The sequence below is a fragment of the Excalfactoria chinensis genome, chromosome 7 (genome assembly GCF_039878825.1).
Source record: "Excalfactoria chinensis isolate bCotChi1 chromosome 7, bCotChi1.hap2, whole genome shotgun sequence".
NCBI classification, from domain to species: Eukaryota; Metazoa; Chordata; class Aves; order Galliformes; family Phasianidae; genus Excalfactoria; species Excalfactoria chinensis.
This window is the reverse complement of record NC_092831.1, coordinates 14245179-14533536: the sequence shown is the minus strand read 5'-3', so window position 1 is coordinate 14533536 and position 288358 is coordinate 14245179. Positions and strand designations below refer to the sequence as shown.

Genomic DNA, 288358 nt, shown 5'->3' with positions numbered 1-288358 from the left:
TTGTGTCTATTACCCCATCATTTGGCAAAGTAATATGAGATATTTTAATTTTCCTATTTATTGTGCATGGATTTTCAATCTCCAAATATTTTTTTAAAAATATGCATACAGCACAGAAAAGCTGTGTCTATTGATTTCTGTAGCTCTGCAAACAGTAGAAAAATCTGTTCCATTCTGCTGTCAAATTCCAACCATCTGATTATATTTAAATGAGTTATTTCAACATGTTACTTTTGAATGACCGTTGTGCAAGCCATTCCTAGCTCGTACCGAAGATGGCAGTGGTGCACAACCTAGCTTCTGGTGCTTATCCTTGAAGAATGTTTTCTCGTATTTGTGTTAGAAGTTCCAGGAAAGAGCAAATTAGAGAACGATCCTGCAAGTGGGAATAGCATCCCTTTGTAGCTGTCTTTAACTGTTTTAATTCATATAATTGCAATCAGAATTTGGGCTAAATAAGGTAACTGAAGATTAAAAAGAGTAAAAAAATCTCCTTGGGATTTACACTAAAAGTGAAATGAATCACCTTTGAACTTCAAAAGGATTGCAACTAGTCTGTTTTTGTGTGTGCTTCCTGGTTTCAGTCAAAACCAAAACCCATCCACGTCTTCACATCACATTTTTCATTGTACTGACAAATCTTGGTAATTCCTGAAGCCTCATCTGAAAGGCTGCAAGTTTTAAGTGAGCATATGTCTTTTCTGACCCATAGAAGCTGTGTACTGGCTCTTCTTTTACCTTAAAGCACCTTTTTGAGTTTCATCCTAGCATGAATTTGAAGAGGAATGCTGAGCTGAGCACCAGTGAGAATCTGGCAGGTAGTTAGTAAAACAATTTCTCAATAAAAGCTATGATTGAAGCCACAGCACTAGTGCAAACAAACAAACAAGCAAACAAAAAACAAAAAAGAGAAAAAAGTACTTTGGTATGCCATAAAGAGTAATCTTAAAGGAAGTCTGACTGGATGACTGCCCTTTGCTGGGTATATACTGACTGGAGGGCTGGACCTGGTGAGTGGTGATGAATGGAGTTAAAATCAACTGGCAACCAGTCACAAATGGTGTTCCCCAAAGTCTGGTATTGGGGTCTGTCCAGTTTAATAACTTCATTGATGATCTGGATGAGGGGATTAAGTTCATCCTCAGTAAGTCTGCAGATGAAACCAAGTTGGGAGGTAGTGTCAATCTCCCTGAGAATAGAAAGATCCTACAGAGGGATGTGGACAGGCTGGATCACTGGGCTAAGGCCAATGGGATGAACAAGACCAATTGCTGGGTAGGGGCAATGCTACAGGCTTGGGGCAGGGTGGATGGAAGGCTGTGTAGAGGAAAAGGAGCTGGAGGTGTTAGCTAACACTGCTGGAACATGAGCCAACAGTGTGCTCATGTGGCCAAGAAGACCAATGGCATCCAGCTTGTATCAGAAATAGTGTTGCTAGCAGGAGCAGGGAAGTGGTGAACCCCCTGTACTCAGCTCTGATGAGGCCAGGCTGTTGTATTCAGATCTGGGCCCCTCACTACAAGAAAAATACTGAGAATTTGGTGTGTGTCCAGAGAAAGGCAATGTAGCTGGTGTACAAATTTTATGGGGAGTGGCTGAGACAACTGGGATTATTTATTCTGGAGGAGGCTCAGAGGAGATCTTATTGCCCTCTTCAACTCTCTGAAAGGAGGTTGTGGTGAGGTGGGTAATTGGTCTCTTCTCCTGAGTAACTAGTAATAGGATAAGAGGGAGTGGTCTCAAGGTGTACCAGAGGAGATTCAGGTTAGAATCTGTTTTAGCTTCGGGTTATCCAAAAAAGTAGTCAGGTACTGGGACAGGCTGCTCAGGGAGGTGGTTGAGACACAATTCCTGGAGGTGTTAAAAAACCGTGTAGATGTGGTCATAAGAGACATGGTTTAGTAGACAATATTGGTGGCAGATGGAAAATTGGACTAGATGTTTTTATTGGTCTTTCTAATCTTAATGATTCTACGGTTCTATGATTACGATCATTGATTGTTATAACTGACTGAGCATAGATTTTGATGCCACGGTGGTATCAGAGCTAGTAACAGTTCCTAAAGGCTATATCATATTTGCGAGAGCATTTATGAAACAATAAATGCTTTTCCTCACTACTGTGATATCACTATCGTTTATAAGAGAGGCAACTATGTCCTCAAAGGCAAGTGCCTAATAAATCTTTTTAAGAAAAAAGTCATGAAATAGTGGATCATTCAGATTCTGTTTTTCAACCTGAGTCTTACTGTCTAAATTCATATGTAGGCAGGTTACTTAACCAGTAAACTTTAATTAAATTAATGAATAGTGCTGCTGAGATCTAAATAGAGTCTTTAGCATCCTTGGTTTATTAGGTTTTATTTATTTACTTATTTATTTTTTTAATTTTAAAATAATAATAGCAGAGATAGAAAGTAAAAGAGCACCTGTGTAACTGTGTCTGGAAAAAGGCTTAACATTTTCAGGCTTTAAATTGTAATCAGTGTGGTTTCGTGCCAGTGGAACAATGTTGTCTGGATGGATTGTACATAGAGGAGTCTGTAACATAGGCTTCAAAAAGATGATCACCTTATGAACTAGGTTCATAGCCTTGAACTGACACTGACCTAGAAGCCATGGAAATATACGAAATAATAGACTGTTTTCTCAAGTGTCCTGGTAAGGTAATAAGCTGCTGACTTATTTTACAGAAGGTGGAGATCTTGTATTTCTTCTGTTTTAATTATCAGCTAACGTTAGTCTCCTCGTATTGCACAAATCACTGTGAGTTAATTCCTCTGAGAGAAAGGATTATTTCTTGGCATCCTGAAGACAAAAGAAGACATTCTTTCACACTTCAAACTCCATTTTGAATATAAATATTTAGCATTTAACAAACTTGATCCACTGTGTTGCTGTGAATCACAAGGTTTATTTGACAATGGAGGGGCCCATACCTTCAGCAGAAGGAAAGCACAGTTTCATGATTAATCTCATAGTCTCAGTTAGGTGTTGCTTAAGTTTCAGCCACTATTCACTCCAGTCCTGGTAGTATTAACGTTTGGAATTTATTTCATGTTGCTAATTTCCTCAACTGGAGAGACATCGTTCTCACGTTATTGACGACAAAGATGTTTCATGTCTTCACACCATTCCTAATGGCTTGTTTCTAGATGTAGAGAAAGGCAGGCAGGGAGGGAAGGAGGAAGGAAGAGAAGCAGTGAAAAGTAAAGAAAGGCAGTGATTGGAGTTGTTATAGTGCTATGCAGTTCACTTGTGCTCTCAGGGGTCAACGATAACACACTGAAGCCAGCACAGAAGGCAATATTTGAGACCAAGATTTAGTTTCCAGTTTTACAGCCTTATAGAAGTCCCACTGGGAAGTCCTTCCCTGAGTCCTGATCCATCCTCAGAAATAAATGTAAGCTATGTTAGAGAATTTTAATTTGTCTATGTTAGAGTTTATTTATTTGAATATCAAAACTTTGATTTTTGTTTGTTTTTTAACATTTTCAAAACACAGGTTTTTCTCTATTTAAGGGAGTACAGAAGATGACTTTTGCAGTGTGAGGTAAAATTAGTTATTCAGTTGTCACCTCAGATCACTGAGAAATCCAGGTAGAGCTATGGCATCATGGTGAAACTGCTCATACACTGCTTTATCTGGTTAATTAGAAAGGATTTCTAGGGGGTTTATGTCAACTTGAATAATGAAGTAATGCAAGTGGTTACTCTTGTTGTAAAAGCTCTTTTTGTACTGACCTTTTCTAAAACCTAAACAATTTTACAGTAATGGTGGGTTTTCTTCTCCAAAATTTTAATTTTCTTGGCCATGAAATAATCTAAAATCTTTTATTTTAATCAATTTAAATCCATGATTTCACTGAAAAATAGTCTGTAATAGGTGATAATTTTAATTCATTTTGTAAGTAAACACATTATAGTGAATAATTTGAAGGAAAAAAAGAAAAGAAAAAAGGACTAAACTGAGACCTTTATTATTTAATGATGTTACAAGATTATTTATGTCAAGCTAGTAAGTAAGATGCTTCTGGTTATAACTAGAGAAATATTCCATTTGTATTGAAGAAAACTATCATTGGTCTACAGAGGTAAAAGTTTTCATTAAATTTAGCCTCAGTTTTGTGCTATAACTGACTGGGAAATGACAAAAGAGAAAATACTGACCGAGTGCTCCTAATGAAATGCTTTCAAGCAGAAGAGGCTTCTTCAAATTTTGTGGCTCTACCTGCATTGAAAACTACAATCTATTTATATTACCCTGTGTCCAGCCTGCTAAAATTTGAGTCCAGAAGTCTGTGTAATCTTATCCTATGTCGGTGCAATAGCTTGAGGTGTTAGGAAATAGGTTTGCTCTCATGAGTGCCTATTTTTGGAGCAGGAATAAAATGGAAACAAATTGAAATTGATAATAACTTTCTCCCTGATCTTTTGCTATTTCAAGCTTTAGGAGGTAAAAAGCTGTTAGTTGTTATTACCTCTCTGTTTAGATATGGTTTTAAAAGATGCAGAACATTTTAAAGTTATAAGGTTATTGGCAATCTGCTCTGTATTTTTGGTTAAGGAAAGAACTTGTTGAATCCCCAGACATCAGAAATAAATCTGCAGAAAACACCCTAAATCTCTTTTGGCAAAGAGTTCAAGTGCATAAGTGCAATACCATCAAAAAGAGACTGCACTCTCCTATTAATCAATAGTAGAAAGAGATTATTGTAACTTTTATTATACTATCATCTCCAAAGAGCCATGTGATATCGTATCCTGTTTACCAAACTATGTACTGTAAAGATCTCCCAAATCCAGTGAGCTTTAAGTTCATGGGCTTATGCTGTTTACCAGCATCATGCTGCTAATTCCTTATGTATCTTCTAACTGGTACCTAGATGATAAAGTTCCAGTTATAGCGGATTAGAAGGGAATAAGATGAAAGAAAAGAGAGAAGATGAGCAAGACAGGACGTAAAACTACTTCTTTGATGATCAAAAGTTTTACCGATTAGGTCTGTGTAGTGTCTGATCCCCTGCTATTGTCAGGCCATAAGCACTCTGCTCTTCATTGAATCATGTATTCGTTCACTATGGAACTTTCTTAGGACTTTTGTTCCCTCGGTTCTTTCCTCTGTTGTGGTGGTGGCACTGCTTTAGTGGCCCGACAATTTCACCTTCCAACATTCTCCTGTTCTAAAGTAGTTCTCTAAGTATTGTGGAAGAGAGAAGGTTTAATCAAAAGCAAACGCCAACCAGAAGGTTCATCTCCTACAGACACTGTTAATTCCTGAGGCTTACATTCAAAACGAAAAGAAATACAGTGCAGTAATACCACCTAGAAAGAAAGGCTCACTATTGCTGAGTTGCGTGTTCAGCTTCTTCAGTGAGTTGTTTATTCCTGCATCAGGTTTGCTTATAACATTTTATTTTCCTTCTGCTGCAATACCTTGAAGAATTATATCTTGGACACATTTTTAAACATTGTAAAAACATGCCATTTGCAATTTAAATTGATTACATTTCTAAGCAAAGAAGAAAAGGAAGTAATGATGGGAAGATGTGTTTAAAAAATGCTACAAATGTTTCATGTTTTATTCAAGGCAAACAATTCTTTTACGCAGCATGAGAACTGTTAAATTGCAAAATAGTGTCAATTACTGCAGCGATAATGTTGCAGTTATGTTTGAATCTGACTTCTTTTACCTACCCTTTTTTGTCTTCTTATTAAACTAGAAATGAAGGCTCTATAGACTTAGTATTGAAAAAAGTAAATTACATTCAGGCCACTTGGCAGCAGTTTCTAAGCGCACAGGTGAACCTTCTACAGCAAATGTAACAGTGTACCTGGTGATAGGGCTAATGGTGCTTCTAGGCTGCTTTACTCTAAAGAAGAGTGAAAACAAAAACAACGTTGGAGAAGCAGAGCAAGCAAGGGCATTTGGTAACAGGTGTTGCAGTAAAGAGTTGTTATTTTATAAGCCTGCTAGAAATGCTGTTAGAAGTGCAGGACATGTGCCAGGGGTGTCATTATTTTGACCAGGTTGGCAGCAAACCTGGCTTCAGCAGACTTAGAGACAGTCACATGAGCCAACAGACACCTGCTGCTATTGGTCTTTCTGTTATCAAATGGACTCTTATTGAAAAATTCAATGCTTTGTGTTATTTATTTCAGGCAACAGTTTAGCATTCACTCCTTTCCAGTAAAACTGAGTAACCTGCTTTTATGTAGAAAATTGAGTGAATGGACTTGCACTTTCCCTCATACTGAAAGCTTTTGCTGTGGGCTTATGTGGTCACTAGAAAATGAACACAGAATTCCACTTAGTTATCATTATGCATCATTTGAGCAGTATCCTGTGGGTTTCAATTCAGCCAGGCATTATGATAATCTCTTTCTCAAAGCATAGCATAGAAGTAAGGATGCATCTGCTCATAGAGCATGTGAAAATAAATGAAAGATGGAAAAAAACCTTATTTTCTAGAATAAAAGATGCACATATTAAGTATTTGTTATTTCCATTGTTTTAGTAATAACTATTTCCAATCACTTTACACTTCAGAATATACAATCCATGTGAATTTTTAGAGCATATACTTCTGCTTTTATTTATTTTTTTATTTTTTCTTTTCAAAGCAAAATATTATGGTGAGTCGGTTTTTTATGTATTATTACATCCTCTCGAGAGACTTAAGTAAAAAATGTCTGTGAAACATTACTCTAAATCACCAGTGAATGAGGCCTCTCACAGTACATAAACCTAACTGTGTTCATAAGTCTTCTCTGGGTCAGGGCTGAAGAATGCATTTACTTACCAGCACTGCCTTAAAGACGTCTTAACGGACAAAAGAATCAAGCACAACAAGAAAAGCATCATTCTTGTGCAGACACTTGACATTCCCTGAAGCATTCACACCCTTAAAATCAGTACACACCTGAAAAGCAGATTGAAGTAAAAGCAGCTGAAATATGCTATTGTAGGAGAAGTTCAAATATTTGCAAATATTAAGCAATTGTTCCACACTCCTAATACAACTGGCTGCATTACAGTTGTGTATGCAAAGGTCTCTCAGTATCATGGAGGAAACTGAAATCTTGATAAGGTCTGAAACTTGCTGTGTTCACTGAATATATGTAAATATGCATTCAATTAGTCTGTAGCAATTCTAGAAATGTTGTCTATTCATACTTCAGGATCTCAGGCTTTGTACAATGTGCAGTTAACCTCCAGTTGAGAACAGCCTCTGTTGTTCATTCAAAATGTGAATCCACCAAGTGGATTCTGTACTAAGAGTATTAGCATATTGCTACAAAATGCTTTTGTTTTTGCAGAGCAAACTAATTGAAAAATTGAGAATGAGAGTTCTGCAGCAAAATTGAGAAGTTACATGCTGAAAAATTGTGAGGGTACATGAAAAGCTGATTTATAATGGAGATACTGAGTCTAAAGAAGGTGTCTTAAATGGCTGCTTCCCTCAGTCACTTAAAAAGTAATGTCTATGTCTATAAAAATCCGTCTGTTGTGGAGTGAGATAGATTGCTCCATACAACAAACTTAACCACTGAAACTTTTTGGACTCTAGCCATTCTTATCACTGAACTTAAGCTGTTGTTCTTGCAATGCCCAGACCATATTTTTCTTACCATTAGTATTTGTTGCTGCAATACTGGGAGGTAGATTAAAGAACTGTAAATCAGGATCTCTTGAGTTCTCCTTTCCATTCTTCATCTTAACTGGCTTCTTTCCAAATCTCTAGTTAGCCACCTACATCTTAAGAGATATTTAAGAAACCTGTGCTGTAGAAACCTGAGTGATGACAAAAAAATTTGGAGAAGGACTGTAAATTGCTTTGCAAGCCTTTCATATTAACTCTAGCATTTTAAATGCAAAACACACTAGCATTAGGTTCTGCTGTATATACTGCATGCATTCAAATTGCTGCCCTGCTTCTTTTGCTAGAATGCAATGTAAACATTGGAGCTCTTGGAGTGGGTCCAGAGGAGGGCCACTAAGATGAACAGAGGGCCGGAGCACCTTTCCTATAAGGAAAGGTTGAGGGAACTGAGCTTGTTTAGCTTAGAGAAGGCTCCAGGGAGACCTCATTGCGGTCTTCCAGTACTTGAAGAGAGTGTTTAAACAGGGAGGTTTAGGTTAGAGATTAAGAGAAAGTTTTTCATACAGAGGGTGGTGGCACACTGGAATAGGTTGCCCAGAGAGGTCATGGATGCCCCATCCCTGGAGACTTTCAAGGCTAGACTGGATGTGGCTTTGGGCAGCCTGTGGTGGTTGGCAGCCCTGCATATGGTAGGGTGGATGAAACTAGATGATCATTATGATCCTTTTCAACCCAGTCCATTCTATGATTCTACGATAAACCACTGATATTTTTACATTACACTTGTGTAAGGTGTTGTTCTTTTATGGATTTGTTTTATTCAGGTTATGACTCCATAATATCTGTGATGCAGGAACTGAAGCTTAGAGAAAATGGTGAGGAAGCATTTATCTAGTGAGAGAAGACTGGGTTCTTTAAAATCCTGCTCTCATCTCTACTTATGCCCAGCAGGTGTACCTATAGAGACACCTCTGCCTTGTTAGGGGTACATTGGCAAACATATATGAAGAGAATTGCTTGATTAACTTCTGAAAAATACTCTTGCAACATTTATACGTGCATCACTGCAGAGATGGCAGTGATTCCATGCCTCTTCTTACACATTTTTGTACAATAAGAGGCATTTCTCCATACAGTATTTCAACATTTACAGCATAGGCCAAGACAAAACAAAATTTTATTTTTATTATTGTTATTCTCAGAGGTTAGACTATCATGTAACCTTCATTTAAGTAGAAGAGATCAAGAAAGATATGATCTCAATGTCTATACTCAATAGAAAGGTAAATGAATACTGTTTGAAGTTACATATGAATACAATCACTTACTAGTAATTTTTCTGCTACCTGCTGATGTTATACTAGTTTCTGCTAATGTGGATATGAACAACCAATTTCACTGATGGCAATAATTTAATAAGAATACATAAATCCCTAAATTAATTTTACTGCAGTGTATGTGTGTATAAGCAGTTAATCTGGGCAGTACAAGGGACAACCCTGTGAGTATTCTCTGACATAATATCAGTACTTGCTAATCCCCACTGAATGCCCCAGAAGAGGAAACAGTTAGGTTTGGCTACAATCTTGAATTGTTTAGAGACAGGTAAACTGACCAGTCATCACTCCTGAGAAACACATTAATGGAAACAAGCTCGTATTAGTTGTATCCTGCAAGAGTTGTTCAGTTATTAGTTAAAAAAGCGGGCTATCCACTAGCATACTATTTATCATTGAGCTGTATACTACTGCTTCCAGCCACTTGATGCCTGGGGAGGGAAAATAACTCAGATCATTTCACTTCAAAAGTAGAGGCCATTTACCCACTTGAGCAAGAGGAGGATGTTTATTATTGGGTTTCAGAGAAGATTCAGGGAGAACTGGCCAAGCATTAGAACAGCCGAGAGCTTGACAAATTTTGCTCAAAAATGCTTGCATTTCCATTGCATGAGCTATAATGAGGAACTACTGTGTTCACAATTTTTCATCTAGAAATATTTTGCAGGTGTTTGTTATTGTGAATCACCCTTTCTTAAATTCTCCTGATGAAAGTGAGTATTCTTATTTGTTGTATCAAGTATAGTCAACAATCAGAATGTTTTGAAAGAGTACTATTTAAAAATTTCAACTAATACTTCTAAGCAGTTGGTTTACACTTCTGAGCAATGCACAAGTGCATACTGCATTTTTCTCCTCCTGAGTGGAATAGATAAGTAAGCTCACTTATTTCAATATCTATAATCGACAGAGAGGTGAGTGAGTACTGTTTAAAATGATACATGACTGAATACAGCAAGCTTTCAGTAACTTTTATTCCATGAGCAATGGTTGATGTATCAGCCAATATTTTAATAACTTCCAAAAGAACATAAAAATATGAAAGCCTCCAGCTACTTTTCCACTAACTTTCAGTTGAGTTTTCTTAAGAAGTACAAAACTCATCCAGAGAATCTGTGGAAAAAACCCACAGACTTTCTGTTCTAGCACATCACTAGAGATTTTCACTCAAATATCAAAAAATTGGTGACAGTTATTGATCGAGCTCTGACTTAATTCACATCTTGAAATATGCTTCTGAATATTTTCCAAGATCCTGAAATAATCTTCTAACATGAGGTGCCTTTGGCATTGATAAAGGACGCAGAAAAATAGGCTACTTTTTTTAATTTACAGTTTTGTTTTTTTTTTCGTTTTTTGTTTTTGTGGGTGGTTGGTTTCTTTCCAGAGCTATTCCATAGGCAGAGATAAAAGAGGCCACAAAAAGTGGACACGGATTAGATATCTTAGACCTCTACAGTGATTGCTAGTATCTTTTGTGAAAAGCTATGTAGCTTTGTATTTCTCTTCCTTATACCTTCTGCTTAAAATCATCTTGCAATTTGCTTTAATGAAAATATTTCTGTGTTTCAGGAAGAATAGTGTTGCATCTCTACAGCTCATTAGGAAGTAAAAACCATACGTTCAATATGATGTGCAAGTAAAACTTTCATTTTAAACTGTATTGCTACATAATTATCCTGTTTACAGTCTTTCCTACAGCTTTTCTCACAGAAAAATGTAGATTTGGATTCTAACTGGAATGAGAATGCCAGAAAGCTTTGGCAAGAGGAAAGTTGCTGCATACTTAGGGATATTGCATGGAGAAAGAAATGTGTTTGTAATTAGGGAAACGCAGAGCAGTTCTGATTACATCTGAGAAAAGCCAAGTAGAGCAACTTTCTGAAGGATAGACCATGTAAGCTTAAGTGGATAAAATTTAGCTTACAGTAACGTAGTTAAAGGAAATACACAGATTCTCACAAAGTTGCTTTAACAGACCTGCTCTTTCATAATCTTCTGTAATCCATTTCTTCTATAATTGATTTGTTCCTGGATCAAAACATGGACACTGTCCTGCAAGTTTTTAGGAGTCTGGCCAATTTTCTCTCAAAATCTGTGGGTAATGATCACAAAATTCACCCACATACAAAAAAAATTTAGCTGAGGTTAGTATAATGTATTCATTGAATAAAATGGGTACTAAATAGACATAATTGACTATATTGTGTTATGAAAAGTATTCAAATCCCAAATGATTTTGAGAAATACTGAAAAATGAAGTGCTGCTCCCTCATCTCAACAGAGTTTTTTCACATCTGTTCGACCTTTGGGACCCAGGTACTTCTAAATAGCATGACTTTAAAATTATTTTAAAACACTCAGTTAGACAAGTCAGTGTGAGGCTGTTTAGTCTCATACACTCCTATTTTGACAAGAACCCAGAAAATTATAAAAGTCAAGCTGGTGAACTTGGAGAGCTGAAGCAACTCAAATGTTGAACTAACAATGCCACAGAAAATCTACATAAGGATTATCTCCTCGAAGATTCTGGTTGTACTGTGTTGATTACATTTTTTATCTGACCGGGGTCTAGTCATGTGAAACTTCAGACTGCACAGAAACTGCATTTGTGATGGATTCAGAAAGTTAAAATTTCTGAGTCAGTTCCTTGCAGCATTCTCCTCCTCAACACGTGGGTCAGTAAGAAATTGTTACAAATGCCCACAGCAAAATTCCATGTGCTGCAGGTGCTCATTGTTCTCCCTCAGGCCAAACTGTTCATCCTTTCTGTCAGATCGAATGGAAGTTCCCATTTCTATATTACTCAGAGTATATGAAATATTAATTAGGCACATTTAACTTATTTTCACTGTGAGTACCTGAAACCAGAGGCTAGAAATTCTCAAGTTTTTGGGTACCAACCAAGAAGAACAGACCTGGAACCCCATAGTGATGATTCATATCATAGTACAGTAGACTAATATATTGAGAAAGGATCAGGAAAAAAAGTTACTAAAAAAAATAAGTTAATAGCATTACTAGTGTAGACTGTGAGAGACTGTATTTTCATGGCACACAGCACTAACAGGTGTGGTGCTGCACTTTAATTTAGTGTGAATAGCCAAGTTTCATCAAAGCACTATTATTCTCAGAAAATGCCTGCCTGGAGAGTATTAAGACTTTCGGCTTTGTAAAATTTAATACTCAGGCCTGACTTCTCCCAGTGGCCAACATTTCTGTTGGCTGTCTTACCGTCAATAATTTCAGGTCTCTGTTCATAAGGATGGTGACCAGTGTCCCTAGAGCCCTCTATCCATGACACCTAAGAGTCTCATTTGTTGTCAAATATGCAAATGAACAAAATATTTCTATTTAGAAATAATGAATGATTTTCTAAAGGAAAAGGAAGATATTTCAGTAAAAAGAAATTATCATGGACTCAGAATTCTTTAAAGCTCATGACTAACACCTCTAGAAGGTTAACTCATGTTCATTAGAAAAACAACTCCTGGTATCTTTATATAAATGAGGAAGCAACTTTGAAGAACAAATGGCAACAGAAGTGAGAAGGAGGGAACAAGAAGAATGAAATCCTCATCCAGAGTAGAAGTTTGTTTTGTATACTGAAGTCATAAAGATCTTGAAACATCTTTTCCTACTCCCTTCAGAACCATATTATGTTCAACAGCACACTTAACATCATAATTTTGGTCAGAATTCTTACTATGTGATGCAAAGGACAAGTGGTACAGAGTTGTCCTCCAAAAGTTGTGATTACTTTAGGGGATATAAAGTAAGGCATCTGTCTGGAAGCAATTAAAAACTAATATAAACTCACTGTTTACTTTAATCAATCAATCATCCTCACTTCTTTTTCTTGGTGTTTTTATACTGCTTTAATTTTTTAAATCGTAACTGTCTATAATGGCTTTTGACTTTTCCTTTCTTTTGCTTTCACAGATCGAATCTTTCACAGGTTTTGAGCAATATTCTGACATATATTTAAAATTTCTTTACACTACATTCTTCCTATTTTCTTTTTGTTCACAATCCAAGTATAAACATTGTCAAGTCCACTTAGATATTTACATTATACTTAAAAATATCTTCGTATGAGTGCAGTTAGAATATTTCTTTTGTTTCTTCCCTTTGCCCAGCTTTTCACAAACCAAAAGCAATGCTCACAGTTTTCTGAGAACTGAGATGTCACAGGTCCAGGTTTAAATCTCAAAAGTAAAGGAGAGTATCATTTGAACTGAAACCAATATGCTGTTTTATGATGAGAATTTTCTGATTTCCAAACGCATATTTTGAGAACTGCTGACATGACTAAACTGCATTATCTTTCTCCACAGTGCTTATACTTTTCATCACATGTTGTTTCATTTTGCTTTTCTTCTTTATAATATAATAAATGGATATGTGCATAGAAGCAAATTATCAGCAGTTGAAGCTGCTATCAATATTCAGCTAAAGATAAACTTACCAGTGTCTTTAATAGATGTTTGACAGAATAAAAGATTGAAAAATGAAATTCTTCATTTAGTCACCTTATTACAGATTGTAAAATCTTGGAGTCTAGTTCTTAATCTCTTCTTCACTTGCAAGAATAAGCACTGAGAATTTAAATTGCATCAAACCGAAGGGTGATGCCGAAGTGCGTACTTCCCTATTTCTTTAGTGCACTGAAACAATATAATAGAATCACTGTCTCTAAATATTTGTTTCCAGAAGTCTTCAGGTGCTGATTAAATATTTGTATGATTCAATAGCAGTTCTGTACAAGCTCAGTCTCAGGAATTTGCAAAAGTGCCAGACGGAGTTATATTGTGGTGAACCATCTCTGAGTTCTGTTGATATGTGAAAAGGCATGGAGTAGTGCGTTCTTAAGCACCACCTCTTAAGTACTGACATGATCTATTTTCACTAAGAATCTCTCAACTTGGAAATATTCTGTAAACAAAAAGAGATCTGATGTGTGAGCTTTTCACATTATTTTCTTCCCCCTCTGGATATGGTTATTTGCATTATTTGTATTAACTTCTTTGAAAAGTTCTGTGCTATCTATTTTTGTAATGGGCAGTCTGCTTACCATAAATTACTTATTACTTACAAGATTACAGTATAAAATATAGACCAAGTGAGACAAATACATTCTAACTCAGAAATTTCAAGAAAAGCTACACTGTTTTACAGTTTTATGACATTCATTATGCCCCTAGAATTGAAAAATCTTTCTAAACTCCCAACCATCTGCTCTGAGTAAAGTAAATGTTTGTGCTGCTGCTCTCTGTAATCCCTGTTTCCTTTCTCCCACATCTGCTACTGCCCAGGCCACTTCTTGATTGTTACGGAGTGCTCAGATTGAAAAGATGCAACAACTTCAAAATGCGTCGGTGTCATTCTTACTAAAACCTTTTACTCAGACTCTAAATCAGGGTGCAGGAGCCTTCAGGTTTCCTTAGTGATTTCGGGCAGCTGACGGAATCTCTGCCTCTGCATGCTTTGATCTCCTGTCTACAAAAGTGAATAATATTGTTTAGTTTTAAGAGAATATCACTGTTGTATGTTTTAATTGAAAGCATTTGTTTGTTGTGTAATATGAGGAAATAATATTGTCTACTGAGGCTTCTACACACTGTATATAATGAAAACATTTTAAAATGTGAAAAAACTGTCTCAGGATACTGTCTCAAAATTGCTTAAAATGAAATGATACATGAATTGCCATTTTTTCTTTTGGAGTGTATAGAACCTTCTGTTGCTTGGGTGTCTGTGGACAGTGAAATAGTCGAGTAGCTGAATAAATCTAATAAAGCTTTCCTGCACTTCTGCTGAACACAAGCCTTTTGCCTGCCCTGTATACTATATTTTGTAAGTGCTAAACATAGAAGCTCTTCTTACCATAATGTTCTGTAAGCATTTAAAATGTCAGGAGAGAAAACTTATTAAGGTTTGCCCGTGTATGGAAGCTTCCATCGGTATAATTATATAAATCAGATTTATATGACATCTATAAACACTACACTGTACTATATCTTGGCAGACACATGTTATTTAAATTGATTCCAAGATTTCAGGTTGCTGAGCATTGCATATTGCATGCTCTAAACACACTTTACACAAAAAAGACAAAAACAAAATGCAGACCCCACCTCCAAATAGACTCATTGGTCCTGAGCCTCTGCATGTTTGCCTTCAGCATTTTTCAGATTTTCTTGATGCTTCAGCAAGTGAAACGGCATCAAAATTGATTCAGAGTCTGGCAACATAAACATGTGTGTGCAGATGTTCCTTTTTGAAGCAGGTCTTACACTGCTTCAGTCTAATGAAGGAAAAAGCCACAGACCTTTAAATTAATTGCTCCTGCTTTTGAGGGAGCTGCTTGTACAGCAGAATAGACATTCAGTGCTTTGTTTAAATCTAGTTACAGTACGGTTAAATTACTTGCTGAAGGAGATTGAAGGACACAAAGGTCCCTTGACTTATGGAGGTTTGGCATGTCAGATTGGTAACAAACTTGCTGTTCTAAAATGATGTAGAGACATGATGATCACAACTGCCTGCAGAATTTCTACGTGCAGCTGCGTGCAGAACTGGCTCTGATCTAAAAGTTCAGGGATCACTTCTGAAGGATCTAATACTAGTATGATGGGCATGAGATGACACTCATGTCTCCATTAGTTTCTGATACTGTTGGCATGCTTCAAACAGTTCAGGTTTCATCAAGTCAACGGGCAGAGTATGGCAGTGATAGTAAACATCTTCAAAGTGATTTTGGTGACAGCTGACCAATGCATAACGGCACATATGAAAATGTGGTAGGAATAGGTAATTTCAGGAAACATTTACAAATACAGTGGAGTCATATTTCCTTTCTAGTCCTCAGTGGCCTGTTAGGACACCTGTGGGGGGAGCATTCATCTGGCACAGATCACCAGGGCTGCAGGTGCAGCTTTGAACTGCACCAGGGAGGTGGACAAGCAGCAGGAGGCCAAGAAAATCTTGTGATACAACAAGTTCAAGCAGGGACCTCATTTTCCCAGTAACACAGGATGTAGTTTGTCATGTAGCCTCTGACTGTAAGGATGGCACACATGGAGGAGCATATCTGGAGTTTCCATTCCTGTAAAAAATGTACCATTCCTGAACTGTCTGCAGAATGTGGAGACTAGAAAGTTCTAAGAATCAAATATTTGTATATGCAATAAGCAAGAAAACAAACAAACAAACAGTCTAGCTTTTAAGGTAAATGGAAGTGTTGATCCAGGCAGTGCCTTATTATCACTATGTTGTATTACCACATACTACATACTCTCAAGTTGCAGCTTGTACTGTCTCTTTAAAGAAAACCCACTGCAGTTTATTGTAGCTAACGTAATTTTCATCAGAGTGCATCTGCAGATGTGAAACGTTATGGGTTTTATTTCATGTAGCTTACTTGGGTTCCAAAATACCTCCTGTGCCCTCCAACATTGTTTTAAGACATTCTTGTCCCAGGCACGCTGGAATACAGGAGGCTGAGAAAGGTTTTGTTTCAGTTTTGTTTAGTGGCATGATGCTTCATGATTGCTAGGACTAGACCCTGTTCATTTGAAATTAGACCTCTGTTTCCTGCTTCAATTTAGTATCGTGTGGCAAACTCCAGCTTTCTAAAAACATCCGTGCTTTATGGTCAGGTTTAAGTTTTTTTTCTTTACTTCAGCACCTGCCAAGAGCAGAGGAATTTTCTAAGCTATGATTAAATGTGTTGCTTCTCATTATTATTATCTTTTTGATGACTGTTTGGAAAAAACAGAAATACCAAACACACAGCTTTCCAAAGGAAAATGATGAATACTTAGTTTGCAGGGAAATCCATCTCTTGTGAATGTGTAAATGCAGATCATTCTTCATATTGAAAGCTATCATGCCACTGTGCAAATGCACAGAAATTGATTCTACATCCAAGTTGAGGCACACAGAGGACTGGCTAATTCTGTTCTCAGAAGTCCACAGAATTGTTCTTTGGCACTGTGTACAGAGCACACTTACAAATGAAATCCTTTATCATTGTAGACCTTTCTCTAAATATTTTTAGCTTACGCAATAGCATCTGGTTTAAAACAGGAAACAGACTTATAGCTAAGTGACTTTTGCACATAAATATTTAAGACTATATACTGAAATGTGACACCACAAGTTATCACTTCCTGGTATGCAGCCTCTTATGCTCAGTTTTATTTTAGCAGATATAAAATACCACAAGGACATGATAAATGTAATGTCCTTTTCAGAAATGAATTAAGTTCTAATATCACTTTGGAATGCTCTAGTCATTAAGTGCTATTTCTGTTTTTAATGAATTGCTGTTGTTTTTTCGGGAGTGGGCTTTTTTTTTTTTTTTTTTTTTTTTTTTTTTTTTTTTTTTTCCCCGAATGGTTACATACTGTTTCACTTGCTTTAAGATTTGACCCAGTTTGCTCCCTCATCAGTTAGTGGGAGATTTGCTGCAAAATTCAGCTAATAGTTTGTATTAAAGGAATTTTCAATGCTAAGATCATAAACACTATTTTTTCTTGGAATATCTTAAGCTTTAGAAATACATTTAAGGGAAACATCTTATTATTCTGGAATTTTGAATACAATTTTTTCAGTTTTGGGGAGAAAGATTCATAACATTTAAGTCAGTGATCAAGTTGGTGACTGACAGATGCTTACTGCATGAATGCCTTTGATTTAAGGCCCTTCCTCTATCTTGCAACATTATGCCATGCTTTTATTTGTCTCTTTCTTCAGTGTATGAACTGTACTGCCTGCTGTTCTATATGTTCTCTCTAGGTGGCCCATCTCTGTTAAACAACTTGGTATGTTTTACTTCATTTTCACTGGTCTCAGATGACTTCTGCCAGACATAGGGTTTTGCGCTGGGTAGTAGAAGGACATGGTAGAAGCTCATGTGAAAGCACGAAATTCTTCTGGGTGTCAGAACCTTTAAATTAGTTTCTCCAAATTTAGGCATGTCTTCAGAGATGATCAGGTAATCACTACTGATTAATCTTAATGAAGGCCTTAATAAGCATGAATAATTAAATGGTCAATGAGACCTTCATTTTGCACTTGTTCAGCACAGGAAGGATTATTGGTATTATACCCTGTTAATTAGACAATGTAAGATGTGTAAAGAGATGTAGGTCTGCCACTGAATTATTCCCAAGACATAGATAGGAAAAGGCTAGGGAAAACTGCAGTCTGAACAGGTTGCCTGAAAGGCAAAAAAGACCAAATGAGAGGAGAGGCAGGGGCAGCAAGCAGGTGGCTGTGTGCTGAGTGCCTCTGAGTGTCCAGAGGCGGGCAAAGCTCTGCCATCACAGGGCTCTCAGCTATGAGCTGTTTTACCCAGAGCTGTTGTTCTGCTCCAGCTGACCTTGACAGTGTTCCCACCTGCCTCCCACAGCCCTGAAGAAGTTGGGGAAAAAATACAATTTTCCACATAGCCAGTGGGCTTGATCAGAAAAGAATCAGAGCGAGCACTTGTGTAGTCAGAAGGGTGGTGTGTAAGAATCATTCCCTCCAACTTCTGAAAATTTTATGGACCTGTCCACTCACATTTTTAATGTTAAGTAGCATAAGCTCATTTTAGGCACAAGAAGTATTTGTGGACAGTATTTCCTTTATGCTAATTCTAAAGAATATCACTTATAGTACAGTCTAGGGAATACATTGTCTTACCTTGGTACAACTAAATCCACTGATAACAGCAGTAGAGGTGGGTAGGCAAGTCTACAAAGGAGTGTCTAGGTGCTCTGATAAAATATTCCATTAGATTTATTCAAAACTACATACATAATTTATTGTTCATTTCAATTAAAAATGATAGCCCTGCTTACTCTGGGTGATGCTTTAAGTATTATGAAGAAACCCTAAGATGTTTATAATTTATGTATTTTTGATCATTTGGTTTTCATGTTTTCTTATTAAAAGTGAAAGTTAGTACAGCAGAGTTTTAAACCTGCATTTTGAAAACTAGTAATAATTTTTGTGGAATTAATATTTAGAATATGTTGTCAATTATCTTGCCTTTCCTATTTGGACCAGTCTTGCACTGAAATCAGAAGTGACTGACTGAACTCATCTGTGAAAATACTTTCACTTTCTGGAAAAATAAATCATTCAGTAGAATGTTTTTAAATAATAATTCTTTTTAATCAGAAGGGGAGCACGCATTTCAGGAAACTGAAGAGGAGAAATAAGTCAGTGTGATGAATAACTGTTTTATACCTTTCCACTAAATTTTAGTAGATTGTAGCTTGAACACTGCCCTTGTTTGCTGGACGCTGGTCAGATGATAAGGATTAATTTGCTGTGACCTATTCGTCTTGACCTTACTATGACCTTTAGGCTTTTTTATCCCTTTTCCTGACACTGTCTGTCATCTACCTTGGGCAGCCAAGTATAACTTCAAAGCAGCATTCTGTAGGATACTTAGTTTTATTGCATAGTCATTCATTCCAGCACATAAAAGATCATTTGCCTATAAACCTTGTTGCTGAAAACAGGAGTAAAGTGGATTCATTTTAAGCTTCCCAGGTTATGCCTCTGGGTATATGCTCCAAAAAGGAATAAGAGAGGTGGCATGCACTCTTTCAACTAATTCAGTCCATTATGTAATTTAATTCTCGTAGGAAATTCCAGAGGAGCCTCCATCTATATAATGTAAAAAATACCCATGTTGTTTTTCAGGGGATTGGGCTTCATACATTTTCTATTGTATTTAATGCCATTTTAATACTAAGCTGTCACACTTCTGTTGGAATATTTTAGCCCATTTATGGGGTTAATCCATAAATGTAACCCATTTACAAGTGACCAGAGGTAACAAACTCACAGAGTTCATGTCAGACTTGGGCATGTGTATGTTTTGAGAGACTTTGGTGTCTGAGAAGAAGCTGCACAGCCAAGAAAAAATATTTGGTTAATGGACAAATTTCACTTCTCTATGCCTGTAAATTATAGGAACTTTCCAAACCAGACTCATCTGTTGGACTCTAAGTTTACTATACATGCTTTGTTGTCCAGTCATTTAATGTGAAAAACACTGTCCTAAAATAATTTTTAGACCATTTTCGCTTGGGCTAAATTCGAGAACATAAAAACAGAGAATCAATGAACAGCTTAGTTTGGACGGGATATTAGAGATCATAGAGTTCCAACCCCTCAGCTGTGGGCAATGATGCCGCCCACATTATGTTAGTTACAAATACATCCTTGTTTTCAAGTTAAACTTTTATTTTTTTTCTTTCAGTGAACATAAATCTCAGACCAGCGGGTCTGAAACCACACAACAACATTGGTAACATAATGTCACATCTCCTATAAAGATTTAACTGACATTAATCTTAAGAGATGAGTGTCAGGCTTCCAGAATGAAAGATCTTACCTTGTGTGAGATCATGGCATGACCTCATACAGTAATAGCATAATTTATTATCTTTTCTGTGAGACATTTTTGATAATACTTCAAAGGGATGAAGATAACAACAAATACCATATCACAAGAACCATGTGGATTTATGTTTACATTCATATGGCATCTTCCTTTTGAGATTTTCCAGGAATTTTAGAAAAGTATTTCTGTACAAGTTTGGAGAAGCTTACCATGCAAAGATCAATGTTTTTGACCTACCAGCGATGTCTTGGTAATTTTTTTTATTATTTAGAAAGAAGGATTTAAATGAGAATACGTCTATACCAGATTATTATCCTGCATTTTGCAAGTGAAAATTGTGGTAGGATTACCCTTTAGGAAGATCTGAAGTAAATACTTTGTAAAAGGGCAAAAGAATAAGATATACAATAAGAAACTGCTGAGGGATTTTGCTAAAGTGCATAAAAGGATTACGGTTGGCCAAAAAAAAAAATCCTTCTTTGGAAAATATTCCTTGCATAGACTTGAAGAATAAAAATGTAAGGTTTTTTTATGGTTAGCAGTTAGTGGAATGGCATTTGATGCAATAAAATTACACTGGCTTTTTTCTTTCCTCTTTCCTCCACTCCTCTCTTTTTTCTTTTTTGTTTTTTTCTTTTTCTTGGGACTTCTATAGTTCACATCTTTCCTCAAAAGTGACCTCAAATCTTTTCTCAACCATAGCTATCTCCTATAAGTTCTTGGACTATTTCTACTGGTATCAAACACCCATATGGTGCTGCAAATGAAGGCTGGACAGATTGTTCTTCCTAGAACCTTAGTGGAAGAGAAAATGTGAAAATTTACAGATTCTATTTAGTTTGTGTGTCACTTAAGAGCACAATGTCTTATTTTTATTTATCTATCATATTTGAAGTAAAAAAAAATATTAGAAGAAGTATTTCAAAAATGAAATAGATACTCCATTGCCTCGCATATGAATCTTGCTCAGTGAGGACTAAGAAACCTCCAAGACTAGCCTCTCATTAATACACGAGATGTTCACAGAATGCTTGCCAGACCCAGGAAGTCAAGTTTAGATGGAAACTTGGCAAGAGCTTACTGGCTTGTCCCTTTGAGGGGTGGGAAGGAAAGGAAAAGAAAAAAGAGTGAACCCTGTATGCAAGCTTGCATGCATGTACATACGACTAAGACTTTTAACTTCATTTTCTCATTAAAATAGAGAACAGTGAAACTGTAAAGATTCCATGTGTGTTCCTATAAACTGTGCTTTTCACACATCTTTTGTTAGACACATGGAATGTTAACTGAAAGGGCTTATCTTAAAAATCAGCAGGGTAGCTGGAATGCAATTTTACAAAACCTGGCCATCTTTCAACAAGAGTGGGTGGATTTTCAATGCAGCAAATGTTTGTGTATTAAAAAGTATTTGCCATGGTGACAAAGCTTGGAGAAACATCCCATTAGCCACAGACGGGAAGCCGTTGCAGATTGTTCTGATTATCCATGCCCAAAACTTAGTCTGGCTCTGTTTATACGGCATTTCCCGATTAAAAAAAAATAAAATTCAACATAGCCCTAAAACCTGAGCAAACTGTTTGCACTTACTTACACATGCCTTGTGCTGTATTTTCTGGCTCAGGTTCAAAACATGATTAGATTCTTACTTTCCTGGAACTTAAAACATGTGCTTAAAGCTAAGCATATGCTTAAATGTTCTGCTGCACTGGGACCTAAGAGGATGTCCCTATATACCCAGTACAGCTGGGACTTCTTGTGAAACAAACCAGAATTTTAGAATAAAAAGGCCTGTAATCTACAGCTCAGTAGAGAAATGAGTACAAGTCAAAAAGGGTTTGTGGTGATGGAAGCTCAGAGTACTGTTGGAGGTAGCATAAGAGCACATGGGCATACTTTACATATGCATACAAATACGTTACCTGTTAACGTGTGTGGCAGCTGCATTAATCACAGTCCCAAATCCCTGTTAGTAAGAACTGTTAGATCACACCATCATGATTTTGATATGAAAGCCTAGAGCAAACTAAGCTGTCTAAACGGCAGAACACTACATTGTCTCACTGTTATTGCATAACAGCTCTTATTTTCTTCCAGCTTTTCCACTTTCCCCACTTCTAAGATCAACAGTTTGAGATGTGGTTGTTAAGAATATTGCACCTCACCAGAGAGATAGGAATCTCCCTTTCTAGAAGCAAGAACTAATTTCTGCACCTTTGCATGTCACTTGCGTAGTGAAAGATAAATAAATCACCATGTCAAATAATACTCTCTGGAAAAATGCTCATTTCTATCTGGAATTAATTTGTACAAATGGAATGAGCAGAGCAGCCTGTAAAGTGCATATAGGATCATTGGATACTAGAGGGAAATAATCACAGGGCAGAACCAACTTGGAATAAAGACTTTCCCTCAAACCGTAACTTCTCTACCTTCTCTTTTGGACTTGGAAGCTCACTCATTCTTGGTTTTCATGCTAAGAGTAATGTGCCTTTGTGAAGATACTTCATGTAATTTCAGTGTCTTAATTATTTGCTGTACTGGGGTGGAAAAAGAAATGTGGAGCTACACAAGAGGTAAAAGTAGTGGATATTTTATCATAGAATCCTAGAATCATAGAATCATATATATAGTATCATAGAATGGTCTGGGTTTAAAAGGACCACAATGGTCATCTAGTTTCAACCCCCATTCTACAGGCAGGGTCACCAGCCACCAGACCAGGCTGCCCAGAGCCACATCCAGCCTGGTCTTGAATGCCTCCAAGGATGGGGCACCCACAACCTCCTTGGGCAACCTGTCTCAGTGCGTCACCCCCCTCTGTGCGACAAACTTCCTCCTAATGTCTAACCTAAACCTCCCCTGTCATAGTTTAAAACCATTTCCCCTTTTTTTCTATCAGTATCCACCCATGTAAACAGTCATTCCCTCTCCTGTTTATATGCTCCCTTCAAGTACTGAAGTTTAAATTACTGTCGTTTAAATTAAACATATTTTGGAGCAGAGAAATGTTTGCTGTCCAGACAGGTCAGAACACAAAAACCCCAATTTAAAACCCATATGTGTAGAAGCAAAAATTTTCTAAAACCAGTGGTCATTGAATATAAACCTAAATATACCAGGAAAAGTTTCCTCTGATGTATACACAAATGAACCAGGAACTGAAACAAACCCTTTTGGTTTCAATTTTAACCAAAACATTATTGGCAGAATAGATTTTGAATGAAACACTTTTTCTTTGTGGAAAAAAGTAAGTTAATTTAAAGTATACTGGACTGATGACTTTAGAGGTCATGTATGAATTTACGCATAAATACCATATCTCTTAAGGTAGACAGCAAAGTGCCCTGTCTATCAGATAGACACTGACATGTCAGCTGTTGTGGCTGAATTCTGAACCAAAGCTTGTGGGAAGTTTACTTTCCCAGTTCAGGACAGAGACTTCTTCCAAGAGAAAGAATGTAAAGGTGTAACAGGAAGTGACTGTAAAATTTTGAAGTCTTTTAAATATTTAAATAACATTAGCACTGTGCTGAAATACTCATTTCCTAATTGCGTAGCACACAAAATCTTGGTCTTGCTAAGGCCTCCAATAAATTGAAAGCAGACTAAAACAAGCTTTCATACAAGAAACATCTGGTTATTTAAGTTTCCTTCTTTTAATACTAATTTTAACAACTCCCAAACGTGGATAGAAATACTACCTTATACTTTTGTTTAAAGTTCATTTCCTGTCCCTGGGATATTCACTGACCTTTTAATGCTGGCCATTTTGCTTTCCACTTTCTTATTCCTATTCTCATTGACTTCATTCCATTCTTGACCTCTCTTCCCCTCAAGAAAATTAAATGCAGTCCAAAACATGTTGGACACCAATTAGTTTTACAGCTCGTCTTACCTCCCCTCCTACTGCATTCTTCAGTTCATTGAGTCCCCTCCACTTTTATAATTTCAGCCCTCACAAAATCTATATCCCCACTGCAAAATAAACACTGTTGGCATGAAATTAAAGCCTTTTTCTCTGTTTTTCTCCTGCTACCTCGTATCAACAAAATGTGAACACTAGACACACATGAAAAAATATGAACTAGCTTCTACCTTTGGCTTTTGAATGCAAGCTTTATTTTCTAGTAGTTAGAGTATGACAGAGGTTTATAGCACTTGTTATACAATAAATCTTGACTAAACAAAAGGTGAAATCAATCTTCTTGGATACTGTGATTTACTTCTTTATCTTTTAATTACTGAGGTGCTGGAACAAGAGAGAACATCTTATTTGTTATGATGTCTGTGACATCTCTCTTTAAAGGCATACCATAAAATATAAACATAAAATGTAAACACAGATCATGATTCTACTTATATTTAAAGTTATTATTTAAAAACCAGACATATTTTCTACTGTTGCCTTGGTACGAATCTGCAGTGTCCGCTGTGGTTAACAGTAGGAACTTGCTTAATAAATCTTTTGTTACTGGCCTAACCCCTGGCTCAATGAGACACTTGCTGAGAGCATATACTGCAAAGTTCAGAACATAGCTGGGAAGATGGGAAACACAATCACAGATCCAAACAATCAGAATTTTACCTTGACTTTAGTAGTGGGACTGGACATGATGCATGTGTGTGTGTGAACAATCACCTTTTCATATCTAGGGATACATTTTCAAATGTGTATCATATGTATTTGAATATGCATAAAAATATTTCTTTATTTCTGTTGGAAATGGCGAAGAGGCCTTTTAAAATCTCTTTTCTTATTGGTACTTGAGAAGAATCCTGCTTATACCTAGTCCAAAGCATCTTGCTTTTCAGAAAGGAAAAGCTATAAAACTGCTAATGAATGCTGTTAAAACTCCTTGTTAAACAGAAAAAGTTAATTACATGCATTTTAAAGTTTTTAGTAACTTATTAATGACTATGATATTCAGTTTCTTGGATTGATCTGAAGGCTGGTAGGAAAAATGTGAATCCCCTATCCTCTCTTAAAGAATCATTATTCCTTTGACTGTAAATAAATCTTATCACCATGAGCCAGGGAACACAGCTTTTATTGATTTAGTCTATTTTTTAACCATCTTTTTGTGTCTACACACAAATACCTTAGCCACAGCCTATTCTGAAACCTTCAATATTGTTCACAGTATAAACTATTCTTTGTCCACACTTCCAAGAGCATTTTACAACTCTTCGAAGTAGATCTTGGACCAGTATGTTTCTGTTTCATTTACATTTTATGACATCAAAAAAACCGAACCAAACCAAAACAACAAAAACAAACAATCAAACAAAAACCTTACTAAAGCAGAAATGGTGCCTGTGTAGTAATGTTTCCACTTACAGAGATATTTTATTTTGCTTTCAGCATTAATGCCATCGGTGTCAACCTAAGGATTGGAACCCACACTATTTTGTAAATCTGCCTTTTAACTTTACATACAAAGCATGAATTTCATGGATGAACCCTAGCTATGCTTAAGAAAAAACTTTAAAATATACTACTTCCTTTTATCAGCATTTGTCCTAAGAAAGTGATAAGCTTAAGTACGAGTGGTATGTATTTCTGATAAAGATTACTCTCTTCATTGCTTCTTGTTGTTCAAACCACAGGAGAGAAACTTTTTTTGACTTTATTTCACTTACACTTTCTCCGTATCTTGGTAGATTAAGAAGAAATCTGGTTAAAATTTCCATTAATATTTAGGTATCCGAAAGTCAGAAAATACTTCTTGTAATTGTGTTCTTCAGGCAAAAATAATAACTACTAAGAAAAATCTCACTTGCAGTGTAATAAGGTTTGGTCTTGTGCTTTCTAGGAGAACAGTGGGGGCCCATTTCTGGCTGTGCATTGCTCTGTCACTGTGCTGATCTGTGATACCTATGGTTCTGCTTACATGTTGTGATTGAAACTGGTGTCTTCTAATCAGATGCAAGTTATAAAGAAAACTTGAAGTGGTGAGAATTATGCACAGAGAAGCAAGAACACGCCTAAGGAAAGTGGCAGTGCTCCACATGCAAATGTTATTTACCTTTGGAACATACAGTTATAACCACATTAACACTCCTTGTGATCCTAGCAGCACTTCTGCTAGTTTGAATATAGAATTAATGTGGCATGAATAACTAAAGGATTATATCCAGCTTTGATTGTAAAAGCTGGCAAAGACCTCCTAATGTACATAATGCTTATGATGACTGGTGATTCTCTCTAGGCATACCTTCTTGTCAGGTTGTTACCCATGCTGCTCCAAATTTTGTACTACAGCCACTCAGTTTTTTATTTCCTAGGGCAGTGGAGGATGGAATAACTCAGTAACACAGAAGTGCAGCTATCAGAAGGAAATATCAAAATTCAGTTTGGTTGAGAAACATTCTGTGCTGAATTTCCTACTGGATCAGAACCCATGACAGGGGGCTCCCATGAAGAAGGCTGAGCTCTGTTCTTGGTTTGTGACTGTATCATATAGCAGATTCCCTTTCATGGCGGCAGAGCTAATCTGCAGCCCAGATAATCCCCTGCTGGTAACTGAGAGCTGATTACGTTTGGTGACCTTCTGTACAGGCAGTGCTATTTCCTGCATCCAGAAATTTAACTTTCTCACTCTTCTGAAAACTGGGAGCAGATAATATATCTCCAATCAGTCACATGAATGGTAAAGATAACATCTGCTCAAAATGTGAGTATACTATCCAAAGAGAGCAGACAGAATGAGCAGTTAGGCCCTCTGGATTCCCTGTATTCTCAAGGAAAGAAAGAAAAAATATATTTAAAAAAACTGGGTTTCCCAAAGTGAATGGGTTGTAGCATCAAATTAGGAAGTTTCACAGATGGCATAATCAAGACTATGCCATACATCGTTTTGGATTACATTTGTTAGATTAGTAAATTTCTTACAATATGAATATGAAAAATCTTCAAATGAATAATTAGAGGCTGAATTTTCCCTGTAAATTTCAAAGAATACTTTAGAAAAAGAAAACCCCTCAGAGCAACAGTTCCATTAGAGACAGCTCAATGAAATCACTATAATTCTTCCAATATTTTCCTATTAACTCAGAAAGTGGATAATTAAAAGGGAATGTCCTTTTTGTGGCTGTGTTTTTGAGCAGGTGCAGCAGTTAGACTGAAACTCTCATCATTCAACTTTGAAAAGTTCAGATGCATTCCAAAAACGTAAAATCTAGTCTAAATTTAATAAAACCTAGTCATCATATGGATTGCAGTCCATGATTAGCTGCTTGTTCATATTTATTCCTTAATTTTGCACTAAGTGTCTTCTTCTCATTTGATTCACTCACTTTTGTAACTGCAGCCTCCATACATTTGTTTCCGTACACACATGAGGCAAAATGATGCCATTTAAACTTCCCAAAACTGCCGGTATTGTGGTTGCAGCGTAACAGTATCCCCATATCCCATAAAATCCTTGTTTTATAGGGACTTACCACTTTTTCATGTACAGAAGTCACAGTCCCACATACAATCTTCTCAGCTCACAAAGCCAGGTTCTCACAGAATTACAGAATGTCTTGGGTTGGAAGGGACCTCAAAGATCAAGAAACTCCAGCCCCCTGCCTCCCTCTCTCTGCAGGCCACCCTCTTTCTGATGGAGCCCAGGTTACCTTTTGTTTTATGTTTGTTTTTTTTTTTTTTTTTAAAAAAAAACAAAACCTTTTGTTTTAGGCCAGTACTCTTCTGTCTCATGTTAAGTTTTTCATCCACCAGGACCCTCAGGTCCTTCTCTGCATGGCTACTCTCAAGGATTTCTCCACCCAGTCTGTCTGTATGCAAGCCAGGGATTCCTCCAGCCCAAAAGTAAAACCATAAGTTATAAAGGGAGAAGACAGTAGAAACTAGTCTTTATGTGATAATTCAATTGAAGAACTGAGCCGAACAGAGACAAATTTGGTATATGTTTTCTGAGAACCAGAAGATTCACACAGAGGTATCATCTGTCTCACCTTGCTTTCTCCCCAACTGAGCTAAGAAGATTCTGGCAATATTTTTATTCTTGTATAACAATACAAATCTGTTGAAATCAAACAGTTTAACAGAAATGTTTCATTAAAAAATAATTAACTAAAAAAAATACAAAATACATTTGAAAATTTACTGTGCATGAGATTCTAATGTCAGTCCCAAAATGACAGCATGAAAACAGATGAATGGCCATGCCAGAAACAACAGTTTTCAGAATTAGTTTCAGAACAAGTCTCATTTTCATAGCTAGCAATTAACTTTTATATATGCCTGATTAACTTGGTGAGTAGGGATTTTGCCTAAGAAGCTACAAAAACATATTACCATATTAAGGGTTAGTCAAAGGAATTCTAAACCAACGTTAAACCTGAGCTTAATATATAATACATTCATAAACATTTTAAGAATTTAGGAGCCATATGAAGAAGTATATGGACAATACTTTGGTTTATATACTTTTTTATTTAACTATAGGAACCTCAGCATTGTGGTGTTGGGAACAGGGATTTAGATTCAGGTTTGCTGTTGAGTTATCTGGTAACTATTCAGTCATTTAATCTGAATGACGTTCACTCTTTTATTCCCATAAATTGGGGATAGAATTGGTTAAAGCTTTGCTATTCTGAGATGAATATTGTAGGAATATCAAAAGGCTGGTCCCCTTCCTTACATTCACATGTGAACAACATATTTGATAAACGTCATTTGAAAAATATCATAGGTATTAAATAAGCTAGACTGTGAAGCAGCCTTAGAACTTCAAGTAATCCTTAACTTGCAACAGTCATTGATAGGTAATGAATGAACAATGAGAAAGCATAGATATTTCTCTCTTCTCTATGTGTCCTCCATGACTTTGTTGTTCAATATATACACCTACTATTAAAATTAGGTTACCAGACAAGCCTGGCTACACTACACTTAACCGTATTTACTTTTATCTAATCTAAGTAAAAATCCTAATTAGTGAAATACATGTATTCTTAAGTTGTTCAGAATGTAACATCTATAACATCTATAAACAGTCTTCAAAAGCAGTAATTTCCTCCTTGCCTTATTTTCTTTTTGAGCTGGTGGCACAAACTGGTATGTTTAGCTGTAACTGCATGAATACAATTCCACAGATGTTCGCTGATACGGAGTGTCTCCTGTGGTAAGCATCTGATGTAAAAAAGCATATCTGAAATACTGAAATATTACTCTGAAAGACAGTGGCCTTTATGTCAAGTAAATTTGGAGGTCAGTTTGCAGGCACTTCCAGGCACTGAAATCTTACACATTCTTCCATACCCAACCCTTTTTAGAAGAGGAGGCCTCAAATGTTTTGTCTGAATTCCTTGCTCAATGAACCTACAAGGAAACTTATGGAGCAACAGAATTAAAAGATTAAACCACAAGACACTTGTACAAGTATTTCTTTAAATGACTTATGAAGCATAGAGTTTATATAGTAAGCAGACACAGAGTTTATATAGTAAGCAGACACAATTGCTTTTGGAGGATCCTGAGGACTCAGTTTTTTTCTGCCTGACTTGACTGTTTTGTTGCTGTGCAACTGTTCCCATCTGGACATTACAAAAGAACAAGACAATAGATAAGATTAAAATTAAGAAACTATTTTCTTTTTTCTTTCTTTTTTTTTTTTTTTTTTTTTTTGTCACTTCTTCATTAGAGAGAAAATCCTCTTAATTATTAACTCACAGGATAGAAACTGGAAACAGCAGTAGATCACATGATCACAGTACTCTCACTCATGTAACTACCTGAAGTCTTATTTATTTCAGGGATGCAACACTACACATGACAATCTTAAGAGACACAATGAGTTGATAGATACACGCATTATTTTTTTTTTCCAACAAGGTTTTTTTTAAATGTAGGTGTTAAATATTGAGAACACTGAAATCAGTTTTAACCTGTAACCTCTGTGGCTTTAAATTTCTGTCATATAGGGTAGGAAAAAAAAACAAACATGATGCAAACACTGCAAAAAACAGGGGTTGTACAGTGGATGAGAAGGAATACAAGCTAGAAGGAGGTTAGTAGTTTGGTGCATGTATAAGGACATAGTTGTCATTATCCTGCAGATATGTTTCTATTCATCTTCAGAGCGTAAGGTGCTCCTTTTTAAAATTTTATTATTGTTGTTATTTTATTTCTGAGGCTGTGAGGCACATGCTGTGCCCTGAAGGCTTGGACTCCTGTATCTATTTGGTCAGTATGAAGTGGAAGTGAAGGGCAGCTAATGAGTCCAGCCAGGCCCAGGGGATTCCTCTTTTCTGGTCAGTTGTGTGAACGTGTGTGTTAGAGAGATCAGATTACACGTTTCACCAGTGAAACAAACACAAATGAGAAACAGTGACTAGTGTTAGGATCTTGTATCTCTTCTAGTCAGCTATCAGCAAGGATAGCACCTTTTGGAAGATCTAAAGAAGTGACAAGATGCAGCCTTGTATCTTGCTGCAGGTGTTTCCACAGCTGGTGTTAGCAAACTGCAATGATCAGGTATCACTGTGGATGGCTGGAGTCTGTTACGAGCTTGGTTTTGGAGTTGTAGAATTTGTACCATTTTAGTTTTGGCCTGCTTCCATCAGTGCAACCTCAGAAAACCACCAGATGCCAGAGTGGACACTGTAAATTTTCTATCCATGCTTTTCGTTCTACATTTATACCCAGATGATGATGTGTTTGCACACCTGGTCACCTTACAAAAAAACAAAGCTGGTCAGAGCCCAGCACAAAATGAATACAGGTTGAGAACACATTCAAGAGATGGAATTGGTCCCCAGAGAAAAACTCAATTAAAAAAATGTGGAAGTTAGATTAGTGTACTTTTTTTTTTTTTTTTTTTTTTTTTTTTTTTTTTTTTCCTTCCTTCTTTTTTCCAAACAATCTCATTACAATATATGGTCAATCTCCCCAGTATTTGGCTAACTTCTGTTTCTATAGGCTACAAGTAGGATTGTGTGATTTTTTAACCATATGTAATTACTTCATCTGGATAGGAATTCAGATTGTGCTAAGTGTAGCAAAACGTGTCTGCTATCTGATTGGAGCTTAGTAAAATTTGTGGAGAAATGAAGATTTCGTAAATATCTTATGATATTTCAATGGCAAACTCCTGCAAATTGGCATTAAAATTTGGAGTGAAGATTCACAAACAGAATGGTGCATCCAAGCACTGTGAAGCTTGAGAGACAGAACTTCCCTTTTTCTTCTGTCTACAAAACCTCATTGCTTGCACACAGAAAATTTTCACTTCAGGTACTTCTGACTTGTTTATGAGACATCTAGCTGTATGCAAGCAGGTTACTTGACTAGCAGTGCAGTATAACTGTAGCTTGTTGAATGGCAGTTTGTATTAACACCTGCCCTGAACAGGAAAATAGCCACATTCCACCCAAACACATTCAGCGACAGAAACAGAGACTGCAGTGAACAACACACTCTGTAGAGGACTAAGCAATAAATAGAAACACTTTTTTTTCTTTCCAAAATATGCCAAAAAGTAATTGGAATTTTTACAGGTGTTTAGTATTACAAATCCCTTTCTGAAGCAAAATGTTTAGCATTTTCCATTCCTGCAATATTTTCTGCCCAAATATTTTAGAGTATTAATGAACAGATTTTACAGAGAAAGTACAGTTGTTTTTCGGTAATGATCCTAATTAATTAAGACCAGAACAATTCACTACTGAGAACAGGAGCAGAACTCAAATTCCACTTTAAGACATAAAAGGCATATAAAAACTTGTGCCTTATTCCCTAAATAGGTAGATGCCTGCATACAGCGCTGACAAAATGTTTCTTCTTGTATATTTCATCAACAGAATGTACCTGCAAAACCTGTTAAATCCAAAACTCTTCTTCAGTATTGTCAATAGGGATCTGATGTGAAAAATAGGCCATGTAAAATGTTGTACATTGAAGAAGCTATTAAGTCTGTCTCAAAGGCAAAGTGATCTTCACAAATTTTGAGAGATGTGCTAGAAAAAAAATTTCCTGTGATTCAGTAGGGACAAATGTAAGGTGATGTGAAAGACTATTCAACTGAAAAAAGACAGACTGAGAAAGGGATATTTAGGTAGCAGTTGTTTAGGAAAGGACTGAAGAGTTATTTTGGATCATTATCAAATGCTAATCAACAGTGACGATCTGTTGGGATAAGGACAGGTGCCATGTGGGAATACGGAAACAGAATCCCAGATTTATGGGGCAGCATAAGAGATGCAGGGCTCTGAACTGCAAAACCTTTGTAACACTTGTACTGTATATGCAGTAATTTCTTTACATTACTTTCTTTTGAGAAGCCAGCCTGTTTTCTTTAGTTCTGCAGTGAAATTAGTCTAAATGCAAAATACATCATAATGATATCGTCCTGATTATTAATTTGTATTAATTTTTGCATATAGCTATTTAGAAAAAAACAACAACAACAGCACAAAATCTATCATGAAATGCAGCAGCTGTGCTTTATAGAAAAGTTGATATCCTTCATCAAATAACAATGATGTACTCTTTGTGCTTAGAAAAGCCTTCTGATCTGTTTGCCATTTTCACACACAAAGATTACATCTTTGATTTTGCCAGCATTAGTATTTGGAAGAATAATCAACACAGAATTGCTCAGGTTTGACAAGCGGTGTGAGATTTCTGTAAACAGTTCTCTCAGACAGATATTGGAACCAGATAATATTAAGGGAAATTATACTGCCTGAAACTCTGATCTTCAAAGAGAATATAAGTATGGATTGAAATCAGAATGGACACTTAGGGATATTAAATGCAAGTAATACTTCAACAAAGGCCCAAGGATACAATTAAATTATGGAAATAACGCGCAAGTTCAATAAGTGAAAACATGAAGTACTTTGTGATGGAAGGTTGTATAAACATAAGCTTACTGGTGCTAAATTAATATTTAGTGTTTGCTGGAATATTTTGTTAATGTTTCATAGAAAAATTCTGGTTTGTCTAAAGTAGGACGCTTTGTGAAAAATTTCGAGGATTTTATGTTTCTTAAAGCAGAAAATTACACTACGAATTTCCATGAATTCTATTCTATTTCAAAATTGCATGCTTTGAAAGCATCCTGCATTGATTTGCCTGTGAATACAAACATCAAAATGAGGTGTTTAGATTAATCCAAAGGATTTCTCTGCACTTAAATTTGATGGAACATTTATAATATTTTCAGTTGCTTCTGTTCCACTGTAACACTAGAAGAGATTAGAACTTGTGACATTCTTCCCAAATGGATCCTCTAATAAAAGAAAAATTATATTTAAATACTTATTCTAAAATTAAAAAAAAAAAAGGAATTAACTTGTGAATGATGGAGAAACTAGATATTTTTTCCTTAATTCCTAAAGATACACTGTAAATGGAAAATAAATCAAACATGCATTCACCAAATGTATAAATTATGTAAGTTTACATCTAAAATGTGAAAGTGGTTTTAAATATATACTTCACACATACCTTAGAAAATCATTAGGATTCTGCCAGGTGGCATTTACATGCCTTATTGTAAAATGTATCTGATGACATAGAATTCTCACAGGCAGTGAGAATAAAGAATAAGGGCACTTTTTTTTTCACATTCAGCTCCCACCTACAAACCTTTTCTAAAGATACAAATTAGATCAAGTACATTACCAGCGTTAAGCACATATTTAGAAAATGAGCATTTAGGCTATAGCCCTTATCATGTGATTCCAGAAAGCATGGCTATAAGTTTAGACTGAAGGATAAAAAGGCTGAGGTCCTTTTGCAGAGGTAGGGAAATGCAGAGAGTAGGATAAAGGTGAAAGAAAACCAGAAAAGATACCTTTCAGTTATTCTAAGTATAATGGAATATAAATGTCAGTTCATTAGCCTGGACTTTTCTCTGCTTTTCCCTCCAGTTCAGTGACTCTGCCCCCAAAACACTTCAAAATCCATTTATATTCTGCTTTCCACTACTCCATATGTACAGTTTGAATGAGGAGTACCTACAAAATTTAAAGCTTCCTTCACTGCTTTGCTAAGGGCTATGAGGATAAACTGCATGTATGTATGGCAGCAAAACACAGATGCTGATGCTACCAAGAGCATTTTCCTTTTAATCATCTGAAATTTACCAACAGCTTAACAAGAATTAGGCTTGCCTGGCAGGTTCATGTACCTCTGCAAACTAGAGTTCTGCAAAACACACTTTTTTAACAATGCATTTTGAATATCACCTTTGATTCTTACCTGTGTTCTGATAGCTTGTAAGATCTGTTCTATGTCTTTATTCTTTATTCTTGGAGAAGGATGCCTGAACCATCAGGTTCCATCTACCCTTGTGTGAGGAACCTCATCTAAACATGTAGCTGATTTTCTGGAAAGTACATGCATGCTTCATGTTCAGTGTGCATTCCATGCACAAAACTTTACAATCCTTTGGCCTTCACATATGAGATACCATATGGGTGTTCTTTAACACATAGTAGTTTTTGTAATGTATCAGTGCAGCAGTAAGGAACAGTTTGGTTGTTTTGTTTTGTTTTACCTTAGCCCTCTAACTCCTGACTTTCAGAGCTCTGAGTTTTGCTACGATGTTCCTGAAGGATGATAGTTAGAAATCATGTTATGATAATACAGCATTTCTCAGGATATATATTGGTGTACACCAGAGTAGAAGTGGATGTTAGTCCCACTTTGATAAGCAAGCACTTATGCAAAAGGAAGCCAACTGTAATCCCTGTTTTCAGAGTATTAGCCCTTTTTTATTCTAGCCAAGAAAGAATATTAAATAAAGATAGAAAGATGTTAGCTTTGGTGTCAGATCTGGTTAGTTTAAGGAAATGAACACCAAACAAGCATTTTAGAAGTGAAAACCATTTTAAAATAAAAACAGAAATTTAAGATACTGATCTTGAAACCTCATATCTGTGCATTTATAGACCCAAAGAATTTTCTGATAGTTCTGTTCTTTGGTTATATATCATATTAACAATTTTTTCAACATTATATTTACATGTTTATTATTTTTCCCAGTACAAAGTGTTCTGAATGGCGATTTATTTTTTAAAATCAAATTATTCTTGGCGTTTTTAGGATAATGATATAATAACAATAAATAGAATCTTAGAGAAGTTAATAACAACATTGCTTCAAATCACCTAAAATAATTGATGTTTCTAGGTTCTATGAGATTTCCACTTGTGCTTCATGGTAATAGAAATTTTTACATGCCTGAATGTAAAAATGAATGCTCTTAAACAAAGTGCAGAGTAAGACCATAGATATAGAAGACATCACCCAGATTTATAATGCTGTGTCTTCTGGTCATTTCCCTGTCAATGACATTTGTTTATAATATGCGGAAAATATATAACTAAAAGTTCACTATTGATGTAAATATATAGAAGCAGGGTCATGTTTCTGCTTATAAATCCATTTTTGTACACTAATATGATTCAAGTCATATTTTGTTAAAGTGAATGCGATTTTTGGTGTTTTTGGGTTTGAAAAGCATTAGCTTAATAAAAGAATTTTGTGCTGATAGAATAATATTCTGGATACTGCAGCCAGTTGTATGGAGAGAACCTGGACAATGTAAAGTGAAGATAAATCCACTCTTAAATTCAATTGTTTCAGGATATCATTTCATCCTAAGAAAACATTACTCACTCAGCTGAGACAGTATGTTACCATCAGGTGGGTTTATGAAAGAGTAACTTCCAGATTCAGCGCACATATTATAAATGATGCTCTTGTTGTTTAACCAGCAGAGTTAAAAGTTGAACAGAGAGGACACTGAGCTTTTGACATTAACACTTAAGACTAACACTCACAGCACTTAACATTCCAGTTAAGAGAATGTGTGCAGTGACTCTCTCAGTTGTCCCTACCTACTGTACTTTGGATCACACTGCAGAGCAACTTCAGACTGCTAATAAATTCCTTCTAAAAGAAACAAAACTGGAAGACGCACAGCAGGAACACATCTCCCACATTCCAGCTGCAATTGTAGATCCAGTTAATGTGTCTAAACTACAGCTAGTCCAAAGTAAAAATTAAAAACTGAAACAAAGGAAAATGAGTATGATGTATATATATGTATATATATAATGTATATATGTACATATAATGTATAATATAAGAATCAGTTCTCCACTGCACCAGCTGTTTGACCTCCACTGTCTGACCACAGCACTTGTTCTAAGTCAATTCAGATGGCAATCTACTCCCTATGTGAGTGGTGGTCACCGTAGATGAGGTTTGAGGTAGATTTGGAACTGCAGCCTCTAGGAGGAAATAACCGAACAAAGCAAATGGAAGCTTAAGGGATAGACCTAAAGCTCATTAAAGTCTGAGTGATTCCAAGCAATTTCAGTGGACTTCGCACCAGACCTAGAAGCTTCTGTACCCATCACCTGCTGTTTTCTGATAGCGTTAATAACGTTAGAAAGACAGAATGAAACCGGTAGAGCAAATTCTCAGTATGAATAAAGTCATTTGAATAGAGAATGTTGTCATAACTCTTACTCACACAGACTGTTTCATTTAAAAGGATGTGAGTGAAGACTAATGTATATATACTCATCTGGAAGGAGCACAGATCTCAGAAAAATCTGTAAAATTACTCTAGAGAGTTCCCATAAGACTCATTAGGATATGACTGACATTGATTTCAATGAAGTACTTCTAATATTTTGAATATAAGTAGACTTGATAAACTCAATATTTACTTGGCATTTCTCAGTGATGTAAATTATCAGCTTGTTATAATAACATTATAAGGAAAAGAAAAACAAATGTAAATCTGAATGCCCTTTTGAAAAAGTAAGATATTGGGAATAAATTATTTACAGTTTTCAAGTAACTTTTCTTTATGTATATCCAAAAGTTCAAACTGTGAGACGATTAAAGCAATCAACTGTTTTCTGTTGTATTGTATTTGAAAATGAGTTGGATGCCTTGATGCTTAAGAAGTGTCTTGAGAGCATATTTTCCAGTAGGCTTCTGTTGCCATGTTTTAGGGTAGTTTCTGCAAAGCAGATAGTAAAAAGAGTAAAAATTTTACCAATGACTGCATAACTTGTTTCATCTTATTTATGAAGAGACTAAATAAGATGAAACAAGGCTCTAGATTTTCACCAAGACAAAATAGACATTAAGATAAAATCAGAATTTGCATTTTCATCTCTTGTTTGCATACAACTCTCTATTTTGGTCTCCAAACAATTAAAAAGACAAGTAAGCAGCAGACATAAATAAAGAACTCCACTCCTATTCTACTGCCAGAATCTCAACAGATACTTCTCCTCTACCTTTGGAAAGTGGCACCTTCCAAGCAGATCCTTGAAGAGGTCAAGGTTGGCTCTCCTAAAGTCCAGGATTGCAATCCTACTTATTGCCTTGTTTTTTTCCACACAAGATACTGAATTCTACTATCTTATGGTCACTGCATCCCAGACCACCCCCAGGCCTCACATTCCCAACCAACCCTTCCTTGTTTGTAAGAGCAAGGTTCGACTGCACACCTCTCCTTGTCAAATTACACTAGATACTCTGGAATGCTTAACATTAACTTATTTTTTAAATATTTTTATTAGGAACTTTGGCCACAGAGTTCAAAGTAAACAAACAAACTAATTAGCTGACAAAAATCTTCCTGAATATTGCTAATTTAGCAGCTGTGAGATAAAAATACCTCACGTGCCTCAGTGTAACAACAGTTCCATCTGAGTATTTCTTTCCAGGGACACAACCTGGACTGAAACTTTGTCTCTGTTTTCCCAGAATTCCTATCTATCCAGTCAGGTTCCTAGTCAGTGCTGGAAGCTAGAAGGAATTTCTTTGTAAGCTCCAGCTAGTATCAGAAAATAGGCAAGCCATAAAAGTATAGCAAGTTTCATTGAATACATAATATTTATTTACTGAGGAATTGTTCATTTTATTCAAATTCTTGAAAAGATTCTTCCTGAACTCTCTATTTTACCCTGATTTGATCAAAGTGGAAGTGTTAATCATTTCTATTTGTTTAAATGCTATGAGTGAACAGATAATACATCTGCTTCTTTGGCAACAGTGAGAGTGTGGGAGCAGTGGCTGCTCCTGAAGTTCATATGTGAATGGTCTGTGGACAGGATGAAGTTCAGTGATGATGTCATGTTCAGTTGGTCTTTCAGAATAAGAATAGCTGTTCTGGTCCAGTGCTAAGCCCTGAAGTATCCCTTCATTTCCATAGTGTTTTTTCTATATTTTCAAATTACCCAAGCTTGAAATTTTTAACAGATTTCTTTCTATTTCCAATAACTGGTGACAGCATCATGCAGCAAAGCATTGTTTACAATGCATCTTCTTTTCCTTTTTTCCATGATCTCCTGGATTCCAGAATTCCCAATTCCACCAATTGTACCTCTACTACAATACAAAATTCTGGTAGTAACAAATATCAGGGCTTGAATATTTTGCCCCTTTCCAATGTATTTCATTGTTATTCATATAATCTTGAAGTAGGAAGTAATTCAGTTTAAAATTTATGACAGAAACCTTCTTGCATTTAAAACAGTGGAATTTTAACTGCTTTTAGTAAGATAAGGTTCCAGACTTACATGGGATAAGGGCTTGAAATTGCAATTTCTTCTGAATTTGGTGTTTGTTCTTTCCAGTAGGGCAATATACTGCTCTTTCCTCTGTTGCTGTTGGCACATCTTGGAAGTAAAAAAGTGGGAGCCAATAACTTATTTTCATCCAAATAATCTGTTACATCTCCTTAGCAAGATTTTTTTTCTTATTTCTAAGAAAATATTAACAAAATGCTAAAGAATGCAACAGAATGTGGGGATACAGTGGAAAATATTTTACTTTGGAGGAGTTGTAATATATTCTAAAGTCTCAGTGATTGATACAAGTTAAATTTAAATGGCTATAGCTACAGTTCTTGATCCTCGCATACAAAATTCATAATGAGTTAACTGTTTCTAGAATATTTCCACTGAAAACTTGACCATATGAAAATATTTCAGGTATATGTTAATGATAAGATTTCAGTTGTGTTTGAATGACATAAACATTTAAATCCCTTTCAGAAAATGGGATTAAAGCAGGTAGCAAAGGCTCAAGTACCAACGTCTTGCGAAAAAACATCAGCCACTGCTTTCTAAGGTTCACCAAGTTTTGTTTAGGAAGTAGTGTTACAGTTCTCTGATCACTTAGGCTGAATGAATTTTCCTGTTCCCTGATGAATTGGGTTGTATCTAAATGCCATTTTTGCTGTGATCCTAAATTATTCTTTTCCAGGCAAAAATGTGGTGTTTCTTTTTTTTTTTGTCATACAAATCTGCATTAATAACCTAAAGTTTATCATCCAAAAATGGATTTCATTCAAATGTTCATGAGAAATGAACATAGTGACATGAAGAATCATAGAATCCTAGAATAGATGGCTGGCACAAGCCATAAGGCATTATTCTTGATGCAATTTGTTAAAAAACATTCCCCTCATTTTCCCCCTTATGTAAGAAATAGCAGTTCTTACTGATTTGTCTGTTCATTACACATTCATTTTCCTGCAAACGCATGCTTTGAGTCTGGCAGCACTAGTGAGACAATGCACAGTGAGAGATTTTGCTCATGCAGCTGCCCGAAGCACGTTCTGGTGACTGAGTGCATATTTCTGAGTTCTGATACAGAAGTAGAAATTCTTTGAAGAGACGTAATCATTACGATTTTCACTTCAGCATTGAAGTGATGTACATGGAAGTGATACGGCTGTTACAGCTTCCAAATCAGCATGTTCTTTTGTTTCCTTTAACCCATTTTTACCCAACACATCTAGATTTTGATCTCCTTCAAGTGAACTTACTGGAAAAATCATCTGTCATAACCTACCAGTAAAAAACATCTGCCTAATCTGCTTTCTTCCATGATCTTTAATTAGTATCTTCTCTCAGCTTGAGAATGGGTGCTTTCTAATCAGGACTGCATCTCTTTTAGAGGATTTTGACATCTATTTCAATCTATTTCAGAACTATACTGTTTGTTTAGCAGCAGCCTTTTTTTTTTTTTTTTTTTTTTTTTTTTTTTTTTTTAATTGCATGTTATTGCTGGTGTCGTATGTAAGACAAATCTTGCCATTAGTGGATGGTAGGAATTTTATAAAGGAATTTTTATGGGATGTGTACCCTGCAAATGTCTCCTTCTTACTACTGTCCCCACTGTTGACAAGTGAGGTAGAGTCATTCCGCCTTCTTTTCATATTTTTATAGTTTCTTGCTGTAAAATCCTACTTAGCACTTCTTCACTTTTACAGTGTGACGGTTAGTGTACGGAAGAGTTTGTTTATCTTCTGCAGCTGCGGTTAGAACCCTTCCTTTGAAAATGAGAGAGAAAAGGTATGATACAAAGGGGAGGGAAGAAAATATCAAAATAGAGGATAAAAATTCTCTCCGAATCCCTTTTGGTGTCTCCAGTGGTGCAGGGGTGGCTGTGAAGCAGAACACAGCATGCTGTCACCTCAGATGTCATGCCAGAAATTACATTAAGTTACAACATTGCCAACTGAAAGCACATCTGCTTTGTTTCAAATGTGTACTGTACTTTGCTAAACACTCCATTCTCCTCTCTAGCTCCATCTGATGGAAGCACTTCAGTACAAGAATCCTCAGATGCGGCAGTACTACGATTTACGGTTATCCCTTTTTTATGTTTTCTAAAAATCATAAGCCAGATCACATGTAGTATTCAAAGTATGGGTACATTCATGCGCTAAAGCATAAATAATAGGGAAAAGCTGTAACAGAGTAATTGCCATCATAGGCAAATAACCAGAGCTTGTTTAGTTCTCTTTTTCAAGCAATAATTTAAAATTATAAGTAGTAAATATTGAAACCTGCACTGCAAAAAAACCCACACAGCTATGTCGTGTCAGTGAACTTGTTTCATTCTCATAAAGATGCTGAATACTGTAGCAGAGCATCAGTTACATTACATACATTGTTTTGCCAAATGTTTAGTTTTAGCTTTTAAGAAGAGAAAAGACCCTCTTGAAAGGAGGATAAAATAAAATAAAATAAAATAAAATAAAATAAAATAAAATAAAATAAAATAAAATAAAATAAAATAAAATAAAATAAAATAAAATAAAATAAAATAAAATAAAATAAAATAAAAAGAGAGAACAGTGGACTGGCTACTAAAAGCCAATACCCAAATTTCATGTTGGTTACATCTTATAAATGATTCAAAACCTGCGCAAAGACTGCTCTGTCATTTGTTGCAGAATATCCTGACTCCTCTGACTTGGTGGCCCAAAGCACCACCACCCCACATTTTATGTCCGACAGCAACAAGTGCTAGTTTGGGGATCTGTTAGATTCAGAAGAGGCCAGTGAAATTTCTTGCAATATGTTCTCTTTTCACAGAGCTTGGATCTCTCATATTTAACACGTTTCCTAAATGAATATCAGCAGACATTTAGCTGGTGTTTATGAAAGCAGTGACCAGCTGCTTTATTGTCAGTGGACATACGCAGGTTGTCTATGTAAGTGAAGGCCCAAATGGGCCAGATGTTTTCCATCATTGCACACTCTCAGAGTACTGCTATTATGCCTGAAAGAACCCCACACATCAAGCAGTAATCGTGTCCTGATTTCTGTTCTACTGCACATTGCAGCATGAAATAAGTTGCATTCCATCTTGTTGACATAGCGTGCTTCAGCTGCTGGTGTGGCAAGTTATTTCTTCACTGAAGCTGAACTAAGAAATGTCTGGCTTTCTTAGACAGATTATCCTATTACTGTTTTCTTGCCAGTTCTTCACAATGACACTTGTATGGCACCATGAGAAAGTAAATATCCAGAGCACTGAAAGTACATCAACCAAACAAATCACAAGAATACATACATTTTCAAAACATTATTTGGGACAAAGTTTAGAGGCAATATCACCTGTGAAGTAGCAAACAGAGGGTTAACTTGATTTGATTTCCTTTCACTTCCAAAATATTAGAAGAAATGAACTTCTGTAGGTCAGTAAAATTTCATAGACTGTGCTAAAACAAATGCCTACAGGCATCTCCCTCTGAGATAACTCTTTACTCAAGACCTTACCTATCTATATTTCTCAGCCTAACTTGGGTTAGTTGAACTTGCTTTTGTCTTGCAGAAGCAATCACAACTCTTGGCTAGTTTGGCTTCCTCTCTTTGTCTCCAAAATGCCATGCAATTATTTATATAGACTTTTAGATTCAAAAAGGAGAGGGAGACAGTAATTTGTATCAGCTTTACAAGTGTAGTCTAAGAATCTAAGCACCCTCCTAGAGGACTGAATCTGCTAGACTGAATTTGAGCGTTTTCAGGCTAAAGAAGCACTGAGGTCTCTGCTTTCTGGGCAAATCTCTATCTGCTCTCTATGCTACTATGTAAAAAACCTCTCCTTTCCCCCTCTGCTTTTTGAATAAGTGGGCGGTTTTGCACAAAGTGAAATATATCCTGTGTTTCATGTGTCTGAGATACTGTTAGACTGAGCCATTCAGGAACTTGGATAGACAACTTAGACACAGGCACGCTTTATGAGACTCAGGTAGCTCAGATGAGACAGATATCAAAATAATTGGTTTGGCCAAATTATAGCCAAGAGCTGGTAAGATATAATAGCAGAACTTTTAAAACTGATGGAAAGCACAGTGCTCTATCATATTGTTAAGCCGTATTTTTATTCTTTATGGGCTGGTCACTTATAATTTATTGGAAGGGAGAAGCAGTTGGGGAAACCATTGGCCCATTCTTGGTCTCATTTATTCCTACTGCACTATCTCAGTGCTATTGAACATACTGATATGGTGAAGATAAATAATCTTTACAGTTGTAGGTCACTTGTTGTGTGCAAGTTCATACAGCTGTGTTCTGCAGAGTACATCCAAGCTGAGGGCCAGAATGTTTTAGCCCTGTAAACAACACACACTCCAAGTCACTGCTCCCCAGAGCATGGAAGAGAGCTGGAGAATCACTCAGACACTAAGAGGAAATTTATATGTTTTGAAGTTTCTCCTCTTGATGATGGGTAGAACTGAAATTTTACTGTGGTTATTATAAGAAACTGTGCATAACGATTGTTTTTCATTTTATTTTGACTGTGAGGACTGGATCTTAGGCTCACAGAACTAGAAAATAGCTGATACACTTATTGAGGTAATTATATATGTCCTCTGAGACTGCAAGCTTTACTGGTACCTGGAGAAGTTGTTTCCATTTTCTGTTTGCAGTTACGATCTTCTACTGCTGATGATGAAAAAAAAATTAAAGATTTAAAGGGAGATGGATCTCCCTTCTGCAGTTATTGTTGCCATCCTGGTCAATACAGAGACAGAAAGTCCACCTCTGCACAGATATTTTTGTTTTCAGTAAGGATAGCAATAGGCCCTGGTCTAGTGCAGCCGCTTCCCAGCAGCATGGGATTTTTTCTTCAAAAAGAAGGAAAGCTGAAGTTGTTTAGGTGGTAGAGAATGGGTACTATAGGGCTTAAGGAGGCGGGGATGGGATTTCATATTCCAGAGGAGATGAACTGGGGAAATCAAAGGGGATGCCACTTCAGGATATGGTGGGAAAGTGAAAGAAGCCCTCGCAGGGGCCTTAAGCTTAATTAATGCATTTCAACCCATCTGCTGTGTAGTCTTCTCAAATCTTATTTCTCCCCCATAGTATTTTCCTTCTCTTGTCACACCCCCTTGCCCCCAACACACACACCTCAGATTCCACCACCTGCTTCCGTATCTTCTCTTAAATGATGCAAATGTCTGATGCTATTGAATCCAACTGGTGCAGAAGTCCCAGGCTGAGCAGTCTATACACATGGAATAGATTTCTGGATCAAGGCCGAAAGCTGAAACCATAGCCAAATATTTCCTGCTTTACGTGAGACCCCACAGTGCGTGGCTATGTCCTGGAACAGCACATTAACTTTGCAGTGTTGCAAACTATGTTTCTCTTTAAAAATTACTTTTTTTTTCTTGTGAACTATTGATTGTAAATGGTACTAGCTTTTGAATGATTGTGGTAGAGAAGGGCTGGTGATAATCCTGTTTGATTTTATATTCTTCATGTTACTTTGGGAAAAGTGTAAAAGAAACTGCTCTTTCCATTACTGCTACTTCTCAGCCAATATTTCTGTGTTGATGAACTTGGAATGACCACTGCAATTCAGAAATGGGCCAATCCACTTTACAGCAAATGTACTTTTTGATTCAGACAGTCTTTATAAATTTGTATAAAATAATAACAGCCTTTATATACAAGAAGTTTCAAATTATCTTTAGATCTTCCTCCACGTGTTCTATTTTGTTCTAGAAAATTGTTATATGTCAAAACAATATCTCTTTTCTGCTTGATCTACTGCAACCATTAAACAAATAACTTCGTTTATTAATTTACTTGGGCCATTAGAGCCCAGAATTTCTTTTCCCCAGAATTTCATTTTTCCCTCTGAGGCTGAGGATAGGCCTTCTAGACAGGGGAAGAAAGTTATGGAACAATGTAAAAGAGGCTCAGTCTTTACAGCACTCTTCTCCTTTTAGCATTATGTCTCTTTTGTAATATGTCCCGAGGCAGTCAAGAGTTACAACCATGGAGACAGTGGTCAGTGGAGGCAAGCACTCTGAAGTCTTTCTCGTGCCATATAGCCAAATTCATGCAGTCACTTAGTGAAGTTGTTTAAAATGTCAAAGAAAAGACTGGTTAGAGAAATGAAGAAGATGGAAATAAAAGAGAAGAAAGCTATAGCCATTTGCATTTTTGAAGCCTTTTCACTTAAGCATCCTTATAGGAACACTTTCTTCTAGTTATGGTTGCTTTACAAGATTGCCCTCATAACAGAAATAAATCAGTAGCCAGCTGGCTCATCAAAAAACCTTAGTGATAAAGTTCAAGCTTTTTCCAGATATCCCTAAATGGAGATATATTTGTATTTTCTTTTTCAGCTGTCTGTAATCATCTCACACTTCACAAACAACTGGTGTTTGTTTGTCAGTTACAAAGTATCAACCTTGCTTTCCTTCTGTATTTAAAAATCTGTGCTAATGCTAATGCCGGCCGTGATGGTTCTACTGCTATTTGTTTTGTTACATTATCTGGTGTTTGAACACTACCAGACTAGGCATTTAATCAAACAGCCTGTCTCTGTAATGATCTGAGAACTGATGAAATACTGTCTGAAGACCATGTTACTTCATCACTTGAGAACAGAGTTCAGATTTTATTTTTAAGTGAAGCACTAATATATAATACTAGTATAATATGTAATACTAATCCTAATACTGTAAGTTAGTGTGGTGTCAGTTCTGACACAGTTCTGAAATCAGATTTATTTATAAATTCACTAATTTTTCTGGCTTAAAGTTTTATTACACAAAAATGAAAACAGTCAGAGGAAAAACAAGGTATTTCAGAACACAAAACTGCAGTTAAGTCCTTTTACTTTTAGAAAATATACATGAAGTGCTGTAGGTTTTTTACCCCATTCAAATTGGCATTATGAAACAGGGTTAATAAACAAAGTGAAAACTAACTAATCCAACGCAGACTAGTTTACTGAGGATCAATCAGATGAAGACTCCTTACAATTTTAGTTCTGCAACTTTAATTCTACTAAGGGATTTTGCCTATTTTATCATTCTAATAATTTAACTGAAGGAAAGTTTTAAAAGTCCATTTTCTGTTTTTAAAACGTTCTTTTATATAGTCATGTCATGAAATTTAGCTATCAAGGGAGCTCACAATTCTTTACAACTCTTCTGCTAGAACTAAATCTGAGGGCCTCTTGAGCACTGTAAGGACAAGTTCAGTGTTTTATATTTATCAGCCCAAGCTTATAAGTGCAGTTGTACCACCAATAAAAACGCTAACTTCTGTGACCTTTTCCTACCTCAGAAAAGGTGAAAAGGAAATATTCCAGAGGTTGGAGTAGAAGGCAGTAGCTGTGGGGATTTCTTCTTGAAGTTCCCAGTGTGGCCTCTAAACAAACCTAAAGCCACTCTGGCTCCAGAGTAACAGCAAACAACTGCAAACTGCTTATGAATCCAAACTGCAGGGTTAGTTTGGTTACGCTCTCAAAGAAAGTATTTTATTCAACCTACCATAGCACGTAGTAATCCTTGGTTTGTTTGTGAAGTCTAAAACTCTGTGGGTTTGGACTCTGGTAAAGTCAAACTTAAAAATGTGCTTGAGTTAAGAACAAATCAGGATCGCTATCCTTTCACAAATGTTCATCTTTAAATAGATTCAGATTCCTGTGGCTAGATTCCCCAGACTAAATGAGCTGCCCTTGGCAAAGGACTGCAAAATGGAAGAGGAAGTGAAAGCTTTAAAGTATTTGTGGTTCCCCCCTCTCCCAGCTGGCTGAGAGTCAATTTGATTGCAGCTCGGTGTGCTCAGATGCCCCTGGCCCCTAGGAGCTGATCTGGCAGCCAGCAGCTGGTGCAGGCAAGAAGGCAAGAGCAGATTGCTGCTTAGCATGGGCCTGAGGCAGGAGAGGCAGCCCTAGGCTGAAGTATGAAGTATGAAGGGGACATTAGGAATCTTTTTGTGTGCAGAATGGATTCATACTACTACTAAGAAAACAGTCTTAATGTAAACCGGACACAGTTTTAACGTCACGCTTATGAAGAAATTTGGAGGGACAGAAGGTCAACAGGAGGATTTGGGAAGGAGAGGGTCAGATGTGAGAGACAATGGGAAAGAATGCTGGACACTGATGGAGACTGATGTTATTGGTACAAGAAGGTCATGTAGCTAACCATAACTTACGTTGCCTATAACTTAATGTGCAGGGAGCTACGGCTCATGTTTGACAAATGAGTGCTGACTATAATGTACTTCATTTGGAATGCCTCAGTTCCTAAGAGCATCTAAGAGGACAGATGTTTAAATGTACTGAGTACAATGACTCTGTAAATTAATGAAAGCTTTCATCTTGTGAACTGATAAACAGCAAAGCCTCAGGGCCTGATGTTTGAAATCGAGGAACATCACACCTAAAACTCCCATCCTTGTTGCACATCAGTGTCTCTGCCAAAATAAATCACTAACTGAATAAAAGTAAGTACTGACATGCATGTTGCATATACTTTCAATTGTATTTAACTATACTTCAGATATATTTTGAAATCAACAAAAATATGTAAGTAACACCAGCATGCAGTTGTTTTAACCTCTATCTGCTCTGCTGATGTGAATTTTGGAGTCTGATGTGTATAAACTAGAATTGACATAGTGCCTTGTTTACTGTACAAAACTGGGGGCAGAATATTACAACAAATCCTAAAATCCTTTTGTCTGAAGAGAGTGAAAGGAATTAAACAACACAGCCTAGTGTTTAAACTCACAGGTTTAGGGAAAGTAAAACAAGCCATGCTAATACTCAAGACCCGTCTGGATGCCTACCTGTGTGACCTACCGTAGGGTACATGCTTTAGCAGGGGGGCTGGACTTGATGGTCTCTTGAGGCCCCTTCTGACCCCTGCAGTTCTGTGATTCTGTGAAATGTTTTTCAGATAGAAATTTGTCATTATTTTGGAATATATTTTATCTAAGAATGAAAAACAAACAAACAGATAGAAAGCAATAATAAAGAACTTGTCAAAGCCACAGTCGTTCCTCTACATTTATCAGGCAGAACAGAGACACAGGAAAACAATTCCAAAGCAAATAAAGTGACTTCAGTCAAATTCATAATCTCCCTCTCTTTTTTTTTTTTTTTTTTTTTTTTTTCTCCTTCAAACATGATTTATTCCCGGGCTTAACTTTCCAAGAACTTACAGAAATTTTGGACCATGAATTGAAAACACTGGAGTGTCAATAACTTAGTCTCCTTGTGGCTGATACCAGTTTTCTTGGTTAAGGCCAGAAGTACTGATTTGTAACTCATAAGATAAATTCTTTACTATTTTTACACATTTCTTATTTATTAACTGAATTTTCTTCAACAATAACCAATGGATTTTTTAAATGGAAGCCTGAGTATGTTAAGCTAGAAATGAAATCCAATTTCTCTCAGAAGAAATCTTTCAAAATGCTTTTAGAAATTCATGGCATTAAGTCGTTCCTTTTAGATCTCTAGTGAAGAATGTTAACGAAATGTTACAGGTAGGCTGTAACATGTTTTTCTCCCTCCAGAAGGAGGATTGTTTGCCCCATACAGAACTATGTGCAATGTTCTGTTGGGATACCAAGCATGGATTTCTGTGAATTTGGGTCATTAGTGTGTAGAAGATTAGGAAAATTCTTACTTCCTTTCTTATAATTTTATCAAGCACTGCCTCCTTCTACCAGAAGAGAAACGTCTCCTACTCAGATTCTTACCCACAGATCAAAGAGCATCAGGATTTCTTTTAGATATTTCTGTCGTATGTTATTTTTCCTCTGATTTCTGCCATTTTTCCCCTTTGGTAATTATGTATATCAACTCACATCCTTCTACACTGTGGTCTCAGTTTATTCCAGTTCATCTACTATCAACAAAATGTAAAGCATTTACATGAATCTTCCACCCTGATAGCAGGAATGTGGTCATGGAGAGGAAACTATAGGCTTTGGGCTACTGCCCAACGCACATCACATACTGTAGGTAAAGAGTTCACAGAATGGCTCTAACCTATCATAGTTCTCAGCATCAGCCGATATACCTTAGAAACTGCACACAGTGATGAAATGTCTTTTGAATAACTGCTCAGTTATTTCCCAGACATACATAGCTCCCATTAGCACTCTGTAAACCTATATTTTTAAATCAAATTAAGCTGTTTTTTTTTTTTTGTTGTTTTTTTTTATCAGGAAAAGGAATGTAAAGTCTCTCAAACCACTAATTTTTCCGTTCTCCTTTAATATAAAGTCAACTGTAGCTGTTTTTTCAAATGAAATTTTAAAAATAGACTTGCCAGCTGTTTATGCCAACATTGACTCGAAAATTAATTTTCGTAGTTGAATCACACGTCTCAAAAGAAATTGCAAGTGATGGAAACACTCCTACAAAAACAGTAGAATTTACAAGACTAATTGGACTATGTAGTACAAAATTCATTTTCTCCATGCTCAAAACCTCTCCAGTGGAGCTTAAGTCCTACTAGCATACATCAGCACTGATCCATTGGTTTCTGCAGAGCTACACTGGCTTACTCCCAGTCACCTTCAAATGCTAAAAAGCGTTTAGATATTTTCCAAGTACATTTTGTGTCCTTCAGGAGTTTTGTTGTAAGCAGGTGGACATTTGATTCCTAGTGCTTCCCTCTTTGGTAACTGCTGAAATTTCCAAAAATACCAGTGTGAATGGATATAAAGTTAGAATCCCATCCCTAATTATTACCTACAGAGTCACAGAGTCATGGAATCACAGAATCACAGAATTATATATATGATGTTTTATAGAGGTGCACCATGCCTGGCCTACAGTATTCCCACCTTTATCTAGGTAACAGATTTACGTCTTAGATAATGAAAAATCATTACATTTATTTTATGCTTTACATCTTTAATGCAGAAGCAGGAGTCTCATTAGCAGAAATTAATTCATAAATTGTAGAGAAATTTCTTGTCATTTCAGTCAGATTAGCGAGCAGTCCAACATCAAAGCAGGCCTCTGAATGTGTATTTTTCCCATGGCTCTGTAAATCTTCTGATGGAAGGGAGTCTCCTACACTCTCTAGACTACAATGCACTTTTAGTATAAACTTATACATTTTACATCATTTTTTAAAATCTGGAAGACCATCTTAAATTTTGTGTTTTATATTAAGTAAAATTAGATGTTTATTGTCTTGAATGAATTACTGAGTCCTTTATTTGCTGAATTAAGCATAAGAAACAAAGCATGTGCTTCGTACGTTAGACCTAAATGTCTTGAAAGTACTTAACAGCGTCACCGTCTCTGTAGTTTGCACAATCGTGTGCAATGTATTGAGTATGTGGGATGAAGTAGGTAAAATTATAGTAGAAAGTAGGGAATTTTGTGTCTTGGATGTGTTTATGTAATATATCTTAGACAGTTGTCAGTGGAGGCGTTGCATTGTACTGTAATGTTCCTGCAAACAGCAAGTAAAAACCTGAGATGTTGTGTCATATTTCTCTGTTTTTGTCCTTAAAAAAGGTAGTAGGATCTTTATTTCTCCTCCTTCTTTACTTTAACAATGCAAAGAAGGCATCTATTCCTCTTCATGGCTTTGTGATGAGCTGTCAGAATCACGTATATGAGGTCCTCAGTGAGGCCATGCAAAAGTATACACATGCTTTGAAAACTTGGCCCAAACTATTTTGTTTTTGTATCTTTGCCAAAGAATGCTAAGTATTTTCAAAGGCTATTTACAAGTCAGAGGAAGTTCCCACCAGATTAGAAGAGATTTAGGGAAAGTTAAAACCTGAGCCAAGCTATTCCACAGCATAGAATCTTTTAAATCTGCACATTAAGTTCTTGAATCCATAAAAAGTGTTCTTTTTGATAAGGAAATATATTTGAAATGAATTTATTGAAGCTGCATAATATGATGTTGCTATATCTTTGTCTTAGTCATAGGCTGTTGTTGCAGTCCCTGTGGTTGGTAATCTAAACAAAGTGCTGTAGGTCTGTTTTGATGAAAGGCTGACCAGACAGCCATCCTGCTGCTGGGTAGTGGGAAACGCTCAGGGTAGCTGTGTAAAGATTCTCGTATCATTTTATTGCAACCTGAGACATGAAATGAACTGGCTAAATAAGCTGAGTAAATCTGACCTACCTTCACTCCTAGCCAAAATGTTACATAGTGTAATTTTATTAATCTGGCTGTAATTCTTTTTTCACTGCTATTTCTTCCACTATAGTAAAGAAATAAGGTCTCCATGATGCATAAAACAAATTGTAAAAACAAACTGGAGACATATTTTTGTAACTTACTGAGTGTTTGAAGCTGTAATAATTTAAAGGAAGATACAGAACTTGTCCCTGTAGGACCAGTTGTACTGCAGATGTTGAGCATGTTGTGAATATATGACATATAAGAAAGAAAGAGTAATTCCAAAGATCAATAAAATTTGTTAAATGAATTTTTACTTTAGCCAACAAAAAAGAAATTACCCTTCCTTGTACCTTCCTTACTTTTTAACTTTTAACCATGGTAGGATACACAATAATAATAGATGAAAGTATATTTATATGCACATGTATACTTAGATATATGCACACACAATCACACATACAATTTTGTATATGTATATATATGTGTGTTTATTGGGTAAGTGCAAACCACAGTTTTTGTTTGTGTCAATTACATGAAAAAAAAGATTTCTTGGGAGATCTATGGAGCCTAAGAGCATAGGCTACTCAGATTTTGAAGCTGTGTTCTCAAATATCTTGATACTGTCCCTTCATGATTATTTTCCCCACTCTAGAATATGCAAAAGTCAGCTTAGACTCCAGAACATAGAATCATAGAATCATAGAATCACTCAGGTTGGAAAAGACCTTAAGATCATCAAGTCCAACCGCAGCCTAACCATACTACCCTAACAGCCCACCTCTAAATCATGTCCCTGAGCACCACATCCAAATGGATTTTAAACACATTCAGGGATGGTGACTCAACCACCTCCCTGGGGAACCTATTCCAGTGCTTAACAACCCTTTCTGTAAATAAGCCTTCCCTTGTATCCAACCTAAAATTACCCTGGAGCAACTTGAGGCCATTTCTCCTCATCCTGTCACCAGTGTGAAAAGACCAACCCTCCCCTCACTGCAATCACCTTTCAGGTATTTGAAGAGACCAATAAGGTCTCCTGTCAGCCTCCTCTTCCCCAGACTCAATTGCTCCAGTTCCTTCAGTAGCTCCTCTTAGGGCATATTCTCCAAGCCCTTCACAAGCCTTATTGCCCTTCTTTGGACCTGCTCCTGCACCTCTGTGTCCTTTCTGTACTGAGGTGTCCAAAACTGAACACAGTACTCGAGGTGAGGCCCCACCAGTGCTGAGTACAGGGGCAGGATTACCTCTCTAGTCCTGATCACTGCAGCATTACTAATAACATCCAGGATGCTGTTGGCCACCTGAGCACACAGCTGGCCCGTTGATATTGAATCCGTTTTTACAGATACTTCAATTCTGTGTGTAAACAGAACAGTGACAGATCCTCTTTTTTTTCATTCTTTGTTAAATATTAATGAATCACACAAAATGTTCAAAAGTTATAATAATGATGACAACTGGATATACATGTTAAAATGAGTTATCCATCTCTTTCCTATTTTATCTTCTTGCTTTTATCTAACCATTCAGTTGCCATCATTTGATGTAAATGGTAAAGGGCTTCCCCTGATTTCAAAAGAGTTTTAAATAATATTTTTATTCCATTGGGATTCTGTGATTGAATCATCCTTGATCTTAATGGAGGGAAAAATACTAAAGTCCATACCAATGCAAATTCAATATTCAAATTAATGGTTAAGCTATGGATGTCTACCGATAATATAAAAGAGATCAATAGAGAAAGTTCTCTTTCAGCAGAACATACTTTTCTTAAAAAGTTGATTAACACGGTGTCTATTACATTTACACATCATGTAATTTACATGCATAAATATTTGGGGGGTATCAAAAGGCTATCGAATTTATTAAAATTCAGTGAAGAGAATCGTAACCTAAGATTATTGCTTCTTTAATTTTGTGAGCAGTTGTAAAATGTAAATAGCAGAATATAATCCTTCAAGTCTGACACAGAAAATACTTTACCTTTAAAGCAGGCACATTAATGGAAGTCTCATGGCTCATAGTTTTTATGAGGTTTTAGGCCAAATTAACTCTTCTTGCATTGTTCTCAAAAAAGGGGCCTTTCCAGATTCAAAGATATACATTCTGTATGCTTAATGCCTGTATAACACTGTAAGTAGAAAAAGTTGAGGTATAGGTGTCTTTCATTTAGCCAAAGCTAGTATGTATGCATCACTGCCAGCAGATGAGCAATTGCTAGCGTGGTGTCAATATGTATTTTGAAAGAATTCATTTCTGGATTCTCATACCAGGATTGTAGTTTACCTGTAGTTAATCTTTTTTTTTCTCTGCTCATTAATGAAATGAAAAATATCTTGAGCTGGAATTTTATCTGATTTTTTTTCCCCCTCAAAATAATAAGAACACTACAGAAAATGGTATGTCAGTCTTTCCATTATAAACCAGAGTTGCTCAAGCAAGGGAGGATTTTACTTGTAAAGTTCAATCATATATTTTTATCAAATACAAACGATAATAATGAAATGTTCCTATAAATGTCAGCACTTCATCATTCTTACCCTCAGACCAAAAATCCTTTAAAGAAAAAATAAAATGACGCACACAAAGACAAATGTTGAGCTTAGCCAGATGTGAATTTGCAGTCAATATTTTACAGTCCAAATAACGTTTGTACAGAACAGTAGAAAAAAATAAGTTTTTTTATTTCAACTAAATAAAATATTTATGTAGGAGAATTTTTGTAGGGCACAAAGTGAGCATTCATCAGTGCCTTGCTGCCTGTTTTCCTCAGTTCAGAACTATAGTAAGTAAAACTATGACTCATAGACCAAGAGCTTTATACATATTTAGTTATGTGGGTGCATACTCACACTGATTTTGAATTGTGACAGGCAGCTGTCTGTCTAACCTGTGTAGTAATCACTGATAGACTCTAAACACAATACCTTCACTCCCAGGAAGGACTCATATATCATCTATGACCATACAGGGATCTTCTTTCAAGTACAACAGAAAATTTAACCAAAATATCCTTCTAGTAATGAAGAAGTACAGCTTAAGGCTGAGAAAACTGATCACTAGAACATTTTTCCCACAGGCAAAGTTCATTTATCCAACCTACCTCTTCTCCCCATTCAGACTTTTCATAGATCTAAATGATTTAAAATCTCTTCCATGTTATTTAGCAGGGACATTTCGCACTGGACTTTGGGGTTCCAATGGATTTATGAGAAGACTCTATTGGTCCTTACAGATTGGAAGAGGACTACAAGAGCATAAAATCATAAATAGCAAGCATGAAATTGCTTGTCCATATTCAATGTTTTTAAAAACATGAATTAAAAACAGGTTTGGTATCATCGTGGTGGTCTGAATGCAAACTGAGATATAACTAAGTCAATAATGTTTTCAGATACTGATTACATTGTAGGAGAATATTAATTGCTCTAGCCTGGGTGAATCTTCACTAGCTGAAGAGGCAGTCCATGTAAATTAAGCAGTATCTTTTTCAACTCAGGTCAAACTGGGTCAGGCAACACTCAGTACTGCTTTTATTAAGCTACATGTTTTTTCCTTGCATTATTTACCTAATGTGATATTAAAAATAATCTTCTTAGGTCTTTGTTTTCTTTCAGTTCTTCTTTCTATCCATTACCTTCACCATTTTAAGAAAATATCTGCTACTCATACAAATCTCTTTTCCTCTTCCACACCACATATTTCCTTGCTCACCTTTCCCATGTGTCTATCACTGCTATGAACTGCAACTCAGAAGACATTCAAGGGATACAGGGACTTGTAGAGCCAATGAGCTGCCTTTTCATCCCATCCTACCCCACTTAGCCCTTTATTTAGCATAAGCGGGTGGTACTTATTAAATCACAGGAAAGGAGAAAGTGGGGAATGGCTGTCAGGGCACAGACAGAAAGCTGTTGTCAGTTCTTGGCAGCCTGCTGAATATATACATACATTTAAGAGTAACCCATATGAAGGCACATTTCCAATAAAAGCAACAAAACACAAAACAAACACACACACACACATACACACACACACAAAACCAAACAGACCATCCCAAAATCCCAAGGTAATGAGCAGTGTCCTTGGGCTCCAGTTCTAGGCTGTTGTTCTCTGACATAACTTCACTTTCAGTAGTGAACACCAGGTTTATATCAGCTTAATCTGGCTTGAGGTTTGTTCTACTGAGATTTCACCATCTCCTTTATTCCAAGCACAGAGTGTGGTGTGTATAGCTCTGTTGATAACCCTCAACAGTTGCTCCACAGATGGATTCTGACTGTGTAGGAGGCCCGACCAAAAGATAGTACTTCTCAGAAGGGCAAGTCTGCACAGAACTCTGTGTGTCCCTACTTCCAGTTAGCTAACTAGCTAGCTACCAACAAGCTAGTTTAGAAGCAGCTGAAGTATTTCTGCTTGACATTGTGGAGCTCACCACCAGTGAATAACCAGGTATGCCCTTGTTTCCATCAGGCAGATAAGTAGTCAGAGCAGCCCAAGACTTTACATCCATACATTCTAAGTATAGAGGGACAGATTCTCCAGCATTAACAGTACTAAAGTTAGACCTCTAAGTGAACAGCCTCCTTTTGTTACTCAAACGTTGATTTGCAAAGTGCTTTTCTTGCCTTTAAATGCATGGAGAGCCCTCATCTGTTTTAAAACCTCAAGTAGTTTGATGCTCTTAAATAACTAAAGTTGGGGATTTTCAGTTGTTGTTACTTGTTTTGTTGTTACTTGTTTTAACAGCAAATTCACTCAAAGCTTACAAAGTCCTAGAAGTGACTCCTATGACACTCAAACAAACAAACAAAACAAACAAAACCAACTGCAAGTGTGTATTTCTTCTACTACAAGCATTCAAGGCACTGTTTACTGAAGGGCACAAGTCATGTTAGTTTAATTTCTTTTTGACATCCAATCTTTGCAAGTTATTTAAACCAGGGAAAGAAAAAACGTATTTCCCAATGCCCTTGTTTTTTGTACAGGCAGCAAAAATAATTGTTGAAAGAACCATTTTTCTTTTTGCAGGTGAGAAGTGTTCTTTGAAGTATTTAATGAAAGAAAAAGGAAAAAAAAAAAAAAAAAAAAGAAAGAAAAAACTAAGAGGGAAGGAAAGAAAGTGGTTGGAGGGCCAGCGGGGCCCATGTGTAATGCATTCCTTATCCATACATTTGTGACCTCCAGGGCTGATTATTGCAATTTATTTTACCTAACTATGTTGCCAGGTGCTTGGGGAGAAAAGCCTTCAGCTAGAAAAAATGCAACAGCTTTTTTCCTCTGCAAAACAGATCTGCATGAAGGAGTCCTCTCACTTCTGCCTGTGCAGGCTTCTTGTGCATAAATACCAGTTGTATGTCTCTGCCCTCACACTGAAAGATACATCTGAGAACTCTCCTCTCCAGCCCTAACCACTGATTCTCAGAGCAGCTCTGTTTCTTGTGATAGTTTAATTATAGACCAGTGATGCTGGAAGGTTTGTGGATGTTGAAGACAGCTGAGGTACAACATGGTCTTTCTCATTTTTTAGTATGTTATTCCAAGTCCCTTGAAATGGTTTTGCACAAAATATTATTATTATTATTATTATTTTAACTGCCTTGACAGCATACACTCCAGAAAAAAAGAAATGTAAAAATAAAAGCAGTGATCAAGCTCTAGTTAGTAATACTAACTCATACTACTCTTGCTGTAAGCAAAGATGTCAGTGACAGAGTTTGTTGTTGGTGTCAGTTGCAGCTGACTGCAGTCAAGCGCTGTTTGCTGCCTGTGCATTTCCTTCTCAGGAGAAGAGTGTTCTGGGAACACCACGGTAACAGAGCTGATATTCTGCATGTGGTAATTTAAGATGAAATTTATTCTTGTAATTTCATGAGTTTGTAGCAACTGATATTATGCATCAGGAGCGTGTAATCTAGAGCCAATTTATCGATATTAATATGTTTATATATTACAGGTACAGATTGTCAATTTAGTCTGAGGTGGATTTATTTCATTTCTCATAAGCTTATAACGAGTTCTATATTAGCTGCTGTATTTTATTAGAGAGTGAGACGTGTCTTTTAAGGATCAAGGCCAAAACCACAATTATTATTTCTTCTTATCAACATTCAGCTTTCACATGCAATTACAGCTTATGCATATTTTATAACAAGCATTTGGAGCACATGCTGATTATGTAGTACTTGCTCGATGCATTGTAATATCCAAGAATGCTTATGGCAATACGTGGTGTTGTGAGGTCTTTCAGTGAGAAGGAGCTGTCTTCATTATAATCACTTACATAAACCAACATTTTTTTGCTTGGTGACCTTGATATATCTTGTTTGTTTCAGTTATTAAAGATGAAAAGAGAGGCAAAATATTTCTTGCCTGCATGGCTTATCTGTATGTTGGTGCTGCATCACTATGTGAGAACAGAAATGCTGCAGCAGAGGCACGGCCATGTGGAAAGGGACCTGCAGTTTCTCCAGGGTCTGAACACTTTGCCTGCATCTGTTAATGACTTCTTCCAGATATTTGTGTGAATAGGAAAAAAAAGCATAGAAAGGAAATTTTCATCTTCACCTGCTGTAGTAAGCTGGCAGACAGCTTTTGATACGGAGCATAAATGCCTGTATGTCTTGAAGCAGTGTTGACCTGTCTAATTTATCCAATTTAATCCCCAATTTTTGTCATGCATATAAGCTACATTTCTTTTAGCAGTGCTCAAAATGCCCCCAGTATATATATATTTACATCTTTATCTACAGCGTGAGTCATGTGATACATACCATCAAAGCAAACTGAGATCATTTGGAATCAGCTTCCTTGCCACCTTTCAGTGCTGATCCATCTCTTACAATGAAGAATGAGGGCTGCACGGCATGGAATAATCTTCTCCAGCTTTGCCTCAGTCGGAGTTTTCAGTGTCAGGGAACCTACAGCTGCCCCTTTAAGACTTCCATCCATCTTCTTCATGCTGCCTCAGCAGTGTTCAGCAGAAAGCACTGGAGCCAAGAGCTTGGTTCACAATGTTCAGTCATGCTTTGCATTCTACTACGCTTTTGGCTGTGATAGTAAGTCATGGCTATGGGTTCCACAGCTTGATCCTAAGGCTTCATTGTCAGAGTTATCATGAAGATCAGATGGAATGAGATTCCAGCCAAGCCCAGAAGTGCTTTAAAAGTGTCCATGATTTTTGGAGACTTTTATCTATGAAGAGCAAGTTTTTCAAGAGAAGTCTTTCAGAGCTTTCATTAGTCTTTGTCCAAATTCACTTTAACGTTCTGCTTTTTTCTTATGACACTCCAGCTTAATATTACTGAGGTGTTTTCAAAACAGAAAAACTCTGAACACAAATGAAGATGTTCTTAAAATCATCTGAGCAAAAAATAACATTTTGCCTGGGTTTTTTGTTGTTTGTTTTGGGGCAAGGGCAAAATCCTGTTTGCTTGGAGGATGATGTCAAAGCTTTCAGGGACTTTAATAGAAGCTTGTCAAGATTTATGTGACAGGACTGTACGTGAGTGACAAAAATGTTAGAGACAGGTAAATGAAACCGTTCAGCTGTACACCTATGAAATGCCATGGAATTCAATTTTTTGACATATGGCTTTCAAATTCAGCTATTCTACAGAAGTGTATGGCAATGTATTTCTGCTCGTCATGTGTTCTGTGGGAGTTTTCCTACGCAGTATTTTAGAACTTTTAATGTGCACAGCCTCCTGTGAAAATGCTTCTTTTAAGTCTGAAGTTTACCTCCCTTGCAAGAAAAGCAAGAACTGTACCAGACAAAATCCCATGAATTCTTTTTTAAGCCAGAGAAATCTCGAAGTACATGGGCAGCAGCTTCAAGATGTAACAATAAAATTTGTCTTGTCTCCTTGGTTGCAATTCACCATCTTTTATCTTTTTAGGGCACAGTTTGAGGGCAATCAGTAATAAATTCCAAATCATAGTTTTGGCTTGAAACTAGAAATTTTTACTTCTTTCATGCTGCCAGATTGCTTTATATCTTTACATTTGAGAGAGCTGTGGCATTCGAGAAACTTGGGTTTTGTGGGTTTTCTTGACATTGTTTCTGAAAGGTAGTATTTCTGTGCCCTCAATTTATTGGTGTTCTGAAAAACTATTGATTTCATATTGAGATATTTCCTAAACAATATTTTGGTATATGTGATACAATTTCACCAACTTCCCAGTGAAAACAAGCCCCTGGAATTCTGATGTATTGTTAGCGGGGTTATGTGAATGCAGTCCCAGCAGTTTGATTTTATCATGACAGCACACAGTTCTGGTATGGCACATATTGCCAACCTGCTTCAGAAACAACTTTTCCCATCTGAAATCTTCACTGTGAAAAAGGATGTATGTATGTATTAATTCCTTTTCAAAGGAGCAGACTCAGAATCTATCTAAATTAAAGCATAACTTACGGTCTCTTGTGAATAACTGAATAAGTTGGTTCAATGTTAGGTCACAGTGGAACATAGACTGCAAGGAGGAATACAGAAATGCTCTGAAGGGAGCAAAGAGACTTTATTCTGGAATGGTGAACATCGTTGCCAGAGTAACACAAACCTTGTGTGTTTTCACAAGGAAATGAGTCACTTGTTTCTGTTGGCCAGAACTCTGTTTTCTTTTAATTTCATATTTTAGCTGCCTAATATAGTTTGAAAGAACCCTTGGATTGCAGTCTTTGAGCTAAGAAACCTCGTTAATTAAAGCAAAGCAGAAGGGTAGCATAGTAGTCACACAGAATCAAATAAAATCGACAGTAAATATGACATTATCACATGTTGCGTGAAGGAAAGTATGAAACCTTTGCTGTGCAATTCTGTAAACTATTTATGTAGTTCTGAAAAAGAGATTCATCTTCACAGTTCTCATGTGTATGTCTGTGTGTACACACACAACTGTGGCTTGTGCTCTCTGTGAAACTAATCTGGGGGTTCCCTCCTTGCAAGTGCAATACTCATGGTTAAGGTAAGGACGCACATCCTAGTTGCCATCAGTGAATGGACTATATTAATGCTGAAGATGATGGACCAGATCCATACAAACAGTAAGGCAGTATTTTGCTTCTGTGGGTCAGCATCTCAGAACCACTGAATTTCCTGTCCATCTGCCTGGTGCTTATGCTGCAGCAAGCAATCCTGCAGCATGCCACCCCTCCTTGGCGAGGTGTCCTCACGAGACTTAAGATCAGCACAGCTCATTCCTAAACCACTTTCTATTTTCTCTTCTTACAGCTCCAATCTATGGATGTTGTGCCAAGCAAAATAAGTAACACAGACTGTTTGAGCAATTCTCAACTACAGTAGAGTCTCTGAAGGAACATAGCTGGCTGGTACAACATAGACTACTTTATCCTGTATATAATTTGGGGAGAAACTCCATATATCTCCCTTCACTGCTACAGCCTTAAATGGAAGTAGCAGAGAAAAAGGGCCAAATATATCCAGTTGAAAATTAAAGTACATATTATTATGACCTTTTCTGATGGCATGCATCTATATGCATAAACACTGCACACCTGTGCATAGGTATGTAACAGCTTAGACATCTGAGTAGTTTTTAATTTCATGTTTGTATGTGTATAGGTGTAGGAGATAATCATGCATTTATTGCATCATGAGTACCATCAAATCAAATTTCTTTTCTCATGAGTAAAGATTACTCAAAACCATGCTTTATGCTTAGACAAACATTGGAAAACACTGAAGAAATGCTAATCCATGGAATCATAAACAGCATTTGTACGAGTATTCACACCCACCTGAGGATCTTAAAAACCATGTTTATCAATTAAATATTGAGTAATGCCTTTGACAACCTGACAAAAACACATAGTCAGATATTTTTAAATAATTTCATTGTGGATCAAAATAGAAGTGGAGAAACTGACTACATGTGTAAGGTCATCTACCATAACTAAAAAGGTAAAAAGTCCTAGCCTGAACCAGGTCCTTGCAGGGACAGTTTAGACACTGGTGGGTAGTAAGGACTTTCTGAGCACATTCAACATGTTATAAATCCCCCTAAAAAAGCACAGTGGATGATATTCAGACATGCACAGGTGTAACTGAAGTGAATTGATGACTGCAGCGTTAAGACTTTTGTTTATTTTGAAATGTGTAATAAAGGGTAAATAGGGATTAAAGATGGCTAGAGAGAAAGCATGGAGAAAACCTCTCAAAGCATTTACAATGTAGCAAGCTCATTGTCACCCATGCACAAAAGACTAATTCTTTTTTCCTCTCCAAAAATAGCTTAGCATATAAAAGTAGGTAAAGACATAAACTAAAGGAGTGCTTTGCATACAAGTGCTTGAGATTGGCTTTCTCTAACAAAGAGTTATCATAAAAGAATGTAAAAATTTAAAAGCAACTTTAACATGAAGCCTTTGTTAAACATATAATGATTAAATTAATTTTGTTTTTGCTTCAATAACTCTGCCCTACCTGATCTATGCAGATTATATGCCTGGATGTTTTGACAGCTGTATAGACTGTAGAGGATTTAAATGCCTTGAAGTTAAGATGGCTCTATTATGACTTTTTACTTAGGTTTTTGCTCTTTGCTTTACCCATTCTGTCCAGTTAAAACAGGTGGAGAGGTGATGGAAAGAGCACAGCAAGTGCTGTCCATGTGAGGGTTGTTATTTTATCAATGTTAAATAACCTATATATATTTATATATATTTGTTTTATAGCCACAGAAGTTCCACATTTGTAATGAACTATATATAGTTTCAGAGGAATGCTCTTTGTGTGGAAGTCTACAGGAATATGAAATCCATCCCTAAAAAATTCCTGAATACTTCTTTTGGCCATTTCAAGATAACAGCTCCAATCATCTTTGGAGATAGAGCTCAGAGTCTTGAATTTGGTGTATGGATTCAGTGCATGGGTATTTTGCCAGACGGGTTGTCAGATTTTTGGAACATTTGACAAAAATACGCAGAACAGATACTGTCATTGATGCTTGTGTTTAGGATCAAATACTAACTAAATGTCCCCAAAAAAGAGATCTTACAGACTCACCTTAAAAATGCCCAATGAAAGCTATTTACCTCAGGTCACAGCTGTCCCACCCACGCTATTCAGTGTCACTTACACGATTACATAACAGATGACTCATGAACACTAATAAGCAAGATCTGTAGAACAGTTTTTGCCTGTGTCTGTGCAGGTTTTGTCTTTCAACAGGTACTCATTCTGAGGATGGTGGAGACATAAAGATTCTTTTCAAATATTCCTCTCTGTATAAACTTGTTCTTAGGCGTCCAAATCATATTTCTCTGCGAATGATGTAAAAGTAGGTATATGCAGCTTCCAGAAGGGGACTGCAATGATATCATGTCAAAAAATAATATGAAAACTCACAGATTGCTCCACGTGATTGGTTCCCCATGAAAAAAACAATGTTTCTTGCATATTGACATGTCAGTTTTGCATACACTTAAGTGATTGCTCTAAATCATCAAGCAGGCTAGTATGTGCCTGCAAAACACAATTTTTATGTTAATTCTTCTTTTATGAGAATGAATGATAAGTTGGAAGAAATCAAGGATGTGTTAAATTAACAAGGATCTCTTTCCTGTGCTGAAGCCTTGAGAACTTCTCTCAGTATCTACAACTGAGTGGTGGATATATACAGTACTTCTGTTTGCTGAGAAAATCTGCAATTTGCTGGTTAAATGGCAATGCCTTTGAGCAATCCGCAGGTTCTTTTTTATTTCAGTGAGAATGAAATTTCTGTCCTTATAGTGTGGAATGCAATGTAAGACCACCTATCAGCTGACTCTTGAATATGAAGCTAGTAGAAAGTATGCAGTTTTAATTTCCACTCAGGAAAAGCCATTGGATGAATAGCATCAGCCTGTAAGCCCAGCTTGCATTCAGCCTGTTTGTCTACAGCAGTGTTGAAGGGTTACAGTGAAAATCAGATAAGAATATTTATTTATCCTTTTCGCAGATTTAGCTTGTTCTGCTAAAATCTGGTGTTTTTGAAAAGAAGGAAGTGAAATTAGTGGGATTTTTTTCATTAAAATACAATTTAGAATGTTTTCAGCACATGAAAACAGGAATGGAGTAAACATGGACAACACTGAACAAAGCATGGTATATACTTATGGAACCAAAAACCAGTTTGTTTTCTCTGCTAAACCTTGTTATATTCATATAGCAGCAGGGATTGTCCTATTATTGTATGTACAATGCTTTTCGTGCAATTATCAGTCAGTCTTTCATGCAGCACAAAAGGCAGAAGTGTTGTGAATGAGTTTTCTAAGCTATGAATTCAGATGCTGCACTCAGTGAAGTAACATATTGTTGAAATTTTTTATAAGAATCTCACATTGTCAGCCGAATACAATTTGTCATTTATACGCAGTGAGTTTTGTTTCCAGTAAATTATACAAATAGACATTAAGTAGCTATTACCACACTTAAAGAAAAAAGAAAAATTATCATTCAAAAGTAATAAGCAAATCACATACAGAGGTACAAGTGATGGAGTGTCAGAACTTTGATCAACACAGTTTAAGATATTTTCAGCAGTGAAAGAATTGAGAAAATCTTTGTAAGTAAGTGTCAAGTAGTTTTAACTGCCTTCATCTGTGTGACAGTGCCCTACATGACTCAGTCCCATTGCAAGAAACCTACGATTGTGATTGGGCAGGAAGGAATGGCTTTAAACTAAAAGAAAGGAGATTTAGAATAGATGTTAGGGGGAAATTTTTTACTCGGAGGATGGTGAGGCATGGGTACAGTCTGACCAGAGAAGCTGGGGGTGCCCCATCCCTGAAGGTGCTCAAGGTCTGACTGGATGGGGCCCTGGGCAGCCTGAGCTGGTGAGTGGCAACCAGCCCATAGCAGGGGCTCGAATCAGACTGATCCTTAATGTTCCTTCCAACCCAAGGTATTCTGTGATTATATGATTTTATCCCATTTGGAAATGTCACTTAATGATAATAATACTTCACTTATCACTCCATTTGAGCAAATACATATACATACATATATACATATATGTATATATACATATATACATATGTATATATATATATATATATATTTTAGTCAGCTATGAGGAGCTGTACCATTTGTGTATCTCCAGAAAGTCTTTGCTGTTTTGACGCCATTCATTATGTCAAAAAATTTAAGTGCAGGTCTGAAGTTCCTACTGCTACATGTTCACAGCTCTTCTTTGCCTCTGCTACAGCCCTGTCCTGAATTGATTCCCAGACAGTCTTTGTTAAAAAACAAGGAAGAAATAAAATTTGCTCTGGTACACAGCTAGTTATGAGGATATCAGCCTCAGTTATCTTCTCTTTTTGGGAAAATTTTGTCATGTGTGGTGAAATTTCTAGGAAGAACTCACAGCTCCTGTGCAATCCTCCCTTAAGCTCAAGCATGTCCAGTAAGACTTCACAGTCTCCATATCTGGATTCTCTCGTGATCAATCAGAAGAAGCCACCCCTCTTCTGAGAAATCGCAAGGGGGATAAACTGTGGGTATCTGCATTCACTGACTACCTGGAAATAATCTACATAACATGGTTTGGATTTCTCCTACTTTGTGCCAAAGGCTTAACATGCAGTATACTGGTAGTCACAGAAGTCTTTCCGCTGATGGTTATGTATAGAGACTATACTTAAGTCTTTGACTAAACTCTAGCATGGTAAAAATAAATGTAATTCTTAACAAAGCTGTAAACACTTTTAATGCACAGCAATTTCATACAATAACTTTTATTTTGGTTTGTAAGGGATTCCTTAAATGGCATTACAGCAAAAGGCCAAAGAAAAAAAAAAAGAAAAAAAAAAAAGTGTTTGCACTGGCAATTAGCAGAGGCTGTGTTGTAAGGCTTTAATGTTACTCTATTTTCTACTATTAGTCATTGTAAAGCCAAAACTAGTTCTCCACATTTTCTTACACAACAGTTTCAAGTGCCCTCAGGATTTATGGCTCATTATGGCTTTGAATTTTAATCTTGATATGAAAATTCTATGACTGAGATGAGGTAAACCGAATGTTCTACACCTCTTTCACTGTATACATTTTCCTTGCACAACTGAAAATAGCTGAGCCATCTCAGATGTGGGAAGCAGGATAACACATGGTGCTGTGCCTCACTGGTCAGCTCTCCTTCTTTATAATTGTATCAGTTATGAGTCCCATATCACAGATTTTGTTGTGCCATGCAGATAAACCAGTTTATAATCAGAATGAGAACCAATCTTCTTGTTTGCTACTTTGCCGAGTGGTAGAGATGAATCATAGTTATCTCTCCATGCAGTATAAATATCAGGCACTTTTTTTCCCCTCTTCTTTTTCATCTTCCATGTCTGTACAAATACATGAAATGTTTTAAGCCCTCAGCTTTTAAATTTTCTCCCAGTCCCTTAGACAAAACCATTCTACTGACTAAGAGAGAGGTACTGTGATTTCATTCTCAGGTCAAAATTGCCATTATTCATTTCAGGGGTTCATCATTCCTCAGGATGATGAAGTTCAAACCACTGTCTAAGAAAGGATGGCTGAAACACTGGACCACCAAGCATATATAGTGTGGCAATCTTCATGTTCCACAACTATGTATTTTTAAGTGTAGAAGTTCATTGTTTGGTACTATGTTCCTTCCGTAAAATTATACATATAGTTATTGGATAAAAAGATAATGCCCACTGACTAGTACGTATCACACAAAAGGTGTTTAGACTAGTTAGTTCAGCTAATGAAACTTCTGAATCACATTATGGATATTAGCTCCCACTGTATTGTACTGGCATGCGTGTTTTTAGTTTTATAGAGCAGGACAGAGTTATCACACTACCAAGCAAACTTGGAGATCTTTGTTCTCCTCAGTGACTTAGTTTTGACCTCAGAAGAGAATGAGGACATTAGCTGAAAGAACTCTGAGAAAGGTATAGATTACTGGTCTGGTAAATTTACTCAGGAGGGACCGAGGCCAGAAAGGCTGGTCTTCAATTTGATTGAATATTGATTTGACAGAAGATCTTATAAAGAATAGGTACTGATAGCTCCCATCTCTGCTGAGGCTTTCTGATGCAAATAGTAGCAGATAGACAGCTTCCATAAAGAGGGGAGGTATGATCTTCTCTGACAGCCTGTGACATGTCATCTGGGTTCATATCATTAAAGTTATTTTTTCTATAAGTGTTATTTTTTAGAAATAAGTATGAGACAGTGTCTAGTTAAATATCTCTGAATATACCTCACAGTTGTGTGTTATTTGAATACTTTCATTTTCAAGAAGAAAGTATTAATGAAAATAAGCAGCTATGGTAATACTTCTATACCTTGTAAATTCAAGAAGTCTGAGTGCAAAGCTTCTCTGATTAATACTGGAGTTTGTCATGAACCATGAGCCCTAGGGTGCCTGCAGAGTTTCTACAGGGGCGGATGCTTTGAGTCTTTTCCAGACCCTGGTTTTCTTGTGTCTCTGAAGGAGGAAATGCTGGTCATTGCAACAGTGAGAATAAAATGAAATCCCACTAAGTGTGTTAAACATGTGAGTCTTCTTTGCATTCAGTTTTTTATTTTATTTTAACCCCAAACCAACGACAAACGGTGCTAGAATTTCTGCCTGTGAACCCTGGGAGTGCAGATTCATCCTCTATTTGTTAATGAGATGAGTCTGGATGCTAGCCATGGGCAGAGGAGTAGGGGAGGAATGCTGGCATGCTACAGGGAACACCCCACACTGTTGTCTTCACATCATCCAAGGAACAACAGAGGTCTCAGTAAGGATTCATTCATAGTTCTGATAGCAGCAACACCACCACTTTCAGAAATAAGTTATAGACCAATGGAGCAATTTTTTATCAAGATTTCCATAAGTAACTACTGATTCCTGAGCACCTGATCTGACTCTGCACTGGCTTAATAGAATTCTTTTACCTCAGCTGTAATTCATGGAACACATTTCAAATCTTGTTTATAGAATAGGCTGCCTTTTAATTGTTTGTAGCTGTTAGAATACATTTTGTATTCATATAATGTCCCCTTGCTGGAAAAAGCAAATCAGAAAATCAAAGGAGATGTTTAATACTTTTTTTGGTTCCAGACCTGATGAGAAATGCGACTTGTTTCCCAGATACAGCAAGGTTTCTTTATTGGCCTGTCAGCATTCCAAAAGCTGCATTTATGTGAGAGATGATTATGTCATAAAAAATGCATGCAACGGCTCTGTTCCAGAAATCTGAATACTAAATAGCAAAGTGCAATAGCTGCTGTACCAGAAAGAATTTTCTTATGGAACTGTTCATGTGCGAACCTTTCTCAGCTGCTCAGGAAAGTGGGCACCTACCAGATATTTTTTGTTTTTTCTTTTCAAGTAACCATTTGAGAGTCAGCACAAATGTTAAACATGGCTGGGTTCATGCCCTTAAAGAGCCCCCTAGGGTTGGATTCTAAAGCCCTTTCATGGCCTTTATGCTCATAAATAAGGGATTTGCTGTATTTTAAACCATATCAGATCACAGTGAAAGTTTAAATTAGCATTCACTCCAAGGAGAACACATCCCCCAAACCCTGTTACGTTCACCTCTTTGAGAGCTGCAAGGACTGAAACAAGAGCATTTCCAGACGCTCCTCACATTTCCCTCCTGTTCTCTGTCCTGTTTATTCCTTCAAAAAGTGCAGAGCGGCAAGATGGATGTGGGAGTCTGCAGTATCTCTGAAAAATGAGTTTCATGTTACCACTGCTCTGCCACACGGGTGTATTTTATCAATTTGTCTACTAAATAGATGGCAGCCAATCACAAGGCATTCAGGCGTTCCAAGCCAGATGTCAATTAGCAGCTGTAACAAGAATCCATCTTAGTAGATATCAAAAAATACAGTGAGGGGGTTTGCCTTTACAGTCAGAGAGTGTGGAAAAGCAATGTTTATGTCAGAGTCTTCTGCTTTTGGAAGGCATACTGGGCTGTTCTCATTCCTGCAGTTTTCCATGTGTGTATTTTATTGGTATGCAGATAGAATAAAGTATGCAGGAGGGTGTATTCGATGAGAGCATTTGGGCCTGGAATTTTCAATGTCTGCATTGTGTGGCACACAGTTTAAAGCTTAGGCATATAAATGCTTTCAAGCAAAAACCATTTCCAGACATGGAATTGAACTGATAAATGCAGCTGAGAAGATTTGCCAGCCTAGGCATTTATGAGTATGTATCTTGTGCACATAATTCAGATATTGTTTTGGAAAGATTTACATTAGTGGATAAAATGCAATGAGTAAGTAGATAGAGCAGCCTTTGCAGCATCCTGCTATCTGTGCTGCTCTGGGTAGAAGCCCACCCAGACTGCAGTCTGAGGGAAGCAGGGTGGGCAGTCAAGGAAGGAGTGCACTGCAGAGGCTTCAGGCAGCTGATGCTTTCTCTTCTTTTTGCTGCATTGTTCTGGGGCTTGGTGTCAGGGTGTCTCTGAAAGGGGAGGGGAATTCTCTCATGGTACCTCCACACTGCTTTTCTTGGTTCATGTGCAGAATTTTTGATGGTGGTGGACCTCAGATTCTAAGCTTACTCCCACCTGTAGGCAAGAAATTGAATAAGAGAGGAAACTGTCACAATTCCCTCTTTTGAAATCAGAGGAGGAGCAGGACAAAAAAAGTGGTGTTATCCTACTGCTAAATGCTCGAAGGAGGCTTGCTTATTGTGATAAGGAAACATACAAGAACCTTAAGATACTGAGTCTGCAGATACTCTTTTTCTGTTTTGTCTCATGGCAATCATGTATCACAATATTAGCATAGTCTTATCTGCTTTCATAGCACTTTTACTACGGCTTTATACCTTGAAATCAGCTGCTTGTCAGTGGTGCTGTGTGGGTTGTTTTTTTTGTTTTTGTTTTGTTGTTGTTTTTTTCACCCTATTGATGCCAGCAGCTCTGGGCTTCACACTCCATCTCAGAAAATGAAAACTGATTCTTTTGCCCCAAGATGGTATTCTTAGAAAAAATAGAAAAGGAATTAGAAAATAACTGTTCAAAATGCTGTCACTGACATACTAATCTCTTTCTGCTGCTCTCAGACTTGTTGCCACTTTTCTTTCTTCAGTCATAAGTTTCATATAATCCAACCCAAGAGTTCTCTGCTGCCATGAAGCAAACATTACAAGCACTCCTGATTCATTGCTGTGATAACAGAAAAATCCTATTCCTTCTTAAGCTTCTGCAGTGTGACTCTAACACAGTGACAGAAAGAAATCTCAAAGGCGATTTTTGCCTGGAAAGGAGAGAATTCCTCAGACTTCTGTTTTAAGAAAAAAGTGAAAAAATGCATGCATATGGTATGACCTCCTCTAAGGTGTAACCAAGAGAAATAATCATTATATAGGAAATTGGGTAATTTATGAAACATGTTTGAAAACAGTAATATGAATGAAAGATTGTGTCAAAAGAGATATTGTAAAAGCAATAAATGGTGGATTAAGTGGGAAGTGCTTAAGGGCTGAGAGTTGGAGTCTACTCTTGGAATATTAATTAAAATGATAAAAGTATGTAGCATTCCTATGGAACAGCTAGCTCTATCAGGACAAATGAATTCCCATTATAACTGCTGAAGATGCATGAGTCACAAGGAATAAATTTGGCTTGCTGAGTGAAATGGTGCATCACTGCTCTGGGAGGCAGAACTGTACCTGTTGCACCAGGTGCAATTAAAGAACTCACAAGATGCCTGCTCTTACTATGTTAATTGCTTTTCCTTCAACAGTTAAGACTGATTTAGACAGTAGTTCACACAGGAAAAAAAAGCTCATTTTTATGTTTTTTAATGGAATTGAATTAAGTGACAATTTTATTCTGAGATACGTTTTACAGAATATTGATCCTCTGTGCACACTACTTATCCAGTATGTTGAAGAGAATTTTTAAAAAGTTAATTATTCTCATTTTGATTTTGTTATTATTTTTACCCCCCCCCCAAAAAAAAAGAACTACTGAGTTTGATCAATATTGTGTTGAAACTTACATATCTTCATAATAATCAGACCATTATGATTAATAACCAGTTCTCTTTTTTTCTTCCTAACAAGAAGGACTGAGAAAGAAAAGTGAGGAAAGAAGCACAACCAGAATAATGTATTCATAGAAAATAGCCTCAAGTGAAAATTCACTTGCATTTTCACAAGTACTGAATTATTTGGTCCTGTCAGTGAATGCATAAGAAGAACAGAGTGTATCCTCTGACCAACAGAAAGGCAGGGACTAGATGTTCTTTCTTGGAAAACAGGTCCTAGTATCTTTCATTTCCATTATGGGATATTTGCCACTTCATATGCAAAAGTGCGTATTCAATGGTCCCTCCTCTGGCACACTCCCAAAAACTCTATCCAGAGCCCTATTCATGGTTAGTGTAGTGTAAAATGGGTCAATTTAACAGACTTTAATTGGATCAGTTTTCAAACATGAGTTACAAATATGGGTCTCTTCTTTTTTCACTTAACTCTAATTGCTACTTGCTGTATGCTACATGCCTGCATCAACTTGAATGCAGAAGTACAAAGATGTTGCTGTAAACTGAGCACCTCACTTTGAAAAGGGAGGCCTACACTAGTTTCAATAGAAAGCATAGAAAAGCATTCAACAGTGAGCTGCCTTAGTCCATAGAAAGATTAATTTCTTCTTACTCTGATCCGTATAAAACAGAAGTCTCCTCTATTTCCCAGCTACTTTTTATGGCCTCTTGTTAATTCAAACCTACAAAGTTCTCAGCGGTAGGAAGGGAACATAGCTGGAAGACTGCTGATTATCTGCCTTGGGATGACTCATTCAACATGAGCAATTGTGAATCATGAACAAACTATCTGCAGGCAGAATACATAAGATTTTTAATAACTTCCATGCTACTCGATGCTTCTAATGCTCAGCTTTAGTGTTGCTTTTTTTCTTAAAAGCAGAAAGGCTCACAGTAAGGTGTTCAGCAACTACCTTTCTGAAAGTCATACAAGAAAATTTTTGGCAACTGTTCCCTACCAGTTTCCATTGTATGTGGGTTAACCAGGCTTTTCAGATTCTTACAAATATAGCTTCAAAAGTAGAGGTCAGTCCCTGGGCAGCATACTGTTATTTTTGGGACACATGGGTGATTCTGAAGCCGGACTTTGTGTTACACTGCTCAGGCCCATCAGCCAGAGCAGCCACTAGCAGTTGGAGGCAGCCACAGGACAGCAACAGAATGGGTTGGCCATTCAGGGCCATTTACAGGTGTGGCCGATAATTGAAGAACGGTGAGAGTTCCAGCTTTCATGTTCTTGTGGACTCCAGCATGGAGCATCCACTAACAGGTAACAGGCAGAACAGAATATACACATATTCTTGATTTCTGTCACTGTTTCAGTCTCTCTTTGTCCCACCACAGTGCAGTTTGACTCCCAGGCTCCCACATCATTTTTCATCTTAGCCTAGATTTTTTCATTCATCCGGGCCTATTTCTCCACGCTGGTATTGCTTTCTGGCATTAATGCTATAGATTCCTGCTCCTCCTGATACTACTTGTTTTATCCCAGGCTGTTTTGGAAGGAGCAGGCTCCGTATACTTTTTGAGTGCCATTTCTGTTGCATGGTTGTGGAGCACATTGAGTTGAACCTTGGTGGATGTCCTTGTGAGGCATGTGCATCAATGTACCCTGACTCTACTGCCTGCAGTAAGTGTGTTAAATACACTCCATTGCTGCTATGGGAGTGGCCGAACTGCAGAGCTCCCTGGCACTGAAAGCAGCCTGTAGCAAAAAGGTTGCCATAGTGCTTCTGAAATACTCCATATTGTTTTAGCTGAATGACTTCTTTATCTTAGAAAACCTCCAATTCTGCTAAGAAATAAAAGATGTGGTTTTCTTTTATATACCTGTTTATTTTAGCTAGTGAAATTACCCATTTTTACTGCGTCAACTGTGGTTACATAGTAAACCTTTACAAGCAGACTTTCTACAAGACAAGAGAAACAGGAGCTAATACAGAGAAGACAATTAGGAAAAATAAATTCTTATGACATGCCAGGGAAGGTATGTTCTACTACTGAAAGTTTATTTGTCTTTATAAGTTGGCAAAGGTTCCTGTATTGTCAGTTCTGAGCGCATACTTGCTTTAGCATCTCATGTTGCCGCTGGTCCTTTAGGCAAATATCCCTCAATTATTCCTAAATGCTGCTCATGTGTAGCCAAGCACTCCATGATAACTAAACATTTTGTTTCTGATAGTGCCCTTTTAATGAGTTGCAGGTGCCACAAACTTCATGTTCCCTATAGTGCTTTACTGCTTACTAGATGCAGTAAAACAGTTGGCACACTGTAAATTATCAAGTGATAATTATATTCATGGCCTCAATACATGAAGAAAATCCTCTGTTAACAACATATTTCTTCCAAAATGTGGTAATGAGATGTGTTGCACCTCCTAAGAAGTGCTTGCAGGGTGACTCTCTATTTAGAATACTGCAATCACAGTTCTATTTTCGGCCAGTATCTCTATGGTCAGAATGGAGAGTGACTCTACTCCCAAAAGTGCATTTCTCATTCACTGTACTCTTTAATTTTTACTCATCCACTAAAAATAAGTCATTCTGTGGTTAAAATTGGAATTATGTGATATTTATTTACCAGGAATGTATTGATGTGGATTTTCCTATGATTTGATTTTAGAAGGTTGAGCTGTGAACCACAATAATCTGATGGCTTTGCCAAGCTATTCTAGTATTTTTCCACTGTTCCAAATGTCTCCTATATGTGAACACTCCATAACAGCAACATCTCAAATGGTAATAGTGTCTCTGAATAGCATAGAATGCTTCCTATCTCTAATAAGCTCCTTTAATATACCAGACATATAATGATGCTCATCAGTGCAAATTACCACTGCAAGGTCAATGAATGTTAATATGTTTCCCACAACAGAACTCTGAAGAATAACATAACCCCCTCCTCCTTTCCAACTAAGATCATTCCAGGCTGAGTACTGACCTGCAGCAAAATGAATTAAGGGATACTGGAATGTGTGGTTATGCTGACCGTGTTTTTGTAACAAACCAACATCATCTTAGATTTCTCCTCTAGTGATATAAGAATTACAACTTTTTAATGGTTTGTATTAATCTGTCAAAATTGTGTGCTCACTACATACAAGATTGTTTAGGGACCAATATTCACACAAGATTTAATTTACAACATTTCATTCTCAATATCAGGAATCTTCCTCCAGGCTGCAAAGCTCTATGCAAATAAACAGTCACATGAGGTAGATGTAAAAGTTACTTGCCAGGAGAGTGGCAATAAACTATAGGTTAAACATTGGAAAGTTTGCATGTGTTTTGCTAAATTCTGCTCACAGTTTTGTGAGACAGACATTTCTCCTTCCTTCTTTCCTTCCTTCCTTCCTTCCTTCCTTCCTTCCTTCCTTCCTTCCTTCCTTCCTTCCTTCCTTCCTTCCTTCCTTCCTTCCTTCCTTCCTTCCTTCCTGCCTGCCTGCCTGCCTGCCTGCCTCTCTCCCTCCCTCCCCTTCTTCCCTTCCCTCCCTTTGTTCCCTTTTGCCCTCCTGCTGTGCAGAACTGCTCATCCTGGTGCTGCCTGTGGGGAATCAGCTTTCCTTCCTTTCCTTGTTTTCCTTCCTTTCCTTCCCTCCCTTCCAACAAGCAATCTGATTTCTTCTTATGTCTTAGGCATTTCTATTTTAAAAAATATGGATGTACACTGAAATTGAAAATTGGTCATTGAATATGCAAGTATAAATTCAAAAAATATATAAAGCTGTGTTTTTTGGTGCATCCCTGCTCAGGACAGGGTGTGAAAAACTAAAAACAATTTCTGAACGGGAGCTCTGAACAGATTAATTTTAGTAAATGAAGCTTGAATTTACTATTGTCACCAAAAGTTGTTTAGCAAAAAAAAAAAAAAAAAGGTTTTCTGAAAATTCTGTTCTGATTTCTTTCACAGCTAACATAACATAACCACCTGTCGTATTTGTAGCAGATAATTAATTTTAGAGCATACAATTAGTCTAGCTAAGAATAGCCTTTGCAGCATGCTACCATCTTATTATTTCTTTATCATGCTTCCCAGCCCATTGACTCATTACTTCTCAGTTACTACATTTTCCTTTCATTCTTTGTGTGAATCCACAAAACAATAAAATGATAACAGACTGACACTTCTTGTTATTTATTGTAATAACCATAATAAAAGGGATAATCATATCATGCTTATATTTTATGCATACTTAAATGCACCTTAAACTCTGGCCTGTACTCATTGGAAGTTTGTCTTTTTTCCTGGTGTTTTTTAGAAGTATTGAATGTTAAGACAAAAACATATTACACAGAAACAGAAAAATTATTGGAAAATGTAAGGATAAAGACAGAATGGACGAATGGACGGGTATCTGGAAAACATTTCTAAAAGGAATATATTTAATTAAAAATATTTCATCTTTAAGATCATAGACAAATTAATGATCTGTTTTACTTTATAGCATATATAGCAGTTAAAAAGGCAGTCTCATGGGAACAGAAATGCATAAACCATAGTGTACTGCTTTTGCCCAATACATAATTCATACATGCAAATGTTCTGCAGATATTTCACTATAAATATAATTAATTGCCGCAGATTCACAGATGAGGCTGTGTGACTGTGCATGCACATATTGCCAGACACACTCATTTATGTTGATTTCAGGCTAGAGACTCTTGTGACAAGCATAATAGGTAGAGGGGAAAAATCAGTGTTTAGAGACACATGGAGTCATGCAACATCCATATAGACAATGCCTTACAGAAATGACAACATCCAGAAAGAAATGCAGGGAATTGGTCCGAGGTAAATAAGGAAAGGTCTCTTATGCTAATAAATGCATGTGCCATCTAGTATTGCATGACATTAGCATACTACAATTTAGTTGAATTTATTCCATTGTCACTCAACAATTATCTCTTTATGCCATTGTTTGTTATCGTATTGGGAAAACTGAAAATCTGGGAGAAGAAGGCTTTAGTGACTACTTTCCCAAAGTGGAAGCTCTGGTGCTTTTGTGATTCAAATTATAAAAAGCTGCAGAAAGTTTACAGAAAGTCCCACAAAATGAAGAAATCAGATTGATAAACATAAACTCCAAGAAGGGAATTGCTACTAGGCTTTAGAGAAGGGAAGTAGAAAGAAAGAAAGAAAATAAGGACATTTTGTTACATTTCCTATGGCAATTTCATGTGTAAAATGTATGCTCCGAAATTTCAACAAACTTCTAACATCAATTTGCACATCACGCTTTGCATGAAATATTATTTCTCTTTCTTAGTTTAAAATCAAGCATCTTGATTTTTAAGCTTGATCACCAGAGACTTTCACTGCCTTCCATAGGAAATCAACTAGTTCTTTTTCTATACTAATACTATACTATACTATTAATACTAATACTAATAACTAAATAGACATCATATGTTACCAACTGCTTCTAACAAAACTCTAAATGTATGTTGGTGTCTAAAAACTGATTCCCTAATAAATTCCTGGGATAAAATTCTTGGAATTTTTATGACTGCTCTGCTACTCTTGTCCATCTATGTGACAAAAGGCTTACAAGTATTCTGAGATTTCAGGCTTTGCTGGACTTCTACAGTTTTTGAACAATTTCTTCAGCCTTCCTTTCTAGATCTTATAAAATATATTTGATAGCTACATTTAATTTCTTAGAATTATGTTGTTTGTTACAACGAAAGACTGGCTTGATCAGCACAAACTTCAATTTCTTCTGTTTTGGTATTTTCCAGCAAGTATCTATGTATCTCTATGTGTTGCACTTTACTGTTCACATTTTATATTTGGCATGTCTTTATTTCCATTTTCAAATATTAGAGATGGCCCTCAGCATTCTGAATCTGGGGGTACCCATGCATAAGAAGTCTGGTACTAACAAAAGTCACTTTAACAACAAATGAAGTCAAGAGGGTTCTGGAAGAGGTAAATTTATGATGTTTACTTACTAGGTCTCCAAGCCTAATGTTGCATGCCAAAGAATGCATAAATATTTGTAGATGAATGGGAATTCTGATGTATTAGAAAAGTCAAAAAGCAACCAAAGGAGAGAACAAAGAACAAGTTATTTTAATAAAGTCTTTCTTCAAATGCTTGTGAATAGGAGTCAACAAACTTTTTGTTGTGTAATTTAAAGTCAGAATACATAACCCTTATTCACTTGGGATTTCTTGTTTGAATAAGAAGGGAGAAAGCTTCTTATTTGTTTGTTTGATTTTTATCTTTTATTCCTCCTGGTCTTACTTGGCCATTTGCTAAAATCCCAAGATTTTGATGGGAAAAAAAACACGTGTGAATTAGATAAAGAAGTTCAATATGAATAAGAAAAGGTAACTGACCAAGATAAAAAGTTCAAATTTCAGTACATTCTGTAGGCAGATTATAAGAAGTGGCATGAGTTAGCTAAGGATGGAGAAGGAAAAACAAGAACATCATTAGTCAGTTTTTGTGCTTTTTGTTTTCAGTAAACAATCTATTTTCTCTCTTTCAATTGAGTTTGAATAACCACTATTTTCTCAATAGCTTCTCTGAATACTGAAGTTAATCACAGAAAATACTTTGATTTATACAGAATGTACACTATCATTGCTGTTTTGCTTGACTGTTTCTCTGGTTTATGAAGTTCTGATATGGTATATTTTAGAAGAAAGTCCACATTTTTGTAATTTTCCACCGTTTCCCCATATTCTATACATCATAAAGTGTAAAAAATATGTTCAAAACAAAACTCAACTTTTGCTGGCAAATCAGAGCAAATTTTTGTCAGATTTTCTTTTTTAGCCTGATTCCCTCAAAGAGAGGGGAAGAAATCTTCAAAGATTCAGTGGAATCAAGTCCTACACATTATTCCTCTGTACCTGAAAGCTTATCATAAATAAAGATGCGTGTGAACTCTTTTTGTCCAGCAACATCTCTGTTCTTGCTATAAAAAGTTGCTTACTACCCTATTTTCTTACAGATTGACAGCCTGCAGGCTTTTCTTGTATATCCTCAGAAAAGCTGTAATACTTGCCCTTCTGCCTGTTCTAAGCATGCAGAATGTATAGAGTAGTATCCTACTCATTACCTCAGAAGGTTTCTTAAGAACTGCTTAATTATTCTCATTTTGTCATCAATTCTTTCAGCTTTTTGTCTCAGAAGAACCTACCCTACACGTAATTTAGAATGATCTTTCCCTTTTGAAAATGTTAGTTTTAGAAAACAATCACAAATCCATCTTTTCATGGAGTCTTTGATGGCAGTTCATTCTTTCTTGGTCACTTCAAGTCTCATTAAGATTCTAAAAGGTCACTTGTCCTTAAACTATAATCAACATGCTATAACTAACATTCTTGTCAAAAATTTGAGGACCAAATGAGTTGAAAGACTGATCTACTTCTCTTTAAAATAGCTCTTTTTCTAGTTTGCTTTGTTGCTTTTTCGGATTTACTGCAGAGCGACCAATGGATACATGAGAAGGCTTTCCTTGGGAGGTGAGAATGTTTGGAGAACCCACTGCAATCATGAGAACAAAATTTAGCAAAGATTCACAGATATAAAATTCTAATCCTATCCAGAGAGATGCTAAAACTAACATGTTCAGAAAGTATATTTGTCTTCATCAGTTTAGCTCATTACTGTGCTATGCTGAAGCAGAGCTATTCCACTTAGTTAAAATACGGGTGGTAACTAGGACACAGCTTCATTGTAGCAAGATTGCTCTATAGAAGAGCTGTCTGTGAATATTTTAAAAAATAATTTATAGCACCACCATTCACACATGAGAATTTATCATGCTCTATGGTTCAGTAGCGTTATATTACTATGGTTTTGTCATATACCAGAATTATTATGGACTCAGTGCAAATTCAAAGACAGATGCTGAGTGTCAGCATGGATCCCATCCTTTTTTGTATTTGCTGCTTGTGCTGGTGAGTAACATTATCTCTGAAGAGCCTTTGCACAACCTTCTAATGGTCTGGTCGTCATCTGGAAATAAAGTTTCTGCAGTTGTTCTTGCCCTAATAATTCTTGAAGGTGGTGTCAAAGACTACTTGAAGTTAGGGAGAACAGTCAAAATCCCATCAGCCAGATTCCAAAAAACTTAGATGAATAGGAAGTGAAGAAGGAAAGATACATGGATTGGTGCCCCCAGGGAGGGAAAAGCTTCTGCATGAGCTCAGCAGTGAGCAGTCTAGCTCAGCCTGGTACCAGTCAGAGAGCAGGTAGGCTGGCTAGCAAGCACTTTGTGAATGAACAACCAGTGACTACCTCCTGCTGAGGCAGTAGTCAGAGGCAGAGGAGTGCTGTGGAGACAATGCTGGGAACAGCTGGGAACATAGCAGGAACTGGGTTTCTGGGCCACTTGTGCAGTCACAAGAGATACAGAGCTGGGTCACTGGAGAAGAGAGATCTTCAGGGCGTGAATGCAGGAAGACAGGCCTTGTTAGCTGCTCATGGAAAACACTGAATTTGATTTGGATTTTGTTCCAATATCTGCTAGAACAAATATGCCTTGAAGAATTACTCTGTTTTGTCCTCTTCCTTTCTTGTCACTTTCAAATTCCGTCACTTTTCAGGAAGACAGATTGTGCTATTTTTCTTTTATGTCTAAAAAGAGATTTGTGTGTAAAATTTCCTTTAAACTTCATCACTTGTATTTTTCCTGCAAATTAATTACTCTTATTTGGATCTCTCCCATGTATGGAAGCATTGTTATTATTTTGGACTTGATCTCTAGAGGTCCCTTCTAACTCCTAAAATTCTGTGATTATGGGCATCTACTTTCATAGTGTAGTACATGGTTACGCTTGCTCCAGGGCCTTCAGGATGTGCTCGACAAATGTTGCTGTGCAGATTCTGAGGGATGATGTGTAAGCTGTTAGTAGGAGGAAATGAACCGCTAAAGAAGAGCGACCATGTATTTTGCAGCTTGAACAAAGAGGCAGAGGAGCTGTAATAGATTTACACCCTCTCTGTCACTTACTGTCATTTATCTTACATGTTCTGATGCAGGCATACTACCTTTGAGTTACTCAAAGACAAAATCAGTTACTTTTCAGAACTGAATGCTCACATGCTGTTGAAAGGGCCCTCTGTAACTCCGAAGGGAGGTCTGTTCCAAGCAGCCGTAAGGTTCTTCATCACTGAAGTGCTATTACAAGCTAAAAAGAAAATAATGTACCTCAGGTTTGAACAGAAATTTCTCTTTATTCTTGAGAGTGTAGAGGCATTGCTCTTGTTCAGAAAGATTCCTACTGTGATAGACAAATCACTATTATTACTTCTTATATGTTATCATTAAATTATGCTGGAAATTCCTAGTGGGTTGGTCAGGATAACACCATGGAGCATGAATGCCCTTTCATTCTATTCCACTTTACCTACTCCTAGGAAGATCCCTGGGAATCTTACTTTGTTGAAAGAAAGCACACTGCAGTGCCAGCATTTTACTCCTCCAACCAGGGATGTCCCTCATGATAAGATGGAGATACTTGTTTTTCTCTCCAAAGTAAAGATGATGAAAGCATTCATATGTGATTCAAAAAGATGCTGGATGAAACATGTGACTTGGTCTTGTCTACTGTTTCTTCATTTTAGCTTTCTGCCTGGTCCATGCCTGTAACAATTTAGATCATAAGCCTTTTGGAGATAGGAATGAAACATCTCGTACAAAGCATCAACAGCATTTAACAAATAGTGATGAATTAGCTGGGAGACCAATTAGCTCCTTAATATTATCATACTCAATCTAATTTTCCTAGTATATGTATTGTACTTTTCTTGGGGGTTTTTTTGTTTTTTTTTTTTTTTCCCTTTCTTTTCTTTCTTTTTTCCTTTTCTTTTTTCTGTTTTTCTTTTTTCTTTCACTAAGGTCATACATTTGTTGAATGATTTCTGCTAAAATATTTACTAAGCAAGTATTTCTTTGCGCTCAATCAATCTGGGACACACACTGAAATTAAGGAGAAAGGTTACTAATTGAGGATAGTTTTGGTTTAAATTTAAAAAAGAGTCACAAGTTTCCCCTTTATTAATACTCACAGAGTACCAACACTTTCTCACTTGTGTGTGTTTTCAGTTATGATTCACTGGGAATTCTTGGTTTTTACTGGCACTGGAACTGGAAGAACCAAAACACCATGATAAGGGCTGTTTATTCAATATTTCCTGCCTTACCACATCCAGGAAATGCTAAAAACAGAACAAAAGTTTCACAAGATTCATAGTCCAGAACTGTTCAGCAATACTCCCGAATTTTCAGATTGCTTGTGCAAACTGACCCATTTTTTTTTAATGTCTGCCTACCATTAGCACTGTGCCTATAATTATGCCAGTTTGTCCTTTTAAATTGTTAAAATGTAAAGACTTAAATTCTCTGCTTACTTGTTCTTTCAAAAGGGTGACCAAAATCTTGTTAGCACTGTTTGTTCAGTGTATCCAAATTCATTTCCTGGGAAAACCATCTCAAAAAGACACACTTAGTTTTGGTTGGAGTTCACCAATACTCCATAATCTGACTGCTGGCAAACTACATGGGACAAGATACTGCTGAGAATTTTCCACAAATGTAGAAGAGAGCTGATAAAGAGAGCATGATGGCTTGGGAAGAAAAGCACCTCTGTGCTTCTCTTATTCCTGTAGTTCACATACATGATGTACAATAAAGTCCTCTTAGTTTCGTTGAGTGTGTATTTTATAGGGAGAAAATGAAAGAAATCTCAAGTTTTTTCTTCTAGGGAAGAAATGGGTTTGGAAAATTTGGAATTCCACAGAAAATTGTTACATGAACGTTAGTGCTGAGTACCAGCCTTTATCAGCAGCACTTGAAAGACTTCAACTCTAATGTATGTCTGATGCAGTTAAATGGCATACAAAATGAAGGAAGGTCCAGTATTTAACAGTAGAGGTTGGTTGTTGTTGGTTTTATTTTACCTTTTGAATGTTAATCTGAGGCAAGATGTGACAGTGAGTTCATCACATAACTTATTTGATAGCAGATATTGCAACACCTTTTTGTAAACCAAATGGATTAGTGTTTCATCACCCCATCTGAGAGAAAACCAGATCATTTAGATGTTAGGGTGTTTGTGAGCATGTTCAAGTGAAAAGGGAAGGAGAGGTTTCATAGCTGACAAACCTACAGAAAGTTTTTTCCACACCACCACCTTTCATCTGTAACTCTCAGAAACCAAACTCCAGAACCGAGAGCACAACTGATGGCTTTCTTCCCAGAGGAGACATTACAGGACACAGGAGAATATAAGAGCAAAGTGACAGTAAGGAAAGAAAATCATTTCTTCCATCCTGTGTGGGCTAGCTTCCCTTGGAGGAAGGTAGTCAATGTATTCTTGGACAGAGTCCCAAGTCTATTACATCATCTGTCTCTATGAATAAAAATAGAATTCTTTATATGCTTTCTTACAAGGGAAAGTTTCTATATGAGATGGAAGTGGAGCTGTAGTCACTCACTTATTTTTACAAATGGCAGGGATCTGTATGTTTAGGACCTAATAACCTTAGCATAGGTGACTGAGTCCCTCAAGGATTTAAACTGCCCTAATATTATTGGAATTGTGGAAAAGGGTGGGGGCTGAAAGGAGAAAAGGCACAGGGACAGAAGCACTTACGGAGCTGTGGGAGTAAAAATAATTGAGTGACTATCACAGCCATGAAGAGAGCTATTCATGAGAACTGGATCATAACAACATAAACCAAGCTCAGACAACCTACCAGTGTCAAAAGACTTGTAATGCTTACTTTTTAAGCAATGAAATAAATGTCTCTCATGAGAAGATGTGATCCTTCCTAAGCAAAGTTCTTAGCTTCCTGACTTTGCAAAGTTAAGGAAAAAATGAGCCATAAATAACAACTTCTGGATTTGAATCATGACACAACTGCATTGTAGATTGAAGATGGGTGACTACTGAGGTCATATGTGAATGGCTGTGGGGAACTGAGTGAAGCCACATATGACCTTTCCCTTTGATAAAGTGGAGAGACCAAGCTCCAACGTGAAGTTGAGCAACAGTATTCTTCATGTGAATTTACAATCCCTTATAATTTTAACTCCACTCTCTATTAGGAAAGAGCCCCTCCGTGTGTGGAGGCTTTTTAAACCCATGGTCTAGGGACAGACCATTCTCTGCACTGCAGGCATCCATGTCTGTGCCTACATAAATGCATTCATATGCCTCCAGCTGAATCGGTACAAATGCACCTTGTGACAAGACTCTATATTGAGCTGTGCTCTTTTAGGAATGTTGTGGTTTAACCCTGCAGGTAGCTCAGCACCAAACAATTGCTCGCTCACTCCCCCATTCCTCTGTGGCATGGAGGAGACAATAAAAAAAACACAACCCTCAGAACTCTGGGGTTGAGATAAAACTATTTACTAAGATAAGAAAAAGAATAAGGATAAGAATTATGGCATACATTTTTTTATATTTTTTTTTTTTTTTGGGGGGGGGGGGGGGGAGGGAAGAGGAGAGGGAGGGAATCCAAGAAAATTAAATAGGAAGAAAGAATATGCACTGAATTTAGAAGCTATACTTAAAATGATTTATTTATTTATTTGGCAGGAGCTTTGGTTGGTAACAAGTATCTGAGCACTGTACTAAAAACTTAAATCTTTGTCCAAAAGCTTGCATACAATACATGATATGATGATTTTTTGTTAGTCCTGTTAAGTACTTATGTAAATATACTACTGAATGGGATTAATTACAGTTGTTATTTACTTTTTCAGCTCCTACAGTTTAATTTTGCTTTGTAGTGGATGTTCTGAAATCCCAACTTGATTTTAAGATGGTGAATATGGCCAGAACTTGTCAGAAAATCAAAGAAACATCTAAAATGTATGCTGCTCTGTGACAAGAGATTAAAACAAATAATGTGAAAGAAAAATATAGGCAGATAGAAGTCTGAAAAGGAAGCAAATATGCCAGTTACTTCTCAGCAAGGTGTGCCATATTTTTCTTTTTAAATGCAGTCAAGGAAAAGAAAGGAACATATTTAATTTTAATTAGCACACAGAGTCACTCTTGTATTAATAATGAGCTTTAAGTCATTAATCATTATCACCTCAGTCATGATGATATGGGGGAAGGCCAAAATCTGGACGGACTTCTAGAAAACGCTGCACAGCGGGTCGGTAACGAGCCGGGCACCGTGCAGCTTCGTGAGTCCCCGTACGGTGCTGCGTACCGGCCGCGGGACACGTGGATGAGTCCGCCAGCTTCCGCGGCACTCCGCAGCAGCACTCCGCTGCGCCTTTTGAGACAACCCCCCGTGCTTCCCAGAGCCGGACGGCCTCTTCTACCCTGGCCGCATCCCCGCCGCCACGTGCCGGTGCCGCCGCAGCAGGTGGCGGTGTTACGGCGCGGGGCGGCACGGGGACCCGCACGGCAACGGGACCCCGCGGGCGGGCGGCAGGCGGAGCTGTGCGTCCCCCGATGCCGCAGGGAGGGCCACCCTCCCGGCCCCGCGCAAGGGGGGTCTGCGCTTTCTTCCCCGGGCGCACCGGCAAACGCTGGCAGTGCGCGGCGCGTACTTTACGTCCTGCGGAGGAGTCTTAGGTTGTAAACAGCCCATAAATTGCCATAAACCGAGGAAACGTTGCACGTTCCTAGCATTAATTCCAGCGTAATGAAACAAGCCATTATAAAAATATCAAAATCTCGAGCTATAAACCGTGAGAATGATCGCTGGGGTTTGAAATCACTTGATAGTAAGTTCTCTGAGAAAAAAAAAAAATAATAAAAAAGTGATGAGCGTTCCTCGTTGCTAGAGATGTGTTGGTTACAGCCAAGGCTTCAGCTTGTTTATTTACAGTGTTTTCAGATCTCCTGGGAACATATTTTTGGTGGTTTGATGCCTCTGCTCCTCTAGCAGTGAAAATGGAGGCAAAAGTGCATCAGTTTATACAACAAGGAATCAAAACTCATAAAATGATGCAATAAATATTGCTAGCATCTGACAGGAATATTATCCCACGACCAGTGAGTACATTCTTACATTTCCCAGTGGATTAAAGCCCCAGAGACTAGAACTGGAAATGCAGTATTTTCATTTGGGTAACTTTCCAGTAAAATAAATGTACATTGGTTTGTAAAGCATTGTGAAACACAAGATCTGGAAAGAATTTTGAATGCTAAAATCTTATAACATATTCCTCTTATGTCCAAATATTTGAAATATTTTTTGATATCACAATGTTTCTGACGTGTGGAATCCTAAGGAAGAGAAGAACCATCACAAAATGGTAATCTGATCATCTTGAAAATGGTCAAGATATAAAATTATTACAAGTGAGAATTAAAAATTTTACTTATGTATTCTTCCATTTATGTTAAGAACAGCAAAATGATCGAAGGCCTAAGATGGTTCCAAACTGGAGCATCAGCCTCAGAATCAGAATATCCAAAATCATTGTTATTCCTATTCCTATTCCTATTCCTATTCCTATTGCTATTCCTATTCCTATTCCTATTCCTATTCCTATTGCTATTCCTATTCCTATTCCTATTCTATTCTATTCTATTCTATTCTATGCTATGCTATGCTATGCTATGCTATGCTATGCTATTCCATTCCATTCCATTCTATCCCATCTCATCCCATTCATGCTATCTGCCACAAAATCTATGCCTTATACAGTGTTATAGAAGTCACATAGTCCCTCCATGTCTCAGATTCACGTTTTGAAATGACCTAAAACACTGGTTTTAGTAAAGTGACAAGATATATCCAGAAACTACTGTGACATTATCACAGCATGCTACGAGAACAAGAGAGATGCAGCCAAAACATTTCAAACTAAATTTTAAACAAGGGGTATATCCTTCACTGACACACGTCTTGAAATATGCGATGCTGAGACAGGAAAAAATTGGACAAAGAAGAATCTCAGCTTATTGGATCAACACTCTTCCATTAGCATTTCAGAAACTTCAGAAATAATAAAAAACTTTTCAAACCCTTAGGAAACACATCATAGCCTCCCTGGATATGTAGCTCCTCTTGGCTCCACACCTTCATTTCGGCACAAACAGTACTGTCTGTGCTGCACAAGGAAAAATAAATGAAAGTACACGACTCAGCTTTGTCAGTGCTGCATCACTTGAGAACTATTCCAGCAGGGAATTCTGGGGCTTCCACAGCAGGGTCGGCAGCCAGAATGAATCACCGACCGCGACTTCACTGAGCGTCTGGCATTTCAGCTACGAGAGTGTGAGAAGACAGAAATGGATTCAAAGCTGAGGAGGAAGCTTCCATTTTACAGCAGTTCAAGGGTGATGAGATGTTATTTTTTTAATAGCTGTGAAGAAATAGTTCAGTGTAAGCATTAATATGAGTATGTGTAGATCTGAGTGTTCAAACAATTTACAAATTGTTTGTGATGAAGCTAAACATGATGAAATATGAATGAAGCTTGAATACGTGAGCTAATTCAAAATGGCAGTGTTGTGGTCCCTTAGTGGGAAAGATGTCTTTCTGTGTGAAGAAAATACAGAAAAATAGAATTAGCATCACAAAATAATACAATGATTATCACAGAATCATTTGAGTTGGAAGGGACCCTTAAAGGTCATCTAGTCCAACTCCCCTGCAACGAGCAGGGACATCTACAGCTCCATCAGATTCTCAGAGCCCTTTCAGCCTGACCTTGAGTGTCTCCATAGATGGGGCATCCACCACCTCTCTGAGCAACCTGTGCTAGTGCCTCACCACCCTTATAGTAAAAAACTTCTCCCATATATGCAATTGAAATCTCCCCCATTTAGTTTGAAACCATTTCTCCTTGTCCTATTACAACAGACGCTGCTAAGGAATTTGTCTCCTTTCTTGCAGACCCCCTTTAGATAATGAAATGCTGCTCCCAGATCTCCCTGGAGCCTTCTCCAGGCTGAACAGACCCAGCTCTCTCAACCTGTTCTCATAGGGGAGGTGTTCCATCCCTTTGATCATTTTTTGTGGCCCTTCTCTGGGTATGTTCAAACAGCTTCATATCTCTCCTGTACTGATGATTCCACATGTGGATGCAGTACTACAGGTGACGTCTCAATCCTTTCATCCCTCACCTTGAACTGATAGTGGGGGTTGTCACAACCCAGGTACGAGACCTTGCACTTGGCTTTGTAGAACCTCATAAGATTCTCCTGTGCCCACTGCTCAAGTCATTCTAGATCTCTCTGAATGGCATCCCACCACTCAGGCTTGTTGACCACATAATACAGTTTGGTATTATTTGCAAACTTGCTGAGGGTGGATTCAATCCTTCTATCAATGTCACTAGTGAGGATATTAAAGAGCATTGGTCCCAGCACTGGCCCTTGAGGGACACTACTTATCACTAGTCTCCATGCAGCCACTGAGCCAGTATCCTCTGGGTATGATCTCACACACAGTTCCTTGTCTATAGAACAATCCACTCAACTAGTCCATAACTTTCCCATTTAAGGAAAAGAATGCTGTGGGGAACCATGTCAAAGGCCTTACTGAAGTCCAGATAGCCATCAGTGGCTCTTTCCTAGTCCACTGATGTAGTTACTGCATCACAGAAGGCCACTAGGTTGGTCAGGCAGGACTTGCTCTTGGTGAAGGCATGCTGGCTGTCTTCTATCGTCTCCCTCTCTTCTATGTGCCTTAGTAAAAGGATTTGTTCCATGATCTTCCCCTGCACAAAGGTGAGGCTGACAGGTCAGCATTTCCCTAGATCATCTTTTTTGCTTTTGTGAAAATGGTTGTAACATTGCCTTTTTTTCTAGACACTGGGTCTTCACCTGACTGCCATGACTTTTCAAATGCCATTGAGTGTGGTTTGGCAACTATGTTTCCCAATTCCTTCAGGACACTATGACGTATTTCACTGGGATGATTAGACTTATGAATGTTCATCTTCCTCAGGAGGTCACAAACTGGATCTTTGCTTATGGGGGAAAAACATTGCATCCTCAGTTTCCACCTTCAGACCCACTGGGGGAGTAGTTGCCAGTGAAGACTGAGGCAAGAAGTAGTTGAGTACCTCATCCTTCTCCTTGTCCATTTTCAGCTGCCTACACTGATGGATGTCTGTTGAGATTCATAGCGCAGGGGTGTTGGGCTGTATGGTAAAGGACTGACTTTAATTAATTAAAATGCATTATTTTCTGGTTTTATTAAATTACATAAGACATGAAAGGTGTCAAAATTGATATCTGAACAGGTTAAAGAGCCTCTGCTCTTTGGCTTAAACTGCTTTATTTTGGAAATATTATTATCTCCTTCTTCATCACTCACCATACTGCAACTATTGAAGCCTTCAGGCAATTTAAGTTGGAGGTAACATTGGAACAGAGATGGGCATGAGTAGGATGGTTCTGAAAGTTGCATGAAAATCAAAAGCTGCAAAAAAATGAGAAAGTTGGTGCTGTGTATGAGAGGTCAGGAAGCTGAGGTCTGCCCAGGCCAAGTGGCCAGCATGTGAATTAAACCACTCAGTCTCCATGTACAGCCCTCTCCTTGACCAAGCTTAGAGCGTGGGACACTGGAGATGTTGCTATGGTGACATGAGATGGTGTTTGAGACACCAGAAATAGTTAGATATTTCATGAGCTTCAGAACTTGAGTAAAATACAACTGTGTTTGGATTGGAAGGCTTGCATTTCATAGTCAGGAATAATTTTATTCCAAAAAGAAGAACATTGAGGAATGTGTCCTCTATCTTTTATTCAGAACTTGTTTAAGATATGCTTCAAGACAGTGCAATGTGACCCTAATGTCTGTAGAAATAAGATGTCTTCTATCTATGTCTATTGAACTTCTTGTCATGCTGCACCCAAAACAAGCTAGACTTGGTATCTTCCTCAACCGTTTGTGTAGAGTGCAAAAGAATTGCAAACAGTGCCATGAAACTGAGAAAACTGAAAGGGAATGTAATTATGACAGAGCCATAGCTGTTCAAGATTGGATAGAGGCACAATTATTCCCTTCATTGCACCTCTGCTGTGTGGTGGAAACAGAATTTCTAGAGAAACTCTGAAGTAGTTAGGAAGGACACAGAATGGAAGTTTCTCATAAATAATGGATGAATAGAAGTTGGATTCTTACCTGCCTCCACCTAGGACAAACATTTGCCTACAAGACAGATAATTTTTGCCATCATTGGGTAGGTGATTTAAATAAAAATTCCATGTATTAAATAGCTGTTTGGAACTGGACCAATTAAAGATGACTTACAGGTTTTATGAAGAAAGCTGAAAGAAAACTATTGCTGGTATAATGCAATCATCTTTATTAGCATTTTACGATGAAATAAACCAGAATGTAGGAAATGCTCAGAATATCTAGTGCTTGTAAGATGACTGATTCTCTCAGACCTATAAAAACAAGAAGAAAAAATTGTAGGTGGCAATCAGTGAAAGTAAACTGGTACGTTTATCTGCAAACACAGACATGATTTTGTGAGCAGCCCAGCTGCATCTTCTGTTGACATCCATTGCTAGTAATGGGAGCACTGCCTGGTGTACATGGAGCTTCACAGGAGTGGAAGCCTGAATACAGAAGTATGCTAAATACTGATGTCTTAGTGCCAGTTAAACACTTCTGTTGGACAACCTTAGAATAGTGTATAGCCTTGTATATGTCACAAAACCGAATGGAGCTGGCTGCAGCTGTCAGGAGCAGCTGAAGCAGGGCAGCGCATGGCTCAGCTGGAAGCTCAAAGACAGGAGCATGGCACATTCTGCAGCGTTTTGGTGCAATGTTGCTATGCCAGGGGGGCTACTGGAAAAATACAGAATTGGAGTCACTCAATTGAAATAAATATTTAAGAATTTGTTGAAAAGGTTAATAGCCATCAAGTCTAAAAGGTTGGTTTAATTGATGAAAAAATCAAGTGCTTTTCATCTTGGTGGTCCATTGACAAAGACCGTTTATTTAGCCTTTGTGCTTAGGAGTGTGGCCTACTGTGACCCAGATTGAGGAGCCTTTCATTTGTGTTGCAAAGCAGTCAGAGCCATACCATGAGGCTGAGGGTGGCATTATGACAAGGAGATTTTTCAAGTAATTAGAAGTGTGTGTTGGGGGTGAGGGGAATAGCATAGAGGTTACTGGCCATGGCTTAAATATTTCTGTATTTCTGGAGCCCTCACCCATCATCAGTGGGTATAAACTGTATCTTTTTGTTGTTGCACATATGTGCAGATTAGGATGCAGTACCTGTCTTCTCTACATCCCCAGGTGATGCGCTGCCATTGCCTCTATTTATTTTAGCACCTTTATGCGAATCGTGCTAGGCAAATTCCTAGCAAATTATTTCTGTGCCTTGTGTTGCCTACAGCCACACAAGGCACAGATACAAAGCAGATGAAGAACAGAAGAATGTTTGACACAGTTTGCAAACTGGGGAAGTAAGGCACAGGGTAATTGAGTGACTTGCTCACCCTCTCACACACATTCTGTAGGAGATCTGGGCAGACAAAGATCTCCCAGGACTCCAGCTGGTATCTTGACCAGAAAAAAAAAATAAAAAATTGGTTGTTCAAATACTCCCAACTGTGTCCAAGTAAAAATGATTTCAGCAGAAACGTGCCTGTCTCTTTCAGCCTAAACTGGTGCAAAAACCCAAACTGATGCATAGTAAAGCAGTTCACTTAGTTCCTGGAGGAAGGAGGATTAAATGTACTTCACTTCTATTCTGCACTGCATTTGACTTTTTCTGCCTTAGGGTAGAACTCCAAATGCCTAAACTAATCTGGAAAGTTTAAATGGGATTTTTTACCCAACACCCCTACTCTGTGGATAACAATTGATTGGGTTTAACCAAGCTGCCCTTAAACTCCTCTGACACAGCAGCACATGCAGAGCTTCTCTGGCCTGTGCACCACCATCACAGCTGTGTTTTCATCATATTTCAATCTGTCCAAACCAGACCAGTCAGACTGTTACTATAATGGGGTAAAAAAAAAAGTAATATTTAAGTTCCGTTAACAGCCAGTGAAATTTGATATGGATGAAACCATGGATTACCCTTTTCCCTAACGTTGACAAAGCCAAAGCACACTTCCATTGGTGTGCTCTTTAGGAAGGCAGATTTTAAAGCAAAATGCTCTTTTGGTTGCTCTACTTGCGTCCGGTGAGCACTCAGTACACAATTCAGTGTTTACCTTCCTTCTTAATCCTACACTTTGTGCAGCGGGTAAACGACAGAAGCATTTTTAACCTTTTGAATATTTGATTAAGAAGACAAGAGTTAGTACTGGCAGACAGCATAAGCAGTTCTAATTTGAAGGCTAGGAATGTAGAATGAGCAGCTAAAGGCAAACAGTACTGAGAATATAAAAGTTAAGAAACTTGTCATTTGATTAAAGTCTCCACTGTGATGCCATCCCATCTGTATCACACAGCCTGCGCTTGTGTTTTAAAGTTGAATGAAAAAAACACGTCATAAAGGTACAAGCAAGGTACAAGCAAGGTTCTCTTCTCAGTGAGGCTAAATTAAGGTTGTTCACCTAACAGTTCTTTACTTAACCCTTCTTAATGCAGTTAACATTTTTGATATCATATTTAAAATGAAATAAAATGACTGCAATGGAGACTCATGTAAACAATTTCAATGAAATAATTATGTTTTCCAATCTCATTTCAACAAAAACTGAGCATCATTTGCAAATTCTCATTAGCTGTCAGTGGGATCACTGCGCTGTAAAAGTTTGCAATAATTAAGTTGCAGGCTTACATTTTAGATTAACTGTGATAAATATTAAACTATTCATTTTTAACTGCTTTGATGTCAGCTTTGCTAAAAAATTCAACTAGATATTCCAACATCAGTAGATAGGCTATAAGAAAATACCCTGGCTGAAATAAGATGGAACCAAACTGGCCTCACACTTATATTAACAGATCATGTTTGGGGATGAGATTAAGCTTTAGAGCAAAAGGCTCTGTTTGGGAAAATTCTAAGTCCCTGCAGGGAGTGACTGGGAAGGAGCCTGGAGATCAGCTTTAGCTGTTACAGTTGTAATCAGATACTCTCTCAGCCAGATTTCTTCTTTCATCACTTCCAGGAGCTGTTGTGGCAGAGCATTGCTGCTCCTCTCCCTGGCAGCCCTCCTCAGTAACTCGACACAGCTAAGCTGGAGGCAGCTGCAGTTTGCAGTGCTGGAATGGTACAGGCTGCCTTTTCCCCCTCCTCATTTCCTAGAGGTTTTTTTCTTCTGGATGCTTCTCTCCCTGCTTGTGATGGCACAACACTGTGACAACTACAGTAGTTGTTTATACGAAGTTGGATTCTAGGAAAACACTCTTCTAGCTGACTACAGAACAACATGTATTTTTCTTTCACATCTCTTCCTTAGTCTTTCCTTTTCCTCAAGAAAATCTCCACAGGTTGATCCACCAGTTCCTGATCATTATTTCTTCTTCTTACTAGTTCTGTTTTTCTCAGAAAGAAACAAAGTGTACTAGCACCACAACCTGTCAGCTGAGAAGCCAGCACTGCATTCTTTGTAGTTCAACCAAGAACTCCAGACCACAACTTGGCCGTTCCTGAGGCAATCTGTAACAATATCATCACGTAGCTGGGCTGCAGCAGCATATTTTGCCACGAAGTAGTGGAACTTCATTTCTACTGTCCTCTGACCATACCCTACCCTGGAGCTACATTACCTTGCATTCTTCAGATAGAACTGCAGCTTCTACGTTTTTTCCACTGCATTAACGCCAGTACAGCCAACAGAAGGCAGCTGATTTTGGCCATGGCCATTTTGGCTTTTCCAGGAGCACTTCCTTAACCCTTTCAATGACACGATATTTCTCTTTTGCTCAGCTTTTCCCAACTTTAACCTCTGTTACTCCTACATGATGGATACCAAATTACTGACATCCATAGCCTTTTTTGCACTCACCCTTCTTCTCATAGTTGTTCCAGCCATGCCTAAACCTAAAACAAACAGGCAAACAAAAAACAACAACAACAACAACTAAATCCAAATCCACTCATACAGCTTTCCTGGAGAAAAAGCTGTCTCACAAAGATGCAAATAGTCTTTTAATTTCTGTGGCCTGTAAAGGATACACAAATTTCTTCTCTGGTAAACACTATAAAGACATCTTAACAGCTGGCCAGGTGAACTGTAATGTCATTCACTTAATTGTCCTCCGCTCAGCTGGGCTTCAGATGAGTTGCTGTACTTCCCTCCCGTTGCTCGGCTCCCTCCAGGGATTCATGGCTGCAGAAAGGCTGCCCTTGCTATTGTACTGGCATGTCTGCAAATCCTTAAGTTTTTAAATCCTTCTTTCTGCTGCAGGCACATTCAGATTGGTTAACACTTGTACACCCAACAGTTGTGATGGACTTTGCATATATGTTGTTCATAAGTGGTGCATTAACGTGATTAACGTGACAAAGAAGTGGCATCTACTTAATATTCTGAGGATCAGTTTATCTTTGGGGAGAAAAGACACGGTTTCAGAACTAAACCTGCTGGATTAAGTGCTTTTATTATAAATACCGGCAGATTAAGAAGTGTTGTTGGTCCCTGCTTCTGATGTTTGGGAAATTCTCCTTTGGAGAGAAAACAGCCAACTGTGCCTGGTATTGCCTGCAAGAGGAACTCTTCCTGCTCGAGGCTGAGGCGCACCCGGCGCAGCTGGCACAAGTACAAATGCAAGGATGCACTAAGGACCAGACGGACAATTCGGTCCGGTACTGTGGCTGCCGTTCTGGCTTTAGCGCTGCGGTTTCTTCTTATCCCAGCAGCCCGACAGACCCTTCGCCGCCAGCCAAACGTAGTTGTCCGAAACCGTCCCCAGTCCTCCTGAAAACCCGCGCCCCGCATCACCTCTCCGCTTCGAGCCGCACAAAGGCGGTAACAAAGCCCAAGCCAGCTAATTAGGTCAGAGCCACGCCGGCTGCGGGCGCGACCACCGCAGCCCTCCCGCAGCCGAAGCTCTGACCCCCCGTTCCGCTCCCCGCGGCCCGGCCCCGCACTGTCCCCAGGGCTGCCCCGCCGCCGGCCGGGCCCGGGGCTCACCCGGCGGGCGCGGAGCGGGGCTAAGCACCGCCCCTCGCCCCCTCCCTTCCCTCCTCCCGCTCGCCGCCAGCCCGGCCCCGCCGCCTGGTACCGCCGCCGCCGCCCCGAGAGCTCCCCGCTCCGCAGCCGGCCCGCCGCTGCTCGGCCCGGCCGGGCGGGGACTTGGCAGCAACTCGCGGGGAAAGAGAGAGAGAGAGAGAGAGAGAGCGCCTGCCCCCGCTGCCCGCTCCGCTGTGGCTTCGGGGCGGAGGAGGAAGGTCCGCTCTCGGCCGAGGAGCAGCAGCCGCCGCCGCCAGCGAGGAGGAGAGACGGAGAGGCGGCCGGAGCCCCCTAAAGTGCCCCCCCAACCCTGCACTGCAGGCTACATTTCCAGCTTCATGGGCAAAGTGTGGAAACAGCAGATGTACCCCCAGTACACCACCTACTACTACCCCCAGTATCTGCAGGCGAAGGTAGGGCACGGCGTGGCGGGGCTGCAGCCGGACGGGGTCCGGGGCGCGGACACGGCCCGGGGGGAGGGGACGGGCGGGATCGTCCGGAGGTCGGAGACGGGAAAGAGCCGGCGGCCCTTTCCTGCCGGCTCCCCGCCGCCCCGCCGGACCCTCATCCTCCCGGTGTTCCCTTCCCCCGCACGCCCTCGGCAAAGCGGAGCTCCGCGGGCCCCGTCGCCGTCGTCTAGCTTTGCGCGGGGACCCAGAGTTCGGGCGGCGGCCCCGAGCCGCTGCTGTTGGCCTCGCTTTGGGCCAGGGAAGGGACACGCTGCCGCGCGGGGGTCGGCGGGGCACGGCCGCGGTGTGCCGGTGGCGACCGCAATTCCTCCCCGGTGGGGACACCGCTGCCTGGCCGAGCGCCGGCGGGTCCGCATTGTCTGAGGAGTTGGACCTTTGTGAGCAGCCGCCTCGCAGTTTCCAAACTGGCTTGAAAAGGCGTTTAGGAGCCGGCTGCCGACGGTTCGTGCAGTCTACGGGTAGCTGTCGTGCGCCGGAAAATGGATTATAGCAGTTCTAGCGGTGTTAGATCCCCAGCTTTTTGTCTTTTTTATTATTTTTTCCTTCTCTCCTCTGAGGCTGCGAGAGCAGCCAGCCCTTACGCTGCTCTAGAAGCATCACGCTGCAAACTGGCAGATGCAGAGGTGGTTGCATCAGCTGTCTGGAACATTTAGCATAAGCCTCTCCAACCACCAGTGTCACTCCTCACAAATCAAAACGGACCCATATGAGGCTTCAGTGTGTGAACTTTTTGTTAGAGGTTATAACTGTGCTGTGGTTTGATTTTTTCCTCCTTCTTCTTTTTTTTTTTTTTTTTTTCCTTCCCCTTTTCCTCCATGGAAGTGCCCGGCCTGCATGGCAGTGAGAGGACAAGAATTCTCTTTATCTGCACGTACGATAGGCTCTTCTGTTCATTGTGCCCTGTGATACTGTATTGTGAGATGTAATTTATAGCGCTTGGCCGAAAAATAGATTTGGTCTGACAGTCATGAGACGTTTTACAAGTCAGCAGTGAGGAGGCTTTGAAACGTTCTTTCATATATACAGAAATTGACAGAAATACGATGAAGGTCTTTAGGTGATTTGAAGTGAGTAATTATCTCCTATGCGTGTAATTGACACTGGGCTAAACAGGAGAGCATGTCACCATTTACAGATTATGCCGCAGAGGTGTCGCTTCACCACTCTTTAGATACGGATATTTCTGTGCATTATTTTTAGGAAAGTACAATGCCTGGCAGATAGCCCCTTGCATCACTCCGCTCTCTGATGCACGCCTGTATCTGCATTCTCAAATGAGAAAATGTCTTTGTTCAGAAGCGTTTACTTTTGTGATTTGATGTGGCGTTAGTAAGTTCGGAACCGTCTGTACCATTGAATATGCATAAAGCAATGTCACTTGGCTTTCCTGACCTGTAAATAATTGAAAAGGGAGGAGAGCTCTAATAGCTTACTGTAGTTACTAGGATATGGTCCTAGAAATCCATGATCCTATGAGAAAGCTTGATGGACCATCTTCTGAAAATGTTTCCTGTACAGATAATTTGATATTGATTTGCATTACAGCCAGGGACATCTTCAAAACATCTTGCAGTCTTCGCTATGAAATGATAGGGCCTGAAATCACGTTACTTTGTTTCAGCAGGGAGAGCGCACAGCCGTTTGACTTACACACGTGAAATCAAATATCTGGGATCTAAAGTTATCTCCTTTGAGAGATCTTGGTTTTAAAGAAAAGAAAGAGAACAGGTGGCCCCTTGCTGGGGGCAGGAGCGCCCGTACCCCTGAGTTTTGACATTCGAGCATGCAGAATTCAGTAATGGAAGAAATCTCATTATGGATCCTCTCTGAAAAAATAATTGAATTTATCTTTTCCAGTTGGTGTGTTCCTTGGATTCTAAAAAGAACCACTGCCCAGTGCAGTGAATATGTCAATAATTCTGGAGAGAGCTTTGGTTCTTGTCAAAACCTCATTGGAACAGAACTTAATAGCCTTTGCCGTCTGTGTGGTGGGCAGTGGATGGTCACACAGGAGGAAGGAATTGATACTGAGGCTGGAAGTTTTGCTTCCCATCTTGTCCTTCCTTAAGTGATGATGGAAAATCTGCTGACTAATAAACCACAAACTGATAATTAGGAGATGACAGAAATTACTTGAAGATGGATGTATATATATGTATATATTTTCTCCATTGAGAGCTCAGAAATACTCATTAGATGTTGCATGCACTGCTAATGGTTCATAGGGTTAAGTGTGATACAGTCGACTTTTAATTGCTACAAAATATGCTATAAATTTTAAGAACAGATTTTGTATTTATCTGTTATGATCTTCACAATCTTATCCATGAAGCATTGAAGCTGTTTCAGTCACGTATTCTGGGAGGAAATACAAACAGTTGCCATGATTCAGCACCTCCTTCCCCTTAATCATGGGGAGTTCAGCACTGAAAGAGGTGAGGGAAGCCATGGGCTTACTTAAATAAAATGAACAAAATAAACATTGGAAGAAGGTGTAAGGCTTTTAATATGAATATCATGGCCGTGCAAATAGGAAGTTTGAAATGGTTTCAAGTTAAAGCTTTTATAACCTCCTGCATTTTCTGGGCTCACACCATTTTTACACTATTTTACTCAATTTATATATATATATATTTCATCTTCTAATAAGTATATGTTTTAGGACAGTTCCTGTATTGTAACATTGCTTGGCATGTCAGAGAGCATCAAAAATATTTCCTAAGTGCAGTGGACACTGACATTTTAGAAAATGATGCTAATTAAAATATATATGTTTTACTAAACCTTAAATGCCATTCTGACTGGTAGGCATGCTAGGCAGTGTTGTAACAAAAGCCAGGCAGCTGGAGTGCAGATAGACAAATATAAATGGGCATCTTCAGGCTGTACCTTGTTTGTTTTGGTCAAGTAAGGAACAGATGGGAATTTCTGCTTTGTTTTCCTTTACCTACAGTTCTAAAGGAGTCTGGGGACTCAACACACACTGATTTACAAAGACTTCGTGCTAGCTGTCCGTATTGCTTTTTTTTTCTTTGGAGAATAACGTGACAATCTAACTGTCTAATTCTAGTGATAGACTTCTGCATCATAACACAGATTTTCTTAGTGTATGAAAGTGTAGAAAAAGGCAGTGTTTCCTATGGAGGGCTTAATTTATTTGAAGTGTGGGCATTTTATAGCAATAGATAATAGATAACGATCGTGTTCTACCTCTTTCACGTGGTATTAGATGACAACAACTCAATTCACAAATCTTGTGAATTTTGCTAAATTTCCTTATGTCATCCTTCCAGCTGCTCAACTGTGTCATTTGGTGGCTGCAAAATGAGTGCCCTTGCAGTTAGGAGAACTAATATTTCCGGAACTGTGTGTAGGTTTGTAGGCAGTTCTGTGGATGGATGGAAACAGGAGGTGAGCAGGCAGATCCTACCGTGTCAAAGATGTGTTTTCAGGCTGTTGACAGCGAACTTTAAAATGGGAACATTGAGTTTTTGTGCAAACCTGTTGATGGCAGAGTAAGTGGGACACCAGATAAAAGGGGCCTTGCTGTAATAGTGCTACAATGCAGATAGGAAACCTTCTTATTAGGAGGCTGTGGGTAATCTGCAGTTTAGCATCCAGGGCACAGAGCTAGCAGGCAGATGAAGGAGCTGCTGATTCTAGAGCAAAAGCTGCAGAACACCCCAATGGTTTGTGCCATTGTGCAAAGGTCTGCTGCCCTCTAAAAAGTGTTACTGGCTTCTGAGCTCATTTCAACCAGCATAGATGATTACCAGTTCTAATCAGTTTTGTTTATTTTTACTCCATATGCCCTATGACTGCAAAATCTGTACACAATGAGAGGCAAGTTGGGTTTATAGGAACACAGAGAATGGGTGAATGTGTTTATAAAGTCTGATAGAAATAATATACGCATTTGTGATATTTTTAATTGTCCATAATTCCGATGTGTCTGGTTCTGGACGGGGCTTGAATATCCATTGAGGAGTGGGGTGAGGGGAAGCACAGGTTTGCTGCAGGCAGACCTTTTTTGTTTTCACACAGATACATGATCCTATTAGCCTCATTAGCCTCTTAAATGTGTTCTTTCCTATTCCTGCAAGGCAAAGGTTTTATTGTGTCCCTTAGGCGTAACTACCCAAAGAGCCCCTTCTGAAAGTGCACCACATTGTGGACGTAATACTTGAAAGCGCTGGAAGTGATCCCTCCAGCTCCATTTAATAACCTCAGGGGATGTAAAAAATGGAGAAGGGAAAAGTGAACAGCATTTTGTCTTTTCCCAAACGTCTGTTCCAGAATTGGGAGTGCTTGTGTCCATTCACCTGAGAGGCCACTGACTTTTTGTGACTGATCTCAGTGGCTGGTTTATGTAATCATTCCCGCTGCCTTCGTTTGAGTGGAGATCTCTGTCCTTGTCCCAGTTACTGCTCCTTTTAACTTCTAAAGTTTAGTTTGGGTAGCTTGCTGTGAACTAGAAATATGCTCTTCAGAAAAATAATTCTTGTATTTTCAGAAATTGAATCCTTACTAGAAATGGATCAGGCAAAGATTGCACATTGCTGTGCATGCATTTGTCCTCCTTGCCTTGAAATACTCCAATTTTGCCTTGAATTATCCTGTACCACGGCCTCACTTGAGATGTAACGTCAGATTAGTCTGATGGGTAAATACACACCAGAAGCAAGATGCAACCAGATACGCTGTTAATAGAAATAATTTAAAGATTGAGCCCAGATACTCCACACTGGAAGCATGGCATTGTTTGGTGGAGTGAGGAAGGATGTGTGTGAATGTACTGCGTGTTCAAGTGCATCACCACTGTAATTTTGTAAATCACTCTGATGCTGATAAAGATACACAAAGTGCAGAAATACTTCACAGTGTCTTCATTGTGAAGACTGGCTTCATTGAAGTCAGTGTCAGTTTTGCTTTTGATTTCAAATGCACAAAGTTTTATTATTTCTTTGAAATTTGATTAGTGCTTGGGATCTGCTGGTTGTGTTTCATTTGGAGGTGATTTGCAATAACATGCTGTTCATAATTTGGGAAGAGACAAAGTGAGGCAGTGTAATGTGTAGATGGTGTGCTCAGGGCTGTTATCAAGGGGAGGCAGTGATAGTGCCCTTAAGATGTGCTTGTTTTGTATGTTTTGCTACGGAATTGTTTTAAGAGTGGTTTAAAAAGCCATGACTTTCTGACTTTCCTACCTTAATGCAACCTCCATATATATATATGTGTGTGTGTGTGTGTGCTTAAAGGCTGAATTTGCAAATTACAAAGAGAAAATATTTTCCTCACATCATTAATGGCAGAAATGACAGATTCTTATTAGCTTGGTAATTTCAAGAAGTTGGAGACTAAACTCATCCCTGGAGTACGCTGTGCTTGGGGCTTAATTTGATACTGCATGATTGGCCTCATTTAACAAATGTCAGCAAAATCTTAGTCCCTCTACTTGATTCTGTAGTAACTTTACTGCTGGTGTATGAGTCAAATCCTGAGCCTCGTGATATTATGGGATTGACTTTTATGCAGAAGTGGTAAACCAATATATGGCTTGAAAAAGGCTCAAAAAGCTTATTCAGTGCTGTTTTCCTGTTGTACTTGGTTGTTATCTCCCCAGGCACCAGGTGTATTCCAAAACTGTGTTCAGATCATTTTTTTAGTGATCAGGGTCTATGAAGTAAGTGGGCAACAACCGCAGGAGATGAAAACTGTGTGGCGTGTCTGATTTGTACTAATGTATTTTCTAGCTTTACCTTCAGTGCAGTATCCCAAGGCAGTCATGAAAAGCTTGCAATAAGTTTGTGGGGGAGAAGTTAAATTTCTTTCAATAAAATAGTGCTTTAAAGTATGTTTTCTTTCACAACTTTACTGTTACTTTTGGTAATGATTATAGTTTTCTTTATAAACCAGAGCTGAGCTGGCTGTTTGCGTTCTTACACTTATTTGTAAAAAGGACTGTGTTCTTCAAAATGCTTTGCTGCTGCTTTGAGCATAAAAAGGCAGGTCTCAATCAATGATGAAATTTCCTGTGGGTAAACTTCTAAGTTTCCACTTCATGCTGAAGGAACACAGAGATTTACCAAATTATTGAAAATTTCCAGTGGAGATTAACACAATGTAGTTAAGCACTCTTTAAAACTACTTTTCTATGAAGCAATACATTTCCAAAACATTTCTATTTAGGGCATACATAAAATGATCAAAATGAAACAAACAAAAACCTGAGAGAATTGCTAACGTGCTTTGTAGCCCAGCAATCTGTCCTATCAATGTTGATACCAGATCCGTCAGTCTTACTCAGTAAGATAATTGATACTACTGATTCAGTGCTCCTAATGAAGTACACTTGTTGTGATATCAATAAAGAGGTTTGAACAAAGGCATGGTAGTAAACTGAAAAATGCAGGTCAATACATTTGCATTTTCAGTTACAGCCTTCTAAGTAGCCAGAATCAAGAATAAATAACAATATAAAATACACTGTTTTTCATGAAATGATGCTTTCAGTTTGAGAAAGATACAAGATACATGCTCAAATCTAGCCAAAAGCTTGCCACAAGTGGTATACTCATTTTTTTGTTGTATTGCCTATGTTCTATGGTCTGTGCAGAGCTGTGGTCACAACTGTCTGTGGGAAAAGCACCTGCTTACTCAGAGCAGTGAAAAATGTTGGACAAACATGTTGATAAGAATCTGTTTATCTGAATTCAATTCATGTCAGTCAGAACACAGGCACACAAGAAATCCAGCTCGTATTTACTGTAGCTAATAGGTGGTAATTATTATCTGCATTTATGTACCTGCTTAGTAATCCTCTGCTGAAAATATGGAGCTTTGCCTTTAAATGTAATTTTGTTAACTTCTAAGCTGAGTTATATTGTCTTACTGAGGAAGGCTAATAGCTTGGGTTGGACATGGGAACCACAGTTCACATATTTCATGATGGGCTTGATTAACTGCTTTGTTCATGATATGAGGCTGTATTTATGCTCAATTGCTCAGACTTGATGAAAATATTTCAAAATATATTTGAGCTAAATTTCTGAAGTTTCGTTGTAATGCATAAGGCCCATGAAAATTACTTCAAAGTCATTCCAAGTGGATAAAGAGTGCTAACCCAGAGTGTTCTGCAAGACCAAAGAGAGCTAAAAGTGAGGTCTTGGTCCGCCATCCAGGGGTAGGAGGAATGGGTTTCACTTTGTGGCTTTTACTACAGGTTAAGAACTGAATTCCCTTGCTTGTCTCTTGGCAACACACACTGACACAGTTTCTGTGGCAGTTTATAGGCTGTGGCAGTATCTGTGACCTCTTCTGTCCCTCAGGCCATAGCTACATAATCACTTTAATTTTACATAGCTATGCACAGCAGCCAAAAAGGGCAGTCTTGTCTTTCCCCATTGCCCGGGGCAACTCATTCCTGCCCCTTCCTGAGTGCCAGTACTGGCGTGGTCACTCACTGAGTTGAATCAAGAAACCAGTCTGACAGAAAACTAACCCCCAAACTCCCAAATGTAATGTATTATTGCAGTGCAGCAACTAATGAGAAACCTGAGAAGCTGGAGATTTTCATGGCTGTGGGGTAAAGTTGTGCCCCCAGAATAGTATACCCGCTCATCTCCTGCTTTCGTACAACAAAATGATGTTGCTTGCTTCTCTAATTACAATTTTTTCCATGTCCTTAGCAGCAAGGATAAAGGATCCAAACCAAAGGAAGATACGACATAGCTCATAGGCAACCTATATCTGTTGATTGCATGTGTAAGCAGATAGCTGCTAGCATCATTTTTTATGAATTTATTTCTCACTCACTGTTTTAAATTGAGTTTGAGAATTGGTGCAGTGAATGTTTAAGAACAAAACAGTTCAGTGTTTCATTCTTACAACCAGTGAATGTGGGGGAAAGCGTGAAATAAGTTGCTGAGAGTCCTTAAGGTAGCTACAGGTCTGTGAGGAAGAAAGAATTGAAAGTAAATGAAACCTTGTAGCATAATGTTACATCTAACTTTCCATTTTCAACACAGTGCAACATTGATATTTTATTTCATTCTGGAGAGAGGGGGGGAAGGCTGTCACTTCAGATTAGCAGCAACTGTAGAATTAAGACAAGGGTGTTAGTGACTCATTTGGAAAAGTACTAGCTAAAACATTCTGTCTCCTAGAGAAAACATTTAGGAAAGGTTTGTGATAGAAGCTTTGAGTTCCTTGAATAGTGCCTGTGACCTTCTGGTTCCTTCCAGTTTCGCTTTTGACAATTGCATTTTAAAGTGAGAGGAATTCATAGGGGTATTCTGTAGTGATGAACATCTTCGCTGACAGGGCCAAAGCCTCCAGAATTCCTCTTACCTCTTTTGACCCAGTCAGCTGTCCAAAAGTTCAGATTCTTTGATTGTTCCAGGTGGGAAGATACATTAGTGATATTCAGTTGTTCTTTTGACACAGCTGAGTTATTTTACTTTGTTGAATGCAGAGCAGAAGGTCTCGATTGCTTCCCTCACCCCAGGGGCTGTGTTGGGGGTGTGCTGCTCAGCCCAAGGCCTGTTCCAGCAGAGCAGCCCCCAGCCTGTCCCAGTGTGAAGGGCTGTGCATGTAAAGCAAAGCTGTTGTAAATGTGCTAAGCAGGCCAGTTGTGATATAGGCACCTGCAGTGCCCCAGTGGTTACTGGCCTCTAGGTAGGAAGTGACCCATTAACTGGGGTCACAACTGAGCCTGATTGTTCCAATGTCATTCCCATCAACTTGTCCACCCTTCCAAACCATGAAGTCCAAGCTTGGGTGCAATAGTATAGAGTGAGAGAGTGAAATCAATGTGAATGACATATGCTGCCCTCCCCTTGTCTGTAGATCTGATAGTTTTCTCACAGAGTAGTCAATAGGATTCAAGGCAATAGGTGCAAGTTGTAACATGAGAAAATGGTAATTAGATATGAAGAAATTTTTTCTTGCCACAAGGGTGGCCAAGCACCTGAACAAGTGTGGAGAAAGGCTGTGGTGTTTCTGTCCTTGTACCACCTGCTCCAGATGAAGCTGCTCTCAGAGGAAGTTGGACTGGATGACCTCCAGACATCCCAAACAAACTAAGTTAGCTGTGATCCTATAAAGTGCACTCTGATAAGTGTATCATCAGCGTAACTGGCTGTAAAGTAACTGTTCTGTCCGTGTTTCCTCGCTGTAGGCTGTGGTGTGGCATTTGGAAAGGAAAGGTATAGAAGGAATTATCTTTTTTGTTTGTTTGTTTGTTTTTTGTTTGTTTGTTTTTGTTTGTTTGTTTTTTGTGTTTTTTTTTATGCGTATTCTACAAATATACAAATGCCATTTCAATAATCTCTTCAGCATGCAAGTTCCTTTATCCCATTTCAGCAAGTATCATATATAAGCTGCTTACAATTTAAGATTTTATGTTTGTCTGTTTATTTTTCTTCTGTCAGGGCATTGTAGGGCTACAAAAATGATGCTGCAGGTTGTGACAGACATGTATATGTTCTCTTACGAAATTACTTCTTTAGGCTAACGTTTCTTGTTCTCACATCACATATGAATTTGCTGATAACTTTTTATCTTGTACATGGATTAAAAATAATAGTAGTAAAAAACAAAAAACAAACAGCAACAACAAAAAAAACCCCAACAATTAACTCTAAATTACATCTTGTTTCTCTATGAGCAGATACTACTTACAGGAGCAGCAAAGTGGACTCAGGAGAGCAATGTTCTGATTTTCTGGTAGAGAAAACAGGGGAAGAATGAGTGTGTTGCCCTTCCTTTACAGTTTAGCTGTATCTCACATGACTTTTCTTGGAAATTATAGTAAATTCATCAGCATTAGAATCTATGGATGTCTGAACAGCTTCCAACCTACTCATCGAGCACCTTCAGCCCACCCTGTTAGGACTTCTCTCAAGTGTCTTTCATATACTCTCTCCCCCATGTGTTCTAAGGATTTTCACTTGAATGTATGGTAATCAGAAGCTTTAATGATCCCAAACCCTGAAGTTAATCCTAAAGATGTTGATTCTGATGGAAAACAAAAACAAAGAAGAAACCCCACAAGACCACAGACAAACAAAAAACCAATAAAAACAATCAACCAACCAGTTTTAGTTAGCAGCCAAGCTGATGATTAGAAAAAAAAAATAAATAAATAAAATAAAATACATAGCCCACCAAATGTCAGTTCATTTTTATTTTCTTTTCCTTTTGCATCTGTGGTTGTTCATTTATTCTGAAAATCAGTTCCCTTGTTTGGTGCCAGAATATATATTTAGAGACAGGATAATGTTGGCCTTAAAATGACTTCCTTCTGGCTGGACAGTGGCATTATTACTCCAAATTATTATAATGGAAATGGGATTACCTTAATGAACACTTCTTTATTTCCTCTTTTATCTTAGCATGTTTACCTTGGTGGTGGCTGGGCTACCTGAACATAAAGAAATGTGAAGATTTTTACAAAAAAAATTAGGATTGAGGAGATATTAATGCATATACATTATGTATTTGTCTTCTTGGGAATTTTAAATGCTATATTTTACTTCTTTTTAGTTGTTTGCCTGGGACTAGAGGGATATCTAATGTCTAACACATACATGCAAAGTAGCTGTATGTCTTTCTGGGAGGAAAGAAAAAGACATCCCCACACTGTAAAAGTGAAAGAATGAACAGCTTACTTTGTCATACTGCCCAAAAGATGCAGAAAAGTGACTACACATTTTATATCTGCTACCACTTTCCTTCTTTTACAAATGAAATGGAGTTCTGTGTCAAATGAATAATTGAATAATGGAGAAATGAATAATAAATATTCATTTTTTAACTCAGGTGAAGTACAGTAGGCCATTTTCTGTGCTTACTTGTACCCTACTCATCTCTGTGAAGATTAGCACAAATGGCTCCTCTTGCTGATATTCATGTCAAGTCTAGAAATGCATATACATTGAACAACACAGCTCCTGTATTTTTCTGCAGTGGATCTTCTTAAAAGTAGGACTTCATCTGAGTGTCTTCTCCAAACATTTATTCCATCTCTGTCACTGATGGAAAGTGTGCTGCATCTCATCCAGCTGTTGTCATCATGGGAGGTTGCTGCAGATCCCTGTTTTCTGGTAGCAATTGCTAACACTGTATATACACATTTTGAAATGTGCCATATATATATTTTACTTTAGATTTATGTGCCAATTGTTAGGAAATACTTCCTGTTGATTCAGTTTTCTTAATGGACTAGGTATTATTACTCTTGGATTCTTGACAGTGTGGTGTCTTTGCAGAGTGGTCTGTAATTCAAGATATTGGACAAGCTAGTGATGTACGTATGTATGTGTTAATATTTATTAAATAACCTGGGTTGCTGCCTGTGTGAAATGAAGGCATTCATGTGTAAAACAGACACTTTGCTGTGATTTTTCTCATAAATTAAGACCATAGTCCTTCTGTTGACACTGATAGTGAGCTCCATGTGTAGTTTAATTTCATGGCAATGGAATCTTGTCTTTGCAGAAAAATCATGCAGGAGGATCTTCATTTTATTTTTTTTGTAAGCTAATCTTTAAAAACGTAGAATATTATAACTTCATCTGTATTTATTTTGCTACCACCCCCCCACCCCCACCCCCTTTTTTTTTTTCAGTTTAGATGAGACAAATGCAGAATCTCTAGTCTGTACCAGAGTATTGTTCATTCCAGCCAAAGCTGAATTCAGGAGCTGTTTACTGTGGATACCTTGGAGGCAGAGAAGTGAAGGCTTTCTGATATCAGGGGTTGTTGTATACAAGTCTGAGCATTTTTACTCACCTAATTAATGGAGAATATCAGGAGACTAAGCTGAGCTTACTGGGAACAGAAAGGTGAGAGCTGTGTCTGAGAATGACTAATACTTCATAGTTTTGTGAGGATCTTTTGATAATCGGTATGTTTAGGAATAGAATCTAGAAAAGAGGAAAGAAAGAATCAAGACACTGGCATGATAACAATACCTGAGTGCTTTGGTTTCTGTAGTTGTACTTAGCGATGGCTACACTGAAGCAGCAGACATCTCTGGGCTGGTTGCCTGAGCACAGAATTGGGGGTGATCCACAGAGCCCATTGGCCTGGCTTTCTTCACACCTCCAGTACTGAGCTTATCCCTTAAATCCCTTAAAGTGGGTTAAATCACCTCTAAACCTGGCCATAGGCCCATATTTTTAGCATTGTTTTGTCATTTGAGACAGGAAAAGAAGAAAACGTAATTGAGAAATACAAAATAAGATGGAGGGAAAACACGAGAAGTAGTTTTTGAAAGACGTAAATTGCTGTAGAGAAAAGATAAGGGAAAAGAGTAAGGCAGAAAGGGTAGGAAAGAGAAAGGGCAGAGAGCCGAGTGGAGTGGCTGTGCCTTGTGTGCCAGAGCATGGCATGAGAAGGCAGCTCTGGCTGCCAGGCTGCCCGGGGAGAGCTGCCTTGCCCACAAAAGGGGATTTCAGACAACATTCTGCAAGAATTCGTTTTGGGCACTGCTAAAGTTCAGCAAAAATTAAAGGTTATTCTACAAAAACAGTGGAATTTTGTAGGATAGACAGGCAAAACCTCTGGGAAAGGTCTTGTTTCATGTAGATTCTGAGAGGACAAAAGATATCTGTGGGATAAATTTGGCAGTTATCTTTGCCTCTAAGCTGGTGTGGCCATAATGTGATGCTGTGGAAGTACCTTACAGAGGTAAGCTTGTCAGAATTTGCCATTTAATTTTATTTCTTGTAATTTCTACTTCTTTTTTTATTACACTGAAAATAGGGTGAGCTTAAGGACTTCTTGAGCACGCTCTTAAGTGATGTGGTGACGTTATTTTTTTTATTTTCAATATTTTCATAAATTCTCCTATCCTGGTGGGTCTGGCATCAATGCAAGTGCAAGAAGTATACGCTATAGTAAAGACTAAATGCAGAAATAGTTGGCATCCACTTGGCAGGCAGATTTTATCACTAGACTGTATTGCACACTACTCCTGGCAAAAGTGGCTAAAGAAAAGAAATCAGAAAGCAGCCAGTGTATAGGTGTATAGCAGCCTGAGTGAAATTATAACAACATAATTTCATGGTTTTAAACTTTGCACACAGAGCCGTGCCTTCTCATATTAAAGTTTTCATCATTCATTTGCACTTTGGGTACAATGTTAGAACCCTTCTGTGTCTGAGCATGCTGCTCTGGTCATGTGTCAGTCAGATGGAAAATTCGAGGCCAAGGTCCTTGCTGGCAGCCTGAGCTCAGGCTAGAAATAACAGCACAGCCTGCTTTGGTGAGCAGAGATGGGCTTTCTCTTCAGATTAAGATCACTTGTAGGGAAAAGCAAGACCAAGAGCAGGTTTAAACTGCTAAAGTCGCCACCAGAGAACATCATTTTCTGTTCCTCAAACCGAGATGGGACACATTTACATGTTTTAATTCATATTTTTTGTGTGGTGGCCAGAATGCCTCTCTACTTTGTGGTAACTTCTGGAGGTGGTGTAGATGATGGTTGTACAGAGAGGTAACACAGAGCGTGTGTTTTCTGCCTACCACTACAACTCAACACAGCCCAAAGAAGGGCTATATTTTTATGAGGAAGGAGTCACAAAGAGTAGGTAATGATTTCACACTTTGCGTATGCTATCCTGAAGCTACATCTGGTTAAAAGAATATAACTGTTATGAATATAACTGTTATTTTGTTCAGATTTAACAGCTCTCTTTCTCCTTCTTTTTTTTTTTTTTTTTTCTTTTTCGTTTTTTTTTAATTTGGTGACTTTTTTTGTGTGACATTTGGTTTTATTTTGTTATTGTTTTGTTGTTCTTTCTTTTTTTAACCAGTGCTTGTATTTATGATGCTAGCCCACAAAAAATGATAAAATCCCTGTATTTTGGCAGTGCATAGTTTTGTCCTGCATTTCTCATATGCAGCGATCCTCTGAGAATTCTTTTTGGCATCTAATTGCTTGATTCTGTCAGTAGGGTTCTTTGAGAGACAACTGCTTTGCAGGCATTGTGCACAATACCAGCACAGCGAGCGCTGGTGGAAGGCCAGGTATAAGGATTTATTAAGTATTCTGGAATAATTATCCCCAAATAATTTCAAGTGAGTGGGGCTTTCTTCTTCAATAAGAGTCCCATTGTCCAAAACAGCTTAATCCACTTTCAAAGCCAGCCAAATAAGAAAAGGCGTTCTTATTCTGAACTGTGATTGCTTTCTCATGGAGTTACTTACAAGGGTTTCTAACTATTCTCCCTTTAATCTGATACAATTTGTATGGATACACAAGACTTCAGTTCCTGCTTTTCAGGACTGAGCTGCACATGTTTGGAAACAGTGATGTAAACGCACTGGAGGCTTAGAGAATAAAAGTTATCAAAGGTGCAGAATATTGATGCTAACAAGATTTAGACATTTTCCACACTTAAAAATTTAATGCAAGTTGTAAGGAAATGAAAATGTAGTGCAAGTTGTAAGGGAACAGTTTTCTGGAATTAGTGAGTGCTATGAATTCCTGCATAGATGTCCACATACCTGCATGTCTGCTAACAGAGGTTATTTTGGAGTAGTTCTGGTGAGTTTGTGAGTGTAGACAAGGCTTAATTGAGCAAATTTGGTGCACTAAGCTCAGTAAACTAAAACTCTATTAACTGTATTGCCTTCTAATTAATACTTTTAATAATTTTAATTAGATGGCTAAATCCAATAATACCAGAAGTAAATAAATGCATAATGAATATTCATTCACTTACCTAAGTGACAGTTTTGTCTGCATTCACTATTCAGGATTGGGCCCCAGCATACTTAGAAGAATGCAGATGAGATTTCTCTGTGTTCTTTTTGATGTCTTCTTTCTTGAATACTGTAACTACTGAGGTTATAGGAAAGTTTGGAATTTAATTTCATTTTGGAAAGTTTCTAGATTATGCAGTGAGGAAGCATACAAGTAACTACCTGAACGTGTGTACTATAAATACATGAACGCCCTTATTTTAAATAATAGCTTTATAAATAAAAAGCAATACTGCATAGAAAATGGATGTGAAGTAGCTTAGCTTTATAAAAAACTACCACGATATGTACACATAGATGTATTTAATTACACTAAGCATTGGCATGAGACACGAACTCTGCTCTGTAATAGCTGTATAATTGGAGGGGAATGAAGCTGAAGAAGTAATGCGGAGTAGTGTTTTACTCTAAATGCAAAAGAAGAACTCAGCTAAAGTCTAGATTTCAAAGAGAACTGCACATTTGCATCCCAGGGCAGAAATTGGCTGTGTGCTGGGAACCACGAAATCTCTCAAGGTAATACTTCATAACTATGGAATGTATCCCATGACTGATATGTAGCTAAGAACGGAGAATCAAATTACACATTAGAAATAGTTGGAATGAAATATATTTCTAGTAGAAGAGAGCAATTAGGCTGGGTAACCAGCATAATGTCAGATAATGTCAGACTAGTTAGAAACCTGTAGGGGAACAATGCAACAAGTATCTCATTGTCAAAATGGCTTTATGTATGCACACTGTGTTTCCAACAAAATTAGATGCTATCTTTTTCTAGTACTTCATTTATACCAAATTTAATCAGCCTTCAGCCAGTGCCATGATACTTAAAATGCTTAATCATGGGAGTAGCATTTGGAGGTGTCATGTAGTTAAGAATATTCACATGATTTCAAATTTGAAGTTTTATCTGATCCCTGTAGGTCAAGCCTGAACTGTTTGTCCTGCCTTTACTGTAGCTCTGTGTTGCCTGTTGGTCTTTGCTTAAGTATTCAAAGGTATGCAGTTGGAGAAATAGTGCAGTAGATATTCTGTTATGTTGCAATATGACAACTAATTACGGCAAGCACATCTTGCAGTACTCATCCTTGATGTGGGATTTCACGTGAAGACTATACACTCATTTCAAATCTAGTAGTCATTTCTTAAGTGAAATTTCACTGCCCTGCTGAGTATATAAAACAGAAGCACTTATATAATAGAAATTTGGAACACTGTAAATGATGTCCTTTGAACAGTAAATGAACTCTCCTCTTTTATTGAACTGAAGTTTGGAATGTGGTGTTCTTTGTCTCATAATTGTCTGCCTACACACACCCAGTCTGCAGTTCTAATAACTCTCCCTCGAAGGAGCACATAAGCACATATGTCCTTTTTTTTTTTTTTTTCTTTTTCCCCTCATTTGTATATTTTTGTAGTTGGAAGATGTTTGTCTTTACGTTAACAAAAATAACTTCATAATGATTATACATTAGAGTTAATGGTGCCAGTTTTACATTATTATGTGCCTGCATACTTGTTGGATCATGATTATTTTCGGATGAGCCATATAGCTTTTGGAAATATGAAGTGTTTTTTCGCTCCATTAAAATATTCATCGACATGTTTGTTGAGCATGTGCTTTCATTTTTATTAATCTATTGTTGCCATTTATTAGGCTGTGATGTGTATATTCACCAGGCAAGGTAGCAAAATGTAACAGATCCATTTTCTATCAAGGAAAATTACACCCAGTAAAAACAATATTAGACCATGGCTCTGGAGGGGCTACTCACTATTCTTTAAAATAAAAAGGTCAGCCTGGTATGATGTCTGTGTTCCAATATAGCTAAATATTCAAAACAATCAAACCAACAGCAACAAAACTGTCGTGTAAAGTTTAGCATAAGAAGCATAAGCTTCATTATCATGCTGATCTGGATGAATCTTAAAGATTGTGTACAGTAGGCTTTGGAGAGTTGCCTAGCACTGGGGCATACACAATTAAACAACAGAGCTGAACTTTTCTTTCGTGTCAGCATATGGCTAAAAGACCTCCATTGTACTCATATGATCGTCATTCTTGGAACTTACAACATAAACAGGAATAGAGAACATTCACTTGTAACTCTATCCCATGATAGCTGTGCTCACCAGGGGTCAGAACTTTACGCTTTCACCTATGGAGCTTAAGAAGTAAACTAGATATAAGAAAATGATAGTAGGGATGTAGTAAAATATGAACTCACTTCTGCAGTGCCAATACGTACCTGAATATGTGGGTTGCAGATGTGGAATAATAGTCATTTGACATACTGGGAAATTAATTTTGATAGTGCTTGTAAACCCTTGTGCCTGTGACTAATAAGCATCCAGGTACTCATCCTTTCTTTGGCAGTGTAACCCAAGAAAAGCAAGCAAATTTATACTAGAGCAGCAAGCCAGCTGGTAGACTTTAACAGAGGATAATCTGAATTGGAATTTCAGGTTGGCTTGTCATTAGTTGTATAAATACTTGTGTTGTGCACTATAACGGCAGGAATTTCTAGAATCACCTAAATGGCTTTATAATCAGCCTGTGCTTTTTTCTAATTATTTAAAAAATATTTTGGATATGAAATTTGTATATGTATATGTCAGAATAGCTCTTATGTGCTTGTAACTTACGTTACTGTTTCAGTTGAGCTGCTTATGTAGAGACCGTATCTCAGGGAACATTTTTAATGAAGAACTGTTAATATTAATGGCTGTAGGTAAAAATGGAAGCTGATGTGGGATATGAATTTAAATATGCAGTATATGACTCGCTTAAATCTAGGACAATTAAGTAGGTTGCAGGCAGCTGATGACACTGCAGAAAGCTGAGCATTAATTCTATTACATATGAAAAATGCTCAAAACTTTCATCAGCATCCAGAAGGGAAGTCCAGCTCAAAGCTTATAAGCAAGCTACAAGCATGAATGCTTTGAATCTGTTTTCTTTCAAATACTCTATTTTTTTTTTTTAAGTGAGACCTTTTGACCCTTGCTTTCTGATGTGATAATGTTAATCTGCGCCATTTCAGATAATCGCAATACTTGCTCATTGAATATTAAGAGCCTTTTGTAATATTTGTACACTTGTAATTAAAATGTTTAAATGATACATGCTCTTCGCTTTCAATGAGCTGTATTTTACTGCTCATTGACCAAAAATTATTCATACTATTGTCTGAAATTGCAGTCTATTACAGTTATGATAGAATAATTATGTTTTTCTCTACTAGAGCTGAATGGCAAGACGAATAATCATCACTTCATGTTTACAGATCCTCAGTGGTGTCTGCTCTGGAATATTTTTTTTCATTTTGGGAAGCATGGCACCTTGTTAGTGTGGATGGGGATACAGCTGAGAGTGGCAACAGGCAAGAACTGCTGCTTCCCACAGTGAAAATAGTAGCAGTGCATTGGTCCCTGTTACAGTGCTGATAAACAGATTTGTTAGCAATCCTACCATGTGTTTGCTATTGGTTGTAGGTGGGGCTATTGCAAGCACCCTCAAGAAGCTATTTTTGCTTCTGAATATTCAGGAATTTTACTACCATTAAAATCAATTTTCTCAAATTACTTTCCTTTGAATCAGGTCTTTCAGCCAGTTGGGGTTGGTATTACATTGCCAATTACTACTAGTACCTTTCCCTCCTATTTTCAATACAAAAATGTTCCTCTGGCATCTAGTGACTTCTTTTTAATTTAGATGGATCATCATATAGTCTGGGAATCCACAAAAAGTCCCTGGCTTGCAAAGCGGAATTAATATGTTTATGCTCTAAGTCCATAAATTAATGGACAGTAAGTGTGTGGACAGTGAGAGGAATTCATTGTATGCACAAAGCAGTTTGGTGCTCTGCTTTGTGGTTACAAGGTGGAGACAAAGAGGGGCACTTTTAGGGCTTAGGTGGTGGCTGGTATTTAGATGTGCAAGAATTGTGGGCTGCTGTGAGGAAAAGGAAATGCTAAACCTGAAGGCAAATCACTGCTGCGAGTCACAGCTGCATCCACTGTGAGCCATAGAAGCTTGCATGTTTGCTGAGGTAGGGATTTGTGTACGTGTGTGTTCCTGCTATCCATGCATCACAACTCCCAGGAGGTACACGTCCTGCAGAGTAGCAAACTCCTATCCCAACAAATCTCACTGCTTTTGCTTACTTGTAGAGGAAATGGACCTGGGGGTATTGATTGATGCTCGGCTGAACATGAGCCGACAGTGTGCTCGGGTGGCCAAGAAGGCCAACGGCATCCTGGCATGCATCAAAAAGAGTGTTACTAGCAGGAACAGGGAGGTAATTGTCCCCCTGTACTCAGCACTGGTGAGGCCGCACCTCGAGTACTGTGTTCAGTTTTGGGCCCCTCACTGCAAGAAAGACATTGAGGCCCTGGAACGCATTCAGAGGAGGGCTACGAAGCTGGTGAGGGGTCTGGAGCACAGGCCTTATGAGGAGTGGCTGAGGGAACTGGGATTGTTCAGCCTGGAGGAGGCTCAGGGGAGACCTTATTGCTCTCTATAACTTCCTGAAGGGAGGTTGTAGTGAGCTAGGGGTCGGTCTTTTCTCTCATGTAGACAATGATAGAACTAGAGGCAATGGTTTCAAGCTACACCATGGGAGATTCAGGCTGGACATTAGGAAATATTACTTCTTGGAAAGGGTAGTCAGGCACTGGAATGCACTTCCCAGGGAGGTGGTGGAGTCACCAACCATGGGGGTGTTCAAGAAATGTTTGGATGTTGTGTTGAGGGATATGATTTAGCTGGGAAGTATTGGTGACAGTTGGACTGGATGATCTTCTAGGTCTTTTCCAACCTTGATAATTCTGTGATTCTGTGATACTCAGAAAGTTCACAGAATCACAGAATGGTAGGGGTTGGAAGGGACCTTCAGAGATGACTGAGTCCAATCCCCCTGCCAAAGCAGATTCCCTACAGCAGGTCACACAGGTAGGCATCCAGGCAGGTCTTGAATATCTCCGGAGGAGGAGACTCCAAGCCCCCTGAGCAGTCTGTTCCAGTGCTCCATAAAGAATTTCTTGTACACACTTGTGCAGAACTTCCTATGCTCCAGTTTCTGGCTATTTCCCCTTGTCCTGTCTCCACACACTGCTGAAAAGTCTGGCCTAGCCACTTACCTTTCTTTTTAGGGGAGATGCTCCAGGTTCTCACCATCTTTGTGGCCCTCTGCTGAAATCTTTCCAAGAGATCCCTGTCTTTTTTATAGTGGGGAGCCCAGAACTGGACACAGTACTCCAGATAAGGCCTTACCAGGGCAGAGTAGAGGGGGAGGATCATCTCCCTTGACCTGTTGGCCATGCTCTTTGTAATGCACCCCAGAATGCCATTGGCCTTTTTGGCCATGAGGGCATACTGCTGGCTCATGGCCAACTGGTTGTCCACGAAGACACCCAGGTCCCTCTCTGCAGAGCTCCTCTCCAGCAGGTCATCCCCCAGCCTGTTCCTGATAGTTTCTGATAGCTCCTGTCCTTGGCAGTTCCAAATAACTCCGAGCAGCATGGAAAACAGGGTGAGAGGTGTGCCCTGGCAGGTGGAAAACTTCCTGCAGTCAACTCTGGGAACTGGAGGTAGAAAACCCGTTCCCATGCCTACTCTCTCATCTTCCTGGTATTCAATGCTTGAGCTTCACTGGGAGTCCTTCCCAGGGAGTTTCTTGTGTGCTTGATGGGAGATGCCCAGCAGCCAGTCTGAGCCACTGGTCTCTGTAAAAGAAGGTTTTTGGAAGCAGATGCAAGTAACTGGTATGAGAGCTGTGGAAGTCCTCAATACTGTCAGAATTAGCACTGTTTTCAAAGGGGGCATGCAATAATTTGGTTTTAATTGACTAATATGAGCTGATACTTAAACATTCGGTGCAAATGTTTGAATGAACAGGAAATCAATTTAAAAACTAAATTTAAACCAAAGACTTTCTGTGTCTTGGTGTGGAGGTCAGACACTGAGCATCTTACTTGAAAACATTTTGAAATGTGAAAAATGCAGAAACACCATGTAGGGAGTTACACGCACCTCCAAAATGGCCAACCTCACCAGCTTCATTCCAGAGTATTTCCTCCAATCTGAGTGGGCCTGTGCCTAGTGAATAAATGGGTAGACTCTGAAAGCCATTGCAACTGGTTGGCTTTGAATTACCATCATCAAATTTCCTTTAAGGCATTAAAAATAATTGTACTATGCTGAATATCTTGTGGCTGTAAATAATTGTCTTAATCAACTTTCTGTGCCTGCTAATATATATCTACCTTCTCACTGGCAGCCCATTTTTCTTTTACTAATACCTAATAGCGTGCATTTGTAGCTGGTTGCTCTGTGTGCTGGTGCCAGCCAGCCCAGCACAGATAAGGGCTTGTCACTACATCCATGATAAATCTCCATTAGGTGCGTTTAGAGCTAGACCGTATTTTACTTGTTATGGTAACTCCTGAACCGCAGTGTAGCTTAACATGAATTTATAGAGAATAGTATGTACAAATTATGTTTCTCTCTCTCTCTTTTTCTTTTTTTTTTTTTTCCTTTTTTTTTTTTTTTTTTTTTAATTGTAGAAGGAGAATAGCTTTTTATTTTAGTTACCCTTTTCTTTCACCTTTGACTTAACTTTTTAAAGTAAGGGGAAGGATATTATCTGATAATTCAAAATGTTGGCCAGATGTCTGGATGTTATAACAATAGCATCATGGTCTAAATTTTTTAAGATGTTAACTCTATTAATAAAGTGTTATAGCAATTACTGAATTATAACACCCAAATAAACTGCATATTCTAATAGGTACTTTCTGGTGTATGCTTGGGTCCAGGGTAAGGTGCTGAACAGACGTTAGGTCTTGTGTCCCATAATGATGTCCTAAAATGATCCATGAGTAATGCTCTGGCATTGCTTTGGCTCCCGGTCCAGTTGCATGAGCCAGCTTCTGTAGTTACCTCAGTAGACTTGGTGCACACAGTTGGTGCTCCCATCAGCTGCACAAACCAGTTTGGTGTTGTTAACAATGCTGTGCTATACCTCAGAAAGTCAATGATCTGTGTGTTCTGTCCTGCTCTCTGTTTCCAGGGAAAACTAAAATGTGTTTGTAGACCTTTCTGTCCATCGCCCCCAGGTTTAACTTTGTGCAAGCAACTTTATTTGTACAGTCCCTAACCACTGATGTGATTAGAATTAGATAGACAAGGAATCCAGATAGAGATCACACAATAGGTTTCCCTCCTAGTCATTGTCGCCATAAAGTCCTGATGTCTAAACTTTAAGTTGTTTGAATAGCTGGTTTTTGTTGGTGGTTTTTGGTTTTGTTTTTTATGATATCTCCCAAGAATGAATTGTCAGGAAGCTGCTGTCATAAAATCTCTCTGTTTAATGAATATGGATATCTTCACTAATTCTCCCAGAAATTAATTACTGTGGATTTTTTCATCATATAAAAAAAGCATAACAAAAAAAGGCACAATACAGTTGAGCTTATAGACATTACAAAAAGTAAATACAAACCACCTTCTCCCATTAACTGAAGTGTGGAAATAAAAAAATGAAATCTCCAGACCCCGTGCTTCCTTTTTTCATCTTTTATTTTTTTGAATTTCTTCACAAGGACAGGAATAAATGGGGCATCCATGTGAAGCAGCGTGAATTTGCAGTCAGAAGAAAAGGACTGTTAACAATAAACTCTCATGGATGCAGTCCTGAAAGACTTGCTTTCCAAATGTACCCTGTTGTAAAGCACTGGGATTACTCATAGTAGTAAAGATTTGTTCTGTAACATTGCAGGGTTGCCGCCCAACCATTTTGTGGCTCCCAAGATATGCAGACTTTGTATATAGCATAGAGGAGCTGACAAACAAATGGAAAGTACTTTTTTGTACGTAGCTGTGCCACTTTTGGGAGACTGGGACATGTGGGAGATGGGCCGCATGGCTCCATCATAGTTTAAGCAGCATTCTCCTGCATTTTCAATAGCAAGCTCTACTTGAGAATTGATGGCAAGGATATGACCCCTGTGCTGCGTGCTCACAGGCTGCAGGGTGGTGGGAGGCCAGCTGTGGAATGTGGGAAAGTGGCTGAGCTGCTCAAGTCATGCAGGGAATGTTAAATGTGTCTCCAGCTGGCAGGAGCCGTGGCTTAAACACAAGGTCTGGATCTGGGCATGGCCGAGCATTCCCGGCATCCCCAGCGCCTGCTGCACAGAGCGCGGCGCCGGTGTGTGTCACAGATGGATTTAGAGGAAAATGAAATGCCTGTCACCTTTAGTGAAGTTCTAATGGCAAATGAAGGGAGGCAGCGGAGGCTTAAACTTTTTTATTATAAACCAAATGGTAAAAGTAGTGCTACCCTGCAGTGAGAAAAGTTAGTTCTTCTACAGCTCTCAGTGGAGAGAGAAAGGATTCTCATATTTTTCCTTTTTATTTCCTTGGGGTATGCTCCTCACATAGAAAATGCAATTTGCCCTTCTTTAGCAAGCCTCTAATTTAGTGGGGGTGTTCTCTCATTTTCCTTTCCAGCAACCTAATCGATGAGTTCTTGGTTCACAGCAAAAGCTACAGAGAGACTGCTGTGTTACTGCAGAGCGAAATTCATTATAATTTCCTGAGGTCCCCCAGTGCTCCTCGATTAGCAGGGCAGCTGCTATAAAACCCCCTAAGGAGAATCTACAGGTATTTTCACATGTTTTTTTTTCACACTTGCATAAGCTCACTTTGTCTTAGCTCTGAGCTGAAGGAAAACAGTGTTGGGGCAGTGCTTATCCTGATCTAAAGGTCCTGCTGAGGAGTCAGCTCATTGGCTGCTGCTCTGTGGGTACAGTGTATATGTACCCCGTGTTATCTAAGGGTAAACAGAAAAAAAGAATACAAGACTTCTCAGGATTATGAAAAAAAACTATAAAAATAAATGCAGAATTAAAACATTTACGACTTTCCAGTGCAAGTGGAAAATTTCAGTCCTTTTGCCTTCATTGAAGAGGTGAATCAAAATAGCATGGGTTACTGAAGATTTTACATGTGGGCACCATTTTGCATTACAGAATTGCAGGATAGGACTAAAAAATAACATAGCAAGCAGGGATTGAGTGGGCATCAGAAGGCAGCACATTTGTAAGCTCTCTGCTTGGGAATAGTAGTGCAAAAGGCTTGTTTATTTACTCATGCTTAGCCAGAGGTGGTTTTGTTTATTTATTTATTTTTTTCCTATTTCTGGAAGATGTCTGTCTTTAAAACTGTGGTGGAAATGTATCTAAGATCAGTTTGGACAGAAAAGCTCTCTGTCAAAAGCATTTGCTTTGTAGAAGTTCTCAGTAAACTTGAATATTTTTTTTTCCGCAGCAGGATTGTGAATAACATAGGAGTTTAGAAGGAACTATGTATTGAATATGACATAATCATCAACTGCAAATGAATTATTACAAACTACTGCATAAAACTGCCCATCCCTGTATGGCCTTAACAGTCCTCAGCTGGATATTACTTGATGCCTTCCTAGGGTTCATTTTCATAATCAGATTATAACTTCAAATCACCAAGAGAAATCATCAATTGGCTGGTGTTCAGCTTTTGTTTGGCTGAAGGCTCCACCCAAGTGATTCTGATCATGAGGCATTTTCTTCTGTTAGAGTCATAACTCAGAATGTGTCACAAATGGCATTAATATTGAAATAGCAATGGGCTGTGCCTTCTTGCTGCTAATCCTGACCACAAACCTCTTGATGATGGTTCAGTAACAGAATGGAGAAACACGACAAAAATGCTTTCTTAAACTTTTCCTATGCAAGCAATAATTTATGGGTTTTTTGAGATTAACTCTGGTGAATCTTGCTGTACAGATTTCAGACATTATTTTCCCCAACTAACCACAGGCCTTTCAGAGCCTCACCTCTCTCAGCTCATAGTTGTTTGAGGAGAGACAGCATCAAGGGGACAGCTGCCCTTGCCCTAGTTGTTTTCTTGCAGTTTGGCACTACCACTCAGGTTCACTTCCCCTGGTTATAAACCACTGTGATCCCAATAACTAGTTGGCAGCAGAGAAGAAGGTTTGCTGTAGGGAATAAGTGAAAAAGGAACATACCTGGAACTGAAATAGAGCTTCAATGTGAAGAAATTCTAGTTGGGAAAGGGGTTGAGTATGGTACTGCTAAGGGAGTACAGATGAGCAGAAACAGAGTACATGAAAGCTCGCCTTCCAACCTCCTCTTCAGTCTGTTCTATGGGAATAGGGGGATCCTAGTCCTGTGTGAGGGAGATGTGGGAGAAAGTTTAAAGGCTGCTGAGCTGAGATACTGCACTTTGCATTAGGAGCAGCTGAGGCTCAGGCATTCCCGTCTGCTCACTGCTACTTGGTTTTGGCAGAAGAGCAAAAAGGACACCTGGAGGCAGCAATACCTCAAACTATCAGAGGAAGATTTGCAAATGCTCATATGTCAAAGCCTCAGTTGCAGTAAGAATATTCACTGCTCTCCAGTAGTCAACAAACAGAGTTTGGGCTGTATGTTATCGACAGAAGCAGCTGGTGCAAGTTGAGGGTCTAAGGAGGAGAATGTTAAGTGCTCATAATTTGCTCTCTTATGTCTACAGCTCAATTCAGAATACTATCCCATCATATAGAAGATGCATTGTAATACTAAAGCTGTGTTTTCAGACGTGTGGTTTTGTGGCAGCACCGACTTGAAGCATCCCTCTTTATCATCAGCCGTTCTTTATCCCTGCATTACTCCATCAGCAATGCCAGCATAGCTGTTAGCGGGCCATACAATGAAATAGATCTGGGAATCAGTCCAGGTTAAAAATAAACAGCAAAAATGAATACCAGGAACAAGCAGAATAAGGGGGAAATGTTTATGCTAGCACTGTTGCTGAAAGAAGTGTTTAAGAATTTTTTGGATTCTCATTTACTATAGGAGAAAATGATGACCAATGATCATCAAAGTAAAACATCAGATCTGTGTCCTGGCAGTCTGAGAACAATCATGATTATCTTGTATCAAGATCTTTTTCCTATGAATTTGAATATGTTTATGTGGGCTGTTATTCCCTTTTTACATCCATGGTATTATCATGGAGAATATGGCCTTGTCAGAACCCTCTGTAATCTTTATGTATGAATGGGATACAGAAATTAAGTATTAAAAATTGCTTTTATGCTGCAGTGGAGGAAAAGGTAATTGTGGAACCAGGACTAGAATTGGGGAGTTTCTGAAGAAAATCCTGCTCTATAGCATTAGAGTATTAAAATACTGGATTTTTTAGCCTTTGGTATAAAGTAGCCCAACAATCACTGTAAAAGGCTTAATGAAGTATGTAAGGAATAGATGCTTATTTTCATTATTGTAAATGAAATATGGAGGAAATGAATTCAATCTCAAAGTATGGAAATAAGAGAGAAATGAGCTACTTCTCCTGAGTAAAGATTAATGTCTGCAGTTGCAGAACATTAAAAAATAATCCAGTCAGTCTATTCCTGCTGGAGAAATCATCTTCATACCACAGAACACGATATAAGCTCATAGAAGAAAAATGAAATGGGGAAAATGTGCTATATTTGTGAAGAACTCAGATTTACAAAGACGAGGACTCCCTATCTGTTCTATCTGTAAATAGGTCTTTTGATTCATGTATATAGGGCATGGCACACTGCACTTCATATCTGCGGTTAGTTAAAAACAAACAAAATAAAAGTAGTGGCAAGCGGCTGTGCGTGTGGATGCTGAGATACTGGTGATTCCTGGGTACACAGAGAAGCAGTGAGCCATGGACAGAGGTCTTTCTGCAGCCGAGAAGTTTTGCCAGCATTCTCTACCATCCCAACATCTTGATCTCTAAGGTCCCTTCCAACTCACACGATACTATGATACTATGATGATATGATGATCTTGAGGGAGTCTATTTTACCTCAAATCAAAGGGAATCTGTTAAATGAATTCAAACATGGTTGCATCTGATCTCTGTATTTTTTATGCCTTATAAAGTGGATCAAAGGACTGGATAGTCTAGGGGACTAACAGTGTCTTCAAATATTTGTCTAATAAAACAAGAACTATCTGAATAGATCATTTTTTGTGTCGCTAACAGTAGAAAACTGGGAGTGGAAGGCAATGCGTTTGCAGTTCCCTTGAACTGGAACAGTTTTAGAAATTTTAATAAAACAAGAAGTTGGAAACATTCTCCTCCAGGCTGGCCCAAGTCTTTCTTTGACACAATCCATTTTCAAGATTTTAAAAGCACAATATAATTACAGAAGGATCACTTTGAAGTACTATTTTTAATCATTTAGTGAGAAAAATGTTACAATGAGATAACTGGGTGTACTTTCAGTAACCTTTGTGAAGATTGTTGTTGCATGGTTGTCATCCCTGATACCAAGTTAATGGCAGGACTTAGCTCAGATTTATGAGTGTATGGTCTCTGGACACTCCTTGGGATTCCAACTTCCAGATCAAATGCCTCCTACTATATTTAAAGCTCTGTCCTTATCTCTATGCCCTGATTTCTGGAAGATAGGAATATATTCTTTATCTTGTTGTTGGCTGATGAAAGGGTTGATTAGAACTACATAGGATAAATAATTTTAAATCATCTTCTGCCTCTGTGGCCTGCTCCTCTATGTCTTTGCTTTATATATTTATAATGCTTCAGATCTTAGAATGAGAGTATAATTTATATATATATTGATGTATATTGATATGTCTACATTCCATTTTCTATTGATTTTTTTAATTATTATTTTTTTTAATTTATTTCACCAAAATACGTCTGATTTCCAACATCACATTACTGTATAAAGTCATGGGTTGTAGGATGTGAACAAAGTTGCCAGCATTCAAGGTCTTTGTGTTGGTAATGTGAAATGAGAAGCCGGTCTCCTTTTGCACTCCTTGTAGTTACACAGGCCACTGCCTCAGCTGTCACCCTTCCTGGTACTCTCAGCAGGGAGTTTAAAAAAGGAGAAGAATTGCATACTCATCCTTTTGCTGCTACTTAAGCTGCTACTTATTCTTTATTTAGGCTGGGAAGCCTAAGACTAGATGACATTTATCTGTTGGCCACTGTTGGTGAGGTTGAACATGGCATTAATGAACAAAAGATTTAATTGTGAAGGAGTTAAGACACCAAGTATTCAACTTCATGCTGAGTTAATGAACAGGCATTTAAACACTAATGCACAAATGGGGAAAAGTTTCAAAGCTTGCTGTCTTCTGTTTACTCTTGAGGATGGCCACCTAAAATGGTTACAGATGTTCTACCATCTGTAAATGAACAGCTTGGTAATAGCAGTGATCAGTAATAATAAATACCAATCATATTAATAGAGTTGAGAGGTTCATTATCTGCTCAGTTCTTTAAGAGTGAAAAATGTTAAATAAATCCTGTTAGTAACTTAAGTGTAAGAGAAAAGTATGCTCAGTAAGTTAGACTGGAAATCAATTAACCAAAAGAGTCATTCTTTCTTTGGGCCATCTCTTGTGGAAAGATGAAACCTTGGATTGTTATTTTAAACACTGTGAAAACTGAGTAAGAATTAATGGGTGTTTTATAATGAAGTGACAACATATCTTGTTCATTAACATGTGTTATGGAAATACCATATTCCCATATGGAACTATAACATATTCTAATTATTCTAAAATGTTTATGCACTTATGTTCTTGTGTGCTACACAAAAGCACGACTTCTGTAAAGCACAACTTTTAGCTGCATGGTGAGATCTGACATTTCAAACATAGAGGAAACAAATTGCTGTCTGAAACAGGCTTTCAAAACTTTGTACTTGAAAATAATAAATTCAGGAAATACCTTGTGCCTGACTCCAGCGACAGTCTCTTCCTCCCTAAGAGTGATCCCTGCACTCTGCTCCCCACTGTTGGCAAAATCACAGGCTAAAAGGGGCAAAATGGAAGAAGAATTGATAGCTAATCCACATTTCTTCTTTTCATATGGGTTCAAGTCATAGTTTTTGCTTATGTGGGGATAAGTTCTTTACATGTCTCAGGAAAGATGTGCATTTTGCAGCTGGAGACACCATCTTCTTAAAGAGCAGACAAATGCAGCCTAAAGCTGTCTAGGATAGCAGCCACTGCAGGATAACATTTTAAATCCAATCCGTCTCTGCTGTTCAGCCACCATTTCCAAGTCAGTATTGAACTATTTCCATAATTCTCCTCCTCTCTGACCTGACTTCTGCTCTTTATGACTAAGTGAGTGAGAAATCTATACATAGATCAAGAGAGTCAGCATTATTTTATGCTCTGAACTTCTGTCTGAATTTGGAACAAAGCGATACTGTGGAGTTGTTCATTTTATCTCCAGGATTGGTTTTATCTATTGATATAACTCTGAAAAGGGGGGGGGGGGGGGGGGGGAAGGAAATTTAGTAACTTGGGTTAAAAATAACAACCAAACGACAAAGAGAAACACAGTGCTTTGTGCCTCTGAGTGTCTTGATTAGAAATAGTGGCGGGCTCAGCTCTACCACCTCCCAGGCCAGACCTCCTTTTACCCTGGAGAAAATAATGCTACTACATTTAGTTAGAGAAAGCAATGTAGTTCATTTTTGGAAGCTCCATTTGTAAGAAGAAACATTATGCTCAAGTACAGTGATTGGAACTTCAAGAGCAGAAGTAGGGATGGCACATGATGTGTATGCCACCTTCTACAGATAAATGTCTGTAATGTAATGCTTAGGACCACTCTTGTAGTATGTGAAAGCAGACCTCACCATTACCTCAATGTGCTCAGATTTCGAAGTTACTATTAGCCTCATTCCTATTATTTTTAAATAAATGAAAACACTCAGTTGAAATTAGTAAATAGCATTTTGTTCCTTTTCCCTTCATTCTGCTGGATTTGAAAATGGTATGTGAAGCTCAGTAGTTTTATTTTAGTTCATTTTCATAAAGCGTGTGATGTGTCCAACTCAATTCGGTATTTATAAAAAGGAAAGGGATCTTCTATAAGAAATTTAATCTGGATTGAGGCACTTAGTTCTTTTTTTATGATATACAACTTTAAATAAGTACTGTTTAATGATTTTTTTTTTTTTGATTTTTTTTTTAATGAGTAAGTTTGAAATGTAGAACGTGGGTTAAAAGTCATCTTCAGGTTCATTTTTCAAAGTCTGTTTAAGCGAAATGTCTGCTCTGAAGGAGCATGGCCATGTCCCCATGGGCAAAAAAAGCTGATGCCCAAAGAAATCAAACAACAAGCTCAGACTCATGCTGATAATCCGGGCTTTCCTGTGTGTCCCTAAATCAGACAGACAGGGACTGTGATTCTTAATTACCCTACTCCACATTGAATTACTTGTAGTGAAAAAAAGAGTGGTCATAAGGTGTCTTATCCACAGTTTTCATATAAATCTAAGTCATATCTTCAATAGTCTCCTGACACCAGAATAAATGACCACCTGGAGCATGGGGAGCAATGAGTAAAGTCCCAGATATCCCTCATCCCAGACTACCTGTTAGTCATTAGTTTTCCAGTAATGGATATCTTAAGTAGCCTGCAAATAATCAAGGTAAAATATTGGTCCAAGAGTGCCGAAGGCAGTAGAAAGTGTAGCAGCAGGGGTGCCTCCTAGACCACTGCAATTCCTACACCTTCCTTTTAGTTAAAACTCTTTAGATCCTTCAGAGAAATAAATCCAGATTTCTGCTACGCTGCAACGATGTAATTCCCTGTTTGCCCTGATCTGCTTCTAGGCTGGGATCAGCTTTCCTGTTGCAAGACTGGCCTGTCAATACAATTTGTCCGGAGAGATATATATATTTGACAATCTGAAGCTTACATAAGATCTGGTTCCCATCGGGTACATTTGCAGGCAGCAAATGCAAAGCTTCCTGTCTGATGTCTGTCTGTATTTCCATTTTCCATATTTCCTGTAAGCATTATCTATTTTATAACATTTGCAGTGGCCTGCCAGTTCATTTAAATAATAAAAGTATCAAGACTTGAGGTCAAATCAAGAATTGAAACATCATTCCACCTAGTGGCTTTCTTGACCCTGCCTAAATCAGTGCTAGTCAACTGACTATGTGGTGCAATTGTTTCATTTATTTCAGATAGATTTTATTTCCTTTAATAGCAGTGTTTTTGAATGACCCTAAGTATTCTAATTCCCTTTCCACATTATGAAGGGATCAAAAGCATTGCAGGGTGGAGAAAAAGAACCAAATTGGATTTCCTGAATATTGTATTGATCAACTACTTAGAAAAGATTGGTGCAAGCATTGAGATTCCAAACAGGTTTTGTGATACATGGGCAAAACTGTCAGCGCTTTTGCACCCTACAAGTGTATGGAGAGAACTGCTTTAAAGTCAGTTTGATAATATTGGAGCAAATAAAAAGTTGCAGGATATCAAATCTTATTTAAATTTCAAGGGTAGAAAAATATTGCTCAAGTTGTATGCAAAAACAGTTTTTTAAACGTTGAAATATGAATGTGAAAGTAACAGTAGATAAAGAACAAGCATAGTTCTAATATTGTGCTAATATACCTTGTTTTTTATTGGTAGGCCCAGAATAGCTTTAAAGTAAGATCCCAGGACTGTATGTGTATTTTGCTGCGGGGGAATGAATGCACAGTGGAGGAATCACACAGTGGTAGGAGTAGAACAGAAACTGCATAGCTCCCTGCATCCCAGTGTGGTCTATTAATCACTAGGCCCCCTTACACTGAGAGTCCTTATGTCCTTAAGGGCAAACCTTTAGCTGGTTGTTTTCACCTCTGCTTTGTGTGAACTTTGAATACCTACATATTTGTACTGTAGACCTTAGGTTGAAAGAAAGTTCAAAATTAGTAAACAAGTAGAATCTGAGGAATAGCAAACTGTAACTGTGGGTAACAAATGATTGAAATGATAAGCCACGTTCCGAGTATATCAGCAATTTGTTATTAATGTTTCAAGGAGGTGGGTAATAACTGGATTTTAGTGGATGCTGAAATAAAAGCCTATAGTGTAGGATCAAAATGCATATGATGCTGTTGTGGCAAACAGCACTGTTTAATTGCTCAACCACGTATCTCCAGCTTTTGTGCAAAGTACTTTGCTCTCCCTTAGAGCAAATGTTTCCAAAGGAGAAGCCTCTAATGGGGAAAGCTGGGACTGGTCCTTCCGCTGTTGGTTCACTTGATGAAGGCAATAAACAGCTCGTCTGCACAAAACCCACTCTGTGAAGGTTCTGGAGAGCATTTTGGATAGATGGAAATTAACCAACAAACACATCCAAGCGCTGTATCTGTCTCCAGCTGCTTCCGTGGCTGATGGGCTGTCCCAGGAGACGCCTCATTACCACATGCGTGTGACGCCCTGGAGGCCGTGGTTTTGAGAAGTGCATCCAGAGCTGTTAGTTGCCATCGGGTTCAGAGGTAAAATACCCACTGCCTTCAGCTAAACCGAGATTTAATCCCTGCTCCAGCGCATCTGTCAGGAGCCCTGCGAGGGCTGAACAGAGGGTGCTCGTGGGCTGCATCTGTACGTGTGTGCATGCACGTGGGTCTGCTGAGACTAAGTATATGCGTATAGAAAATATTTCAGGGACAGTTCTGACTTCTATGCTATTTTTAAGAGTGTTACGAACCAGTGAGTTTATATAAATACTGCGTAACGGTGATAGCCTCCAACCTTCCGGGTGCCTTTATATACTGCGATGAGTCACGGAGACCGCTGGCAGCAGCAGAGGCTGTGGGCGCGTGGCGAGGTGCTCCAAATACATCGCAGCAAACTTTCGGGATAAGTCAAAATTCAGTTTCCCTCATTGAATGGACTTATTCTGCCATCCCGGGGAACGGCGGGCTCCCTCTAGCGGGCGGCGCTGCCCCCGGCGCTGTGCCGTGCGGACAAGATGGATGCCGGCCCCCCAAGTTCTCGAAGTTCCGCGCCGCGTACAGCGCAGCCGCCGCGTGGCTCCTCTGCAACGCGGAGCGTATGCTCGGAGTCCAGCTGAGCTGCTCGCGGCTGTCGCTGCGCGCTTCTGGGGGTGCCGCGCTGCAAATCCGGCTGGGTCCCCCCGGGGCGGTGCTGGGGCGGGAGCAGGAAGCGCGGCGGGGCCGCTCAGTGCCGTGCTGTTCGCCGCGCTGCCTCCTGGCGGTGCCACGCGAAGGGCTGGGGCCGTGCCACTGGGCGCCGCGACTCGGCGTGCTCGCGTGGAAGCCCGTTTGGAACGTCTTAGGCCGTGTGGTGGTGAATGCTGTTTGAGACCAAAACCTAAAGCGTTTTAGAAACCTCATTTGCACTTCGTGGCGTTAGGGAAGACGTTTTGCAGCAGAAAATAAACCAATTGCTTTTGCTGCAAACCAAAAGCTTTTGTTCCGTTTTTCTCTGCTTTACTTCCCAGCTGTCTTATCACAAACTGTAGTTTGGGATATGGGTGCCGATGGGAAGTTTGATTCTTAGTTTACATTTCTTCTTAAATTTGAATTAACCACTACTTTTTATGTTTTTATTTTTATTTTTTCTCTTTTTCCACTGACTGGCTTTTAATAGCATTTTATGTTGTGCATTTGGGCCTAGTTTGAGCAGAGAATGCCATGCTGCTGCTGACAGCATTTAATAAGGAGTGGGGCTCCTCGAGAGAGGTGTGTAAAGCAAACGAGGACTGCTGTGAGGAGAAGGGAGCTGCCCTGCTGCGTGCTGCATCCTGGAGTTATCTTAGCTGCAAATGTAATTAAGTTTGATTATTTTTCTTTTCATTATACTGGCACAAAATGAGAGCAGGAGAATGTCACTGAAACAATTAAAGCTGGCAGTGAAAAATAGGACTTTTTTTTTTTCTTTCCCATACCTCCAGCATAGTTACATTTATAACTGAGTATGTGTCTCTTGTGGTCTCGATTACATCCTGTGTTTCTAGCTGGCAGCGTTTCCTCTGCAGAGGCCCTGCTCTGTATGCCAGCATGCGTTGCTGTGCATATTAAAAGAACAGAATCAAGATGAAATAGTACATGAAATGAGCCCCCGTAAATGGGTTTTTAATACTAATGCTTGGAACAAAATGAGAGGCAGTGTATTTACCACCATTTCTTTTCTTAAAGCCAGTGAGTATTCTAGCTCTGCTGTCAGAGAAGATTGAGCAACTCCTGTAAGTCATGAAACACATTACCCAGACTTCTCTCCCATTCTTTAAATATTTGAAGACTTTATTTCTTCAGGAATATTTTTCTGAAGATGGAGCTTGTCTTCTCTGATGCGTTCTGTACTTTTAGAGTCAGAATGTGAATCTACACCTCATGGAGCATTTTTCTTCTTCTCTCCCCGCCCCCCCAGTTTGCGTAGAAGCATTTCTGGAACAGTGAACTCTGCTAACAGCTGTGTTCAATCTTGAGTAAAATCACTTCCTGAAAAAAGTGAAATTAAACTTAATATACAAGCCTGCTTGGAATATAATACCGTGGAGTTAGGGAACTTTGTGATTATGAAACCAAATCCATTCACCCTGCTGAGGTAATTTCTTGTAAATTGTTCACTATGGAAATCTTTAATCAATGTCAATGTTTTTGCAGCTAAAATTTATACTTTTCAAATACGCTTTTTACTTCCCCTCAACCAGAGAGTGCATTTGTTTGCTGGGTTTGCTAGTTTGTTTGTTTTTGCTTTCTTTTTAAAGAAGAATTTTCTGTGGTGACTGCATGAGGTAGGCATGGCAAGGAGGTAGGGCATGACGAATGGCACTACCTGCCCTCAGCATTTGGCATCCCCCCAGGTCTGGTCATGAACATCATGGAACTAAATTTAGAAAAAGGGATTTAAGGATGACATGTGTTTTATTTAAAATCAATCAATCAATCATTAAAAGCCGGTGTGTTCTTTAGAGTAACACTACAGTATTACATAGAAGAGATGAGAGGTTTCTGCATTTTTAGATGTTTAAAATGAAATGTGAGATCCTGGATATACTTGAATGCAGTCCAAAGGTAGAAACTGTGCTAGCTGGGTACTGGTAAGTGTCTCTCATGTGGTGCAGACTATAAACCACCAAATAACAGTCAGCTCACAGCCAGGCTTACACCCATGAATCTGAAACCCACCTTGTGGTGTCTCGCCTGCTCAGGGTATGGGAGCACAACAAAACAAAAGGCTTCTTGCTACACATTGGAGTTCTTGCCATAATTCTGTCATTCTTCAGACTTCCTGATCCAGGGCTCAAACACAAACCTGAGAAATACAACCCACCAAACTCCAGCTGCAAAGTAGTATTTACATTTCAAACAGAGGAACAGAATGTTTAAATCCTGATAGGTGCTAAGTAGTGGAGTCAGTCATGGGTGCGCTCTGGTGGTTCTTGCAGTCTTGCTTTACCTGGAACTTAGATCTCTATGCACCCAAGTAAAGAAAAGTTTAAAAGGTATGTTTTTAACTCTTAAACCATATGCTCATATGCACAAGTTGTCCTATTTGATAAGGATGGTCTTTAAGTTCAGTAATGTTTGCTATTTTCTCATTTGTTAGTCCAGGGAACTGCCAGGGCAAGTTTATTGTCTAGCAAAAAGAGGTGGGGTTCTTATTGCTTCATGTGCTATTTTACTTCTTTTGTAGATTATCTGTAGTTTTCCCTGGAAAATACAAGTGTAAATTGCAGTAATGAAATGAGTAGCCACCCATTCCAGCTGAAATGCTTTTCTACAAAAAACAAAGAAACAAACAAACAAACAAAAAACAAACCAAAAACCAAAAAACAAAAAAAACAAAGAAACAAATGAAAGCTCCCCAAACATTGGAAGTTTTAACAAAAACAGTCGCTTTCACTCCACTTTGGCTCAGTTATGGCTCTTACATGAACAGGCCATAGGATTTCAGCTGCTTTCTGGTTGGAGAACCATGTTTTTGGTTGGCATTCTTGTAAAATGTAGTTTATATACTCATCTGATGGATCATAAAGCCGTCTTGAGAACAAAATGTGGTTTTTTTTGCACAATTTCTCCTTTTATCCAAATTCATACAACTAAAACTGAAATTCTGCCCACAACAACCATCCCCCCCCCCCCCCCCTTTTACTGCCAACAAAAGAATGGAGCATTTTTTCCATTCCTTGTCCAAATTGTTAAGATGCCCCCGAGGACCTTTGTTTACAGTGTCTTCTCATTCTTTCTTTCCTTGACATTCTCCCCTCCCTCAAGCAGTGAGATACTAATTAAAGAGAGGACACGGTGACCCTGGGTTGTTTAGGAGTCGCTGGGGAGGGGTGGTGGCACAATGACAAAACCATCCCTGCAGGAAGTAATCAGGCTGGGACCTAGCACAATGCTCCATCACCTGAAAAACCCATTCAGTTTGGAGATCCAGCCTAGCAGGAGATTTAGTTTCTCTTTAATAAAGTATCTTCATTATAAACAAAGTCTCAGCTTCTCTGTGTCAGTCTGTTTGTTTAACAGGATTGTTACACAAGAGCGGGTTTGTTTGTTTGTTTGTTTGTTTCAATAAACTGTTACTGAAAAGTATTTATCTTAATAGTTTGTGAAGTAAATGTAGTGTTACAATACCATGTTACTGAATGTCACAGATATAGGCAGTTAGCATGGTATCATCCAGCAGAATTAAGGACTTGTCTAGTCCATATGATTTTCACAATCTTACTGTGGCTGTTATTACTTAAACCATCCCATTGATACTTCTGGTGCTTTACAAACATCTAGAAGCACAGATATTCATTCCACATCAGATGTGTAAAGTAGACCCAGAAGTCATCACTTTGGATTTATACCTGTGAACATAAGATTTGTGTTTATCTGAAATCCCTGCTGAGGGGTGTTCCCCATGCAGAGGCACCATCCTGCAGTGCGCCAGGGCTCAGCCCACTTCCACATGATGCTTTACTGGCCGAGCTGGGGAGACTGCCTTGGTGTGCTAGTGCAGCCAGCTAGAGCAATCAGCAGGCCCTAGCCTGGACACCCAGTGCTCTGTGTCACCTGTCCAGTTTTCTTCAACCCACAGAAGAATCCAGCTATCTCAGTAGCTGTCCACTTGGGTTGCCGAGCGTAAATCAGATGGCTGTGTTGTTAGCAACGTGATACCATTCCTGTTGAATACATGGAAGAGAAAAATCCCTCTGTCTGGGAGCTGGTTCAAACTGCCAACAACACATACTTCAAAATACTGCTGTTAAAGACCTTTTAAATATTTATATTTCTGAATGTTATTTACTTATTTTTAAGTAACAGAGTAAAATCAGCTAGAAGAAACATTTGGAAGAGCCCTGTTTAAAACAGAGGAGAGAACGTCATTGTGCCTTACTTCACAGCCTAAACAAGTCATTGTCTTCTTGGAAATAGTCTCTTAACTCTGAGGTTTTGTTTGATTATTATTTTTAGTTCTTGGAAGTATGGAAATACCTGGAAGACCTGTAGGCTGTGGTGTGGTATGCCCATCATAGTGGCTCTCAGCCTTTGCAGCAAGGTTTAATCTTAATGCTTATTTGCGTCTCAGCCCTGTTTGAAATGTGAGCTTAACTGAGCAGGCAGGCGTGGTGCATGCTAAAGGCCCTGCTGGATCTGTCAGCTCCAAGCAGCTAAAACGTGCCTGATGGGGTTAGATATTCTAAATAGTAGGCACTAGAATTTTGATAGCATTCACCCAACTTTTTTAAACTCTTATCTTTAATGGCCTACTAATCCCTCAAAAACAAAGGTGCTGCTGGCTTGGTTGTCTGGCAGCCTTATGTCTTCAGGATGACTCTGCCTCAGCACCCTAAAACTGCACAAACAGCAGATGATGTCCTTCCTTGCAACAAGCGTGACCTCACCCACAAATGTGAGCTGTCCGGGTGACTAACAACATGCAGAATGATTACTGTATGCCTGACAAAAAAGAGTGATAGCATCACAGCCTGATGCTCTGGTCCCATGATTTGTGCCCTATGGGACCACTTGGCAATACAGACTAGGTATAAGCACACAGGATGCATTTCTGCTGCTTGTGTAGGATTTATATTCACAGAAATGGAACAGTACCTGCAGTCTTTCCCCATGCTCCCAGCACCCATCCTGTGCTGTGCTGTTGAAGGCTAGCAGTTATCGGCAGTCCTGAGCATGGTGGGCTTCTGGCACCAATAAAGGAGCAGGCCCTGCCTCTAATGAGTGTTGCTAGGCCATGTCCTTGGGGGTGGCAGCTTTTTGGTGCTAAAGTCTTTATGGGATGCAGGGAACAGTGGGATAGCAGGGACTGTCTTGGAAAGAGCTTGCTTAAAATGAAGGCATTCAGTGCATTTGGATGCTTTTTGGGCACCACTGATGACTGTGATATTGGAGTAGAAAGAAGACAAAGTGCCCAAGATAAGTCTCACCCTGAATAATCTTCAGTTGTGGAGCAGTCCAGATGTTTGGGGCTACACTGTAGCATATGTATTGCTGGACTGAGAGCATTGCCTTAAAAAAAAAAAAAAAAAAAAAAAAAAAAAAAAAAAAAAAAAAAAAAAAAAAAAAACTTGGAGAAAAAAAACAAAAATCAACACTTTACCAAGGAGAGCATATTTGTGTTGATTTTTCACTGCACAACATCAGTGTGGCCAGTGTGTTTTTGATCTAATACTGTGTTTCCTAAAACTTGATTTAGTATCTTGGGGAATTGATTTAGTATCTCAGCGTAATTGATTCAGACCAAAAAGTATCAGCCAGTGTTCTTTACATCACTTTTGGTTATTGCGCTGCCCATTTGAGTGGATTGTTATTGTTCAGATTCCTTTCTGGTTTGGTAATGGCTGTATTTCACATTAAAGTTCAATGGTTTAATTAAGGAAATGACTGAATAGGAAGTTACTGTAACCATGATTTCAGCCTTTAAAGAAAGATTTGCCATGCACGTGAGGAAATTTGTGGACTTAAGCTTTTTGTTAAATGTGCAGCATCTCCACTGTGCCTCTTAAACTGCTGATACTCAGATAAACTCAGATGGATAAATAACATTTTTCTGCTCTTTGCGGAGCTTTGTTAATTTGTTTCCAACCATATAATACATTGCAGTGTCTTTCTCTGAAGTATGGCTTTAAACAAAGATGATTTCATTTGCAAGTGTAATTGAGATCTCAAGACCAAACTAAGGACATTCAGTGTTTGAAGATGTCTCTTGGAACTGAAATATTTTATGTTCTGCTGCTTAAGGCTCTGAGTAGCTGCTTGCTTTCAGTTTTGACTCTGGTCAGGGCTTTGCAGCCAGGCTGCACCCGAACAGTGCAGCTCTCAGAAGTGGGAGTGATTTCAAGGTTCCTGTCTCAGAGGCCAGGTCTAGCCAGGGTCCTTGAGCTCTACAGAAGAACTGGGAAACCAATTTATAAAATCTATTTCTTGGTCTAGACTTAAACTGTATCAGTTTATTTTTCCCCTCCATAGCATAACTCCAGGAGGAGCTGAGCACAGAGAGGCAGTGCCATACTGTCTGCTGGGAAATAAGGAACACGGCAGAGGGGCCTGTGCTGGAGCAGACACCTTGTGGATGGGGTCTGCTCCCAAAGGGACAGCTGAATGAGAGTCTGAAAAGCCAGGAGCTCACATCCGCTCCCTCTGACCTGTACCTACCCTGCCAAATTGTGAGTTTATTGGTTCGATCAGCTACCGAATGATTACAGTAGTACAGTAAATAGCATTAAGTTCTATGCGTCATCTGAAGCCTGGGGTTTCTCAGCATGAAAAAGCATGACCTTTTTTTTTTTTTAAAAAAAAAAAAAATATATATATATATATTTTCCTTTTCAGAGTGTTTATTTTATAGTTTACAGTTCTTGATAGGAGCAAGAAGCAGTGCAATAGTCCAGAAGCAGCTGAGATCTGTAGACAGGGATCACAGAACTGTTTCCAGCAGCCAGCAAGGAGCTGGTGGTTGCTGTGTGGCACACTGCCGGGTGGCTCTGCACTGCCACAGAGCAGCTCTGGTGTTCTGACATCAATTCCTGAGTGTTATCAGCCAGACATAATAAAGCATCACTGATTAGACAACTTCAGGCAATTAAACCAACTGTAACCATGGAATCTAAAATACATAGTAGAGACTATAGAGTATGATATCATGTATTATTTGAAATGGAAATGTTATGGTAATGCATTCTAAAATTAACCTTTCCATTAATTTGAGACGATCTTTTGTTTTGTTAAGAAAAAAATTAAAGGTTGTCTAAACTGATGGCATTCCAAAGACTTAACCTGAACTCTTTGGAAAATGAACTGATTTTTGCAGTATTCTACAATGACTGGGTAAAAACTGCACTAAGGGAGCTTAGCAAGAGTTACTTTGTGTCTTTCTACTCAGATGGACACATGATCAAATGTTGCCTTTTGATACAGAATGCATTTATTTATTTGCTTATTTATTTATTCATTAAAAACTGTTGTGAATTCACAGAACTGAAGAATCAGATTGGACGTTGTTTTGCAGTTTTAGTCGCTTATATCTCAAAGTTTTAGCTTCTCCTTCTTTTCTGTTCCATTGTGTGAATGAGAGTGACTTGGTGAAATGTACCAGTCTAGCCAGCGGGTGGCCCATGGAATGCAGTCACCAGGGGATTCATTCAGCTCTGGCATCTTTTCATTCTGGCCCAGCTCCTGCAAAACCATGGACTTGCACGATTCACTGACATGAGCCACCACACTGTACATCTTCACTAGGAAAAAGGGTTTAGTCTTTGTCAAATTACTGAGTATTGAACTAGATAAAAGAAGCTAAAGTCCTCATTGTGGCAAAAATAAATAAATAAATAAATAAATAAATAAATTAGTAGGGCAACTGGTGTGTGGAGCTTGCCACTTTCTTGAAATTAGGAAAATAACATAAAGACTTTTCATTACGCTCACCTCCTGTCAGTGCATTTGTATGTAAGAAAGCTCCTTTTTTTCCTGGTTGCATACATACAAGGGTATAAGTTGTATGTATTTTTAAATGGTCTGAAGCAGGGTTAGGAACAACCCTTCTGTGGAATGATTTAGCAACTTTCTGGCAATGTAATGACCAAGGGGATTACAACGCGAGCATTTAGACGTATTTAGAGTTTCAGCTTTCTTTTTGTACCTTTTAAATGATGTCGGTAATTCTGATAAAACTTCTTGAGTTGTGAAACAGTGGGCTCTACTTGTAAAACAGTCTAGAATTTCTTGGATGCAGAATGTATTTTTTCACTTGGTGTAGAATGTGATTTATATAACATCTCGGCTGACATGATCTGACACGTTTGTATGAATTCCTTTGCAAGGCAAAAATGCCTCTAGTTGCAATTTATAGTAATGAGACTGTCTGCTGTAGAGTAACTGATTACAATGAAGGTATAAGAAGCAAGTATGTTTGCCCTTCAAAGTCATTAGCCTCTCCTCTCTTTGAGAGTACGTGTCTGTGTTCTGCAGTCATCCTATCTGCACGTATCCCAAATCCATCTGTCTGTCAAAACATCTTTTTGTCTGTGCTTTACCAAATACGTTTGGATGGTATTTTGGCCTAGGTTTTGGCCAGTTGAGTTAAATAATATATCTGGCAGATGACTGTGAGAAATACTGCAAAGCTCAATCTGTAATTATGCAAACAAATATTCTCATGAAATTTCTCAATGATGCTTAGAACAGAGAGGGGAGAATCGTCTGTCTTAGGGCTGAGAGCAATATTGTGACAGTACTCAGTTGTCTTCATTCAAGCACTACTGGATTACATCAAGGCCAGCTGGATAAGGTTCTGAAGTGGGAAGATTTGGTGGTTGTGATGGAAAGACAACAACAACAAAACTGTAACATATATGCAAGAGTGCGTGTTCACATGGCTTCATGTTAATATACATAGAGAAAGTTATCCAAATCTATCTCTCACTAGAACATCCGCTTCCTCCCAGGATCTCATCCTAGAAGGCCCCTGCAACCATTTGCTGAAATCCTTTTTGTCTTGAAGCCCTGTTGAGCACATTCTGCTGGGAGTTTCCCAGCACTCAACCCCACAGGCGTGTGGCTCTGCTCAGGAACCCACACGGTAAGGTGAACCACAGGCACTGGAATGCTGTGGGGTTCCGGTCCTGGGGGAGCTCAGTGCAAAATTCCTTTTGAAGACCCCAGAACTGAGAAAATCTTGGCTTTGCAGAGCCTCCAACAGGGGCTGTAATAGGGGAAGATAGGGGAAGGAGCTGCCAAGGCAGGGAAGAACTTCAAAGAATGTTCAAGCTGAGGGCAAGAGTTCAGCCTAATTCCTGTGTTATCTAGACTCTCTCACCCGACTCTGTGCAGCCCATCCATGCAATGCAGCTGAGTCTGGTTGTGACAATAACCTCCAGTTTGGGGAATCTGACTGCAAATGTCATGTTGAAAAGCTGTTTGCCAGTGAAAAATGCTCTGAGTACAGGTCCATGGATGAAAGGAAGCACACCATCCCTTATCACCTGCTGTGCACCTTGTGGTGGCCCTGTCAGACAGCTCTGTGGCCCAGCTCAGCTCACTGTTGTGGCTGAAAAGAGGAAAGATTTCTGTTGGGTGGCTGATGTGAACCATCAAGCAAAGGAACCAAAGGACTGCACAGAGGGCTGGAGGCCGCGGAGCTCAGAGCAAGAAGGAGGAACAGAACAGGTTTCCACTTTTTCAGCATCCCTGAGGAATTACATGCTGTGAGACGTTCGTTAAGCACAATGTAAATGATTTCATTCTCTGTGAGGCCTGGGACCCACTGGTAAAGCTCCCACTGTCCAGGCCAGGCTCTCATTTTATGTCCTTGATTTATGTCCATCGGTGCTGGCAAACAGGGCTGTGAAATATGGTGATGGATAGCTTGAATCCAACTTGAGGGAATGTGTTGGAAACAACTTTAAGAATCTATTTACCTAAATAAATATACACTTTAATTATGATGCAATGAAATATTTTCCCACTATGATTTGTGCTGCTGCCAGCCCATGACACTCAGTATAGAACAATTAGTAAATAACTCTGTGAATTACTCCCTGAAATAAATTGTCCTAGCCATCTTGATTAATTTACTGATTACTGAGCATAAATATTCAGATCATCTCTGAATTTAAAATTACAGGAACTGAAATGATGGAGCTAATGGTGAATGCTACAAGCACCGAACACAAATGGGAGAAGTCAACTTACCTGGGGGCTGCTGTGCAAAAAGCATCTTGGAATAAAATCAAGGCTTTGAAGGCAGTGACTTGCCTCCTTAAAAATGTGGTTTTCTTATTCTGAGGATAACTGTTATCATTTTATTCAGCATTGTGTGGTATTGTGTAGCTGGTGCAAATGTGAGTTGCAGTTGCAAACCTCAGAGAGGGAGAGCATGTGTTTTAGGGGAAAGAAAGCAGCTTCAGGCAGGCTGAGGCTGGAAGAAACCTCTGGGGGCCTCTGGTCCAGCCCTCTGCTCAGTTTATAGCTTCTCTGGGAGACTGAAATCCCAATGCCTGTCAGAGATGGGAGCTGCACCAGGTACTCAGGAACAATCCTATCAAGGTTTATGTAGATACTTTTATTGTAAAGATACTGCAAATGAGATAAGATTCAGTCTCAGATGAATATTTGCTCAACTCCTATCACATGATCTTGTTTCTTTCCTTCTTGCTCTAAATTAGGTCACTGTAATCAGATTGTGTATTATAAACAAATGTCTTTCTGTTTATACGTGATCATAAAGCAAACTTGCAGGGTAAAGGCTATAATTTTGAAACAGATAAAATGGATGCACTGCCTTGAAACCTGCATGGAAATGAGTTTCTCACATCCAGGTGAGATGATGGGAACTGACACCGCAGGACAGTGCCGTGTTGTCAGCGAGCTCAGGGGATTCTGAGCACGGCAAAGACTTTTGCAGGTCAGAAATGAGGTTAATTGACAGGGAGGTGTGTGAGGGCTGGAAAAATTTGCACAGCGCTTGTCAGTAGGTGCGGCTGCCAATTCCTCACTTGACCACCAGTATTTGTCAAACAAATACAGCGGTACTTCCTCCTAGGGGAAGAAAAAAAATAGCAGGAAGAGTCATCTTAGGACGACAACACTGTTTGGAAAGAGAGGTGTTTTGTGTTTTTGTTCCAAGATGTCAACACATATGCACCTACTGTACACAGTCTCCAGTCTGGCCTGTCTCACCACATAGAGAAGACAACTGCTGTCTGCAGCAGAGGTATTCCTCGAGATGGTTTTGTGCTGGTGACAATAACTCCACCCTTTTCATATCATATTGGAAGTGACTTTTTCTGTCTTTTTCTGTTTTCCAGAATGACCCATTCCTCACTGTGTTATTACCATATCTGTTTGTAATGCCTGGAGTGCATGTTTCATTCAAATACATGTCCCATCTTATAGACGTAGAAAGAACAAACAAGGGTTCTATTTTTTGTTTTCCCTAAGTACAGAGCACTGAAAATCTGGCCGAAGATGTTCCATGCACTTAGACAACACAGTGGCACACAAAGGAATAAAATTGATATCTGGCTGATTTTTGGTCAGACCTTCCCTTCTAACTACTGCACAGTGATTTATCTTCTTGGTGTCACCAACTGTTCTCAATCTTGAAATATATTTTAGTTGTAGCTGACCTTTAATTTGTTTCATTTCTTATTTCTAAGATTCTAATAAATAGCTAAAAGATAACCATTCCAGTCTGGCCCACATCCTGAATATTTTCATCCAAAAAATTCCCACACATCTAAATTGAACAAGTTCTGGATAGAAGGAACCCCTTTTCTGTTGGAAAACCATCAAGTGCAGCTCTGCTTTAGAACCAAACTAATTCTAAGTTTTAGAAAAAAAGGGATTTATTTCCGTATTTTTCTTCACCACTTGTGAATCTTCGTATTAAAAATGTAAGTATGTAAAATAGATGGAAAAACTAAACAGCTGTGTAGTCACTGATTGTTTCCTAGAAAATATCATGCAGACAGGGTTCTGCTTTTGTTCCTTTCTGTCACATAACTTTATTCCACCCAAAATGCAATTAAACCCTACAGATGTATTTCAAAGCGAAAAGCTCTTCTTAGTAGGTGCATGTTTTAAGTGAAACGATGAACAACTTCCTACAGAGAAAAAAACAATACACTTTGTCATTTTGGACTTGATGATTTTGTTCTGTAATAAATCTGGCGACTGACTCTTATTGCTTCATAGCTTCAAACAAGTGTCTGGCCCCATTATCTAATGGCAGAATTTGGATCTTTTTGAGTCATTCTAGTTAATTCCACAGATCAAGATTGGATTTTGTCCTGTTTTAATTACCAATTATGAGCAGCTTCCTTAAATTCCTGTTATATAATGATCCTTTACAGTAATTCTCTTCCCTACATGTGCTTCCCAGAATATACAAGCTATGTTTAGGAAGGGGGTGTTTGTTTGACAGTGGAAATATTTCTATAAAGTAGCATCTTGTCATGGCTTTCAGAGAATAAATAATGCATTCCATAATGTAAAATGCTGGCACAGCATTAACAATAGATCTTGCTGCTCTCTATGTTCATATTCTTAACACCAGTAATCATTGAAGGCATGACAACAATTACTTTTAATTATGCAATTTATGAAGTGTCCTTCCAGGAACGTTTAAGGAAGCATGGGAGGAATGAAGAGGAAGCTAAAAGGAATAGGAGGAGTCTAAACATGCCACGGGAGGCACAAACCCAGAGGCTAAAGCAGCAGCAATCAGCGTGCACTACATGGAGCAGAGGGCAGGTCTTTGTGTCACGGGGAGCTGTTGGGTTTGGGGGAAAAAGGAAAAAAAAAAGGAACACACAACAAAAACACAACCACACAACAGAGGTGATGGGAAAACTAAAGAGTTAGGTGGGAGGATTCCCAGGGAGGATGAGTTGATGGGTTCTAATGATGAGTTTACACAGAAATCCGTGATAGTGACTCCGAAGTGGTCTTTTATAGTCAGTGATAAAATAGGATTTGCTATTTTAGATCCTAATCTAGAATATAAATAATTTGGTGTCTTGTTACTAATATTTGAAACAGTACAGCTGGGAATGATTATTTGCCTCCTCCTTTTGGTTCTGATTGTCATGGAGATTCTTTTCTTATTGTTGAATTTACTGCTGTGATTATTTTCAAGACTGTGTTCTTAAACAACAGCCTGTCATTGTGTGTGCAGTACTGTGCTCTTTGCACTTCTGCAGAAGCCATTGCCTCTTAATGATTTTATTTTTCTACCAAAAAAGTGTCTCAAGTTTTTGTATGGAATGTTCATTGCTTTTGTATGCCCCATTTCTACCGACCTTTCCTTTTCTTCCTCACTTAGGAGGATACAGACTTTTTGTTGTTATTTGCTTACCTGGAATATTTAAGTAATAGCAAAAACAATGAGGAGAATATTTATCTCTAAATCAGCTTCCCTTTGTCCCTCTGACCATTATAAATGCCTTTCTTATTTTCAGTTCTGAACAGATGAGTTTAATGCTAGAATTACAAACCTATTTCTGTGTAATACTTAGCTTTCCCATCCACCACTATGAACACATTTCAGGAAATGCTGAATATCTCTCAAAGTTCAGCCCTGAAAACCATTTCCTCAGCTTGCACTGGGCATTTGAATGTATTTTTACATTCCTGTGGCTCAGCTCCCAGCCCACCCTCCTTTGTATCTTTTTGCATATGACAAGGTGTGATGAGAGTGTGGATCCTTAACTGAAGGAGGTTGTGCTGAAAAGCTTATAGGTCCTCCAGGTCCATCAGCATGGGGAAATCAGGTGCCCACAGTCACCTTCCATTGATGGGGCTTCAGGAGGCCCTGGTGCAGCATCGCTGGTCCTGGCAAGAGCCGCGTTCTGAAGAGGCTCAGAACATCTCATCCCAGCTCTGATTTTGGGCTTTGCAACAGAACAAAGTTTCCTTTTTAAAGCAGATCCAGGGCTGAGGAACCATTTATTCTGCAGAGGCAGTGCCCCACGGGGAGCTAACTACTTTAGTGAGAGCTTGAGATAAAGAAAGGGAGCCATGGATTTGATTTAGAGGAGAAATGAGGAAGTAGCAGTTTAAATGTGTAGAACTGTTTTTAAAGCAGTGGGTCAGTTTTACCAATCTACTGTTTGTTAAGATTGACAAACGTTACATGAAAGATCCTTGAGGACTTCTTGTTCTATCCAGGTTTCCAGAGCAATCTTTCTGTATTTACCCAGTCTGCAAACCTATATTTCCAGACTGAATGTACAAAAGAACAACTAATCACAACATTTTTAGCTCCAAAATGCACCAAATCTGCTCAGCGAGTAGTCCCTGTTTCTAAATAACCAACCCTGGGTTATTTAGAGAAGCTCTGAACATAATTTGTATAGACAATTGACACAGATATCCCTACTCTTTTGGTCACCTTTCCTTTAGGAACAAAAAGAGTTGCTCCTTTAGAACTAACCAACCAGATGCCTGCCAATCTGCAGGGCTGTTGCAGGGGTGGAACTGTTAAATGAGTAAAACCGAGTCTTCTTTGCAAACAAGGTGTGCTTGCACCCCAGAAAATCCGTAGGGGAACTAGTTACCAGTATCTGGAACAGGTATATCACTGTGCATCTGAAAAGTGCAGGGAATTATCTAGAGCCTTATCCACTTAATCTATAACAGGAATTTACAAAGAAATCTCAATAAAAGTTCCCTATCCAGCCACGCCAGTCTTCTTCCCCTCCAGCTCATCTTAACGGCACTCAAGGACAGCCTGCTCCTGCACCTTTAAGACTTTTTGAGGAGCATCCAGCCTTTCTGGACCCATTTACCCTTCAGGACAGACTTCCAAGGGATCCTCCCTATCAGTGTCCTGAACTGTTTGAAGTCCGCCCTCCAGAAGCCCAAAGTAGCAGTTTCACTGCCTCTGCTCCTGACTTCACCAAGAATCAAGAACACTACCATTTCATTGTCACTCTGCCCAAGACAACTCCCAACCTCCCCATCTCCCACCAGTCCTTCTCTGTCTGTGAACAGCAAGTCTAGTGGAGTACCTCCCCTAGTAGGATCCAGTGAGCTCTGCCAGCTCCTGGGCTAGGATCCATTTCCCCTCTGAAGTCCCTTTTGATAGCCTTCAAGCTTCTCTCAGGGACTTCATTGCTGCCAGCTTGAACTATCAGTGAAAGGTAAAGATCAGAGGGTCAAACCAGACCAGGGAGTTTCTTAGTTATGTCTCTGACCCCGGCCTGAAGAGGCAGCACACTAACCTATGGGTCTGCTCCTGTCAAAAGGGAGTTGCCTACAACAATCACTCTTCTCTCCTTGGTAGAGGCAGTCTTCAGCTGATGTCTGCCATTCCCTTCCTTCCAGCTATGCTGTACAGGGCCTGGCTGTCTTGATGACCTCGGTGTAGGTACCGGAAGGCAGCTGTTACCACTTTTAAGACAAAAGTGGAGTCAGGTTACTCAAGCCTTGGAAAATAAATAGAAAAGGTCGATAGGTAGATTAGTGCTTAGGATAGGACACCAAGGGTTTTGTCCTGTAAAACTCTATCATGCATTTGCCTATAACAAAAATATATAAGCTTAATTTGGTAGTGTTCCAGTAGATGTTTACAGGATTATATTTGCCGTGTGTGGTTTTATGGTACATTAGAAAAGACAGCAATTGTGGCCAAGGAAGATGTGTCAGATACTGAGCCCAGCAGAGGGGAGTTGCATGGGCCACATGGGCAGTGAGACACTGGTGACGGGGTGGTGGCCAGGCAGGGCTGAGCCAGGCAGGACCAGGCAGGAAGGCAGCATTTCAGCTGCTGCTTTGAGATGTCCTTGAGCTCTTTTGCACAGCACAGCGTGTGCATCCCTTCTGCTGGCCTGAGCTGTGGGACAGGAAGAGAGGGGAGGAAGCAGGGGATGACTGGCATTTTGTAGAGGTTTTGTTTTTTTTCCCTGGGAGGAGGAGGTGTGGTTGTTCAGCTTCTCCAGCCAACAAAGTCCTGGTATAGGTGCAGCAATTTGAAGCTTTGTTCCCTCTCTGTGTGGAAAAAATATGGTTCTTATCTCTCATTTGGGAGTACAGCATGGAGCAGAAGTTTACTGCTCATACTGCTGTAAGGCAACATTTCTGCTCTGAGCACGACTGTGCCATCTGTGACCATGGCCTGTAACAGGTAAGAGGGGTGCATGGATCGCCTCCTGTGCTACGCCCAGGGCAGATATGAGCACACAGCTACATTTCTGTCAAACTAAGCTGCAGGTACACGAGCAGATTAAGCCCATCTAATCTGCTGTTACTACCAGAACAAGCAGCCATACCCACCCTCTCATCCCTGCCTGTCTGTGCTCCCGTGCTACCCCCTGCATTGTACCAGCACAAGCTGCAGCACAGCCATGTGCTGACCAGACAAAGGAAATGATCTGGAGGAAAACTAATCTGATCAGAGGGGGAAAAAAAAGAAAAAAGAAAAAAAAAAAGGTTTCACCCAGAATCAATTGCCCAGCGGGTGCCTTCCTCAGCAGCCACGCCAACGAATGCTGCTGTACAGTGTGCATGAAGCTGCACCTCAACCAGAGAGGCTGTGGCTTTACCCTCACCCATGCCTCCGTGCCACCGTCTGGCAGCACTGGGAGCCCCAGAGGTGTGTGCTCGCAGTGTGGGGGGGGCAGGCGGCGCCAGCACAGTGCTCTCCATGCAGACATGCCCCAGCGGGCGTTCCAGCAGCAGCCACTGCCGGGTCATGTTATGGGGCTGCTGCCTGTTCGGCCCAGTGCTGGCAGCCCTCAGCCGTATTGAGGAGCCGAGGCTGAGCTGAAAGAGATCCATTTTAGGATGCGAAAGAGGGAAAAAAAGGAAAGTTATGCAGAATGTCATTCTGCCAAGGGGCAGCGCTTTGCATACTGCGGTGGTGGCAATACAGTAGGATGCCAAACTATTTGGTGGTTGTTTCTAGTTACAGGTTATGGTGTTTGTAAATAGAAGCCGGGCTACATGAGTAGCACCTGACAAGTCTTTGTTTTTTCTCAGCTGTTTCCCTTTGTAATTTGTGTGAGTGTGAGATTGGGGCCACATCTCTACTAGAAAGAGGAAGAAGAACCAGAAGGCGCTGGGCGGTGCTGTCTGAGCAGTGCTGCTGGCAGTGGCCAGGGCTCAGGGCCCGATGGGTCCACAGCTGTGGGCTGCTGCAGGGCTGCACTGCAGCGCTGATGTGAGCAGGGCGGGAGGACAGGGGTGAGCCCAGCAATTCCTCCTCCCAGCACGGCTCTTTCTTTCAGCCTCCCACTCTTTGCCTCGTAGCTGCACAGCTTTCTAGGCCTGGATTCTGGGAAGAAATCAGAGTTCTTCTACTTCTGCTGCAGCTTCCACGAGGGCTGTGACCGGATGTTCCCCCAGCTGCATTCCTGTCTCCAACAAAGCAAAACTTTTGAGTTACATATTCCTGTTTTTACTGCGCTAGGAGCAATCTGGTCTCCCTACAGCAACCGCAGAGTTATGTGGACCCTGAGCTCCCTCCCACCCCTGGGAAGCGCGGGCACTTCGACGGTGGGAGGGGGAGGAGGGGAGAGGAAGGAGCCGGATGGGAGAAAAGGTCCATTAGTTGTATTTTTTTTTCCCCCAGAAGAGCAGCTGGGAGATCCCGGGCTGGGGGCACGGGTACCGTTCTGGAGGTCAAAGTCGGGGCTGAGCCGCGCTCGCCCCTCCGCGGGTTCGCGGCGGAATGCGCGGCACGCGGGGCCGGGCGCAAGTTGCATTCCGCCGCGGTCCCGCCGCGCCCCCCAGGCGCAACCATTGCGCTCCGCGGGGGCACCCCCACCGCGCCCGCCGCCCCGCACCGCCCGGGGACCGCACCCCGCTTCGCTCCTCGGCCCCGGGCCCGCGCCGCCGCCGCCGCCCGCGCAACCGCGGGGGTGGGGGCGGGCGCCTCGTCCGCTCCGCGCTTCCCCGCTGCGGTTGGGCTCGCTCGTTCCCTCCTTCTGGGCGGTGGTTGAGGCCGGCGGGAGGTGGGATCGGCCGGGCCGGGGAAGCCGCCGGCGGTCAATGAGCGCCCGTTGATGGCAGGCTGGGCGGCCGCGGCGGGGTAGGGTCGGTGCGGAGCGGAGCTGAGCGGGGCGGAGGGCCGGGGAGAACGCGCGGCAGCGGCAGCCGGAGGGAAGGCACGGAGGCGGGGAGCGCCCTGCAGCCCCGCCGCGCCGCAGCCCGGCGGCCGCCAAAGTTGCTCCCCATCCCGAGGGGCGGCCGGGGATCAGGCGGGGCGATGATCTTCCCCAGCAGCAACAGCAGCGCGGCGGGCGGCAGCCGGACGCCCTATAGGAAGCAGGTAAGGGCGGCGGGGCTTCGCGGCACCCCTCATCCGCTTTTTTAAAAACAGTATTTATTTTCTTTTCTTTCTCCGTCGGGAAGGCTTGGTGACTCTCGCTGCTGCAGAGCTGGGCTTTGCAGAAATAACCTCATCTCCAGCCCCCCCTAAGTCCCTTCTGAACTGCGCCGTGACCTTGCCGAGCGCCGAGCCCCGAGCTGAGGCCTCTGCCGGGTGACCTTAGCGGTCGGGCCGGGCGGCTGCGGGCCCCTCTGGGCTCTGCAACAAGTGACAAAAGCCCCGCTCCGTGTCGCAACCCGGGCTGTAAAGCGAAACTTGGGGCTGGGTGATTTCTGGCTTCGCGTGAAATGCCCAAAAGGTTCAGGCGCCGCCGCTGCTCTCATGCAGCCTCTCGAGAGAGCCGCCAGCGCAGGCAGGCTTTCCCCTTCTCCCTCCCTTGAAGTACACAAGGGAAATCCTGTGACATTTTCTGGGCAGACAGAGCGTCGCGATAAGCTCGGGGCCCTCGAATCTATCGAGCTGTACTGAGAGAAGCGTTTTGTTGGTTGCTTGTTTAGCAGCTGGAAATAAAACAGCCGAAGTGCAGCCTTGCTGGGCCAGTGGCTCTTCAGCTGCGTTTTTAACTTTTTTGTTGTTGTTGTTGCTGTGGTTTTTGCGCCCTGAAACGTTGTTGTTGAGATCCTAACGTTAACAAGAAACCAATTTCTCATTGAATCTTAGGTATTTTTAAAGCACTTCGTTTTAAAGCTCTGTAGTTACGTCCCAAGGGGTGAATGGAGGAGAGGTCACTGCCGGCAGGGCTCACCGAGCGCCCCGCGGCGCTCTGCTGCCAGGTGGAGGCACCTCCCGGCCCGTGCTGGCTGCGGCGGCTGAGTGCGGCCGGGCTCGGAGCTCCCCCGCAGCCTGCGGGAAACCCTCGGCCGTGGGTCGCGGTGGCACCGCCGCCGTGGACACGTACGGCGAGTTGCCAGCTTAGTGCTGCAGGCTGGGCGGAGCGAAAGTTGGGCTACTGGGCACACCTGGAGTTTAAGGGCAGCTTACAAAAATTGCGATTTCCTTTCTCTTCCTCCCTCGTTTTGTAGAAATATCTTTTCGATAATAATCGCGTGGATGTTATCTCAGCGGCACCCTGCCGATGCTGCTAGCAGTGTGCGGAGTTATCTCTGTATCTTGTGCTTGAAGTGTTCAAGTCCGTGCATAATAAAACACGCTCATTGTGTGCGCTGGTTTTGGTTTGTTTTCAATAAATGCCCCGGCTACACCCACGCGGGCGATCTCGCCCGGCGCTTCGGCATACTTTGTACATGAAGGCAGTTCCGCCGATGCCCCCCCGGGGCCGCTCGGTGCAGGGCCGGGGCGCGGCCGCGGGGCCGCTGGCTGCCCGCCGTGCTGCAGCGCGCTGATAAGCGCTCCGTTCTGCTCAGTGCCCTCCTTGGATTCAGCGAGCTGAAAGGGCTGCCTGAATCGGAAAAACAAACAGAGCCTTTTTTTTTCTTTCAATAGGCAGAGAAAGAAATGAATGCTGGGGTATTATGTGGTCTTAAGACCCCGGGAACCAAAGGTTTCTTTTGTTAGCGTGTAGCCATTCTCCAGTCAAACACTTCCTACACAAGGAGCCGGGCCTGCGCCTTTCTCCGTTTAAGTCCCTGGAAAGCTCCCATTAACTTCATTCATGTAGACCGAGGTCGTATAAAGATTGACTTTCTGATCTCCCTTTCACTCAGACTTCACCTGCAGGGGTGAGCTGCTGTCAGACAATGCTGAGCAGCGTTATGAACCTAATTTTCAGCCTTTCCCGGGAATTAGAAATAGCCCAGATTAAGTCTTTGTGTCTCTGCATAACCAGTATTTGGACAATTGAATTATAATCATATTTTAGCCTGAGAGACTGTATGCTGTTAGTGGAGGAAAAGTAGCTGAGAGGAGAAGCTATGTGGCAGCCGCAAGTGTGGGAGATGGGGGGAAATAGGTAATTTAAAAATGAAACTGAAATGTTTTGAGCAGCTTGTGTCTCGTTATTTGTATTGTAGCATGTATGGTATCAGAGTGGTGGAAAAGCAACCTCTTTTTTAGTGTTTTCCTGTTATGTTCTAAAGAGCTCATAGCATATTCAGGTAGCTTAGTACTGGGTATTGTGTTGAAAAGGTGACATCTTTGCTGGTTAAATGCACTGTAAAGCTCTCAATTTATTTTAAGACACTTTAATGGGAAATTCTGCCTTCTTTTAACATACTGGTGAACTTCTGGTGAGCTACAGTAGGTCCGGAGTGTTGCCCATACTCTGTTTGTTTCCCCGAAGAACTCTGTTTTGTTTTGTAAACCTGTCGGTGCTGATGCTGCTGTGCTCATTATCTGCTGTATCTGTTGCAGTGTAACTCAGGCACACAGGAGCCAGTCAGCATCCTTGGTTTCGGGTCAGATGCAATGAGGTGGTGCCTGATCTTTTTCTGAGCTTTAGAGTAAGAATACCAAACTGTGGTCTCTCAACTTGTATAATCAAACTCCTGCTAGGCTGGTGGTGTAAATTAGGCATGGTCGAAATGAGTAGCAGCTCATCTGATGATTTCCTTGAAGCGCAGATTCAGATCTCCTTCAAGCCCAATGCCCGTGCAGTACCTGCAGTAACAGCCTATCACGGCGCTGGTGGCCATGCATCCTCTCTGAACAAGGTAGGTGTAATCTAATAGCTCTGCTCACAAGGTTACGTGAGTTATGCAAAGAATGCACATGTGTGCATCTGCTCGGCAAAGGAAGCACTGCAGTGCCCAGCATCCTGCTCAGCCTGAGCTGTGCTGGGCTCCCTGGCTGTGGCCTGTTCCTGCCCTTGGATTCCCATGGAAATCAGGAGGTGCTGCTCCCAAGTAAATATTTCCACGCACAGTAAAATTATCATAAATGGGGAAAGTGAGGCTTTCTCCTGCCATCTGCTCCTTGCATCCAGCAACCACCTTACTGAGGTGCTGTGCAGCGGGGCTCCTGGGGAGCTGCAGAGCAGGCTGTGGGCTGCCTGCTAACCATGCTGCTGTTGCCTTGTGTTGGACGTCCTATTTATCTTGCGGATGGAAGTAGATTTACATAGTTTGCTGCTTTCAAGCAGATTAACTGGGCGTAGCTGCACGTGAGGAATTTAACACTGATTTGGTGTTTGGCCTGTTTGAAGGAGGCTACGAGGCTGTTGGTTAATCTTTTCACACGGCTCTGCTAACATCAGGCACTGTGCCATGGGCTGGGTTTTGTTTGAGGCTGAAGATTCAGGTGGGTTTCCAAAGTGGGCTGGATGGAGAAAGCTTTGGCTGATCTTAGGGTAAAAACATGGATGAGGTTTTAGCTGTATCTGTAGGTTTGTGGTATGGAGCAGCTATATGTGTAATTCATCATTTCAGTTTCCCACGTGGTGTCTGAGGGACATAACCTCATTAGACTTGCCATTGCCATAATTCAGAACATGCAGCTCCGAGTAGCAGTGAGACTTGGCTGCCAACGTGGCACCTGTGAGCGGGTCCTGTCCCCCCATGGCTGGGTTCCTCCTTTTCTTTTGGAACTGTAAGAATTTGTTACTTCGCTTCATCAGCTTGCACTGGCTGGAGGCGTTTCCCTTTAAATGCAGTCTATACAGTCTACCTTGGTTTAGGGAGACTCAACTTTATGTTAAGCATCAGCTATTTACAGTGTTCAAGTGCGTTTCTAAGATTTTTAAAGCACTGCTTTATTCTCCAGGGAGCAAAACTGCTCAGTCACCGGCTTTCTATACTTGTAAGGCAAATGTGAATGAAAGAAATAAAAGGAAGCACCTTATCTTGTCAGGCGTGATGGTACAGATGATGAAAAGCGATACGTTTGTCTTATCTGTACTTGGCAACTTAAGGTTTTTGTTTAGGATTTCTAACAGGGTAAATAGTACGTTTTTATCTGTTGGGAAGTTTAAAGTTTGTATGTTTGTCATTAAGCTTCACGTGGAAGGGAAAATGGAAGGCTGAGCCCCGACCATCTGCTGTTTTCTTTTGGTTTTGTTTTGTTTTTTTCTTTTTCTTTTTCTTTTTTTTTTTCTCCCCTGAAACTTCCAACTGTTTAAAAAAAACCAACAAGAAAACAGTGCTTGTGTTGCCACATTTCAGAAGGGTTAGGTCCTTTAAACTGGGATTACTGGCGGGGTGGAGAGGGGAAGGAAGGGAGGGGAAAAGCCTTTCCCAAGAGCTGGAGATCGCTCTTAAAACATCAGCACAGCGCTGCAATTGAGTTGATAATAATGGTGGTTCGACGTGCTTTTGTTTTTATCAGGTAACTAACAAGAAAAGATAGCCGTTTGAGTCAGCGTTATTTCCATCTCTGAAGCTTTCATTGAAACTGATGTTTGTTTGTTCAGTGAGATGGAGTGTAACAAAAGAAGTCCGTGAAGAACGCGAACTTTTAAACTTCTTCCCTCCCAGCTCTATTCCCGGCTTCTTAGAGGCGTTTTTCTCTGTTTCTACATCCGATTATTTCTAAAAGATCTCACTTAGGGGACAGTGTGAAGGCATATAAAGCTGTCAGCCTATTGAAGAGGCACATGGAGGTGTTTTGGTCTTGGCTGGAGCACTTTGGTCAGAAGATTTCTAGAAAGCCAACAGAACCACATTTGAATGCCCCCAAGAACCTTGTTTAAGTAATTGTTACTTATTTTGCATACGTTTCAGAATTGCAGCGCATTGTGGTAATTACAGCAGCCCTGCTGAAGCCACTGTATTTGCAGCTTCCTGATGCAACAGGAAAGGGAAGGGATGAGTTACAAACCGAGGAGAACCGTGGGGGAGAACCACGTGCTAGATAAGCACAAGCCTTCTAACCCAGCAACTTAACAAAACAGATACACCACAAAAAAAATCATGTACTACAGGGGCTGGCTGCTGTGATTAGCAGGGGTTTGGCTCTGCCTTCCTCCAGAGACTGTAGTTACACCAGAGGAGCTGCAGCTGTGTGCTGACACACAATTGCTTTAAGCTGCAGTTGAAGTAACTGCGTGCTGGGGAGAGATTGTTTTACACAGGTATAAAGATGCTCAAGGTTTGTGCTAGTTTGAATTAAATTTAGTGGTGTTCATTACTGTTTGTGTAAATTGATTTTTAACGGTAAAGCTTTATACCCATGCACTGGGGTGCGTGGGTTTAAAAATATCTAGCAAATGTTTTGGAATATGATGAGCTCTTTAAAAGAGCAGTGCAGTGCCAATGTTCCTAAAGTTTAATTTTTTTTTCTTTGTTTTGTAGTATGATACATTGCAACATCAGTGCTAGTAATTATAAGCATACAATATTAACAGAAATACCTTTTTGTTCATGCATCCTCATAGAAGCAGTGCCATTCACTTAACAACACTAGTTTAGTGAATCACTGATCTGTGCCTTATTTGTCTAAAGCGATCTGCTTCAGAAAGATGTGTCGAATAGAGCAAGTGTTTGGGTAGAACTTGTAGAAGTGCAGAACTTTGTGAAGTCTGCAGTGGGAACAAACAATGCTTTGTTCTGTGCCACCCAATTTAGGCCTGATTTCCCTCAGCTGCTTGATTGAAAAGCAGCAGAAAGTGCTGTGCAAGGTGAGCATCAGGCTTAGTCTCACCTGACATCTCCCTGTTCGTGGAATGAAGCATTTCACATCAGCAAGGGAATATACATAACTTTATTGTTCATTCTTTTCCTTGACAGTGGTTCTTATAGACCCCTTCACATGCTATTCTGAGCAGTTTATCATTTTCTCCATTTAGATAAGGAGATTTCTTTCTTTTTATTATCTTGTATTATTTTGTTTTTATTTTCATCTGAGTCTCCTCTACAGTATGGTTCTTTGCTTCAAGAAAATGGAAATGTGACTCTGTTGATTAACTACAGATCATATATTTTCTCATCTGTGTACTACAGCATAGGGGTGTTAGACTTCAGTCCTCTCAAGTATCTGAGATCTGTGTGACGTTTCTGTTTTTAGTGCCCCTATGGAGTGCGACTCCTGGAGAGGAGTTTGCGGGGCAGTTGCAGGGAGCATATCTCTAAAACTCAGAAGTGATGTTCCTGTGCTCGACTCCTCCTTTGTGATTCAGTCCTGTTGTAAGGCTTGTCTAGCCTACAGGGACCATATCAGTTAATGCTTGCCAGTGTAGCAATCTGAAATTACTCAAAATGCAGAGGCAGATGAGGGTAAAATCAAGTATAAGTCCATGTTTACAACCTTCCAAACAAAAAGTGGATGATTCTTAGTTGGTGAAGAGAAAAAAAGCAAAATGCTGTAGTCCAGAGCAGGAGAGTTTCCTTTACCTTGTACATGTCACTGCAGCAGATGACTGCCAGTCTTCCCAGCACCGGGTGTGTAGTTATTGTGCAGCCCCAGTCCCTCAGGTTGCTTTCTGAGCAATCTCTGATTTAAGACTCTCTATGTCCTTTTGTACTTGAAACTCATTTTGAGGTTAAGGGGTAGGGGATTATTTTGGTCTTTTAACTCAGTGAAGGGTTATTTAGGTGTCTTTCACTAGACCTGGGTGGTTTTGCTTCTGCTTGGGCAGTGCTGGTGTTCCTGGGGCACAGCCAGGTGCAGGGCTGCCCCACGGCTTTGAGCACTCTTCTGCACTGTGCTAAGGGGACATCTGGTGCGTAGCAAAAGAGGTTGGGCTTTCATGCTGTGGTGGATGAATTTCAAGTCTTGGAGTGATGTTTTTCTTTCTCCTACCTCTATGCATAATTTGCTAATTGTGCTTTATGCTGTTTCGTAAGAGGAATTCTCTCTTGGCTCCTGTTGGTGGCCAGGAACACCTTGTGTGAGTCCGGGAGGGCAGCTCCCTCACCAAATAAATGCAGGCTTTGGCAGAGCTGGGCAAACAGTTGTGCACATTTCTGTCCTTGTAGAAGCAACCACCAGCAGGCTGAGGTCCTTTGAAGTGTGTAGTGGTTTGTGTTCCAGATGAGTTCAAGAGGAGGTCTGAAAATGTGTGTCTGAGTTTTAAGATGCTTGTGCCATTGCCTATTTACTTACCCAGTGGTGCCACTGACTGTGGTGAAGCTGCAGATGTGAATAAGTGCTTATTGAGACAGAGAATCAGAAGACCTTTGAGTTCTTCTCATGAGAAACCTGAGATGAATGGTTGGTGTATCCAGGGTCAGTATTAGACTGACAGTCAATGGAATCAAATGGTATTTAAATTGCTTTAATATTATTCCATCCACTCTACTTGGCTTACACGATCCCCATTACAGTAGTACTTAGGCTTATTTAAAAGTACTTCTGTGTAATTTGGGAAAAACATTTGAGTTAAGTATTTAATAGAACTGCTTAGCTTCTAACCTTTGAAACAGTGACAGTTTTCGGCCTTTTTTCAGCATTCCAGGAGATGTGGCTGCTCTGGGCGCTACTTATGAGAAATGCTTACCTAAACCAGATTATTTCAAAAACATTTCTACAATATTTAGTTTAAACAAAAAGATAGATGATAAGTAATCCTTTGGTGTCTTAGGGCAGCAGTGCTTCCTCTGTGTGTGTGTGTGTGTGTGTGTGTGTGTAAATATTTCAGAACTGGGGAATTTTTAAAAGGAAAACAACAGCAGTATTCTAAGACAGTACTGAGAAGCTGTGGACTGTTCTTAAAAGCTTGAGTTATTTTTTTATGGTGAAAAATATCAGGATGTAATTCATCATGTAGACTTTCTGTTCTTCAAAAGTTCTGGTGAACTTCACGGCATACTGTGGAACTAACAGAAAAATGTAGTGATTTTCTAATGCCCTGGGAACCTCTTCCGCTCCTACTAATGATACTCCGCAGTCTCAAGAAGCATAATACAAGATGGAAATGGTTAAGGAATTATTATGCTGAATTATTTCAATATTATGTTGATTTTTTTTAATTGCTATGGTGACAAAATCAGGTTAACTCTTGGACCAGATTTTGTCACATTGCCAATGTACTGTTTTCAGGTCTATCAAGTGCAGCTGAAAACTGGCTTAGTCATTAGAGAAGGCACTTTGGCTTTTCATGTAACCATTCCTTACATCTTCGGGTCAGCTGATGGGAGTTCCTGTCTCTGAAGCTCTTGATCTTTTTGTTCTTTTGGGTTTATAGAATCATACAATGGATACGTTGGAAGGGTCAAACCCCTAAATGTCAAGTGTTCCACTTAGAACAGTTGTTTTAGTATTATTAACATATGGCTTTGTACTCCAATATACAAATTGATCAAATTAGCTTGTGATTGTCATCCTTCAATCAAAAGGTGCTTTTTTGTGTGTGTGACTGTTCCCCAGTGAGCTGCTTCCAAAATTACAGAATCCCCAGTGCTAGCTTTCCTGCTCCACATTTTTTCTTTCCTGAAGTTCTGTACTGAGTCACTGTCTTGGTGATGATAAAAGTGCAAGATCAACCACACCTATAAAGGTTATCCAGGGACAGTACAGACGTTAAGGTACTGACATAAGTTCTAATTTCATTGTCTTGTCAAAGATGTTTTGGATAATCTTAGATAAACCATGTTGGTTTGACTCTTCAAAAGCTGTTTGGTAACGGTAGTTTTTCTACTTCCCATGGATCTTGTTCAGAAATGTAGTAAGATGTTAAAGTGGGTCAGTTATTACTGTAACTGGGGCTAAATAGCTTAATATAAAAAATATATATATCCATATATATAAATCCCCACACACTATCATACATATATCCAGATGTACTTTTCATCATAGAATGATTATAGAGTCACAGTATGGCTTAAATTGGAAGGGACCTTTAAGATCATTCAGTCCCAACCCCTGCTGTGGCCTGGTTGTCATCCATCCAATCTGGCCTTGGGCACCTCCAGGGATGGGATATCTACAGTTTCTCTGGACTGTTGTGTGAGGGCCTCACCACCCTCTCAGCAAACAATTTCTTCCTAACTTCAAACCTAAATCCCCCGTCTTTTAGTTTAAATAAATTCTTTCTTGTTCTATCACTTTCAGACAGTGTCAGTCAGTGTAAGTTCCAGCTTTTCATCCATCAGGACCCTCAAGTCCTTCTCCGCAGGGCTGCTCTTAATGAGTTCTTCTCCCAGTCTGTGCACATATTTGGGATTGCCCAGATCCCATGCAACACCCAGCACTTGGCTTGTTGAACCTCATTTGGTTTTAAGTCAGTGTTCTAAAGCTCAAGATAAAGCAGATTACTCAGAATTGTAAAACATAATGCTCAAATTCCGCTCATCATTTGCTGTGTGAGTAGTTTCTTCACAGTCTACATGAATGTTCCATGAATACTCCTATTAATGTTTCCAGATTAATGACAATGACAGAATTCATTTTAGCAAAGAATTAGACTGGTAGAACTGCATAGAATTCTAGTTTTAAAAAGAAGATACTGTTTTTCTCTTAGTAGTAGGCTTCATTTCTAAGCAGAAGTTTAGTGTGCAGTAGGGCACAGTCCAGATATTAAACTATTGCTCAGAACAGGAGTAACTCCTTCAAGTGCCAGGGTCTAGATTTTGCACATTTTTTAATACTGGTAGTTGTAGCGGTTCTGTAGCCTTATCTCTCCTGCTAAATAAACTTCATATTTTTCCCTCCTTAGGGAGGTTTCCCATTCTAATTCTGTTTTCCCATTTTAATTCTGAATCACTTATTCTCAAATGTTTCAGTTTTTTCTTCTAGAGAATGTAAAGCACACTCCAGCTTATTACTGGGTCTGGTGTGGCAAGCTAGTAAAGGCTTGCAAGATTATTAGCATTAAACATCCAACAGTTGCTAAGATTGCTAAGCCACATAGGCAGGAGCTGAATATTCTGATTCAAAATAGAATTTAATGAAGTTGCCCACTGTATAGAACAAACCTGAAAGCAGTTGTTCAGAACGGTATTTGTGCAAGAAGTAGAGGCAAGTGATTAATTTTCTTAGAATTTTCTTAGCCTTGAGATACCCTTTTGTTACAGTATTTAAAAGTTGATTATTAATTTGGAGTATTTTCTTTTTCTCTGCAGTTTTTAGATGTGTTCAGAGACAAGATTCCTCCACTGAATTCTTGTGTTGAGGACTAGAACACAGTGACAGTGTGGATGGATAGGCTCTGTGCCCAAATGGCATAGTTTATCTCTGACTTGTGTTTGACGTCTAAGTGTTCATCATCTGTTTCTACAGCACCAGACATTGTTCAAGTGAAACAGCACCTTCCAGCAACTGGGGCTGCTGCACACAGGTGCTGCAGTTGTTTATGCCAGCTGGGCTCATACACAGCGCACATGCATCTAAATGTGATGGTGAGTGCTGGAGGCACTGCCTGCTTCACTTCTGCAGTTGGAGCTGTAATTGTTTGTATGTTTGAGCTATACTATTATCGGTGCTGCCAGGACCACTCAATCTTGGCTGTGGAATTCCTCATGTATTTAGTATTGTATTAGCAGTACATCTGGAAGTCTTCCTAGGTGTTAGCTAATTCTCCTAATTTTCATTGCAGAATTAACAACGATCTGCAGTGTCTGAGTGATTCATTATGCAGGCAGACATTCACCCGACAGCTATCTGGAGTGTTGCTTTTGTTAACTTAACTCACAGCAAAGAACACTATTCTGTGTTTGTTCAGCGTACAGTTGCTAAACATTTGTAATTTAACTTGCATGCTAAATTTTGTGATGGAACCATTAACTGTCATGAACCATGAAGTAGCTGACATTTTAATTTTAACTTTGTGCTATGTTGCTTGAGCTTCAGGTGTCTGAATGAATTTTGTTAACCACTTAAAACCACTCTTCCTCTAGAATTGAAAGCTGGTCATGAGTTACTGGAGTTTACAAAGTATGTGTATTGATGTGTGCGTATATATACATATATACATATATATATATATTTATCATTTAGTTCAAAACAAGAAAGAAGTTTCAAATTAGAAAGGAAAACACAAGAGAAATTTGATGACTGCCTTGAAAGGAAGTTAGAGCAAGCCTTCTGTTTGTGTTATTCCAATAAGAGTTCCAAATTTCAAGAAGAACAGGAAGTAATAAATAAAACCAGTGAAAGGTTTTTTGGATGAGTATGCACAAAGATTTTGGAGGAGATTGTTGTTAAAGAAAAAGGTTTATGGCAGTTTTTAAGCACTGGATCCAATGAGTGATAACCATCTCTGAAAACATCTTCCTGTAAGAAATGATAACAACTGACTCAGTTGTTTCACATAAGCTTGTAAGTTAAATCTGACCCTAAAGCCAGAGCAGCATTGCCATGTGTGGTTACGCAGGCAGGATTTCATCCAAGGTTTAGCAGGTGGGCTTGTGCATGCTGCTTGTAGGGTTTAGTTACAGACATGGGTACCAAATGTATTTGCTGTGGTTTGTATGTAAAACTGAAGCTGGTTTCATTTCTGATCGTTTGACTGTCTGATGCTGTATTGTTACCACTTCCATGAGTCAATGCTGATGGTGAAAGAAGGAATCTGAACTTCCTTTTTTTTTTTTTTTTTTTTTTTTTTTTTTTTTTTTTTTTTTTTTTCCCCTTTTCCTCGTGAGGGCAGGGCTGCTGCTTTCAGCTGTCTTACAGAGCTGTTCCTTGAAGTGCATTGCAGTTTGTGGTCCCTCCCTCAGCTGCCACTCAATGGCCTCCATGCCTGCCCAAAGCTGTGACACCCCCTTCTGTACTCCTTTCTCTACTGCCTTTTTCCTTGTCTCTGTAAATCCTACTTCTCTCAGAAAGTTCAGCTTCTACTCCACAGCTATTGAAATCTGTCTTTTTCTTTTGCTTAAAAAACCCAATCAACAACGTTTGAAAAATTTTGGCCATCTGTGCTTCTCCTACTTACAGTCTAACCATGGCTGCAGGCTAAGAGGTCAGTAAGGATGAGTGATCCCACGTGTGCAGATAGGAATATGCTGGGGAGCTCCACCAGAACTTACTCACATATGGAAATCTCACCCCAATTTTTAAGGGTGAATATTTGGTTCGAATCCTGCCTTCCATTGCAGCTTCAGGTCTGTCATCCTGCTGAAGGAATCTGGGCTTCCTTATTTGCAAAGAGAAGGAGCCTACTAGTTATAAAATCAGGCTGTGTGCTGGATTCTGCTAGGCTTAGCCACCTCCTGTCTTCATTTCATAAAGTCCCCAGATCTGGTGTGTTCAGTGTTGTGGTGAGTTGCTTCCATGTACAGGAGGACTCCTTCCCATCTCTAAACCCTTGATCGCTTTAGTTTAGGGAAGCACTTAACGTTTTCTGAAACAACTTTGCATAAAGAGGATTGGATGCATTAATTGGTTAGATTCCCTAATACATTTTAACAAAATGTGTCATGCTTTTCTTTTTTTTTTTTTTTTTTTCCTGGCTGAAGGTTCAAAAGAGCTCAGCCCCAGATTCTTTTTAATCAGTGTTCAGCAACTTTGTACTTTAGAGACTTCTCAAGTCAACATCTCTGGGCCATGGGACTACGCATGCTGCCCAAGATAGCTTTTAACAACAGAACCAGCTAACTGCTCAGAACTGTCTTTAGTCTGAATGGTTTTAATAGGAACTGACATAAGTTACCACTCTCTATGGCGTAAGTTGACCCCGAGAGTTAGATGTGAAGTTTTGTAGACATTTAACCCCAGCAAGTAATTAATGGCACCAGCCACTAATAAGGGTGCAGCTGTGTGATGCTCAGTGGTTCTCTCACTGGCAGCCCCCAGGCAGAGGTATTTGTACCCCCGGCCTCATTCTGCCTTTGCATTCCTCTGACCCAAAGCGGGCTGGCTCAGAACCATGTTATTGCATTCTGTTGCATGGTCAGAGTTTTGTTAATGGAAGTATGCTGTTAGGGAAGGGATGTGTTTGACCCAGGGCATTTGGTGCTGTGGGTTAACCCTCATTGTGAACCCAGATCCTTAAAGGAGTGAGAATTAGTAGATGGAAAGAATGCAAATATCCTTGAAGTAATACTGCTAATCTAAAAATATGTACTGTTTAATTTTGTTTGTTTGTTTGTTTGTTTTTTGTTTTTCTTTGAATGGTCATACAAAAAACAGCCAGTTCATAGTTACCTACGAGCACTTCATCTTAACTGCAGATTTGGCTTGCAGTGTGTTCAGAGCTTCCAAACTTGGTTTCAAATAAAAACTGCTAGAATGTAGCAGTTAGCTGCTTATAGCCCTGTGAGAGGCAGACATCATCCCTTCTGGGGCAAGCAGCTCTCTGAAGCTGTACAGCTACCACTTCATGGCATGGCACCACCAGCCTCTGCTGTAGCTGGGCTGGATTTACATCTTCTGCAGAAGTAGGAAGTGTGGTGTGTGATTGTGATGCTGCCTTAGTGATCAGCATTCAAATAATCTCTAATTGGATTCAAAATCCCAGTGGATGGGATGCACAGGTCTGAAAGAACACTGATGTCGTTGCTATGTGTGCGGGCAGTATAGTGGTAACAAATTAGAGAAAGATATTCAAAGTTTCTTGTTGCTTTTCAAGTTGTGTTTTGCACCCAGTGTTTCCTGAGCAGCTCAGGCAGCCTGAAGTAGTCTACGTTGTCTCCAAAATTGTTTCCAAGCAGCATTTCAGTAGTAGGAGCAGCTGCAGGATAGAGGTTGGTAAGTATCTGTCAACAACTCATCGACCAGAGGAGCTGTTCTTTGCTACTGTCTTTCACAGGGGTTAAATGTAGTCATGCTAAATTGATTCTAGATTTGTTCTGTGGTGCCTGTGCACAGGTAAATGGCCACATGCTATGTGGGGAAAGTTGTATGAAGCACTCTGTTAAAGGCAGAGGATGGTCCTGTGTGTGAATGTGGCGGTTGTGTTACAGGCCTGTAGAAATGGATCGCTGTTACAAAGCTGTAAAAAAGCCAGGTGGTGGATCTTTTTACAAAGCTGTAAGAAAAATCATCTCTGAGAAGTGTCAGAAGGCAACAGATAGCCACTGACTTGTTAGAAGCAGTTCTTCATGACATGCAGCTCTTCCTCAGCTCTTGCATCACTGCAGCTCCAGTTGCATCACAAAAAGCTGTGGGTGAGCATCACTTCCACAGCCCTCTTATGCTGGTTTGGCACAGACAGGCACCCTCACTGCCCTTTGCATGGGGTCTGCAGCTCCTGTCGTGCAATGGGAAATGATAGAAAGGGAGCAAACATTGTAAAAGCAATAATGTTTGACTCCAGTTCTTTTCTAGTGAGATTTGAGCTTCCAAGTTTTAAGAACTTACGTAGATTCTCAGGAGTCATTTAGAAGACTTCAGGAATTTCATTTGCAGCCATATACATGCTACACACAGCCTCATTAAAACCCAGAGAAAAACAGCATGTTTGTTGCAATGTGCAGACCAAGCAGAATTTGCTTCATGGTACTCTGTAGAGAAGCCTTGCTTTGGAAGGTTTGCCAGCATTGTATCTTGTGCTCTCTGGTTTGTCTATTTTATATAGTACTGGAATTTATAAAACTCTTGAGTAGATTTGTGCAAATGGAGGCAGAACCAGAGTGAAAGTAGAACAAGGCTGATGTGTGTAAATGCAGAGAACTGACAACTCCTTACATAAGGAGTCATTATTTCAAAAGTTGCCACTGATCTTGCTCTTGTTCATCCCCAGTGGTACTGTAGACCTGGACTACCTTGCAGCTTTATCTGCCCAGGAGTCTGCTGTAGGAGAGTTGTTACTGATCTCTGTACCTGTTGTGCTAAATGGATGGAAGCTTTAAACCATTTGGGGAACAGAAAACATCCTATGGGTAGGGCTGTTACCAAAGGGGCTGCAGTCAATTTTAAAGCTAAACACTTGAGCTTCCCCTGCAATTGTGTCAGTGTCTGCTTGTGTCCTCTGAGAGATGGCACTGAAGCAGCTAAGGACTGTTATCAGGAAAAAGAAAGGAAATCAAAGTTTTCTCCTGAAACCAAAGCTGCAATCAGAAGTCTTTTCTTTGTCCATCTTTGTTTTGTTTTGTTTTTGAGAAGGAGAAAACAATGGGTTACTTCTAAATCCTTACAGAAGTACTGAGGAAAACTTGCAGTCAGTCAGCTTTGAAATGGAGAAATGTTATGATGGGTCATGTAAATACCCGCAGTGAAGCAGACAGGGAGAGCAGTGGAGCTCAGTTACATATTCCTGATGTCCAGCACTATCAGAAGTCATTCATTCCTGCAGTGTGAGATGCTGCCCTTCTGACCTACATGGGTGTTACTGCAGGCACATGAGCTGCTGAGCAACAGGGTGGGACCTCTCAGTATCAGGCTGATGGAAACCCTCGTGTTGTACTTGTGCAGTGTTTCTCTGCTACCTTATTCTTTGCCAGTGCCTGTGCAGTAGTTAAGTCTGGAGATGCGATGCATTAGGCATTTCAAAAGAGAAAAACATTTGCAAGCCGAGCAGGAAGTATAAAATATCTAAACTGGTCCTTAGTATAATGCATGAATTACGTAGCTGAAGAGGATGTGTTCCGGGGGTTGTCTGGATTCAGTCTTGGCAATGAGGTGTTACCAAACTGGCTTCTATTCTGGATGTTTTTTTGTGCCCTTTCCTTCCGCAGACGCTGCTGGCGGTGGTGAGATGGGCGCTGGCTGCCAGAGGCAGATTAAGATTTAGGAATGTAGCAGAAAGGGCTGGAGCCAGCTGCCTGTACGCTCCCATCCGCTTCTTCAAAGAACACAGCAGGAGAGGCAGGAATAGGCTCTGGGGTTACTGAACAGTGCTGCACATTAAATACTGGCACAGCTAAATGATGGCTTTGCCAAAAAGAAGATATGTTTTGTTCTTTGAAGTAGCATAGAGGGGTGCAGACTAACAATGCTGCCACAGTGCTGGTATGGTTCCCTGCCCATATGGGACCCTCACTTGCAGACAAAGGGATGTGAATACGAATTGACTCCCTCATACATGGCCAGGCACAAGTTCTTCAATTTATTTCTTAACTTCAGTAAACAGAAAATGACATAGCGGATCCCATGTCAGCCAAAAGAGCCATCTGTGGTCTAACCCTGTGACAAACAGTGTAGCAATAATTCAAGTGCCACCAACAGTGTGGAGTTTGCCAAAAAAGCAGATGCTTCTTTTGACATGCATCTTCAGTGCTGTGCTGTTTTTGTCCCATAATTGCTGTCAATGGAGGGAAGGTGGGTAGGCTGTCCAGATGAGCAGAATGCTGAAATTGCATTTTTTTTTTTTTTTTTTTTTTTTTTTTGTGGGGGTAAAAGGAGAATTTGGATTATTTTTTTTCTTTGGGAAAACAAAAACAAAAACAAAAAACATAAGAAAGGCTGAAATAAAAAACTGTAAAATTCACCTATGTGCCTTATGAAGCCTATGATGCTTTGTAAGTAAGAAACGATATTTATGAGGGCTTAATAGAAATCTTTATGGCATGTAATATAGAAGAACAGTAAAAAAAAAAAACCTTCAGGAAAGTGCTTCTTTTTGTGTGTGTGGAATCTTTAATTTTCAAAGGAGAACATTTTTTTCCTCTGTATTCTCTTAAAGGAGTGGTTGGTCAGACATGCTGTTAGTACAGTATTACTGTTACAGCATTGCAGGTATTCAGGCAGTTCTCTGGATAAGCCCAAGTTATCTCCGTGTCTGTAGCATCCTCCTTTTCTAATGTGGTACTTGGAATGCAGGCAGCAACTTTGTGAGATACGGAGTTAGCTGGCCAGCTGCTGGGATGAGATGATGGATGGCATCCTGAATTGCTGAGTAGAGGGAGTGGCTTCATGAATATTGCATGTTTACTGCTTCCGTTTATGAAACTATGAACTTAATTACATGCACCCATAAAAATATGCATCTTAACTTGTCATAAACATAGATACTTGTCAGCAGTAACTTTTAGATTATGTTGAATATTGTCTGTGGCCCCTTTTGTTGGCAGTGGAAGCAAAAGTTCCAACTGGATGGTGGCACAGAAGGCGAATAAAGTCACAGCTGAGCTGGGGATCTGCCTTAGTGCAGGAGTCTGAGCTATGCTATAAATGAAGTAAGGTAAAGGGAAAATGGATGTTATTTATTTTCAGTTCTCAGTGCAATCATTTCTAAATTTACCAAATAGGAATTAATTGCCTTAATCTTTCTTTTGGATTTTTGATTACAGGGGATATTGGTCTGTTTTTCATTTTTCTTTCTGGAAAAAAAAGAAAGATGGAAATATTCCATAATCATAACAGTATTTTCTGTCATGAGGAATTGCTGTGCTTTCTGATCTTCAGTACTGTGTAGGGCAGATTTGTTCACTAAGTGGTTAAAAACAAAAAGGTGAGGACGTACCATGCATTAAAGGGCTGTGAGGAAGAGGAAATTGGGATCAGCAGTGCCTCTCAGTGCCTTTTGCTCTGCTTCTTCCCCTCCCTGGGCAGTGAGAGCTGAGCAGCTGATGAGCGCATTGCTCGTGCTGCTCCCCTGCCTGTGCCGCCCTTTTTGCTGCAGAGTGCATTAGGAAGGAACTGCTGATCTAGGCAATATCTTCTTTTCTTGCTGATGAAAAATATCATGTGGGACAGTGTCAGAGGTCTCAGTCAAGATCTATATATATTTACTGCTTCTGCCTTACCCTCTAAGCTGGTTATCCTGGCAACGAAGCAAATTAGATTGTTTTGATGATGTGATCTGTTTTTGACAGATCTTTTCTGTCTGCATTTTTCCCCCCCTCATTCTGTTAACATCCAGATTCTTGTAAACTGATTGTTTGATAATCTGTTCCAGAATATTTCCGGGAATTGAAGCTCCACTCGGCTGACTGCTGTGAAATTCCCTGGGTCCTCCTCTTCCTCTTAACTAACTAACTAAATAAAAATCACAAGGCATGAGGTGGCTGACTGAGAAGTGATGCTATTTGAGGAGTTTTATATGTATCAGCTGCAGTGAGAAGGGGCTGCTGTGAGCATGTAGTGTAGGGATGTCTAAACCTCTTACACTGACACCACTTAAAATAGTTGTTTGTCAGAGGACTGTGCAAATGCCTTATTTCTGCACTTTTTTTGCCTTAAGCCATTTAGGTGTTGCCCTTGATGCCCTAAGCACCCTTCTATGTGATTACTTCTGGCATTTCATTGCATATGTTGTAGGATTTTATACTCTGTAAGGTGTGCCAGTAGGTGTGTAATGCAAGGGAGGAATTAGTTTTGTTATCTGTGTTCACTGTTGCTTGCTGGGCTTTTAGAGCCTTGCATGAACCCATTGACATGCGAGTTAAGCCTCTCTATAAAGGGATGTGTTTTCTTCTAATTGCAGCCTGAATCCTCAGCCTGGAACAGAAACTTCAACATAGTCTAGGGGTTCAGTACTGTTTTCTGTCTGGATAGTGAGCAAAAGCCATGGCTGGTTACACCAAAGGAAGCTGGTCTCTGTATTTACTGGAGTCAAGAAGGAAGTTGGCAGGGAATTCTTTTATGTCTATTGCTCAATGAGGGGCTAACCACAAAAACATGCATGTGTTTTTCTGTCCAGTAGATCTCAGTACCAACCTCTTTCTTCAGGTACTTCAGCATCTTGACTTTCTCCTGTTGTTTGAACTGAGATTAACTGTTGACTTGTTCCAGCCTGTTCAGGTTGCAGAAACTAAAACTCAAATACTTTACTTTAGGTATGTCTATGGTATTTTATCACAGCTAGGGCACAGCACCGACACATTGTTCCAGGGAATCCAAGTCTAAAAGCAGAGAGACAAGGATGCTGCGGTTCGTGATGAGTGAGCAGAAGAGAGAAGAACTAATAGGTTCTGCAAAGGAATGGGGGCTTAGCCAGTTCAGCCCTGCCTTCTTGCTCCTTTGTAATAGCTTTTGTGCAGCAGCATAGCTTGTTTCCTGGATTCATTGCCTTTTATTCTCCTCTGGATGAGGGGAGTCAGTCAGTGGAGCACTTAAAAAATCCCAGATGGGATGTGCTGAGCTCCTGGGAGCTTTGAAACTTTCCCATTATCACTGAGAAGAGCTACCTGAGCCAAGAGGAGCTCCTCCTGCCTCCTCTGCAGTGTTGTTGCAGCCTCTCTTGCCTTCCTTTGTTTCTTGTTGTTGGGTTGTTTTTGTTTGTTTGTTTGTTTTTTTGTTTGTTTGTTTTTTGGTTTTTTTTTGTTTGTTTTTTGTTTGTTTTTTGTTTTGTTTTTTTTGTTTTTTTCTTCAGAGATGGGCTACTGGTTAGGCTGCGGTTGGACTTGATGATCTTCAAGGTCTTTTCCAACCTGGGTAATTCTATGATTCCCCAACTTAGACCTTCTTTTTCATTAAGCACAATTAAAAAATCATTCTTGTAGGAAAATAATCTACTGGGTAAAATTAGTGTGGGTTTTGTCACATACTTCAATGTTGCCATGATTATGCTCCCACTTTTTCAAGTGTCTTCATAAAAAAGAAACATGTGGTGTTGGAACTTTGCTTGTTTCCTTACTGGCAGGAGTCTGCTGTTCTATCGAACTTTAGTGAGTGTAATTTAAATAGTATTAGTTCCAGCTCTCCAAAATGATGAGAACATGGCATTTTGTAACAAGCTGGAGTGACACCTTCCATTGTTGGTAGTCCCTGCTTTCTGGTGAGGGAATTTAGTCCTGCTCTGTTAGTGTGACCAGTGGTTTGTCCTCAAAACATCCTGAGCAAAAGGAAGCAAAATAGCTGTCAGTGGGGAGAGGGCTCGGGTTAGCAGCAGAACAGCCCAAGGCTGAAATTGTTAGGAGCCTCTGAGCTGTGACTAAGCGTTTGTGCCGGGCTGTCTCATTTTGTTGTTAATAGAACCACTCTCCATAAACATCTTTTTACATGGAGGTGAAGAAAAGCACCTATTCAGTCTTGCACTTCTGTATTTCAAGGAAAAGTCTCCCAAATTACTCAGGAAAAAAAAGTGCATTGACCGCATCCCTGGGTTTTGACAGAGAGCTTTCTGGTTCTGACTGGCAAGATAGCTCAGATCAGTTAAAACATAATGGACCAGAGAAGAAAGAAAATAGTAATTAAGAAGAAAAGTCAAGATGAAAATGACTCCTTGTTCAAACTGAGTGTACTTTTGGAGATATGCTGTCTGTCTTCTGTTTCCTTATATTTTCCTTCAGTATGGAAAATACTGTCAGTATTTAGAGAAACAATTTCTGCAGGACTTGGCTTTAGCCTGATTTTTAATTTGCTTGATTCTCAGCCTTTTTCTTGCTGTCTTTATATTTTATTATATATTTTTTGTTATAGTATGCCAGCTATAATACTTTGGGCACAGTTCTTTCATGCCAAAACGTGGAAGGTTTAGGGAGGGTTATTTACTTATTTATTTTTGAGAAACCCAGGTCTGGGTCTCCAGGTGTTTCTGGGCTGTCTGTGAAGTTTCATAACAGGGAGAGTCTCTGCTTGATGCCAGCCTCCACCCACGGAGTCCTGCCTCTTCCCAACCCCTGCTTGTTCCTTGTAGCTGCAGCACCAGCAGCCATTTTCACTATGTAAGGGGAGATGAAGCAGGTTTGGATCTGGGGCATGCAATTAGCTCTGTGCGATCACGAGACACAGCATCCATGGTCTCAACGTTGTGCAGAAAACCAACCCTTGCTGGAATTTTGCTGTTACCTCTTACAGCATCACTGAGATTGTGTTCTCCGTTTGCTTGGACTGAACTTCAGGATGAGAGGAGGAAGAGGGGGCAGGTCCAAGGATTTTTTCTCCCAAAAAAGTTCTCAATGGGAAGCTGGAGGACAAAGCTTCTGAGATTCTCTATATTTTTTATTGGATTAATCCTGAAAATGCTTAGAAAGCAGCTGACTTGCTGCATCTTTGTGACAAGTGCTGACAGACTGAAGAACAACAGTCAGAGAACCTACCCTAAGGGAGGAGATGTGAATGCAGACAGCAGCAGCAGATCGTTCTATTCCTACTGGTGGACTCCCATGCATTGAGAATAGGACTAGGAGAGGCCTCCAGAAATTTTGCTTGCCGTAGCATTTCAGACAATGTGATGGAAAATGTGAAATGGAATAGTGTAGACACTCAAAATGGCATCCCTGCTTCAGCTGTCGGTTTGCAAGCTGAGGCTGTGTGGTCAAGGTTTAATGATTCCTGATCCAAAGGAAATTGATAAAGCAATTGTGTGTCTTCACCACAGAGCAGTTATTTCTGTTGAACATTTGGATTTCTTCTTGCAGTTCAGGACATTGTTTCATTCCAGACAGCCTATTTCTTAAGATGCTTAAGTGTGACAGTGTTTTTCTTCACCAGATGTTATCTTCTGTCTTACTGAGCCCAGGCATTCCTTGTACATATAAAGTTCATAAATAAATACATTCACCTCCTAGCTTAATTTTTAGCCATATTTTTTCCGTATTCGTGTCCTCTAGTAATTTATATGACCATTGCACACATCTGCAACAATTTAAAGTGAATTTAAATCAATGCCAGATACTGAAGGTGCTGTTTTGAAATACTGGTTAATGAAACGAGAGAGGCTAAGCATAGCAGGGCAGGGAGAGCAGGTACTTGGGGTGGGTGAGCAGGTACTTGAGGTGCAGTCACCTGAACAACGCTGGGCAAACACCAGTGGTGAGGTTTTGAAACTACGAGGTGATCCAAGTCAAAGTTCAGGCTAAATTGGGTGGTTAATACAAGCTGTAATTTATGGTTTGAGTTAGAGTAGATGTGTGAGAACTAGCTCTGTTGGTAAGTCATGGTATTTTTCCCATCAGGAATTTTCACTGTGCAAAGGAACTTGTAATTAAATGCTAGCATGTTATATAACTCCATAGATGTGCTCTTATAACACCGAGATACGGAATTAAAAGGATTGCTACCATAATAACTGTGCTCTGTTGTGGAACAGTGGTTATCTGGGTCCGTATCTTCTACTTGTTAGTGTTTCCTTCAACTTTTGTAGTCTGAAAGCTGCAGGGATCAGTGTCGCTCAGTTTGTAGGTCCAAGGAATTTCTCAGGGTTGTTCCTCTTTGTTTGGGTTGGGTTGTTTTTTTTATGTTTGTTTCTCCTGTTGACAGTAAGATTTCTTCTCGTTGGTGGATGAAATCCTGCTCTGACTCATTTCCAGTCCTTCAGCACTGAACGGTTTATAAGACAGACTGGAATGGCTGTGATGGAAGATGAGTATATTCTACAGCTGGTTTTCCACAGTGTCTTCTGATCATTTCTGTTTTGTTTCTCTGCACAGAGAAGCAGGCATCTGCCCTTCAAGTGGGGGCCCTCCCCAGGGAGCAAACATTTCCCTTCCCACCCGTGCCCGCAGGGTACAGCCACTGCAGCGGGGCTGAGGTGGCAGTGGCAGCTGGCACTGCTGACTGGGGCTGGGGGAACTCACACTGCAGTGTGCTGGGCGTTTCACTTAGGTTTTGGGAGAGGGTGGTGAGAAGGATACTGCCTGGCTGCCCTTGGGAATGAACCCGAGGAAGAAATGGGAAACCAGAACGGTGAGTTTGTTTGTTACCAGAAGGAATGTTGTCACTAGGAAAAGGGACTGATACTCTTCTTCCGCCTCTGTTCCTGTCCAGTGTTTTAAGATGCAGTGAACAATTAAAAACAATGTTTTTGCTTATGTTACATTATTGCAAGCTGTTGTGAAGCCCATGTGATAATATCTTCAAGAGCCGCTTTAGTTAGAAGCTAGCAGCGGGCTACAGTTTGTACAGCAAACTTCTACAAAGCCCACACTCAGTTTTGCAAAGCTTTCAGTCAGTGTTCATGAAAGCTATTTCCAAACAAACAACCCCAACCCTTGGCCAGGTCTCCGCAGCAGAACATCTTGCCAGCGAGTGCTGTATTAGCCAGGGGTGTGGAAAAAAGTCATGCATCCTCGCTGACATCGCTGCGCTGGCACCAGCCCAGGCGGGGATGCAGCTGTGGTGGAGGTGGCGAGCTCTATCGAGCTCAGCTTGTGCCATTGGGAGGTGATGCAACTGTGCCTGCAGAACTGCTCTGCTGGCACAGTGAGCCTCACTGCAGCTGGGTGGGGAGACACAAACTGCCCCAAACCAAGAGGGGCCTTTGGCTGTCTGGGTGTTCTTCAGGAACAGAGCAGAAACAGTGGTTTGGATTTTAAGATGAAGCTTCTGCATAAAAAGTATGTATGAGTTTTGTGGCTTTCAGGAGTCGCTGGCCCTTTGGTAGCTGTATGTGCTTGCTGAGCTGCGGGGTTCTGCAAACTGAAAAAGTGTGTCAAGCATCTGTGTTTTTAGGGCTAGTGAAGGCATGGGTTTGTGTGGAAGCAGTCAGAAACCTTCTGTCTGCAAACTTTGGAAGACAGCTAATCACATTTACATTCCCGCGGTGTTTGGATGTAACCACTAGCATAGAGCATCTTTGTGCTTAAACAGAAGTTTAAGTTTCTCAGAACACAGTGTTTATATCTTGCAGGAAGAGAGATTTAGGATTGCTGCTGTCTGCACACATGCATGCTGGCTTTCCTCTCTTGGTTTTGGCAAGCTGGAGACAGCACTGTACTGCAGCTCCAAAGAGGAGCAAACTAAAGCCTCAAAGGGCGAAATGTTGCAAGAAGTAAAAGCTGAACTGAAGGTCCTGCAGAACAGAATGGAGGCTCCGGCAGTGATTAGCAGTCAGCATTGTGACTGATCTGTGTGTGCTTGCTTGTCTGGGAGCTGTGTATAGGTGTGCGTGTGGGGTGGTGTGCGTGGCAAGCCATGGCACAGGGTGCTGTGTGCCTGTGTGAGCTGCAGGAGCAGCGGCACCACACCGTGTCTCTGCTCTGTCATTCTGCATTGCTTCAACACAGCAAGTAATTGCCTGGTGTTACGGGAAGCAGGGCACTCTGACAGCCTGACTCGTGCCACTGTAGTTAGTATCCGTCAGTGTTTCCATTACAAACTTGGAGGGAGGGTTTTATCTTTTTCCCATTTTAAACTGAGCCTAAAAGAAATTCCATATCAGCTTTTCAGCTTGCAGTGTAAATCTTTTGAATGATAATTGTTTTCCTAAAACCCTTGATTTAAAAAATAAACAACACCCAAAACACACCACAAAGCAACAATGAAAGCAGGAACCACACAAAACAGCTCAGTGGCAATTGGAATACTGATAATCAGTTTTGGGATTTTAAATGATTGTAAATGTACTTCATTCTTTTTCTTCATTTTTTGCTCAGTTCTATTAGGCAACAACATCATTTCTCCATATCAGTGTTGATTTTGTATTGAGCGTGAGTTGCAGTTTGCTGGTACAGGCTATTACTGCTGCATAATAAGCTTTGCAATGCACTGAATTAGAAGATTTCAAAATCTTCCCAGGGAAATATGAATAAGAAACACGTAATTAACCCGAAATATCTGATCAAAGGCTTCTCTGCTTTGCTTCCACTCCCAATTTCATTCTGATTTCCCAAGGTTATCTCCCAAATGGTTTCACCTTCATGTGCTGAGGCTGTAGTTCCCTGAGCCCTTGGAACTGAGGTGAGCTGCAGCCCCTCCTGTGCACATGCACGGCTCCCTGCCTGGGGCAGCCTGAACTGCACCTACCTGCTGCAGTCAGCCAGAGCAGGGTGATAATTCTTTGTTTCAGGGTATGGCCACACAAGTGCTTGTGTACATCTACAGAGGAGGGTGGCACAGGGGCAGGGACAAAGGAGTCTACGTTTACACACTTGTGTTTCAATTTGTATTCCTCTTTATTTATTTATTTATTTTCTTTTTTCTCCATCTGCATCACATCTGCAGCTTGTAAGGAAGTTCTTTGCTCTGAGCTTTCTGAGCCATGGAGGATCAGACATTTGTAGGAAGGGGCTGCATGCAGTGGATCCTTTTTTGTCAGTGAAGACCTTGTGTATGAGACTTACCTGCAGCCTGAGCTCTAATGTTCCAGTATTTCTCTCTTACAACCCCGTATACCTGGTTTTAGTACTTGTACCATGACCTCCATACTGCTGCTTAAAGGATAAAGGCTGTTCTTCTGCTGATTTCCATGTGGGCATTTTTAAGTTCTGCTGGGGTCTGATTTTAAAAACAACTACATTAGATATCATGAGAACTATGTGAACTGTTTATGTGCTTATCTCCTGAAACATTGTTTGCAATTATATGGTCTTTTTCTTGAGATTCTTGAAATAACTCACAACCACTGACATCAATGACAGTGATTCTGCAAAAGCACACAATGAAAATCTGCACCTTAAGCTGTCTGTGCTCTCTCTCTATCTTAAATAAAATTGTGTGACGTGTAGTACTAAAAGGCAGCAGAGGGACAAAAGAGGTTTCTTACTGTTTTTATATTTCTGAATAGATGAAGGAAATACCGTAATCTCCACATCTACCACAGTAACCCTTTACGATGTGGAACAGTCTGAAGGAAATAAATTTAGTACATACCTGTTAGAACAGCCTCTTTTCATTTTCACATCAGATGCCACAACAAAGATAAAATCCTATGAGTAACATTCCATAGAGCTTATATGTAACTTAAATCTGTGTCATGCACTGAGCATGCTTCAGCTGAGAGCTGGGTATGTCGGACATGCCCACAGATCCTGTCCCAAACCTGGTGTGAAAGTGGGTTTAGAATCCAGGAGTGACTACTGCAGCTGTAGCACAATGCTCCGAAGGGCGACCAGGCTGCTATAAACTGAGATAATGTGCATGCTGCGATTGCTCTGCAGTTCACTCTAACGCCCTTTTTCCTTTACAGCAGTCCATTGTACCAGCCCACCCAATGGCTCCTCCTAGTCCCAGCACCACCAGCAGTAATAACAACAGTAGTAGCAGCAGCAACTCAGGATGGGATCAATTAAGTAAAACAAACCTTTACATCAGAGCACTGCCTCCAAACACCACTGATCAGGACCTGGTAAAATTATGCCAACCGTAAGTACTATACTTAAATACAGATTACAAAATCATACCTTGTAAGTTTGTAGTAGGTATGCTGAATGAGTGTTTGGATTATAAGAGGAGAAAAACTGATTTATTATTATTTTTGTTAATAAAACTCCACATCCTGTAGAATGATGGCAAGTTTCATCTCCCATGGAAATTAGTAGGAAACAAATGGTTTTGGCAGTTTGGAGAAGCAAAAGATGTTTAAGTGTGATGGTGAACAGAAGCAATTTATTGCTTGAGCAAAAGTTGTGGTCACCCAAACTGCTGGCTGATGCTGTTGATATGGCAGATAAAAGAAAATTAACACCTGAGCATGAAACCTGCTATTAAGAACTTGCAATAGAAATTCTCCTCTGTTCACTGCTAGCATAATCTGTTGTTATAAACTCCTCAAGCAAATGTTTGTATCACAGTAAATTTTAATGTGTGTTTGAAAGCTTATCCAAGTTTCAGGCTAATTCACGTTGGCTGTACATTACTGTGCAAGTACATTTATGATTTTTGAAAGTGGATCCGGACGCGAATACTTTCTGGTGCCTGGAGATCCAGAGAGAATTGGCTTAGGAGGAGGTTTTTAGGCAATGTTGTAAACATGAGATTTTTGCTTGAGTGAGATTTTGGGTTTGTTTCTTCATCTTTACAGCAGCACCTGCCTTTGAGTTACTTTTAAATATGGGCCAGATGTCTAAAGACTGTGTGCAGTTTCATTGTGTATATACTGTTTAAAATCATCCTAAATGTTTTACTGGCTTTTTAGAGCACTTAGCAATTCTGAAATGCGTAGTGCACTTTCTGGATCATTTTGAAATCAATATTTGTGTAGTGCAGTTAAGTAAACACCCAGGTCCATTCTGAATGAATGAGGAATCTTTGGGATTTGTATATAACAGCATGGTCTGAAACTCTGAGTGATACTGTTTTCTGTCTAGCAGATAAGGTACTATGATGTGTAAAAGCGTGTGCTTAAGATCACAATACAGGTTAGCAAAATAGCCAGGGAAACCTGCAAGTCTTGGATCCCAGCTTATACAAGATGCATTTGGTCTTTCACGTTGCAAAAAATCCGTCATATAACTTATAGAGAATAATTTCTTTCTTTTTTCAAACAAAACTTGGACTTTCAGGGTAGTGGTTACATCAGTGATCCTAGTATTATAATAAAGACAACTTGCTATTATAGCTTAAAAATATTTCCATTTGGTCATTTTGTGGACATTAAATGCAATCTGTATTATCCATAATTTATCCAGCTTTGAAAGGGTTTGTTGATAAAGTACATGTTTTTATAGCTTCCCATTTGAGGATGGCCTCTCGTCACTTGAATTTTAGTTTGTTATTAATGTTTTTGTCTGGTTTTTTTTGTTGTTTTTTTTTTTGTGTTTTTTTTTTTTAAACTGAAGTGGATTTTCCCCTCCCAGTTTTCATCTTTTGAAATGATGAAAAAGCTTTGGTTTGTGCACTCAGGTTAGGGCAGAGTTAGGAGGTTATTTTGCACTGGAGATGCTTAGTAACTACTGTTGTGCGGTGGTTACTCCTGAATCTCTCTCTGAAGGCACCTAGGAGATGTCACTGTTACAAAATGAATTCTGAAGTGAATTTAAGCACTCTGAAGGTCATTGCAAGGAAGCAACATTCTCCATTTCTGCTGAGGAACCAAGTAAGATATCCTGACATTTAGGCTTAGAACATCTCTCAAAAATTTGGGTGATCTATTAAGAGCCTGGCACTCCTCTGCCAGCAGAGCCCCTTAGCAATTGGATGGGTGTTTCAGTAAGACAGAAGTGACTGCTCTCTCTCTTCACAGAAACTCACTGCTTTTTTAGTCTGTGGAAAGTTTCAGATGCAAAATTGTTCCTTCCTGCAAACCTAAACCTCCAGGGCTCAGGGGGCAAAGTGATTCCTGAAAGTGCACCTGGCACTATCCAGCATCCTCACCAGAATAACCTTTCTTCTTCAGATGCTTATAATTTTTGAAAACTTTATGAAGTAAATAATCTTTTCAATGCATGTCATTGAAGAGAGATGCAGATATGTTCAGTGGTGTTGGAAATAGATGCTATTACTTACAAATCATGCACTCTTCTCTTCTCTTCTCTTCTCTTCTCTTCTCTTCTCTTCTCTTCTCTTCTCTTCTCTTCTCTTCTCTTCTCTTCTCTTCTCTTCTCTTCTCTTCTCTTCTCTTCTCTTCTCTTCTCTTCTCTTCTCTTCTCTTCTCTTCTCTTCTCTTCTCTTCTCTTCTCTTCTCTTCTCTTCTCTCCTGAGTTATTCATATAAAGGAAAGAAAAAGGTTGAGGTTTTTAAAATTAATAATAACTTGAGGAATATTTGTGAAGTGCATTAATTTACTTTTCATTTGTTAAACAACATTTTTCAGTTTAGTTTTGTGTATTTCCGTGCGATGTCTTCTGAAAAAATATGGAGTACTGAACTATCAGATAACAGTGAGAAAGCAAAACTGATTGCTTGCTTTACTTACTTATACTGAGGCAGTATTAAAAAATAAATGGAGAATATAACCATGGACACAGGTCAGTGAAGAAACTGCTGTTTGCTCCAGGTCTCTGAAACATATTCTTTACCTCTTTCCAAATGCCTTAGGCTTTATTGGAAGGTAAATTGCCGTAGGGTAATTTTAGCTTGTTTTCCCCATATGGTTGGGACTGTGGTGCCCTAAGAGAGCACCCACCTAGATGCTGAGCTAACTGTGGGGAGTGGTTGGAGCTGCTCTGTGCATGGCAGAGCAGGCTGGCTGCTTGCAGCAGCTGTCAGTGGATGTACAGAAAAAAATTCCCTGGCTTTGCTTTCTGTCTTGTTGTCAAACAAGATGGAAAAACACCTGTGGGCTGAGGAAATAATGGTTGAAGAACGTCATTGTCACTACAAATGCCAGATCTGCACAGATTTTCCCTCTCATCATCATGGACTTGTGTCATGCACTGCACTGAAAAGTTATTTGCAATGATGATTATTGCAGACTTTCAGTAAAATCACCTGGAATTCAATGTAGACATATCCGCAGACTCCTATTTCCTTGAGTCAATACATTTGCTGTAGTTCCTGCCCACTACAGCTAGCAGTGCTAATTTTGGCCATGTTTATATTTGGGGTAATTATTTTTGGTGAATCACTAGAGAAACCTCTTATCAAATTAGAGAAGCATTGGGCCTGCTTTCCTGTTGTAGTGCAGCTGTGCAGTGTTCATGGTTGCAGTCAACGAAGCGCAGAGCAGTACTTCGCTGAGGCCTACCTGCAAGTCTGCTTGCCACTTTCACCTGCGTGGTTCTTTCTGGTGCTGTAAGGTGAAGCTTTCTCCTCTTTTCCAAGGCTCAAAGACCATCCTATGATGTTGCAGCAAAGACTTACCTGGGAGCTCAGCTGTCTCCAGGCAGCGTTATTAGTTTGTGTGGGCAATGAAACTACCACGTTTCTGAATAGTGCATTTGGTCTCAAGCCTGCTGCTCCTGCTCTGCATGGTAAAAGCACATTTCTTCATAGCAGTCATGCCAGGAGCGGAATAAGATAGGTGTTGTGTTTGCTGAAGGAATGTCACAACAGCCCTGATTATGAGGGGACAATGCCTGAGTCACCCCATCTGTGGGTGCTCACCATTGGCAACGTGAGGATAGGCAAAGCAAGCAGCTCAGCAGCCCACAGATGCATCTCCTCTGTGGGAGGCTGGATGGGAAAGGTTGCCTGAATAGGATGAGAGCAGAGGAAGGAGAGATGGGAGTAGCAGCCTGCCGGGGAAGCATACAGGAAGCTGCCTGACCTGAGCAGTGGATGTGGGTGTGGAGCGGTTTCAGCATCCTCTTGCTCTGCTCCCCTCTCCCCACCCAACTCTGCAGTGCAGTTTCTTTTCCCAGACAGCAGGGTCTGTGCTGAGTCCTGCCGTGCTCCCCTGCTTTCACAGGGCTGCCGGAGCAGTGCTCCTTTGCTGTGGGGCAGTGGGCAGTACCTATGTGATGCACCTTGGCCAGCTGCTGTCTGAATTATTTTTATTTAAGTTTGTTATTTAGGCTTTACTTATATACTTAAATCTTCGTACTCATCGATTATGGCACAGTCACTTCTTGTAGCTTATTTAATATCTGAATCTGTTTAAAAAACAAAAACAAAACAAAAAAGCAAAACAAAAAAACAGAGAGAGAGAGAAAATTAAATTGGTTTACTTCACTGAAGTCACTGAGAATGCTTTTGTGATGAGGGACTTTAGTGACTGGGTCTTAGGAGGCCTGCCCAGAAACCTGTAGCTGGCTCTGGCATGTTTTCTAGGTGCTTTCCAGACTGCAAGCAGTTTGCTTTGCTGTCTATGGCCTTTTTGCCCAAGCTGCATGGTTCCAAAGCCATGGGGGCTTTCCACTTTCTTGCTTATGATTTACTTATTGGCCTGCAGCATAACATCTCTGTAGTGCTTCATGTCTTCAGAGACCTCCTTTTGTGCCATTCGTATGGTTACATCACATGAAGCAGCACAGCTTCCTTCCTCTGGCAACCCCCAGTCCCAGGGTGAGATTTCGAGCTCTGAGTTTCAGCCCAGGTTCCAGTTCAGTTCAGTGTAAATCATTGAGCTGCCTCAGTCTCTGGGCTGCTCCTTTCCAGGTGATTTGTTTGTTCTCTGTTGCTTCCACTGAGCTGTTTGTCATCTCTACGTATATTTGAAATCTGTTTTTGCTCTGGACAGTTTCACTTAGGCCTTCTTCCTTAAATTATTGCTGGATGATTATAATATGGATGTTTAATAGGATTACAATTAGGAAAGCAGATGCTTTAAGGTAACAATGTTAGTGATACAATTACCACGACAGACCATTGGTCTGTGCCTGGGCAGTCAGAATGTAAAACCAGATCCTTGTGGTGGCTGCCTTTGTGCGCACTAGAAAATCATACATCTAGCCGAGAGAGCATTTAAGGACTCTTTCCTAAATATTCAACATAATGAACACGGGCACAAGTAGAACAAATGGCAGGCTGCTGGCCCTTTAGAAGCATTTGAGTCACATGTGCTATCCAGTAGTGTTTCCACAGCATGGGGACTTTATTTATATTTTTTTTCAGTAGTTGCATACTCCAGTGTTTCCCTGTTTGAGGGCGAGGGCATCTAAGAATTGCTTCAATTCCTTTTTCTTAATAAAATATTTAAGTCATGTGATGGCCATTAGTGTATTAACATTTCCACATTCCATGCTTCTCATGTAATTGTGAACCTCTCCCTGCACTGCCATTTCCCGTCTCCTTTAAACACGTTCAGTGCTGAGAAGTTGTGAACTGGAGCTCAACATCTACTGTAGCTGGGAGCTGTCATCACCGCAGCCAGTTAAGAGCAAGAAATCAACTAATTTTACTCAGCGTATCTCATTAGAAATCAGATGGGTCTGGGCTTTAGGAAGCAATCCAACCATCTTGTGTGTTTAACTCCTTTAAGGGAGAGGTCTTGGCAGGTGGCTGCTGCTCCATTTACAATCTGAGAGGTCTGTAACACATGATGGTGACTCCTTTAGAGAGGTAGTGCAGGGCAGGGGATGCTGACTTGAAGATTTCAAACCCAACCTCTCAATTTCTGAAAGCATTCTCTCTTAGTTCCTCTCTCCTCTATTCTTTTTGTTTTTTCCTTGCATTTTTCTTTCATGAGTTGTCTGTCAGGTGCAGTGAATTATTGCATTCATAGTTATGTGAAATAATATTTTATGCCATATAATTGTGATGCATCTGTCCCCAATACAGTTCCTTCAGAGATCAGTTTTAGCACCACTTATACTGGAAGAGGAGCCTGTCCTTACTTTTTTTGAGTGAAAAGAAGTCCCCTGCAAATGAGTTCCTTTACAGCCTTATGGATGCTTTAATGTTTTCAGTAGCATTATTGCATGCATCTCTGAATAAATAACACCCAGTTTATAGAATATCTTTTGTAGGAGGAGGTGAATTCTTTAGCAACTCAGCAGCATATGATCCATAAACATTTGGCTCTGAGCTGTGCTCTAAGAGCATCGTCATTTGCTTTATTCCTTTTTCAAGGACTGTGACATGATTTGGGCTTTGCTCAGGACATGCAGTCTGCAGCAGAATTCCTTGAATTGTAATTTTTCAACTAGCTTTGCTCTTTGGAGCAGTCCTATTGTGGGGGATGACAGAGGTGCGATGCCCAGCCCTCAGCAGGGCAGGAGTTCTGTGACGCTGCCATCTGCCGCATGGGTGCAGATGCTCAGCTGATGAGCTTTTAATAGGTTGGTGTCAAAAGGAAGTATCCCCTTTTTGTTGCAGAGATGAAATAGCATTGGTTTTGCCTCCTTTACCTGCCAGTTGTGACATAGAGGCTTCAGAGCTCAGTGCTGTCAGGGCCTGGTTTCTACAGCCAGGGGTGAGGCATTGGTGTGCTGTGCCTGGCTGCCAAGGCGCTAGTGGGTGGGTATAGTGATTTCCTCCATTTTTCAACAATTGCCTTCAGCAGCCTTGTTACAAAGCAACCAGGATGGCTTGATACAAAGAATCTCCATCTTTCTGTCTTCCCCTGAATTTGCCCTTTAATGAGACAGAACTAAAAATCAGCCAGCTTTGTATTCACGATGAAATGAAGCCCGTGCTGAAATCTGAAATCCTTTCTGAGGAGTTCCAGGGTGGGCTTTTATTTTTTTATTTTTTATTTTTTAAAACAAACAAACAACAACAAAAAAAAAACATAACAATACTACCTTCTAGATTATCATCATGAGTAATCTCATTTGTGAGGGATTGAGGGGAAAAAAAAAACAAGTTATCTTTCAAGTCCTACCCTCTGGATGCAGAAAATCTCTTGAGAGCTCTTGAATTCCAAAGAAATGGGATAGCTTTAATTTTCTCTTTACTTTTTATGACCAAACTTGAAGTTTAGGCAGAGATTAAAGTTTTTCTAACACAGCATTGCATGCAGTGCCAATAGCTTAGCAGCGAGCAGCTGTTCCCCTCTGCACCTCCTAAATACAAGGAGTGGCTCTGAGTTCAGAGCTGTCCTTCTGCCACAGAGGCAGGGACCCAGCGATTGCACAAGCCCGTCTCCCCCCGGAGCTGAGAGCTTGGTTGCAGCGTGGGGCTGGAGAGGAGGTGATCCCATGGAATTTCCTCTAGGAAGTGGGGGCGAGGGGAGGGGAAGGGAAGGAATGCTTCAACCACAGCTGCTTGTAAAAGGAGCGCTAGGAAAACAGATCTGCAAAAGTTACCGCCGTGGAAGATCTCTAGCTGGGAAACAAAAAGCTGATTTGCTTGCATAGAGCCTGTAAAATGCGTAAGCATTTGCAAGCCTGCAGGTATTTGTTCTACAGAGATGCGACCCTTGTTCACTATCACACAGCCGCAGGGAAAAAAAACCTCTGTGGCAGCTGCTGGAATGCCTTTGATCAGGGTCCCAGTCCCAGTTCCCCCCGTGTCAGGGGCCCATCTCAGATGGGAGGTGATAGCACCGCAGTTGTTCATCAGAATAACCAGTAATTCAAGAATGTTTCCAAGGGGGGTTGCTTAATTTCGGTGGACAACTGGAAGTGTTAACAAGCACTAGTATGTTCTTTGGTGGGTCCCATCAGGTGGATGCCAAACACTCATATCTCACTAATGACTGAGGCGGGAGTCTCTCTCAGCCAAGAGCCTGGGTTTGTTCTGCTCCAGAATGCTGACATGAAGCTTTCCTTTTCCTTGGAGTAGCATGAAGAGCTGAAAGCACAGTTTGTATTTACAAACCAGTTCTCATTCCTGATGTCTCGTATCTCATGCAGTTTCATATAACTTAGAAATCTCGTGAAATTTGGCTGCTTGCTGAAGGTTCCTTTTATTACGTAACATTAACTCCTTGAAAGGAAAAAATGAGCCAGCTGAGGCTGACACATTATAAGACCAGCCTTTTTTTTTTTTTTTTTTTTTTTTCCTAACCTTTCAGCTGTTTTCCCCCTCACGTTGGTGCCAAACTGCATTTAGGATTCAAAAAGTAACACTCTCAGATTGCATGAAATGCAGATAATAAACATCTGTATTTTACCTATGGAATGAAAGCAGTAGTGGAAGTAGATAAACAAGTTGGTTCAGATCTGCTACATCCAACAAAACTTTTAACTGAGGAAATCAGTGTTTACCCTGAAAACAAACAAACCGATGAAGATGAACAAACATGCCAAAATGTCAGACCCAGATCCTCAGTTGTTTTCCCACGTCTTCCAAAATTCTGTCCTTGTTTTCACAATCAACAAATGTCCGCTGCCTTAGTTCCGTTTGAACGGTGCCTTCCCCAAGGCTCAAAATGGAAAACAAAATTTTCCAGTTAGGTTTGTAATCTTTGCGGAGAGATGTGCAGAATCTGGGAAAAGAGTCAAATTTTAAGTTGGATGTTGATACTGTTGTGGTACGTGGAAATGGAGGAAGAGGCACCAATGAGAGCACACAAAGAGAAGACTTTGATTTGGGGTCTGTTTTGACACAGCTCCTAGTACAAATATCCCACTTGAAGTAACCTGTGTGGGCCGAGTTAATCATTAACAGAACCAGTTTCAGGAGATGTGTGCTCGAATTCATGCTGCTTTTCTGTCCTTCAGTTTCTATTTCTTCTCTCATTCACTTTAAACATTTTTCTTTTTCTTTTTACCTCCAGAAGAGGTAAAATTTGGAATCTGTTGCTTTTCTGCCCCGAAATCCAAGATAAAAATTGTGCTTTATTTTGCTTAATTATTTGGTTATTAACATAATAATTACATTATTTGATTTATATATTAATGTATGTTTTCTGCTGTTGTCACAGAAAAAAAAAATCAGCCCCAAATTCTGTGTTTGTTTTTCTCTGTGTTCTGTGCAGTTGCACATGCTGTCTTTATAGGTCAGAATAGTGGGTGGCTGTTTCTGACTGGGAGAACATGGTTTGTTTATACCTTGCACATAATCAGTACTTCAAATCCCGGGGCTGCTTTTTGCTTCAGATGCAGTCACTGGCAACCTTTGGGATGTCCATCAGAACATCAACAGTTGTTCTGGAGCATTAATAAGGTGTTTTTTTCTGTAGTGCCTGAGTGAATGCAGTAGTGAAATAAGTGTTCTGGTAACAGAAGATATAAGATCTTGCTTCATACAAATAAATGAATATTGTAGAAATCTGAATTATTTTCCTTGCAAACCCTGGATGTCAGAAATAAAATGACCTAAACTTTAGAAGTGCCAAGCCACTTCTGCCTTTGGGGATGCTGATGATATAAGAACTTGAGAGCTTTTGGAGTCTGGAAACCAGCAGAATCTTGCACTTCAGTACATGGTTCTCCTTATTTCTTTATTTATTTAGCTTGTATATGAAATTGCCAAAGAATTGGTGTTTCTTGCTTCTTTCATTCAGTGTTAACAAACCTCATGGAGAACAGAAAGCTCACATGTGCCTCCAAGACAATGGTGAGCTTAACTGCTGTTTGTGTTCACAAGGATGAAATCTTAGAAAGCACCAGGCACCTGCAAGAGCCCACAGCTCCCACTGCCAGTATTAGGATTTAAAACCACTTAGCACTCCATATCTTGGACTTAGTATTTGTTTGACAGCAGAAAGCCAAGCTTTTCAGCTACGCAATTGCAATGTGCCAGATAAACTCTGTGCTCTCTGGCTTGTTCTTTTTTTTTTCTCCTGTCTTCTTTTCATCTGTAGCTGTACAGTACCCTAGATCAGAAACCTCCCCTGAATAACATAGTTGAGCAATGGAAGAGCTGCCTGATGGAAAGAAGAGGCTTTTTCTGCCAGACTTGTGGGCATCAGCCTGATGGGGTATCCTGAGGAACTGACAGAACATCATCTGTTTCCTACACCATGTTTCTGTTTGTAGATCTGAAAAGGAGTGTTTGTAAATTGCCTGTGTTTTGTTTCTCAGATATTTCGTATTCAGCACTCCTTGTTTGATGCTTGGTTTTGCTGTGTTGCAGAATGGTAGTAGGCTTTCTCTGAACTTTATTATTAAGGCTTTTTTATATGTCGCCAAAGGTTTATTTGCTGTATTTTGAATATCTCAAATACTGAGAGGGAAAGTATTCATCCTTGTTCCCTTTTCCATGTGTCAGTCACAGCTTACAGGGCTTTTGTGCTGCAGTACAGAGGTACATAGTATGAGAGAGGCCATTAGCCATGACTGCTAGTGAAAGCTATTTATCGTCATACCACGGACACAGCAGGAATGTACTCTTTACTATGCAAATGAGGATCAATTCTTTTTGAACATCTTCCAAATATTCAGAGCTATGACTTTGTAAAAATACACAGTCATCTGTCCCCTTCTGTTTCTTCCCAAGTGAATTGCATCTTACTTTGTTTCATGAGAAATTATAAAGGCTTTTTCTGCTTGTTTCATTAATTGCTTATGCAGTTAAATATTTCTTAGTTCTCTTTGAAGTGTGGGAGACTTGCTCTGAATTCTGCAGTTTTACAAATGTTATGGAATATTTTGGAAAACTGGCTACCTCAGGAGAGAGGTCAGCTCTATCTCTCACTGATCAACTCTTTCCCATCTACCACTTGAGCTGAGGTTGCTGTAGTGGCCAAAGGAGCACAGGCTTGCTGTTCTGGACAACTGAATTGGGTAGCATTGATAAGATGCAACAAGCTTGTAGGTTTTGGTAGATTGCAAGACCAAATTATTAAGATATTCTTGGGTAGATGGACAGAGTAAGGAGAGTTTTGGGGTCTTTTTTTTTTTTTTTTTTTTTTTTTTTTTTTTTTTTTTTTTTTTTTTTTTTGGCATGGAGAAGGAGAAATTAGTTTCTGTTTCTCTGGATGGAAATTAATGAGTTCCTGTGACAGAAAACATCTCAGTGCCCTGAGGGCGTTGTAGCGCTGTTCTCCTTACAGTAGTTGGCTTGCCTTCTGTGTCCTTCCCTAAGCGAAGGGAGGGGGAGGAAAGCATCTTTAAGTGCAGTGGAAAGAGTGAATTGTTGTCATTTTGCCTGGTAATCCAGAAGAGGGATACTCCTGAGGGCAATGTTTTTTCTGTTCACTGGTGTCCTTTCCAGACTTCCATTTTGTTCAGTGGGACAGAATTTGCTGGAACGTTAACTGTTCCTCAGGGATTTAGCTGGATTTGTGTTTGAGTCTTCTGCCTTCCCAAGGACCTTGTCTTCTGCCCATGACTGTGCCAGAGACATTGGATAACTGCTGAGCACAGCTTCTGCAGGGATGAGGAAATGTCAGGCTGTTTCTCTCAAGTTGCTCTCTTGTCCCCAAGGTCAGCATTTGGCTCTCCTGCCTTTTTGGCAGGCAGGCGGTTCCCCAACATGCAGTACCATATACACCGTGTAGCATGTTACAAGCAGGGTCTCTCGGTCCTTTCATAGCAATATTTAATTTGCTTCCAAAAAACCTTCCCATTGACTCAAGGACGTGTGCATTTGTAGCTCCTTCCTTTTGCGCTGATTTGGTTTCATGTTGAGGGTGTGGATTCTTTTAATCCCAAAGATAATTGAAGAGAAACAAAGTATCATTAAATTTCTCTCGGCTGAGTCACTCTGGGTCTGTGAGTTCATCTCCCTGGCCTTCCCACACAGCATTTCCGACACGCAGCCAGCCCAGGGCATGCAGGAAAGGCTGTAAACTGACCTAGATACTCTTCAACTCTTTAACTCTTTCCTAATGGGCGGATTTGTGGTGCTGAATAAAGCCATTGCCTCTTAGCATTCTCTGTGCTTTCTGGGAAGAAGGATCCACTGCATTTTCCTGCTTTTGAGTGATTTTCATCAAAAGTAATACAAGATTTCTGTTTGGATTGACTTAAACATCTTGTTTAGATAAATTGATTAGGGAATTAATGAATGAGCTATTTTAGAATCTGAAGTATAATCACTGAGATTCATCTTCAAGAAGAGGTTATGTGTTTGTATAGCACTTTATCACTTCCAAGAAAAAGATTGTTCATTCTCCTCCTACAGGCAAAGGAATGGTCATCTCATCCTCTCAAAATGTAAAAGAAAAAGGATCTGTGTGGGTTGGCCAAGCCCAGATGCACTGTGACTATGCCGTATGAACTGCTGTGATGTCCTGTGTTAGAAAGTTGTCACAATGTGCATGTTACAGAGTTATGCTGATTTGGGGTCTGTCCATTAGCTTGTGCTAGTGCACTGACTGGGTGATTTTTCCTGGTTTGTAGGAGAACGTGTGTTTAGGTGATCTGGATTTATGAAATTGCCCTGCCTGCTCCTTTTATGCAACACGGATCTGTGTCTTACTCTGCTATCCAATCTTGCAGTCAGTACAGCTGATTGCATGGTAGTTTCCTCTAAGTCCAGTCAGCCCCAGTGTGGAGTCTAGCTGTGGGCTGAGTTCTCCCTACCTAGCAAGCATTAACCTCCCTTGTCTGTCTTCCTCACTGTGAAACTCCAGCCCATCAGTCCAATAACTCCCCAGTGCATACTGGTTGAAGTGGGACATTTGATTTAGCGTGGTGGTGTCTGACATAGTCATTAAATGGAAAAAAATCACTGGAGACAAGAGTCTGGGGTATCACATTCATTTCAACCAGCTGAGGCATATTCTACATGATGATCTGGTAATGCAGAGTGTACTGCGTCTGTACGTCTCCCTGCAGTTTACAAGTAAGAGTAGGCTGAGTGTGTGGTTGTTCTAGAAGACTTCGGTTGTACTTGGCTAGCTATTACAGTAATGGGATCAGAGCAGGTTAATGGTGCTGTTAAAGAAAATGGTATTTTTAAGCTACCAAAAGCAAATTTCCAGATAAGTATTCCATTTTCTTTGCAAAACTGCAGAAATCAAACTCTGCTTCATGCTTGCTTCAATTCAGCATTCCAAAGACTGTCTATCTGAAGCAGTGTGAAACTGAGGAAGCATCAGCTGCAAAGGTTGCATGTTAGATTTTGTGTTACTACTTGTGATTGCTCGTGTATCTCAAATTTGGCAACAGACACATAGTATTTTCTTAACGCATAACACTCTTGTGTCTCTGTCTCAGCACTTAATACTACTGCAGACATCTTTTCCACAGAGCCATGCTGCTATAATCAATAATATGTGAGCTGCTGTTTCCGCTCAATAATGTACAGCCACTTAAATGCCCTTCTGAAGTATTTTGACCACCAGAGGAAGCTACTTTAGTCCATCCATTTTCCCAGTTGAAATGGAGAAGTTTGCTATTCAGCACAGTTGGGACTGGAGAGTAGAGAATCATATTCAAATAGGGATCAAATCCAGGTGCTGTGCTATTAAGGGGGCAAGGCCTCTGGAAAGGTCTAGTAGAGATTTTGAATAATTTGTCCATTTAGTGCCATTTTAGCATGACTGACACAAAGTTACCAGAAATTAAAGGAGATCAGATTCTAATATTAATTTTACAGTTGCTTCATAATTAGGTGTTAATTCCAGTATTGAATAGCTGTTGAAAGCAGGATGTTATTACGAGAATTTCATAAAAGAAGCACTGTTCAAATGCAGTTCAGTGGGCCTAGAAGTTACTTGAATGTGTTGAAGTGTTTTGTTTTTTTCCCTCTTCTGCACTCCAGAAAGGAGAGGGGCAGTCAGCACTTCCCAAAATTGGGTGATAAATGAGTGCAAGATGCAGTCACAAAGAGGTAGTTATCTTTGTCTAGAAGGTATTTTAATCCAGTAGCTTGGTTTGTGCTGCTGTTTTTTTGTCATCTTGGTACTATAAAAATAGAACGTATTTAAAAGAAATAAAAATATTAATGATGGGCATTATTCCAATGACCAAGCATCTTCCTTACAAGATAAATGCAACAACAAGCATTGTGGGTGTACTATATATATATATAGAGAGAGAGAGAGTATGCACTTATATGTTTATATATATGTAATTTATGTAATACATGAGGAAGTTTTTTGTTTGGAGCTCATGAGTTGGTCAATGCATAGGAACTGAAATGTGGCTGAAAGTGCCCTTGTGCTTTGGCAGTCCCCACTTTCATGGCTTTAAAGTCTTGGCCTACATACTCTTTGGGGCATTGCTTATTGACATGGAAGGTGTGAGATTTGTTTAGTGACCTTTCCTAGATATGATACTAATAGGCAAGAATAAATTAAAGAGTAATCATCTTCTGCAGATATACAGGCTTGCAGTGTTAATTAGGTGCCTATCTGTCTATCTAGCTAACAGATTATCTAATACTGCCTTGGATTGTAGCCGGAATAACACCTTTTGATTGATACTGTTCTGATTAACGGGAAAAAAACATTGGGAAGTGATGATAAATGGTATTTTCCCTTTGCCATTCCTTTCCACATGAAAAAGTAATATACTTAGAAAAACAACAACAGAAACCATAAAAAACACCCCAACAAAATAAAAGACAATGCATTATACACTGGGAATGAGTGAGTTTGGCTTGCTTGGGTGGAGGAGGAATTAAAACAGAGGGGGAAAAAAAATCTTCAGGTATACAGTCTAGAGACTAATTTATGCTCCAAACCTGATCTGTACTGCTTTGCACAGGCAAGAGAAAGGAGTTATAAATTATGAATAACAAGAACTGCTCTCTTATGTCTTCTTAGTTTTATTCTTTCAAGCTGTTAGTGTAGGCTCTGCAAAATTGGTGAGGCTGGAATTCACCAAGATTTATGCCTGGGTGTAGAAATACAGCCTTAGTTTTAGATTAAAGCAGCTAGCAGTGGTAAATCAATACATGCAAGCTTGCAGAGCTGCCATGAGCTTGGCTCATAAATACTCATTAGCATTTATCTGTAGTTTAATTTCTCATCTTCCCAAATCATTGTCTTGATTAGTGATCATTTTTCAGTAATGAGGGGGAAAAAAAAGAAAAGGTGGGGAGATAAAAGAAATTGCAGACTGTAGAAATCATATTCTGAACTTGTCATTTCAATCTGTTCAGAACTTTATTATTTTGCTTGCAAATGAATTATGATTTTGAAAGACCCCTGAAATCCTTCATGCTCTCATGGCTGTGTGAAACTTTATGCTTTCTCATGTTTTTTATGTTCTTCCTATGGGCCACATGAGCCATGGTAATTTCTTTCCCTATATATATATATAATGTTTTCTTTTTTCAGCTTTTGATGGGGGAGATCTGTTTAAAATGTGTGGGGTTTTTTTTCTGTATTTTGCTGTTTACGCAGACATTCTTGTGTCTTCTCTGTAGTGTGTAGTGCTAGGATAGGACATTGATATTTGCTTTCTTAAAATGGCACAGCTCTGTTCTATCTTGTAGCTGTAAGAAGCTGTGACCCCTTCCCTTGTCAGCTGATATAGAGGCAAAGTGCTGCAAACTGCTGTAGAACATTTCAATTATTCTGTGTTTTATTTCAGTAAGGATGGCTGTGAAGTGCTGAAAAGTGGGTTAACTGAATTCCAAAGTGTTTATTTATGTATTTATTAATTTTATAAGGATTCTCCAAAGTTTGCTGTACTGAACTGGTGACTGAATGGTGCAGACTGGGAAGTGCAGGCTGCTTTGCGAGGCAGGATGCAGGAGGCAGACATCTTGGTTTGTTTTGCTGATGTACTGTCTACCAGTCTTTTACTGCATGAAAGTTTTCATGGGTTAATTAGTTTATGATAATTCTGGGACTTGTTTGTGATAGTCTGATGAATAACTGAACAAACCATTTTTGTATTAAAAATCCTGTTTGGTGTTTTATGCTAAAGCATTTTATAAGAGTACTTTGTATCCATCACAACGTCCTGTGGCAGAAGTAGCCTAGCATTAGTTTAGTTTCTAAGCCATTCTAATAAAAATTTACACACATCATTTCATATTCTACCCAACTGTAAAATACGCTCTTTGAGGAACAATGCCTCATATTTTATTATTACAAAAACAAATGGCTGTAGTTGTCTTGCAGTAATTTGATCTTTAAGCTCAGTAGCATGTTGGCAGGAAGGAATGTTTTCAGTGTCATCCATCTACGCAAAAAGATGTTAGAAAGCTGAATGTGAGTCTGTGAAGTTTATGTATTTCAAAATAATTTGCATGGAAGTCTTACCATAGGTAAATGGAAAAGCTCCTAAATGTGGAGGCAAATAGAAGGTAGAAAGTATTTACTGCTGAGTGTTGATTTCACAAACTGCAAAGATGATGGCAAACCCAATTTCCTCTTCTTAAAGAACAGGTGATTTGATTAATGCATTACTGTGATTCTTTTTTTCCATTTCAGTTTAGGAGAAAGAAAGCTGTGGTTGCTTAGACAATATTTGCACTTCAAAGTGTGTCAAAGAGGCAAATCCATTTGTGTTTCTGATAGGTTGTTTATCCTGCTTAACCTATAAACTGTGGAGTAACAAGGCTACTGAGCTGATAGACAGCCTAGCAGATGGCCCAGAGATTACACTAAATCACCTCAGCTTGTCAGAAGTCAGGCTGGGTTACTGCAGGGACAGCATCTGTAAGAAACACTGAATGGGATCAGTTGTCTTAAGGTCCTTGCTTGAAATTTCATTTTTCTTCACAGCATGTAACCTCTTACTTCTTTTAGTGTTGCTAGAACAAACACTTTGATTGCAGTTCAAACAGATATGTTTAAATCAGCAAATTTGGGACAAGCTTCTTGGTATACTTGGTAAGACTTGTGCAGTTTCTCCCTACCATTGGGTTGAGTGTTCTGATCTCGCTAACCTATGACATATCAAATGAAAATTAAAAATGAAGTGGCTAAATTAAGTTGAGCAGCTTGCTGCTATTCTTGTGCTGAATGTCACAAGTATATGGTATTTGGTTCACTTTATGACTATATGAAAATTGAAGAGTGTAATTTTTGAAAGGGATTAGGGTGAGTGACCTCCTCTAAATGCTGGCTAATGATGGCATAATGCTGTGAAGGGAGGGAAGTCAGGGTGTCACTAACTTCAGTGAAAATACCACATATTTTATAGTCAAAATCATGCTGCAGCTGAGCAAAGATAGATCGATAAAGACAGGGCTTGGTAAATCTCACCCCAAAGTGTGGGTGATTATTAATCACAGTTTTGCTAAATATCCATATTCACATCTTTAGTGAAGTGACTAAGGCAACAGATGCTTGTAAATCTTTCAGAGTTTGCCATGTTTGTTTTTAATTTGTGAAAATTGCATTTCATTAATTTACATTTCTTTTGAAATTACATTTCTTTTTAATTTTGAAATTAACAAAATCACCACTCGCTATGCTACAGTAAAGGTTTTATACTTAGGATTTCTGATCTCACATTATTTCCGTTGTCCTGGTCTTATGTCCTTTTCACACAGTGCCATCAGCTGAATTCTTCTCGAGACCTGACAGAGAGGAATACCTGATGGAGTTGCAAGGGGTTATAACTCTAAAAGCTATTTGAGGGGGTTTCATGGATGTTTTTTAATACGATCTTGGCATCACAGTGCAAAAGAATAACTGCCTTTCATGGAATCATGGAATAACTTGAGTTGGATATAAGGATCACTGAGTCCAGCTCTTGGCTCCACACAGGACCACCCAAAAGTTAGACCATATGGCTTAGTGTGCTGTTCAGATGCTTTTTGAACTCTAGCAGCTTGGGGCTGTGACCATGACCCCGGGGAGCTGCTCAGTGCCCACTGCCCTCTGGGGCATGGAGCCTTTCCCTAACCCCCAGCTGTTCTTCCCCTGACACAGCTCCATGCTGTTCCCTCAGGCCCTGTCACTGTCTCTGAGGGCAGCACCACAGCCCAATAGCTTTATGTCCTTTCTGCACTGTGGTGCCCAAAAAGTGCACAGGTAAGGTGTGACCTGTGAGGGACACCCCTTCCCTCAGCTGGTGGCAGTGCCATGCTTTGATGCACCCCATGGTGCTGTTGGCCTGTTGCCTCATATGCTCAACTTGCCAAGCATAGCCATCAAATCCATCAATCCATAGCCATCAAATCTATATATTGCAAAATCCTTAACCTAATGAAGAAAAAAATAAGTAAACTTGGTGTTAGACTTTTTTTTCTTTTTTTTTTTTGATTTAAGATTGATGGAGGAAAAAACTCTTCAGGGAGCTGTTGGAAGTCTGTTGTTTTGCCACAAACATTGGGAATGCTGCCTTAGTGTCAGCTGTAATAAGTCTTAAATGTTTAAAACATGCAGAGGCACTAAAAAAGCAATTTTCCTCTGTTGTGCTAAATGAAAGCGCATTGTATGCGTTGTACAGTAGGGCATGCTCTTAAGATCATCAATAAGTTTTGCAAAAAAAGAGCATACTTATTGAAGAACCTTTGCAAAATACAAAGAGAATAGCTGTAGGATGCTAACAGCAACCGTCTTTTCCTTGACTTCCAGTCAGTTTCTGTGCAATGCATGGAGCTTATTCACATCTCTATAGAGCAAGAGGAAGCAAACATTTCCTGATTCTAAAAGCTTTTCTTTCCTATCCCCACAGATCATACTCTGCTAAACCAGGAAATAACTACTCTTAAAAAACAAAATGGGTAGCTGAAAAATAACATCAAAAATTTTCTTCCTGTGTGTGTCACTTTACTATTCATTACAGTTTTGAAATCCTGGTTCCTTTTCAATATAAGAAATAGATACACTTGTGCAGAGCCAGAACACTATAAAACCTATTCATAAAATACTGCTTTTTATCTGTTACAATGAATATTGTCCAAGAAACTAAGAAGGCATCTGTTCATAGCACTCTGATAAGAATTGTGTGTGTCCTTTATGCTATGCATCTGCTCTTCTAAGGATGGATAACTGCAAGAATTGATAGCATATCTGATTTTGCATCTGCTTTTACCACTTCTATTTACATAGTGAAATCTGGAATTGTACGTACTGAGCTTGAAGACAAGATTGTTCGTACCCAAGTTATACTGTTTTTCATCATGCTGATGTTGATAATTGCATCAGTAATGATAATGGTGCATGCTTCAAGTTTTCTTGGCCTTGTAAAGAATTTACAGCTGCATATAAGACTATTGAAAAGCCAAATATTTGTGTTTTTTGTTTTGTTTTTAGTAAATAGATAGTAACTTGTTTTAAAAATATATATATACATACACACACACATTTTTTCTTTTCATGAGTAGACAAACTGTTATTTAGGAATTTTCAAAGCAGTAGTTGGTTTCTATCATAATAAACTCTAATCTGCTTGGTTAGTTATTTTTTATTTCCTGAGTAAAACAATCAAAACAACAGCAAAAAACACTTTGAACATGCCAGCTTTCTCTCTGTAGTACTGGAGAGTAAAAGGGATAAGTAATCAGAAGGAAAGGAACTATCGTTGTCAAAACCTCACAACCATTCAATAGAAATGTCACCAAAGCAAAGCTTTAGTTTAGTTTAGTTTAGAATGTCCTGTTTTGTGAATAATGAGATTTATGGTCTGATGCCTGAACCAGGGCACATATAGCTGAGTTGATTAACCCAGTGCTTAAATATCTGAAGCTGCTACAGGAATTCTTTATGAATCAGCCAAATTAGGCAAATCTAGAACAGTTTTGAAGGAGAACATGTAGTAAGCTACATCATTCATACCTGTTAATTGTGCAAATGAAAGTAAAAAAAGTATAAACTAGTTTTTTGGTAATGTTAATTTACACACTAAAAATGGTTGATCAAACTTTCAGTGGTAGGTACTCATTATAGTCTGGTGAACAAATGTTTAGGTCTGGTATGACCGTACAGCAAGTGAGTGGATCCAAAGAGTTTGTCAAAGAGTGATGTGTCTTCTAACAGCAGAAAACAAAACATGAACAAAATGTTCCTCTGATCTCTCCTTCTGCACTAGGGCATGAATGTGGTGAAGAATTTAAGAATGAAAACCATATGGCTATAGATTGTGTAGCCTGTGGTTCTGTTCTTCAAACTCAGTATTATTCTGAATGGAATAAGTTTATTTATCAACTTTTAGTAACAGAACATTTACCCATAATTAAACAGCAGGATTGTAGTAGACTGTCACAGAGACTATTGTTTACACATTTGTTTTCTGGAATTCCCTTTTTTGGAAAATAAAAGATTTCGTGTGGAAAAACAAACAAATAAACCAACCAACCAAAATTGCTTGTCTTCTAAGCCTGAAAAGAAGTGAGAGCATGAGGTTTGGTACACCACTTTTCCAGGGTGCAACAGAGATGGAGGTATGGGAGCCAGATATAACCTTTTGTACTCTCAGACACTGCTCTGGGCATGTTTTTTGGATCCAGGAGGGAAGATTGCTGGGGCTGATTACGTTCCCATGGTTGTTATGTTGGCTTGGAAATGCCCTGAACATTGGAAAAGCAGTGAGGTGTGGGAGCCAGCTGCACCACATTAGCTCTTGCTGGCAATTCCCATGACTCTTTTCTCAGTTATGGGGAATTTGTTTTCTTGTTACCACCTGGAGCAGAGAGGCTGAGAACTGCAGCATAGGTAAGGCTTTCCTATAGACTGCTCAGGTTTCTCTTCTCTAGATCTCAGTGAAAATGAACTGGCTGGGCTTCCACATATTCTACAAGTAATGGTACAGAATGTGATAACAGACTTGTCTTTGAAGGTCCCATTTTATTATTATTATTTTTGCTATTCAGAATAGGATGCTCTGGGTTTGGGAAGGTAAGGATGCTTGCTTAAAGTTGACTGATTTGGAGAAATGGGTATTTGTTACTTGTATGTATTTGGGGTCACTCAGTTTCAAGAAAAAATGTACTACATTTTGAGTGTATGCATCTTTTTGTATTGCAATTAGTATATAGCATTTTCTTTACAAGTAGTTCTCCCATTTGCTTTACCTGTTTGTTTCGTTTTAGTTGGTAAAGTAAGGCTTATTTTGATGCAGATGTGTGGAGCAGCTGCACTGTTTTAGCATTAATCTGCCTTCCCACATGGCCCTGTTGGCTCTCTCATGTCTTTGGGTTACCTGGTGAGGACATTGGCTCCTCACCAAAACCTTTGTGCTGAGCCGGGTCTTCATGCCTTTTTCAATTCCACTTTATAGTGAGTTCATGTACTCAGAGCCACTTATATGTTATGAAATATGTGCCTGGCTTTACCACCTGATTTTGACTCTTAAGAATAAAGAGCATTCTGTGAAGGGCAGTGATAAGATGCTGAGATCTAAAACACAATTTGAAATAAACACAAAAGCTTTGCAGCACTATTTCTGCATTGCAGAGGACTTCTGACAATTCTATAGTAATGCAGGGGAGAGCAGCAGCATCTCTAGGAATGATCCTTCTACACCAGGACTGTGCTTCTACAAAGGTAGAGAGGGCACAGCCCTCTTCATCACAGGTGGTTGGAGAAGCTAAGCAGCTCTAAATGGTTAGGGCTTTCCAGAAGAGCAGAGATTCTTTTGGCATGTTAGGGTCCAAGTCAAAGTCAGGTGGTAGAAAAACCTTCACAGTTGGAAAATACTGTAAAGGGAAATACTGAGCTTGGTGGAATGAGGTGTGTTAAGCTGTAGACAAAGATTTAAACAATTCCAGACAATCCCCGTCTAGCTTTTCACAGCTTGTTCTTTCTGTACCTCCCCTAATGCACACACAGATAAGTTCTTTCAACACTCAAAGTAGCACTTGTGGCAGAGCCTTCAAGCTGATTTGTTCCCATTTCTTGCCCTGCTCCTCATGGCACCTTTTCACCCTCATGTCACAAGTGCATGCATTGTGCTTGCAAATGTACAAAAGGAGAGAAGTAAACACTCTCTCAGTTTGATCAGTGTACAGTTTTTTAAAAAGCCTTTTCTTTCATCCTCCATCATTGCCAAAATTATACTTCAGACATGTTTTAAGTATACAGAAAGTATTCCTAGCTATATGTAATAGATCTTGTTACTTGTACTGCCTTTGATCATGTTACTGAACAATGAGATTTCTAAAAGGTACGTATAGATTTTTTGCTTCAAACTTTCCACTTTAGAAGTATCTAAGTCAAAGGTATGTTGCTATATTTTGAGGTTCACGTTGCCTGGCAGTAAACGTTAGGGGATATGGGCTGGTGGAGTTATCCTTTCATTTCTGCACAGAGTTTGTAATAAGCAGAGGTGAACGTTGTCAGTTAAGTAGGAATACTGCATGTCTCCCTAATTTGGCTTTCAGACAAGTCTGTCCTTGATGTCCTATCCAAGTATATATTTGTCATGATCTTCTGTACAGTGGGTAGCTAATGCATCAGTACACAACTTGTTACTGAACATAGTCCCTTTAATCTCATAATCAATTCACCCTGGCAAGTATTTGCCTGACTTTTACCTGGATCTTATCTTCCTTAATACATTAATTGATGCTAGTATAAGTGCTGTACCTACGAAAATGAGAAAAGAGATGCAAAACTGAAGACATCTTTCTATCTCCAAAATTTTGTAGCTGTTGTTGCTTTGTTGCCCTGCCTTCAGCAGCGAGTCTCATCAGGCATGCAGGAGGGCTCTGGAGCAGCAGGGCAGCAGCACCAGTGGGGTGTCTAGGACTGTTAAATGTTCTCAAGCTCTGAGGGAAGTGGCAAGACCTCTAACATCATAGACACCTTTTTAATTGAACTCTTCTTTCTTGCTGTATTCTTTTTTGTAAGCAGGCAACATGTATTAGTTTGGAGCATGACTTTAATGTGTTATGTAGATCATTGATTTCTGGTAGATCTCAATTGCAGTTGCACTAGCAAATGAGTATTTGAATGCAGGAACCTATGTTAGCAGTAATATTAGGATTGCAGAACTTAGGAGGAAGGAAGTAGATGTTCATGATAGTCATCATTTGAAGAAAGCAATTATGAGGAACTGTAAAGAGCAATTTCCCCTGTTAACAGACCACGTATTGGAAGCAAGAAAAGGGTGTTCTCCTCAAGTCAGGCTCAGGTGGAGCAAACTGCATTTTCTGAGCTTCATGAGGAGTGGAGAGCTATCACCTGGAAGGAGTACTGGGAACATCACAGGAAAAAAACCCGGTGGTGGGTGCCATTGTTACATTGCTTCTCTGGTGCATTCACAGACTCACACTGATGACATTTTGTGGCTGCCTTCCATGGCAGCTGGTTCTCTGCAAGAGCTGTACCATCTAGGGCAGAGAATTATATCACCAGTGGTCTTGTACATTGGAAGGCAGGGATGGGTGTAAGGAACAGACATGCAGACACGTGTTTAGGTGCAGTTGGCTAGTGAACGTCAGTATCTGGGCCAGTGCTGTCCAAAGCCAGCCCCTGATTCCCCTCAGTCACCAAACTGGTTGAGTAATACAGCTGTTTTGTTTACATAGATTCTGAATAGTATATTCTTCACCGTCACTTTCTATTCTTTCAAGTCCTGAAAGATTAGCAGAGATGAGATCCCCCTTCATTTTGTTCATTGTTTGCATGCATGTTTTCCTCAAAGGTTTTGTAACTTTTCACATTAAGACAATGGGAAAGCTGGTAGGATATGGAGAATGCTGGCATCAGATTTTGTGCTGGGGCACAAGAATTTAACAGATCTCAAAGATCCCTCTTCCTGAACAGTTTGCCTCTCTTGTGCTTACAGTGTGTACATTTACTCTGTGCTCACAGGAAAAGTTCAGAAATTTGAACTCACAGGGTATAAAGCTCTCATATGGAATGACTCATATGGAAAATAACTGCTACAAATAAGGAAGTATGTGCTACAGTTATTGGGCAAAATTTCTGTTGCTTTTCTACAGCTTCTAGCATGGTATATTTAAGCATATACAGTTTTTCAGAGGCTCTCATACATTTTTAGGCTATAGATGGATAGTTCTATGTTATGGCAGTGCAGACGTTCAGAGATGCAAACACAATAAGGACTCTAATGTCCAGTGTGTAGTGCCCCAGGTCTACTCTTCTGCAGCCAACAGAAGTCATACAGTAGCTCACTGACCTGAAACCAGTCCTGAGATTGAATATACTTAATTGTTCTTTAGGAGGAAAGCACTTTGTAGATAAGCTTTACACTTAAATAACTATAACTTATCAAGCAAGCAGCTATTTGAGCACTCATATATATTTTGCATATTTTGAAGAACTTTTAAGACTAATAGAACTTCTGCAGAAATTCTGTCAGTCGTCTTTTGAAATAATGTCTTTTGGAAATGCTACTCAGTAACTGCCACTCTGGTGGAGTTATATTTAGCAAATGAGCTGGTGAAGCTTCATTCTTCCCCAAAGTCTTCTTACTTCTGCTGATAACATTTCTAATACTTTTCAGTTTGCTTTTGGTTCTTGTACAATGATAGAGAACCTCTTGGCACATAATGCTCAGGTATACATATTGATGTAACGTTACCTTGTGTTTTCTCGTGTGAAAACAAAATCATGTTTCATCATACCTCACTTATATACAAACTGGATAGTGTCAAATGTAGTTCAAAAGCAAAGAGAGGAGCTTGTGGTAGGGAACTTGGGAACATCCGATCAGTTTCTGATTCAGCTTCTGCTTTGCTATGTAATGAGTGTGTCTGTGCCAGTGGAGCTGCTTTTTTATGGTTTTTTTGTTTTGTTTTGTTTTTAATTAAAAATTGGATTTAATTTCCAATGCGAGTTGCAAGTTTTCTCCTAATGCAACAAGTTCTACTCAGAGTCAAAAGAGCTATTAGTGGCAAACTTTGCAGGGCATTTCAGAATCAGCATTCATTCCTATAGCTGAGATTTCTGTCTGTCTGTTTAGTTTATCTTGTCTTAGCTGAGTGGATGCTGACCTTTGGGCTGCATAGCAGATTGGTGCCTGGGCTGTCAAGCTATTGAAAAGATGCAAACAAGCAATTAATGTATTTTTCTTTACAAAAAGAAAATTGAAACTTTCCTGGTGGATGTTTTGCTTTCAGTTGAAATAGTTTGCATTTCAATTTTCCATTGTAAGCATACAGAAAATTCTTTATTGGCCCTGCTGATCAGCTTTTAGAAATCTGGTTCATACAGGAGAGGTTTCACTGATTTGGATTTGCACCAGTAATTTAAAAAAAATAATAATAAATTTTTTTTTGAACCTTATTATTGAGACTAGCACTGATGAGTCTGTTTCTTGTCTGCTTTATTTGGTACGTACACTGACTGGGAGAGCTTATCCCTAAAATATGGTTTCTTCAGCATACCTGGATTTTACCAGAATAGTACTTACCAGAATAAAGCACTTTTTCTCTGGCTTGTTTTATGATTCTCCTGTGCTACTGGGAACTCAGGGAGAATTGCCCATCCATGGAGGTGGCCAGGTCAGATAGGACCTGGGCAGCCCAGTCTGGTGCATGGCAGCCAGCTCATGGCAGGGGGTTGAGACTGGATGATTTTTAAGGTCCCTTCTTCTAACCCAATGTATTCTATGATTCTACAAGTGGAAAGCATGGCCACATGTGAAATAGTTGATCATTTTTGTTGCTCCTATCTGCATACAAGTTTTCATTAAATAAATGTACAGTTTATATACTATTGCAACTTATTGAAGGTAAGCACAATAAAACAGTGTGAATGGGATGTCTGCTGTAATAGAATGTTGTTGTTTTTTTCTTCCTTATGCGTTTCTTTACGTATGTATAATACTTTCTAGGTATGGGAAAATTGTATCCACAAAGGCTATTTTGGATAAGACAACGAACAAGTGCAAAGGTATGTTTGCTTTTATATTACATTCACCTGGTTAATCAATTGATTTTATAAAATTGACTATTTAACAACTGACTAATTAATTGATTTTACAAAATAAACCAACACTGTATTTTAAGTACTTTTGATTTCCTTTCTCCGGTCATGCTCATAAAGCAGGCTTGTTGTTGCCCGTGGACAGCATGCTCAGTACATTTGTTTCCAGCGGAGCTGGCAGCCCGCCCGTGTCAATGGTGCAGCCAGCCCTGGGTGAAGCGGACACGCACGCTGCTGGCTGCCACTCAGCCTCTGTTTGAAACACAAAAATGGAGTTAAAAGCAGCTTTTCTCCTCTGGCCTGGAGAAACCAGGGAAGCTTACAGCAAACCATTTGATTGTATGAAGCATCTGAAAAAATTATATATTGTGGAAATCAGCTCCGCTAATTTGAACAGTTTGAAGCAGCAGTTAATCACATGTTCCAGTAGGGTAATTATGTTTAGCTATATGCTAGTCAATGTGTTGGGAGCAAAGAGGGGGTTCGTGTTCACCTAAGTAATTGCAGCTGGAAAAAATACAAAACCTCCTTTAGATAAGCTGGGTATGTCCGTTCAGTGATCTGCAGCACTCACTGCAATTACAGTGAGATGTAATCTCATATCCCAGCAGTGTGCTTGGTGGGAGGTGTGGCAGCAGACACTGAAATATCAGATTGCAGACTTCTTTATTTTTTTTTACAATTAAGAAGATAATTTCTAAGCAAATTGAAGAATTGAGTCAGATGGTTTAGCAATGTTAATGAGTGTGAAGCTGATAGGTAGAGGCAGGAGAAGAGAATTTATCTTTAATCAAGTCTTGTTTTTTTGTGGCAGAATTGGAAACAGTGCAGTGGCACAGCTCTTATACATAACTACCTGGGTTCCCAGCTTAAGCTGTTAATGGGGGACTGACAGTACAGAAACTTAAATTTCTATTTTTTTTTTTTTTTCCCAGCTCATATGCAGATGTCATCCATGCACATTGTGACTAGGAAATAGGGGACACCCTTTTCAGTTGTTTCTGTCCATTGATACCGATGACAGCAGCTAACTGATTTAGTCTGCCCATTCCCCCAGCTCCTGAAGACTTCAGGAGCTCTGCCAGCAACGCTGCTTCTGGTCCTGACTCTTCAAAGATTTAAACAGAAAATCTCACATTAATATTTTAAGAGGTTTTAGCTCACTTTTCCAATACGGATTTGAAATCTCACCAGTGTGAAGCAGTAACTAACTATCTATTCTAACGGTGTATGGCAAGTTGAAGCTACAGGGAAGCTCACTTCACATCTTCAGAGTTGCAGTGGGAATATGAGTAGGCAGAATGCAGAGATGTAACTGGAAGTTAATCAAGAGATTGACAGCATCTCTGGCTCTTGCCAAAAAAGCATAACATGTCATATAAAGTAACTGGAGCAATGAGCAATTGCGTTTATGTATCGTTGAAAAGATGGCAAAGCCAGCTCTGATGGCATACTTGGTATCAGTATGTAACTCCATCTATATTGCATGCTGCAGTGTGGTGGTAGTGATAACCTATGCTAGCACGGGTATGAAAAACTAGTCCTCCTTTGGCAGCCCAAAATTTGATATGAGCTAATTCACTCTGTTTCTTGTCAAAATTTAACAGTCTACAACACCACATGTTACACAGAACAATATGCTGCTTTCTTAAGCTTCTTGGCAGGTTAAATAAGCTCGCTCTGATGTGCAAGGCTGCTCTAGTTGTTTTTCCCAAGTTAAGGACTTTAAAGCTGTCTCAGTAGTATCTTTGCACAACCTTTTTGTTCTCAGTATAGACATATTGTAAGAGGATACTGTTACCATCAAAGAAATGATTGAATTTTATACTCCTCTACAGTTTGTTTGTTTGTTTTTATCCCAGTTTAGACATTGGAGAGGGATTTTTTAATATGGTTAACTGGTGGGAAGGAGGGGGGGGCTGAAAAATTCAGAACAAGACTTCAAATAAGAGAAGTAGCTTTCAAACTCCAATTATCTTTTTGGGATTAAAAATCCCAGTCTGTAGTCACCAAGGCTTATTGCTGTCCAAATGTGTTGGAATCTCTTAACTGTACATTGTTTAGAATAATAATAATAATAAATTGCATATATATATGGAAATTGTTGTAATTAACTTCAGTTTATATTAAAATTAAAATATTCCATTATGATATAGAAAAAATATTTTATTTACATTCTGTTTTCAGTAACAATAGGAAAATCTCATTTGATTTCACTGAAGGTGGATTTTCAGTCACTTTCTACTTTAGCTGTCCTTTATGTATGTACAATGAAGTAACTGGATTATAGTGCAGTAGATATGCATCTTTTAAACTAACCTACTCTCCCAGTTCTAAGTAAATGACCTGTAACTTAAAGGCTTATTGGTCACTTATTCAAACCAGATGAAGAATTTAGTTTAGAAAAATTAACAGATTGCACTTTCCTTGGTGAGCTCTATGAAATAAATTGTTGATGTCACATTTGCTCTTCCTGGTTATGATAACCAGATAACACAAAACAAAGCACCATACTATTAGTCAGATTTGGACAAAATCCTGATAATTAGTGAGCATGGGAATTGATTTGTTCTACTACAGTAGGTCTACGTCATTACAAGATGGAAGGACTTGGGTAGGTTTTTTTTCTGGGAACTACATGAAGAACCAACAAAGAAATTGTATTAAATAACCATGCTCATAGCATACAAACTCTTTGATTAAAAGCTGATTGCTACCTTGTTGATGAAATTCACAATCTGAAGAGGAGAAACCAGACTGTTTTGCATTTCAGGTTATGGTTTTGTTGACTTCGACAGCCCAGCAGCTGCTCAGAAGGCGGTTTCTGCTCTAAAGGCTAGCGGAGTCCAGGCACAAATGGCAAAGGTGAGTTAAATTAACTGGCTAACTCTTGCAGTGGTTTATGAAGAGAAGTAAGCTTATACCTTAGCAGAGCATTGGCAGTGTGAATTCTCAGGTTGCAAGACCTTTATGGAGAACACAGTTCTCAAGACACAAGATAACAAAATGGGACTTTCAACAGGCATATCCCAAGTTAGCTCAACTAATAAAATAAAGAACAAAAAAGTCTGGTAAATTCTCCAAATGCATTTGATTGGATTTATTGCTATTTTAATTTATGCTGCCTTTCCATTGGCTTAATGAAAAGAAAGATCAGGAATATCATTATTGTTATTATTAGGAATAAGAACTACATAATGCTTGATGGGTTAAATTCATCATGTTAACTTCTGGACAAACTGGCTAGCTACAACAGCTTCTAGCAGGCAGGTGTAAGAGGTTATATACATCATCTAATTGCTGTTACTGAGGTAAACAGTCTTGCAATTTGGGGGTGAATTTTTAAGTACAACATAGCAAAATTTAACTTTGCAACGTTGTTTTCAGCATTTTTTATGTACTTTGCATTAATAGAAGTAAAATATAAATCTGTGCTAGGAATTTCTTTATATTCCTAGCCAACTCTTTGACAACCTATTTTGCATCAGGACAAAATCAAGTATTACTAAAATTAAAGAAATATGGTCTTCTTTTTCTTATTTTTACTGATCTCTGGTCTCTGTATTGAGTTATTACTTAACATGGTCTTCAGAGCAGAACTCTATCTCCACAAGATAAGCTTTGTAAATCTATAAAATCAGGGAGATGATACATTAATAATGGCTTTGTCATATGGTGGTCTTAGGTCAGATGGCCAGTTTCCAACATAATGCCATAGCCACCACTGCAAATTTATTCAGTTAAGAAAATATTTCCAACATAACCTGTTGGTGTAATTTGTGGTGCCTCTTAACATAGATTCTTCAGAGTTTGAAAATTATATTCTAATTAAATAGAAATATTCCAGTAATTAAAGAGTAAACTCAGAGCCTTTTTAAATTTAACAGTCCTTAGCAGATCTAGCAAATCTTTTGTAGTTATCCATTAGGTGCAGATTTTTTTCAGATGAGATATTTTCCACAGCTTCTCAGCTGAGGAGAACAGTTAAGCTAACAACATAAAATGTCTTTGGATGGGTTCCAGGGCTACAAAATGGAAACCATATGTTTCATACTTAATGCATGTTTCACTGTAACCATGATACAAACATACATGCTTACCAAAATACATCAGATTTTTTTTTCTTTTTATACTATTTTATCTGTGTTTAATAAATAACTTTGAATTACTCCTTAGTTTTTAGGTAATCACTTCAAAATATGCAGTAGATTTTTCAGCACCTCTGTCTGCCATCTTACAAATAGAATACGTAGGTAGGAGGAGAGAAAAGAAAGTACAAGTAAATTAATTTTGCTAATAAAGAATTGTAGCTGATTTAACTGTCTGCTTGACTTCAGTAGGTGAAGCTTTAATTATTCTCTAGAGTAATCTAATGAATAATTTCCTATTTTTTTCCATATATATTTTTGAATCGATTCTTCTGCTAGTTAGTTGCAAAATTGCTAATATTTCATTCTGTTAGCATTGATGAAAAAGCATGTATCATAAAACTTGACCATTTTGATTGATTTTCTGACACTTGGAGTCTGTCAATCCTGCTGACCTCTGGGAGATCTATAACTATAAAGTTGGCATCAGAGTGAAACTTGTTCGTTTACTTTTTAGCATGGTAAGAGTGATTGGATTATAAATTTAGGGGGAAAAAAAGAGAGAAAAAAAGAAATAAAGAAGAGCAACAACAATAAACAGTGCTACAACAGGCAGTCATAAATGATGGAGAGTTTGAGTGCTTTGATTTGTTGTCTATCTATTTTGAGCACTTGAAAGTTTGATTGGGGTGGGGTGGACAGGCAGTGCTGTTCTCCTTTTGTCTGAAAAATCATATTTCCACTTGGGTGTGCCAAACAGAGAATCACCATCCACTTCCAGTTGTTCTGGCAGGGTTGAAGATCGGACTCTTCATATGCATTACAATGTATAAAAATTTACTTGTGGTTGTGTATTTGGTGTTACCCTACTGCACACTACAAAGCCAGTACCATAAAGCAGTCATGTTGCAGTGAAACTGTTTAATCTGGCATCAGCCTGAATGTCAGACTGAAGGTTCTGGAGAACATTTTGCCAGATATGTGCCAATGGATTTCCTTACTGACCAGTGCAGCTGCTTCAGTTAGAAAGTGGCGTGTGCCTGTCAGTTAAGTTTGGGAAAGCATCGTTACATTGTGACCATGGCCATCGGTAGCACCACTCCTACCTGGGTTTTCACATCTTTCTCCTGGATCACAGGTGAAATGGAAGGAAAGAATTTGCTGTTGAAGCCTGAATCTGACTGTTATGAATCCCTTTTCGCAGTGTTATACTGTAACTATATACTGATAAATTAAAAAGGTTTTCTTTTCAACAAGGTCATCTACAAATCCCACTTTAGTAGAAGCTGTCTGGATTGTACTTATCAAAACTTCTGCTGTTTGCTTTGTAGAGATAACTTCAAATATTGACTCTGAACTTTTTCTGTGCTCTGGTTAAGCTCATGCTGTACTCTGCTGTCTGCTTCCAATCTGATCTGACTTTTGGCTATTGCTGAGCAGACTTGGATGGCCTGGGGCCTGAAATGCAGCTTCAAACCATATCCTGAGAAGAGGGCCATTGTGGGGAACTGGCCACATTCTGGGAGATGTCATGATGATAGTTTCAATTAAAGGAACTGAGAGTTAGAGCATTGCTTAAGAAACATTATGTCTTCAATTATTCTGCCCTTTCAGAGATCTGGATTTGGAAACCTTTACTAAGACAATTGCACTTAAGCAACTTGGGAAGTTTTTCTGCAGTGTGCTGTGTGCTGGTTAAGTGTGTCTTCTGGTGACAGCTGAAACTGAAATTCCTGTTGGTCAGGAAATTCTGCTGAGAGTTTACAGAAGATATTTTTGTGGTACCGGAGGATGAGAGTAGCTTTTTGACTGAAAATTAAAATGGAGGTGATGAGCATTCCCCCTTTCCTCATTTTCATTGGTGTATTTCCAGCATTTGGTCTTATTCATTTCTTTTCCACTGTGTAGCAGCAACTGTGGAAGGGGATGAAGAGATGATGTCAGCAGTAGTGGTAGGTAGTTTGTTTCAGGACAGCTCTAGAGATGACGTATGGAGGAGCAGATGCATATCTTGCAAGAGTACTGTTATTTCTAAGCTAGTTAGAAACTGACTGAGAGTCAGTTTTGGTTTATTTTGGTTCATTTTAATTTCTTATTGAAGTTTCTTTTATTAGTTTATTGTTCTTGCTCCTCAAGGAGGGCTTCAATAATAAACCAGTAATAAGTTAAAAAATTATCATTATTCAGAACCATTCTTTCTTAAATAACATTAGTAGCGGCATCAAACAGTTTTCCCCAGTTTTCATAGTTAGGTTTTTTCTTTTATTAAAACTGTGCTTCTGAGTACCTTCACTTTGATGAATTGATGAAAAAATGGGTTCTAAGGTTTGTTCAGAAATCTCCTGTCACTAAAGAATGATGAAGGAATAAGTTTATGATTATTTTTGCTAAAAGCCTTTGTAGTTTTTTGAAGGGATGTGGAGTTTGGACACATGCTGCCTTAAATACAATACTGCTTGGAAGAAAATTCTGTATGGTATTTTAAAATGACACCATTAGAGTAACAAGTCATGTATTGAAAACTGGTCAGAATGCTTGGAAATGTTTGATCGAATCCCAGGTCTTTGTCAGTGAGAGAGAGTGCTATGGAAATATATAGCCCAGGATATACTTGAAATGCTGCTTCTGTAAGGTTTACTCAACTAAGTTTCCTTTATACCTTGTGTTTTTTTCCTAAATAAGCTCTCACCCCAAATACTTGTTTCACTAGGATCAGTACAGACATATCATAAAGAAACTCTACTGATCTCTGTTAGAAAAGTTGTTATTATTGATATAAGGGTGAATGCTTATTGTTTGAGAATTTTCTCTTCTCTGCCCTCCCCACTCCAAAGGTAAAATCAATGAAATAATAGTAGGATTATGTGCTGCTCAGAGCAGATAGGAAGTGACAAGGTATAGGAAGGTAGGTACACATAGGAAATCTAGTTGGCATATTGGTATGTTGCCATTTTGAATAGAGATTTTAAAACCTGAGAACCCTTAAGGAGTGTTTTAGAGATAGTAAAGCATTTCAGATGGTTGAAAGTGTGACTTTCTTATCAGGAAAACTGAATTAAGTTCTTTATATTAAGTAAACCAGTATGTAAAAATAAAGGATAAAAACAAACAAACAACAACAACAACAAAAACAGAATAAAAAAATTTTTTATAAAAAGCATAGTTTTTGACATCTTTGTATCTAGCAAACTTAATTCAAGAGAATGATTGTGTTTGCAGCCTAGATAAAGCCAGATGAGAATATCTGTATCATGCTGATGGCATCGGAGAGATATTTCAAGCTAGGTAGAATAATAGCAGCTTGGCTATGGCAGCTCATATCTCATTGAGTGATATATAACATACTTCTTGGCATGATAGTTAGACTTGCATAGGCATATTGTCTAGTCAGGGTGGGTATATTGATTCCTGAGATAATATAGTGAAAGGCTTATAGCTATTAAATTTGAGTCACATATGGAGTTACTCCTTTTAGCTGAGATTTTGTTGTGCTCTTTGGGTATCACTGGAGCCACTAGCACACAGTCCGGTGCTCTTGCAAACATATTCCAGCCTGGTCCTAAACATTAGTGGGGCATCCTCCATTCAACATAATGCACCCATCTGAATCTAATGCAATTCATATAGACTCAATGAGTCTGTTACCCTAGATTTTCTCAAAGACCTCGTCTTCTTTCCTGCCCTCTCTATTCTCTTTCTTTGTTCATGAGATTTTTTGTGCTTCTCTGTGTACAACTTTGCTATGCTGTTAGAGTGATGCTCAGTCTTTTCCAGTTGGTATTTTCCATTTTTTGTTGCTTCTCCCTCCCCCCCTCCCCAACCTACAGAAGCACAAATTTATTTTTGGTTAATTTGTGTCACTTCTAACAGAATTAATGAAAGTAGTCCATGGACTTGGAGAATTTCTGAGGACATCGGCATTTGTTAATTTAAGCCAAGGATTGTTGCTCCATTTACTAATGTGCATTTTTGGGGAAGGAGTCATTGTGTATCCATTGGAAGATTTCCCCACAGTCTCACATTATTAGGAATTAGGGCTTCAGATGCAAAATTTTGTAATTCCTTCCTTAAAGTCTTCACTTCCTTCCTTCTACTAGAACAAGTAAGTATGCTCATGCATCTTGCACTAGATCCTCACATCAACAATTCATTTCCCTCATTGCATGCACGAAAAATAGGCACACCTTCAGAGGATTTTCTTAGTCAAGTTGTGTTAGAAGATGCCCAATGGTAACAATGCAAAATAAGTTTTACCATCATGTACTGACTATTCCACCATATTCTTGAGAAATTGTTCATATTTTCTGAAGAGGTCTCTTGACCTTCAACACAGTGCACCAAATTTTCTCTTAAATGTAGAAGAGTTTATTTTAAATTATAAAATTAACATTTTATAAATGTTTGCCCTTTGTCTGGTTTCATGTTGGGGCACCAGAACTCAGAGGTAACCCAAACATTTCACCTTCATATTCTTTACTAATATCTGAAAGGCAGAACTGTGAAGTGCTCTATGTAGGTTGGTAGCTACATCTTTGTTTCCAGTTAAGTCTAATGCAAGAACATTTTTGTATTCTAACTTGAGATGCCTTTTTTTTTTCAAAGATGTTTGGAAAAGACAGTTGAACTGTCACATTAAATAAAGTGTGAATTGCATAGCAGATATGTTTTTGAGGAAGAAAAGGCCTGCTTAGTCACTTGTCCTCATGTCTTGAACAGAAGTCGAGGTTGTTCTGCAGCTATTAAACATAGTGCATTAAGAGTAGTCTTTCATATCACTGATGAGGAAAATGGTTTTGAGTTCTCAAGAATGAGGAACATCTAACTTTTATGACTTTTAATAACGTACTACTTTTTGTACTTGTCTTCACTGTGTCTACTTCTGTAGAATTAAATCAGGGTTTGTTCCTGCAGAGTAAAGTAAGAAAATAAATGTAGGTTACCATGGTATCTTGTGCACTTAATCCAACTAGCAAAGGTGGGCATATTGCAGTAGTCTTTATTCTGCATCTGGGCTTCTGACTGCCAAAGAACAGATGACAGGCAAACGGGAGGTAACACAAGCAGATTTCTACAGCAGTTGTTAGCAACTGTTTTGTAAGAGGAGTTTTGTTTTAACCTAGTTTGTGGTACCTTCTGTAGGCCTTAGTCTTAAATCCTTTGGTTATAGTCTGTCTTAAGTAAATGTGATCAGTTTCTCCCCATTTCTGTACCTAAATTTCAGTTAGCTACAATAGAAAGCTAGAAGGTAGTCTTTTAAAATATATTGGATATTTCTGCAAATTCCATGTTTTTAATAATCATTTTACAATCAAGTGAAAGTAAGCCAAATTTTACAAAATGTCCATAATTTCAGGAATGCATTTGCATTAAATAAGTCAGTTAACAGCCACTTCCCTGGAATACCCAGATTCAGCTCAAAAAAATCTTACCTCATATGCCAAACAGTGCTGTGATTTCTTCAGCTCAGTTAGAATCATAGAGTCATAGAATTGCCTGAGTTGAAAAGGACCATATTGATCATCTAGTTAGGAGTCATGGTAGGCACATTCAACTTTCTGCTGGAAATGGTGGCATCTGTGAGCAACATCCAGCAGTGCCAGGGGCACTCTAGTGTCCTTGGAGCAATGGGTGCAAGCAAGATTTGCAAGGATTAATAAAAAGGGAACATGTGGTTGCAGGGATTAATTGCAGACTTGTACACAGTGTTTGTTATAGTTAAACATTACTTTTCAGACTTCTTATTCATATAGAGATGTGCCTATGAAAACGAATTAAAATGCCTAGCATATTAATACTATGCATTTGTTGTGGAATTCTGGATAAGAAGTGAAGATTGTAGTAGTGATTTTTCCAGTGAATTGTCTTGTTAGCAGTCTGTGGTCAGACAGTATTAAAACTGCGGCTGAAACAGACGTATTTCAGTGAGACACAGGCCAATTGTAAATGTTAAAGTAGTTTCTATAGGAAGGCAGACGAGCATTTAATCCCTTCCCTATCAGCCAGAGGATCTTCCATGCTGTGAGCAGTTCCTAGTCACATGTTTCTGAATGGCTATCTGTTAACTGTGACCTTACACAGAGCAAGAGAAAACAGATGTCTTATCGTTTTGCCAAGTTTTTTGCTTGCAATTTAGGAACAATTCCACACGCACAGTGAGGTTTTTGTTAATTTATTTCAGATGATGGCAGAACCTTTCACATTATGTAGGATCACCACTTTTCTACAGAAGTGAACATTAGCAGTTGACCATTTCTATCCCTTTTATGAGAAATGGCATATCTTGTAATCAGCTTATTAAGCTAGAGCTGCAAGTGCTACTTGGGGATAACAAGTTCGTTGAGCTGAAGAAACACTGTTCTGAGTGTTTGTTTTGTTGCATTCTGCTATAGAGGTTCTGAAGGTGCAGCTGAAGGTATTTGGTGAGAAAAAGCTGATAGAAACTTGCTGACATGAATGACTAAAAATAAGACTTCCTAATTTCCTTAGTAATGTGCGCTTTTATGGTAGCCCACAAATGCCCTGACATTGCCCGTAATCTGCAGTGAGCTGAGTGCTTTCAGTGTCTTTCAGAACCCTCTGGAGGCCATGTTAACTGAGGAGACCCTCCATGAGATATGAAGACTCCAGTTAAGCAATCTTCCTAAATCATTTAGGAAAAAAGAGAAATGCCAGTGGTTGACCAGTTTATATTTTAGTTTGCCATCCTAAGTAGGAATCTGTCCACTCACTTTAGTAATTCTTTTTGATCATTCTCTTAATGTTGTACAAATAATTTCATGTGATTTAAATTTTCTAAGGTAAAACCTGATTATATGGTTTTATGGACTTTAACCACAGAAGAATCTGCCTTTGAGAGCACTTACAGTGATTGCTGTCTATAGGAAAGTTTTGAGTTAGATGCTCGTTTTTGCAGGTATTTCATTGCACCTATTTGCTGAATTACAGAAAGTCAGATATCCAAGGAGTTAATTTTCCCTTCTAACACAGCACTGTAATAACTGTGTAAACCAAGTTATGGTGGGACAGATTTCAGTAAGGAAGGAAGTCGCAAAACTTAATGTATTAAACTGCTGTTTGCCAGAGAGACAGAGGGATGAGAGAAAAAGTTTGTCTCTCTCCAAACTTCCTGAATTTTTAACTGTTAAACCACTTTCTGTGCCAAATCCTTATATAAAAGCAAGCATCTGTTTGTACAGTGCCTTTTGTGTAAGACAGGATAAAGTTGGATGGGGAGTCCTGGTTGTGGCTGCCATTTGGAAGTCAGCTTGGAAATCCAGCATGTTCTGAAGGAGAGGAAATGACTTGCTTCTTGTAGTCTCCCCACACTTACCCAGATAGCTTTTTTAAGGCTTAATCTTATGGAGATGACAGAAGGTACATGATGACATGAGAAATTAATGTAGATGTGGAGGTGTTTTGCACGATAATAGATATAGTTTTTTCTACTTCCAAACTTCATAAAATTTCAGCTTTGTTGTAAAAAGGAGTTTGGTCTTCCTTTATGTTCACCCCAGCGGTATTATCTCGGTGTTGTAAACCAGCTATTTTGAGTACCAATGGCAGTCCTTTTATTTTCTCTTTTCTTTCTTTTCTTCCCAGCAAGATGAAAAAGTGGATTAAATTAATTTATTCTGATCTATTTGCTCATATGGTTGAACTGCTGCCACTGCCCAGGGCTGAAGCATCTGCAGTGTAGTTATAACCTTGGTGCACTCTGGCCTGTGTTTGTTGGCATTTTAACTATTTTATTCTGGGAAATTAGAAAGGAATGAAATTGCAGCTACTATCCCACAGTTTCTTGGTGACAGCCAGATCCATTTAACTTCTTTTTGCACTTTGTCTCTCATGTTTGCCTTCTTTACCAGCTGTGGGCATAGAGAGAAGTATCTTCCATTTTTTTTTCCACTGTGGTCGGTCCCAATGAAGGACCAAAAGCAGAAGTAGACAAACACGTGATTGATTTCAACAGAAATATTTCTTTAATTATGATGGAATTTCTTGCTACATACATGTATCATAAAAAGTGAATGGCCAGAAGGTTAGCAGGATTGTAGATGTGCATACATTTACCTGCCACATATAATACTAGCCCTAATCATCAGCTGGCTCTGTACCCTCATAATTCCAAAGGGATTTTCTATTTGAGCTAGCACTAAAGTTGCTTACACTCTTTTAGACTTAATATTCCTTTTTCTTGTTCTGACAACATTGTGTCATGATGTATGGCATGAAGCTCTCTGTTAGGCGGACAGGTACAAGAATTGAGTTTCCCGGAATGTGTGGGGGAAGATCTTTCTGTCATGTAGTGAACTGCAGCAGGCCTTACGTCCCTTTGGCAAGGAAAGTTTGTGACCTCTCATCCTTAACACAACATCTATAATGTAGAAATGTGACAACCCCACGGGCTGGGATAGGAGCCTGGGTAAGGTGAATGTGATCTTCATAGTTATCCAGAGAAAACCGATTCCCATGATATTCTGCAAGTGAATGGATTTCTTTCTCTAACAATTGTTTTTGAATGTAAGCTTTTCTTTTATGGCACATAAATTGCATTTTTGTTAGTGCAAACAAAATGTGTTATTTATTTTTTCATCTTTCCAATGCTTTTTAGACTTTTTAATGAGAACATTGTAATAATATAATTCAGGCTTTTGTTATTATAGAATAAAAAAGAAATCAGTAAAATAGATGAACATATTCAAAGCATCTGATTTCCAACTCATATACTGTTTCAGGTTATTTACAGAAGTTTTAGGATACTTTTGCATATAAAGCTAATATTGATCATTATAGAAGAAAGTAAGCCTACATATCTCAAGGTGTAATCCAAAATTCTCCAAGACAATCTGAGTAACAAGCAAGCTCTAAAAATCTTGAAAAGTTATCTGACATTCATTCCTAGATGAGGAAACATAAAATTTATGTTAGAGATGTAGCTCTTGTAACACAGATTTTTCCCTCTCAAACACTGCCCAGCAATGAATATAAATGTGATGTCTTGGTTCCCTGTGAATCCATTTTCTCACCTTCCCTTTCTGCTGATTTTTCTAATGTGAAAGGCGAATCAGATGTTTGTAGATAATTTAAACAACAAACTTCTATGCATTCTCTACAGATTCACTACTAAAGGGGGAGGAAGGGGATATGGAAGGGAGGGGGCTGTTCCCAACTGGTAACAAAAGGAAAACCATACGTGCTATTTAAATGCCATTTTAATGGTCTGTAAAGAAACTGCCTAGGACAACACTCAGGCACTTGGAAAAGTTGGTGTTCTGTAAGTTACATGGTATTTCAGTTTGGCTGGAAATCACGCATGTGTCAGTGGCATTGTGTGCAGATCAGGAGGGAAGATTAATGAGGACATTTCCCTTTTATAGGTCCTTTGATGCTGAAATTTCTTTAAAAAGCCTTACAGGAAACCTTAGGCATTTCTAACTAAATATAGATGGAAAAACAAACAAACAAACAAGCAACCAATGTGAGTCCTTAAGCATAAGGTTTGCTTCCCTATTTTAATTTTCATTATTTTTTGGAGTGTAAGAATTTGTTTCTGTGCCTAAAAGGAACAAGACTTAGCCACCTGGCCCTTTTTTCCCTAGGGAACACCAGTCCCACCTGAGAGGTGATATCCAGGACAGAAAGCTAATGAATTATATGATATGTTCCTAAAGGTACCAAGGTACTATTAATACAAGGGCAGTTTAATGACAAATTGATGTTTATTCTTTATAAGATGGTATCACCACTAAAACAGCTCTAATTGCTTCAATAAATGTTTTAATTCCTGAAGGTGTTATGGCATTTTTGTTTTTTTGTTTTGGTTCAAACTTCTCTGCAACTTAATCTACTTGCACAGACTGAAAGTAAAGTGAGGCTTGTGTCAACAAAATCACATTTGTTTCATATCCTTCTATTCTAATGCCAGTAAAGTTCCTCTGTGTATCATACGTGCTGCAGAGACTTACATCTATATAAAAAGCCACAATGATGACATCAAGGTTTTGCACAACTTTAAGGGCCAAATCATACAGATCTGTGTAGATTAAAGAATGTATTTTGTAACAGAGTACAGCCGTCAATTAGCAGTACGAGAGAGATGCAAGAGATGCATCCATAACCACAACTGGAAAATCTGTTGACAAATACTTGAAATGATTGATTTCAACAGAAGCATTTCTTTGATTAAGATGGAATTTCTTGCTACATACATATACCACAAAAACTAGATAGCCGTAAGGTCAGCGGAATTGCAGACGTGCCTACATTTGTCTCTCATATCTAATATCAGCCCTAATCATCTCCTGGCTCTGTCATATTGGCTGTTTCTAGAGACATTTTTGGAACACTTTTTTACTGTTTCTATACATAATGTGAAATTATGATGAAAACTCAAACATGTTCATGTATGAGAGAAGAGAGCGCTGTCCCACTTTTTTGTACATCAGGCTACTCTTATGAAAATATTTTGGCAATGTACCAAGTTTTAAATGCATTGCCTCTCCTTTTCCCACATTATTTTTGTATTCTCACTAATATTTTCCATGTTTAATTTACATCTCTTTTTCTTTTTTTTTTTTTTTTTTTTTAGTTCTTTTTACCACTGTCGTATTTCTTGTCATTTTTCACTTTTGTTGATTTTGCTGCTTCTTCATTCCAAAAGAATCTGAAACATGAAGTTGTAACATGCTCCATAAATTGGTCAATTATTCACCTTTATCTCCACTGAAAAATGTCCTTGTCAGCAGTATTTAATAGCAAGAGGAGGGGAGCTTCTCTTAGGAATGCAATATAAAGTGACAGAAGATGGAGGTTGCTAATGCTAGGGAGAATCACCTTTAGAAGGGGATCTAAGAGGTAAAACTAATTAGCAGGAGATGTATGTAATGGTTCTTATATTTTGTGTTCAAAGTATCTTTCTGAATGCTAGTATTAACAGTTGTTTTTAATTCTGTTTCAGCAACAAGAACAGGATCCAACAAATTTATACATTTCCAATTTGCCACTTTCAATGGATGAGCAGGAGCTTGAGAACATGCTTAAGCCTTTCGGGCAGGTTATCTCTACAAGGATATTGCGTGACTCGAGTGGGACAAGCCGTGGTGTTGGCTTTGCCAGGTACTTCAGTGTCATTAGCTATGCTGGCAGCATTTTTCCCTTGTTAATTGAAAAGGCCAGAATAGGGATATCTGAATATAAGCAGAGCTTTGCTTGTTTGTCTTTTGCTTAATAAAATGTGGCTGTGTCTCATTTTGCTGATACGGCTGAATCTGTATCTATTGTTCTTAGTAAATAACTGGCAAGAATAAGAGTTCATCTCTACTACTTCCTCCTTGTTGTACTTCTTCTTTCTTCTCTATTCCTGAAGCAAGGGTTATGCAGTGTTTCTCTCAAACATCTGCTGTGACGTTTCTGTCTTGTGAGGCTTGAATTCCAAACAAGAAACCAGAGGGCAAACCACCCCACTACCCCCTCTTCTTCATTACTTCCTGTGAGAAAATCCACTCATCATCACTTTTTGAACGCCAGTGCTTTTGAGTGGTCTGGCTCATTAACATCATTTGGAAAAGAAAATATTTGTATTCATTTGCATTACATTTCACCTTAAAATATTTGGCAGCTTGATTCAGTATGTATCCTAAATCAACAAGAATGAATGTTTTCCCTAAACTAACAGATACCTCCCATACATTCTGTCTGTGTGCATCTGCCTTTCCCGTAGTTAATGCAGTTATTTGTTCTGGGGTTTCTTCATTTAAGCTTTCTCTGTATCTTTCTAGTATTTTCCCATCTCTAGTTAAGTCCTGCTTGACACTTAACTGTAAATCAAAATTTGGAGACTTTAGGTTGGAGTTTTTCATTAACAAAAACAGAGGCATGCTATGTGCAGCTACTGTGAAGGGCAGAATCCAGTAACATTCAAGCTAAGATTTGGTAGGCCTTGTGCATTTATGCACTCTCTTTTCCCTAAACTCACTTACTAATTCTACCTTGCACCCACAGTTGTATTTTAGGAATACTTTTATTCCAACATAGCCAGAAGAGTTTTAAAATTCTGTGCATAAGTCCAAAAGACTTGTGTATATTAAAGATCTTGGTCCTCTTGAGGGTGTTGTGGAAGGTTAAAGTGTTTTCTCAGTAGATTCTGTGTTATAGATCTTATTTATATATGTACATAGGAATTAAGTATTATATGTATTGATATATTTGTTATTTGTAGGCACATATATGCATAATAGAGCATTTACAAAATAAGCTGTTGTTGTGTTACCTAATCAAAATTATTCCCTTCTGCAAGGTAGATATTGAAACATTATTGCGTAAATATTAAAGCTAAAAATATTGAAGTTAAAATTGTCCAAGAAACACATAAAGATTATCATGTCTTGCCTGTGGGAGCATTTCACCAGGTGAATAAGGGATAATGCAGTCAGACCCTTGTCTGAAATGAAATAATAGTGTTTGTTTCATATGAAAGAAATACATTATGGTTCTTTGGTTTGGATCCCAAAATCCAGAACTTCTGCAAATTCCCCAGAAGGTGGTTTTGAAACCATAAAGAAAACTGTTTAGTCTGACATTTTGATGGTTTTGGTTCTTGTGTATGACTGCATTTCATGGGTCTGTGCAGAAGGGCTATCAGAATTTAAGAGGTGCCAAGGCTTAACTCATTTTTAGTACCACTTGTTTGCTGCTGAGGTCATTGGGCATAATTTGTGGATCCACATTAAAGAACTCAGTAAGCAAATGAAAAGAAAATCCCTTGTTAATGTTAAACATCAACTTGCATACAGCTGCAAAATGTATTCTTCTATTAAAATAAGTTCTGTTTTACTTGCACATCTCAGTAATCTGTTCCGATTTAGTCCAATTTAGTTGTTAGAGCCAACAAATCTGCATTGCAATGTAAGGATGTAGCAGCAACCTGAGGAGCTGCTCCCAGACCAGCAGTAGTTCAACAGCAATCCACCTAGTCTATTAAGGCTAGTTTTGACAACATAAGTACACTAACCTGCTCAGGATGCCAGATTCTCAGTAGCTGCCACAGCTGTTCTGTTATTGGTTCCTGTTTGGAAGGTAATGATGATTAAATTAGGGACAGGCATGTCATTTAGTTGTGATAATGCATAGAAATTAAAAGGTGTAAAGGCATGTTTGTGTTTGACTTTTTTACTCTTAAACTGTACAATTGCTTCATTATCTATCAAAAAATAGCGTTAACTTTTTTTGTATGCATTGTGTACACTTAGAATTCAATTAAGAACGCATATTGATCTACTTTCTCCAAAAAGCAAAAGCACTACAGTCATCCATGTTTTTCCTAATCTCTAAGTAAATAAGAGTATTGTATTTGCAGTGTGGCATTAACTTAGACCTTGCACTGTCTAAAATGTTAATTGCATTCAGTTTTTACCCTTCTGAAGCAGTGTATTCTTCGAAAACATCCTCTCTGTTTCTCTAATATGGGAAAGCAAGTTGTAAGATCAAAGTAAGAAAAAGAAAGAAGTGTGCATGAAAAAAAAAAAAAAGCAGAAATATGGAAATCTAAGCATTTAATTTATGTAAATTATTCTTTATTTTCCTAGGATGGAATCAACAGAAAAATGTGAAGCAGTGATTGCTCATTTTAATGGAAAATTCATAAAGACACCAGCAGGAGTTTCTGGTATGTTGCATGTGTTTCTAACGAGATGAATGGATGGGTTACTGCTTACATACTGGGAGCCTGTTAGACTGATTGCTGTATCTGGCTTCTCATTCAGAGGCAGCCTTATAAAAATTAAACCGTTTCTTGTTGGATGACTGTAATAGTTGCTCACTTGTAACGTGGCATATCACTTCCCTACTCTAATTCTTTTCTAGGAATCTATTCTCATAGCAGATAGACAAGCAGCTAAGATGCCTTAGGCCAGTCACGCACAAATTACATCCCACATAATTCCAGCTGAAGTCAGGAGACAAGGATGTGTTGCATGTGCATCAGAAGTGAATTTGGCTGATTTTCCATGAACAATTTATCTTTGTAAAGAGGTGAAAAATGGACTGCTTTTGCCATCTGTTGATGATTTTTTCCAAACTAAGTGTGAAAAAAGGATTTGATAAAAAAAGTTAAATTCTGTGACAGTGCCTTTATGCTGGGCGTTTTCATTCATTGGGAGATTTTACTCTCAAGTCAAAGCAGGCTTTGAGGTTCTTCAGGAAGGTGAAAGGAGGTCAACAAAGATCATTCTAGAAATATTGTACAATGCAAAATGAAGAGACGCTGCAGTTCTTTTGTCACATCAAGTTCCCCAGTGTGCCATCAGTGTGCCAGTGTTTTGTCAGCATTGTTTCTAAAATATTAAACTTAGCATTCCATTAACTCAAAAATGAGGAAAGGAAATTCAGAGCAGCAGAGTAAAACAGAAAGAAATCAGGATAACATTGGAGAAAAGAATGCATGCCTGACATTCCAGCCTGCTTTTGGTAGCCATTTTATTGAGGGTCCCAAGTGGGAATTTTACAAATTACATAGTTGATGTGGTTACTGAACCACCTTTTATATCGCTGGTGGAATGTTTGCCAGAGCCTGACCTTGGCACAGAGGAAGAGGGAAGCAGCCATCAGCAGGCAGCAAAGAATGCAGCTTGCTCAGTAAGGCTGCATACATGCCTCATCCCTAAAAGATTACTCCAGTTTGAGGCAGTCTGTGCTGCGGTAGGGATGGCAGGCTACTTCAGAGCACAGGAAACCACTCCCTTCACCAGCGCTAATCTAATGCAGGGCTTTGATTTCACTGGCTTTTGCAGACCCTTTGTGCTGGGATTGATTGTCAAGGCTAGAATTATTTTGTTGAAACTTTGTTAAGTGTAGGGGCTTTAACATTCGTTTTTCTATTTCATATATTTAGTGATCTGTTTTATGAGATGGAAAATCCCTCTAGGGGCAAGGAGATAATGGGGGTGATTTTCTCTGAACGTTGATTGTGCTCTGATCCACCCTCCGTGATTAGTTTTACAGTGCTGCTATTGCTTGGACATAATTAAGAGTAAAAAAGTACAGAGAAGCCAAGAATTCAAGTTAACATATAGGGACTTCTATTCAATTAGAGCCAGTAAAAAGCTGTAATAGAACCTCCTATTAGTGCTTTTAGTGTGCTTATTCTCACTTGTGTTGCACTGTTCTCAGTGAGTGAGCCAGCTAGCATATCACGTTGACCAGAGTCTCAGTTAAATTAAATGAGTCGCATGTGCTGAGGTGCTGAATAACTTTACAAATGACTAGGTGAACAGGGGAGTCATGCAAAGCAAGATCCCTGATGCTGTTGTGTAGGCTACATATACAGCTGTATTTAGCTGTACTTTTCCATGCTGGTGCTGTGAAGCTTTGTTGCTCCATGGGATAAATTTTATGGAGTTCCGCTTCTTCCTGGAGGTCCTCACCACATAGCAGGCATGTGGCCAATAATGCAGGCTTATGGAAGGCTGCAGATTGACAATGCCCTACACTCTGCCAAAAAGTGAGGCAGAGCCACAGGGCAGCTATGGTTTCGGGCTACCTGCACAGAAGGGGGATGCAGTGGGGAAAGCTCTTGCACAAACAAAGGCTAGGAAAATGTTTCAAAATAGATTAGCATCTTTTGGGGTTACAGAGCAGCAAGTTCAAATACATAGAAAATAAAACCATGGAACTGGAACTATGTTTAAATTAAAACATCGTGTCCTCAAAACTTGGCTAAAATCTGCAAAGGGAGCTGGCTATAAAAACACTGTTATCAGGATGAGGAGGGTAGGAGAAAAGGGCCTGTAATGAAATAGGTGGGGGAGGAAGAACATCTGTTTAACAGAAACACACTTTCATAATGCATCTTTGTTGTTTTAACTAAGTTTGGTCTTAAATAGTAGAATGGGTTAAACACGCTTATGAGAAGCATAGGAAGACAGAACAGAAATTCTTTTGTGAGTCTGAGTGGAACAAGGATAGCACAGGGGGTTCACAAATGTGCGGTCTGTAGAACTTCTGAGTGACAGAATGCCTCACACTGAGCACTGACAATGTGAATCAAGCTGGACACGGATGCTACAAGCTGCTCAGACTTTATTTCCCTCTTCCATAGTAGCTTAATGAAATATACTCAGTATTTAGTGGGTCCTTGTTTGTCTTATGTCAGGAAGTAGAAGGTTTTGCTCAGAGAGCAATTTCAAATGCACTGCAAGTTGATATGATCTTAAAACTCTTAGAAGCGTTGCCTTCATTTCACTGCTTGCTCTCATCTGGTGTCTGTACTTTCATTAGGCAAGTCATTGAAATCCTTTTTTCTGATTTGTGGATTGTTAACATCTAGTCCATTTCTCTCAGAGCTTTGATTTCTGTATTTCATACCCTTCTGAACTGAATATTTATGCTATTGCTATACTCATGAAAAGTACTTTTGCATTTAGTTTTACTCTTCTCTGTAAAGAATTATTGATTTCAGTGGGTTATTTAAAGCTTTTCTTTTTCCCTGTGAAACATAAACCTCATGAGGTACATGGGGGGAAAGAGAGATTAAACTCTTATATGGAGCCAGAACACAGAAGGAGAGTTGTGAGGACAGACATAAGATACTTCTAGCATCCTTCCTTTACAAATGTACTTATGTTCACCATCTTTCTGCTTTATGCCAGTCCTGTAACAACTGCAGAAATGATCTGCTGAGCAAAATCATGAAAGGCATCTCCTCCCTACTGAGGGAGCGTGTAGCTGCATGATGATACATGAGAATAATTATATAAATAATTACATAAAGCAGTTATTCTGTAGAATACATAAGGACACGCCAAGGTATGTAAGTCTGAGTGTATTCATCTTTCTTAACTTTTTTTTTTATAGGTGAAGAGTTACAAGAGCTTTCTGCTTCTTGAATTATTTTGTAGCTCTTTTACTGAAAAGAGATTTTTTGTTGTTTTGCACATATGCATTTTTTCAGTGGGAAGAAAAGGCAAAGAGCATTCTTGCTAAGCAGCCCATGATACTTTTGTTCCAGAAATGATGGGTGACAGCAGAGACCCAGAGGTCATAGATTATCCGTGTCCCACCCTCCTCATCTTCTTTGCAGTAGAAACAGATCACTTGGACTTTGTTTCAGGGAGAAAACTGTATTTTCTCTCTACACTGACATTTTATTAATTTGTTTCTTCTGCTAAGATATTGGTCCTGGAGCAGGGTGATTCAGAGCAGGGGGAGCTGCTCTGCACTTCCCCCAGCCAGGTTTCAATGCACTGAAAAGTGTGTGGTTGTAGACTGTCCCTGTGGCAGTAGCTCATCTTCTCCCTCCCATTTGGGTGTCTGCTGGTTTTCATTAAGCATCAGCAGAGTGGGCATTTTCCATACCTTAGCTGGAGGTGCATAAATCCACTGTAAGTCATAGCCTTTTAAATCAGCCATCTCTTAGCTGTGAATGCTACTCCGAATATTTATGCTGTGCTTCTCTGTCTTGCACATACAGACAAAGCACTGAGTGATTAACAGTTCCCTTCATCTGGGCCTGAACACTTCCCAACAATTAAACAATGAAATTGACTCTCCCTTCCTTCCTGGACCACAAAAAGAAAGAAAAAAGAAAAAGAAAAAAAAGATTGCCTGACTGGTCTGTAGGGCTTGCTGCAGCTTTTTCTTGTGTGTATGTAATATATACATGTTTATATGTGTTAGAGAGAGAACAGAAAGGAGAAATAGGAGAAGGCTAAAGCAGAAATCAGTTTCTGAAGGGCTGTGATTATTCTTCTGCAGGAGAGGGATCAGTAGATCCTACTCAGCTCCTGTGAAGGGTTATCTCCTTCTACTGAACCTCCTCTGATGACCGACAGTCATTGCATTCCTGAAGCAATGAACATGGGTAGTGTTCAGGTCGCAAGGATGGAAGAGCAGCCAAAAACCGAGGCTTTTCACTGCAGATGTCCTCCCTATCAGTATTTAGATCTTGAACAGGAATCAGGGAAGACGAAAGCTATACAGCCTTCTCACAGCAGTTGGTGGTATGAAATAGGCAGTCTACTGCTTCTTTTTTTTTTTCCTTTTAACGTGAGCTGCATCATTTGGCATTGTTTATGGACACAGTGGGGAGCAAAAGAAGCTGGAAGGTCAGAAACACAAGGGTTCCCATGACCAGGTCTGTGCTCAATAAGATGGAGAGCAAACTTCTGGCAAATCACAAATAATTGCCTTAGTTTTGGAGGGGATCTTTTCTTTTCATTCCTTTCCTTTCCTTTTTTGGTGGGAGGAGGCGCTCACAGCTACATGCACTGCTATTACATCCACGCAGTCCAACAGATACAGATCATTTTTCTCTTATTGTTTACTTATTTTTAAATTTGTCAGGGACTGTTTCCAGATTCTCTATGGGAGATGTTTCATCATTTAACATTAAGTTGTATTCAGTCACTCAATGACAAAAATGTCATTTAGTCTAGAAATAGTTTTTCTAATGAACGTTGTGTTCAAACAATTGAACAGATTTACTCCACCTTTCCAAACTAACTGATCTTTATCTTGAGACAGTGATGAGAAATGTAAGCCCAAATAACCCTTTCATAAGAGTTTTGTACAGCTCACTATGGGGACTTCTTATGAAGACATATTATAGTTTTAAATAGTATTTACTGACCATAAGTGCTGTAATACTGAATCACAGGGCTAGAAACCTCTAGTATTGTTGGATGCTTTTGTATGCTGGTCTATAGACACAGTTTTTTATATTGTCTTCCAAAAAATTAAAGCATGTATTTTGGAAGTCACACGTGCTTGAAATAGTTCATACATAGCCAGAGACTTCACCTCAACTTGGCAAATGGCTTTTTTTGTTTTGGGTACTTAACTGCTTATATCTCAGTGCTCTCTTTCTGATGAATGTTTTTCCTCACCATCTAAAATCAAAAAACAAAATAATTTCAGACCACATCCTGACATCTTTAGCCATGTTCAGTAACATGTTCTGCTCCCACTTATTCCAGTAGTACTTAATGTAGATTAAAATGGTCTGTGATATGAACAACATCCTTTTGAGCCTTCAGTCTGTTGACATGCTGTATTTTTTCCCCAAATATTGACAGCAACATTACAAAACCATGACAATATACCAAGAATTCTCTTGATAGAGGACCCCAAAACAAAACTATTCTGGTAATGCAAAAAAAATCCCTTTAGAGATGGAAAATTTTGTAGAGATTATTCTCCAGTTTCCATCCCCTACTTGAAGGTTTCCAGTACTTCATTGCACATTTACTCCACCCTTCATAGTCTCCAGTATTTTCCCCATTTGTTAGTCTAAGTTTTTCCTAGTTTGTTCTATGGTTATAGGATTTTAATTACCCTTCTCTGTAAGACAATCCATTTGAAGTTAATTCCGTTGTCAGGTATTGAAGTCTGACTCTTGGAGATAAAAGTTATGTGGCTGCTGGATAAGAGTGTATGAGCCACAGCAGTGCAAGTCTCTGAAGGACACTTGATCCATCCTGGGATGAGACAAGCAGCCACACTCCAGTTTGACCTCCTAGCCCATCCACCTTTCCTACAAAAGGCTGTTAGTGATGCATCATGTAGGAAGTGTGTATTTTTTTCCCCCAGTGGAACCAGAGCTAGTATTTCATGTGTGCCATTCAAAACCCACAATCACTTGGCCACCAGCAGGCTGTGTTAGGGCCGTGCCAGTAGTTTGGAAGTCAGATTCTGGGCCGGGTTATTGGTCCCCTGAGGTTTTCAGTACTCACTGTTCCTCTGATTTAGGGAAGTACTAGTAGTCCTTTTTAAACGCAGGCAGAATTAAGGGCACGTCAGTGCTGGTCATGGTTTTACCACTAGATTTTATTGCAGGATATAGATACGCTAAAATTTTCCTCTGGGATGATTTTTTACACATGTCCCCCCACCCTGTGTGTTTACTCTGAGCTGGAACATTTGCACATTGTCAGATCCGGCCTCATCTCATTCAGGTGTTTCCAAACAGAGAACGGCTCAGAGGAGTGTCACCTTAAAGCTTAGACAGCTCATGTCTCAGGAATTACTGGCAGAGAAGTGTTCACATCCAAGTCATAACAGAGCTTCCACCCTGTGATTAGGGAGGGTGTGGTGTGATGTGGCTCTGTGCTTCAGCCACGGGTACACAGAACTGTTGCAGCTTAAGCCCATCGTAAGGAAAGAGCACCGTGCTAACTTTTGTTTTTTGATTGATTTCATTTCAGCGTTGGAGTTGTGGTAAGGATTCTGTTATGCCAAAACTAAAAAACATGTAGCAAGCCCATTTAATGGCATTTTGCAAAGAACAAGATAAAAGAAAAATCTTGAAGAGTTTGTGGTTGCATTGCATGCTCTTTTTAGATCAGAGATAGAAAGGGAATGGAAAGTTGTGTCATTTTTTCAGTGCAAGGAGATAAAGGTTCCCAGTCTGTAAGTGGAAGTACAGCATAGCTCTGGTCATTCTCGATGAGCAGAACTGCTTGAAGCTTTGGGATGTTACTGAGCCCTTCAAGGACAGAGGAAATTTATGAAAGCCATTTCACATATGTATTCTTCACCTTCCATACACTTATACTTCCCTATATATGAATAGGACTTCAAGTAATACTCTTTCTTCCTTCTCAGTTCCTGCAGAACCTTTGTTGTGCAAGTTTGCCGATGGAGGACAGAAAAAGAGACAGAATCAGAATAAATACATACAGAATGGAAGAGCATGGCACAGAGAAGGCGAGGTGAGACTTGTAAGTCCGCCCTTCAAGCTCTAGTGTGGGTGTACAATAATGAATACTTATGGAAATGATAGGCATTGAGACTTCTTGGCTCAGCTCGTTGGCATATTAAAAATATGCAAGCTGCCCTCACCTGACAGTTTGCAACTCTATAAACTGCTTGACTGTATCTTCCTTAAGAGGAAAGACAAAATACAAAATGTAAAACACCAAATTGCATCTCATTAAACTGAACACTGAAATCTCCTTCGCTTTGGTCAGGAATATGTCTGAAATATCTCTGATATTATAAAGCTATCTAAAACATAACTTTATCTACATCTAGTCAGTAATCCCTTTTGTACTTGCAGAACTGAAGCACACAGCCATTTTCTAAGATCAAAACAGTGCATTGCAGCATTGAATATTTCTGTTTGTTGCAGCTTTATTTAATCTTCAATATTCAAGATAATACTTTCCCAGGCTTACTGTGTTTACTAAGCCTGGAGACCTCATATGTATGAGACAACAAAATTCAAACATGTCTTCTGAAAAATGGGCTCCTTGTTCATTTTTATAGTTATTATATGCCTAGTATAGCCCTCGTATAATCATTCTCATGCTCCGCCTCTCAAACACACACATATTATCTAAGCCAGGTATTTCATGGATTGCATTTTGTTCTTCTTGGTGGAAACTTTTTAGCCGATATCACAGACTCTCTTTACTTATCATTACTTCTGTCAATTAACCTTTCCCTAACTGTAGGATAATCAACTGTCTCAGTACAAACTTTCAGTTAAAATTATTGCAGCTAATTAATGAGTATGAGAAATAATTTACAAGCGAGATGAATTATGTCAATTCTCTTTCCACTTATTTTTTTAAAGGCTGGAATGACACTCACTTATGATCCAACCACAGCTGCTTTACAAAATGGGTATGTTAAGTGCTGGCACGCTAAGAAAAAAAAAAGTTTGCATTTTGAAAGAAGCATAGAACTGGCATTTAATAAATATTTTTGTATTTTCTAGATTTTATCCATCACCCTACAGTATTACAGCAAACAGAATGATCACTCAAACATCTATTACACCATATATTGCTTCTCCGGTTTCCACATACCAGGTTTGTATTTAGAACTTAGCAGAGGGAATGATTCATTGGAGCTTGTGTTTATTTATCAGTTGCTACATCTGGTTCTCTGCATTCTCCAGTCATGCTACGTTTTAATGAAGAGGCCTCTTCAAGCTGCACAGCTTGAAAATGAAGGCCTTAAAAACTGAAGGTGTTTGTTGCAGGAAGCACAGCAAAGCAATGGGATGCCAGTTGCCTTGCCAAAAACACTCTCAAAATCACGCTGATGGCTAAGGGTTTGCAGCCACAGTGTTACCTAAATGATTACCTATCTGGCATTTTACTATTTAACATGCAAGTTTTCTACCTGTGGACCATCTGGTTACTGTGCAGAAATAACCATGTCCTCTCCCAGTCCATCTGAGAAGAGCAAGGAAGAATTGTCCAGTATTAAGTCTGGAGGCCTGATGCCTTCTTGCTCCAACAAAGCATTATGTAGGAGGTGCGCTCTGGGATAAAGGGCAGCTGGATTCATTTGGAATTAATTTCTGAGGTGATTTTGCAACACGTTTGCTCCTGGCAGCCAGTGTCACTCATGTATTTTTCAGTATATGGAGTCTTTCTGCTTTGTACAACATCTCAAAAACTGCAGCAAGCTCATACCCAGAAAAGTATTCCAGTAGAATTATCAGCAATTTTTTATTAAGATATAAATGATGAATCAGCAGAAGTCTCTTGAACATTCGGAGTCCAAATAGAAGTTGAAAGTTGGCATGGAAACATGCTTCTTGGGAGCAAGGGATCGCTTCTGGGCTTATTGGGAGAGGTGGGTGACAGTAACGTATGGTTCTAAGAATGTCACTACCAGTGTTTCGGTGCACGTCAGATGGAGCTTAATTAGGTGTGGATGGAGTTATTGACGTCACGATATTTAAAGTGCTACAGTAATACGAATTGAAAATGAAAGGGAAGCAATCTGTGGTAGGGAGGGAGGAGGTTCTTGTCCAGAAATATTTCACAATTGGAGCATTAGTCACATCATCATTACTGATCCATCCCACTGAAGCTTGCAGCATTCTGTCACCTACACAACAGAAGGTATCATGAAAGCATGATTTATTTATTTTTTTCTTTGAGGCATGGTATAACCTGTTCCTAGATTTATTCTTATTAAAGGTAAACAAATCTAATAAAGTTCTGGCTAGTGTTTGTTTCTTCAACTCCTGTATGCCCAAATGACAGCACTAAGCCAGTTACTATCATAGCGTGAGTAGATTAGCCAAAGCTTTCGTCAGGCTGTACCAGTATTTTTGCCATTAAGCTTTTGCCTGGGGAAAGGGAGTGTTCAGCTGTTTTACTTTTTACCATTCCATTTCTGAACAACTTGTTACACTTCTACTGATTAAAAATAATCTCAACAAAAATTGCTCTGAACTGAAAATGAATGTGAAGAGGATGGAAGAAATGTTTCCATCTTGCCAAAAACACCCCGCCTTGTGTTTTTTCTCAAGACTGTCTGCCTGTCCTATTCACAGGACACTGGGAAAGAAGGTGAAGAGTTTAAGGGGTTTTAAGTGTCCAGCAGCTGTGGTGAGTCAGGTCTGCGTGCCCCATGCAGGTCAGGTCCTGCCTTATCCTACACATATGGCACTACCAGAGATGAAAAAGAGACACTGTCATCATGCCTTTCCTATTTCTTGCAGCACGCTTTTTCAAAGAGCTGTTGTAACCAGCTGTTTTTAAATAAGAAAACCATATAACCCATTAATGCACTTCTTACTCCTTTTAATTTACCTTGTCATGTGAAGTTAGGCAACCTGCCTCTGTTTAGGCATCTGAATAATCTGTTTTTTTGGAGAGGAAAATATGCTAGTTGCAACAGGAGGGGAATAGTACTGCACTGTGTTCATTGAAGAGGATAATAAAATACCAATTTTGTTCCAGGTTCAGAGTCCTTCTTGGATGCAGCCTCAACCATATATAATGCAGCACCCAGTAAGTTTTTATACTTCTCCATTATCCTGTTAATGATTGTGTAAACAATTTGCATATTTTAAACAACAGGAAATAGGCCACTTCCAGCCCCATTACTTGCAGATAATTGACAATTATATCATAATGATTAAATCATGGATGAAAATGGGAAAGAGAAAGGATGATGATAACCTGAACTAGGGACTCGTTTTATTAGGAAAAAAAGAAAGCTGCCTTGAGGGTATCAACGTGATAAGTAAAACTACATTTACCATGTCAGTATCCTGAGGAACCTTTCTTTCCTTTTTAAAAAATCATGAGCACTTTGCAGTTATTAATGCTTTACATACTGTGTACTGATAGGAAGCTGCAATAGAAGACCCAAGGTTTTAGAATAGATGTAGAGGAGTTCAGACTGGATAATTTGTGACAGACAGATGGACTTTGCAATATGAATGACAGCAGGGGCACCCACTTGAAACTACCTGGATGACCTGCTCTGGCTTCACCATGCATGAGTAACACTACTCTCCCTATACATCTGTCTGTGGCGTCTATGCCAGACTGACAAGTATTCTAATCTATTCTCTCGCATGTTTTGCTTCTTACCTATGTCATTTGCCAATTGAGTGCTATTATATCTAAGAGTTACAGGGTTTCTTGATAGGAGCATTACAAATAATAACAGGCACTTTGATATGTATGTCCTCCTATAGTGAACAAACAAGTCTATTTCCAGATATAGAAAGGATATTGTCCTGCTGTCAGTTAACTTCTCCATGCAGAGTATGGAACACAAATCTGTGTGGCTGAACATTTCCTTGTGCGTGCAGGGAAGGTGATACTGAGCCAGGACACCTTCTTGTGCAGTTTATTATTGTTGTATTTGTATTTTTTGAATGTTAAACGCACAGACAAACTGGCTTTAATTTTTCTGTCAACACTTTTTCCTAAAAAACATCTTGCAAATTAATGCTGTAGAAGACACAAGTTAATATGTTATAACACTGTGAAATCTATCTGTTTTGAAGATACACAGGATGAGATTTCATAGCTGAAAAATAAAGATCTGGTTTTTTGACGTAAGTTTAGTTTTGGTCTGTGCAGAAACTGGTGCTGTCTTACTCATTTGCTTTGCAGAGAAGCCTGCAGTCTGCAGACAGGAAATTCTTTCAGTGTTTGATGTGCCTGTGACTCATTTCATCTACGCTGGTCACATGGTTGTTTTTCCAACTACACTCCGTAGGGTTGGTTGGTTTGTTTTTTTTCTTTCATTTTAAGGAACAGCTACAGATTGAAAATCCTAGCTTTCAGTACACTGCAATTATTTATGTTGATTTTGACCCTCCATCTATTTTAATCAACTCTTCTGCAAGCATAGCCAATACAAAGTGCTTGGAAATACATTTTTATGGAACATGATTAGTAAAATAAAATCAGTTGTTTGATAACCTTCCATTTCAGATAACTCTGGAAACCTGACAAATGTGCCTTAGCATACTTAGCAATGTTGTGTTTTTTAAAATGCTGCTATCTTTGTAACTTTGTAAAGTCAGCAAACTGGCCCCAGAGCTATGGAGCCATCCTGGCAGCTGGTATTTGCGCAGATAACCAAGTCTTTTCTCAGCTCTGCTGACCCCCTTGTCTAAAATTTGACTTGTGTGTGAACATGACGTGTGCAGGTAGTGTTCCCCTACCACGAGTGTTCCTCCAAAGCCTCTATTCCTAAAGATGAGACAAATAAATGCTTCTTAAAGCCTGAAATTCCAAAGCTCAAACAAAGCGAATCTGTACCTGGTAATATGCCAAGTTTTACTGTAAAGTTAACATCTAGTTGAACTCCTGTTTGCAGTGATTTCAGCAGGTGTCTCGAGTGCATTGTGCATCTGTTTACATTCAATAGGAATTCAATGCAGTACTTACCCTATGACCAAACTGCAAAATGCATCCGCGTTAGAGTGCCCAAGAGTTGCTTGCTGAGTCAGTCAGTGCCTTGCATGAAGGAGAATTTATGCCTTATACCCCCTTGAAAGGACAGTGCCTACTTAGACTCTCAAATTAAAAATGTAATTAAAATCTGATTGTTGCCTTCATCATTTCTTTCTTTGTTTTCATAGGGTGCTGTACTGACTCCCTCCATGGACCACACCATGTCACTACAGCCTGCATCAATGATAAGCCCTTTGACGCAGCAGATGAGTCATCTTTCATTAGGCAGTACTGGAACAGTATGTAGCAATTAAATACAATATAGAACTTTTGCAAGAGGAAAATATTGTGTGTAGATAAAAGTATGCGTGTACATTTACATGTAAAAAAGTCCTAATTCAATAAAATATTAGGAACTGTCTCCATATATGAATTAGATTCAGCATTATTTATTCAGTCTATTAACTAGTCACATATAGTGAGTAAGCAAAATATGTAAAGCAAATGAAAGGAACCCAGGAGGTGACTCCAGAGTTGGAGTGAAAAAGAAATGACAGTTGTTTTTATTCTTCGGGAGATCAGAGAGCTGAAAGTTAGACATGGTGTGGAGCAAGAACTAGATGGGGAGAAGAGATGAAGGCCAGGCTCTAAACCAAAAGACTCTTCTCTTCTGAGCAGAGTGTGTTAATATATATGTATATGTGTAGGGATTAACAGAGAAAAATTCTTTATTTAGTTTTTGAAGGCTAAATTAGATATAAAAAAAGCTGCCTCAGTTTTCTGAAAAGGCAGTTAGTTTCAGACAGAAAAGTCTCCTGCTTGTGGGAAACGTTCAGTATCTGTTAGATGCTGTCATAGCAGGTGTTTTCAATACTCTTGCATTTTCATTGGACTTCAGCACATCTTAACATGCTGTCTCTCCTTCTAGTACATGCCAGCCACAACAGCTATGCAAGGAGCCTACATACCCCAATACACACATGTCCAGACAGCAGCGGTTCCTGTTGAGGTCAGTATATGATACAGAAGACCAGATACAAACATACTATTTTAAAATTATTTTATTGTTATTATTGTTATTATTTTTTGCAAGGAGTATTGTCAGCTGAAGTGCTGTAACTGTGCACATATGCATGTACTCTGACATGTTTAAAAGGCTTAAGACTTGAAGACTGAATTGCACACATTGCATGGAAATACAAATTGCAGGTCATGCTGTCAGCTTTCATCTCACATCTTTTCTTCCTCTTCATTTTCAGGAAGCCAGTGGTCAACAGCAGGTTACAGTAGAGACGTCCAGTGACCATTCTCCGTATACGTATCAACAAAATAAGTAACTGTGAGGTAGGGGCTCCTCCCGTCACATGAAAGATGTGAATTCAAATATATATTTTTTTTCATAACATGCAGTACTCCGTATTGAAAGTTCTTGCACACATCATATAAATAACATTGATAGTATCTGGGGACAGACACTGAAATTTACATGAATTTGGCCAGAGTTAGAAGTAAGGGAAAGGAATAAGCGAGTTACTGAATTACAAATAACAGCTCTTTGATACTTTGTAGCATTTATGGATTATATTCTATTTTAATTTGTTCATCTGGTATTCAGCATGTGATGTACAAGAATAACAATGAGTTAGTGTAAAAAATCTTTGTATCAAGTTGGGAAGCAGATTCACAACTGACTTAGGCAGTATGTGGGTGGGTTCTGGTCTATTAGAAATCCTTGCTGACATTCTCTTGCAAATTTCCCAGCCCATCCTTTATTCTAGGAAGCAGCAGTTTGGCCCAGAATTTTGTCAATTGATTTTTAATCCAGGTCCTGGATTGGCTCTAATTCCAGATTTATTTATTTACTTTCCTGCTTCAGGTTTCCTGTGTCTCTGCTTGCAGTCCTTACTGACCCTTTGTTAGTTTTATCCTAACTCCTTCCCTTCTGTATACCATTTTTCTTTCTGTAAACTGCTATCCTGAAAATGCTGTTTGCACTAACCATCCCCTCCTCCATCCTCCATGTTTTAAATCACTGCTTAGTTTTTTCCTGGCCTATCTTTTTATGGGTGCTTTGTAAACCAAGCAACTGGACTACATCATTTTCATTTTTAAATCAAATTTTGTAAGACCTAATACTGAAAAATTCCATCTAGCTTCAAGTATGTACAAGAGGTGATGTGAGCAGTGTTTTTTCACAGCCCTCATGGCATTCCTTAAGAACTCAAAAACGTCACGCAGTTACATGCACAGGTTTCCAGTGATGTGATACTCTCTTTAAAACACACAGATCTAACAGTGCACACATTTTGTCATCGCTTTCAATTCTGCAGGTCAGCTGTGTTATTTGACAGCACTGCTCTCATCCCTATTATTGGCATAACAGTTTCTTATATGTTCAAGTATGTAAAGATAGAAACAAACCAATTGGGAAACTTTGCACATTTGACAGGTGGCACAGTCTGCATAGCACAATGTATGATCTGTGTTTATTATTTTAGTCTGGCCAAACGCCGGCATCTAGAGCAAGCCCACATCCTTGGTTTTCTTCCAGGGCAGGGAGAAGCGAAGCCACAGACTCTTCTCATTCTCCATCTCCTAGCATTAAAACCATAGCTTCCACACGCTTCCCATGCCAAGGCTATTGGCTGGTGTTAACCACTTTTCAAGGAATTATTTGTTTTGCCTTTAAGTCTTCCCTGTGGGCATGTAAAGCCTCCTTGCAAATGTAGTAGGTGGGGCAACAGAGCCCTGCGTGGCATCCCCACACCTCCAGCAGTGTGCCAGCCTCTTTCCCATAGATGGGGCCATGGGAGGAGCAGCGTGTAGACTCCTGAAGGGTGATCAGGTGTGCTGCAACCTGAGAAACAGTTGTGTAACATTGACTCTGTAGCACACTGAGCTCTGTGAGCAGCTCTGGGCGCTTGCTGGAAGTGATAAAATCCTCTGCGATTTTATTCCCAGAGAAGCTCTGCTGCCTGCACTGATCTGCACAGGGAAATCTGTGCGCTGTGGCAGTGGGTGCAGGCACATGGGGAAGGGTAATATTGCTCAACTGATTTCAGCCCCGGAGTATGGCATTCGGTATTTCTGTCCTCAGAGCATGCTGGTACTTGTCATCTATCAGACAGGTGAAGGGAAGGGAACTGATGGTTATTTCTTGCCCTGAGTACAGGGAACACTGTGGCCTCTTAATTGTTGTAGTTTTGTCACTGTTGACAAATGGAAGCTTTTTTCTAAATACGTGCACAGCACTTTTGGAGATGTCCTATTAAAAGATGGGATATATTTTGCCATGAATAAATGGCAAATGACAACCAGCACACTAATATGAGTCGATGCAGTCTGTTGGGAGCACCTAGCTCCTTTTCCTTAATGAATACACTTAATAGCTGTATTGCTTCTTTTCAACAAGTTGCTGCTATGTGAAAATAATCAAAGGGACTTGGAAATAGCCCAATATAATTGAATATGCACCTATGAATGTACAAACTTTAAATTAACATGCTTCCTTTCCTTGAAAAAATCCAAAAGTGTCTTAACTTTTCATTAGCTGAATATTTTTTAAAACCCATCTGGTTACATAAGCTAATATAGCAAATGGAAGAGCCTCCCTTCATGTTTAATGAGCCCGGAATTGCTGTTAAATGTTAACCAGCGCGGAGGCACGGGAGCTGCCTGTGCTTTGGCTGTGGGGAGCTCTGCAAACCCTCCCTCTTCATCCAGAGATGAAAGCCTTTGGATGCAGCAGCAGTGAGCTCACTCACTCATCTGCTTGGGGTCAATTAAAAGCAACCAACGACAAGAAAGCAGGCAGAGGGAAATAGCTTGGGGTGCAGCCTCCCAGCTCCTCAGTGGGCATTCTGCATGCTTATCTTCATTAAGAGGCAAATGGGGAAAATGTACCAGGGAGGCCGCATGCTGGCACAGGGCCGAATCCCTGTGAGAGCCGAGCACCTGGAGTGCCACCTGGCTTTGCTTTTCAGACTTGTGCTCAGATTCACTTGCTCTGCTCCCAGCTGTCTAGAGGAGGAGGCGATGTAGCTCAGGGATAGCCACGTTAGCAAAATGAATGCAATTCGTAACCCTGCTGTAGCTCTGACCTTTCTGTGTTGCAGATGCCCGGTGTTGACCTGGCCTGGAGAAGGGTGCAAAGGCTGAAACAATCATGGATTTTACTGATCAATTGTGCTTTAGGAATTATTGACAGTTTTGCACAGGTTCTTGAAAATGTTATTTATAACGAAATCAACTAAAACTATTTTTGCTATAAGTTCTATAAGGTGCATAAGAAAAAACCTTAAATTCATCAAGTAGCTGTTCCCACGAACAGGTTTATTTTAGTAAGAAGAAAAAATTTTTATCAAGTGTTACGACGCAAAAAAATAAATAAAAATTCAAATTTCTGGGTATGCACAGATGACCACGAAGACTATTCATGTGCATGGCAGAAGTTGTGTTCTGGTTTAGTTTTGTTTCCTTTGTTTCCTTTTATTTTTAGGGTTTTTGTTTTGTTTTGTTTTTGTTTTTATTTTCTTTCTTTTTTTTTTTTCTTTCTTTTTTTTTTTTTTTTAATTGTATGAAATGGGTTTTCTGAGGTTTAAACTAGTAAAACATCTAGGATGATGTTCTGTGCTTGCAGTGTGTGAGTGTTGCTTTAGTGCAGTGTTGCAGTTATAGCGTCTGGTCTTTTAGCCTTCTGTTTTTCTTTTAACGTAGTGTGAAGTGTCTTATCCTTTTCTATGAATTCCAATTTGCCTTAAATCTTTCGATGCTGTAGCTATTTCAGTAAGTAGTCCAAACTAATGGTGTAGAATGCTTTGACCAAATGAGCTGGTCTATTATGCCTTGTAAAACAGCAGCATAGGGCTTTTAAAGGTAGTCAATAAAAATTGCTGAAAATTTGGCTTTTTTAATGTGTAGTAAGTGTTTTTAATGATTTTTCACATAATATGTAAGGTAGTGAAACGCAAGAGGGGAAAACTGTTTTGTGTGAAACACATTTTCTGACGGGGAAATTTTAATAGGATAAATCGTTTGTAAGGCCGTACGCCGATAGCTCCCTCTGGTAGTTCGGGTGACTTAGGAACTCTGCTGTACGATGCAATGTAAAATCTTTTTTTGCCTTTTTTTTTTTTTCAGAAACTAACTCGATGTTCTAGTTTTAGCGTAGGTAGAATAGGGAGTTTGGGGTGGGGATCTCACCGAATGTTTTTGTCCTTCCTTTATACTAACGATAGTGCTTTAGGATGAGGATCGTACTGAGACTTAGCAAAAATAGCAAGTTGCTATTGCAGCAAAATGGCAAAAGCAAAAGGACTCGTTTTCAAACACGAGCTGAGATGCGAGGAGAAGCATAATTGATTGGATACTAGCTCTCTATTGTAGGTAAATAAAAATAAAAAGACTTGGCACTTTTAAAAGGTAACTTTACCAAAGAACAAAGAGCCAGTAACCAATAATTTTGATTTGTCTCAGCATTACGTCTTCTGTACTCTTTTATTTTTGCCGGACCAGTTTGCGGTTAGGAGAATGTGCCTTTTTTGTACATTTGCATTTAGGTTTTATAATTTTAATTGACGTATGGACACAAAAGCATGAAGGAAGACTTGGATCCAAGCAGTGCCACACTTTACATCATCACTACAAGTGTTAAGTGTAAAGAAAACCGATTTTGAAACTATGAAATTCCTGATTCATAAATACACAGTTATTTGTACTTCACATATTAGATAATTCACTGCTACTAAAGCTCTTTATTACGATTGCATATGTTTTAAATCAAACGATAAATTAAGTTGTCTTCCAAAACTGTGTACTTCTCTGGTCAGCTGTATATGATCAGTTATCTACCTCAAAGTTTATTTCCTTTTGTATTGGGACAGGTTGCTGGCCCTCCCTGTTTCCACAGACCAAATCATCCCGGCTCGGGAGCTGGGGCTAACAGTTGTTTCTTTCGAGTATTTTTTAGTTTTTAAATTTTGTGTGAGTATTGGAGTATAGATGTCGGTGACATTTCATAGTTTCAAAAGTAAATTGCTGCTCTGAGAAGTGTAGATTCTAGTGAAATACATAGTCGTAAGAGATGTGTTTTTGTTTTTTCTTTTTTTGCAAAGTTGTGGTATTATTGGTTCTATGCTCCCTGGAATATTACTGCTTTGTCAAAGTCCAGACTTCCTGCAGCACCTTCCCTGGGTCGGGTGGATTTCCACGCCTGGATCTCTCACTACTTGATACTTTTGCGTTACTTGGAACCGCAGTATGATGGCCGTGTTAGAGGGAGGGAAGAGCTGCTGCCGGAAGGTCTGAACTAAGTGCCATACTCATTGTCTGGGTAAGATTTGGGAAATTTAACCTCTGTACATAAAGAAATAATCAGTTACTTAAACATCACATAGTAGACAGCCATTAAATTATAAAAAATTAATTTATGAAGAAAGACCTTTTGTACAGATTGAAAAAAAAAAAAAAAAAAAAAGATTTTCATAGAGATATCTATATGATCAAGAGAGTTAATTTTTTATTTTTGTTTTACTAGTGCCACAAACTTGCCAGTGGTAACTTATTTGTCCGGTTCAAGATAACTCTGTAGTTTTGTTTCCTAGGACTTGTTGTTAAACGCCAAAAGACATTTTTGAACTGTAAATTTGATTAGATTGTTAGCTTTTTTCTGTTTTATTTCTTTGAAAACTTTTGAATAAAAAAGATCCAAAAAAAAGAAAAAAAAAAAAAAAAAGAAAGAAAACGCATCGTCTGTTTCCTTCAGCTCTTCCTTTACTGGGGGAAAACCCAACCAGGTTGTGGTGGAACCTTTGCCTTCAGGCCGAAGTGCTCAGCGATGCTCCATGCTCAGTGGGCTGACTTTGCCCTCTGTCTTTTGCTATGATCACAATTTAACACGTTACAGGTTCCGCACTCTTTCAGACAGAACGGGAAAGGCTCATGACAAAGACATGGCCAAATGTATCTCTTTGAATGCAGGAGCTCCTGTTCGTATGGGAGCTGTGCATTCATGCTGTGGTGTGGATGCAGGGCAGGGGTGGGGGCAGAGTTCTCTGGTATTTCCTGACACTGAGCTGCAGCCAGAAGGGCCCCAGTCACTGCAGCTGCACTGGAGCTGGCTGCAATACCCCGGATTCAAAGTCATCCTGAGTGATCCTCTTCCAGCTGCAGTCTGTAAGCACCCCTTTCCCTAAAGGTAATCTCTGATTTTATCATCCTTTTGACAAGATCATCGCTGCTGATGCCGTGTATCGCAGGACTTCCCTGCTCAAAGTAAGGCCTGGAAACAAAATCAAGTTAAATATCAACCAGTGCATCTCTCCAGCTCAATGAAGGCTCTGCCACTCACCAGGCTCACAACACTGCATGGTGCCAGCTCAGTGGGCTCTGACTCCTGGGTACTCATGAGCACTTTGGGGGCAGAGTGGTGGACTCAGGGACCCGTTGCCAGGCAGCGAGGAGTGTGCTGCCCCAAAGAGCGCTTCATCTCTTTTTGACATAGTCCAAGCACCCCACCAGCCCTGCTCTGGGACCTGTGAGACAGGTAGGTTGGGGCTGCCCTACAGGCACAGCACAGGCTTCTGTTGCACGATGCTGAGATACTGAGGCTAAATCTCTTTCCAGTGGAACAGTCGAAAGGAACTCACCTACATGTTGGGAAACAGCAATTTACAGTAGCTTTAGCAATAAAGATGTCCACAACAACAATGGCTCTTATCAATGAAGAAAGAAAAACCTCATACTCTGTGCTACTGAGAGGTTTGGCCTCCTGTAGCTGAAAAAATACCAGATTGCTGTTTTGTGGCAATTTAAATGCTGGCCCAGCAGGTTGCCTATGTAAAATATAGTGGATGAATACAGCAAACGTCTAAGGGGTTTTGTTGTATTGTTCCTTTCACCATTATATCAATTTAATCTTGCATTACAAGCAACCCTTCTTAGTTAAGTACAAATGCTCCCTTACAAAAGCTTTATGGAAGAGTCAGATTAATGCAGGTTGGAAAGGCTTTCTCTCTATATTTGCTTTTCTAATTAGTGCTATGATAAACCTACCTCTCAATAAGTCCAGCTGTATTTGATAAGAATGAAAGGTTGCATATTCATACCATTTGCCTGGTGGATTAAGGCTGTGCATATCATTTCTATCAGACAATCTGCAATAGTGCAATATCCTTATGTAGTATACTTTATTATATATAATAAAATTAATCTATTACCTGCTGCCTTGTTCAAACATCAACTCCACCCCGATGCTCACAGCTTGGTTTTGAACCCTGCTTGCAAGCGTGCTGTTAACACAGTCCTGTTAACAAATACTGATAAGCATCGTATTCATGTAGGGTGGTTTTATCCTGACACAAATACTTTGTGCAGGATTATGGACAGACCCTATTGCTTGTTGGCTGTTAGTGATTAGAAACTAGTCTTTCTGTAGGGGTTGAATAAAATGTTTTACTTTCCTCTGTTTTCTAAATTAACTGAGCTGGATTATTGCAAGCAATGCAGTAGCTGCAAGTTAATAAAGTGCCATTGATCAGCTGAGCTCTGTTAATGACTGTTTGCCTATATTGGGCTAGAATAATTGTGACATCAGTCACAGTAGTTTAAAGCGCTTTCCCGGTACTCTGTCAGATTTTCACAAAAATAATAACAGTGAATAGATCATTGGTACCACTTTCCTTTCTGGGATTAATTTATGTCACAGTGCCTCCACCACCCCAGACAACCAGGATGATCGACTGAAACGATGCCAACTCGCTCTCCTTAGAACCAGCTGACATCATGAGAAATCTACTTTGTGTGCCAGAATCTCTCTGTGCGTTCATTACTCCTACTCCTCCCATGCACACAGCACTGCACCTGCTCCTTTTGCTTTGATCAACCGTTCCAAAATTATTTGCAAACTTTCACATGCGTTGGAATAAGATGCTCATTCGTACCCTGTCCAGCAATGCTTTATTGTGAAAGCCCATGTGTTATGTGATGGTGTTTAAGACATGTGTGCTGTTACCTTCCAAACACTTGCAATACTGACGTAGTCTTTCAACTGTGAAAAATCATCTGTACCATTTCCTAGCCAACAAATTCTGGCATTGATTAACCCAAACAAATCTGAGGCTTTTGGCTTTCGCGGTTGGGCCATTAATTCTATCCAGAATAGGGGTTAGAATATACAAAGCCTATTCTGTTTGGCAGCATCTCCTCCGTCTCCTAGGGGAAGCCAAACTGATGTCAGAACAGCGAAGATTTACAATGCAGTGACCAGAGGGAGTGAGTAAAAGCCTGCGTGCAGAGTGAGTAAGTTTCCTTTTCAGTACAGCTCTCACTGCATCTACTGTCTGAGAAAGTCTTGCAGCCCGTTTCTATAATCAAGAAGAAGCCGTATCACAGGAAAATACCACTGGACTTTTTCATCTGCTAGAAAAGAAAGGACAGCTTGTCACCAGGCAAGCTTGGGTTGCTTGTGTTATCCATCTTGTCTTTTTCAACAGTAGCCCTTCACTCCATGCTTATATCAGAGCTGTTCTGAATTTTGCTCGATTCCATCATTCTCCTTTCAGCTGAATTGAATCTTTTCCAGCAGCTTCACTGGGATAGAAAGAGGTATGTTGCAAACTCAGTGACTGAAGGGATGCGGCACCCTAGAGACTTCCTGCAGGTGCTCAGACTGACCCGCACAGGCAGTCGTACAGGTAGCTTCACTGCTTCGGCAACCATTGTGGTAGTAATAACAAGGGAAACACGTCTCTTCATATGCATTCCAGTGATCATAAAGAAGCAATTTGCAGTAGGAATTTTCTCCAGTGATTTTCCCAGCTGAAATTTGTAGGTGAAATTCAGCGCCCAAAATATGGTTGATGCATACAAGCAGTATCTGTAAAGTGCAGAAGGGTAATGGAAAAATAAAAAAAAATAAATTAAAGAAGGCCAAAGGAGGCATCTGGTCTATGTCAGAGCTGGGGCGTGGGGTGGAGGGGCAGCCAGTCCCTGGGACACAGTGGGCTGGTGGCTGGGATGACATATTCTGGGTCTCCTTGGTGTCAAGAAAACCTTTCTCAAATGAGTATTCAATGAGCTCCAGTCATCACTGCTTTTTGTCTGGGCAGAACAGCTTGATTTTAAGCTGGCTTAGGAGAGACCAGTGTCTCAAGAGTGCCAGAAGAAGTTACCAGCTGCACGTATGTTAAGGTTCCTGACCTCCTCCAGCCGTGCTTTGCTCACTTGCGTAGCTCAGCAAGTTGCAGCTGTCAGCAGAAGGGTTCCAGTGTGAGCAGGAGGGAGGTTCAGCAACACGCTGAAGGTCAGGCAGCACTGAGCTCCTGAAGCACGGGAGTAATGGAGAAAAAGGGGAAAACGGGTGGGAAAGAGTTAAGCAGTTCTAGGAATTCCTCTCCCGGAACTGCATTGCAGCCGAAGGCAGCCAGCCCTGGGAGAACAACTGGGGGCACAAGGCAGCACAGCTCAGCACATCTGCTCCCGCTGGGGCCGTGCGATCGGCTGCGAGGAACGAGCTCAGCACCGCATCCGGCCCCACGGTGCAGGGCCCGGAGGACTCTGTGTGCCGCTGACCCCCGCGGCGCTGCAGGGGTCGTGCCGGGGAGTGCTTCCCCTCCAACACCGCCCCCCTCCCCCCAAATGCTCCCACCCGAGAGCGAGCACAGTGGCCACCAGAGGGCGCCTTCCTTTCGAGCCGGAGCAATCCCAAAGGTGAGCTCCTGTTCATGGGCTGTAATGGTGGTGCTCTTCTAGACCCCAATCACTAAAAACAAAGCCTCGTGCCGCCTTCATGGGATAAAATATAAGTGCTCCCGATACCAGGAAGATTCATTCCAGAAGAGACCCGTGAACTCGAGCCAGTGTGTTGTGTTGGTATATATTCTTGGAAGCATCATTTTTGCCATTGTTTTCTCTTTGTAAGAGCCAAGACAGATACATGCACATTCGTAACAAAGTGTAAAAGACACAGACACCTTTTCAGGAAGGTACCAAATCTCTGAAAATACAAGAGTCTCTTGGGGGCTAAAGGAAATTTCTCTGCAATCAAAAGTATGCACAGCATTCGGGGTGACACGGGAAAAGCTGCTTGTTTCTGCAAAGCTCACTCCAGAAGACCTTTTAGTGGTCACCAAAGATGAATTCTGATCAGTCTATCCAGAGTGCTGATAGAGATGGGGAGGGGAGCAACAGAGTGGTTATTTTTGCTGCCTGGTCTCTACCTGCGGTATAGATTTAATGTAATGAATAAATTAGCCACAATCCACTTGATCCCAAGTCTCGGGAGCCTTTTGTAGCAGAGCTGTTGGTCAGGAGAAATTGGTTTGCAGACACATTTCAGAGAGGTGTATTCACCTCCAGCTCTGAGGGGTACCCAACTCTGTGCAGTGCAGCGGTGCCCAGGGCAAGGCCTGTGATTTGGTCCTACACAATCCAATTCTCAGATGTGGACTACAAGAAACATTTGTTAATCTCTGCCAGGAATTTTGTCACTCCTCAGAGTAATTAGATGAATCATTTCTGGATCAGCCACACTGCTGTATCAGATACAATAAAAGACCCAAAGAGCAACGAGAACAAGTAGGGCAGTTCATAGACAGCCATGAATAAGGAGTACAAAATATTGCAAGTCTGGAAATATAAAGTATTTCTCTGTTTTGCATACACCCCAGCTTGAGGCAAAACAGCATGCAGACACAGACCTGTACTTCTGGGCAAGGACCCGATCCAGGCGTGTGTTTGTAATTTGAAGGATTGCTTTTTATTTGTAAGCAGAACTGGGGAGGAAAATGAAAAGCCCAATAACTTCATTTTCTTTTGCAAACTTCAGATCTGAAAGCTTCCTTTCTCTGCATTTTTTTCCCCCCCTTTGCAGTCTCAAGTACTCGCAGTGATCTCCTTTTGGCAGCCACCTCAATGCCAGCGTGACTATGTTTGTCACAGGTTTTCTGTGCTGCTGCAAGCAGGACTCAAATTAGGATTGGTGTGACCAAAGGACAATAGCTCTGCCAACGAGACAGACTTGTCTGATCTCATGAGCAGATGCTCTGCGAGCGTCTCTCACTTCTTGCCTCTCTTGCCTGGAGGACTGAAACCAGCCTGTCAGTGTGAGCTCACTCAGTGGAGCTGTAACCGTGTGTGAGAGATCTGAATTTTGACTAATTCCTACCTTAATAGCTGCTCCCGACAGCTACCTGTGAAGACTTTGGTGGTAAATTCTATTGTGTATAGATAGCTTCAAAAAGCAGAACTTTTTCTAGAAATGGCTGCTCTTTTTAGAGAGGCTATTTTGCACCCTAGTGGATTGTTTCGGGCTGTAACAAATTGCTGCTGCATGTCACTGCTCATGTATGAGGGCAATACTGCAAGGGAGGAGGCTAGAATGGGACCCTGCTGTGATTCAAACCTCAGATTCCTTTTTTTTTTTCCCCTTCCCCATTACCTGACAGTAGTTTTGGGAGGAGAAAAAAAAACAACAAACCTGGCATAAAATATTGATGGGTTTTCCAGGTGTCACCAAGAGGCAGCAGGCCTCGAGGTGCCTCTCAGTGCACACTGAGGAGATCTTAACCGGCTACAGCTCTTCGAGCACGCCTGACTTCTCCTGGCTGCCAGTCATCCTGACAAGGTGATGACTAATGGGGACAATTAGCTCCCCCCCCCCCAACATGCTGTCTGTCACGGCTATTTGAAAGGGAATTAGAACACGTTTCCCTAGGGAAACAGGTTGGCAAATGAGCTTGGGTCTGTTAAAGTTTTAAGATAGCTTCATATTAACAAAATGTCAAAAAAGTTGTTCCAATGAGGGGCGGGCTCAAGCGATATCTGCTTTGTGAAATCCTAATTGATTCATGTTTGCATATTGAGAAATTCACCCTGCAGCCAACCTGCAATTCCACAGGAGTGAGCTGCAGAATTTCCCTTAATGCCAAAGGAAGTACAATCCAGTTTTGTACTGTCCACCTGATAAAGAAACAACAATAAAAGTTTATTTGTATGTAATAACTAATTAAGCTGCATAGGATGAGCTATAAAGAAGCAGCTGCCAGTAATTTAACTTGTTCCCATCTCTTTTAGAATCTTATTTCCAGTTTGTGGGCAAATTGAGGCACATCTGGGTGTTAATTGTTCATTATCACCATTATCCAGCTGCTAATTATCAAAGCAAGTTAGAATTCTTCCTCAGCTGATGCCTGTAAATGAGCTAAAAGCAGCTGGCTGCATGTGCCTCCGCAGAATTTGCTTAAGAGATGGGAAGGGATGTGGAGCTGTAGGCATCCGTGCTCATTGTGGTGGGTTGGACTAGGTGTCTTCTGAGGTCTCTTCGGCTCAAAGAACTCTGTGGCCCTGTCATAACCAGGCAGCTCCCCAGGGTGACCAAGATGCAGTCAGACTGCAGCCAAAGACCCACCGTGAAAAGTCCAGCAGACAATGTGTGAGGGCACTGTCTGAGTGGTGGGAGGAAGGGGAACAGCACAATAGCCAGCTTCTTGAAGAACAGTGGGTCGTTGTAGGGCATTGCTCTGATCTCATTTGAATGACAGCAGAGCAGCCTGCTCTTGACTTCAGAAAACAAGTCTTTCAGATTCCATATCTAATAATAAAATTTTTACCACTGACTTATTTGTTGACAGAAATTACTTATAGCTAATATGTTCCCATTGCAGACCCTGAGGTCTCTTTGTTTATGCTGAACGTGAATGTATTCTAGCACATGAATTACTATCTCCTGCTCGCTGCTTGGGCGCCTCCAGAATAAGTAATACGCTGGCATAACTTTGCCATTTGTCAGCCAGCAGTCTGGTAGCACATTTGCTTGTCAATCTAATTTTAACCTTTTCTCATACGAGCACTTGGTATTTCATGTAAATCAACCAGGCAGTCTGTCATTTGATAGGACACTATCTTCATAGCCTTCTAAACTATGTGCTCTATCATATGTGTTCATTTTTAAGTAGTAGAGGAAAATTAAAACTAATATATTACTTCTGGTTTCTTAATGCCAGAATGCCAGGAATCTCTTTATTACCACGATGGAGATAAACGATATGTCTGGGAGGGTTGTTCTGACAATGGGCATGGCCGTGTATTCTGTGCTTTCTGAATTGGAAGGTCTGCCCTGAATGGTAAGTAGTGCTGAACAATGCATAGCACACGGTCTACGTCTGCTCCCATTATTGTTGTAATTTTCATCTAGGAATAAAAGAATGGTGCAACTGATTAATTAAGTATATATATATATATATATAAATAATGACAATGTGGTTCCAATAAGTTTCTAGTTGAAATATCGATGCTGACTCTGAGAAAGGGAATGCAGTTCGCTCTGAAATATTGGTAAGTTCATTTCTTTTGATGATTTGTGTAAATCACACAAAAGGTTTCCTGGCATGTCCTTTAATTTGTGAGGTGTTCCAGAGATTGGTTTGGCTGTGAAAGTAGTACGTCTGAAGTTACATGTTAGCTGTTTCTCAGGGTTGCTGGAGCTGTGCATCACTTCGACCTTCTTGGTTTCATGTTTAAAAAATAAAAGATATTCTAGTCCATTTTTAAAGCCTGATTCCATTCTGGCATTTTCAGATGTTTTACTGCATAAAGGATGATTTGAAAATGCAATTTTCCAGTTCTACTGGAGTGATTTGCGGCATCTCCCAATGCCTCGGTCCCACCTGACACCCATAGTCACTCACTGAGTGGTATAACAGACAGATATCCGAACAGTGATAAGAGTTTGGGTAATCTAAATTTTCCTCATTCATTATTTGAGGCTATTAATGCTGCCTTCTGTTTCACTCAGGATCATGATAAAATAAAGCTCCACATTTAATACCAGATTCTGCTCTGATGATTGACACCGCTGTACACAAACTGGGGCAGACAGTGAAGGGTGCAGCATTTCTCCCCAGCACAGTGCCCTGTGGTCCCTTCACCAAAGAGCAGAACTGAAGCCCATTTACTCCTGTCACATCACACTCGCTCCTCCTCTGCCCATGCTATGTTGTGCTGCTGCTCTTTTACAGGTATTAGCATCCTTCCAGCCCATTCCCACTGCCATGCCTCATTTCTGGCAACTTCTGTACAGGAAATACACCCCAAAATTTGCCTTTACTGCTGTGGAGTTCTCTCCCTCACTGTGCCTCTATGCAATGAGTTGCATCTAATTATATTCGTGCAATCCCTACCACAGAGATCTGTTTCTGATTGAGGCAGTACTGTAATAGAAGTAATAACACATGAGCTGCTATCACCACCACCTCCAGCATCCTTTTCTATCTGCAAATCAAGTGCAGGCAATATTTGCCTATTGAGATCCAAAATCATATATGACTTCAAGTTAGCATGAATGTTGCCTGAAGTCTCAGCCACAGATTAATTAACTATCTTTGGGAAGATGGACCTGAGATATCTGGCTGTAACTTTGATCTCATATAAATAACTACAGCTCAGAAGAATTGGTCCCAGAAAAGATTCAGGTAATTCTGTAAGTTAATTTTGCATAGTAGATTTATATGTGAATTTATCCTCTGTGCTCTGATGAAGTTCTCGTGGAGGTTGGACTTCCAGCTCCAGACATTCCAGGGACACATCTGGGCAAATTTTGTATGGCTGATTAAGGGGATGGCCACCAGCAGTGATGGCATTTGGTTTCATTGAGCTTGTCCAAAGTAATTTCAGATGTAATTTGTTTGTTGTGTATGAGATCCTCTGCTTTGCTACTGCTGCTTTTGCAACTGTGAGGCTCAGGGCATGAATGAATGTTTGCTCTGAAGGAAAACAGTGTATTTCTGGGGATGGAGAGCCTGTACTCTATTACATGGAAAATATTTTCAGGTCTTACTTATTATTTGTGCATTAGGACACACGTATTAACAACATCCTTCTTCCCTTCCTATTTTCCATGACTGTTCATCTGCGTGGATTACTGAAGAAACATAACTGACCAACAGGATGGATTGCATGAAGTCAGAGTTATCTCTGAACTGAATCTGGCCTCAGATCCTGTATGTAAGAAGGAAGTTATTAATTTTTTAATTTAATGGTTGGATGAGGAAAAGAGAAAAATCACAGCAGGACAACACAAGGAATGCTTTGTCCCTGATGTACAAATCTAAGGACAAACTCAGTTCTAGTTTTCAGCAGTAAATTCCTCCAGGAATCAAAGGCAAAATTCAGCTGTCTCTACTGGGAGGGCTTAGTCCTTCTCTGTCCCTTTCCATGTGAATCCTTTTTATAGTATCACTGAAACAAAAACAACTTTAAATGCATTTGGATGTGCTGCTTGTGAGACAGCTGTAACGTTTATCCCCAGAGCCACTCACTGTCTTGATCCTGCTGATGACTATTGCTTTCTTCACCTTGACTCATCCCAGCCTTGGGAGATGACAAGACTCACTGTTACTGCTTGCAGCAACCTCTGTATTAAATTGGTGTAATAATGGTGAGTGCCACCACAGGCACTGTCAAGCTGAACTGCTTGTATTTGAGTGCTATATGGAATCTAATGAGATGACATACATTCTGTGCCTGCATAAAGTGTCCTGGTTTCTTGGTTTTTATACCTCTTCTCCTGACATCATTATATGGAAAAAAATAAAGAAAAAAAAAATCACCAAAAAACAAAACAAACAAACAGAAAAACAACAGCAAAACCATGCAGCTAGATTGCTGTAATGAAAGGAGGAGTTGAGGATGTGCACCTAGGATGAGATTACATTGATTTCAGTAAATAAAAATGCTATGAACCACAACAAACTCCATCAGTTGTAATGAATTGTCTGATTCTGGTATGTGGCAGATGCTGCTTGGTGACACGCCTTGCCAAGGCCAAAACTGACAGGTGTCTGCCTCATGACTGCTGGCAGCTGGGGGGGGCAGAGAGCACCTACCACAGCACAGTGGGGTTTCTTGTTGCATCCCTCCATGTCAATGGTCTTTGGATGCTTCTGGCCTTCAAGTCAACTGTTGATGTACAACTTCAAGCACCAGTTAGCTCCTCAAGGATGTATCAGTAGAAAGCCTTAATGCAAGTTCATGGATGGTGTAGCAGAAATGCTAAGTCATGACCTGAACCAGTGATTGAGCACCTGGTGGGAAGGCGGGGCCAACCCAGGGGATGCTCAGGTGTAAGCAATGCATGACCAGAAGGGATGGAGCCAGGATCCAGTCCTTCCCAAACCTCATTTAAGTGTTGGCAGCAGATATGAGGGCATTTTGCTGGAGATTCCTGTTTATCTGAGGCCTTCCAAAGGTAAGCAGATTTTCTTCCTTTGTTTCTCATTTGCTGTAGCAAAAGACTTTGCCACCCTGTTATTGCTGCTGTGCACATCATATTATAGCATTATGTGTGGCAACAAGCATTACTGCTTCTCCTTAGCAAAATTTTCTCCCCACTGCTTTCCCATCCTGTCATAAAGGGCTTTTCTCATACTATGTAGCTTATCACTCTGCTTTGACCTCACTTGACACTGCTTTGGGTATATGCCCAGTTCCGCAAATGTTTCCTGCTTGTTGGTCACTTCCCTTTTCCATTCCCTCTGAACCAGCTCAGCAGGTGCTGGTAGAGGTGGCCTTTCCACTCCCTTCACACCACACCACAGGCTGCACTGAATAGAAAGCCATCTCAGGCCCAAAGCAATGTGTAGTCAAAGAGCAGATACAAGTTTATGTCATGCTACTATCAGAATAACCCCTACAGCTTGCAGCAAGGTGCTGTTTTCCTTCCCACCTGTGGGCATCATCCAGAACAGCTGTGCCCCAGGCACCTGGGGTGGCTGTTGAAGTCCTGCTTGGGGCTGGCAGAGGTGAGATTTGGCTTTATTTGTTGCAGTAGCAGGAAAGAATGCAGCAGCACTTATAGTAAGGGGTCTCTACTTGGTGCTGAGGCTTGTAGTGGAGCTCCAGAGCCTGCACTTGGGTCTGGAATAGCTTGTGGCCTCAGCCCACCTGCTTCTGTTTGCTCTTCCTTTCCTTGCAGTGCCTTCCCCATCTCTTTGTCCCTGCTCAGAGAAATGAGATGCACCCTGGGGTGTTTCTGCTCCTACTGTCTGGTTTATAGGAAAGAAATACCTTCAGAAAACACATGTGACCTGGCTGGAGAGGGAATGTCTGGGAGACAGAGCACTGCCTTTCCGGAAGGGAGTGAATTAGGATTGCACCAACAAAAAACTTCTAAAAATTCAGAATAGCTTTGACGTTGCTCACTATGCTAATGGATTCATTATTACAGAGAGATTGTGAATGGGACAATAGGACTTTTATTTCTTCCCTCGGGAGTGAGGCAAGAAAGCGGCTGCTTAAATCACTATTGACATTCAGCATGTGAATTGCAGTTTTGATTTTATGAATGGCCTCTATCATCACATCTTGTGTGGACCATCTCATGCTCATTGTGCCGTGGGGTTAGACGCACTGTCACCATCCCTATAAATAGCTGCATTGGTTATGAAGGGCTATCAGAGCCTCCTCTGAAAGAACAGGACTTTTGAGCAGTGGCATTTTAGGCCACTTTTCTTCAAACTTTCTAGGGGGGATAGCATGTTTTCCACTCTGCGGACCCTAAAAAATGGTCAGTAATCCGAGTACTGATCTCTGAAATTCAGGCACCCAGTGAGTGTGAAGAGCACACAGGGGAAAACTGAAGTTAGGAGCAGTAGGACAGTGCATGCTTTCCAGAAGTCTCTGCTGTGGGGCTGGTAAGGAATAACAAAGTGCCATGCACAGAAAGAGAAGCTCCCTGTGATCCAGCTGGAAGCTGGGCTGCTATGCAGGACTGCTGCAGTGTTGGACAGGTCTGCTCCACACCCAAAAATGCTTGAGTGTACCAGGGGATGGGAGGTAAGTTGGTATTGTTTTCTGCATCTCTGGTTTTGGAACAAAGTAGGGTGTGATTGTGTATAGAAAAAGGTTTGTTTTGGCTTCCAGCTTTTTGTCATTAGTGTATTCGGTAGAACATGAAGACAACCTTCAGGCAAATACTCAACACCCTTTAAGCTTGCAAAGATGGTGGGGGGGGGGGGGGGGGGGGGGGGTAGAGGAACGTGGGGGGGTGAGGGGACGACACACGCTCTAAGGATAGCGGTTGTCTGGTCCATGCAACCCTGCTTCTGTGAAGAAAAGTGCTGGAGATACTGAGAGCACAGGAGGTCCTGCTGGCCATGCAGGGAGAGGGGAGATTTACAGCATTCAGTGAAAGAGGTCGAATGTAGCACAGCACGGAATGATGAATAACAGGGCTTGCTGGGTGTCTTTGGCTATTAAAGGTAACAAATGGCTAGGTATTTGGAGGGTTTCCTTACAATTAACAACCCATCTGGAATTCACACCCCACCTTTCACAACCTGGAGAGTTTCCAAAGGCACATTTATTCAGCAGAAGCATCCTTTGTGCAAACAGCGAATGTGTACACAAAAAGATTGCTCTGCAGAAAGGAAAGAAATAGAGCAGTAAATTTAGGGCTGTGACTAACTTTTTCCGGACAGGGAGGAAAGCACCACACTTGCCAGTTATCTCTTCTGCGTCTTTCCTCAGCTGTGGCTGGGGCCGTCTGATGGCTGTTTCCCTTTCACTCCAAGCACAGTGCAGTCTGTCTGCTGTCAGCAGTTAATGAAGTCACTCGCGAGCCTCCATTCCCTGGGGAAAAGCACTTCTATGAATAGACCTGTTACTGATGCCTTTGGTTGTGATGCTCTCAGCGCTCCTTTTGCTGTGTCACCATCTCTAACAATTGTGCCATTTCTAAATAGTGACCTTTCACTGTAAAGCTTTGGCAGTGTAGGATGCCCTAAAAATTCTTGCTTCTGGCACAGCTGTAGAGCTCCTTGAATGCTTCTATGCTGTCCTCAGTGCCAGATGTAAGTTCTGAAGTACCACAAACTGAGCAAAAATGTGCAGGGAGAGCATCACCATGAGATACTTCTTCAACATACATCCTACAGTAAGGAGGAAATCAAGCTTTTTGTTTCTCAGAACAGAATATTTCCATCCTAAGGAAATAGAAAGGGAAACTGCTGATCTGATGAAAAACGTTAGAGAACGTCACATATTTGCCCAGCTGAGCTTGCAAGTCTGGTAATGATTAAGCTTGTTTTTGTAAGGAGTTGTATTGGTCTAGACAGAGGTGAGCTAGAAAGGAAATATAACCAGTAGATATAAAGACAACAAGAGAGAAATAACCATGAATCATGTTAACATATCGTCCAAAGTGCAGAAATACAAGACCTTGTTAATACTTATTACAGTTTGTAGGGTCTTCGACTAGTGTCAGTGAAGGCAAGCAGAGTGTGTCACTGCTTTGTGTTTTCATGACTGAGTGGTGTGGTTGGGATCTAAATCAAAATGATTTTATAGTTCAACACCCCTAAGAAAATCTAGCTAAGAAAGTCAGTAAGTGGTCAAAAAGGCAGGGACTTGGAAAAGTAGCATACTGTTAGAACATTGTGTTCTCTGTTTAGAGAGCATTTTTACATTCCATTTTTCTTTAAATCTAAACTATGTGTTCTTAACAGATTCTCCTTATATCAAATTGTCAGACTTTTAGTTCTCATAGAGCTATGATGAGGTCTCCAATAAAATGCAACTGTCATTTTCTTTGCACTGTGATCTAAATGTCTGAACCATTCCTACATGAGCTGTTTGGTCTGATTTAAACCTTTATTCATACTCTTCATTCTCCTGCTTATATGAAACCAAAGCAAAGTCAACAGACACCTCCCCAAACTTGTTAGTCATACTTCTCATTTCATATTAATTCTGGATGGCTGAATAAGTTTAAGTGATTCACAACCTATGTTAAAATTTAACATCAGCCTTTAATGTGTTTGGCCTGACACATGGTGTGCCTTATAATACTGATATATCTCATCAACCCAGCAGTCTGCATCAGCTTGTAGAAGCATGCCATGGAAGGAAAATGGCACAGTAGTCCCAATCTACTTCTCTGTCAAAGCTTTAATTACAGCATTCACTCTGTCTGCTAAGGGGCTTGGGGGAGCTCAAAAGATGCCTGTTCATAGCATTTAGTTTTGAAAGATAAGGAGGATAGGAGTATGTCTCATAAATCAGACTTCTGTGACCTGGTCAGCACCTCGACAGCATCCAGAACTCCTGTCTGAGTTGCTCTCTGGTATCTCACACAAGGAAAAAAAAAAAAAATCCTACACATTGATGCATCAGATTATCCCTGATGTGTTTAAGCACTTTCTTCTAGCACTAAGCAGAGCAGCTGCAGGGAGTTCAGCAGACCTGCAGGTACAAAGCAGGATTTCTCTCACAGTGGTTCTCATCCCTTTCTCAGAAATACAGAGGTGCAAACCTGAGGACAGATTTCTCCCTTAGGGCTCATTTTCATTACTGACACCGGCTGCCTGAAGGCTGTGACAAGGCAATGCTCAGCCATCTGCAAGTGTGTCAGCTGGGAGGTAGAGCTTGAACATAGAGGGGTTTCCTTTAGCACAAGCTGATCCTGAAATGAGCCCCTGCCAGAGGAACAGCACTGCTGTGATAGAGCCTCCTGTCTGCCTTCACCAGACACCAAAGGTGTCTTATTAAGGTCATACAGACGTTGATTTTTCTTAAGAAAAAAGGCGGCTTTTTTTTTTCCCCTCTTTTTTCCTAAGAAAATCTTTTACCTCAGCAGAACCATCTAAAGGGTAGGAATGCAACTGCTGCCATCTTTGCCTAGGACTGGAAGGCTGCTTGTAACAGCAATCCTTAGAAGTACCAGGGGATGTTTCTTTCCCTCTTCAGTCCCACAGTGCCGTAACTGCAACAATTCCTTTGATTCAGTAGCAATGGATGATAAAAGTACTGCCAATATCTCAGCTGGCTGTTTAAAATCAGTTCTGGCAAGTTTTGCTTCTCCTCTGACCAATTCCTGACTTCCACATCCCTTGTGCTTAGCAGGCCTGTGCTAAGGCATTCAGGCTTGGACTTAGAAATCCCCTGCTCCCAATGCCGAACTGTTGTTTTCTGGTAGCACTTATCTGTTGTTCTTGTAGAATTGGCTCTATGATGTCTGTGCTGTTATTCAGAGTATTAATAGAAACCATAAGCTGAAAGATTCTCAGCCACAGGCTACACAGATGGGAGCACATAGTGTTTCATCTGAGCCTGGTCTGATTTGGGGTGCAAGACAGGAGCAGTCTGCTCTGAGCAATCCTCATCTCTAGAGTGGTAGAATGAATGCAGTACTGGGATCATGAATAAACTCATCTGCTATGAAGAATGTAAGCAAAAGGTCAAGTCTTGAAAGATTAATTAATATGTAAATTCAGACCTGATTAAGTCAGACCTTTGTTGCTTAATGTTTAAGCATAACAAAACGGAGAGAAAGAAGCAGAGGACAAGAGAAAAATACCACAGCAAGAGTGGTAAGAATAAATCAGTAACATACGAGAATGTGCATATTGAGTTGAGGATGAAATATGTATGATATATACAGTCGAGAATAAAGGGAAAAACAGGTTTTGTTATTTCATGTGGGCAAACTGATGTTGAAGAAGACCTTGTGAAAATGAGTGCCTTAACCAGTGACATGGTGTTACATGGGTATCACGAAGAGCGAGCAACAGCTTCCAGGAACCCAGTTGTTGTAGTCTGAATAACAAAACTGCAGTGAGCTTGCTTGCTTTTCTGTAAGTCTTAAACCATAAATATTGGTTAGTTTTTAAAAAATGAGAGAGAAAATGATGGCATCACAGTGATGAGAAAACTACTTTCCACAAGCCGTTCCCAGCATATTCACTCTACTGCTGTCTATTTATTGTATAATCTTGCTTGAAATTATTAACAGGTTTTTGGCTTGAAGGTCATCTGCTGTCCCATCTTTTTCTTCAGCTTAACATGAAACAGGCAGAAGTGGGATTTGTGGTTTTCCAGTATGCAAGAAAGGTGACATGCTACAGAACAAGACTGGAATAGCCATAACTTTGAATTCCGCCAGATTAACTGAGACATAAAATTAACAGTTGCTAGGTTGTGTAATTAATTTCCTTGCCCAGGTTTGCCCTGTGTAACAGGAAACAGTTGCATCCAACTTTGGAGTCCTTTTCCTCTTGACTGTGTCTATAGAAAGCATAGAGAAAGGGGTTCTCCCTGATCATGAGCCCAAGAGCTGCATTTCCTGCCCCCTGCAGGTTTGCCAATAGCACACAGATGGCTTGACCCATGCTCTGGGCACAGCTTTAGCACCAGTTTAACCTGCTGGAGCTCTTCCCTGGTCTCTCCTGTTCTTCTTGTGTGTTACCGAGCATGGTGACTGACCTGAGATTTAAAAGGGCATTCAGATGCTTCTTCCAAATAGCATTCAGCATCCTTTGTACAGGCATCAGTCTTATTAATCAGGAATGCAAACTGCTCTTGAATTAGTTCTGAACCAGCTCTTCAGATGCTAAAGCTACCAGTGTAGTCATCTCTAAAGCTTTCACTTTTCATGATTAAATGCTGGAAGACTTTTCTTCTTCTCTGGAAGAAATTACATCATTGACTGTCAGACTTTGTCAGTAATGTTTCTGAGCCATTTTGCAATCGATGCAAAGATCTAGGTTTTTATTTCTTTCTCTCATATCTCACGTGGTAATTGGCAGGTTGATTTACATGTTTCACACAGTGACCCTGAGGTAGACTCCCCAGTGCCTCACATGGTTGGGGTGGGCAGGTTGCTGACTTAGAGAGGTCCCGGTCTTTCACTAGGTCAGTGACATACAGGAAATCAAAAGAAGGAATAGTGCTGGAAAGAATCGCATCATAACTGACTGCTGTATAATGAATAACTTGCAGCCGTGACTCAGTGTCTGCATTCCTTCCCTAGCACAACAATGTCTTGTAGGCTGGCTTTGAATGTTTTTGTTCGCATAGTTTCAGGTAATGGATAACTTCAGATGACTAAAAGCCCTCCAGGAGAATTGATGAGACTTCTTACCAACAGTTAAACCATTGACATTACTCAAGTTCAGAAGTGTATTAAACTTTTCACTCTGTCTCATTCATTCAAAAATATATTTATCTTATTTGAAGCTGTTTTAAAACTGCCCCATAAAGTCATTAGTACTACTGTGTTGTAATTTTGAGCTAAAATGATGTTATCCCAGTCAGATGCATACAGTGTGTGTATGCAGGCTCTTTTGTTTGTTTTCATTTATAAAAGAAGCCATGTCGGTCTCTGTGGCAATGCCGTCATTTCTGGAATGGAAATAACTTCACATCAGCTCACACTGTAGTATGAAGGGGGAAAGGAGAGCTCTGAGAAGAACATGAAGTGGGAAATGTGTCTGAGTAGGTTTGTCCTGAAGGAAAATCTGCCAAAACAGAGCTCCATTCCTGAAGAGGGTGTGTTAAAGCATGTGAGATAATAAAGAGAAGCAGATGTCTTAAGAATTGATGTTATGGGGAGCATTGTAAAGCATTTCGCTTTTGAGAGGAAAGAAGACATTTCACAGAAAGCAGATTGAACTCCATCTGCGCATGTGTGGTATTCTTTTTCTGCAATTAGGATTGCTGTAAGTGATAGCAATATATCCCCCAGTATATCCCCACTGCGAGGAGTTGGGCTGGGTGACCTTTAAGGTCCCTTCCAATTCAAATGGCTCTGCCACTTTGTAACATAATTTAATCGCGTAACAGTACTACAAAATAATACATGGAAACAATATATCTTTATATATGCATATAATAGTAAAAGGATTGGAAGCACAGCAAATAGGAGAGAAGCTTGGGGGCCACTTGTAAGTGATTTCCATGGCTGGCTCTGAAAAGCAGGAAATGGTGTGGGAAGAAAGAAATGTCAGATGGGAGAAATGTGGGTAGGAAAAATAAGCATTAACGTGGGTGAGAACGTGAGGTGAATGTCCTGGATGTCAGGAATAAAAGGAATGTGAGCAATGAAATTTAAAATAAAAAAGCACAGTGTCCTAAAAGCTGGGCTGGGATATTTGTATACAGAAACTGTGCAAGGAGACACAGGCTAGGAGTGCTGGGCCTAGAATGATCTTCAATGTCTCAAGGACAGCAAAACATGGCAAGTGAATAATCCATGACTGGTATGCTCTCAGGCTGGTGTGTAGGCTGTTAGGGAAGCTAAAAACAAAAGCAGAGGTAAAAAGGGAATACTTAGGCACAGTGCAGAAAATATGAAGACAGGACGAAAGCTGTTGAACTTTTGGGGCAACATACGGTGAATAAGGGTCTTCCAAAGGACTGCTGAAGAATGATTACACATATCTATAGCAGTGATGACTAAACTTCAGCTTCCAAGCATTGTGTATTATGGGAAATTTTAACTGCACAGAAATAAAGAAAATGTTACTGATAATGGCAGAGTCAGCTATTCCAGGGCGTGATATCTGGCAGATTTCATCACTGAGCAGTCACTGGACAAGTATGGTGCTATTCTAGGTGGTCTTTGTTAGGTACTGATGACATAGAGCAGCTGGGTATAGAAAATAGCCTTGCTAAAGTTATCCCAACTCAACTCAGTTGAAAATATGTGAAAGAATAAACAAAAATAGGCATGTTAAATGCAATCCTTCAGAAGGACAAATTTTGAGAAACTACAGAAACTAGCTAGTGAAATCAGGTGGATGGGAGTTCCAAATCAGAGCATTAGGATTTCTTTAAATTAAATATGAGTTATAACAAATCTGCACTTCCCACTGTAAGTAAGAAACAAAAGGTATTAGCACTGTGCTGGATGAATAAATCCCCAGTAAAAGCTAGTAGGAGTGAGCAAAGAGAATGAAAGCTGTAGGAGAAGCAACTGTCTCTTGAGAAACAAGAAGTGCAATCGTATCCGCTAACGCTTACCTTCTGTAAACTAAATTTGAAGATTAAAATCTTCACATACCATAAAGATAAAAAGAGGTCTGGTATGCAGTAAGAATAGAATAGGGATCAAAAATAATGTAGATACTGCCCAAAATGAATTATTCTATTTTACATTTTTTTCCTCTGTGAAGAGAATGGCGTAGATTGCGTAGAAAAAATGAAAACAAGATGGGAAGCATCTGTAGAAGTAATAACTAACATTTCCAAACTTGAAAATTAAATCCAAAGGGCAGAGTAGGCTCAGAGTGGGATGAAGTCCATAACCCATTGCTGCAAGAAGCAGCAAATTAAATTGCCAGTACAAAAGCAAGTTCTTCTTAAAAGATCTGCTAAAATAAAGGAGAGGGAAGAGTGGAAAGGAGGAAGCCTCACCTACAGTATCACTAATTAACCATGTACAAGCTTCATATGCATTCTGCAAATAAATAAATATGTGTAAATAAAACAGGGTAGAATAGGATGAAAACAATAAAGATTTGATAAAACGTATATGTTGAGATATCATCTGTTCTGAAAGGGGAATTGTTGGGTTACTTAGAGGTTGCAGATAGAGAATTTCAAGCATCCTGGTTTCAGCTGGCCTCTGAAATTATTAATGCTCTCATTGCTGCTAAATGTGCAATGCTCAGACAACAAAAGCATCCATACATTTACACAGGCGGAGTGGGAGAACTGGCAAGCTGGAGGTTTGGGATTGGATTTAACATAAAATGGAAATGGTTTCTGTTAAAAACTGTGCCTCAGCAAGGGAGGCTGGCCCATGGTCAGTCATGGAAGGATGCTCAGAGGGCTGCAACGGAGCCACTTAAAAGGCAAAAATGATCCTCCTTAGATGTGATGTAGGTGGCTTAGTGAGGGGCAAGTACAGACACCAATGTAGGAGGCAGTGGTCAGAGCTCTTCTGGAGTCCTGGAAGAGTCTGCCCCCATAATTCAGAAAGAACATTGAAAGAAACACAGAGGAGTACCACTGGAAAAAAAAAAAAAGAATGAGAACTATACCATTGCCGTCTATAAATACATCCAGGGGAGGGGAACGAAGGGCAGGGCAAATGCTAGGAAGGGCAAGAAGTTATTTGAGTTACCAGACAATGTTGTCACTAAAAAAAATGGATATAAATTGAAACTTAGTCCATCTTGGCTGGAGTTTAGAGGGTCTCCATCCATGAGAAGAACGAAGTCTCTGAAACAGTATTCTAGTGAGAGTAACAGGAACAAACCAATGTGAGTGAGGGGTATCACAGCAAAATGGATCTCACTTGCCTGTAAACTGGATAATACAGAATTCGCTGAGTTCTTGTGTATAGCATAAAGGTGAGTGGAGCCACTTTCTCTTTGCCTCTTGGCCAGGGAGACCAACAGTCTCAGAAGTCTTATGATGGATGCTGTTGATTATTAACACAGTTGTATAATGACACACATTCAGTATCTATGAGATCATTTACAGTGCTGTGCCCTCTGCTTTGTGTTACTATAACAGCAGTGCTCTTTGAAATGTCTGTTAATCTCTAGGTTCATAAGGAAAACATGACTCTGTGGCCTCCTGTGACATTATGACATGCTGCAAAATACTAAGAATGAAAAATGTTTAAATGGTTTTAAATTACAGTCATTCTGGTCTTGTAAATTTTTTAGCTGAAGCAAGGCAGCGCTGTCATTTATACCTGAAGTAAGAATGAGGTCTTAATCAAATGTTATTGATAGGATTTGTATCTGATCCAGTACTTGATTTAGAGGCTGGTGACACTGCCTGTGGCAGGGACTTTGGAATCTGATGATCCTTGTGTTCTCTTCCAACCCAAGCCTTTCTACGATTCATTTGGAAATCCTGGAAAGCATCGTTAGGAAAACACGCTGTGCCTTATCCTTTGTGTATTACCCAGTTAGGGCAATTTAAATCGAGTTAGTTGATTAATTTTTATCTAGTGATTGTTTTATTTGCATGTTATTGGTCTAGTGCGGTTTTTGTTCAAGTATTTAATATTATGCTAACAAAAACATTATAACCTTAAGATAATAACATAAAAGAGCAGATTGTTTTAAAAAATGATATAAATGTTCCCCAAAGTTATTAAACACAGAGTGGGGCAAATATTGTCCACGACGAGCAGTAGTAGAGTTAATACTGACCACCTTTATGCCTGCAGATTGTCAGGCAATCCTTTTCTGCTCCAGAGCATCAGAGCAGCCATCAGATGGCAGCACTCTGCACAAAGAGCTTCCAAAACCTCGAATCCTGCTCTTTTCCCACCAAGAGCCCGTGCCCTCTGGCAGGAGGGGAGCACGGAATTCTGCTTGCCTGTGAATAGAAACCACGCTGCCAAAGTTCAGAATAACTACTTGAAAGCTTCATAAATCCAGCTCTTTTCAGTCAGTTTCTCCATTTGTAGCAGCTGTCTGGGTGCTGAGTTGAATATGCTTAGCTATTTTGGCTATTCTAGATTAATGTATTTCAGTCCCTATGTTTCAGCAAAGCGCTGGAGTTCTGTATCCCTAAGTATACAAGATCAGTTATGATATAAATACATTTTCTCTGTGTATGATCCCAGTGGAAAAAAGTACTTTTAAACAGTGATTGAATCCCAGCCTGGTAGTTTTGAATTTACCTCTAGAAGTCAGACCTAAATGCATCATAGTTACTATTATCTACTGGCTTTTCCTAAAGCAGGACATTGTCACTGAGCTTGTCCTGCTCACCCTTAGCACTTCTTTCTATGCAGTTGCAATTCACGTCTCAGGGCTGACTGCCTCCTTGACAGGGACAGGAGGCATTGTTTGCTCTCAGTATGCATCTGAAAGGGGGAATCTCTGCAGAGAGCTTTTTAGTTCAAGTGCAGAGATCTGACATCACACACAGTTAGCATTCACAGACTGACAGAATTGCAGGGGTTGGAAGGGACCTCGAGAGATCATTGATTCCAACCCCATTGCTAAATCCCTCCTACAGCAGGTTGCACAGGTAGGTGTCCAGACAGGTTGTCAGTATCTCCAGAGAAGGAGACTCTACAACCTCTCTTGGCAGCCTGTTCTCACCCTTACCATTAAGATTACTGTTACAGAGCTGATGCTGAGGGCCATCCCAGCCACCAGCACAGCACCGAGTGTTGCTCTGGTGTCCCACCAGCACTGCTTTTAAAACACAAATGGGAATAGATGCGCAGTGGAACTATGAAAATTGAACACAAACTCAGGCCAGATTCAATGGGCCACGTAGAAGTTCCTGGAGTGTTCTGAATGCTGTGGGTTGGGTGAAGGTCCCAGCTGGAAACCACATGGTTTTCTTCCAGTTCCATCAGAGCCTTGGTGCAGTTCAGAGATTTGACTATTTGGGTCTGAGTCAGAGTTTATTCAAATCTGGAAATCAAACAAATATTTCAGACGGCCCAATCACTCAAAGGAAATTGAGGACAAAGGTTTGCTCACACCCTTGGCTGTAAACAGCTGGGTCAGAGCTGTGGGTAAGGTAAAGACAGAATGAAAACACCCTGAGTTGTCTGCCTGCTGTTCACTGCACAGTTGGTGAACAACCTCTCCTTCCTCCCTGTTTGCTCAGAGGTGATTTGCTGACTTCACTCTGCCCTTGTGTAGCAGCAGAGCACTGCGCCGGAAACAAGAGGAGGCCAAAGTGTGAGTCATGGCCTGAGTCACAGGGCTGCAGGGAAATGTTCCTGCCCAACCTGCGGCCATTCAGCTGGTGCAGCCCACTGGAAGTCAGCCCATGGGAGCTCAGTCACTGGGTACTCACATCTCCACTTACTGTTCACTGTGTTGTTTCTGCAGGACTCAAATACTGACAGCAGTTTCTTTGGACTGGGGTTGTTTTCTGTGGGAGCGATACCCACCTATCCTGCTGCAAATTAACAAAACAGGGAAGCTATAGAACCCACATCTTCTTTGTATCACTTCCTTGGTAGATGTTTGCATGTCCTCCAGTTACCATCTCTCTAGTCAAAAAGTTTGCTCTGAGCTCTGATCTCCATCTCACTGCTTGCATTTCCACAGGGCTGGGCAGATGAGGATTAGATGTTTTCTGAAGGGCAGGTGACACTTCCCCCACCTCTGTAAATATCCACAGAACTGTTTCGTCCTGTGAGACATACAGATTTTAGATTGGTCAGTATTTTCCTAGGCTCTCAGAGTGAAAGCATGTATGAGAAGAACACTGCAAATTAAGAACCGTGAGTCTGAGGGACTGTTTACAGGAATTTCTTTTCCATACACATAGCTCTCCAGCTTCTAATTCAGGAGATTTTCCTTGGTCCAATGAGCTTGGGACATTACGTTGACTGACAAACTTTCTTTAGAGCTAACATGCCTCCTCTTGCAGGTTTTGTCTAGTGCAGCAGGAGCTAATTGTTATTGACTCTTGGTCTGGTCTCCTTGTCTGTGTAATCACACTGCCCCAGTTTGTACTCTATTTGCAGGAGGTATTTTTTCTAAAATGAAGCAACTTTTAGATCTGAATGAATGCAAACACCTCCCGCTGTGAAACCTTTACAGTTGGATAACCAGGCTTACCGCTGAATTCAGCTCAGTGTGTTCGAAAAGTTACACATTGCTTTCAGAGGAAAGAGCCCTATTAATGAAATACAACTTGAGGCTAATATTGTTTTAATTTCTTACCCACAACATTCTCTTCTTGTTCCTTTCTCCCTTTCTTTCTTTCTCTCACTCTCTTCAATGCTGATTACTCCTCAGTGAATGTACTAAAGGTTTACAGGATGACCATAATATCTTTCTGTGCTATCTTCGTGTGTTATGAATGCCAGGTATGGGGAAAAATATGCACTAAAGATTTTATCCTATAGAAATTTTATTACCTTTTAAAGAACCACAGACCTGCGTTGTTCAGTGTTGCTCATACTGGAAGATAACAGATATATTCTGCTGCAATGTGTCATTATAAAACCATAACTCTGATTTAAGCAAGATCAAAACTCGCTCCAAAATGAACATGTAGTGGATGATAAAAACAGTAATTTGTTATGCCTCGTTGGGTTGATGTCTCTAATTTAGGTTAACAGAACAAGGCTGTATTACATAACTTCTTTAAGAAGGGAAACCTTGCTGTCAAATCAAGCAATACCAGGACCCCAGAGATTTTACACATCCTCCCCACATCAGCATGACTACTCCAGATTGCACATAATCTGGCACATATAGCAGCTCAAGCCAATAAAACAATAAATTAGTAGAGGAACTTCCTAGCCAACTTATCTTTAGATGTCACTTCAGATATTTAGTGACTTTGCAAAACAAGTCTCATCCATCTCCCTCCTACTCAGTTGTGGGTTTTTTTGTTTTTTGGGTTTTTTTTGTTTTTTTTGCCTTGCCCAAGACCTCTCTTATCATATTGTGACTCTGTGTCACTTAGCCCCCAGCCAGGCTGTCCTTCCAAAACCTGTATAAAATGTTACTACACAAACAGAGAACCACTGATGTCAAACAGTATTTGTAAGTTTTATGTAGGTTGTATAATTCTTTCTTTAAAAAGTTTGGTATCTTGAATCTGAAAACAAGCTTTGCTTAACTGCTAGCTATTCAGCTGGCTGGTCCTTACCCTTGTAGACTGCTGGTGTCTGATATCTGGTAGTTGAAGGACTGCAACACAGTCCTTTGAGCACACTCTTTGAGGTGTTGTCATATTGCCGGAGGCTGGTAAGAGCTGCAAAGTGAACTCCTACGTTGAAAGGGCAGACACTTGTTTTTTGGAGCTCTGAGAGGCTGTAGGCATAGCAACAATATTATAGGACATGCACACAAATGTAAATTAAAGTCAGGAAAATAAAATGTGTTGGATGGCACTTACAGTAGGATTTTGTCTTCATATGAGCAAACATCTTCAGTCTACTCCATTTCTTTTTGACCTTATGTAACTACAGACATTGTCCTCCATAGACTTGCATCCTCACCAGCTAAGAGAACATAATTGAATTGATGCTTTTTTCATGCCACAAGAAATTGTTTTAGGTGAGTAAGACACTCCAAGATATAGAATGAAATTGAAGGAGACTTTGGAATGTTGTAAATAGAAATGTTAAGGTGTGGTACCACAACAGCCAAAGGTGGGCTATATCCAAACTGCCATATTCCCATCCCTCTGTCGGCTCTGACTGACTCCCTCTCCCCTCAAACTGGTGCTTGCACTGAGGTGGGCAGTGACAGAGGGTAAGGAACTCTGCCAACTGAAGATCAGCCCGCCTACAGAAGGTGTGTGTGGATTTTTACTGGATGAGGTTGAATCAGCTCACTGTTTGTTTGGGCGCCAATAAGAGCTTAGGGGTGTGAGCATGAGGGCAGGGCAAAGGTAGGCTTGACGTAATCCATTTGGAGCTGCTATGAAACTACCTGTGGACTGTGTAAATACTAGTAAAATCGGATGTGCCTGGGAATGTTTCCAGGCACTAGAACGAGATTCTCTGTGCTATGAAACTGTTAAAATGCTTCCCTGGCAGGAATTTGACCTTTTCCAATTAACACTCTCTGCAAACAATTTCTGGGCACAATTTGATTGCTAGAATGGTCCCAATAGGCAATTTGCAAGCATAAACGCAGTTCTTTCTGTGCCAGTTGGCCTCTGTGCCCAGGAATGCTTCCAGGCATGTTGGGTTTACTAGTATAGACCTATCCCTACTGTCACATCCTGCCCCAAAATTGCAGCTACCACCCGGTTTGAAAAGGGAGGTCTGAACCTGTCAGTTCTCACGATGAGAGCAACTCAGTTTCACAAGCTAACTTTGCTGCTTTGGTGGGATTTCTGACGATGGAAAAACAGGTCATATGTTTTTAGGACAGATCAGCAACACAGCAGATGAAATTGCCGTTTTACACTGCAGCGTGTAGAGCTGGTTGCATACCCTTCCAATGAGAAAGGAGTTGTCCTGAACAAATCATTTTCAGAACTGAGAGTAGCATAACATAAAAGCTAGATGAAATCTGGGAACAATACATTTTATTTCCTTTAATAATGCTGTAAGAAATGCATATTTTGCCTCCATTTCTGGTTGGGTTGTTGAGAAAAGAGATAGCAATAGCTTTATGTTGTATGTAGGCTGCAATGCTGAAGAATGTTTGGGCACTTGTGTGGGCTTGAAGCTGAAGTGATTTTTCTCAAGTTGGTTGCAGAACTGGGAATGCAGTTATTCCTTCCTCTGCATATTAAGAAAAAAGCCACAATTGCAGTGTTTCCTTTCCAGTTTGCAATGTTAATAAAACCAGCATGCTCTGTATCTTGAATGACTGAAGCCAGGTCCTCAGCTGCAACAACTGAATAATTTCTGTTCTTTTTTTATTTTTTTTTCCCACAGCTGCCTTTACAAGCTTCCTTCCACACCAGGGAATCTGAAAAAATGGGATTTTTACATCTCTCCAGGTATACTCACTTAGCCAACCTTATGACCTCTTACCTAACATATTCTCTCAGGGAACAATTAAAGGAATTGTTTTAGAGTGGCTCAATACACACACACACAAAAAAACCCGATTCTCAGATGGGTTGCTTTAGGACCCAGAGGAACTGGAATTGACAGAAGTCTTCACCTGAATGAATTTTCCTTCTGATTGTATACCTTATAAGGAGTACAGGAAAACAAGGAAGTGATAACCATGTTCAGGTTACCTCTATGTACAGCCTGCCGTCTTTACCTGCCCAGGTAGCTGTTGTTTTCATTTTCATTCATGCTCTGTGCTGATAGATTTGAAGTTTCCTCGCAGTCTGTTGTAGGTGACATCTGAAAACATACACTTTGGGAATGTATGATGATTTTTACGACATTCTGCCTTTCCGTGGACGATAATTAATACGCTAACACTTTTTGTCACACAGCCAGCACTGAAAACGAATGGGGATTGAATTGCTTTGCCTCTTTTTCCTATTTCTTCAAAGAAATAATGATGTGCAAGGTAAGACTCAGGGGCAGGGAGATGCATTTCCAAACCATTTTTGCTTTGTTTCCTGCTTTAAGTTGATACTAAATAGCTCTTTGTCTTCTGTATTTAACTGCTCCTTTCTGTTTGACGACTGTTTTCTTGACATGCTGCTGAAGGGCAGCCCTGTGAATTTGCCTACGATTTATGCGGACGTTACATAGCACAATATGTATGAAAAAGACAGGCATCTGAGCAGTAATGGTTGTACTAATCACTGTTTGATCCAGTGAGAAACTTAATGCTTTACAAATGGCTCAGTGTTTCACCAGTACAATTATTTTTTACAATAAATTAAAGTAATATCAAGAATCTACAGACCTGGGTGAAGCAGTTTTAAGTATAGTGAGCATGCACAAATCCGTGGTTTTGGTGTCTCTGTTGGTGTTTTGGTTATGCTGGCAATGCTTTGCCCCACACCAGAATCAAACACAAAGCTCTAGCAATTGCAGTGAAGCAAACTAGTAGCATGTTCTCGTGTTCTCAGAGAATGTGCACCTATAAAGCATGCAAAAGTATGTTAATTATCAGCAACTGTGTTGTTCTTTTTTTACCCAGTGTTAATGTTCTACCAATGGAAATATCTTTAGGGAAGGACTTTATCAGTAATGCTACATGTGGCTAAATGTTTATATTCTTTGCTTCCTATGTTCTCAATGTAAGATTCTTCACGGACTGAATGATTAAACACATTATTAATAACCTTTTGTCTTCTTGGATTTAAACTTAGGGACCTGTTCTCAGGAAAGTGGAGTGACTTGTGAAGATTGTTTGCTTTCTGGACCACACTGTGCTTGGTGCTTCCAAGAGGTAGATGATACCAAAAATTTCAAAGTAAAACTTGAAATGTTTGTAGTGGCTCTGAGTGAGAAAGTATTGACTTAATTGGGTTAGCCCATGGTTTTGTAATGCATGCAGAGCTTAGTGAAGCCTTCCTGGGAATCAAAAGAGGAATTCAAGTACGGACTTTAAGCTGTATTATTATCTGCATTGTATCAGCTCTGGCTGATTTCAAATATGGCAATAGTGTTAGTTTTCTAATTAAGTACAATAGAGGTGCGAGTGTTTTGGCTAAAACATAGGGCTTTCACATAAATATTTGGATTTGTTTCCTACTGGTCTCTTACAGGCTTTCCTTGTAACTCTGGGCAAGTCAGTGAATATCACTGCTTTTAAAATCTTCCCCTGTATAAGATAATAAATATCTTAAATATAATAATTAAATATATATATCTTAAATATAATAATATCTAGTAAACATTTGAAGCCCTAGTTCATTAATGCTGGCAAGAAAGTTATCTATCATAATTTTAAAATTGCCAGAAATAGTGAGAAATTAAATATTTTTCATGAAAGCAGCAGATCTGTAAAACAGAAACAATTCCTAGCTTTTTGAAATAGTGGAATAACACATAAGATAGGAATACTGTACTGCCGTGTGAAGTAACTCACAAAGATCAAAGAATACTTTTCTTGAAGAAGATTACTAAATATAATTCAGCAATTTGTACAAATGGTTACCATGGGGGGGGGGGGGGGGGGGGGGGGGGGGAAGCACACAGTACTATACACTCCAAAAAGAAAAAAGAAACCCACCCAATTTACAACAACAACAACAACAAAACATCAGTGTGTTTTCAGGAGTTTCTGTTTGCACTTAACCACCAAAACAGGATTTTCTTGACATTTGATCAGGATTTGAAATAGTGCCACATACATTCAGAAAATGGAAAACAATGTGTTGATTTAAAAAATCCTCTATAGGATAAAAATATGCCTTCTAGGTATATTTGAAACACGAGTTTACCTCTGCATGCACCTTTCAAAAAGCCAACAACTGAAAGTTTGTAACTACAGAGGTGGTATGGTTCTCCCTGTGGAACCTCTGTGTCTGTAACACTGATCTCTGTGTGCACCATAGGGAAGAAGTGGTTGGTGAGTGTCTTCTCTGAGCAAGGTCATTAGATTTGGTCTGAAGCACAATAAATTGCTGTTCCCACCTGTGTTGCTTTCACAAAAATATGTGAGAACTCTAACAAATGTCAGCCATGAGGGATGAAGTTTTGCTTGCAAGGAGGGGCTGAATTCTGTTTTTAATAAGTTTAAAGTGAATGTGTTTCACTTTGGGTAGAAAGTTCTTTAGTGACTGAATTTAGAGAATATTTGTGGTATAATGGGCAAGCAACATCAGTTCAGCCAAACCTGGGAGAAAAAAGCTGTCCTACGCCATGGGCCATGGCCACCAACAAGGCACTGAGTGTTCTGGTGTTAGTTCTGCCAGGAATTTCCCAGCTTTAACCAAAAAGCCTTGTTGGCCACAGCAGTTTTCAGTTCAGGAGGCAGCTGGCTGACCTGCAGGTCTAAATTCTAGATATAGCTCTAGAAAATGATAATAAAACATCGAAGCCTCTTTGTGCAACAAACCACTAACTTCACTGCTATGTGGGATAATGCCCATGTTGTATTTGAAGTATGAGTCTGCATTGCAGGAAGAATTGTATATCAAGTACTTTGAAATGAGGAACCAGGACAAGATATCCAGGTGTTATCGTTAGGCTTGCAGTTCCCTCCACAGGGGAGGAAAGTGGAAGAGGATGCTGAGCTGGATGTGAATGGACATACCAGCATAATGGGAGCTCCATCAGCCCTGGAGTGAGGGGAGTTGCAGTGTTTGTTGGTTCAGTGAATGAGTAAAATGAGGGCTGAGGAGAAAGAATAGGACAGAGGAAAACAAAGAGTCCAAAGACCTCTGAGCACCCCACCTCCAGTTTCTTACAAAATCTGCAGGAATTTCTTATTTGCTCTCCTGTTATTAAATTATGTTGCACCAGCAGTTCAAAACTGCTTAGGAAAGGCCGGTGAATTTGTGAGATAGTCCTGTAAGTGAAATCCTTACAACAACAGGTTCAGAAGGGCTTTGTGTTCCCATTCCCAGAGCTGCCAGAAGTGAAGTGAGAGTAGCATAAATCCCATTTCCCTAACAATAGAGCAGTCTTTCCCAGGACACCAAACTGGTGTAAGTTACATTAATTATACACCTGTGGGACATGACCCATGAAGGGCAAATTTAGATTTCGGTGCCCTCTAGATCTCCTTCTGCACTAGTTTGCACTCATGGTGTAACCTGCACCTTTGTTTCTTGTTCCTAGGCACTGGATTGACCTTTTGTCATCTGCTGCTTGTGACTGGTCAGTAAATATATTTAACTCATCCATCCCTTTTCCTGTTTGCTTTAGAATTACACAGACTCAGCTGGAATTCATGGGAGGTGTGATACCCCAGAAAACCTTTTGTCAAAAGGATGCCAGTTGAATTTGATTGAATTTCCCATTTCAGAAGTGCAAATTCACAGAAGCAAGCCTTTAACTACAGCAACCCAGAAGGATAATTCTGATGTCACACAGATTTCTCCTCAGAAATTAACACTCAGGCTGCGACCAGGTAAGTCACTCTGGTCATAAATGCAGATTTTTAGGTTTTTTTACTGCTCGTGCCATGTACTGAGATACTGTGATACATTCAAACTGGTGTAAGAAAAAAACAAAACAAAACAAAACAAAAAAAAAAACAACAACAAAAAAAACAACCCACAAAAAAAAAAAAAAAAAAAAAAAAAACAACCCCAAAGACAAAATAAAGATAAAATGCCAGTATTAAATCTGAAATTATCTGTTGCTTAACTCATCAGATAATTGTTAGGTTTGGAAGGAATGCTTTCAGAAGTGTTGGGTCCATTGTGAAACTTAGGATTTAATTTTCAGTTCTTCTGTTCTCTGGGAAATAATTAGCTAGAAGATATATGGTTTAGTGGTTTGCTGTAGCTACAGTAATGGGAGGACGGTTGGACTAGATGATCTTGTAGGTCCTCTCCAACCTTGTAATTCTATGATTCCATGATAAGGTGACTGAAAGAACTGAAAGCCCCCATATCTCTCCAAACCTCTCCCTGTGCCTCTCCCTCTGCAGGTCTGGCAGACAACAGATCTCAGGGGCAGCGTAAAAATCTTGCTTTGAGGATTTACAAGGTAGCAGTGACATTTATGGAAGCATTCCATACCTACTCTGGGGTCTTTGGGATGCGATTGTTTTCCTGTAGAAAACTTGGCCTAAGGAAACATAAGAAACACTCAGGTCATACTGTAGTACTGCAACTGAAAATAAAACTTGGTATACACTCTGGTTTTCTAATGTATGTGGCATATCCCATAAGTGCTTCCTTTAGTTTTAATGACCTTGATATCTAAATTTTCCAAAGGAGCATACAGCTGAGGGGATGTTCTCGTATCTTTAAATTACAGGCCTTACTGAGGAACAGTTTAGAAAATACAGTGGGACTGCTTTTAATTTTCTAGACAACCAGTTTGAGATTTTTGTTGCCAGAGAGTTTGTAAAGTTGTCATAGAATCATGGAGTGTCCCGAGTTGAAAGAGACCCACGAGGGTTGCTGAGTACAAGTTCTGGCTCTGTACAGGACCACCCAAAATTTAGATGATATGGCTGAGAGGGCTGTTCAAATTCTTCTTAAACTCCAGCAGCTTGGGGCTGTGACTGCTGCCCTGGGGAGCTGCTCCAGTGCCTGAACAATGATTTGTTAATTGCACAGGTGACTTAAAATGCTAAATAATTCTTCCATATATAAGTTTATGATCTAAGTGGCACTGCTTATCACTTCTTATAAGTACTAAGATGTATCCCACCTTCCCATGACTTTCACAGGACATGAAGAAACAATCCAGATCAAGGTTCGGCAAAGTGAAGATTATCCAATTGATCTCTATTACCTCATGGATCTGTCAGCTTCCATGGATGATGACCTGAATACAATAAAAGAATTAGGCTCAACACTTTCCAAAGAAATGTCAAAACTGACAAGCAACTTCAGACTGGGTTTTGGATCTTTTGTTGAAAAACCAGTTTCACCATTTATCAAAACTACAGCTGAAGAAATAAACAACCCTTGCAGGTAAGCAGGGAAAGTACCTGCATCTTTTTGCGTGCAAACATTAAGCCATAATATTAATCCTTATGGTAAAACTGGATTTTACAGCCCCATTGGAACCTTTTCCCTACTCCAGTAGTAACCAAGTCAGGATCCAACCTCTGTTATGTTTTTTGAAGAGAGGTATTTGGGAGTGATTCTGCTCAATAGTTTTGCTGCTAATTACAAATGTGCTTAACAGAGTAGCAAAGAGATATTTAGAATGATTATATATTTATTTTTATTTTTAGAATGATTATATATTTATTTTTATTTGCTAGAACATATGTACATGTATATACATTTATATGTAGAGATAAATTTTATGATGCTGTGATGCTAAATGGGTTCAAACTCAAACCCAATACAGAACAGCAGTTTTTTTTTTAACTCTTGGGCACAGAAGAGAGATGCAAAACAAAAAACTAATCCAACTAGGCCTCCCATGTAGCCACTGTAGGGATTTTCTCTCTGCGTTATCCATGAGCTGTCTCACTCCTTTTGCAGAAGCGTACCATACGAGTGCTTGCCCACCTTTGGATACAAGCATGTTTTGTCACTGACAAATGACGCTGAAAGGTTCAATGAAATTGTGAAAGGACAGCGAATCTCTGCTAACATAGATACTCCAGAGGGAGGATTTGATGCAATTATGCAGGCAGCTGTTTGCAAGGTAACTGAAAATTCTAGGTATGATACCAGTTATTCTGTATATATCCACTTGCAGCATTGTATGGTTATAATTCAAAGGAGTCAATCATTGTTTTCTTTTTTCTTTTCTTTTTTCTTTTTTAAATGTGATCCAGGAGCCTCATTAGGCTTATGTGAAAATACTTTTGGCTGTAACATGCTGAACACGAATATTGCAGTGTTTTATTGTTTCTATTTAATTGCCAGGAAAGAAAACAAATATGAACTGCATAATTATTGGGTCTGTTCCCATATTTTTTTTTCTTTAAATATGTTTGGCTAACGATGCTTAGAGTATTAAGCAGATCGAACTGAATGGAGCCACTACATTTTCATGAACATGAAAATGAGAATAGAAAATGTTAGCAAAAGATAATAGAATGAAAGCCATCATCTCTTTCAAAATGATGATGTTCATTCTTAGAATAGGTGATGTGATGTTTGTGATACTTTCTTTAAGAAGTTCCCCTTCATTTGTTTTGAGATGCCATTCTCCAAATAGTTTGATGCTCTTCTGCTTGCGAGTGTAATAGAGCCTTCTGAACTAATGTATTTTAAATGACAGGAAAAAATTGGATGGAGGAATGACTCTTTGCATTTGCTGGTGTTTGTGAGTGATGCTGATTCCCACTTTGGGATGGACAGTAAGCTGGCAGGAATCGTTATTCCTAATGATGGGAACTGTCATTTGGACCACAATAATGAATATTCCATGTCAACCATTCTGGTAATTCACTCTGAATTTTGTTCAACTCTTCCATTCTGGACATTTAAAGATGAATTTAAAGAAGCAAATAAGAAACCTAGTGGAGGCATGTCGTAATCACTGAAATATAGAAGTTGCAGAAGCTAAACATTTACTATCATCTTTCACATAGTTGCAAATGTTAGCTAGAAGAGAACAGTTTGTTTATGTGAAATTGTGATACACTGTAACTAAGGGTTTTAAAAAAACAAAACTGTATCGGTTATTCCTGCTATCCTAGAAAACATGTGGAATCAGACAGACTGGTATTACCTTATGCAAGGGTAACAAAATTTGCATTAACCTGCTTCCCTGAAAGGAAGGATGTAAATTCAGCAGGAATTCAGGAATACTGAGGACACTGCTCAAAGAATAAAACTTTCCAGCTTAAAGTTCAGAGATCAGAACTAGTGCATGTACCCTGCTCTTTTGGCACAATGTTACTCCTTGGTCTGTGCCAGAGATGCAGCTGAACCAAGAGTCTCAGTGTGGAGGGTAATACTGTACCTCCCTCTAAGCAACATCCATAGAACAAGGCAAGGAAACTACATACACTTTATTATTATTATTATTATTATTATTATTAAATATATATACACCTAATGACTAATGATAGTTTACTTTATGCTGCAAATAGAGTATTAATTATGGTCACCTAACTATGTTTTATGGGTGATAATTAGCAACTGGACATACATGAAGAAACTGATGTGGTTCTCTTCTGTTTGCCTTCAGGAGTATCCCACAATTGGGCAATTAATTGACAAACTTGTGCAAAACAATGTTTTGGTAATTTTTGCTGTCACAAATGAACAAGTTCACACATACGAGGTGAGTAAACTAAAATCTCCATTTCTCCAGTATTTGCTTTAAGGTTCATATTTTCTCATAGCTGATACTAGGGTCTGTTCTAGGAGGTTTGGAAGCACCTTTAATTTGTAGAGCTATATTTTGTCCCAAAAAACCTTTTCTCTTACTAATGACATTATATTTTCCTTTAGAAAATGCAGGTGGTCACCCTTAGAGTTGGCCAACAGTGTTCTTATCAGTGGTATTCTATTTCAGTTTCCCATGTCAGTGTTATACCAATATCAAAGTTACCAAGTGGCACCCTTTGTTCACTGGTAACACTAAACTGAGATTTATAGCTAAAGAAAAATGCAGGCCACTGTTAAACCAACTGTAGGTTTTTTTGTTATTATTACTTTCTTAGTTAGAAAAGAAGAAAAGCTGCTATCTTCTATCTTGTAGGGTATAGAGAATCCCAATGAATATGTTCTATCTGCTTCTTTCATCTTTTCAGTACTGCTTTCTGTCACTTATTTGGATTTCTATAGTTGTTCTGCTCTGCTTTCTATTCTGCAGGTGACACAGAAAATCAGACAAAGCAAACTATATGTAGTTCTCAGAGTGCAGGGTTTTTCCTTACATGGGTTGATGTAGGACATACAAACGGGATTCTAGTTTATAATACAAATGTAGACATGCAGTTATTCACACTTAAGAGTGAAAAAAGAACAAAGCAAGGCAGTTAGATCTATTCTTGAGTTTGTGCCAGTGCTGATGGAGCTGGGAAGAGCTGGGAGAGGAGGCTGAACTGGCACTTGGGCATTGCCATTAAACCACACTTGTTCTGGCATTTTCTAAAAGCCTCAGTGACGGAGTCTCCTCATTAGAGAACCTCCCAAACTTGATTATCCTTTAATACATCTCCATATGCCTCATCTAAAATCTTCTTGTACCCGGCATCTAATTATATCAGATCCAAAATGGGCCACTATTATTTATAATTCAGTTCTTAGGGATACACATGCATTAAAATGACTGTGAGGACTCAGTCAGCATCTCTTTAAATAAACTTGATGGATTCCAGTAGTCTTCAGTTCAGCGTTCAGACTGGCAAACATACATTTTATATTTCTAGCCCTATATAATCCCCAGCAATTTAGCCCAAAATAATTCAGCTGTTTAATGTTCTTGATCCTCCTGAACTAAATTTTCAGTTAATTTGCACTGAAATGTATGCATACCATTGAACACACAAATATTATAGGTTGTACACCCACAAGATATATGCACCTGTAACATAGCAGGTTCCAGTTTTGATCCTTTGTGCAAGCATGCATCTACTGCATAGAAATAACCAAAGAAGATGAAGGCTGAGGTCTGATATTCTTGTCAGGTTGGCCATGTTTTAAAACAGTCACAAAGAAATACATGTAAATTACTCAAAACTAAATGCAAGAGAGCAAAAACTCTTACACTGAGCTCTGATCATCTGAGATTTTATTTTTAAAAAGAATTAATTTAAAAACAAAACAAAACAAAAACCAACAACAAAAGGGAAGGCTATTTTAAAGTATATTCACATGCCTAATGCTTTGCATTATTAGTCTCCTCTCATCCTTACCAAAGCAGCAGGGAATGTATTTATTCTCTAAAGCTATTCAATTAGAAAATATCTGTGAATATTACATGTTTGTGAATTTTAAATCCCATTTTGGTATGAAAGAAAACACCCGAAGTTTCCATCAAGTAATAATTATCACTGCTGATATCATTTGATTTCTAACAAAATTCTTTATAAATTTATTCAAACTAGATGAAGGGGGAAAAAATCCCTCTTTATCCTACCTCAGTGTAACATGATAATGGCAGAAACTTCTTTTTTGAATATATGTATACATATCTATCACCAGAAATTACAGCTGGAAAATTGGGTTCTTTTCAAACTGTTTTTCATTGCTGAAAGTTGGACTAAAAATACTCCAATCTCCAAACTTGTTCAGAATTGCAAATGGTTATTAAATATAGCATGACTCCTTATTTATGTTGAAAATTCTTGTGTCATTTGCATTGCTGGAAGTTAAACGTAAAGATATAATTCTCAAATTTCACCAATGTGAATGAGAGAAATCCTAGAAAATGAAGTTCATCTTCTAATGAATACATGCTAAAAGACTGAACTCAGTTGCATCCTCTGGATAGTTTTATGGTAGTTACATATAATAGCATCATTCTGCCTCTGTTAATGGTTAAACAGAAATACGTGCTGAGAGGTGGGGTTTAACCAGGGAACTGGAGGGTCACACTTGCAGTGGGTGTGCACCATCATCCTTGCATCAGTGTGCAGTGAAGTTTTCTTCTGGGAGAGAAAGTCTTCAGAACAGAAAACCTCTGCTGTTTGTTTTGCGTGCCACAGACTGAAAGGGTGCTAGACTTCAAATTCCAGGTTTATCGTCTCCCTCTCTGTATATAAGCAGCTCATGGGAGGTCTACATCTACAGAATGCAGTGTTTCAATATTCTGAGAATCCTTGAGAGAGCACTAAGCGCAAGAGGAGTCAGGAATGCAAAGTCACCAGCTGTAACATAAAATGCAGTTAATCCTACTGATTTACAATAGCACTTCAGAATTGTAATGAATGACAAGTATTCCATACATAATATACAAAGTAATCACTGTGCTCTGGAAGATATGAAGTATAGGAGGGATATATGGCTATCAGATTATCCACATTTATTAATAGTCATCTGGATTTTTTTGTCAATTAAAATAACAGCACTGATATGATAAATAGCAGAAGAAAAATGAATGCTACAAGGTGTATTTTTAGCTGTGATTGTTTACTATTTTCAAAAGGCATAGGTACAAGCAACTAAAATTCATGTAGTTAACAGTCAGCCAAGATAAGTTTTAATCAAGTATATTTAATATCTATCTGTCGGATGTTATTTTAGCATCACAGACCAGTTTAATGAAAAAAGAAAGGAGAGAGGAAAGGAAAGAAGAAACTTTCCATTAAAATTAATGGAAATCAGCTACAGCCCCTGGTCATTGGGAGATGTGTGGGGTGTTACAGCAATCAAAAATGAGCAGCAGATTTTTAAAGGTCTTTGTTCAAAGTTCTTGTAGCCATTAGTAGAAATCTCTTCACCTCTTAACAGAAACCTCTTAGTTTTTGTGTCCTTCTATATAGAAATTCAAGATGTTCAGTTGCATGGAAAGGCAAAAACAAAAGAAAAGAAATAAAAAGTGGCTGTTTTTACTGAATGTAGTGTCCAAGGCACTTGCATTTTACAGCAACAGTTGAGCAACTGATTCTTCTTTTTTTTTTTTTTTTTTTTTTTTTGGTTTTTTGGTTTGCTTTTGTTTTTAAAGGAAAGCACAACAGTTGATAGAGTATATGTTCATTCTAAGTTAAAGAGAAAAAAGCTAGAAAATACTCCAGTGTCAAACTTACAAGCACACTTAGCAACTTATTTCCCACTAATTGTCAGTGAAACTAACGCTTCTCCATAAGACCTCTTCCAATATGACAAGTGTGCCATTGGGTCAGCCGGGGTCCTTGAAAACGTCACTATTATTTATTTCAGTTGGCTCCACTGTAATTCATTCATTTCCAGATGGCAACTCCTTGTCACCCACCCTGTCAACTAGCCTTTTTTTTTTTCTCCCCTCCCCGCTGTTCTCAGAACTATGCAAAGCTTATTCCTGGAGCTACTGTTGGTCGACTTCAGAAGGATTCTGGAAATATTCTCCAGCTGATCATTGCTGCTTATCAGGTAAGGTTATTATAATCTGTGCCTCCATTTTCAAAGTTAGACTGCAGTTTGGTAAATCCAAGCACCTTTGATTCTTTTTCTGCAGTGATGACAAGGACCATTTTGTATGTTTAGTTGCTGACCTCTACAGGGGAAGTTTTGCTCACTCCAAGGATGAACACAGAACCAGTAGTTTTACTGATAACTTGTTGCTCTCTACCAAAATGCTCAGTTAGCAGAATGCTCTGGCAAGAATCAGGAAGTCAAAATTACCATTTAAAAATTGTTAAAAATAAAGATTTAGAGTCACAGCAACAAGACACCCCCATTAGTCATACGATTCACAAATAACTTTTGTTAACCATTAGTGATCATACTACTGATGAGCAAAAGGAAGGGAACAGGGCACTGTATAGCTAGAACTTGGCTTTGCTCTGCAGTGCAGTACAGAGAGTGATGGAGCTGGTGGCAGGTACCATGGCACAGGCAGCTTTGTTGCAGCACTTTGTTGAAAAGCTTTTTTTCATGCATCCATACGGATTTTGTATGCCTTATATTTCCAAAGTATGTTACATCTCTGTTTGTTGGGGCTGCAGTGAATACTTAAGGTTGACTGCTCTATTGTTTAAAGCTATATCCACATTTCATGGTTTTCCAAACAAAATTCCTGTGTGCTTCTGTCTCTTTTTATTAGTGCTGGAATTCAGAATCCACATCAGCATGTCTTCTATCTTGTAGTCCTCTATTTCACTTTTGCTCCAAAGCTTTCTTTAGTATAGGAATTCATGTCTTCCTGTTCAAAACTTCTGCAGGGAAACAACTCTCTTCCTATCAGTAACTTTCCCTGGAGAATACTGCAACATTTCCACAGGGATGTCTGTGGAAAAAGCACTACCCCTTGATCAGTGCTGTTCTCTGATTTAGCAATTTGATGCTGCCCCTGTGAGGCTGTTCTGAGGTTTTTGAAAAGCAAAACACAAGAGACAAAAGAAGACACAAATGGGTTGTTTTTGATAATGCCATGAAAGACTGTGAATATGATGGGAAAGTAAATACAGAGCTGCTCTTCCGAACTTAATTTGTAAAAGGCATCCTGGCTGTCTGAACCTCTTCCCTCAGGGGAATGTTTTTAGCCAGTTTGATACACACACACACACACACATATGCATATATACACACATCTTCTTACATGCCGATATGTCACAGACTTTTCTCTTTACTCCTACCCTCCTTTTATTAAAAACTTGCTCTAACAGTTGGCTACAATGAAAAATAATGCTTTGCAAAGAGCATTTTCTATTTCTTTCTGGGTTGGCTCGTTTGTTTGTTCTTCTGATCTACCTCTTACCTGCAGAGTAATACAGTTATTTTTATGCCCCCCAAATTATTTTGGACATAATAATAGAAAAGCAAATCACATTCTTTTAAGTGCAACATAGTTAATTGTTTGTGATTTTAAAATGAAATAGAAAATATGAGAAGATTTTCTTTCCCATGGAAAATTTAGATGAACAAATAACTGTAAGGGTTTTTTGAGGGAGTCCATATATTGTAATGAATATGGGGGAAAAATTTTCAGATGTACAGTTAGTCCTAACTGATAGTGATGTTTGGATTTCACCTCTGGGGTTTGACTTGTCAGTTGTCACATCTGGATTTCTTTTGGATGGGACTCTGATGCACAGACAGGGGTTATTACCTTTAACAGCTAAAACACCAGTTTTTGTCCAACAAGTAAGAGGAAAATATAAAATAATTGTCCCAGTGACATGTCCGGGTGATTTTGCTGTAGCGTTATATTTGGTGCTGAATAGGATTTCCTCTAATTGCACTGTTATGGCAACTTCTGCCTTGTTAGATGCTGGGAAGATTTTCATTTTTTGACATTCTCACTGTTCATATTTGTCAGTTAGAATGAAGGACATTTCTCCTTTCTATCTCAGAACAACAGTAAGCCTATCCTTCCCAAGAAATAAGATCAGAAGACATGACCTGCATGGTCCATGCAGCACAGCACTGCATTTGCCACAATGGCAATAGGAGGTAGTGATGGGGGACAGCGTGCTATCCTGACGTCTTCCTTTTCTTTCCTCTTTTTTTCTGCTCCTCATTTTGAACATGCTGATATTTTCTGTCTCCTGCAGCACAAAGGAGTTAATTTGCTCCATCCCAGGTTCAGCCAGCTGTGGGCAGGGTCTGGAGGATGCGAGGAGCTCAGTGCTCAGTCTGTCCTGAAGCAGCTGGAAGGAGGCTGCTGGAGCTGGGCTCCTGCCTCTGGGCCACAGCTTGTCCTGTCCCAGCACAGGTACAGCATGTCTGGGCCATCCATCTGAGTTGCTCATAGGTTCTTAAGAACCCACATATGTTTTGCAGCGTACAAACCATACGAGTAGCAACATGTCACAATTTGAGAATTTCCCAGAGGCCATTTTATTATACTTAACCTTAAAGGTTAACAACCTTATTGCTTCATAATTGAAAGCCTTCCAAGCAGGAAACACTGAAAAACACCTTATTTGACCTTATATTCCAGTTTTCTTGTAGACCTTTTACAGTACCCTGGCAGTCCAGTTCACCATGCAGAGCTTATGGTTTTTCACCTACAGAAACAGAGTAAATAACTATTTTCTGAGAAGAGTAGAGTTAGACTTTATCTTTTAACCTTTTCAAGTGCTCTAGAGCATTTGCTGTACAAACACAGGTTTGTTAGTACCATTTATCATGCGCCGCTATTGAGAAGCTTCAGAGAAGAAGTAAACAGGTCAAGAAAGACTGAGCTGTCAAAATATTTGTTACAAGAAGTTCTTATGTTAAGTATGATTCATTTTCTCCTGAAAGCGTACTTCTGCTTGCTTTATTCAGCATGAAATTCTGTTTGGCTTTGCATTGCAGAACTGCACTCTAATTTGCATTGGGACGAATATCAGGCCTTTTGATTGAGGTTATTTCAAGGTTTTAACATCTTAGAAAAATTCCTGTGTTTTGTTTTGTTTCTTTTTTTTTCTTTTTCAGTGCATTCCTCCCTCTTAACTTACACAACAGTAACACAAAGAAATAATATGTTTAAACAGGGAAGGTACCACAAGTGACCTGGTACAGACACCATGACTCAGTGTATTACATGTTTGTGTTCAGCAGCATTTAACTTTCTCTCATGCCTGTACTCTGTCTGGGAGTAGTAATTTTGCAGCTGAGAGAATATGCAGTGATGCTACATTAATACATAAAAAGTCTCACAGTTTTACCTTGAGGTTTGCTTTATTTTGTCCTTTGGTGGGAGTCCAAACAAACCATTATCTAAGAATCCCTGCATTGTCTCAATAGCCGAATAACCAGAACAAACACAGGGGAAAAACTGAACTCACCCAGAGCTACCAAAATAGACAGCCTGGTGGCCAGTGCACAGCTTGCATGGTGGGAAGAGCACTGCATGTTATGTGAATGCACCTTGTATGATGTGCTGCTCTCCTTTTCTAAAATGCTTTGGTTTACTGCCCAGGTTTTCCAAAAGACATTTAAAAAAGAACCCAGCCTCATCCCCAAGACAAAATTCCAGAGAACCAGGATGTGTACAAAGGCAGGGAGTTTTTCTCTGTGTAGGTCTGTAACTATTCTCCTTTAGTTTCAGTCAGTATCACTGTTTTAACCCCTACCAGACCTTTACTCCAGTGAATCATTCTGATGCATTTACTAGAATGACTCACTGAAGGAAGATCAGCAAGATCCTCATGCTCCAATTGAAGTACATTGGGTATTCTGTAAAGCAATTAAGCTTGCGAGAACACAAAGCTAAGTCAGTGAGACTTCTGCTCTGTAATTGCTAAGGTGCTTTTGAAAAAATTCCATTTACTGGATTGATGGTCTGATGAAGTCATAGGGAATTTCCCCATGGCCTGCTACAGCCTTTGGATTAAGGCTAAGTTGTGTAACCAAAGTTGCTATAAAAATATTTTGAAGTTAAATATATCTTAAAATAGAGGATATGAGAGCATACAGGAGGTGAACTGAAGAGCCTTTTTCACTTAAGAAACTAAAGTTTGATTTAACAAACTTATTTAAGAAATGAGAACACTATTGAATACAGCTTGAAATGTTGCCGACGACTCAGGAAACCAAAATTTCTATTGGGATTGAAAGGAGAACAGAGTGAGCCACCAGGCTGCCTGAGCTAATTGTGGGGATAGGTTCTGGCTTTTGTCCTGCAAACACTGGGTAAAGGCACAGAGGCCTATGCTGAGGCAAAACTGAGCTTGGAGCTTGCCAGGCTGGAAGGGAGATTGTGAGGTTTGATTCTAAGAGCAGAGATAACAAGGGAGCGATATTGATTGCTGGCTAATCAAGAAAAGCCTGGTGCAAGCAGAGCAATCAGAGGCACAAATCCATTCCTCGGTAAGACTGGAGTTAAAGAAAGCCTGTATTAGTCAACGGAGTACTTAGTAATGAAAGATGATTTAATAAAATGTTGGTTTGTTCTTCTACAAGAGCAGGAAATAAGTACAGTGATACCGGATATTAAACTGATAGCACTGTGGCTTTGAGCTGAAAGCCGTCTCTGTCGGCACTTTCTTTGTCTCACTCATTCTCCATTTTACTTGCAATAGAGTATGTAAATAAAGTGCCAAAACCAAAGACATTTGCTCCTGTGTAGCTGGGATAAGTTACGGTCTACATCACACAGATGCAGAACACAGTAGCGTGTGGCAGTGTTATCGCTTTCATTCATCACACTCCTTTTCCTTGAAGGAGCTGAGGTCCGAAGTAGAGCTGGAGGTCTTTGGGGACACAGAAGGACTTGATCTCTCTTTCACTGCCATCTGTAACAATGAGACCTTTTTTCCACATCAGAGGAAATGCTCTCATGTGAAAGTGGGAGACACAGTAAGTAAGGAACAGATTCCCAAAAGACGTTAATTAAAGCACCTATGTAGAAAGTTTGGTGGTTTTTTTTTCGTTTGTTTTTTTTTTTTCGTTTGTTTGTTTGTTGTTGTTTTGTTGTTCTTTTTTTAATAATCTTTCTTCAAGCAGAGAAACTCTTATTCCATGTTGTGCATCTGTCTCCAAAATATCCTGTAGCCTATGTATGCAGACACCATTTTCTCTTCCAGGTCTCTTTCAATGTGACCGTAAGTCTGCCCACTTGTGATAAAACCACCAGGCATGTTGTGATAAAACCAGTAGGCCTCAGTGACATGCTGGAAATGGAAATCCTTCCCCAGTGCAGCTGCAGCTGCCAGGCCAAGGCTGAGAAGAACAGCTCGAAATGCAACAAGGGGAAAGGCTCTTTTGAGTGTGGAGTATGTGTCTGCCACCCTGGGTACATGGGTCCACACTGCGAGTGTGATGAGAATGCCCTCAGCACAGGATCCTGCAAGGGCTCCATGGAGCAGAGTTCTTGCAGCGGGAGAGGGAGCTGCTATTGCGGGCAGTGCGTCTGTCACCCATCCATGTATGGAAGAGTTTATGGAGCACACTGTGAATGTGATGACTTCTCGTGTGTGAGACACAGAGGGCTTCAGTGTGGAGGTAAGCTCCCTATGGGGTGTGTCTAGTGTCTGTGATTTAGAGCATTGTTTCCCTCTTACTTACGAATTTTTGTTATATATTAGATTCTAATCGGTATGTATAAAAGTAGTATTTCTGCGTGATCCTTAGATCTAAAAAAAATTTTTTTTACTCTATTTTGAAAATTTTAAATGGAGTGCCTTTAGCCCCACCATAGCTAATTGGTGCTGGTATCACTTTATTGGATCATACCTGCCTCCATCAGACAGGGTTAGAATTTCAGTGGTTGTAATGGCTGTAGATTTAATGGAAGCTTAATTAAGTTTATTGACATATACTGATGCGAAGCAGTGTACAGCCTCACTCTGACATAGTTATCAAAGTATAGCCATCTTATCCATTTTGGGATGCATTCTGATTTATATATATTATATAAATTTAACCCAGTAATCTAGATGATTCCAGCTGTTCAGGGCTTATGTGAATGTGATGCAATCAGAACGTGAGGAGTTGTGTTTATCATTTTTTCCTGGGCTCTACAATCATCAATCAGAAGTGATTATACTGAAACAATGGGAATAGTATTGAACTGTCAGGAACCAGCAATGAGACTGTGCTGAATAGATGACTGGATTCATGCTGTTAGAAATGAAACAGGATTTACCCATTAAGTTGTGCACTGTTGGGAGATAAGGATCCTTCTGGAAGACTCCAGTGAAGAGAATGCAGTTGTGCTGGCTTGCAGCCAGTCTAAGTGCAAATTTGATCCACTAGCTTAAAACTGAAACCTGCAGGGGAGGAAGAAAGAGGTTTAAGAGTGAGAAGTGTTGGAATAGAGAAAATACCTGTTATTAAGAAGAGTGATTTTAAAGGCTGTCATTCCAATTCATATTGAAAGACTGAGCTGAAGTATAATAAATGGTTTTCCAGGCAATGGAGACTGTGACTGTGGTGAATGCGTTTGCCACAGTGGATGGACTGGTGAATACTGTAATTGCACAACTGATACCAGCTCCTGCATTTCTGAGGATGGAACGCTGTGCAGTGGGAGAGGCGAATGCATCTGCGGGTCATGTGTATGCATACATCCAGGAGCTTCGGGCCAAACATGTGAAAAATGCCCTCTGTGTGGGGACCCTTGCAGTTCCAGACGGTAAGGTGCTGGTTTTATGTCCCTGAGTTTGATATCATTGAGCTATTTCCCATAGAGCCTCAGCAAGGTGTATATTGCCACAACAACAGGTTGGACTTACCAACTGGAAGCCAAGAGCTTCTTCTTGTCTGTTGAGAGGAGTGATCATAACTCATATATCAACAGAATGTGATTCTTGTGGAAACAAAGAAAAACAAAACAAAACAAAAAAAAGGTGGAGGAAAACAATTTAGTCGTCTTCAAGTGGCACAAATAAAACACACTTCCACTACTGTCCTTGGCTATACTAAGAATCAGAATCACACCCTTATCTGATAACATCAGACAAACACAGATCTGTTTCTATCCAGTCCACAGCGCAGAATGAAACCATCCCAACAGAGTCTCTAGGACAAATTAAGGACAACTTACAGGGAAGAAACTCATAAAGTTTGGAATTTGCATTACTGTTGGCAATCTCATGAACTAATAAGGTTACATTTTCTGCTCATGCTTTGCACATGCATATTTACAAACTGAGTTAATCTTGATTGAATTAAGGAGGCCCAGCTATCTTGTTTTGTGACTATGTTATGTCTACTTGCTTAGAGTGGAGGCCCATTCCTCCTCCACACCAGCCATATGTCACTGTATTTTCATGCTTGTCTTTCCAGTCTACCCTGTAGCTGAGCTAAGGAACCCTTCTGTGGCTCAAAAAATAATCACTGTTTATGTTAGTACTACACTTGACCCTCAAAAGCAAGCCAACCAGTTTGTTCAAAGCCCAGGGACATAAGCCTTAGTGAGCACAGTTAAAGTAAAGAAACTTCTGCACACAGGTGCTTGAAACACAAAGTACAATGCCGCTGCCTTTCTTTGCCCGATTTGGCAGGAAATAGGAAGTGTTGAGTTACATGGTGAGCATTGCATTAGCCTATTTAAACATGTATATGCTATGCAGTGTCAGGTCTTTTGTCTCCATGGCAGTCACTTCCTTTGCTGAGATGTGGGGCAGGGGCAGCCAGCGTAACACTTGGCAGACTGGGGTAGGGTAACCGAGAGTGGCAGGAGGGCAGGTAAGAGGGGACTGAGATTAATGGCTGAGAAAAGGAGAGCAGTATCATGAGGAAACATGGCAAATATGGCAAAAACACCAACAACACTCAGTTGTCTCCATGAGATAGGGGCTATCCCATTACCTACTCGCTTTTACTATTCAGCATCTCCAGAGTGAGTGTTAAGGTCATCTCCATCTCGAGAAGATAATCTCAGCAGCCTCAGCATATTCTCATGGATATATGTAACTCTGTGCAACAGGAGATGGCCAGGTTTTCCCGGGATGTTTTGTTGCTGTTATTCTCTTTTCTTTCTTTAAGCTGATAGTACTTTGTGACTGTTCAGTCTCAACTCCTGAACCTGACCGAAGCTCACTGTGCAGAGTCAGCAAGATATATTCTTCATCGAAACTTTTCATTTATGAATTCTGTTATATTTTCCCCTTTATCTCCCCATGAATGAACTCTGGATTTAGGAAAGTTCACATTGCATTTCTGGGAAGATTTCTACAGTCTTCTAAAGGAATTGGCTTAGACTCCGTAATTTAAAATATTTTAGCCATCGCCCTGTTAAATGAAGTAAATAATTTTAAAATTCTTTTCCAATAAATGGCATTAGTATATTTTGCATTTAAGTAATTCCTGAGACAAGTAATCACATTCGAAAGACATCTGTCGAGACACCTGAACTGTGTTTTAATACATTATTCAGTAGACTTTCAACAAAGGAAGACTTACAGTAGGTGCCCCAGCTTGATCTCTCTGAAGTCAATTTCAAATATTGTTCATCTGATAGACATTCCTTTGGCTGGTATTCAGTGTAAGCTTACTTCAGAATATTCATACTTGAAAATGAATGTTATGTCTGAGTAACCTCATGTCTTTGATAGTCCCACATGAATAATGTTGCCTGGGGTTCTGTCTGGTAGCTAATGAGCTGGGAGAGAAAGAGGTCAAGAGAGAGATTATCCACAATACCTTTATTCAGGTAGCATTGGTTTTGTTGGGTGGCTTTTCTCTTTCTGTTTTGGTTTTTTTTTTGTGTATGTGTGTGTGTGGCAATACCTATCATATTTCTGAGAACTACTGTATCCATAGCACAAGACCTTTTGTTTAGTTTCTTTTTAAAATGCAGATGCATACGTAGTTGCTTTCATATCAGTACTTTGTGACAGACAGAGATGGATGAGCTGCTGAATTATTTTCCACAGGAGCTGTGTGGAATGTCATTTGGCTTCTGATGACAAGCTGCAGGGAGAATGCAGTGAAAAATGCAAATCAGTTGATGCAACTGTCAGCACTGCAGAGGGTTTGTATACTCAATCTCTTTTTTGTATGTGGGTGATCAATGATAGCTTCCACTTTGGGTAATTTTACCTTTGAAAGTAGCTTTGTTTTTCTGTTGTGGAATTATATTAAGGCTCATAAAGCAATCTGTCTGTTGTAAGTAGGAAATGCAGATCAGGACTGGTATTACCCCTCCAGGTTAATTAACTCATTGGATTACGCCTACCTTCTAAGCAGCTTATGTAATGAAGAACAGAATTTAAGTACCAGTTCCTGCAAATCAGTGGCTGATGAAAGTCCCTATGGTTGTCACACTTGAACTGTAGGTTTCAGTGGGGCTTCTTTTGCTGTACAAAATCAAAACCTGACTCCAGTCCTTATGCAGACAGTTGATTACCATCTGCAATCAGACACAACCCTTTAACCTCTGGCAAAGGTGATCTTCTTCTTGTCAGGCCTTATTGAAATGTTTCTGGCATCCTAAGGGCTAAGCAAATCATTCAGATACAGTAATTCAGAATTGCACTTCATCAAGAAGAATTCCTGCAGCAGGAATTGACCTGGAATGTAGTATTACCCTTAGTAAGAAACATAACTTTAAATGGAATAGTGCATCAGAACTATTTCTGTCCCACAGAGGAAAGTGCTTTCCTGTACAGTTGGTAGGCTCTATTTATTCTGAATAAAGCAAACACAGTCCTGTGGCAAAAAGCAATTCCTAGCTGAGGTAGGACATAAATGCATTATTCACATCGTAGACTTAGAGTTAGAACTAAATTAGGCAAGCATAATACTTAGGATGGTAACACAGAATACTGTAAGCATAAATCTTATAAACTGTTGAAAACCCATCTGCATATATGCAAGCATTTCATGGATACACATCTTTCCAACAAATCTTCAGCTTTTTTTATTTATTTATTTTTTTATTACATTCCTCTGTAATAGGGAGTCTGAAAGTGGCAAGAATTTCCCTTGTAAGGAAACTCTTTCATCTTAAATGCATGTATAATACTTCAAAGGATTAGTTTTGGTATTGGCGTAGCCTCATTAAGATGTCCTGAAGGGGAAAAATAAAATAATAGAATTATTATAAAATTAAAAATCCTGAAATGAAAGCCATATTCCCTAAACAAAAAAATATATTGAAAGTGGTATATGCAGACCATCACAGTATTTAAGACAGATTTTTATCATGATTTTATATGGTGGCATAATGCTTCTTTCTGCTTCAGATTTCAGCTTCTTTAATTTGTTGTGGCATTTTGAAAACCATAAATACCCCTAGGCTAAATAAAAAGGTTTACTCTTTCTTTTGCACACATATGTTGCAACACAGTGACAAGAGCTGGGGAGCCACGAAGAAAAGTTCACCTATCTGAGTGAAATTTTGAGCATAGGAATTGAAAATAGTCTATTCATCAGTTTTCACTCAGTATCTCTTGTCCTAGAAATATTAAGCATAAGCTGTGTTCTGAATAAACTGGCATCTTCTCATTCTTTTCTATGTCCATGCACATACTCAGATTTCTACATCCCATGGTCTCCAGTTATGATATTAAGCTAAACATTATGGTCTAAAGATAACTGATATATTTGCAGTTCCTACTATCTATAGGTTAGTACAACAACATTCATTTTTTTGTATGTTGTTTCTTTGTTTTGTGATATTTGGAATATGCTTGCAAGATTTTCTCTGCTTTCCAGAGGACGGAAAACTATAATTTTCAAATAAAGAAAGCTAATGTACATAAATGTAATGTTCATCACCTCTCTGGGCAACCTGTGCCAGTGCCCCACCATGCTTATCATAAAAAACACCTCCCTTATATCCAGTCTAAATCTCAGTGGATTCTTTGGATCTGCTTGCTTAAAGGAGTTGGGAAACAACAAATATTGCAAAACCTGTGATGGTACTACTGGAACTGTGGCCTGGCAGAGAGTGTCATGAATTGACTACATTCAGTCAACAAAACGAATCTTGACAAATCAGCATGTCTTGTCCAGCTGTCACCTTAACAAGTTGCTCTGACATCAAGGACAGGCAACAGATTAAGTACAAAATTACCACAGTCCAAAAGCAGGTTTCCATTAACATCCAACCAGACATGGTTCTCACTTTATAAAAAGGCTGTTAACTATCTGCACTTTCATACTCCCTCTACTCTTTGCTATAAAACTCTTTCCACTCTTTACTTATGATAAAAAGTGAGCATTTACTTCTTCATGTTTTATAGATTATTTAAAATCTATTATTCTTGTCAGATTTCTGCTTTGTATTGCATTACTCTTCCTTGATATTAAAGTCAGAGAACTAAATACTTCTAGCATACTTGCTTATGAAATTTCAGTAGGAGTTTTGACCGGGTAAGAAACAATGTAGGGATTGTATAGAGGTTATATATTTCATTTTAAGCAAATGTTTGAGAACCTTACTATTTTTTTCTTGCCTCTATGAATAGAAACCTATCAAGGTTTTCTTAAAATGTATTGAAAGCATACCTAGCGTTCCAGTGGTCCTTAAATAATGGGTTTTATGGAAAATAATAAGCATTCAGCCACAGGCACACTGGTAGATCTGTAGTCTGAATTTTCAGTCCTCTTCTTTGCTTTATACTGCCTGTCACGGCCTGTTTCTCCTGCCACCCTCTTGCCTTTGGATGAAGGAAGAAATAAATGGCAGCCCTTTTATTCACATCCATTTCTGTTCAACACATGAGAAGTAGTTCTAAAGCAAAGAGAACAATATTGCTTACTTTGTCCTATAACTGGGGATGTTTCCCAGGTATCTGACTGTCAAGCATCTTGGAAGCACTTCCACTGAAATTCTGTGGGAACCTCTGTTTTCATCTTTTACTCTTTGCTTTATACAGAGGTTATAATAGACATTATGCCAGCAACCTCTCTCGCTATTGCATGCTGAACTTCATTTGATCTAATGGATTACTTCTTTTCCTCCCTTGCAGATTTTTCAGAGGATAAATCCATTCCTTGCTCTCTGCAGTGGGAAAATGAATGTGTAACCACTTTTCTTCTGACTGTGGATGAACAGGGCAGGACAGTCATTCACGGCATAAAGCAAAAAGGTAAGCAGTTGTGTTACCTTTTCTACATGACATCTGATTTGAAAACATAGATGGGAGAGATAACCAGTTCCAGCAACATAAGAAACTGAGCTCTTCTAAACAGCATTGCACCTCCTTGTGTTTGCAACTCAGCTCCACCCAGGCAAAAGAACACCTACCAAACCATTTCTTTAATGCTACTACAGTAAATAAATACTTTGTCATGGAAAATGGGCAGAATGATCCATTGAATTAATCAGACTTTGCTGAACTCTCAGGCTCTCTCAATGGCATGAAACAAGCCACTTCACCTCCCCTCAAGTTTCCTACCCATAAGCTCCTTATCACCTTCAGAGCTGCAAGTTTGTTAACTTTTCTAAAGTCTTGTGCAGTTCTAAGATGATGATAACGAATGTCCTTCAATTATATGAGATGATAACCCATTTTGAAATAACATACATTTTATAGATGGACAAGTACTCAAAAGGCAGAATCTGACTACATCATCTACCTGATAAAATGCTAAGATATCTTTGTAATTATCTTCCATGTTGTATTATTTAATTTTGAATGCACTGCCTTTGTAACAGGTATTCAACAGATCTTTTTACATCCTATCATTTTTAGTTTTATTTATTTTACCACAATTTCACTACTTTTACTATTTCAGTAAAGCTCTTAATCTTGTGGGACAGGACAGAACACAGGCACCACTTTTCAGCTGCCAAGCAGTTTGGTTTCCAGGCAATAAAATACATTTTTTTTCTGACACACCCAGTATCTCAGTGCCAAATATTGATTGTATTTTAGGGAAAGCCATGCAGATTTGTAACTTAGTTTAGTTGGTTCAAATGGCAGACATTTTGTTAACACTGCATGTAGCTTTTCTCTAGCATACATGTGAAAATGATAGTGATTTCACTGCACAAAAAACCTGCTTCTAGAGCCTGGTTTTATATAGGTTATAATTGAAAAAAAAAAATGTTGTAGCAAACATTTAAATGCTTTTCAATTTTCATCCCTTTCGCAAGCTGATTAGACTAAAATAACATGGACTGAAGGAAAAGGCATGTTCAGCTTCCAGCAAATGAGAACAGAAGGCTTCTTGGCTGTTTTTAGTAGCTTGAAACTTATTGATTGGACATTCACACTCATAACTGTTTTTCTCCACAGATTGCCCACAGCTTCCAAATATCCCAATGATAATGGTGGGTGTCACCCTTGCTATCCTTCTGATTGGCATTGTGTTACTTTGTATATGGAAACTGCTGGTGTCAGTTCAAGACCGAAAAGAAGTGGCCAAGTTTGAAGCAGAAAAATCAAAAGTTAAATGGCAAACGGTATGTTAAATGCACTAATCTTATATGAGGTTCTTTAATTTTGTTTCATGAGGCACAAATGGCCTTAAAAATTCTATTTCAGTCTTGGTTGTTTTCTTTTAAATGGATAGATTCTACTGGTAGTTTTTCATTACTTTTAATTTAAGGATGACAATAACCAGGGTTCAGTATCCTGGTTTAATTTCTTCCACATGTGAGTTGAGTAGATAATACTTTTATTTGTTTGGGTTTTTGTTTGTTTTGTTTTGTTTTTCATTAGTACCTCACTTCTGATTAATCTGAGCACAGTTACTCGCTGTCTGTGTAACTGTCAGAAACACACGCCTCAGATGCAAAGCCTGCTGTTCTAAAGAGAGGTTACCAGTGCCTCTGCAACAGCTTACACAGCAGTGTACGCTGTCCAGAATATACATAAAAGGACAGAATGATCTATCCTTAGCTTCTATCTATAGCTTGCATAGGTCTAATGCAAGCAGATACCGTGTTCCTTTTTCCTATTTCCCCTTTGTCCTTGGCTTTCTTGTTCTTCTGTAATACTTCTACAACTTCTGAGACTTTCTGAAAAAAAAATAATCATGTTGAGTAAGCATTTCTGGTGGGTGCCAGGAGGATATGCAATATGCTACAGTTTACTTAGTTGCATTCCTCTGCAAAACACAAGGATTGCAACATTTCTGCAAGAAGGGATGCTGCCTGCCTTTCAGTTTCCGTGACAAGAAAAATCAGTTTGTTGCAGGCAAGGCCTCTTGAGAATGTTTTCCTAGTCCTATAGGAGAGCCACCATGGTAAGAGGAAAGGGAAGGCTACAGTAGATAGAAATATTTTCTGACACAATAGGAAATGATAGAAAGAAAATGGTGAGAAGCCAGTACAAAAAGCCCAGGTGGGACTTGCCTTTCTCCTGGTGTGTGTGGTAATTGGCGTGGCTCACAAAAGAAGGTCCTGACAAGTTGCAGCTCCCATCTCACAGCTGTTTTCTCAACATTTGTGTATTCTTCATGTTTTTAGAATAGTTTGGTCATGTTTAGTACACAGAGATCAGATCTGTTTGGTAAGGCATTGTTTGAGTGTGTGCATTACTTTAATCTGGGAAGCAGGGGCTTTTCTGCCCCTACTCTGACTTGCACTGCCTCAGGCTGGGCTCATTTTTTGTGACTTGGAATATCAGAACACCAATAAAGACTATACTGAAATGATGAAAAGTACAAAATAACTTCTGTACAAAGAAAAACCAGTACACTTTGCAAAGGGGAAGTAACAATGGGAAGAGGATGTGATGCTATAAAATGATGACTGGGGTATTGAATATAGGATGTTATTAAAACGGTAAGGTAGCAAGCTTCAGAGAAGCAAAAGACAATATTATACAATACCTTTTTGAGGCCACGCGATTTATTTCCAAAGGTGATAAAACTTTGCATAGACACAAAGCAGAGAAACCTGCAGAAGGAAGGCATCCTCTCTGCTCCAGGAAAATTAAAGGCAGTGGTTTGCAGCAACGCAGGCTTGCAGCCAAAGACGGTTAAACTGTGAATGATTTGCTTTTCTCCTTTTTTGTTTCTTTTTTAGGAAACCAACCCACTGTACAGAGGTTCAACAAGCACTTTCAAAAATGTGACTTACAAGAACCAAGAAAAGCAAAAAGGGACCATGGCTGCAGATTTCTACTAGCACTTTGAACCCTACAAACTTAGTTCTGCTGTCAGGAAATCTAAAAACACTAATTTTTGTCTCTTCTCAGTTGATTAAGTGCTCTTTGTTTGCACACTGTAGTAGTATAATCATTCTGTTAGAGAAAATATATCTTGTGGTGGGAGAACTATGGCTAATAATAGTAGCAAAGGTTAATAGAAGTATATTTAAAAAACAAAGCAAAACAACTTTAATATTAAACCACCTCCATTTCAGAAAAATGGTATCACCTAATATTTTTAATTAGCTCATTAATACTGAGCTGGATGCGACTTTCTTCATCCACTGAATCTGATATGTTTGTGTTTAGGAATGTATTTATACCAGTCTGTTTGGTGGGCTGGCTTAAATTTAAAAAGGTAAATTTTTTATAAGTGCTGCTTAAACTACGGATGTCAGTGGTTTCTCATATCGACCATGTAACTGAACAGGTTTTCATTAGAAACAAATGATATGTGTTATGGCATATCTTCCATGTGTCTAAAGTACATAGAAATACTCCTCTCCAATTCTTCCTTCTTTTTCTACTTCCCTTTTTCCTTGGCCTTGAATTGGTTGCTGTTTAATGTGGTTTAAGAATCAAGCCCCTAGGGTTATCTCAGGGAAAGCTAAATCAAGCCCTAATTCATTCACATAATCATTTTCTGTCTAGGTATGAAAGCTTTTTTCCCCTCTTTCCTTTAAATCTCAGTAAAGAGGCCTAAGAGCAAAAGAGAAATATTTGCAAATTAGAGACTGCAATAGAGAAATTTTAGGTGCGAGGATTTTTGCCATTCACATCCTGTTTAAGATATTTCTCATGCTGGACCATTATGCAGACTCCTGCATGAGCTCTTTACATGCATGGAAAGCTGATGTGCAAAGGCTTAGTATCACACACACAGACAGTAGTTTTTTGTTGAGAAACCCTAAATTGGGAGGTTCTTTCCATGCCCAGCAGCCAAACCATGTATTGATGCATGAAATAATATATACTCAACTATTTGGGCTTTTTTTTTCTTTTTTTTTTTTTCCTTCAAACTAAGCGATAAATAGATCAGCTAATTCTACTTTATATTAATTTCTGTGCCACTACTGAGGAGTTTAAAATCTCACTTTTAACTCAGTACTAATGACTCACCATAACTTCTTAAACTGTAATGCTGATATCTTGATATCATTAAGAAAAGAAGCCTCAACAACATCAGCTAACTCAATGGATTAAAAAGTTACGGTGCTGGGCTATTTTAGGCTAACAATAGTGTAGTTTACTTTTTAATATCACTTTTTTAATGCTCTGGAATAGATGGTCAAAATGTATGTACTTACAAGAGAAGACTTAAAAAACAAAGATACACTGGCACAGTCACAGACGGTTATGTACATTCCCTGTGGTAAATTATGCATTTGATCTAAGAACTTGTTCATTTTGTGATGGATATTTACAAAGTCTGTGCAACTTCAGTCTCTGTATCATCTACAACCACTGGATGAGCAACTGATACTATCATGCCTGTTTTAGGGCCTGATCCAAAGCCTATTGGAGGCAGTGGCTACAGATGAGGATCTAGTTTCAGTGAAACTATTAGTTTTGGTTTACAATGATTGTTTTGTTTAAACAAACCAGTTAATACTGTCTATTAGTGGATTAGAACCTATAGTATATATTTCTGTGCAAAGAGATATAAACAATATCTGACATCTTTGGGAAGAAGTTGCTGTGATGAGCACATAAGAAATACAAAATGATTGCAGTGTGAAGGGAGTGGTGGCTGTCATTAAACTGGAATAGATTAATTACAGACTTCACCTTTATTCTTCAGTACTCTTGTGTATCTCAAAGAGAAGGTGTCCATAGTTGAATTTTCCATTGTTTTCTCCTTATTGTCTCTGTTTTCCCTTGCTTTCTCCTGTTTCCAACCACTAAACTGCCACAGATGTTTGTGCAAGTTACTAAATCCTGCTTCCCTGGTACACGGACAAACCCCTGGTGACAAAGCTGGCCCCTGGACTGTGTCAGATTTCACTTGAGCCAGGATTGCCCAAAGGAGTAGGGAAAACCAGATTTAGCCCATGTGAATAATCTGTTACTCTTCTGTCCTTCAAGTAAAGACATTGCACATCAATATTTTTTTTTCTGAAAGAAACTGACTTCTTTTTTGGTTCTTTTTTTTTTTTTTTTTTTTTTTTTTTTTTAAGTATAACCAGATCTTCACTGTTTATTGAATATCTTTCAAGTTCTGTTTCTGAGAAAGCTCATTCTGCAGCTCAGCGTGAGCGCTGAAAGCTCTTCTTCTGTAGGTCACCCATTTCAACAGTGAAATACGTTTCCATATTCAAACATTGTTAACAAAGTAGCATTCACATTTCACATGAAATGCTTGTTGGTCTGCATTCTGTGTTCTGTAAGTGATTTCTCTAAACTCTGTAGTCTGCTGCCATCGTTTACATCTTCTGATCACCAGCAAAGATTCAGTTTGGGAGGGAGACAATATTTACACTCCAGTTAAACCTCCTAACAATCTCTCTCAGACTATCAGGGAGGTACAGAAATTGGGCTGCGTGTTCTGCAATTTCCCTGCTGTGACCAAGAGTACTACAAATATGCCGTGCCACCTTCAGAACTGTCAGGAAGAAAATAAGTCCAGTAATTAAGCAGTCATTAGAAGAGAGTAAATAGAGGGGCTTGGTGAGAAAGCCCTCTGTGATTGAGGGATGAACCAAGCTTAGAACAGCATTAATTTAGATCATAAAAAAAACCAACCCACCCAAAACAAAAAAAACCCACAAAAATAATAGATCTCAAGTTCGTAATTGGTGTTCACTGTAGAAATATAGTGGTGCTCATGACTTCGTATTAATTATATTACTTTCGTCATGTAGTATTTGTATAAAAGTTTACCTTTCTTTTTTCCTTTTTAACTCCACCAAATTATGAGTGGGTTTGTGTGTAGGGAGTGGGATGAAAATGTCTTTCTGCTGTTTTTACAAATGCTGTTTTGACCTGGGGCTGGACCTTGAGAGTGGCCAAAACATCTTTAATAGGAGTTTTATTAACTAAAGACTTAAACTAAATAATAATAATAATAAAAATCATTAGCAATTTTATGGTATTTGTGTATCTTTCATATCTTGTAGTATGGTATTTTCAGTAACGTGTATTAAATTGATGATTTTTCATTTGATTTACATGTTAATCTTTATTGTATGTGCCCAGACTGCATTTAACCCT

The 288358-nt window shown here is 39.5% G+C and overlaps 2 protein-coding genes across 5 annotated transcripts; both read left to right on the top strand.

Moving 5' to 3' along the window:
• Positions 1-93174: 93174 nt before the first annotated feature.
• On the top strand, positions 93175-232087 carry RBMS1 (RNA binding motif single stranded interacting protein 1). Of its 4 annotated transcripts, none has more exons than XM_072342126.1 (14): positions 93175-93539; positions 169979-170154; positions 195543-195601; positions 198408-198499; positions 210680-210837; positions 213306-213385; positions 220318-220433; positions 221291-221340; positions 221435-221528; positions 223422-223472; positions 225569-225679; positions 226309-226389; positions 226640-226724; positions 229496-232087. In XM_072342126.1, the coding sequence occupies exons 1-13, from the start codon at positions 93465-93467 to the stop codon at positions 226715-226717; spliced, it is 1221 nt and encodes a 406-aa protein (XP_072198227.1). In that variant the 5' UTR covers positions 93175-93464; the 3' UTR covers positions 226718-226724; positions 229496-232087. The 4 variants fall into 4 exon arrangements, with proteins under 4 accessions (XP_072198227.1, XP_072198226.1, XP_072198225.1 ...); XM_072342125.1 differs by having other exon boundaries at positions 93200-93539; positions 220318-220424; XM_072342124.1 differs by having other exon boundaries at positions 93327-93539; positions 229474-229526.
• A 10513-nt stretch (positions 232088-242600) lies between these two features.
• ITGB6 (integrin subunit beta 6) lies at positions 242601-285148 on the top strand. The gene is made up of 17 exons (XM_072341821.1): positions 242601-242622; positions 258499-258563; positions 259017-259093; positions 259848-259927; positions 262354-262558; positions 263834-264080; positions 264603-264768; positions 265351-265512; positions 266266-266361; positions 270006-270095; positions 274818-274952; positions 275180-275597; positions 276507-276729; positions 278975-279072; positions 282017-282136; positions 283289-283455; positions 285025-285148. Exons 3-17 carry the CDS (start codon positions 259033-259035, stop codon positions 285124-285126), a joined length of 2370 nt encoding a protein of 789 aa, XP_072197922.1. The 5' UTR covers positions 242601-242622; positions 258499-258563; positions 259017-259032; the 3' UTR covers positions 285127-285148.
• The last annotated feature ends 3210 nt before the right edge of the window (positions 285149-288358 follow it).

Excerpts from the sequence above, each read along its gene's own strand:
- RBMS1 (XM_072342126.1), top strand. The coding sequence starts at position 93,465 with ATGGGCAAAGTGTGGAAACAGCAGATGTACCCCCAGTACACCACCTAC. Across the intron at positions 213,386-220,317 it reads GACACCAGCAGGAGTTTCTG|TTCCTGCAGAACCTTTGTTG; the intron begins GTATGTTGCATG and ends CTTCCTTCTCAG. Across the intron at positions 221,529-223,421 it reads CTCCGGTTTCCACATACCAG|GTTCAGAGTCCTTCTTGGAT; the intron begins GTTTGTATTTAG and ends ATTTTGTTCCAG.
- ITGB6 (XM_072341821.1), top strand. The coding sequence starts at position 259,033 with ATGGGGATTGAATTGCTTTGCCTCTTTTTCCTATTTCTTCAAAGAAAT. Across the intron at positions 259,928-262,353 it reads GTGCTTGGTGCTTCCAAGAG|AATTACACAGACTCAGCTGG; the intron begins GTAGATGATACC and ends TGTTTGCTTTAG. Across the intron at positions 279,073-282,016 it reads AACTGTCAGCACTGCAGAGG|ATTTTTCAGAGGATAAATCC; the intron begins GTTTGTATACTC and ends CCTCCCTTGCAG.